Below are 288,358 nucleotides of genomic sequence, written 5' to 3'. Positions count from 1 at the left end.
TTGTCATTCAATTTTTTAACTTCTTAAGTGTAACACTTTGCAATTGTCTGTTTGAATGTCACCTTATTGACCTTTTGGGTGTTAGCTTCAGGAAAATCACCTGGATGATTCAGTTTACTCCTTCCCTTTCTGTTGTCTGTCCCTTCCTTGGCTTTTTATGACGTAGTTAGTAGCTTGATTATGATAGCAGTTTTCAAGTAACTCAAAGAGGGTTAGAAAGAGAAGGGAGAAAAATTGTTCTGCTTGGTCTCTGAGGATAAGACAAGGAGCAATGGGCTTAAGCTGCAGCAAGGGAGGTTTAGATTAGACATTAGGAAAAACTTCCTAACTGTCTGGGTGGCTAAACACCGGAACAAGTTACTTAGGGAAGTTGTGGAATCTCCATTGCTGGAGATGTTTAAGAGCAGGTTAGACAGACACCTATCGGGGATGATCTAGATGGTGTTTGGGCCTGGGAAGAGGGCAGGGAACTGGACTCGATGACCTCTAGAAGTCCCTTGCAGTTCTAGCGTTCTATGGCGCTATATAGCATTTTTCTCCCCTTCATTGGTTACTTTGCCGTTTTAAAGTGGAAGCCACGCTACTGCAGAATTCGGTAGCACTGTTCTGATGCCGGAATGCTTCAGATTCCTCTCTGTTCTATCATCCTGTTCCTGTATTACAGAAAGATTAGTCAATAACAGGCATGTTAACTTTTTAGGCTGCTATGATCGCTCTCCCTCAGCCATGATTCTAGGCCTCCTGGCTCAGTTTCAGCATCTCTGAAGGTGTTATTCATGCTGCCAGTAATCAGCTAGCTGGAGATCATTTTGTTGGCTTGGCTAAAGCTTCTGATGCTGTGAATTATTAGTCAATTTTTATTTAACTGGTATAAGTCTGCTGCTGCTTGCTCAGAGCCTGACAAACTGGGTTTCAGGACTCACTATAGCAATGTAAGGCAGGGGGCTGGTTTTACTTCTCAACAAGGTGCTGTTATCAGTGGAATCCCATCAGGTCTGTAGTGGGTTCAGTCCTGCATCCAGTTCTGAATCATAGAATCCTAGGGCTGGAAGAGACCTGAGGAGGTCATTGAGTCGAGCCCCCTGCCTAATGCAGGATCAACCCCAATTAGGTCATCCCAGCCAGGACCTTGTTAAGCTGGGACTTAAACCTCTAAGGATGGAGATTCTACCACCTTTCTAGGTAACACATTCTAGTGCTTCACCACCCTACTGGTGAAGTAGTTTTTCCTAATATTCAGCCTGCTCCTTTCCTTCTGTAACTTCAGACCATTGCTCCTTGTTCTGCCACCTGTCACCACTGAGAACAGTTTCTCTCCATCCTCTTTAGAATGCCCCTTCAGGAAGTTGAAGGCTGGTATTAAATCACCCCCAGTCTTCTCTTCTGCAAACTAAATAGGCCCAGATCTCTCAGCCTCTCCTCATAGGTCATGTGCTCCAGTCCCTTAATCATCTTTGTTGCCCTCTGCTGAACCTGTTCCAGCACATCCACATCCTTTCTATACTGGGGGGCCCAACACTGGACACAGATGTGGCCTCACCAGTGCCACATAGAGGGGAACAATAACTTCTCTAGAATCATTGAGGGCAGACCCCAATGTCCATATGGAAGCCAGTTAGTCACTCAAAATAGCCTCCCACAAGTAGCAATAAAAAGGGCAGGAAGAGGAGCGGGTTGGTGGGTGACTTTTTGTACCTTAATATTGTAACTTTGATAGATTCATAAAGTTCTAAGGCCAGAGGGGACCACAAGATCATGTAATCTGATCTCCTGCATTCAGGGGAGTCAGCAGTCTTACCACGTGCCTGGACAAGGTGTGGGGTGGCCTGTTTCCATACTCTGGGGAGGGGTGGAGCCAAGGGTAGAAGAGGCAGGGCCAAGAGCAGCCAGTCCTCATCACCGCCCAGACTGCAGCACTGTCCCACCCCCAGTCCTCAGAGCTGCACAGACCACACCACAAGGTGCTCCAGAGGCAACTTATAAGGCCCAGAGCTCCAGGTACTGCTGCAGTAGCTGTGGTGGTGGCTGGGAGCCCTGGACCCTTTGACTCGCCAGGCCCTGGGACAGTTGTCCCCATCGCCCTCACCCTGCATTGCAAACCAGCCAGAGAATTTTATGGCCTTTATTGAGCCCAGCGTGTTTGCCTGACGCCCATTTTCTAATGCTACAGTCCCCCAGTGGCTCTGCTTTAAAAGTATCTTTTTACAAAACAGAGAAGCAGTCCTGTAGCACCTTCATGGTGTAATTTATTAGGTGATGAGCTTTCGTGGGACAGACCCCCTTCAGCTCTGGAGAATCCTGATCTGAAAAAGTGGGTCTGTCCCACAAAAGCTCATCACCTAATTATATTGTTTGTTAGGCTTTAAGGCGCTAATGGTCTTTTTTGTTTTGTGAAGACACAGACTAACACGGCTGTCTCTCTGAGACTGATGTCATGGCTGCTTTTAATACAGTTGGGAACCCAGATCTCAAAGGGCTCTGTGCTGTGTAGTAGGCTGGTTTCCTCACATGCAGAAGTCACTGAACTATTTTTCCACTTGTCCATCTCATCTCCATTCGCCTGTGGCTTGTTTCTGCAGAAGATTAAGATAGCAGAAGCCCAGCTGAAGACCAAGGAGTTTGCACGGCCTTCCAAGTGCCAGCCTCTGCCGATGTATAAGAAAGATTTTGTCAGCCGGAGAAAAGAAACTGCTGAAGGACCACACAGTCAACCAGCTGTTAGCTCTGAGGATAAATCAGAGAAGAATCACAAAGGTGACTTGTTTGGTCCTGAATCATTCCAGGAGGTCCAGGAAGAGCAGAGGAAGTACTTCAATAGCATCCTTCCAAATGCTGAACATTACCTCTCTAAATGTTATCCCTCCACTGAGCAAACAGCAATGCAGGAAGACACAATGGAGAGAACACAAATACCCACTGTTACAGAAAGAGAAGCTGCTTCTCCTTCACAATCATGTCCCCAGCCTCCAGCAGCCACTGAGCAATGTCCAGGACAAGAAGGTAATTCTCACCCTCTTCCAGCTGGGGTTTCTTTGTGAATGTGGCTTCGAACTAGGTGGCTGAATAGCTGGGTCTATCGGAGGGACTTGAGTGTGTCCATTACTATGGAAGCGCCTCACGATCTTTAACCTATTTACCCTCACCACATCCCTTTGAGGTAAGGCGGAGCTATGAGTCCCGTTTTACAGATGGGGAACTGAGGCAAAGAGAGACTAAGCCAGCAATGGCCAACCAAGACTAGTGAGTGGGATGCATGAGAGGTCCTACTTCATATTAGTGGGCTGCACGACCATTGGTGGGCAACCTGTGGCCCTCTGGGGTTCCACCTGTGACCTGCACACCCCATTCCCCCAGGCCTCTCTTGTGCACTGGGGCACTGGAGCCCTGCGCTCATGGATCGCAAAAAGTGCCGGGAGGCAGGGGTGGAGTAGGAAGTGAGGGGATCCAGTCATGTAAGTGAGGGGGATAGACGGGGAGGACGCAGGCCACAGGTGGAATCTCAGTGGCCCACCAATATACCAAACCCAGATCTACAAAGGTATTCAGACTGCTAGCATCCATGGAAGTATGGAGTCTAACTACCATTGTGGCTCTGAGCCTGACTTGCCCAAGATCATGTAGATAGTCTGTGGTGAAGCAGGAAATCAACCTCACAGTGTGAGCTGCAGGCTGGCAAAACCATGGGGCCACACAAATGGTGAATGGCATCATTTCACAAAGACCTTAAATGCCACTTGGGAACACTGTCATTTGTCTCTTTCCTTCACTCCTCTCGGGACACAAACTGTGATCCATTTTCACGCTGGTATGATTCAGCAAAGCTCTGCTGAAGTCAATGCCACTGTGCCAGTTTATACCAGCTCAGGCTCTGCCCCGTTCTCTTTATCAGGATGACAACTAAGAGAGTAATTAAAATGACAGTGACTTTCTTTTCATCAAAATGTATGTTCTCCTCCTAGATCAGGAAGAGCCAGTGGTTTACAAGCGAAGACAAAGTCAGACCTGGGACAACTATCAGCAATTTATCCTGGAGACGTGCAGAGCTCGGCAAACAAAAGCTCAGCAGAACAGGAACATGGTTTTGGGGTCTTCTGTGTTTGAAGGTTGGTTGATTTAGCTGCATGGCAACAACCTAACTGAGGCAACCTTACAGAAGAGCTGCTGGCCCAGTTTTGGTGTTAAAGCCAGTGAAGATACAAGGGAGAAAAATGGGAACTGAATAAGCAGGGTGAAAAGATTTGATGCATTTCAGGGCAGAGTGGAAGGGGGCCCCCATTTGAATCTACCACTTGAGAGCTCACTCTGGAGGTCTAATACTGGGACTGAGTTGCTGTTTTTGTTCATCGACCTTTGGACCTCTTCTCTGCATCTATTTCCAAACAATATCTGTGCACAGGGGTGGAAAATGTACCCAAAAAGTTACTTGAGTAAATGAACAGGTGCTCTGGGGGGAATGTACTTAAGTACAAGTCACTGGTGTCCCTCTGGAAAACTTCTTGACTAAAAGTGTGTACACACACACACACACAGGCACAAGTCACATCTTTATTGTACTCAAGCACCCAGAAGTGAAAGCAGCTGCATTTTTACTCAAGTAATTTTAGACTGTGCTACATCCCCATGCCATTAAAGTGTGTTACCCATTAGCAGCTCAGAGATTAGGGCTATGTCTAAACTGTAACCTTCCACCAGGAGCCTGGAGGTCTCCCGACAGAAGTCTGACACTTTGGGAGCATTCTGCCAACATGCCAGTCATCATTTTTCCATGAGGAAGAAGGGATGTCTCAACAGAGGGGCTTTTCCCCAACATTGGCCTCATGTGGATGGGCCAGATGTTGGAAAAGCCTCTCTCAACAGAACTGTAGGTAGGAGATATGCAAACATGTCGTGCAATTTGTGTATCTTTTGCGTACAGTTCTTGGCAATCTAGACATAGCCCAGCAGGACTACACAAGAGGGCACAATCCTGCATGTGCCTGGAGATGCTCTGGGTGGCCCAACAGATTGTTTCTATCTCTGATCTCCTACAAGCCCAGCTAAGATATGGAGTGAATAATTCCAGTCTGGAAGCCTTGCCTACCCTATGGCAAAGTTGACGGGAATGATCCACTGGTTCTGCTCCCCTATTGGTAGCAGCTGTGGAAGCCCTGGTATAGACAAGGTGCAATTGGCTGCTGATATTGTAAGCCTTGTGTCCAAGCAGGAATCTAAAACAACGTGCTCAAGAAGCTTTGTCTGCAGGAGGTCCACCATCTGTGGCAAAAGTGGTGGGATATTTTGGGCACTGAAGCCTAACGCAGCGACCCTAAAGAGCTACAGAATATGTCTGTGGAGCAGCTGGAAGGTGTGGTTCCCAGCTCAGGCAAGCATGTATATAGAGTACTAGACCTCTTCAAGTGAGCTGGCTAAAATAGCAGTGTGACTGCAGCCTGGGGTCAGATGGCCTTGCTCACTGCGTACATACTCTGGGTCCTGGGTGGCATTACACTTGGGCAGCTAGCCAGAGCCATGGCCTATGCTCCTGGGGCCATCCTGCTCTGCTATTCAGGCTAACGCTTGTACATCTGCTTGGCCGTGTCTACACTAGCCAAAAACTTCGAAATGGCCATGCAAATGGCCATTTTGAAGTTTACTAATAAAGTGCTGAAATGCATATTCAGTACCTCATTAGCATGCGGGCAGCCGCGGCACTTCGAAATTGACGCGGCTCGCCGCCGCGCGGCTCGTCCCAACGGGGCTCCTTTTCGAAAGGATGCCGCCTACTTGGAAGTCCCCTTATTCCTATGAGCAGATGGGAATAAGGGGACTTCCAAGTAGGCGGGGTCCTTTCGAAAAGGAGCCCCGTCTGGACAAGCTGCGCGGTGGCGAGCCGCGTCAATTTCGAAGTGCCGCGGCCGCCCACATGCAAATGAGGCGCTGAATATGTATTTCAGCGCTTCATTAGTAAACTTCGAAATGGCCATTTGCATGTCCATTTCGAATTTTTTGGCTAGTGTAGATGTAGCCCTTGAGTCGAGAAACACACCTTCCAGCTGCTGTGTAGGTGAACCACTCAGTGGTAACAGGGCAGGAGGTGTGGACATGTAACCCACACACCTAGGGGCATGGTTCACTGTCCCATGTAGGGGCACGTAGACCACTTACACAGAGAGAAAAATGAATCTCCTCTGCAGCTGTATCTGAAAGGCCGCTGGCCTTTAGCTCAAACTGTAGAGACTCCTGCACTGAGGTCCCAGGTTCAGGCCATCCTGGTAGGGCATTACAGGCAGATGTTTTAGTTATTTGGTATCTCCGATCTTTGAACAGATTGCTTCGGTGCAGACGGAGCAAGCACCTACAGCACAGATTACAAAAGCTGGCCCGGAGTCCACAAAGGGCAATGCAAAGCACAGAGGAATTTCTCTAAGATTGTCTTTAAAGACGGCTACTTTGACCAGTGAGTGATATTTGGGCACTGGGCTGGGTGGGAGACAAGAACATGTGAATAGTTCTCTTCAGTTTTAGAAGCATAGAATAAGATTTACATGCTATTTCTCCAGTCTCTCTCTTCTTGCACATGTTACTAACATAAAATCAAGGCTCTCCTTCACGATAAAATAATTTCATAAGGCTCTATCGCCCTCCCATGAGAAATCTCCTGGAAGAGGGAGGAAAGGGGATGTTCCCCACATGAGAGCATCCTACCAAACATCCCCTCAAGAAAAGAGTTTGCGGCCCTGGAGCTGGCTGTGGGTAATGGCTCATCTGTGCAGGCCAAACAGCCAGGCACAGGTGTCTCTGGAGCTCTTAGAACTTGCAGGTCTTGTCACATAGCTCATTGGAAGGTGATTTCCCTCCCCTCAAACCAATTCATCCTGAGGTCTTGATTTTGATGCATGACTTCAGAGTCACAGGTTAGCTAAGAACTCTGATGACTGGAATTAGAAATTCCCCTAAGGCTTTGCCTACAGTAAGGGATTTGCTTTGGTGCAACAGGAACTGTGCAACTCCTGGTTCAGACAAGCAAAGTCACTATTTGCACCTGTGGGATTTATCCCAGTTTCAGGTAGGTACACCTTGCATTTTTCCTCCCTTGTGCCAATGCAGCTGGCCAGTCTGGACAGGGTCTTGGTGCGTGTGTTTTGGATATGGTAGAGCTTGGTTTTGATTATACCTTCTCACCCATTATTCTTGTGCTCCACAGGAGCCCCTGGGTTTCAGAATACAACGAGAGCTACAGTATTTTCTGGCAGAAGTTGAATTGGCCATCTCCCAGTGCCATGTCAGCTCTGTCCTCTGCTGTAAAGCCCATCACACATCTGTCCCCTGGGTTAGCTTCTCACAAGCCCATTCCAGTGAATACAGTCTTCTGAGCTTTGTCCTAAACACCATGGTAGGTGCCAGGTTCAGCCACAACATTATCGCTAGATCCAGATCACGTTTTCACATGTTAGAAACTGACAATCTTTTAAAAATAAATAATCCCAAAATAGAGATTTTTATGGGAATGTGCGGGGGGGAAGGGAGGGAGACAGACAATTAATTGGAACAGAGAATGAAATAGCTGATGCAGAGCCAGGACCTCGTTTCTTTCTTTTTTTTACTCATGCAACATGGCCCTAGAATTTGGGTTAGGGATCATGTTTCGTGCCTAAGAGGCAAAAAATCAGAGGTGTATGGCTGTTTTATGAGCATTTGGGATCATCGAAATCCACAGAGATTGGAAAGACCTGCCAGTGGGGCCTAATGTCCTTAGGAATAGCTATTACTGTGAATTCTGAGCTGTTCCTAGGGCATGTCTGTACTTATCTCTTCCAGAGATTGTTTTTTGCCGCATGTGTGAAGCTGCAGGCAAAACAATCTCTCTGGGCTCGGCTGTCAACAATGGTATTCCACACTGTCACATGGAGTAAGGGACATTGGCATGAAGCTGGAGACCCCCGATCTGCACCAGGGAACAAAGTCAATCCTGATTTCTAGCTATGCTAATGGTGTAGCTAGAATTGAGTATTTGGGATCAACTTTGTTCCCTGGTGTAGACCAACCCTTGGTTTCTCAGGTTCTCTGCTCCGTATTTTTTGACTCTGCCTCTTTGTTCTGAATGAACAGGGTTTGTGCCTTTAGTTAAGCCCATACTGAGAAGTTTTGAAACATGTATTGTAAATCCATCATTAGGACAGCAAAGAAGCACTGGATCTCAAGCATATGGTTAAAGCTGAGCATGTGCTTAAACAGCAAGCCCTAGCTTTCAAAAATCACAAGTCACTCCCCCCACACCCCCCGTTAAATCAGTTTTAAAAAATAAACTTGTGGTTCTTTTTCTTCTCTTCTGGTTTTTGAGCTTTTTGTAGTAATGTCTTCAAAATTTTCTCCTCCAACATGTAGACTAAAATTTTAATATTTAAGAAAAAAGAGCTGGGATTCCCATGACTTGACTCCAGGGGATGGGGATTTAGGGAAGATGTCAACTAGCACATGATTTGTAATAAAATTGCAGGAGCTGGGACCACAGTTTAAATGCTGTCCCAAATGTGTAACGAGGTCCTAACAAGTAATTTGCCTATAATTTTCCATAATAAGAGCTTTTGTCTTCATGTCTAAGGTTCTAGGTTTCTTTAGCGTTTGTTACCCATACTTCTCTTTTTGTGATTGCAGGTTTGGGAGCTTTCCAAGGTATTAACCTTGATGAAGTCTGTGCAAGACCATGGTGGCCTGGAAGACCCTTTATATTCCATGTTTACTGTTGTGTTTATAGAATATTTTTGAAGTAATTAACATAGGTCTATTTTTATTTATGGATTTTTATTAAAAAAACACCTAGAATATGGCTTTCATTGAATATCAAGAATTCTCTTTATCCAATATAGTCTGTTTAGCTAAAGAAATATTCGGGATGCTTCAATTAGTTGTGCTGATAAATAAAATTTGGCAATAAAATTTATTTTCCAAAGCAGTAGATAGAGTTAAATTGTGTTAATTTAACCTACTGTCTCTTAAAGGGCTTATTCTCATTCAGTGAAATTTACATCTGTATTCACTGACAGAAAGCTTCGTCATAGTTTAGGTTGCTGGATGGTACCTGGTCTGCTGCTAAGTGTGCGAAAGCAATGATTGATTGTGAAGCATTCAAAAAATTAGCACTGTAGTGAAGATATTTCCTAGATCAATTAAAGGTATTTTTCCATTGGTATAGTTAATCTGCCTTGATGAGAGACAGTTTGGGAAGGCGGGGCAGATTAAGTTTGAGGGATTAGTTGACACTGGGGCAAATTCAGCTAATTTAAACTAAGCTATGAGGGGAGATGCACATTTAATCTAAAACACAAAGTACTCCACTGCAGAGGTCAGAAGGCTGCCTTGTGAGCAGTGCACAGGGGTCATGTTCTCTTTGGGCTTGTGGCTTGGCAGCAGGCTGATGTGAGGATGATAGCAGGTAGGAATTCTGGGATGGTTCATACGGCATGGCATCCATTCATTATGCCTGACCTAAACACAAGTTTTGCCTTAGGCCTGGCCTATACTAGGAGGCTAGGTTGAACTTACATAGCTTAGGTCAATTTTTCTACGCAATTGGTCCTAACTACAAGGTTCATTCTACTTGCTTTAAGGGCTCAGAAGGTCAACTTTTTACTCATAATGAAAAGCAGGTATAATACCAAAATTGACTTTGCATGGTTGACTTTAGGATCGTGTAGACAGAGCATTGTGAAATTTGACAGTCTTAGCATCCTGGAGGCATCCCAAAGTGTCCCAGTGTGATTACTTTGGGCAGCACTTTCAGGTCCACTGCTCTCCAGAGCTGTGTCTACACGTGCACGCTACTTCGAAGTAGCGGCACTAACTTCGAAATAGCGCCCGTCGCGGCTACATGCGTCGGGCGCTATTTCGAAGTTAACTTCGACGTTAGGCGGCGAGACGTCGAAGTCGCTAACCCCATGAGGGGATCGGAATAGCGCCCTACTTCGATGTTCAACGTCGAAGTAGGGACAGTGTAGCCGATCCGCGTCCTGCAACGTCGAAATTGCCGGGTCCTCCATGGCGGCCATCAGCTGGGGGGTTGAGAGACGCTCTCTCCAGCCCCTCAGCTCACTGGTGGCCGCATGGAGCGGCCCCTTAAAGGTCCCCTCCCCCTCCCTTCCTGTGCAGGAAGCTGAGGCAACGTGCAGGCTCCTGCCTGCACACGCGGCGAGCCTGCACAGCCCTCAGCCAGCCAGCAGCGATGGCAAGCCGGCAGCACCCCCAGCGCCCCCAGGGGACCCCCCCCCAGGGGAGCCAGGGCAGCCAGCCGAGCCAGAAGACCAGCCAGTCTGGGAAGCGGCAGCGGGGCCCCTCCTGGACGGAGGCCGAGCTGCGGGACCTGCTGGGGCTCTGGAGCGAGGAGGAAGTGCTCCAGGTAATGGGGAGCAAGAGGCGGAACGCGGATGCGTTCGCTCGGCTGGCCGATGGCCTGGCTGCCCGGGGTCACCTTGCCCGCACTCCGGACCATGTCCAGAGCAAGGTGAAGGAGCTGCGGCAGGGTTATGCCCGGGCCCGGGATGCGGCCAGCCGATCTGGGGCCGCCCCCGTCACTTGCCCCTTTTACAGGGAGCTCAGGGACATCCTGGGCTCCCGGCACACCTCCTGCCCTCTGGCCACCCTTGACACCTCGGCTGACGAGGCCCAGCAGGCCCTGCAGCCGGAGTCCACCCCGGAGGCAAGCCCCGCACCCCGGGGCCCCCCCCCGGAGGCCACCCCCAGGACATCGTGGCAGGAGGAGGAGGAGGAGGAGGAGGGGGGCTCCTCCTCCGCAGAATCCAGCCTGCAGATCCTCCTCCTGCCATCCCAGAGCAGCAGCAGGGCCTCCGACCCCCGGGAATCTCCGGACCATGGGAGCGGACCCACAGGTAGGTACCCCTCTCTGGTGGACACCCCTGGGCTTGAGGGGCGGGGGTAACAGAGATGTGTCCAGGGCCCCCCACACGCTCACATGGCCATGGCCCCAAGGACACCAGGGCCATGGCCCTCACAGCACTGCAGCCATCAGCCCCTCCCCCCCACACCCTGCATGACAGTGCCATGCCCCATCCCTAGGCCAGGGGGGAGCGGAACCTCGAGGGGCCCCCGGGCGGAGGGGGTGGGACACCCCGCAGCAGCAGCAGCATGTGATGGAGTGGGGGGAGTGCCAAAGGGAGACTCAGGCTACATATGAGCCACAGGAGCCGAAGAGCTCCCAGGGCCAAAGGAGGATCCTGGCGCTACAGCTGGCAGGTGACACCTCTGCCCCGAACAAACAGGAGGGAGGAGCCGAGCTGGCTTGGAATTGGGGGGCGAGGGCGGGGGCCACAGGTAGAGGCTAGCGGAAGGGAGAGCTGGTAGGCAGCCAGCCAGAGGAGGGGGAAAGCTGCATCCCAGAGGGGCCCCCCTTGGGGTCTTCTCCCCACGACGGGTTGGAAGGACTGTCTCTTCCGACAGCTGGTGCTGTCACTCCTGCCAGAAACTGGCCATCTGTGGCCTAAGAAAGCTCTCCTGCTCTCAGACCCTGCGGTGTGAAGTGAGAGTTGCTCCCACCAGGGGACGGGGTGCAGGGCAGGGGGACCCCTGAACCCCATCCATCACAGCAGCATCTCCCGGGGACGGGGATGGGGAACCTGCAGCACAGGGCTGGGGGGACAAAGGCCACGGCTCGGGGCCCACACTAACGCCTGTCTCCATTCTTCTTCCCCCACTCCTCTCCTGTGTCCTGCACCAGCACCTGCACCATCTGAAGGACCGGAAGAGAGTGCCGGCGAGGCCTCAGTTGTCCCGGAGAGCCCTCCGGGACCATCGCTCCAGGGCAGCCCCTCGGCTGAGGAACGACCGGCCCCGCGGAGGGCAAGACGGCGGACCCCGCGCCTACTACCGGCGACGGCGACGGACCCCCAGCTGCTGGCCATCCTCCGCCGGCAGCTGGAGGTCTCGGAGCAGCACCTCCAACTGCAGGAGCAGGCGCTGGCCTGGCGCCAGGAGGCATGGGGGGCCTACATGCAGACATTTAACCGCCTGGTTGAGTATCTGGCCCCCCATGCCGCACTGGCCGAGCCATCGCCCGCCGCGCCCGCTCCTGCAGCCCCACCACCAGCTGCTCCAGCCGTCGCCGGGCTGTCCGCCGTCGCCCCACTACCCACCCGCGAGGGCCACAGCGCCGAGGGACCCCTGGAGCCACCTGAGACTCGCCGGCGCCGATACCTTCCTGTCCAGCCCGCTTCCACCCAACCGCGGACCAGACTGCAGGCACGGCGGGGCTCCCGGCCGGGCACGCCCAGTGCTGGGCTCTAGGGGCGAGGGGCCCGGGACGTGGCCCCCCCCTTGCTGTATATAGTTTGACTGGGTTTTTTTGGTGCCCCCGTTTGCCCCGTCCCCCCCATGTAAATAGTTCTCCCCGTTCTCCTCCCTGCTTTTCTTTTTTGTTGATGGCACACACTTGTTTGCTTTGTTGTTGTATTGTTTTATTTGTGCACATCTTGCTTTGGTTGAACGTTTGTCCCTCCTTTTTGGTTTGTGTTTCACATATTTATTTATTTACATACCAAAAAAAAAAGTTTCTGAAAGACAAAAAAAAAGTTTTCGTTCAGCCACAAGTTCGTGCTGTCATTTGTCCAGGACAAGTGGGGGGGGGGCGGTGGGGTGCTCCATGGTGTGGGCGTTGGGGCAGGAGTGTGGGGGAGGAAGGGGTGGGCAGTAGGGGGCTTGGGCAGAGTTCACCCCGCGGCCTGTTGGTCGAAGTGGGCCCGCAGGGCCTCCCGGACCCGGGTCCCCTCTGGGTCCACCTGCCGACTGGGGGCAGCAGGTGGCTGCACGTGTGCCCTGCCGGCCTCCGCGGCCCAGCCCTGCAGAAAGGTCTCCCCCTTGCTCTCCACAAGGTTGTGCTGGGCGCAGCAGGCACCCACAATCCGGAGGATGTTATTGGGGCCCGTATCCAGGCGGGTCAGGAGACATCGCCAGCGTCCCTTGAGGCAGCCAAATGAGCGCTCCACCACCTGGCGCGCACGGTTCAGGCGCTCGTTGAAGCGCTCCTGGCTAGCGGAGAGATGGCCCGTGTAGGGGTGCATGAGCCACGGCCGGAGGGGGTAGGCCGCATCTGCGATGACGCAGAAGGGCATGGTGGTGTCCCCCAGAGGGATCTCCCGCTGGGGGATGTAGGTCCCCACCTCCAGCCGACGGCACAGGCCCGAGTTCCGAAAAACCCGGGCATCGTGGGTGCTGCCAGGCCAGCCCACGTAAATGTCCTGGAAACGTCCCCGGCTGTCCACCAAGGCCTGCAGGATGACAGAATGGTAGCCCTTCCGATTGAGGTATCGTCCTCCACTGTGCTGCGGGGCGCGGATGGGGATGTGAGTCCCATCCAGAGCCCCGAAGCAGTTGGGGAAGCCCAGGGTGGCAAAGGCGGCGACAGTGGCATGTGGGTCCCCCAGCCTCACGAGCCTGTGCAGGAGCATGGCGTTGATGGCACGCACGACCTGCAGAGAAAGCACATGGGACAGCCCCAATGAGGGGTGAGCAGGGTGTGCATGGCCCTGCCCTGCCCTGGCCCCCCTGCCCTGCCCTGGCCTCCCCCTGTGGGTTCTCTTACCTCTACGAAGACAGCCCCGACGGTGGCCTTTCCGACACCAAACTGCTGCCCCACGGATCGGTAGCTGTCTGGAGTGGCCAGCTTCTAGACAGCGATGCCGACCCGTTTCTCCACAGGGAGGGCATGCCGCATGGCAGTGTCCCGGTGCCTGAGTGAGGGGGTGAGCCACTGGCACAGCTCCAGGAATGTCTGCCGGGTCATCCTGAAGTTCCTGAGCCAGTGGTCGTCGTCCCACTCCCCAAGCACCAGCCGCTCCCACCAGTCGGTGCTGGTGGGGTAGCTCCACAGCCGCCGGTGTGTGAGGCGGGGGGTGGAGCGGGGTGCTGCAGGGGTAGGGGTTGAGCCCTGCTGCCCTGGGGGCATCTCCTCCCCTGGGGCAAGGAGGTATTCAGCTGCCTCCCACATGGCATGGGCCAGGGCAAGCCCTGCTCCTGCCGGGAGGGCTGGGTGGACCTCTAGCTGCTGCTGCTGCTGCTGCTGGGGGTCCATGACTGCAGCGCCTGGGGTCTGTGTGCCTATGGCTCCTCAGACTGCGTGCTGTGCAGGCTGAGTGTATGTGGGAGGGGCCCTTTAAGGGAGCGGCTAGCTGTTGCCCCGGAAGCGCTAGTCCGCCCGGTGACCCTGTCTGCAGCTGTGCCTGGCATCCCTATTTCGATGTGTGCTACTTTGACGTGTAGACGTTCCCTCACTGCGCCTATTTCGACGTTGGGCTGAGCAACGTTGAAGTTGAACATCGACGTTGCCGGCCCTGGAGGACGTGTAGACGTTATTCATCGAAATAGCCTATTTCGATGTCGCAACATCGAAATAAGCTATTTCGATGTAGGCTTCACGTGTAGACGTAGCCCAGGTGTACAGGAAAGGCCATAGGAAAGTTAGAATTTGATTTCTTGTTTGGCCAGTGTGGTGAGAAGAGCAGGCACCACACTTCAGCAGCACATCTGGCTATGGATCCCCCAGGGTCACATACAAGCTCCAGCATTGGCATGCAGGAGATCTAAAACCTTATTGCTGTCAGGAGGGTGAAGCTATGCAGGCAGAATCGCAAAGCAGCAAAAGAAATGCTGACATCTATGCTAAGATCTCATAGGGCATGGTGGAAAAAGGACACACCACAGATGCCTAGCAGTGCCATGTGAAAATAAAGAAACTCAGGCAGGTGTACCAGAAGACAAAGGAATCAAACTAATGTTCTCAGTCATCACTACAAATATGCTGCTTCTGACTGTCACACAAGTTATGGAAAACACAGCAGGCTGCCACCATGAGGAGAATATTGCTGTTGTTGAGGTCTGAGTCAGGAGGCTCCTGATACTGGCCTTTAAATGGCCAAATGCACATACTACTACCATTCTGCACTTGTTCAGCTTGTAGTTGAACGGCTCCTTACTGTAGTCCAGGCTGCCTGTGCATGGCTTCATGAGCCAAGGGAGCAAGGGGTAAGCTGGAATCTCCCAAGATCACTATTGGCATCTCCATGTCTCTAGTGGTGATGTCCATGGAAGTTGCCTTTTGCATGTGGAAGTTTTGTAGCCACTGCTGAACAATGCGCTCCCATCAGTCTGACCTTGTTCCATGGCACCTGAACCGGTGTGTTCTACCGTGTACAAAGCATTGAGCGCAACCCACATCTCCCCCTTCCTCCTCCCCGGTGTTTCAAATTTGTGTGTGTCCATGTTCTCCTCAAACCAAATGACCCAGAGACTTGCTTTCTTTGCTCATGTTCAGTTCCATTATTCAGAAAATAAATAAAGACTGAGTCGTGAAGATATTACCCTAAACATTTAGGCTACATCTACACTACTGAGAGGTTTGCTGCAAGTGCACTTTGTCATGCAGATATGCAGCCACAGACCAGCAGAGGCCCCTTCACACCCTGGTAAAGTCGCACTGGTTGGCATCCATTGTCCCAACTAAAAAAATCACAAGTGCCCAATGACAATGTTATGGCATAGCATATGTAGCCTGCCAGTCTGCATGTGGATGTTAGAAATTTTATTGCTCTTAGATCTGTTGGGCTTAATGAAAAACTTCCAAATATAACACATTGGCCATTTCCACATGTCACTTTCTCCGAAAGTGGCATGCTAATGAACGGCCTGAAATACGCTAATAAGGCATGGATGCACATTCGCCACGCCTCTTTAGTATAAGGTCACATGATTTGGAGTCCGGAAGGTGCTCTCCAAACTCCAAAACAATGTGTAGAAGCGCAGCCCCTGCGGGGTGGGGGGGGGGGGGGGGCGTGTCTTCCGGAAGGAAGTCCTCCTTCTGGAGGCACCTTCTTCCTGAAAATTTTGTGACCTTATGATAATGAGGCATGGGGAATTTGCATCTGTGCCTCATTAGCATATTTTGGGCCATTTGTGGCATGTGTAGAAACGGCCATTATGAAAGTAAGGGACACACAAAAGGTGTTATTTGTAAAGTGCCTGGGACAGGGCTCAAACAGACAGTGCCTGGGTGATTTTTGAAAGTGTTTATGTTTACTAGGGCAGGGCTGCTTCTCTGGAACCCATTGCTCAGATGACCCCAGATGTGGGCTACTGAGACTACCCCATGTCCACGAGGCCCATGAAATTTCAGAACAATCAGCGGAAGCATGCAGATTTCAGAGAACTTCAACTAACTGGCCTTTAAACAGTAAGAAATGCCAAGACCATTGCACATGAGCCATTTGTCCTTACGGTAATAAATATTCTAGGCATGTTCTTTGTTTCACCTGTCTTAGGAGATTCAGAAGTGTTATCTGTTACTATTATATGTTGTTTATTATGCTTGGGAGTTATATAGCTTTGAGACATATATTAAAGGACAGAGTGAATTTAAGAGGAATCTTATCATGTTGTTTCCCTGCGGCTGGAATTATCTAGGTATTTATATATTGTATTCTTCACCATGGTAGTTGAACACCTGACTGGTGAAGTTGTCTAGTGATTGTATTTGGTCTGGTGATTTGATCATAAGGTACCAGCTAACAGCTCTTAGGTCAGTATCTATTTCAGGATGCAGTTATTTTTAGAGTATCGGAGGGGCAGCCGTGTTAGTCTGGATCTGTAACAGCAACGAAGGGTCCTGTGGCACCTTATAGACTAACAGAAAAGTTTTGAGCATGAGCTTTCGTGAGCACAGACTCACTTCATTTCCAAGACCAGCACCTGATGAAGTGAGTCTGTGCTCACGAAAGCTCATGCTCAAAACTTTTCTGTTAGTCTATAAGGTGCCACAGGACCCTTCGTTGTTATTTTTAGAGGCTCCAGGGCATGAGACACCAATACCACTTCCTGCCTGCAGGTGGCACTACATAACAGCTGATTCCTTTCACCCCTATTGTTTGAGTTCAGAGAAACAGCTCAGTCAGACTATAAAATGTGTAAAATAAATGGTGCCCCCAAGGCAGATGGTGTCAAAGGACATGGGGAAGGAGGCATGAAACAGATTGCCCACAAAGTTCCTATTGAAACACTCTAGGTTCAGCACATGTAAATAAAGGCTTTTTAATGGGTGCTAACAAATGTACAGAAGGCTCTTGAAAAGGGGTGTCCAGTATGGTCGCCGTTCACCACATGTGGTGAATAGGACACCATGTTGTGGTGAATACAGCTCTCAGAGCCTTCAAATGCAGCTCCTCCTGAGAGCTGCACACAGGGAGTGCCGTCCACCTGCTCTGTGCGCATGCCCCGCCGTGGCAGCTCTAGTGGCAGCCCTGGAGGCTCTGAAGAGTCGCTGGCACTGAATTCGAATGGGGGAGCTGGGGATGCCTGGCTCTCGGGGAGGGGCATTCAGTTAGCGTGTGGGGCAGGCAGGGGATGCCTGGCTCTGGGGGAGGGGCATTCAGTTAGCGTGTGGGGCAGGCAGGGGATGCCTGGCTCTGGGGGAGGGCATTTATTTATAGCAGGGAGGTGGGGATGTGGCAGATATGGAAAGATGACAACCACAAGAGTGACAGTCTTTGATTTCCTATTGGATGCTGCTGCTCTTGATGATTCTTGGTTGGTGTTTCAGTCGTGGCCAGAAGCCTGTGCGGTGGATGCAGATGCCATTGTGCTAGCTCCTGTACAAATACAGCACAACCACACAATCCCCACCCAGAAGAGCTGCCAGTCAAAGTATGGCCATTACTTCTCGTGTTGCCTTCCATCCTGAAATCACAGCACAGTGCTGTTACATTAGCTTTTTTACCTGTTCCTAATAAAAGTGCAAAGGATTCATAAAGAACTTCTGAAATGGGTACAGCTATTCATAAATCAGCTCTCTGGAGGCACTGCTGGCCGTACCTTGGGAGGTGGTGGGCTTAATGGTTCATTCATTCATTCATGCCATGCTGATTAGTGTAGGTGATCATGGCCCTCCACCCCTGTCTATTATGAGTTTTCTGGAGCATTTCCACAGTACTGTGGCAGTGCAACCAAGAAGTGATACTATCCAATATTTTCGCACTGTGTCTCCCTCGTCCTCACTTTCCATTATACTTTCCTGTTGTCACTAAATTTTCAAGTGCAGACTTTCTAATTATATGGCCTATAAATTTTGCCTGCCTTGTTCTTATCCTATTTAACAATGTTCTTTTGCTGTTGGCTTCATTTAAGACAGACCCATTTGTCCTTTTGGTCATCCATGGGATGCACAACATCCTTCTTAAAAAACACATTTCTGTGGCTTCGACGTACTTCTCAGCTTGTTTACTGATAGTCCATGATTCGCATCCATACATGAGGACTGGTTCTACATAACATTGCAGCACTCTTCTTCTAACCTCCAATGATAAAGGTCTGTTTGTGAGAATGCTTCTTGCTTTCTCAAATGCTGCTTTTGCTTGAGCAATACTGCATTTCACTTCAGTTAAACACCTACCAGAGGATGTGATATAGGATCCTAAGTACTTGAATTTAGTCACTTGATGAAGAACTGTTACATTTGCTAGTACCTCACATGTTGGCAGTACCTTCGTCTTCATAATAACCATTACTTCTGTCTTCAAGAAGTTCAGCTTGAGTCCCTTCAGCTCACTTTCTTTATTGACAACGTTAACCAGTTCCTGAAGATCTTTTTCACTTTCTGCTATTAAAACAGTATCATCTGCATACTTCAAGTTGTTGATGTTACATCCTCCAATGTTTAATCCTGGCAGACCTTCTATTTTGCGCATTATTCTTTCACTGTACAAGTTAAAGGGATCAGGTGAAAGAACACAACCTTGTCTCACTCCTCATTTTATCTTCACATACCTACTAAGGATTTTTTCCAACCCTGACGGCTGCTGTCTGTTCCCAGTAGATGTTTTTAATTATTCTCAAATCCTTCCCATCTATATCCAGTTCTTCCAACAGTTTCATCATTGCTTCACGTTTGACTCTGTTGAACACTTTCTCATAGTCGATGAAGCACAAATATATGTCCTTTCGAACTTCCAGTGCGCTTCAATTAATGACCTTAAAATGTCGATTGCGTTACCAGTACCTCTGTCTTTCACAAATCCATATTGTTCATCAGAGATCTCAGACTGTATTTGATTTTGAATCCGGTTCATAATAATCTTCAAAAGAATTTTGGTCATGTGACTGATGAGACTGATTGTCCTATGCTGTTCACATTCAGTTGCACATGATTTCTTCAGCAAGGCAATAAAACCAGATCTTGATAAGTCGTCTGGGGCGTGCCCTGTACTGTAAAAATCATGTAAGAGTTGTGTTAATTGTGTCAATACCAAAGTCTTCTAAGACGCCAAACATCTCACTAGTGAGTTTGTCTGGACCAGGAGCTTTTCCTGTTTTCATGCATTTCACAGTTTTTCTTACTTCTTTCTTGAGTACAGGTTGACCACCTGCATTCTTAGAGGGACTCAACTTTTCCAATGGGATTCAACTTTTCAAAAGGCTAATGGTTAGAGCTCAAAAATCTGGAAGTCTGATAGCAGGACTCGGATGTGATGTTAACTTATGTGACCTTGGGTGAGTCACCAGTTTCAGATCCTTTAGCTGTAGAACTGAGCTAATTTTCCCATGCACACTGCACAGTGGCTTCAGGCAATGGACATCTGTAAATTCTTGATGCTAGGATGACTGAAAAGGCAATAGCGGTTGGTACAGCTGTTAGCAGAAAGGAGTCAGACTAGGCAATAAAAGGCTCTTCCCCCTGAGCTACTGCAAGCGTTTCAAGGAACACCCCTTCCCCCCACAGGGGCACTAAAAATGGTAATCAGTGAATGGATCACATGTCTGGCTCTGTATAGCTACCGACTGTGTTGAAGGTTTTGATATGATATTTTTCACCATGGCTGAAGACTGCAGGCTTATGCAGGAATCGCTGTGGCTATGCCTAGATTGCAGTGATCTGTCGACGGATCATGACCAAACCGCCAAGTGGAGCACCAGAGCGACCCTCTCTGTTGACAGAGAGCAGCTGGACTGTCTTGTTGCTGTATTGGCAAAATGGCCAACAGGAAGTACAGCAGACAGTGCTGCCCTGTGTCCAGGGCTATGTCTACACTAGAAGCATCAGTCGACAGAAGTTACTGTCAACATGGCAATCTTGACATAACCGCCGTCAACAGATTGCATCTACACACAATTTTGCTCTGTCGACAGAGAACTGCCAGACTGCACTGCCCTCTGGTGCCAGAAAACAGAATAGCAGTTCTGCAAAGAGGACAGCCCAGCAACCTGAAGTCCGCTCTGTCAACAGAAATGGCTACACGGCACTTTCGTCGATTGTACTCTGTCAAGAGATTGTTAAGCCTCAGATTTTTGGCTGGGTCTATACTACAGAGTTATGTCGACAGAAGGCCCCTTCTGTTGACAAAGCTCGCTAGTGTAGACCCAGCCCTGGAATCCCTATCTGTTGACAGAGCCCACCCCCCAGCCGTCGGCCCTGGAACATCCATGCTGCCTTTCTGTCAACATCTTTGTCAACAGAGGTGTTATTCCTCCTGGGGAGCAGGATATGGCTGTTGACAAAAGTGCCGCATTCTGCTGATTCACTGCCAACAGAACACCTCGGGAATCTGGATGCTCCCCAGGTTTTGTAAACAAAATGACGGTTTTGTTGACAAAACCATGTAGTGTAGACATAGCTTGTGTGTATACAGGGAAGCCAAGGGGGCTACAGAGGTATCAGATGAATTCATAATCTGAAGGCAGTTTGGTGGCAAACCCTCCAGAAACTGAAGGATGGATACAGTGAATTTGTGTTTCAGATCCCAAGTACAAAGACCCCAGCTATAATCTCTATTTTGTGGCCACGCTTCCTCTGCCAGAAGCCTGGAGGCAGAAAGTTCAAAGAACTCCATGACTATGCTATCTTGGGAATTCTCAGGGAACTATTGATTCTAGTAACCAGAGCAGGTGGAAAGAATCTAGCCCTTTGCGTCTTCAGATGCTACCTTTGTTCTCTAGAGAACTTATTTATTTTCTATTCCTCCCATTTCATGGTTGACATGTTTATAGAATTTCATGCTGTGCTCTCTCGCTCCCTCGCTCTCATATTGCTTTCCTGATGGCATCAATGACTAAAAGCCAGTTTAGACATGTACGCATGGCTTGTCAGTGGCCATCCTGGTGAGAAGTGTGACTCATAACAGGCTTTCCAAAGACTTAGCTGGTGTAATCATCATTGAAAATACAATTGTAAACTCTCTGTTGGTGACACTCCGCCTGTGTGAAAATGAAGGAAGTAAAGATTTATTTAAATACAAGATGTTGCCAAAAAAAGTCAACAACTTCTTCTGTTGGTGCCCCCACAGCCAGGAGATATGAATGGGCTGTACTGAGTCGGACCAGTGGTCATTCTTGGCCCCATGTCTTATTTTCTGACAGTGGCTGATGTTGTATACTTCTGATGGAATGAACAGAGCAAGGAAATTATTAAGTGGTCCATATCGTTATTCAGTCCCAACGTCTTGCAATAAGAGATTTAAGGCCACCCAAAGCATGAGATTGCATCTCTGACCACTTTGGCTAACAGCCATTGATGGACCTTCCCTCCATGAATGTGTCCATTTCTTATTTGAACACCATTATAGTGTTGGCTTTCACAGCATCCTGTGCAATGAGTTCCTCAGGTTGGCTGTGTGTTGTCAGACACACAGACGAACATAATTTCTTGGAGAAAAGTTTGTTATATACATAGATGAACATTATTTGTTGGTGGAAAAGTCAACATGTAAAGGCAAACTGTGACTTGCTAATCTACTAGAGTTCTTTGAGTGGGTCAACAAGCATGTGGACAAGGGGAACAGTGGATATAGTATACCTAAATTTCATAGCATCATAAAATCATAGAACACTAGAGCCGTGTCTACACGTGCACGCTACTTCGAAGTAGCGGCGCCAACTTCAAAATAGCGCCCGTCACGGCTACACGTGTTGGGCGCTATTTCGAAGTTGAAATCGACATTAGGTGGCGAGACATCGAATTCGCTAACCCCATGAGGGGATGCGAATAGCGCCCTACTTCGAAGTTGAACGTCGAAGTAGGGCACGTGTAGACAATCCGCATCCCGCAACATCGAAATAGCGGGGTCCGCCATGGCGGCCATCAGCTGAGGGGTTGAGAGACGCTCTCTCTCCAGGCCCTGCGGGGCTCTATGGTCACCGTGTGCAGCAGCCCTTAGCCCAGGGCTTCTGGCTGCTGCTGCTGCAGCTGGGGATCCATGCTGCATGCACAGGGTCTGCAACCAGTTGTCGGCTCTGTGGATCTTGTGTTGTTTAGTGCAACTGTGTCTGGGAGGGGCCCTTTAAGGGAGCGGCTTGCTGTTGAGTCCGCCCTGTGACCCTGTCTGCAGCTGTTCCTGGCACCCTGATTTCAATGTGTGCTACTTTGGCGTGTAGACGTTCCCTCGCAGCGCCTATTTCGATGTGGTGCTGCCCAACGTCGAAGTTGAACGTCGACGTTGCCAGCCCTGGAGGACGTGTAGACGTTATTCATCGAAATAGACTATTTCGATGTCGCTACATCGAAATAAGCTATTTCGATGTAGCGTGCACGTGTAGACGTAGCCTAGAAGTGGAAGGGACCTCAAGATGTCATTGAGTCCAGTATCCTGCCCTCTTGGCAAGACCAAACACCATCTAGATCATCCCCAATGGGTGTCTGTCTAACCTGCTCTTAAACATTTCCAGCAATGGAGATTCCACAACCTCCCTAGGTAACTTATTCCAGGGGTCGGGGGGAAGATCAAGAATTAGATTGAGCCAAGTATGCAGACCAGCCTCTATAGTGACTCAGTCACTCAATCACTGTAGGGGCTCGTCTGCATACTTGGCTCAATCTAATTCTTGATCTTCCCCCCCACACCTCCACTCTCTGATTTGCTCACCTTGATTATCTTTTTCTGATTTGTCCTCCTTGCTTACTGTTTTTGGTTCTCTGTGTCTGAAATATTGAGTCTGTTCTGGTCTGGCTGTGGTCTGAAGAAGTGGGTCTGTGCCACGAAAGCTCACCTAATAAACTATTTTGCTAGTCTTTAAAGTGCTACTTGACTGCTTTTTGTTCTGTTCGAGAAAGATCTTGGAGTCTTTCTGGGTAGTTCTCTGAAAACACCCACTCAATGTGCAGCAGAAGTCAAAAAAGAAAGCAATGTTATTAAAAAAGGGTAGAGAATAAGACAGAGAATAACTTACAGCCTCTGTAGAAATCCATGGTACATTCACATCTTGAATACTTCATACAGCTGTAGTCACCTCATCTCAAAAACAACAAGAAGTCCTGTGGCACCATATAGACTAACAGATATTTTGGAGCATAAGCTTTCATGGGCAAAGACCCGCTTCATCAGATAGTGCATCTGACAAAGAGGGTCTTTGCCCGTGAAAGCTTATGCTCCAAAATATCTGTTAGTCTATAAGGTGCCACAGGACATCTTGTTGTTTTTGAAGAGGCAGACGAGCTCAGCCATATCTCTGATACTCATCTCAAAAAGATACATTGGCATTGGAAAAGGCTTAGAAACGGACAACAAAAATGATTAGGGTTTTGAAACAGCTGCCATATGAAAAGAGATTAAAAAGACTGGGACTCTTCATCTTAGAAAAGAGGAGACTAATGGGGGTTATGATACAGGTGTATAAGATCATGACAGGTGTCAAGAAAGTGAATAAGGAAAAGTTATTTACTTGTTCCCATAACAAATAAACTCAGGGGCACAACATGAAATTAATGGGTTGGAGGTTTTAAACAGACAAAAGGAAGCATTTCTTCATGCAGCACACAGTCAACCTGTAGGACACCTTGCCCAAGGATTTGTGAAGATCAGGGCTTTAACAGGGTTAAAAAAAATTAGATAAATTCACAGAGGCTAGATCCATCAATACTTATTGGCTAGGATGGGTAGGAATGGTGTCCCTCACCTCTAGGAAGGATCACTTGATGCTTACCTGTTCTGTTCACTTCCTCTGGGGCATCTGGCATTGGCCAGTGTCAAATACAGAGCTAGATGGACCTTCGGTTTGGCTCAGTTTATCCATGTGTTGGTATAACTATTTCCTCTTGCTTATTTTAAAGCTGCTACCTATTAATTTCAGCAGGAGCCACATATCTCCTTTGCTGTGAGAAAGGGTAAATAATACCTTCTTATTCACTTTCTCCACACCATTTGCGATTTTATCAGGCCTCTACCATATCCCTTCTTAGTTGTTTCTTTCCTTACCTGCAGGGTCCCACTCTTTTTAATCTCTCTGCATATGGGAGGAAGCTGTTTCATTCCCTTTTTGTTGTCTTTCTCTGTACCTTTCCAGATTCTAATATAGGTTTTTTACTATACACCCACTGCTCAGGGCATTGTCTTTGTGGCTACAATAGCTCAGTTTCACCCTCAGCACAACCACAGCCAGAAGCTGTAAAAAAAATGACTTCAGGCTAAAGGAGCACCTTGGTGTGTATATTGCTGCCACCTGCTGGATATAACAGGAACTGCTCAACCGCAGTGTGACTCGTTCTTGCCCAAAACTGGGGGAGAGGATAACCCGGAAGGTAAGTAGCAAAGAGGAAGCCGTGCTAGTCTATACACTATCAAAACAAAAAGCAGTCAAGTAGCACTTTAAAGACTAGCAAAATGGTTTATTAGGTGCGCTTTCGTGGGACAGACCCACTTAAGTCTGTCGCACAAAAGCTCACCTAATAAACCGTTTTGCTAGTCTTTAAAGTGCTACTTGACTGCTTTTTGTTCCGGAAGATATGGTGCAGTTCACCTACTTGGGCAGTATTATGGGCAGAGATGAAGGAACAGATAAGGATATCAGTGCCAGGACAGGGAAAGAAACAGCTGCATTCAAGACTCTCTGTCCCATATGGAGGTCACAAATAATATTTGCAAAGAAGAAACTGCGGATCTTCAACACAAATGTGAAGAGCGTGCTCTTGTATGGATGGAGATCTGGCGTACTAAAATGTCTTCAAGTCACAAGCTACAGACATTCATAAACAGATGCCTGAGGTCCGTCCTTCACATCACATGGCAAGACTTCATCACAAATGAGGAGCTTTGGAACAAAGCAGGAGAAGACCTAATTGACGTTGAAATCAAGAAAAGAAAGTGGGGATGGTTTGGCCACACTCTCAGAAAACCATCATCCAGCACAGTCCATCAAGCTCTCACAGGGGAACCCGCAAGGAAAACGCAGAAGAGGATGACCTTGGACAACGTGGAGAAGGTCTACTGAGACTGACGGACAACAACTGGGGTACTCCTGGGGCCAGCTAGAAGTTTTGTCCCTAGACACAGGGAAGTGGAGGAGGCTTGGAGATGACCTATGCTTCACTCCGAGTGCAAGCGTTCAGCACCAGTAGCAGTATAGCAAGGTCACCACATTTGCAACTTTAACATTCACAATTTCAATTATTCGTGAATAGCTGCTGCTTCCCCGGGGCTCTGTGCAGGGAGCAACTGCAGACACTGTTTTCTCAGGGGTCCAGGCAGGGAGTGCCCACAGCTGCTGCCTCCCTGAGGCTCCAGGGCAGGACGAGCCATCAGCTGCCGCTTCTCCAGGGCTCCATGCGAGGAGTGCCCACAGCTGCTGCCTCCCTGGGGCTCGGGCCAGGGAGAGCTGGCAGCTGCTGCTTCCCGGGGGCTCCGAGCAGGAGCACCAGCGGCTGCCGCTTCTCCAGGGCTCCAGGCAAATGATAGTAGCGAAATTCAGCATCCGCAAGGGTTCTCAACACCGAATCTTCATGAATGTTGCGACCTGACTGTAGATGGTAATGAGTATGTACAGACTAGTTGCATGAATAACACTCTGCAAAATGAGCCAGGGTTACACAATCCAGCTCTAGCTTCACAACTGCTTACAGATGCCCTTTAGACTGTAGTGACAAGGCCCAGTGCATTCTGGATCAGGCAAACTTTCATTGTTTTGCAATGCTGCCATACATGTGTTTTACAGTCTTCTACTGTGTTGAATCAGACCCGAGCAGCTACGTCTCAAAGGCCTAGCACAGCTGACGCCTCAAGGACATTCTCTCTTCTAACTCCTGGTAGAGGGTCTTTCTTTTTGGAAAAGGAGAATTATGGCTCTGTGCTTGTTTTCACAGCGACTTTTGAAATAGCCACAGTGCTTAGCTTAATAACAGCTTTGAAGTGCTTAGATTGTCAGAAATTTGTTACAGTAGGTATAGAAACTAGGACTTTTACTGTTCTTCACAAGAAAGAGAGCAATCTAGAGTTATTAAATTAACCTTTTCTAACCAATAACCTATTCAACATTCCTCCCCATTCTTGAATCATCTTTCACTGGAATTCCAGAAACTCTCCAGCAATCTTAATCTTTGTAATAACTTCTGGTTCTCCTCATGCTGGGTTTTTTCCTCAGTCTCAGCTGTTTTAGTTGTAAAGCTGCTAATGGAGTGGCTATAATTAATATTATGCAGCTGGACTGGGAATCACTAAAGCAGAGAAACAGCTATGACATTAAAAACAGCAGGGCAGCTCCTAACTTTTATTTTCTGTGTGACACTGAATGCAACTCCTCTTAGGTGCATTTGAATTCCTCCCTTTTTCTTTTAATGAAAAACATGCTAGATCTTGAAGGAGGAAAACATTAATTTCAGAAGCATTATCAGCTAGCAAGCGGAGAGCAAGACAAGCTTGGTCCTTTCCATTCAATTAGGCACTTTCTTGCAACAGCTTAAAGTACTTTCAATGAAACAGTTCCTCTGTATTACCTTGGTAATAAATGATACATGCCAGCTCAGTGCAGCCTCTTAAAGTTGAACAATCTCTATTGTCTCCAAGTAGAAAGCGACTCAGAGTGAAAATAATGGAGTGTGAGTAGCACAATACCTTCCTCAGCATCAGTTTTCCTTTACACCCTGTTTCAATGCCCCAGTTCCCACGTGAATTGCTCTTCCACACACATTAAAGAGCTGAGATTTGAAATATATCCTGTGCTTGTAAAGTATATGTCATGTTCCCCACTGGCGGCCAGTTTTCAGAGAAGGTAACAGCTATCTACTGCTGCCAGCTTGTGGAATTACTCCTTCAGGCCCAGCGGTAAAGATGTGTGTGTTTATGCTCAAGCAGGGATCAACAACCTTTCCGAGGTGGAGTGCTGAAATTTGTCTTTTCAATCTCTACATAAGGTCCAAGTGCCAGTGATACTTTTCAAAGTCACTAATAGTCCTGCTTACAGCAGCTTCATTAATAAATAAAGATGCAGAGTTTTACCACTGAGGTGGTGATTGGTATCTTTAGCAGTCTTTTGTTAATCCATAGGCAGCATGGCTTTGAGCAAGTTCCAGAGTGCATGCAGGTGGGTGGGAGGAGGGGAAGCTGAGCTCCCACCTCATGCGCAAATCAAAGTTGGCTCATCTGCCATGCTTGGCACCTGTTCTGGGGGTTAATGACCCCTGTGCTGAAGGATCATAGTCCAAATTCTGCTGATGAGCTATGCCAGGGGGGTCATCACATCATTATGCCCTACAAGGGTGAAATCCAGACCTGTGAGACTGTGCCACCTCTATCCTGCAATCTTGGATGCCTTGACAATAATTTGTTTTAGTAATGGCCACCCGGGCTGCTCACAAGCAACCTTCTAGCATGACAGTCACATTGTGAGTGTCTATGTGTACCGACAACCTGCCAGCCACCCTTGAACCTGCCAGGCACTATGGCTTCTACCAGCCTTTACCTCTTCTGGGCGGTCCCAACACACACCCAATCCCAGATGTTCCCACGTGTGCCTTGTATTGTCCAGCCCTCTTCTGGACAGGTCAAATGTTCATTGTTCCTATAAAGGAATAATATACATGATCTTAAATGGAATTTCCCTAACAATTCAACTTAAACGCACTGGATTAAATAAAACAATAAAGCATGTTCATTTAATTACAAAGAAACAGATTTTAAGTGAATACAAACAATGAGACATCAGAGTTGGAAATGGTTGGAATTAAAACAAAGATACAATGCTTTTGAGTGCCTAACTTAATTATATTGGATTTAAAGCAAAAATTGTCACCACATACTCCCAAGAGCATTGCTGATCAAACTCTTCAGCTCAGGACCTCACCCCAAAGTACAAGAGTTGGTTCTTTTGTTTTCTCCGGTGAAGAGAATGTGATGGGCAGGGAGGCAGGGGGTTGTCTTCAGGTGTTTGTACTTTCTTTTTATAGTTTCAGTCCTTCTTTGGCAAGCATATCCATCTGATAACCAAAGAGAGGGTACTGGTGCAGGAAGAAGACCTCATGCTATTTCTCAGCTAGGAAGCAGATCTCATTCTTGACAAAGACTGGCCACTTTTTAGATGATGGCCCATCAGTTTTGTGGACACTTAGCCTGCATTATTTTGCTCTTTGGTTCTGAGAAAATAGGTTAATACTCCCCAGACTTATCTGGAAAACCGATTTCTTTCATAATTTCAGTTTATGTTCATAACATTTATGCATAACAGTCAAGTGCATTTTACCATTATAATACTGATCAGCAAGAAATGAATTTTCAAATAATACCTTACAAGCCGTGTCTTGTACAAAGATTATTGCAGTAAGGTATAGGGTGTGAATACAGGGGTCCATTCCAACACAATCACCTCCTAACAAAATAGCTATATAAAATGAACCTTGCTTTCCCCTAATACTATGAGTCAGCAGTCCAAAATCCCTAATGTGCAAACCAGTCCTGATGTTTTAGGGGTTTTATGATGGGTTCTTGAGGTTTCCAGTCAGCTTGAACATCTCTACTGGGTCTATTACCTACTCCAATAATTTTTGAGCGCCTGTCAACTTTGCTGGATAAAAAAGTGGGTCAGCTCCCTGCCCTTTCAAACCTTTTACACAGAGACAAATTTATTTGGGGGTTTTATCCCTTTTGGGGGTTGGTTTTCTGGATGCTGTATCCTAAAACTGCATCCTCCCAGAGCTGAAAGGGATCAGTGCCTTCATTGCTCTAAGGAGCGGGTGGTAACTCCAAATCTGTGTCTAGTCTGTCGGATACCAGAGGATCTGGACTAGCAGGTGATGGGGAGCCCCAGAGAGCAAGAAGCAGCATGTCAATGACATGATCAGCACACCAGGGAACATTCCTAAGGGATCATCTGTGACTGTTCCCTGTCACACCTGTGCCCTGACCTTGGACCTCAATGTACAGTCCACGTGCTAGGGATACTTTTTAAAGTCACCAATAGTCCTACTTACAACAGCTTCATTGATAACTGAATTAAGATCCTTTAATGTTTTGGTGGTGGTTGGTAGCATTAGCTGATATTTTGTTAATCCACACGCATAGCTCCCAGCTGTGTGTGGGAGGAAGGGTGGGGCTCACTCTTGCCATGTGTGCCAGGGATTGTTGACCCCTGTCACAAAGCATGAGGGTGATTCACCCCAACAGGGATGCCTTTTTTTGTGGGGATCTTCTCCAATTGGCTGGGGACGCTGTGCACAGAGCCCCATTGGCCCATTAGCTAATCTGCCACTGATACTCTTCAGGAAAAATACAGACAAATTGGAGAAAGTCCAGAAGAAAGCAACAAAAATGATTAAAGGTCTAGAAACCATGGCCTACAAGGAACTATTTAATTAAAGGGGATTTATTTAGTCTGGAGAAAAGGACTGAGGGATGGAACATGATAACAGTCTACAAGTATTCAGTCTACAAGTATGTAAAAGGCTGATATAAAGACGAGGGCTATGGGACAGAAAAAAGAGTAATGGGCTTAACCCACAAGTGAGAGATACAGGTTAGACATTGGGAAACACTTCCTATTGTAAGGATAATTAAGCACCACAACACATTAGTAGGGAGGTTGTGCAATCTTCATCATGGAAGTGCAAGGCTGCTAGACCTGGGTTGCCAGCATCAGGCACAGAACCTGTGAGGATAGGATCTAAAGCCCTGCACTCTACTGCATGAGCTAGAGGCCAGCTGGCTCTCAGGCCCGGCTGTAGAGCAGAGACTTCACTCACCCCCAGATGAGGTCTCAGTACCTCTGGGTACTACTTGCTTCCCTGGGCTGAGGAAGTACCTTCCAGCAGTTCTTCCTGGCCAATACACCAATTGCAATGCTGCTAGACCCAAATTGCTGGTATCAGGGATAGAACCTGTGAGCAGAGGGGCTAATGCCCTGTACTCTACCACATGAGCTAAAGGCCTGCTGACTCTCAACCAAGACTGTAGAGCAGAGACTTCACTCACCCCGGATGAGGTCTCAGTCTCCCTGGGTCCTACAGAAGGTTGTTAAGAACAGGTTAGACAAACACCTATCAAGGATGGTCAATATAATACTTAATCCAGTCTCAGCCCAGGGGACTCAACTAGATGATCTACTGACGTCCCTTCCGGTTCCACATTTATGAGTCTATGAGTCTATAATCTGGAGAAATGGTCTGAGCTAAACAGGATGAAGTTTAATAAGGAAAAATGCAAAGTGCTCTACTTCAGAAGAAACAAACAGCTTCATACACATGGAATGGGAAGTGACTGTCTAGGAAGGAATACTGCGGAAAGGGACTTAAGGGTCATAGAGGACAACAAGCTAAATATGAGTCAACAGTGTGATGCTGCTGCCAAAAAAGTAAACCTGATTCTGGGATGTATTAACAGGAGTGTTGTGAGCAAGACGCGAGAAGTCATTCTTCCGCTCTACTCAGCGCTCATTCGGCCTCAAATGGAGCATTGTGTCCAGTTCTAGGCACCGTATTTCAAGAAAGATGTGGAGAAATTGGAAAAGGTACAGAGAAGAGCAACAAGACTGATTTAACTGCATCTTCCCAGAGCTGAAATGGATCAGTGCCTGCATTGCTCTGTGGAGGGAGTGGTAACTCCAAATCTGTGTCTAGTCTGTTGGAGACCATGACCTATGAGGGAAGACTGAAAGAACTGGGATTGTTTAGTTTAGAAAAGAGAAGATTTAGAGGGGCCATGATAGTGGTTTTCAAGTACCTCAAAGAGGGTTACGAGGAGGAGGGAGAAAAATTGTTCTCCTTGGCCTCTGAGGATAGGACAAGGAGCAATGGGTTTAAACTGTAGCAAGGGAGGTTTAGATTAGACATTAGGAAAAAGTTCCTAACTGTCAGTGTGGTTAAACACTGGAATAAATTACCTAGGGAGGTTGTGGAATCTCCATCTTTGGAGATATTTAAGAGCAGGTTAGACAGACACCTGTCGGAGATGATCTAGATGGTGTTTGGTCCTGCCAAGAGTGCAGGGAACTGGAGCTGATGGCCTCTTCAAGTCCCTTCCAGTTCTAGCGTTCCATGATTCTATGAAGCTCTGAAATTGCAAGCTTTGGACATTTTAAAACAGATGTTCACATTGTCTTAAGTTTGCACTGTTACAGCTGTGTTGGTCCCATAATATTGGAGAGACAAAATAATGTAGATACCAAATTTGTAGACAACCAAGTGTCTTTATTTCCCTTATTTGACTTTTCTGGAAGGTATCAAAGTACACATGAAACCTCCATCAATGAATGAAATATTTTTCTTTCTAGAAAAAGAGAATTAATTAATGTCTTGCATACTGTGACTATCCTCACAACGACCACAGGATAGTAACTCCCAAATGTGAATAGATGGTCAAATCAAACTGTTCTAGTGTTCATCATTTCAGACTCAGATCCCAAATACATCGGATATGTTCATTCTTTGGAAAACGGTATTTGTATGCTGATGGGGTTGGAGATGACCTCTGCTAATTGGCACCAATTTTGTAAATTCCTTGTCTTGCTCCTTTATTACATGTTCATCAGTTATGACCCTCACCGTTACTACTGGCCAAGGATTTGCCATTCAGAGTATTTTTTTTTTGCTTTTTGACAGGATATGCAGTAGTAGTAGTAGGCATCCTTCAGTCTGCATAAACTATGGATCGCACACTTTAAAGTTTCAATTGAGGACTTCATTTGCAGCATCTATTGTGACTATGAAGGCCCACACGAGAGTGACAGTCCTTGCTTCATCTCTGGCAGATGTAGTGGGTGTCTGGCAAGTCCTTATTGTGCTTTCTGTGCGCTCGCTTCTCCTCTGCTAGCTGTCTGATCTTCATCTCACCCTTCTGAAGGCCCTTGTGTAACCCCTGCCTCCATCTGCTGAGGTCGTCTGCTAGTTCTTCCCAGTTGTCCAGCTCGATAGGACACACTCCTGGAATCCCTACATGAGCTACTGTGCCTGTGCTGGAAAGAGGGTGAGGTTCCACAGGATATGCATGACGCTAACATTGTAACGTTGTATAAGGACAAAGGAGACAGAAGCGACTGCAACAACTACCGTGGAAGCTCCCTCCTAAGCGTCACTGGTAAACTGTTCGCTCGCGTCATCCTTGGCAGACTCCAGAAGATTGCTGAGAGGGTGTACCCCGAATTGCAGTGCGGATTCCACGCAGACAGGTCTACCGTTGACATGGTCTTCTCTTTAAGGCAGCTACAGGAGAAGTGCAGGGAGCAAAGAAAGCCACGGTATATAGCCTTCATTGACCTGACCAAGGCCTTTGACTTGGTCAGCAGGGATGGTCTGTTCAAACTGCTCCACAAGATAGGTTGTCCTCCACAGTTACTCAAGATGATCCAGTCGTTCCACGAAGACATGAGAGGAACCATCCAATATGACAGGACATGCAGTTTCTGCAAAACTTCAGTTGTGCCAGAATTGTTTCTGCTTGGTCCAAATTTACATGTTTTGATTTATTGAACAGAATCAAACCATCTCATTTTGTGTCAATTGAACATTATTTTTGTGCCTGAGCAGCCATGGAGCCTCTGGCAGTTGTAGTTAGTGTGGCTCATGCTCCCATTCTGCAAGGATCCTGGCTGGACTACATTGTCCATGATGAATCACAACTGTTTAACTCGTGGGTAGACTGGTGCAGCAAGGCAAGTGTAGTCCAACCTCATGGCCTGGCCCATGGAAGAGAAGAGGAGCATAAGGCACCTAAACAAAATCCTTATGTGGCACTATGCCAGCTCATGGGGATAGCTTTATGTCCCATTTGTGTTACATAGGGACATGAAACATTTTGGCTTGGTTCATCATTCCCAAATCAAATCATACTAATGTGCTAATTAAATTCTCATCTTGCCATGTCCTGCCAGCTAAGGGCCCTCATACAATACTTGGTGCTAAAAACCGTACCATCTTATTTCTAGGCTCCAGGGGGAAAACATCACAGAGATGACAACACAAGACACAGAGCCCGAGTGAAGAGTCTATGTTCTCTATAGAGTGAATGGTGAGAAAGCAAACACCTTAGAATGTGCTCCACAAAAGCCAGCCTGCTAGACAAAAGGACTTGCTGAAAACACTCTTGCACCTTCCATGGAGATCAAAGTTTCCCTGATACCTGGACTACATCTCTGAGATGGATGCTACAGACAAGTTAAGAGGGTGCTCACATGGGATTTGGCAGAGTCCCATTGAAACCCCTTTTCTTCACAAGGCGGAGGTAAGGATTCAACCTGTGGTCTCCTACATCATAGACAAGCCGTACTTCACCCCCTCTGTTCCAGGCTACAGAGGAGGTGGATGTAGACATCCTTGGACCATGCCTACTGGCAGGTCTGTCACAAGGGCAGGGTGGGGCTCAGGCGATACCCCTCTCCCCAGGTGCAGGGCTCAGGCAACCTCCCTGTGCACCAGGCCCTATCCCTCCCATTCCTCTGGTCCAGCCCAGCCTGTTCCCTTACCCCTCCCCAGGCAGCCAGGCCAGGGATTACCTGGGCAGGATGGTGGGCAGTGGCAGCTGCAGGAGGGAATCATCTCTCCCTATCCCCACCTCTCCCCTGCCTTACCCCGCAGTCACCATGCAGTGCGAGTGGTGTCCGGCTTCTCTCGGCTCTGCCATGCCCTCCCAGCCTGCTGAATTCTGTTGCCCTGCAGGTGGCGGGGAGGGGAGGCCACTTCTGTCTGCTGCAGAGAACCAGGTTTCAGTGGGCCAGGAGGGTGCATGCGAGTTAAGCAAAGCAGGCTGGGGCTGGTAGCACACGGTGAGTGAAGGGGAGACAAGGGGCAGAAGGAGGCAACCCCCCTACTGCTGCCACCTCTGCCACCATGTCCTGCCCCTGGTAATCCTCCTCTGTCCCATCCATAGGACAATGGGGGCAGATGCTACCGGGCCTCCTAAAACATGGGGGACCCTCCTCATCTTATGGATGGGACAGTGCTGCCTATTGGATGGACCTCCATGAACAAGTAAGGTGGAGAGATGCCTGTCTTCCTTTGGTTCCTGGGTCACTCAGGGGCCTAGGGAGAGAAAGGTGTCCTGAAGCCCAGGCTGAGGCAGCCATGAGCAGAAGCACAGGTGCTGAGGGAATATGAGAGCCTACAGCGTTAAGCAGAAACCAAGTGCGGTGTTGTTGTGGTGGTTTTTTGTGGAGCACAGTGGCCCCTAAATACAAGATTTAGGCAACTAAATCTGGGAGTGTGATGTCTAAATACCTGAGTCTGGCAACTGTCATTTGAGAACAGCAGCCGTGGTGGGAACAGCCACCCACCCGCAGGAAGTTCCCAGCACTCCCTCCCGTTCCCATGCCCTAGGTGGGGAATTGTACCTCAAGCCCCATGGCTCTCATTCAGTTCTGTCCCCTGCAGCAAACCGAATCCATCATCCCTTCCCTTCCCTCCCTCTGTGCTCTCTCTGCCTCCAACTCATTCAGCGCCCCCGCCTCCAAACCCACCTGCCCACCTCCGGAACCTGTACTGCACCAGCCAGAAAGTGCCTTCTTGGCCCCTGTTCCTCTCCCATCTTCTCCCTCTGCAAAAGCCCCCTTCACACTCTGCTGTTTCCATTAAAACAGCAAATGCAGTAAATATTACTGCCTTTTGTTCCAGCTCTCACCTCCCTTTGTAATTTGTTAATTTAAAACTCCTCCAAGTGGCAAATCTCCAAAGAGCATGTAATGAACAGTCCTTAATTAGTATTTATGGGCTCGCTCATTATAGAGTAATTGCATTTCACTGCAGATAGACCTGTACAGCCCACTGTGCCACAGATGGCCAGTTATTTGCTGTGATGGCCTTTTTTTGTTACAGGTCTCCTATACCACCCCATCCTGAAGCTGTGATGTTATTGGATTTTTAAATTAAATATGAACACTATTTCGATAACCGCTGTATTAAGTTTGCACCAAATCTTGTGCCCAGTGGGCCAAGCAAAGTGTCTAATGAAAGCAGGTAGTTCACTGGATCTGTTAATGCTACTTGTATATCTGTGTCATTTATGTATGTGAAGTTATAGATAGTAGCTCTTTACCTGTATGAGAAATGTTTTAGTGCTGGGATTCACAATGGAAGGTGTGGTCACTTCCCAGTCAGGTGACATGGGCTGAACAAAGGAACAGTGACTCAGACTTCAAATCCGCATTGACTGAGACATGCTGTCTATCTATGAAGCCAATGGCAGAATGCTCCAACAGGTAACCTGATCATATGATCCTCCGTTGTGCACGTGCTGAGGACGAGAGAGATTCCCTCCCAATGGGAAGTCTATAAAGATGACTCAGGCACTGTCCATCTTTGTCTTTCAGTCCTCATGAAGTAATCCAGGCTGGACTGGGGATCTGTGTAGCTGGAATCAATTTATCTACAATCGACTTACCTGACTGAGGGATGTAGACGGGAGAAACTCTCATGTCAACATCCTTTACTCCTTGCGAGACTGAAGCATACAGGGGTCAACTGTCGACCCCCGATCGTTCAATTTGGCATGTGCCCACTAGGTGAATGAAAGTGAACCCCAGAAGATTACCCTTGACTGGGGTGGTCTTCTTGATAGGGCAGCTAAGTTACACTGATTTGAGCTGTTGTGTAGCTATAATCAGTGACAGATTATTCCTGTGAAAAGTTTAGTTATTTAAATGCAAATAAGAGCCTTGATTGGAAGTAACTGGCCTTTTATCACAGTCAGACAAGGAAAGCCTGCAGTTCCATGCTCTACAAACTCTTTATGTAGTAAAGACATGCACAGTTGCTAGGTTTTCATATCTTTGATTTGTGTCTAGTGTCATCGTAATTGTGTTTCCCTGGTAGTGAGACATGATGCTCCCAAAGAGAATGTTGAACATCAGACACTGGTCTGAAGGATAAATATTTAACTGCCAGATACCTTAATGAGACAAAGTGGGGAAGCAATATCTTTTATTGGACCAGCTTCTGTGGGGGAGAGAGACAACAGCATGGCAGAGATCACACTGTCAGGTTTTAGTACCTATTATGCCACAAGTGTGATCACAGTCCCCTCCTCCCCCCGCCAACGTAAAGCTAGCAATCTAGTCATGCCGGCACACACTGTGAAACAAAGTGACAATTAAAATAGGTGCTTTTTTGAATGATGCAGTGATTTTAACCAGCCAAGTATAACTCTCCATTGGCAGTTCATTACATTTTTTTGTTCCTCTGTGACCTGAAGTGTGTGGGCTGCCTAAACTAAGCAGAGCTATTAAGAGTCTATGGCCATTTTGCAATTACCAGGCAGGGTAGGTATTTATTGTGCCAAGGAAAAGATGAACCAGAAGCTTTTCTCGTTGAAAGAAAATACTAAGATAATTGGGGGTGTAATGAAGGGGTGATGTACCATTGTAAAGAACTGGTCACTTTCCTTTAAGACAGAATGAGGGACCTTATCTAAAGTCAGGTCTACACTAAGCATCAAAGTCAATAGTAGATATGCAATTCTAGCCACAGCTATTGCAACAAGTTGTTTTACCTGTTTGTCCTCAAAGAGGGAGGTTGATGGGAGAAATTGTCCTGTCATCCTCCCTTTCTTCTTGTGATATTGAGGAATAAGAGGTTGACTTTTGACCCCAGATAGTTTGATTTATGTGTCCCTACCAAGAACGTGAAATTAAACCCCGGATGATTGACCCTGACTGAGTTGATCTTCCACATAATGTAGACATACCTTAAGAAGGTTAGCTTTACCCTTGCTCTGGCTTTCCTGGCTTCACTGCAGAGGCTCTGCCTAAAACCTTTTCCAAACTCCTCTTTCCTCATTCCTTCTTTTGAGTTGATATTATCCATTTAAGATTATCCTCCCAATAATGGAGACAAACCCTAGCAATTTACTTGATAAAGAGACCAAAGGTGGTCAGAATTTAGACAGGCATTACTGGATAATTCAGTCACTGCCTCTGTAATAAAAATAAAAAAAAACAGGAAGGAGCCACCCCAATAATGCCCACATAAAAACAAAGGGTGTCAGAGGGTGCAACAGGGTCTCCCACTGGTGTTCATCCCTCTGTGGCAAAGGGGTGCTGCATCAGGTCTTTGCCTGACTTTCTCCAAGGCTGACTATCCCTGTCCACAGTCTGTCAGCTCTTGGATTAGGCTCGTGGCCCGTCTTTGGCCACTCCTTGCCCAGATCTAAGTTCAGCAGGCACTTGGCGCTGTCCAAAGTGCTGCCGGTCTCCCAGACAGTACAGCAGGGTCACAACATTCACAAGAGTTCAGTGCTGAGAACCCTCGTGAATGTTGAATTTCGCAACCATCTGGACACACTGCAAGGGCAGCTAGGGCACCTTACGGCAGCTCCAGAAGCACCGTGCAAGCAGCTACAGTGTCTTGCGTCGCGTGGCTGCAACATCACATCTTTCTCTGTGCAATGGCGATAGCAGTGTTGCATGGGTGGCTATGGCTTCTTGCGCCACTCAGTGGCAACACCAGCACTGCATGGGTGGCATCGGCTCTTTGCACCATATGGCAGCAATAGCAGTGCCATGGGGGCAGAGACGGCTCCTCGTACTGCATGGTGGCAACACCAGTGCGACATGCGCGGCTGCGGAGCCTCATTCTGCGCAGGGGGCAACAGGGCAGGGGACAACGAGCCACTCATGAATAACTGAATTTGTAAATGTTATGACTATGCTGTAGAGAGATCTGCCTGGGTCGGGCTCCTCAGAGGAACTACCAGGCCTCAGCCCAGCAGTTAATTTTTTAGTAGCCTACTGGGTCCTGATTGGCTGAAGCAGTGACAGATATTCTATTCTGCCTGGAGGACCTCTTGTCTGCTCTCCTTACAGGGATGTGGAGCGGCAAGGCCTCTGTCCTCTTGTAGGGGGCATTGGGCTTAGTCCACCCCGTTGCAGAAGGGTGGCCAGGTTAGTCTTTAGCATCACGAAAAACAAGCAGCCCTGTAGCACCTTAAAGCTAACAAATTTATTTATTAGGTAATCAGCTTGCATGGGTAAGACCCACTTCTTCAGATTTTCACATTGGAGTAGATAATAAGAATCCAGGGTTTATGTAGCAGGGAAAGGGGAGAGGTGGAAGGAAGGAGGGAAGGAAAAAAAGCGGGGAGTCACCTGTCATTAATAGGATGAGTAGAGGAAGTAAATTAAGTGGGTCTTACAATAGCTACAGTTCCAAGATGTGGTGCTCTGCTATTGTCACAAGGACTGCCAAGTGCTACCCAAGGCAGGGTACACATCCAGGCTGGCAAGACGAATGGGTGACTTCGATCCAAAATGATAGAAATGGACTTGATTGACTCAGACTGATACCATACTCACATTTTTCCATCCAATCACTTGCCCAGTGACAATTTACAATTGAATCAACATGGCTGTTGCCTCTGTACACAGGGTTCTGGGTCACTGGGTCTACCTACATATGTCAAATGGTTTGACCCAACTAATCCTGTCCACAGAGGTCTTGAGGGGCATTTGTTGGGGGGCAGGGGAGAGATCACTTAAGCATGCAAAGGTCCAGTGACCACTCTAGCTATAAGCAAACTATGCAGACAATTAGGCTGTAAGATTGCTGGCCAGCTGCATAGGGCAGCAGATTGTATCGGAGGGCTGCCAAGCCAAACATAAGTAGCATTGTGATCTCATGCACCATGTTGTGACATCATCTTCTCAAGTTTGTCCTGGTAGGTCCTATTCTATGATGGAGAAGTTACCAGGCCACTTCTGAGTCATGCTGCAACCCCATGTGCCAGAGTGAAACTACACCTGCTCAAATTTCCTCATCTGCTTCTTCATCATAATCCCCAGATCAAATCCTTTTCCCACCATAAGCAGAAGGGGAATTTGAATCAAGGACTACTCTTAGTGGTTGGAGCAAATGCAGGCATTACCACTTTCTACCTCTCTCCAGCCTCTTTATGTGGAATTAGAGAGGAACCTAAACCATTCTCAGAAGAACATATAGGTACAAATTGAGACAAAGTGATACACAGTAAAAAGTCACCAGGACCAGACTATATTCACCCAGGAATTCTAAAGGAATTCAAATGTGAAATTGCAGAACTAGCTGTGTAACCAATCTATGCTTTAAATCAGCTTCTGTACAGTTAATGTGATGCAATTTTTTAAAAATGTCTCCATATGGGATCCCAGCAATTACAGGCCGGTAAGCCTGAATTTGGCACTGGGCACACTGGTTGAAACTATAATAAAGACTAGAATTATCAGACATACAGATGAATGTAATTGGAGAAGAGTCAACATGGTATTTGTGAAGGGAAATCATACCTCACCAATCTTCTAGAATTCTTTGAGGGAGTCAACTAGTATGTGGACAAGAGGGCTCCAGTAGATATTTTGTACTTAGAGTCTCATAGCGTCTTTGACAAGGTCTCTCACCAAAGGCTCTTAAGCAAAGTGAGCTGCCATGGGATAACAGAGAAGCTCCTCTCATGGATGGTAAATTGGTTAAAAGATAGGAACCAAAGGCTAGGCATAAATCCTCATTGCATTGCTACTTTGCATCTGACGAAGCAGGTCCTTGCCCATGAAAGCTTATGTTCCAAAATGTATGTTAGTCTACAAGGTGACACAGAAAGCCTTGTTGTTTTTTTCATAAATGCCCAGTTTTCAGAACGGAGAGAGATAAATGCTGATGTCTCCCAGAGGTCTGCACTGAGATTCAGTCCTAGTATTCTATAATTCTATGATTCTAGTCAACATATTCACTAGTGATATGGGAAAAGATGTTAACAGTGAAATGGATATATTTGCTGATACAATATTACTCAAGATAGTTAAGTCCAAAGCAGACTTTGAAGAGCTACAACAGGATCTCACAAAACTGGCTGACCAGGAAACAAGATGAAAGATTGAATTCAATGTTGATAAAACATGCCAACTATACATACAAAATTACGGTGTCTAAATTAGCTGTTACCATTCAAGAAAGATCTTGGAGCAATTGTAGATAGTTCTCTAAAAACATCCACTCAGTGTTCAGTGGTAGCCAGAAAATTTAACAAAGCTGAGAATTTCCCAAGAAAGGGATATATACAGTGGCACCGACAGCCACTGCAGCCCCTGGGGCAAGGGGCCTAGCTCTGCAATCTGAAAGATGTGGGGCTAAGAGTGGAAGGGGAGGTTGCCAAGGGTGGTGGTGATAGGAACTCCAGGCCACTTTGAAACACTGGGCACCAGGGCAGCTGCCTCCTTTTGTCTCCTCCCGTCCACTGGCCTGGATATATAATAAGATGGAAAATATATTGCTTCTATATAAATCCATGGTACTCCCACATCTTGAATACTGCGTGCAGATGCAGTCACCTGCATTCAAAAAGATGTTAGAATTGGAAAAGGTTCAGAAAAAGGGCAACAGAAATGATTAGGGATATGGAATGGCTACTGTATGAGGAGAGGTTAATGAAACTGGGGCTTTCTATCTTGGAAAGGAGATGACTAAAGCTGGATATGATAGAGAGCTATAAAATCATGACCAGGGAGGAGAAAATAAATAGGGAAGTGTTATTTACTCCTTCTAATAACACAAGAACTCAGGGTCACTGCGCAAATTAACAAGCAGAAGTTTTAAATCAAACCAAATGAAATATTTCTTCAAACAATGTACCATCAGCCTGCAGAACTACTTGCCAGAGGATGTTGTGAAGGCAAAGACTATAACAGGGTTCAAACAAAATCTAGATAGTTCATGGCGTTAGGTCCACCTATGGCTGTTAGCCACGAAGGGCAGGAATGATGTCGCTCACTTCTGTTTGTCAGGAAATGGGAAGAGACAGGTTATGGATCATTTGATGCTTACCCATCCTGTTCATTCCCTCTGGTCCACCTGGCATTGGCCACTGTCAGAAGACAGGATACTGGGCTGGCTGGACCTTTGATCTGACCCAGTATGGCTGTTCTTATGATTTTAGTACCTATGCTGCTTGAGTCTGGGAAGCAGGAGTGTTGTGAGAAAGACATAAGAAGTAATTCTTCTGCTCTACTCTGCACTGTTTAGGACCCAGATGGAGGACTGTGTCCTGCTCTGGGCCCCACATTTTAGGAAAGATGTGAAGAAATTAGAGAGGGTACAGAGAAGAGAAACTAAAATGATTAAAGGTCTAAAAAACATGACCTATGAGAGAGGATCAAAGGAATTGGGTTTCTTTAATTTGGAAAAGAGGGCTGAGAAGGGGCATGATATCAGCTTTCAAATATCTAAAAGGTGTTACAGGGAGGAAGGAAATAAATTGTTCTTCTTGCCCTCTGAAAATAGGACAAGAAGCAATGGGCTTAAATAGTAGCACGGAAGGTTTAGATTGGACATTAGGAAAAATTTCCTGAACGGTTGGTTAATTCCTGGAATATATTGCCTGGGGTGGTTGTAGAATCTCCATCATAGATATAATCAAGAACAGGTTAGATAAATATCAAAGAGGGATGATGTAGATGGTGCTTGGTCCTGCTGTGAGGGCAGGGAACTGGACTCAATGACCTCTTGAGGTCCCTTCCAGTTCTAGTATTCTATGATTCTATGACTCTAAGTGAATTCCCATTTGTGAGTTTCCGTTTGTGGATTGCTAGCAAAGATAGGCACTTCCTGGCTGCAGGAAGGTGTTAAAGGAAAATCATTTATATGTCATTTTATATGCATGTTTTAAAGAGTTTGTTCTCTTAGCTTAGCACTAGTAGCTAAAGTAGTTGAAGCCTTAGGCCCAGGTCAAGCTGACCTGGTAGGAAGGCTAAACCAGCAGCTGCGGAACTGGTGAAAACTGCCTGATATTGCGCTAACTGGAAGTTTACAAATGGGAGATAAAAGAAGAATATAAGGACCTGAGATAACTGCCTCCGGAGGAAGATCAAACACCCAGCTAACAGACAGTCCTCTCAGCAACGGAACCATCCAATGGGGAAGAGTAAAGACCCCTACTCAAATTAGGGGATTGGACTTTGGACAGGGGTATGGGCGGTGTTATAAACTGTAAAGAGTATAATTGCCAGTGATTTCTGGGGCGCGGGGTCCCTCTCCAGAGGCACCCAGCATGACCTCAGCGCTCTCTCTATCAGTGTGAACACCTGGCATTCGCTCGCCTCAGACAGGTATGCCTGGAAAGAGAGAGTGAAAGAAGCTCTTGCTATGTATGAAACTACCTTGGTGAAGGAAGTGGAAGACAGGAGAGCCCTCAGGAAGATCCATGCCCGTGATACCACAGCGACATCTGCCTACTGCTGCTCACAGTGAGGAAAGGACTGCCACTCCCAGATTGGATTGCACAGCCACAGAAGACACTGCTCAAATCAGTCCAACTGGGGCACAAACCCATGATCCCTCGGGATCGAAGGATGCCTACTAATAATATCCTCCAATGGTCTGTGTCTGGGGGAGGAGGCAGGAGGAGGATCAAGGGGACAAGAGTTTCGAGGGGAGAACATCCTTCCATTATTGTTCACATTTGCGATTGACAAAGAATTCAGCATGCTCATTGATATACAGATACCCACCATGGCCTTCCAGCTCCCAAACTATCTCAGAATGGCTGTCAATATGAGCAGTTTGAATAATCTTAAAAGGTTGGTCAGGTTGATGGGATCCCTGAGCATGTCTGCACCTTTTCCATCCTAAAAATTATTAAAAGTGACTATACAGTAGAGTCAGAATCAGTGTTATTAGGATTCAAGAAGCCAAAGAATTGCAGGGGCTGTCTAGTTAGGCCACATGTTTCTTTCCTGTACTTCCAGATTAGTCCAGCCCACTCCCACCGCCTTTGAAGCTGAGTGCAGCATTTGGTAGCATATGGCAGGAAGAGTGAATCACAGCGATATAGTAGGTGCCATTGCAGACCTCAGAGGCAGATGATCCCCAATCGAAAGGCTTTCAGGGAGAGCAGGAGATGAGGCTTTTCCCACAAGAGCCTACAAACCACATGTCTTTAATTTTAGATCATCTTATTTTGGGCTGTTTGACTTCTCTTGCATTTAAGCGTTACTCAGTATGTCATAGTCTTCTCCCAGAGCTCCTGGAAAACAAAACTTCAGGATAAATGCAGTGAGGCTTTTGGGCTAATCTCTGGCTATGCACCTTTAGGCTTGGTCTACTCTAGGGAGTTAAGTCGATTGCAGATATGCAATACTAGCTATGGCAATCACATAGCTAGAATCAACTTATCTGCAATTGACTTACCTGGCTGCCCCATGGAGGGAGGTAGATGGAGATTTTCTTCCACCAAGCTCCCCCACTCCTCATGAGATTGAGGAGTACTGGGGTTAACTGGTGATCCCAGATGGTTCAATTTCGAACGTCTCTACTAGGTGTGTGAACTTGAACTCTGGAAGACTGACCCTGACTGGATCAATCCTCCCAGAGTGTAGACGTACCCTTAGTAGCCTGCATAGCATTACAGTTTGATAATATTGTTTTGTAGTAAGAGCTAATAGGTAGGGTGCTTATAGCAGATTTCATCAAAAAGTGGAATTTTTCATGAATCGAGATTTCTGCCTATAATTTCAGTGTAAATGCACTGTTGTGCAAAGTTGAATTTCTGGCAGCATCTGTGTTCCAGCATTTCTGTGGGAAATCCTGGGCTAGAGTATGCACAAGGGAAAGCCAGGCCCTGCACTCAGCAACTCCTCCCCTGCCCTCATAGAGCTGCTGGATTGCTGCAAGTATCTCATTTGCAGCGCTCAAATTCAGGGGGGTAGAAGGAGGTAAAGGGACTAGGAGGATGCTCAGGGGAAGAGTCCTGGTGTCTGCAGAGGTCCATGGCTGGGGATGCAGCTCCATCGATGTAGGGCTCAGGGCCTCTTCCCCAAAACACACCCACTGCAAACACACACACAGATACCTGCTCTGTCAATGCCATCCCCTCTGCTGCTACCAAAGCGGAGCCCTGCAAAGAAAGACAGCAGAGGGACCAACACTGACCTACCATGGTCTGGTAAATTCCCTGGTTGACTGTGGACCGGACCCAATCTTGGGTGCGATGAAATACAGTTCACAGTACACTGTACTGAATGAAGAATGAGAGATGCGTTCTTATTTAACCCATGCCTCACCCCTTGACAAAAAAAAATAATGTGCCCCTAATGTGTCAGGAAACACTGCAGCTCCCATTAATAATCTACTTATTAGCATAAAGCTGTATTATTCTCTGCTTAATGGCAATGCTACGTTGTAGCACCGTTATACCATTTCCAGCAGGACCTCACTTCTGCAGTTGGGCTTCCTTATCTCTTCTCCAAACAAGAATCAAGGAGAAGTCCTCCAGGAAATGGTTTGTCAAACTCAAGAAAGTTGCCATAGGAGGAGATTTTTTTTTTCTGTTTTCCTTTCATTATTTTTCTGGCAAACTGGACAAGGTCTGTCTTCTCTAACTGCAAAACCTAGGTATGGAAAATAAGTAGGTGGCACAACCATTTGTCTAGCCTGACTCACTGCTCTAATTCCAAATGTCATAAATGCTGGCAAGCAACCTGAACCTCCAACACAACACGTTCATTTCGCACAAGGCTGCTTGGCTCGATTGCCTTTTACTAGTGCTTTGGACTGAGTAACTTACCCAGGGGCTGGGAAAGGGCAGGGATTGTATTCTGGAAACCATTTTAAAAGACCGACTATTAGGATACAGTCTGGTGCATTCTAAAGGTGAACGCTTAGGCTATGTCCACGCAGCAGTGTTATTTCAAAATAATCCATTCTGGAATAGCTATTCCAAAATAGCTTATTTCAAAATAACACAACTACGCACGAGAATTCATTTTGAAACAGCGTGTCCGGACACATAGGCCACGTCTACACTAGCAGCTTCTTTTGGAAAATCTGGCCCTTTTTCGAAAGAACACACAGAGCATCTACAAACAAAATGTGCTGTTTCAATCCAAAATCAAAAGAATGTAGCTTTTCTTCCAGAGGTCCTCTTCTGCTCCCTGGTCAGGAAAGGCACCTCCTTTTGAAAGCTTCTTTAGAAAAAAAGCATGTATAGGTGCTCTGGGGGTTGTGTTTTTGAAAGAGCAGTCCTCATGGCATGGGATTTTTCCACCCCTGGCCTGTTCTTTAGAAAGAGCAAGAGCTGTGTGGATGCTCTGTATCAAAGGAGCGGCTCAATCTTTTGATCCCCTTTTTTGTGTGTGGACGTGATCTTTCGAAAGAAGTTTTTCTGGACGAGATCACTTTATTGTAGATGTAACCATAGTGCCTATTTTAATTGGATGCCATTATGGCTTATTTAGAAATAACCCCAGTCTATGGCTATGTCTATACTAAGGGAAAATTTCAAAATGGTCATGCGAATGGCCAAATTGGAGAATACTAATGAAGTGCTGAAATGAATATTCAGAGCCTCATTAGCATGCTGCCAGCAGTGACACTTTGAAAGTGCTGCGTTTTGCTCGCCCGCAGCTCGTCTACATGGGGGTCCTTTTCAAAAGACCTCTGCAAACGTCGAAATCCCCTTATTCCTATCAGTCATTTCGAAGTTTTCCACCAGTGTGGATGTAGCCTATGTCGTAACAGTGCCTATTTTGAAATAGCTATTCTGAAATAGGCATTATTCCTCCTGCAATGAGGTTTATGAAATTCAAAATAACGAAATAGTGTGCGCATAGTGTAGCGGCTCACATTTATTTCAAAATAACGGGTGTTAATTCAGAATAACTTTGCTGTGTAGACACAGCCTTAAGGTTCTGTTATAATTCATTGAGCCTGCAGCAGATCAGAGAAGAGAGGGATTGTCTACGTGGAAGTGGCTTGAGGCTTTGGGTCTATGTTGCACTTCAGAGTGTTCTGAGGAGATGGACTTTCCATGCTTGTATTTGGGCTTTAATTGAGTTCCTTCCCAGTGTTCCTCAGCTTTCTCTGGAATGTCTAGTTCTACGTCTATACTTAGGTCTAAGTTATACCTCAGACACAGGCTTGAGAATCCTAATTGGGTGTCCTACTGTTGTCTGAGTAACACTTGATAGTCTCATTCTCGCTACATTCACTGTGGGCTTCACTGCCTCTGTACTCCGGCCATGCTGGACATAAAAATGTCAAAAATATTATCACATCACAAAATACAGCATGATTCTGAAGCAGTTTCCCTGCCCAGCGAGGTACCCCTGGGAGAGTGCACGAATTTATAACACACGCGGCTCCCCAGTTTTCCTCATGACAAATGTTGATTTCCTGAAATGAACCCATGTGTTGAAACACAGCTGTAGTCATTTGTTTTACTGGGTTCTCATCTCCTAGCTCTTTCAACTCCAGCCTGCGGAGAAAATATGCTTCACCTCATTCGCTTGCAGTGGCCGCTGAGCTGTGACGTGTGCCTTCCAACATGCTGGCTTTTGCCTCAGAGCCCACCAGGGCACCAGACTATCTTGCTCCCTGATGTCAGAGTAACCCCTTCTGACCCACAAGGCAGAGCCACAGTAAGAAACTACACATCAAAGAGAAATATTCACACTGGAGGGGGAAGAGGCAGGGGGGAAAGAAAGAGCTATGTGCATTGAAATGCTGGTGACAGTGCCCTAGACAGGCTGACTATAATGGCATCTGCTGTAGTTTCCTCTATAAATAAGACAAGTTTTGCTTCTGTATTTCCCCAAGCAAAAGTAGGATTTATTTTTAGCAGTGACTCTGCAGTTTGTTTCAAATCTGATACTTGATCACTCATGTCATGTGGATTCCAACTCGTTATCCACTTGGGATGAAAAGGAAAACAGACATCCCCTCCAGGCCACCACAGATCAAAATATACTGTAAAGTCAACAGTATAATGAAAACTGCACAGGAAAAATAACTTACTCCTCCAGAGTCCAGCAGAGGCCAAAGACTTGTTTACTGCTGTGATTCATAGCTGTAACAGCCAGCCGTTGTCTGATAACTCCAAGCCAGGTCAATATTTTTCATCTTCATAGCTACTTTCATCGGCGGATCTCAGAATGTTTAGCAAAGCTAAGGCCTACGCCCAGATTTTGTGACGCAATCACTATTTCAGTTGCTGTTGTTTTTTTTAAAAGAAAAACTCCAGGTATGCCATGGATGTGTTACTGTGGATGCAGCTAAAATCAGCGTAATGTGTTACATCAGGGTGGTCAACCAGCAGCTCTTGAGCTGCATGTGGCTTTTTAATCAATGCAATGAGATTCCTGCTCAGAGCTGCGTACCCAGACTGCTCTCCTCTGCTCTACGCACGTGCCCCAGGGCCTGGAGGGAGAAGTGTGTGGCTGCAGTGGCAGTAGCTCTGGTAAGTCCGAGGCATTGGGTTAGAGCAGGGGGCAGGGGGTGCCTGGCTCTGAGAGATAGGGGGATTGGGTTAGAGTGGAGTACTGGGATGCCTGGCTCCGGGGGGAGGGGCAAGGGGAGGATGTTGGATCACACAGTATATATTTATTTTTATATATCTATATGGATATTATATATTTGCTTTATATAACTCTGTAGATAGCTATATAAAATAAACATATAATATGTGGCTCTTTGCACTCTATCCACAGCTATTTTGGCTTTTAGTCCATAACTGGTTGACTAGCTCTGCAATATAATGTATGGGTATATATTATTCCCCTTCCTCTATGGAAGTAACCTGTACTGGTATAAGCATACTTGTGTCCATACTAACAGAATTGTATTGATTTAGCTATAGTGTTACAATTAACCCTGTCCATCTTTTATAGGACCATGTTTATACTGTAATCTTTGGTCAACACAATTGACATTAACTTAAGCCATCACAGTTTATATATTACTCATGCATGTGCATACTTGGCTATATGCATCAATGCTTTGCATAGTCACTGGGAACGCGTGTGTGTTGATGCATAAGCCTATTCATTTAGGCAATCCTGTCCTAGAATTCCAGGAATAAGACACCCAACTGGACTCTAAATTTCTTGCCCACACACTCTAGAACAGAGGCCAGCTTGAAGCAGCAAGACATTGTAAGGCATCCAGGTTGCAGGTCAGGGGTGGCACAGACCCCCCCAGAGGCTGGACTCTCATCTACAACACAAAGGAAGGACAAAGAGATCATCTGGGAGATGGGGGTCGAGTGGAAGAATGCTGCAGCCTTCACCTGCCTGGCCCAGGGACTGACCAGCCAGGGCCACCTCGAGTGGACCTGGGCCTGGGCATAACCCTCCCAGAGCTCCTAAACTTTGCTCCAGACTGTGACTGTGTGCCTATTTTTGTGCTGACATGAGTTGACTGTGCAGATAGGCAGCTAAGCATCGTTACCGTCTGTGCACTGAGAGTATGCATATTGAGGTGTTGTAATCTGGAGGTGCAAAACTGCTCCCACAAAAAACAGAGGCCATCTGATTACTGAAAATCAGACCTGAAGTGTGCATACAGATGAATACATCACTGCAGATGCTGAGGGAAAACATCTGCAAGGGATAATTAAATGTGTGGGGCTCTCCTGACTAACATGGGAGGAGAAAATAGTGTTAATCCCAAATACAGAAAGAGAGACACATACCACTATATGATAAGCGAGGCTGGTAGCCCCAAGGACTATTAAGGTTCCTTAACACTTCCTAGCGCAAGACCCTGTTTTCAGTTGCTTATAACTTTGCCAAATTTCAGTCTTCTGTGCTTTGGAAAATTTCAGCTGAAATAGTTCACCCATTTCTGAAAATGACGCAAAGGAAAAATGTTTAAAAAATTTTGTTGTCAAAAAATTGGCAGCCTTTTCCTTGGCATCTCCTAACTATTGAGTTCTTGGCATTGCAAACTAGAAAATTATTTAAAACTTAGTGTGTGTATAATGTAGCATATATTTAAACTGCACTCTAAGTATGTTGAATCTCAGCAGGCTTCGTATCTCAAAGAAATCAAAGTTTTTGTCCTGATGAATAACATTATCTTGCTTGAATAGATGCTGAGGGATGTTGCAAAAAGACATAAGCTAAAAGTATCAGAGAGGTAGCTGTGTTAGTCTGTATCTCCAAAAACAGCAAGAAGTCTTGTGGTACCTTGTAGACTAACAGATATTTTGGAGCATAAGCTTTCATGGGCAAAGACCCGCTTCATCAGATCTTTGCCCATGAAAGCTTATGCTCCAAACTATCTGTTAGTCTATAAAGTGCCATAAGGTAAAAGGATACAGTACCTTAAACTGAAGTATTTCTTTCCTTTTGTGACAGAGAAAAATAATGCAATCAGGGAGTGACTCTGTTCTGGATTCCCATTGGAGTCTCTGTTTTGTACCCAGCTCTCCTCAGACTTTAATAGGAAAGGTGTGAATGGAACTGCTGTCTCTCTTTTCTTCCCTCTTCCCCTCCTGCTGCTGCTGCCTTGTGACTACCTTAGCATTAAGAGGTGGGATAGTAACATCAGACGGAATTCACTACCTGAGGAATAAAGGAGGACAGCTGGGGAAACTTAACAGGAACACAAAACACCTGCTGGCTGGGGGATGGGTGGGCAACCAGAAGCAGGTGCCCGAAGTCTGCAGCAACTGGTCTCTCTGGATTTGATGGATCAGTTTAGTCAAAATGCATGTTGAAAAAGGCTCCTAGGAGAAGGTTAATTCTCAGTAAAGAGTCCATTCCAAATAAAGTATCACCTCGGTAATGATAGCCACTGGCAAATTATACGTTGAGGCGGGAGTATGGGGAGTATTTCTTTTTTCTTTTAGATTTGTTGCTTTTCAATTTCATTCTTCTAATACAAGAATCAACGGGAGCATGTCCTTTGCGATCTCTGTGCTGTTCCTTATTCTGCGTACCTCAGCCAGACTCCTGTGGTGAATGGTGATGCAGAAGTACAAAGCGCTCTTATTACTCTAAGCATTGTGCACATCAATACGAGAGTCTGCCTAGATTATGTGAGGCTACAGAAAATCACAGCTATAGCAGAGCAATCGTCCCACACTGGAACCAGATTGAAAATTCTCCACACGGGACTCTATGGTACTGTTAAGATTTCAGTACCATGGACAGGTAATTGGGTGTGTTACACCAGAATAAAATCGGAAGGGTGCTGCAGCCCAGATCCACAAAGCACGTAGGGCTAATCTACACTGCTGCTTTACTGCACTGTCACTTTCTCACTCAGGGGTATGAAAAAAAATACTCCTAGCGCAGAAGTTTACAGTGGTGTGAAGAATCACAGGCTCCCAGCACTGAGAGCTTGGCTCCCAGAGCTATTAGCTGGTTCCCTGGTAGAGGTCGTTTACCTACAGCGCTGGGAGACCTCTCTCCCAGCACTGGTGCTGTGATCACACTGTCACATGAAAGCATCTGTGCTTTAAACTTAGTGTAGACAAAGCCTTGATTGCAGATGCCAGTGGTACTACTCACATGATTAAAATTAAGTCTGAGTGCTGCATTGGAGAAGAGCCTATAATATTAGCAATAGTAATCTGAATTATAATTAACTGGTACTCAGATAGAATTGAATTGCTTGGTTTTTAACTGTCCCTGTGTTGTATAGGTCTGGGAAAGGAGATGAGGAGAGGAAAAAAAGATGTAGTGTATTGAAAGGCCTTGATAATTATATGAAGAAAATGAGCTATTATTTAAATATCAAGTATTTGTTGTGTCTATAACTTGATTTGAGTTTCTATTTTATTGATGGTTCTGGGTATTAGAGTTAAGAATTTACGAGTGTTTTATGCTTTTTAAGCAGTTAATTCCTTTGTTTAGAAAAGAGGAGAGGGAGAGGGTGCACGATAGTGAATTTCAAGTACCTAAAAAAGTGTTATAAGGAGGAGAGAAAGAAATTTGTTCTCCTTGGCCTCTGAGGATAGGAGAAGGAGCAATGGGCTTAAACTGCAGCAAGAGAGGTTTAGGCCGGACGTTAGGAAAAAAGTTTCCTAACTGTCAGGGTGATTAAACACTGGTATAAATTGTCTCAAGAGGTTGTGGACTCTTTATCACTGGAGATATTTAAGAGCATGTTAGATAGACATCTATCTGGGATGGGATTGGTGGTCCTTGGTCCTGCTGCAAGGGCAGAGGACCACACACAATGACCTCTCAAAGTCCTTTCCAGTTCTAGTGTTCTATGATTCCTTCAATGAATTTCAGTACAGTGGGCTACACTTTGTTTGCCTTTGTCACACATTTAGTCATGTTTAATTCAATGGGAATATCTTCATGAGTATAGAGGTCAAGATTTGGCTTGATGAGGTCAACTAAATGAGAATGAAGTCTGATCTGCTGGCCAGAGCACACGACTGGGAGGTGGAACTCCTGAATGCTAATTCTGGGTCTGAAAATTGATTTCCAATATTTGACTGTCGTCGAGAGAATAGCTTGCAATCTTCTGGAAAAGTAGGTGTTGTGTGTCCCTCTAATATCTGGTCCACACAGACAATAATGATTCATCTTGTAGCTCAAGGTGTGAAGGTCCATTCTGGGGGTGTGAAGGTCTGCAGAAGAGCCCTGAAAGAGGATTTCATTGCTGGATGTGATACGACTTGTTTTTCTCATTTTCTTTTTAAAAGTAGGGCTATTTCATTCACACAAAAAGAAAGCAGCCTTAAAAACAGGTTTGTCATTCAACCCATTATAACAGACAACTACAAGTGTTTCATGTTTTGGTCACTTGTAACACATTTTGGTTGCTGTTGTCAAGTGCAGATTTCAAGAGAGGCTCTGGGGCCAACAAGGAGTTAAGCAATAGCAAAGATGGTGTCGTAAGTCTGGCTTCTTTCATTTTCTGGCAGTTCTGCTGCTTCCTGAGACTGAGTGTAAAGGTTGCCACGCAGTCCTGCAAACAAATTGTTATAGCAGCTGACTCTCCCTGGGTGAGAAATGCATGATTCATATGGAGTGCAATCTGCTAGGATTATGAGATGCTTTCCCTTGCAGTGTTACGCGAGTCACAAAAGGGAACATAAATATTTCTAACAATGGGCTTCCAAAGGCAGGCAGGATCAAAGATGACCTTGAGCATTCTGATTTCAGATGAGGGCTTCTTCTAATGGCCGAAGGGATGTAACCTCCCTCGCAGGAACCTTCTGGGAAATCTGTTTGGAGAGCCCTGTGATAGATTGTGTGGGTTTAGCTTCTAATGGAAATAACAACGTGGTGCTTGAGAGTTGTGCTGAATTTCTACAAGTCAGTCACAATGTAAACTCTGCCACTGGAGCCTGCTATTGTGCATCAGTCCTGACTTGCCTCTAACTGTATGTCTACACCACGAGCGAGGGGTGGGATTCCCAGCTCTCGTGCATGGACAGGCTGCGTCTACACTACAGCATGCTTTTGAAAGGTGATCTTCCAGAAGGCATCGTTCATAGGACTGGGTTTCCAAAGAGTGCACATACACCCAAAAGCTGATCAGCCTCCTGAGCCATCCTCTCAAAGAGCAAGGCACCTGTTTCAAAAGGGAGCGTACACATAGCTGCAGGCGCCCTTTCAAACAATGCGGTAGGAAATGCCGCAGATGGGGTTACATGACAGACAAAGCCTTCTGGGCCCCACAGCCAGCCACTCCCTTCAAGGGCTCCCCTAAGCATGCCTACTCTGCACGCACCGAGGGCTGCTGTGCAAGACACAGCACCACAGACTCTGCACCTGGAGCTAAGCCAGGATCCCGCAGATCCCCCTAGATCCCCTTCAGCTCCCCGATGGGGAAGCCACCGACGACTGGGTCAGACTGCCTGCTACGATCATTATTGCCTTCCTTTACCTCCTCTGGCAGCTGACCCCTCCTGCCCTGGTCCTGCAGGCTGTTGCCATGGGGCACCATCTGTGCCCCATCCCCTTTGCCATCCAGCGTTTGTGATGCTACCCCACCAGCACTGAGTGGTGGGACCAGGTGGTGATGATGGAGGGAAATGACAAGTGATGGCTCCAGAACCTCTGGGTGAGGAAGGAGATATGCGTGGAGCTATGCCACTGGCTGGCCCCTGCCTTTCAGCACCAGGACATGCGGATGCAGCCCACACTCCCCCTAGAGAAGAAGGTTGCAATCACCATAGGGATGCTGGCCACCCTGGACAGCCACCACTCAATTGGCCACCAGGTTGGGTTGGGCAAGGCCGTCGTCGGGGCTGTCTTCCTGGAAGCAAGTGATGCTTGGGTCACACACCCTCTGTGGTGGGCGGTGGGGAAGAGGGTGGGGGGACCATCAGGGGCTGGGGCAGGGACCCTGGAGGGGGCATGGGAAGGGACAAGGGAGAGGCATAGGGTGAGGGGATCAGGGATAGGGAGCTCTGGGGCACCCCAACATGCACTCACAGTGCACGCACCCTCCATTCCAGGTAGGTCATCCAGGTAATCAATGCAATCCTCCTGCAGAGGGTCAGCCAAGTCAGGGACCCTAACATTGCCATTGAGGGATTTGGCAGCCTGAGCTTTCCCAACTGCTTTGGGGCCCTGGATGTGACCCATATTCCCATCGGGGTCCCGAACCATAGCGAGGTGTGATATAGCAATAGAAAGGGGCACCACTCCATGGTACTCCAAGCCTTCATGGACTACAAGGGCTGGCTCATGGTTGTCTGGGTGGGCTGGTCCGGGCGAGCCCACGACGCCCAGATTTTCTATAACTCCTGGCTCAGCCGCAGGATGCAGGAGGCAGCCTACATCCCCCCATGGGATCTTCCCATCAGGGACACCACCATTTCCCCTGCATTGTAGCCACTGCCACCTATCCCCTGCACCCATGGCTCAAGCAGCCCTAAAGGGAACAAACCATCCTCACCCAGGAGCAGTTCAACGAGTGCCTGAACCCGACCAGGAGCAGGGGAGAGCAGGCCTTCAGCCACTTGAAGGGGCACTTTCAGTGCCTCCTCGCTCGGCTGGAGGTCAGCCTCCAGAGCATGCCCACAATGGTGGGGTGTGCTGCACTCTCCACAATACAGTGGAGAGCAAGCACGAGCAATGTATGCAGGGGTGAGACACTGAGGCCGTGGACATCTATGAGCAGCCAGCCCATGCCCTGTGCTGTCAGATGCACCAGAACAGGGTGTGGCTCAGGGAGGCCCTCAGAGCAGCCTTCTTCAGGGGGTCCCAATGACCTTCCCCAAGGCACGCTCCATCATGCCCCCACCATCTCCCACACACACACACCACTGCCCCGCGCACACACACCCCTCACCCACCTATCACACGGGCCATGGGGGTGGTTGTAAATAAACTTATTAACTCTCAAAACAAAACTTCTTTGAACAGCTACGCAAATGGAGGGGGCTATAGACACAGTTGAATGGGGGGGGAACTATGTACAGTGCAGTGGGAGGGGTGGGGACACCTGAACCTGGAGGTGGGAGGGGTCCAGGGCCTCATTATTCCACAGGGGTGTGGGGCTGTGACCCACGCTGGCCACAGGACATATACACCACCTTGAATGGTTTGCTCCAAGGATCAGCTCTTTCAATAATTCTACACCACTGTTATATTTGCAGTGAAAACCATCACAAATCTATTCTCCAGGGTTATGAATTAAGAGCTAGTGAGAAGGCTAATGCAAACAGGTTATATATAAAGCAAAATCATAACAAACTTCCTCTTGATTAAACTCAACAGGTGAGTTTCCTGGCCTCATCCAGAAAGTTTCTCTCACCCAAATGTGCTTTACAGTGCTTCTAAGCAGGGCAGGTTGGGATCCTTTTCTCACAAGTTTAAGCATGGTGCTGAATTTCACCCTCAGGTGTAGGATAAAGGGATGTCCTATCCCCCAAAGTTCATTGTCTGCCCCAGGAAAAGGGCAGCCATCTGTGGTTCATTCTCAGGTGTGCATCTTTACTGTTGATTTGGAGCTATGTAAACAGGGCTTCTACTATGGTGGTGTACAGTGCTTCATTTACATTTCAGAAGCACTAGACTTCTGACCTTCTGTCTGCAAGAAGCTTGTTTTTTCCTTTGGTGCCAACTTTAAAAATGTATGATCAGTACATATACACAGATCCATAACTATGCTTAGGAAGATCCGTGTGCCACAAGCCTTTGTTAGAGACTTCCCACAACACCAGTGATGGATGAATAACACCCCAGTGATGTGTTAGATGTAATGAGTTTGTCAGACTGCCTGGGAGCTGCTAAAATCTGGGCAGAGAACAGTACTAGCATGACCCTGGGTGATGGAAGAACAAGGAACAGCTGTTGGTTTCTGACTTTCCTCTCCCAGAGACATTTCCACTATGCTTCATGATTGCAGCTAGAGCAGTAGGCATATTCTTATTTCCAGTGACAATTCAGAGAGGCTGGGGGTGGGAGCTGGGAACCACCACACAGCAGAATAGTGCAGAGAATGCAAGAAATACCTGAAGTTCCTGTACAGGAGAGCCATGAATTCCACTTGCCAAAGGAAAACTTACCAGTGACTAAGCGTATCATAGTAGAAGACCATGTTTCTCTCCATGTGAAGTATAAAAAGGCAACAATATTTGACCTCTTCTCTTCACTGTCCCTGTAGAGACCCAGGCGGCATCCTGCTGGACATAGCAGGAGATGAAACGGTCTCTTCTCATTCCCTTAGAACAGCCGTTCAATGTCTGTTTGAATTTGCCTGAATTAAAAGCTTCAGGCACTGAGCTTTGTTTGCATAACGTTTCTGAAGAAAGACCATCCCCACTCTTTTCTTGGTCCCAGGTAAGATTCATGCTGGCTTCAGCCTGCTGGGTGGGAGGCTTTAGTGTCCAGTTTTGTGGGCCCTGAACATGGTTACAGTGCCCCTGTTGAGTTGTTTGAGTTGCTCCATGGAATTTTCAAGGAAAGCAAATGCCGTCTCTCTCTTCAACCCTCTCCATTCCACTAAAGTCAGCAGGCACAGGGGCAGAGAGTTCTGGGTCAGACAGGATGTTGTATGTGCTACGGTTGTGGTTTGGGTGTCCTCTCCCCATCAGAGCTGGGGGTGTTGGCTATTTCCATGTTTGTGTGATCTCAGTCCTCCAACCATATTTCTGCAATTGCATCCTGCAGTAGAAACTCCAGGTCACTCTTGAGATTCACCAGCAGTGGAAATCTACTTGGGCTACCATCATAGCTGACCAACCAACCCACCACCTTTCAGAAATATGTAGAGATGTGACCATTAGCAGAAACATCTCTCTGGGCCCCCTGCACAGGACTGGAAAGCCAGCTGTCTCTTCTATTTTGTTACTATAAAAACTACGATGTTCTCAAAATGTTGCCCAATCTTTTAAGGTGAAAAATAGAAAGTGGTAACTTGGCTGTTAGAACAAATTTCCCTACTTCACGATAAGCCATTAAGAACTTATTAACATTGAAAATTCATAAAATCCCTTGAGATAGTAGACTCACAGAATCATAATCTACCACTAGAACTGGAAGGGACCTTGAGAGGTTGTCGAGTTCAGTTCCCTGCCCTCGTGGTTCCCATGGCGGGACCCAGAAACACCTAGAGCAGGGATGTGCAAAGTTGGGGGCAGACCCCTTCAGAGGGATGAGAAATTTTGTAAGAGGGCGTGCAGCATGTTATCCCGCTGGGTCTCGGGCTCATCCATCTCATTAAAAATATTGCCCTCTGTTCCTGGTTTTATGTATGTACATACCCATTAATAAAATGTTTACATTCTGCACACTTATTTTTTTACCCATGCCAAAAGGGTTTTTTTTCCTATGAACACAACTGAAATTTCCATTGGCTTGGATTACATTAGACTGGTTGTGGGGGCCTTGCTAATTGCAGGGATGGAAAGCGGGTCCCTGTGTAAAAAGGTTGCTCATCCCAATCTAGATAATCCCTGACAGAGTTTTATCTAACCTGCTCTTAAGTATCTCCAGGGATGGAGATTCCACAACCTCCCTAGTAAGATTTTGAATTAAAAAACAGGAGTACTTTTTCCTTACCATTATATGTCTCTGATACTTTCTTGTGGGGATGCAAAAGTTCATTGAGAACAAGGGATGTGAAGGCAAGTTGTGTCACCTGGAATAGCAGCCACATTATGGCATTTTACAGCAACATCATATAAGCTATTGTAAGATTTCTCAGTGATTGCCCAAGGACAAAAATATAATACTTTTTCTTTTTGAATTGGAAGGACTTGTGGCTTCTAACAGCAAGTCCATTGTAATACGCGGGCCAAAGCAGAACCACAGAGAGGAGAGTATGGACTGGAACAGCAGCAGGGCTATAGAAGGCCTGCTTGCTGGTTGGAGAGGAGTTGCCAAATGCACTTGGATTTCTTCTGGGCAAGAAAGAACCATTCCCTTGCCCAGGAGAAGACTGGTTGGCTGACTTTTTTTTGGAGGAGGAAAGCACAATAGTGAATGGAAGCATGGACTAGTTAGTAGGGCTAGTGGCTGACGAAGTGCAGCATCCACCTCCTGTCAACCCCCCAGCTCCAACTTATCAGGTGCCTCCTTGCGCACCTCTGCCACTTGCAACCGGTATGGAGCACGTATGTCCTCCTCCAGAAACCCCTCTGACTGGAAATGGGGACAAAGCTAGGTCTGCTGGAATCCAGAAATGGCAGGTTGGACCAGAACGCAAAATTCCATGGAGGAGATGTACCTGCATTTCCCCAACAGACATTTTCATCCAGTAATCACCCTTTCTGTGGAGGAGGATAAGCAGAAGGACAAGGGGACCAAAAGCAATAAATGGTGGCTGGTGTTCATTGCATTCAAGTTGTTTTTACAAAATGCATTGCTGTTTTGCACAATATTTCAGCAACAATAGCTTTTCTCATAAGTTTCTTTTTGTGGTTTTGTTACTGGTATGTGTATTGGCCCTATTTGCTGTGGTCTACTGTTACTCAAACATTTATATTTGACAATAAAGAACCATCTGTTATCTCTTAGTGTTTGTCAAGTTTACAATTTGTCCTTTTTCCTGTGGGTTGCATGACCTTCCTTTTTTGTTAGGATCCCATGTATAGAGAGCAAAGTGTGGAATCAATGTCTTTCTTTGTTAACGTGTTTATTGACCATGTAGACAAAACAAAGGAGAGAGGGAAAGAGCAGTGAGCATATAACAGCAAAGCCACCAGCATCAACAGCAGCTAAACAATACCAACCTGATAACACTAAGTGGTTGCCCAGCAATAATTGCCTTATTTAGTGTGTGCACCAAGACATGTGGGAACAGATAGCAAACATCATTTGTACCAACTCAAAATGGAACAAAATAATCATAAAATTATGTAGGTCTCTAAGTATCTGGAATATATTTTTTTGCTCATTTACATATGCAGCAGGCACGAGAAAAGGCTGATTGGGCACCCCTAATGCAAGTAAAAGGTTGCTATCATGTTCTCTCTCCCTGCTGTACTATCAGGTTTGCACACATGGTTTCCTTAATTTCCTTTGCCTGCTGAGATGCAAGACCGGTCTGCATATATGTTGGATCTGGCTGTCTGCAAACAGTTCTCATATCAGATGTGTCCAGGTACATTCCGAGAGCTTTTCACAACTATTGTGTAGCATGCAGCATGGCATTATTATTATGAGCAAGTTTTCCACATTAGCATGACAGGCTACATTTACCTAGACAGCCTCTGTTGACAAAACTGGGCTTTTGTCGATAGAAGCTCATCGAGCATCTACATGGTTAAAGCTCTCTGTTGAGTTTGTTGACAAAACTCAGCTGTTCAGCCAGTAGTGTTATACCTCTCCCTGGTCAGGTATAACACCTCTGTTGACAGTATTTTGTGGCCAGAGTGTCCATGTGGACAGTTCTGTCAACAGAGAGGGCATCTGGTTCCCCAGGCAGCCCTGTTTGCAAAGCTTCCAGTCAGCCATCCTTGACAGAGGGCAGGGCAGTCCAGCTGCTCTCTGTTGACCCAGAGGCTTGCTCTTTTGAGCCACTTTTATGTGTAGATGTGACCTGTCAACAGAGGTACTGCTGAGGTTTCTCTGTCAACAATGACCTCTGTTGACAGAAGCTGCCCATGTAATCGTAAATATCAGTAATGTCTATAAACATCTCTGATGAGCTTTCAGCATACCAAAGGCTCATTCCATGACTGCTCTTCAGCTACTTAGTTTAAACTCAAAATCCCTTTTCCCAGGGTTGCGGGCAACAAAGCATGAGTTTCATAAGCCAAGTCATGAGTGGATATGGAGGTCCCTCAAAATAATGGTGCAGATATACCTTAGACAACAGTCTTGAATGAGGGGAATAAAGTCCCTGTTTCCACCTTCATGTCTCATTGGGAACCTCAGGTCATGAACCTTCCTCTGTGATGCATGAGGTCTTGCAAAACAATGAAATAGAAGCCTTTTCCACCCACATGTTCATTTGTCCACTGCAGTGGAGCAAACCACTGCAACATGAGTTTCACTGATAGCCCTGCAAAGTTTAGAAACCCTTGTCTCTCAGAAAGAGATATTATTTCTGGGATGTTTCCTATGCCACCTTCCCCATGGACAAACTACATTGCTAACTGCTTCACAAATCCATGACCCTAACAGTAGACTTCTAATCCCCAGATTGTTCTGACATGGACCTATAGCTGTCAGAGGTAGCCACTTCCACACGGCAATAACAATCCACTTCCCAAAAGTATGGCATCCTTGAATCAATGAAGTGTTGTGGCATGCAAGGTTTGGTGCCACACACCTCCACCAAGGTCCTATGTCTTGTGAGGAAGTTCTGTATCTATTGCTGGTCATCCTATGTCTGCAAACTGAGGTGATCAAACCAGTCCTGAATGTATGTGATGCACAGGCGAAGGGATACAAAAGAAAACGTTACAATTTTCATAAACAGTTCCAGACCAGTTTCCTTGTAAATTGTATGGCATATGCCAAATGACAGTGATGTAAACATTTCATTGGCATTTGGTGGGACAGAATCACTCAGAAGCACAGATGGTATAAATTTTTTGGAAGAAAGTTTTCCACTGGAAAATGCCGACAAGATGAACTTGAAACAAGTAACATTATTAAAGAAGAAAGTGATGAGTGGGGAGGAAGCAGGGTCAGACCAAGGACATTTGTGGAATGGGGCCGAATGGGGCTGGTAGAGGACAGAGGCAGGGTTCCAGCAGACTTCAGCACACACAGTTGTATGCTTGTGTGGCAGAGTTGGCAGTTCACGGGAGAGGTCCATGTGTTGGCCACCACAGAAAGGGGTTTTATTTGGAAAGGGGAGTTGAGCTGTGGTCACTGGTGGCTGTGAAGATGTTCACAGCTGACATGAGATTAGCTCCCAGTGCCAGTGTGGGAGGACATGAGGTCAAGCAGAGATGAGGTGCTGACAATGTGGGGTCCCAGAGGCCCAAAGCTACGTGTATTGTTGGGGCAGAACAGCCATCTCCTGGTCTCAAAGCAACAGTCCACAGTAAATAGCTTGATGTTGTCCTGCAGTTAGCAAATAAGATGGCAGAGGGGCAGACAGTTCCCTGGGGCTTATTGACTTGGGCTAGGCATTCAGCGGGTCAGAGGGAGAGGGGGAATTCCCTGAGACTGGTCAGTGCCTGACTGAGGGAAACAGATGGGAGAATATGGGGAGGAGGGGAAATTTCCCTGGGGCTGGCCAGTGAGTGACTGGGGCCAGAGAATGGGTGGGGGAATTCCCTGGTTCTGGCTAGCCAGTGACTGGGGCCAGGGAATGGCTGGTGGGGTGGGGTGGGGAGGATTCGCTGGGGCTGGCCACTTCACCACTCTTGGAAACACTGCAATCCCAAGCTGCTGTGTGAGATGACTGGAGCAAGTTCCCAGGCCAACTTCCACCTCCAAAAATCCACAGAGTGAACATACCAGGTATTACACTCACAAGAACCAGGGACTGGGGCCAGGGCATGGATGGGGGATTCCCTGGGGCTGGCCAGTGACTGGGGCCAGGGCATGGATGGGGGATTCCCTGGGGCTGGCCAGTGACCGGGGCCAGGGCATGGATGGGCGATTCCCTGGGGCTGGCTAGTGACCGGGTCCAGGGCATGGAGGGGGGATTCCCTGGGCTGAGAGCGCCGCTGGGGGCAGTGACGGGGCCACAGGGTGCCCCCGGGCGGGGCTGGGAAGAGAACTCCCAGCCCCCCTCCGGAGAAGTCCGCCCCCCACCTCCTCTACTGCCAATAGCAGCGGCCTCACCCAGCGCAAGCCCGGACGCCCCCGCCACGCCCAGCCAGCAGCAGGACGGCGCCTCGCGCGGAGCTTTGCGCAGCGGCGCCCCCTGGCGGCGCTCGCTGTGATCGCCGCCCCCCAAAGCAGCGGAGTGGGCGAGTCTCGCCTCCGCTCCGATCTGCCGCCGGCTCGGGCGGCGGAGCTGAGGAGGACCCGCGGCAAGAGCCTCGCGGCTGCCCCGGCTGCGCGCGCCCATGCGCTGCAAGAGGGAGGCGCCCCGCGGACGGACTCCTCGGGGAAGCAGCAGCGCAGTAACTCCGAGCCAGGAGCCGTGAAGGTGAGTGAGTGGCCTGGGTCCGGTTCCCTTCCCCGGGGCTGGCATTGCACCTCCTGCCCTCTGCATTGCCCTGCTCCCCGGCCACCCATGCACATCCCCGCAGCCGCGTGCAGCAGCGGGTCTGGCCCGGTGACCTCCGGCGCTTTAGCAGGACAGAAGGAGGAACTGGGCGTTTCTGGTCCCCCAGTCCATGCTCCCCAGTGAGGCGTGTGGAAGCCGGGTCAGCCCCGTTGTCTTGGAAAACTTGGAAGGTCAGGTGGGGGAGGGGGAAGGCTAGTAGCAAAGGGCAAAGTGGGGGGGGGGTCCCCCAGTTTAAGGGGTACCCTGGTAAGCAGGAGCCAGTGCCACATGGGGAGTTCCACTGTGGTGTTTTATGTAACAGAGGAATTAGCAGCTAATTTACAGTTAATACCAAGGTCAGTGTGGAAAGAGATACACAATGATGGTGATTTTAGATCTGTCTGTCGATGTATGCACACAAGCACCCATATTGAAAAGGTATATAGAAGTGACTGTTTCTTATGCACAACAAGAAGTCTTGTGGCACCTTACAGACTAACATATTCTGGAGCATCAGCTTTCTTGGGCAAAGACCCTCTTTGTCAGGTGCACGAGAGCAGGTCTTCGCCCACGAAAGCTCATGCTCCAAAATATCTGTTAGTCTATAAGGTGCCACAGGACTTCTTGTTGTTCTCAAAGATGCAGACTCGCACAGCTACCTCTCTGATACTTATTTCTTATGCATTTATTTTAACTCTGCAGCTGCGTTCATATTTAGATAAAACACCTGTGCACACAGCCCACACTCATCCCAGAAAAAAAGACTCTTTGGACACACAGCAGTATAGTTATCAGTCACACTCTGAAATGTAGCCCCTGGAATCTGATGGTGTAGATCAGAATCTGCATAATTCTTTGGCTCTGGCTTTGTAATCCACTTTATTGACAGGAACTTATTGGTGGGAGTGAAACTTCCTGAGAGCTGGTTGTATCTGAACTTGCTCAGTGTTAGCAGATGTACCTGGCATTGCTCAAGTGGTTGTGGGGGCTCAGGACAGGGAATGGAGGGTGGGGATGTGCATGTGTGGGAGCGTAGGAATCAGGGCAGGGGTTCAGCTGGGTGGGAGGGCTCAAGACAGTCCCAGGGCTGCATTGCTAGGCAGGGGGATGGGATCCAGTGGGAGTTTGGCAGTGGGGCATGCTCTGCCCAGCCCCAGATGGCGATTCCTCCCAGAATGGCCAGGGCTGCTCTGCACAGCCTGCTTGCTGCCCCCTGCTTGCTACTGAGTGTAACTGTCCCTGCCATCACCTCCCAACCTTTCCATTTGATATGAAATAGTCGCATTCCACACTCATCACATTAAACAGGCAGAACCAGCTCCTGACCTTACTTTAAGTCAGGGGTCAGTAACCTTTCCCAGGCTGAGCGCTGAAAGTTGACCTCTCTCTCTCTCTCACACACACACACACACACACACACAGAGCTGGAAGGGATCTTAGGAGGTCATCGAGTCCAGTCCCCTGCCCTCTTGGAAGGACCAAGCACCATTCCCCCTGCTTTTTTTTTTTTGTCTCCTATTTTTCCCAGATCCCTGAATGACCCCCTCAAGGATTGAGCTCACAGTCCTGGGTTTACCAGGCTCATGCGCAAACCACTGAGCTATCCCTCCCCCCAAATCCAGTCCCCTGCACTCACAACAGGACTTATCACCTGACTTCTTTTTAATCTAATCTGCCCCACACCCTTGGAAGGCCCTTGTATGGTCTGAGTGCCAGTGATATTTTTTAAAGTCACTAATAGTCCTATGTACAACAGCTTCATTAAGACATAGAGCTTTTGCTCGCAGTAGCTGGTCTTTTGTTAATCCATGGTCAGCATGGCTTTGAGCAAACTCCCGGCTGCATAGGGAAGGCAGGGCTGAGCTCCCACTTCGCATGCTGATGAAAATCGGCTTGCGTGCCACTCTTGGCACCCATGCTGGGGGTTGCTGAACCCTGCTTTAAGTTACGATCAGAGGACACTGCATACCAGATTTGGTGGTCCTTACTGTTTAGGAGGAGTTTTTGAACAAACAGACTCACAGATGAACGGACAGACATAGATGTGCATTTTTAAAACATATAGTAAGAGAAAATATTCCATGCCTCATGGATGTGAAAAGTGTGCTGCTGCTATCAGATTATCAGGTTTTTTTGCCGTGGAAGGAAAAATATAGTTTAGGTGGGATGCAAGCAAGCAAAACAAATCTGTCAGTTGTGATAGGTACTGATAGAAAGGAAGATAATGGAATCGTGGATATGATAATCATAATTTTAATGATTATGGGGAGAGGAAAAAAGTGGGGGCAGTGAGAAACCAGTCCCAGGAAGTTTTACTCACTGCAATGTGTCTGTGTCAATAAAGTGGATTACTAATCAAGAGCCAAAGGTAGGTTTGTGCATATTCAAATTTGCACCTTCAAGTTCAAGAGGCTACATGTCACAGATTTACTGGCCCAGGGGATTGTATTAAGGGTATTTGAATGCTGGTGTGACCAGGGAATGTTTGGCGGTGTGTATGAACGGTCACACGTGAACCCCTGCTAGACTAGAAACTGAAGGCTGTGGTAGCTATAGAAAGGTGATTTTCCCAGGAGGGCTGGGATTTTGACGTACAAGTTCAGTTAACCATCAGCTCCTCCTAGACTATTAGGAACTGAAGAGCATGAAGCTGGAAAGAACAGCAGCTCTGTAGCTGTGATAAGAACTGAAAAAATTACTTTAATCTCAATGCCCCCATGACTCGGAGGTTCTTAATACTACAGCAAGTTCCTTAAAGGAGCATCAGTACATTCCCTGGCAGCGGCTCCTTGTGATTTGCGCTGTCATTTGATTTGCAGGTGAGCTGTAAAATGTTGGCTTGAAACAAGGGTCTGTCCTGCTCTCTCAACAGCTGTCTACGCTAGCTCCCTCCTTCAAAGGGGGCATGGTAAATTGGGTGTTTGTGAGTGGCTCAGGTGGGACCTGGCATTGAAAGGTACCTGAGGTTGCAAAATTTTGAGGAGTAAAGGGACTTCCAAGTACCAGCAAGTTAGCTGCGGGTACACGCAAGCCAGCACTTCGAAGTTGCCATGGGGGAGAATTAGCTTAATGAAGTGCTGCATATGCACCATAGCACTTCATTAATAATCTCCCGACACCCAATTTACCATGCTCCCTTTGAAGTAGGGAGCTAGTGTAGACACAGCCAACATGTGATATTGTGGCAGTGGTAATCACGTGATGCAGATTACAGTCCAGTGAGGGAGCTGTGTCACCCCTGCCTTGCAACGTCAGGTATCTTCCAATGCCAGGTCCCTCCTGAGCCACTCACAAACAGTCCCCAATATGCAAGTCATGCCCTGCATGTTTATGTGTAACTGCAGCCTGCCAGCAACACCTGGTCACACTCTGGCTCTCCCCAGCCTTGGTTGTAGTGCAGGGTGACCCCAACACATACTTTAGCCCTGAATGTCTCCCCAGAAATTTATGTCCTCTATTGGTCAGCCCTCTCCTCGACAGTACAAGAGATTGTGAGTCCATTAGTCTTTAAACTGAGTAAAACACATACTTATATCTCCAATAGTTTTCAAGACACCTCAGTGGATTAGAAAAGAGAGTAAAAGGAGTTAGTTAACTAGAAAGGGAAATTCTGAGTACAACTAATGAGGCACAAAAGTCAGAAATGGCTATAAAAATAAAGGAACGACATTTACTATTACCTAACCTAGCAAACAGTATTTGAGTCAAAGTTACTTACCACATGGTTTTAGCAGTTTATTGACCAAACTGTATAGGTCAAGACCTCTAATCCAGAGTCTCGGTAATGTATCTGTGGTCACTTCAGATGTAGGGATAGGGATGGAAGAAGAGAGAGGGAGGAGAGAATGGAGTGGAGAGAGTTGGGCATTTGTCCCTCTTTTTATAGTTTCAGCTCCCATCTTGGAAAACATTTCTCATTGGGCACTAGGGTATAAAGTGTCTATGTGGAAGGATGTTCCCTGCTAGCTTTTTATTACCTTGAGCTTCTTCTGTTTCCCTTCCTGCTTGTTTACTCTGTTTACTGGCTATATTAAAATTAATCTGACCACATATTCCTTTGTTTAGAACAGACCTGTTTTCCAACATCAATTTGTTCAGGATTGTGGAACATGTGTTCATAATATTATACAGTGAAATCTTATAAGATCACATAAAATGTTGCTTCGCTTAGCATATTGGGATAATATTCACCAGCCAATTATGAGTTTTCAAATAATACCTTACAAGACGTGACTTGTACAAAAATTATCACAATAGTGTGGAAGATGTGAACCAAGAAGTATATTTTGTCACTCCTGGAGATTCTCCAGTAGATTGAGTGGTTGGGTTTGGCTAGTTGAGTTTATGGAGGTGAATTCCAGCTGCTGTGATGTATGTATGTTCTTAGCTTGTAACTGCAAAGTCTGCTATGGCTCAGTACTAGAGCAGCAGTATGTTTCTACTGATCCTCTTCGATTTTGTTTGCACTAACACTTTCACTTGGAAGTGGAGCAACTCAACGTTATCGAACTGAAACCATTTGATCTCCAAATTCAAATGGCTAGAAATTCCCATTCTTCACTAACTTTCAAAATTTCCATTTGCCATTCCAACTGGGAATGAAAATAAGTGTCAAAATGTCAGCATTCCTCCCAAAAGGAAACTTCGTTTTCCAACCAGCCCCAGCCAGGTATACACATTACACCGCTGTTCTGACCACTACTGGGAGCCAAACTAGGAAGCCTCCTGAAGTAAGGACATACGCATCTATAGCTTGACTTCCAAGCCCAAATCCCATGGCTAGGAGCTGTACCAGACCTATGTTGTCAGTGGATCAGGAACAGAATGGGGCACATCCTGAACAATGGGTTATGTGTCTATCCAACCTAGGCAAAAGAAATCTTCTCACCTACCTTGACAATTACCAAGATGATAATGAGAAAATACTTTTACGTGCCCATCAAATAAGATTACTCACCATAGGTGTGTGGGATTTAGCAAGGCTGCTTTAATTCTAAACCCCCCTTGCTTCTTTTTCCAGCACTTAGTGCTTCCTCCTTGTATCAAGCTTCACCTAATGATGTGCTTTTCATTCACAGGAAGGCTTTTAATTTTCATGATGCATGTCAGCCGGTGTGGCACATATATAACCTTATCACTAGGATTACAGGCACCCCCTGGTGAATCAGTAACGGAGACACAGCAATGTCAAGATTGCTCAGGAGGGAGTGTGAGACTTTTTAAGTGAATGAGGCATAATTATAGTTTTCATCTTTTCTTTCTTAGCCTTGGGATAAATTTGCTTCAGAGCCTGTTCTTTGTTTTTCCTTTTTATGCTGCAGGTCTGAACGCAGCGGGAAGATGCTGATGGACAAAAACATATCGACACTTTCCAACCTCTCCTCAACTGCCCTGCCCTTGGTAACAGGAGAGGGCAACTGGACAGGGGTAGGGCTCGGTCTCCGGGAGGTGGCTGTTGGACTGATATTAACCTTTATAGACTTGATCACTCTGTTTGGGAATACAGTGGTTTTTATCTGCCCGGTGGTAGAGAAGAGGCTGCGCACCACAACTTACATGTTTATTATGTCCTTAGCCATGGCAGATCTCCTCGTTGCTTGCCTGGTCATGCCATTTAGGTAAGAACTGCTTGGAAGGTAAGACCTGCTTGTAATGCACTTATCTGATGGCATTCTGTAGCACTTAGGTTAGTGGCTAGTATGTATAAGGCAAGTGTAATTGTCTCATGGTGAGCTTGTAGCAGAACTGGGACTGAACCCCAGGTATCCTGAGTCCTATGCACAATCACTTCACCTCCCTGTATTTCGGTTTCTCTATCTGTAAAATAATGACACGTACACTCAGTACGTCTACAGTTCAGCTGGGAGCCTCCTTTGCAGGGTGAGCAGAGAGGCACGTGCCAGCTCTGATTCAGCTAGCGCACTAAAACCAGCAGTGTGTTAGTGGGTAGCACTAGCAGCAGCCTGGACTAGCTACTTGAATATATGCTGATGAGGTCCAGACAAGTGTGCATTCAGCTGGCTCCCAGTTGTACTGTACGTGTGTTCTCTTGCCCTCAGGGAGCAGCTTGGTGTTCCTTGTAAGCCTGTGGTAACCACTGGAGACAATGAGCATTTTGAGTGCTCCAGGACTACAAGATCCGGCCGTCAGCTAGTTCCTGTCTTGAATTTAATAATTATAATGCTTCTGCTAGGATAAAACCTTGGATCAGTTTGTTTATACCAGTGTAAATCAGGAGCAATTTTGCTGAAGTTGCTGGAGTTAAACCAGTATGAAACCGGTGTGAAAAAGAAAAATCTGAGCTCATGTATTCAGAAAAGTGTCCTACCCCTGTAGCCCCTAACACCTGGATGGTTAAGGTGATACTAGAGGCCCGGTTGCAGCTCTGCTTGTGAGCGGAAGTTGGGCAGGAAGAAAGGTCTAGACAAAAACCTGTTGCAATGCACATCCAAAGTGCATGTGCCAGGTTCTGTGCTGGCTGGAAGAGGAGCTCCATTAGGAGCTCTTGTTCATACTGGTCTATGTAAAATGGATCCTTTAGCTCTTCTGGGATATTATCTATTCCATAGGCTTAACACAGATCCATTGTAAATTAGCAGCTGTTTTCACTCTGGCTGAATCACAGAGCTCCAAAGGGCCAATCTTGACTGCACCATCTGTCAGGGAATCCATTTTTCTTCTGGTGCTATCTGCAACAGCACAAACATCAACATCCACCATCTCACAGGGCTACGGCTGCCTCAGGCCCCGGCCACGCCTGGGCCCAGGTGGAGCAGGCTGGCTGAGGGGAGGCTAAGAGGCTGGGTCCTGCCGCACTGCTCGAATAGACGTAAGGGGACGCCATGGGCTCATGGCCGGCAGGCTGGCGTGCACATGCTGAGCCCTGAGCCCCCTCCAGACAGCGTGCACAGCCGGGGGAGGTGCTCAGACTGGCGGGAAGGTTGGGGGAGTCCCCCACTGTCTGTCAAGGGGCTGGGACTGTCGTGTGTGTGGGAGGGGTGTATGGGGGGGTTGGTCTGGGAACTGTGGTGGCTGAGGAGAGGCTGGAGCTGGCATGGTGGGGGGGCTGCATTGGGGGGGTGGCTTGGGCCCTGTGCTGGGTGAGCAAGGGGATGGAATGGTGTGGGGGGGAGCTCCCTTGGGAGGCTAGGCCTGGACCTGTGCTGGCCAGGGGAGGGGCTGGAGCTGGCATGGCACAGGGAGTTGGGGGGGGACTCTGTCAGGGGGCTGGGCCAGGCCCTGCGCTGGATGCGGGAGGGGCTAGCATGGTGCAAGAGGGGATTTCGTCAGGGGGCTGGGCTGGGCTGGGCCCCACACTGGCCGGGGCGGCTGGGGCCAGCACAGTGTGTGGAGGGGAACATGGTAAATCTCACCCAGATAGACAGACACAGAAAAATTAATATATATGATATCTGTAAAGATTATGTTATTCATCCTATTTTACCCCAGCAACACCCTCTTTAATACTACTTCTAGGGTGAACCAAACGCAGCAAAGGAAGGGAGTGGTGTTCTTACACAATAAACGTTCTACCTTCACAAGCAGAAGGGAACAGTTTCTGTCCCTTTCATCTCTCTGGATATGCTTGTGATTTAGAAACTCAAGACTGAAAATGTGTTTTGTTGAAAGCCATCTGCACTGAGCAGGCAGAAGTGATCAGGATTGTGTTTGAGTTGCTTTCCTTTATTAGCGTGTCCTGGCTGCACTTTCACCAGTGAAAACAAATTCATTGTCTATAATTATTAACATGAGGATTAAAAGACTAAGGAAGGATTAGACCAGTTGCTGTAGACCTTTTAGGTTGGATTCACCACTATGTTCAGACTCTGACACTCCCCTCTGGTGATGCAAAATAGCCATCGACCCAGTTAAACTAGCTGGTTAAACAGTTTGCATCTGCTTTCAGCTATCCTCGCGATGCAAAGCTGCCAAAATCTACAAGTAAATCTGGCCTTTTATTTCCATTTAAACCCAGATGTATAAGCAGAAAGAGAAAAATGGTTAACATAGATCTGAATGGATTTCCAGGCAAAGAGAGTAACAGATTGTGTGGGAGTGTATGGAATGTTCAGAGAGCAAAACAGAAACGATGTTAGAAGAGAGAGAGAGTTTTCCTTTCCAACAACATTAATAGGTTGTTGTCATTTCACATTCAGGAAAATCTCAGTTCAGGTTCCAGCTAGAGCTGCTAGAAACATTTTCTTTATGCTGTTTCATCAAAGCTGCAGAGGTGCATTGGTTGCCACAGAGCTTTCATCAGGAACGGTTTTGAGCAGAGAGAGAGAAGTGTGTGTGACTGTCCTGGTAGGTCAGCCTACCTGGGAATGAGGGGTGGGAAACCCAGGGTCAGTTCTCTGCTCTCACTTGAGGTGAGCAAACTTTTTACACTGGGCACCACTTTTTGTTCCTGCATTTGGCAAGGCCCCCAATCTGTCTGAACTAATCCAAACCAATGGACATTACAGTTATGTCTGTATGAAAAAAAAGAAACCCAAAACCTCTTTCGGCACTTGTAAGAAAATAAGTCTGTAGAATGTAAAATCTTTATTAATGGGTATATAAACGTGAGTACACAGACATAAAACTAGTATCATCTTTCAACATTTTAATGAGACAGATGAGCCTGAGACCCAGCACCCGATTGTGCTGTGCCCATTTTATGAAATTTCATGGGCCCCCCCAGGGAGCCCACCCCCCACTTGGTACACCGCTTCTCTAACCTGGTCTCCCTCATCGTAGCCCAATAAGAGGGCCTGCATGCTTCTCTCTCCACGCCAGTCTTCAATAGTTGGGGTTTCCCTCCAAAGCCAAACATAATCCAATTTCAAAACTTTGCATATGGCCACAAAATGTAACTGTCCTCTGGTGAGCTCTTGTTTCAATCTCATTGTTCGCACCACTCTCGTGTCCCCCCCCGACTCCTGCTAGACAAACTTACATCTGCTTTGTTGACTGTATGAATTCCAACAGCACCAGCTTTAATTATGTTCTAGACCCACGGTGTCCAATACACTCCCCGTCTGCCACGTGGTGAACGGGGCAGCAGGATGTGACGAACGTGGCTCAAGAGATCTGCATACGTGGGGTGCCCATCTGGTTGCTCCGTGCGCGCACCCCACCGCTGGGTGGGAGGATCACATGGCGGCTCCTCGGGGCTCCAGCTGCAGGGCTGTTCATGTGGCAGAGGCTTATGTGGAGACACGGCTTCAGCCCTGGGACGCCTTGCTTGGCTCCCAGTGAGGACTCTTGCGGCTGGGGGAGGATGCCTGTTTGGGGCGGCTGCTGGCTGGCAGGGGTGAAGCTGGGGCAGCTGGGTAAATTTGCCTTGGACACCAGTGTTCTAGACTAACCCACTGGAATGTTAGAGGTGACTGCCCCAGGAATGGGATTATGGGCTCTGCATCATTTGCACTGGGATTCTCACGATGTGCGGGGCTGGTGGGCAGGGGCGTCCGAGCACCTGTTTGGTACGCAGGCTCTGTGCTGGATCGTATAGCCCCAGATTTCTCAGCACGTAGTTCCTCATTGACTGAGGCTGGCCACATCAACAGGCTGCCTAGTGCATGGTTCAGGATCAAGCCAAAATGACACAAGAACAGGAACGCAGGTGATACAGAGAGTGGGATCACGATTCACTGCCATGCCTGAGAGGTCCGTGTTGCTTTCCTGAGGGGAGCAGTTAGAAAAGGAGCCGGGTTAACACCAGCAGGCTGGAGCTGGGAAAGCGATGTCACAAATACAGAACTGACAGCCATTACAGTGTCTCCAGCACAGGCACGTGCTTCCAACAGCCTCTCTACCCCCCCACCATTTGCTCAGGCTTTTTGCGACCTCCAGGACCCTGGTTCAGCCCAAGACAGAAGATCTGCCCCTCTTCTATTCTCCCCCCACCCCGGTTTATTTTCCTCTTGCCCCCCCGACCTTGTTCTCAGCACTGAGCGCCCTTCTCCAGCATCAGTCCCTGCCAGTCTGCAGTGGAGGCCAGTCACCTGGGCCCCACAGCCCCCAGCTCCCCGCAGCTACCTCCAGCTCCCTGCCCCCACACAACAGACAGATTCTTCCTCTCAATCTGGCTCCCCTGCTGCAGCGGATTCTCTTCCCCTCACTGTGGGCATGGCGTGTAAGCACACTGCTCTTCTCTGGCCTTCCCATGTTCTTCCCTTGGCCTGGAGGATCCCTTCCTGGGCCTTCCTCCTTGAGGGCAACAAGACCTCCTCCTGAAAGGTGTTCCAGCTACCCACCTGCCCCCCCAATTCCGCCTCCACCTGCTGACACAACCCCCTGCATAAAGAGAGAGGAAGGCTACGGCTGCACCTACTGGGAATGTTGATGGCTGCTCTGCAATTTTAGGTACGCCAGTTGTGTACCTAAAATCGATTTTGCAGCCGTCGACACTGGTCCCTGTCTCCACTGCAGAAAGTCGACAGGTGTGCTCCTTAGTCCTTGTGGCTTGCAAGGAGTTCCAGGTTCGACACTGACCCCGGAATGCACCGTTTCGCGCATACGCGATACAGCATCCCAGAAGAGCGAACCTAAGCGTTCGACCTCCCGTGGCTAGTGTAGGCCTAGCTGAAGGGCTGGAGCTGTGTGCAGCAACCTGAGTGTGTGGGGGAATGGCGGTGTGGGGGGAAACATTTCCCAAGCAGCGCTCACTGTCCACCCCTCTCCTCCAACTGGGACGGTGCTTCCCTCACAGCACTGGGAGGGACTTTCTTCCCAGCAAAGGCGGAGCGACGAATTTGATGCCACAGTTCTCTGAGTCAGCAGCAGAACTGGAAAAGGAGGGGCTGGGGGATTGTCACCTCCAAGGACAGGGAGGTAAGGCAAAGGGCTGAGGGGATAGCAGCGGATAGTAACCTGGCTGTGCTTGTGTCTGATAGGGATGAGGAGTGGGGCTTGCAGTCTGGGAAAACAAAAGGGGGGGTAGGTTGATGGCATTTCAAGTGGGGGGAAGTATTTCCATGACAACCAATGGTTTAATTGTACCGTTAGAGAGAAAATAACCCACTTAGGAGTGAGACACTGTATTTATCAGGAGAATGATCAGGGGAATAAAAGGTAGCCTGCCAGGCTGGGTGCCACTTTAAGCACCGTAGGAGGCCAGCAGTAAGAGCTTCATGTCAGGGGACCACAGAACTACTGGCAGGCGCAGGAGGTTTGGAGGCTGCAGATACACTGACACAGCACATCAAAGCGCTGCGGATAATAGGCAGCGCTGTGGACAGCCAGCGCAGAAGCCAGTATTTTTTGCCTCCAAATCCTCTTTCAGCTAACAGGGACTCTGTTAGCTCTCAGCGGTAGAGGGGCTCTGTACCGTGCAAACCAGCCACGAGGGGGAGAAGGCGTCTGCTGACACACTGCAGAAAGTAGCTCAGCCCAGCACCGCTCACTGGAAATGGCAAGCAGTCATGTAGCGCTTTAAAGACTAACAAAAATAATTTATTAGGTGATGAGCTTTCGTGGGACAGACCCGCTTCTTCGCTTTTTCGTTTGGACAGAATACAGACTAACAGCTATCTCTGTGTCACCAGGCAGAACAATGTGCCCCTTACTAGAGGAACTGAGCCCTGACTGAAGGGTTCTCATCAGTTATTTTAGCATTTAGCAATATTACCCCTGCAGTGTTAGCTGGTTTTTTTTTTAAGGTTTTTTTTCACATATCTTGTGCTTTTCAGAAGAGATTCAAAGGCACTCTCGGTCCTTCCCTAGCCAGCATTACTGAAAGAAAAGACTGCGTCTACACTACAGCGATCTTTCGAAAGAGGACCTCTTCCAGAAGACCTTCTTTGGAAAGAGCTCATCCACACACAAAGGGTGGATGAAAAGATTGAGCTGCCCTTTTCATAGAGAGCATCCACACAGCCCCTGCTCCTGTCAAAAGAACAAAACACCCTGCGCCACGAGGATTGCTTTTTGAAAAAAAAAGGGCCTACAGTATGTCCACACGTGCTTGTTTTTTTTTTAAAGAAGCTTTGAAAAAAGGTGTTCTTCCTGATCCACGCGTGCAAGAGGGCTGCTGGAAGCAGAGGTGAATTCTTTCGATTTCGGATTGAAAGAGCGCATTTGCTGTGTGGATGCTCTGTGTGTTCTTTAGAAAAAGGGCCTGATTTTTCAAGAAAGCTTGCTAGGGTAGACTCAGCCATAGAGCCAAAGGGATCCTCATATAAGGCTTCATTTGATTTCACATTAGTGAGGCAGCAAGAAGGTTTAAAAAAAAAAAGCATGGTTCTCCCGCTGGAAGTTCTCTGCTTTTTTTCAGTGTCCGCTCTTTCCGAGCATTACAAAATAGTACTAAAGATCACCACATCAGGTCAGCAGAGAGTGTGTACTCAGATTAACTTCTCCACTATGTCTCAAACTCCGTCCTTCCTGCAGTGTACTTGCGAAGTAAGGCTCTGTTGCTACACAGACTTTGCAGCTGTTTTACACCCTCTGAGTACTATAGTTGCATCAATTTCAGTGGCTGAATAGCGCTTCTTACTGTGCCTAGAGTTGAACATGTGCATAAATCTCCACAGGAGTGGGGCCGTGTCAGGGCTGATCCCCACTCTGACACTCCTGATTGCAGAAAGCGGGGTGGTGGTGGTGGTGGTGAAAACCTTAAAAATACCTTGCCTCTATAGGCTCTGCTTAAAAAAGTTCCCCAAGGTCACAGATTCCCTGACCCAGGGTGGGGAGGGGGAGTAGTAGGTGCCTCCAACAAAAAAAAAACAAAAAAAACCAGGAAGATACTTCGATGTCTCCATGTGGGGTAATCCCAAGCTTGATCCTCCCTTAGGAGAGAATTTAAGAAATAAAGAGAAGAAATTAAGCTGTAATCTGATAGCTGACCTTTTGTTCTAGGCATGAAAATATGCACACACTCCTCTAGGACACAGGAATCAAATCATTGCCTTTAAAAAAGTAATTTATTAACAAAACAAAAGATGACAAATACCAAGAGAGTAAATATTTGGTTGCTGGGTGTAATAAAAACAACTAAAAACCATCAAGTGTAGAACACAAAGAATTACTTCCCTGGGATTCACCTTAGAAGTTACAAAACAAAAAAGCAGGCTTGTAGAACTTTAAAGACTAACAGGATGATTTATTAGGTGATGAACTTCCATGGGACAGACCCACTTCTTCAGATCTGGAAATTCTGAAGTTACAGCGTACAGGGGAAAAATATGTCAACCAGCCTAAAATGTTACACACCAAACCTGAAAATAAACAACCTGATCAAGTCTAACTAAACATTTCCTTTCTACTTACATATCTATGCTCTGATTCTGATATGGCCAGGATATTTACTGGATTTATTCGGCCTGCTTAAGATCAAACATATTGATCTTTCCCTGCTCCAGCCACACAACAGACTTCTTGCAGCAGGCCACTTCTTCAGTTCAAATGACCTCACCCTTCTCCCATTGGCTCACCTCACTGCTTGCCCATAGAGAACCCATTTTCTCCAGTTATGTCTACCCTGGTTTTGTAGATGAAACTCGTGGAGCATGCACACTAAAAATGCATTCTGTCGACGTGCTGGCAACAGAATTTGGCACTTTTGTCAACAGACTTCTGCCTTTTCCCTAGAGGCAGAACGCATGTCTTGACAGAATCTATTAACAAAAATAGTCTGTTCTGGTCTGGCTATGGTCTGAAGAAGTGGGTCTGTCCCACGAAAGCTCATCACCTAATAAACTATTTTGCTGGTCTTTAAAGTGCTACTTGACTGCTTTTTGTTTTATTAACAAAAAAGCTTTGTGGATGCTCCAGGGTGCCCTCTGTTGACACACAGGGCTTCTGGGTCACCAAGCAGCCCTGTCTGCTGTGCTTCTGGTGGGCCGTTCTGTCGAGAGAGCAGCCAGGCAGTCTGGCTGCTCTCTGTTAACAGAGCAGATCTACAGAGCTGTCCACTTTCATGTGTGGCCACGATCTGTCAACGGAAGTTTTGTTGGAAGGCATCTTTTGACAGTAACATCTGTAAACAGATGTCTATAGTGTAGACATAGCCTGTGGATTTAACCCTTTTCAGGCATTCATTCATGACAGGCTAATGGGCAAGCTCACAGCTTTTCCTGCTGAAATCATTGAAGCTATTTGTAGAGTGAGGTATTAAAGGCTGAGATTTCACCATTTGGTTTTTTCCCTTCAGAATGAAAGGACAAAATTTCCCATGGAATGAAAATTCCAAAATGTTCCCATTTAAAATAACCCAAATGTTCTATTTTAATAATGTAAAAATGTTACATTCTGATAGTGTTGAAACCCTAAAATAAATATTCTGTATTTACATGTTATAATGAATTCAAATGACACAACAAAACATTTTACCTTAGTGGAACAAAATGTTTCAACATTATCAAAATGATTACTTTTGACTTCATTCCCTGCCAGAAAAGTTGTCAAAATTGACGTGTTCCAGTAGAATGCTTCAATTTCAGCCGAACTGCATTTTCAGGAGGGAAAACTGTTACACTGAAAAGTGTTGTAATATCAGGAGCGTCTGCCCATTTCTAGAGGCTGCTTCATCATCATCATCATCATCAATAACTGTGGGCTCAGCGCCCATTGGTGTCTGATGCCTCTCTCACTATTTCCTTCAATCTTTCCCTGTCCAGTGCAGCGTGGCTTAGTTTCTGTAGACTAGCTCTGCACCAATCTACTACATCATCTATCCATTCTCTGTGGGGTCTGCATCTCCTATTCAGACCATCCATTATGCCGAATACCAGGGTCTTGATTTTTCATTCATCGTTCATTTGGTAAATATGCCCAAATAGTTGTAGCTTCCATTTTATAACCTTCTACAGCAGGATCTCTTTCGGCCGTATCTTTCTATGTAATTCCTCATTGGTGACCTTCTGCATCCATCCTATTCTCAGAATCTTTCTGTAACAACCCCTTTCGAATGCCAATATTCTCCTTTTCGAATCTTTCATTATCACCCATGTCTCAACATGCTGTTGATACGCACGTTTTCAAGATGCTCAGCTTCATTCGTACGCTAATCACTTTGCTTTGCCTGATCTTATCCATGGCCTTTAAACTTGCTCTTGCTTTTGCTATTCTAGTCACTATTTCTTTCTTACAGTCTAGATCCTACATTATGTTGCTCCCCAGATATGTGAACTTCTCTACGTTCTCTAGTTCAAACCCATCTACATTGATCTTCCTTCCTATTTCCTTATCTCCAAATACCATTGTTTTTGTTTTATCAATGTTCATAATCAGTCCGTACTGCTTCAGGGAATGGTAACAGCATACATTTAGTATAGCGGTTGGATACTCAGTTGCTTATTATTACTTCACTAAAGGCACCTAAAATTTGGTGCTTGTGGTGAATGGATGGGCAGTGCTGACATCACGTTGCTATAACACCCTTTATTCTTCCAAAAAAAAAAAAATGAAATGAGTGGGAAACAAGAGTTGGGTCAACTAGTCCATCACCTTGCCAGTGCAGCGCTGTTCCCGAGAGCCTGACCTCTTTGTTCAGTGTAACACTTCAAGAGATAGAAGTGCTATAAAGCCCTCATACAGCTGGGAGTTTGTCACAGTGTCTTCAGCCAACTCTGTGTGGTTTGGCTGGCGTTTGCCTGCTGCCCTTCATCCCTAACATGGCTGCATCTCAGGGGTGAGGTGTATGTGTACTTTGCAGTGTGCTTTTGGCACAAAACACACCAGGTGCGTCTACACTAGCTGGCTACTTTGAAGTAGCTGGCACAACGTCAAAATAGCACGTGTCGTGTGTACACATGCCATGACCTATTTCGATGTTGAAATCGACGTTAGGCGGCGAGACGTCGAAATCGCTATTCCCACCCAAAGATGGGACTAGCACGCTACCAACGTCGAAGTGGGGCGTGTGTAGACGATCCACGTCCCGCTATGTCGAAATAGCGGGGTCCTCCATGGTGGCCATCAGTTGAGGGGTTGAGAGAGGCTCTGTCCAGCCCCTGCGGGGCTCTATGGTTGCCACGTGAAGCAGCCCTTAGCCCAGGGCTTCTGGCTGCTGCTACTGCAGCTGGGAGTCCATGCTGCATGCACAGGGTCTGCAACCCGTTGTCAGCATTGTGGATCTCGTGCTGTGCAGGCCGAGTGTATCTGGGAGGGGCCCTGTAAGGGAGCGGCTTGGGGCTTTGCTGGCCCTTTAGTTCGACAGGGAGCGCTTGTGTGTGTGGATGCTCCACATTTCCTTCCAGGGCGGCTCCTTTCAACGTTCCCCATTGCTACTTCGACGTTGAACAGCGAAGGCACCAGCGCTGGAGGATGTGTAGACGATGCACGTCAAAGTAGCCAATTTCAATGTTCTTACATCGAAATAGGCTGCTTCAATGTAATGTGCTAGTGTAGACGTAGCCACTATGTTTTAAAAGCTCTGTCGTGCCAGGTCACTTAATGTAAGCCCACTGTATGAGCCTAACCACATTTGTTCTAAAGCAGAATGGTTCCTCCTATTTAAAAAGCTCTAGGAGACTACTGGTGTCTTGAGACTCTGCCTGTTATCCATCTGCCACGTGTGGTTAGGGTACTGTGGCTGTAGGCTACTCAGGTGCTTGTCTCTTTTCTGACGCAAAGTGGAACATCTCCAGGAGGAGAGCCAAGGTTGAGCACCTGCCTTCAGGATTTGGGTCCCCGTAGAGAAGCAGGCAGAGGAATACCTAGTTCTGGGGTCTGCAACCAAAATAGCAAGAAGAGACTTTTTTTTTTAATTCAGTAAAAAAAAACTCCATCATGCTTCAAGAGCTGCAGTGCATGTGAATATGAGACAGTCCTTAATAAATAACATCAAACCATACTTTTGGTAACCCATATTTTAAGAACAGTGCACACGATGATTTGTAATGCAATACATTTACTGCAGGACATTCATAAAATTTTTAGTTATGCTATTTCCTCACACTTTACACATGTGTTTGTACCACGGTCTCCCTGACTTTCACCCCAAACTCACTTTAATTCTGCCAATTTTACTTCATGTTCAATTTCACTTTTCTTTCCTAAAATGTGTGTTACCGGCCCTTCACAACAGGAACACTGCAAGCTTTTTTTTCCTTTTCAAAATCAAAGACTTTACTAGCAACACAGTCAGAGCACAGAAGCAGCATCATATTCCGCAATGCACTGCACATATTCAATGGGGAGTTATCCAGTGTTTCACGATCACATATAATTTGCTATTTAGATATGAGTTGGGGTCATTATTGGTCTTTTAGATGTTCACCGTTTATTGAAAACAATCAGGAGGTGGGTTTTGTTATGGTTTGGTTTTTTGTTTTGATTTTGTTTTTACTTTGCAGTTAGAGCATCGGGAGCCACAAAGAAATCCTTAAAGAGCTGCAGGTTGCAGACTCCTGGCCTTGTTCAAAAATCCTGCCTCAAGGCCACCAGGGACACTGGCTTACATTAGGACTTTGAGCAGGTCATTGCCCGGGAGGAGGCATCAGGTCTCAAGCAGCTTTGCAAATAATGATTGGCAGCAGCACAGAGCAGTGCTGCCAAGTGGCAGCGGTGCTGTGATTTTTAAGGATACCACCAGAACGCTGGAGTTAGGCACCTCGGTACCATTGTGACAATGCCCCTTTGTTGTCTCAGCCTGTCATCTGTACAAAGGGGAGAACAGCTCATCCCGAGCTCTGCGCGGTGCCAGAAGATAAGTGTTACACACAGTGAGGTGCTCAGATACTCCAGTAATGGGCCCTATCAGACCACGCCTGGAGTTTTCGCTAACTCCTCAGATAAATATGTTTGCACAACAGCGGTGTATATATCTGAGCGTGGGCCTGTCTGTCAGGCTGTGTTTGTTCAAGAACTCCTCAAAGAGCTACAAGCACTGAATTTGGTGTGCAGCTTCCTCTTACCCACACATGAAGCAAGGTCTGGGTTTGGCTGTGCTGGGACAGGGGGAAGCACATGAAATCCCAGACTAGGAGAAGGGAAGGGCACCCAGAGGCGGGACAAGGTACTCCAGACTCTCGGCTGGGGGCAGCAAGGGTGAGGAACAGCTGCTTCCCCCCACCACCAATTGCTGATTCCAGGAAACCCTGCTTTGTCCCCACGCCTTCCCAAGGGGCAGTGGGGTGGTCTGGGAGCTGCCCCTTCTGCCCCACACTGGGGACAGGCAAGGGGGTGGCCCTACACCCTCTTCTGGGACAGACTGGGGGGACAGGCATCTCTCCAGGCAGGGAGCCAGGAGCTGCAGGCTGAAGTGGCTCTCCCTCCCTGGGGAGGGGCAGAGGGACTGGGAGCTGTCTCTCCCTCCCACCCCCAGGCCACCGCCGGAGTCCCTGGTGAGCCCCAATCCGTATCACCAGACCTGTGCCCTGAGCCCTCTGCCCCATCCCTGCCCTAAACCCCAACACATGCCCAGCCCAGCACTCTCCACCCCTTGCCATCTGCCCCAACCTCCAGCTCTCAGTTCTGCTCTCTCCAGGCACTGATTCAGCCCCCCAACTTCCCTCACTCCTGCAGCCCAGCCCCAGCCCCAGGCACTCCTAACCCCCTGCTCTGAGATCCCTCATCACCAGCCTCCTGCTCCCTCCAGTCCCTGCCCCGAGCTCTCCCCACACTGCCCTGATTCCTAATCCCTCCACTCACTGTCCTCAGCCTCCCCACCCACAGCCCTGAGTCCTCCACCCTCCACCCCCTGCCCTGAGCTCCCCACACCCAATCTCCGGCCCTACCTCCTCCATCCACCCAGCTCCCTGCCCTGAGCCCCACTACTGAACTAAACATGCACATTTTCCTTTCAGTTTAAAAAATTACTTCAGTTAAGGCCCAGGCAAACCAGCCAGGTACACCTGCCAGCCTGTAGAGCAAGCCTCTGGTGCTGACTGGGGCCTTTACCTGGTATTGTTGCACAGGTGCTAACACACCCAGTGCCATTCCCCTTCTGAAGAGACAGAACAATTGTAACCTGAAAGAGCAGCTTTAATTAATACTTATTAAATCAATTAAACCACTACCAGGCCTTTTAAAGGAGCACGATATGTAGATTTTATTGCTTTGCACTTTCTACTCAGCAGAGCTGAAAGAACTCCAGTAGGCTTAGCAATTGCAGTGGTTTTTAGTGCTGAGACTACAAAGCTATATATTTGCAGGGGGTGAGAAGGGTATTAATTCTCGCAGAAGTAGCGAATTGTTCACTCTGTCACATACAATAGGTCCAAGAGAAATCTCTTACCAAGGACTTACATAAATCTGGTAAAAGTAGTTAGAAGAAGATTGCAGCCATGACGTTATAAGAAGCACAAAGGATCTTTTCAGAGGGATAAGGCAAGAACACCGAATTTACTGAGAACACAGCACCATATTATATGCATATAATATATTTAGTTTTCTCTCTCTCTCTCTCTCTCTCTCTCTCTCACACACACACACACACACACACACACACACACACACACACACACACACACACACACACACACACACACACACACAGAGAGAGAGAGAGAGAGTGTCTTGTGGTTGCTTATAGTTACTCCAAATTGCTCACTCTAGTCCACTGGCCAGATGGATTAGAGGTGCGTGTGGAGCTGGGTTCTGTTGATCTGGATCAGTGCTTGGATGCTGAGAAGCAGAGAAGAACCCAGCCTTGTGGTGGTGCACACATCTTTTATAGGTTTTAGTCCATAGTCCTGGTTCTGTCCCACTGCCCCAGGTGCTGTGAGTCACCAGTCAATGGCAGATGGGCTTGATCCTTTCCCACTGCCCCAGGTTTCCTTGTGACTCATCACCTACAGATGGGACAATCTTCCTCTTCAGGTGGGTCATTGCTGTAGAATCCAGTTCCAATTGTTGTTCAGCCGCCAGGTCTTTGTTGTCCAGACAGGCTGGCTCCAGAGGGTAACTTAGCAAGCATCCACATTCACACTTCCAGATGGATGTCTCTCTCTCTCTCTCTCTCTCTCTCACTCACACACACACACACACACACACACACACACACACGGCTTACAAACTCACAGACCACATCCCTCAAAATGGAGTCTTACATACAAAGTGTTATATGAATACAGTAGTCTCTCAAGTTACGCATGGGTTGCATTCCCACGTACCCTTGCATAACTTGAATTTTGCGTAAGTCGGGAGGTGGCTTTTTCCCCCCACCCATGATTGCACGTTGTACAGCCGGGGAAGCAGCAGGAGCTCCTGGGGCTCCTTTTGAAAGATGTCTTGGGATTGGGGGATAACGCAGTTGGAGAGAGTTAAGCCTAGCAGTAGGGAGGGGGGCAGGGGCGTTAAGCCTGAGGGGTTAGGGCTGCGGGGGATCAAGGGGTTAGAGGTGAGCCGGGGCTGCAGCCCTGTGGGGGGCTGAGCTGGAGCCATGCGCGGGGGGGCATGTGGTGAGCTAGAGCCACAAGTGGGGCGGGGGGTGATACACAGCTCCTGGGGGGGGGTGGTAGTTTGAACCAGAGCCTTGAGGGGTGGGGTTAAACCAGGGCCATGCAGGACTGGGTGGTTGAGCCAGCGCCGGGGGGGTGGGGGTGGGGTGGGAGTGGGATTTTGAGTTGCGCTTAACTCGCGTTAATGCAAGTTAAGCGCAACTCAAAATTGTGCCTTTTGAGAGATTACTGTATAAAATAACAAATATAAAGGGTAATACAAAGGCACAAGGTAGTATAAAATAACAAAGCTAAAGAGCAATACAAAAGTATGTGGCCCATTAAAAAGATACAGGGTAATACAGGGTGACGTGCAGTTATTGCAATCAACCATGCAAATCCAATCTTGGGCGGATAAGCCACAAGAGAAGCTGCAGCCTCAAACACTGCCCATAGAACCTCACCGCCGCTGCTAACCACCGTCTCTCAAGACAAAAAGGAGCCAGATTATATTATAATGCAGGGTGATAGAAAGATATGCAGCTTTCCGTTAAAAGATGCATCACTATATAGGGTTGCTACAATGAGTCCCTAGTACTCCTGCCTCAAGCTTTCTGCCTGGTTACTCATTTGTTACTGCGTCTCTGACTTTGTTGGTAATATTTTATAGCAGACCAGTGGGTTTCACTGGATTGCTGCCACCATGAGGCATTTATGGTTTAAATACCATGAGAACTGGGCTTTTCATATGAATTCCATTATCCAGAAGCTAAAATGAATGAGCGTGGAAGTGGTAGACCATATGGGAAGTATGTTTGAAACACTGGGGGGAGGGAAACTATTCCAAGGCCAGTAATTGAAATATCACGAGACGACTATGCCGTTGATTTTATTAAATCACAGATAACATCCGTGTTTGTCAAATGCAAAAAGAGAAATATGCAACATCAAAAGCAGCAACATAGAGAACACATTAAAATGTCCATCAGAACTTAATATAAATCTCTTCCTCAGCACAGTGCTAAAAGGGCAAAAATTGCTGCTGTGCTGATGACTACTGGTGACTGAGGGAAAAAAAGCTAAAGACCTAGGGACGGCGATAAAAATCTTTTTACATAAAACTATTGTGCTGGAAAATTCTATAATGCAAAAAAAGATGTGGTAGCTCTTCCAATGCTCCAGTTTATCTGGGCAAAATGAGATGGGAAGGAAATTTTCCATATTTGTCTTTAAGGACGGCAGGTTCCATGGTTTGAAATCGTATCGCACGTGACTGAGGATTTGAGCACTCATTCAAATCATTTGAATGAAAAACATGAGCTGTTGTGAAGCCTAACTCTCTTGCTTGGAGTCCACAAGTGTTTTCTGGAAGCCCTGAGGAAAAAAAAGAATCTATGACAACTATAATCCTCTACAAAACAAAAATTAGCAATGATCTGCCCTAAAACTGCAACTAGGCCATGGGATTCCAATAAAACAGTGTGTCAGATGGCAGCAAACATGTAACCTTAACCGTGTTCGATATCCTTGGGTGGGAAACTGAGGAAGTAAATGGGAATAATCGCCAACAAAGCGTCAATATAACTCAGTAGCAGTTGCCATATTGTCACTAATCTCACATACGGCATTAACCTGGATTTTGGATAAATAGGTTCTATCTGCCAGAAAAAAATAAATAACCACACTTGCTTTTTAACTATATTTTGTGCTCTCTCTCTCTCTCTCCACCCTACAGCATAATTTATGAGGTGACGGGGATGTGGCTCTTTGGGAAGCTGTTCTGTAAAGTGTGGATCTCTTTTGATGTCATGTTCTGCACGGCATCCATTGTCACATTGTGCTTTATCAGTCTGGATAGATATTGCTCGGTGGTGACCCCCTATCATTATTCAACAAGGATGTCACGTGGCAGGTGAGAATGTGGCTCAAAAAACTGCACTGATGGAGCGAGAACATTTTTAAGGATCTGTCAGATGTTCCATCATCAGTCCCAATGCCAGGGTTTAGCACCATAACTTAAGATGAAGAATGGAGAGTGAGAATTACCCAGTGGGCAGTGTGCTGGCTAGGGACTTGGAAAAGTCTGGTTTGATTCCCTGCTCTGCCACAGACTTTGTGTGACCTTGGGCAAATCACTTAGTCTGTGTCAATTCCCCCCTCTATAAAATGGGACTTATAGCACTCCCCACCTTCACAGATGTGCACTGTAAGGATAAAGAAATATTGTGAGGCAAATACTAGGGTAATGGAGCCCATACAGGTACTGAGACAGACTGTCAAGTCATGTCCTAAAAGAACATCTATGTAATAAGATTCCAGGATTGTCATTCTAAAGCCTAGAGTGTCTGCACTGGCAGTGTAAAGCAACAGAAACAGCAACAAGCATGGCTCAGAGCTCTTTTGGTTTAGAACATCACGAGGTTTCAGCCACCACTGAAGTTCATTGTCTGTTATTGTGTAATTTTTAAGTTCTCAGACATTTTGATTCTCTGAATTACATCCTAGGGGCATACAGCTACAGCAAAGTATTTAATGCTGTGCCAAGAATCCCAAGCTATTGCCATATTGGAGGCAACTCAACCTTTCACCACCCTTATTCTACAGCTAATTTGCATGCAATATTTTCATGGCCATGAGGGAGATTGCACAGAAGGTGACTTAGTTGGCCCAACTGCCACACCTGTGTGAACGCACAGGCTTTTTGCTACTAATTTATTTGTAATAAGCTCCCTGTTGGGCTATTTCCTGAGTGCTCAAATCCCTCAGGGCCCTTAGTATGGCCAATGACAGTTTCAGATGAGTCATTTGCTGCCACCACCCAAATTCCAATCCATATTGATTAGCAGCCCTTTGCACCATGTAAAAAGCCCTACTTCTGTGCTACTTTGGTGCAGAGCATGTGATCACACGTAAAGAACCTCAGGCTGACCTGGCCCAAGTACCCTTCTGCGAAAGCACCTTTTGAATTAGGAACATGTTGCAAAATTATGTGGCTAGATGCGAACTTCAACTAATGGTATAGGCTTGATATATCCCACAGGCACAGAGGAGTCATTGTGCCCACACTTATGCATTTCAGGATGTAGCTGTGCCTAAGTCAGTGGAATTAACCTGGTGGAAAATGTAGGTATTGGGACCTTTCTTTAAAACCATAAGAATGACCATACGGTGTCAATCCAATGGCCCATTTAATCCAGTGCCCTGACAGCACCCAGTGCCAAATGCTTCAGAGCAAATGAACAGAAGAGAGAATGAACAGAATGAACAGGCCTATTTAGAGTGATCCACCTCCCATCCTCATACAGCCTGGGTGTCCAGTAGTCAGAGGCTCCAAGCATGGAGCTGCATCTCTCACCGTCTCGGGAGATAGGTCCATCAATGGCTATTGGCCATGAATTTAGCCAATACTTTTTTTTCTGAACTCATTTATAGTTTTGGCCTTCACCACATCCCCTGGCAAGGAGTTCCACAGATCAGCTGTGTCTTGTGTGAAGAACTACTTCCTTACATGGGTTGTAGATCTATTGCCTATAAATTCCATCCCTGGTTCATGTGCTATGTGAAGGTGTTAACACCACTTTTATCCACTTTCTCAAGTCCAATCAAGATTTTATAGATCTCCAACATACCCCCATCATTGCTTCCAATTTGAACAGTCCCAGTCCTATGAATCTCTCCTCATATGGAAGCTGTTTTATCCTTCTAATAATTTTTCACTGCCCTCTGTACCTTTCCCAAAACTAACATACCTTTTCTGAGATGGGATGACTAGAACTGGTTGCAGTATTCAGAGTGTGGCCATGGTCGTAGATTTACCCTCATCTTCCTAATCAAGTAGTTCCAGTGGTGATGGCAGGTTTAAGCTCTTATCACTGTTCCATTATCACTGTTCCATCGGAAACACACAGGAGAGTGTTGATAGGTGTTAGGAGGGTTTGGGTAAGCCTGCCCTGCCAGGTGCCCTGGCCCAGCCCTCTGCAACCAACAATCTCGTTCCTCGGTTCCCAAACTTTTTCTGGTCATGGAACACTTGGACATCATGGTGCTCTCTGTGGAACACTTTATCTTTTTTATATCGTCATACTAACTATGAGGAACATTACTAAAGGAAAATATTTCATAATAATATTAGATTAATATTAAATTATTATGTGGTTACTGCATAGTCATTTCAAGAAAACTGTAAAAAGCGAGAAAATGCCATCCCAACATTTTTTCCCCCTGAGAATGAGGAAGAATCCGCCATTTCTCAATTTCAGTGGTGGAACACTTTGCCATAGCTTGCAGTGTTCTACCGGAACGTAGTTTGGGAATCGCTGATCTAGTTGTTAAATTTAGACCCAAACGTTGTGTCTCAGGCTTCTCTATACTTACCTTTTCAGAGCACTTAAAAAACATTAAGTAATCTCCACAACATGCCTGTGGAGTATCATTAGTGCGAGTGGCTTTCCAGGGAAGATCACAGAATAACCTGTGTTCCTTAGTTCTTATCCTCCTGGTCTTCCATTTGCAGGTGCATCATAATGACCTGTATGGTCTGGGTATACTCATCCCTCATTTCCTTCCTACCTGTCATGCAAGGCTGGAATGAGATACCTGGCGTAGACTTCGATGCTGGCAAAGAGTGCATCTTTGTCACCAACTGGACTTTTGCCATCGTAGCTTCTGCCCTGGCCTTCTTTGTCCCTTTCATGATCATGTGCAGCATGTATTTCTTCATCTATCGAGCATCACGGCTAAAGGCCACCCGCATTGTGTCTCAGGCTCTCGAAATTCACTACCACCCCAACAGCAAGAGGCAGAACAACCTGCAGCTGGAAAACAAAGCAACCCGGACAATTAGCATAATCATCTCAGTCTTCATATTGTGCTGGTTACCGTACTTTGTCCTGAATGTATGGCTAGCTGCCAAAGGCACCCACTCCACCAGCGCTGTCCTGGTTGATACCTTCAAGATCATAACTTGGTTGGGTTACTGCAATTCTACTATCAACCCTATGCTCTACGCCTTTCTGAATCGGGACTTCCAACGGGCTCTGAAGAAGCTGTTCATCTGCAGGCGACGGTCGCAGGTGGACATTGGAGAAGATATGGTTTCAATAGCCACCTTTTCCAAGACTGCTCAAGACCCAGAGTACAGTATTAAAGTGCCAATGCCTACTGGAGTGCTGAAGAACAAGAACAAACAGTAGAGTTTTGTGTTACTTGTTGCAGGATATGACAAATGCAGAGTGTATGAAGACTGATGCATTTGAGAGTGGGTGGGTGGGTGAAAAGTCTATTCATTGTATTTTTTGTAAGATATTGAGTGGAAGATTACAAAATTGGTTTGGCTGTGATTTGGGTGAAATGCAAGTACCAGTGTGATTGCATATTACCCTTTCACCCTCCCTTTGTGCTGTGAACAGAATTAGTAGCACTTGCTGAAAAAACAGCAAAGGACCTTGACCTTGCAAGTGGGTTGTCATGACCAATTAGTTTGTTTTACCTTAAAAATACTACATTTTATATATAAATAGCAAAATAAATCTCCTGTGAATGATTCAATCTTCACATTGAAAAATGTAGGTGTGAAAACATGAATTGTGCTCACTGAGCTCCTTTAGTGTGGTTAGGTCATATGCCAGCAATGCCCCTCTGCTATATACATCGGACAAACTGGACAGTCTCTACATAAAAGAACAAACGCACACAAATCAGATATCAGAAATGGCAATATCAAAAACCCACAGGAGAGCACTTCAATCTCCCAGGACACACAGTAGCAGACTTAAAAGTAGCTATCCTACAGCAAAGCAATTTCAGGACCAGACTCCAAAGAGAAATTTCTGAGCTACAATTCAGCTGCAAATTCGACGCCCTCAGCTCAGGCTTAAACAAAGACTGTGAATGGCTGGCTAAATACAGAAGCAGCTTCCCCTTCCTTGGCGTTCACACCTCCAGATCAACTGCTGGCAGTAAGCCTCACCCTTGCTGACTGAGCTAACCTTGTTATCCCCAGCCTTGCTCTGGCTTATTTATGCCTGGCCCTGCAGATTTCCAAGACCAGCATCTGATGAAGTGAGTCCGTGCTCACGAAAGCTCATGCTCAAAACTTTTCTGTTAGTTTATAAGGTGCCACAGGACCCTTCATTGCTGTTACAGATCCAGACTAACACGGCTACCCCGCCGATACTTTAGTGTGGTTGTACTCTACAACTGAGTGCAGTATGTGCTATTGCAGTAAGTCACTGCAGCCCTGCAAATGAAATTCACTGGTTCTGCATTACAAGCTCAATTCTACGTGCACTTTTTTTAAGGGGATTCCTTATGAATAAAGTTAATCATGCACAGAGGTGCTTACAGCCTCTAGCCTATGAATGAAATTCGCTCCTGTGCAGCAGGCCAGCATAGGACCCAGCCCAGCCCAGCCCTCAACAGTGCCTAGCTCTTCTGCTGCACCATGGTAGATTTCTCCTATGTCCTCTGTAAGCTGCACAACTATGTCTGAAATGGGAGATTTAAAATGACATTATTAACATCAACTACACACAGGTAGGAGTAAAATTCACACATATGGATTGTGCGTTCAGTTTGTAACATCAAATAGTGCTGATTCCAGGCAGTGATGGTCTGTGCTTCATCCACATCAAGGATCTTGCTGGGTCCCATACACTTGGAAGGCTGCTTAACCAAATATGACTGCTTGAAATAAGTATGGAAACATTTATCATTCTACAGAAAGCATAAGAGCCTCAGGCTATATCCACACTATGATGTAAATTTGATTTTATTAAAATTGATTTTATAACTCTGGGCTTGATTAATTCAAGTTTGACTACCCTCACCTCCCCACAAAGTTGACTGACTGCTGCCACACTAAATCGCCATTGATTGTTGAAGCAGTGCATTGTGGGACCCTATCAAACAGTTCCTTCAGCCCCATAGCATGCTGGGTATTTTTTGCTTGTGCAGTATGGGAAAAACATGCCCTGCAAATGGTTGTGGGCATGTGATATCATCTTCCCACGTTGCATTGCTTTCCACAGGAGGGGCATAAGGACAACCAGCCATTTTTTTTCAGAATGAAAGAAGGAAAAGAAGGGTATCCCAGGCCAAGGAAAATCAAACAGATTGGCTTCAGAAAGTGTAGTGCACCAGGCAGGGGAGTCATACTGCCCTGGGACCCCCCAGGTATCTGTGTCATCTCAACTGGCCCTCCAGCCACTTTCTCTGCCTTGAATTCAGAAACATCTTCCCTGAAAAAATTGCAGAAACAAAGCACAGCTTGAAGAGAGAGAAGGAAAAAGCAAACCATAACAACTAAAGCCAACTTCCTCAGGCAGGGGAAAGAAGACAATTTGTGGTGCAGGATTTTTGGCTTCCCACTTCATTACACTGCTGTGTCCAACATGGGGGATGGAGCTGGCTAAATTTCCACATGCACTCTACCAAGGGTGTCGACAGGTGGGTGAGTGGGGGGAGTAGGTTGAAAGGCCAGTTGGAAGGGTCCCTTCAGCAGGTTGCTCTGGTGGGGGCACACCCTACAAGGGGTGTTTTGGGGGGGTGCTGGATATCACAAGCTGTGTTATGTGGTGACAGTCAGCCCCCAAAAATCTTTGCCACAGTGGGGAGACTTCCCCACCAGCGACAGCCAGCCCTTAAAAAACTTTTCCCTTTGGAGCCCTCACTGTGTGCAAGCCAGGACATAGTATTGTCTGACATGATCTGCACTGCCCTGCAGACATGTGCTTTTGTTGGGCCAGGGGTTACCCACCTGATGTGGTTGGGTGTGAGATAGACCCTGACTGCATGGCACCTGGTGGGGAGAGGGTGGGGGCTTGCCCTGTACAAATGTGAGCCACAAAGAAGTTTCTCAGCCTCTCATACAAGCACCATACCCACAGCCTATCCATCACGTGGTGCAGTGGGGCAGGGGCTGGCTCCAACTCTGGAGAAAAAAAATCTTGGCCTCTCGTGATATATCCTGTGCAGGGAAGAAGCCACCACTCCGTGCTGGGGCTATTGTTTCATGGCTAGATGCAATCCCCACACTGATGAAGAAGCTCCTTGGCCTCTCATACAAGCATGACCCCCACAGCCTAGCTGCCATGGGCTCCCTGGTGCCGAATTTAAATTCCCCAGATGCCTGTTACCTAATTCCTGCACACCTGGAGCACAGCCGAGCTAGAAGAGCCCACAGCAGACAACCACAGGGCATTGTGGGATACATATGGGACACCTCTGGAAGCTAATGAAGTCGATTTAAAGACACTGCATTTCCACACTAGCCTTAATTCGAACATGATGCTACTCCCAGTCACTTTTGACGGTATTATATCATTGATCTTAGTGCTCCCTAAAATTGACCTAATGGTATTTACAATGAAGACAGTGACATTGTAAAACATCAAACTAACTGCCTTAAAATTGACTGTATCATGTAGTGTAGACATAGCCTTGGTGAGATGTTCCAAGTGGTTTACAATTAGCTAAATAGGCCTCACAAGACCCTGGAGCACCACTACAAGGCTCTGGTATGGAGACCGGCAGCTGAGTAACAGTACAACATTAAGAGCTGTGGAAGGAACTGGTGGGGGCAGGAGGAGGTGGGATTTACCAGTTGAAATGTGGCCAGGCAACATATAACAGAACCTCCCTGCTGATGATAGGTGAAGCATAGTGGAGATCAGGGATAGCTGAAACTCCCTCTGTGCCTAGCCAGTCAGACTTTGCGGCTAAGTGAACCTTTCAACACAGCACATCGGATCCCTCCTGTTCTGAGTCTGGTCTAGTGTGTCCAACAGCATTTTTCAAACACAGCAGCCTTCTGAAGGCAATCTCTTCCCCAGGCTGCTCACCATATGGAACCCTTGCATTAGCTGGAAGCCACAAAGAAGGGCCTCTTCGAATATGTCTACACTGCAGTTAAACATGCACAGCTGGCTCTGGCTAAGGGACTTGCAGGGTTCCAGCCCAAGCCTGAATATCGACACCACAGTGACATGGACCATCTGCAAAAGTTAATTGCAGCATAGCTATTTCCTTAGACTCTGCTATTACTATGGCACAACTTCAGGCATACACTGCCATCAGTTAGATTCAGTAACAGGCCTTTCTCACCCATATTGCCCATAGTATACCAGCCTGACTCACTGAGCAATCCTAATTATAGAGTAAGGGATGGAGCTAGAGAGCTAGAAAAGGTCCTTATCAAGGGCTAGGACTTCAAAAGCTATCAGACAACTCTGAGAACTAAAGAATCAAAACTAAAATAGCTTTTAGTATTAAAATTATTTCTCTCCCCCATAAAAAAAAGCTAAAACGATTTTCTTCAAACTTCCTCAATACACTTATCTCTAGACTAAGGCCAGTCTTCAGAAAGTTCAGGACAAAGGCTAATTCACTTAAAAGAAAGACTCATTGTCCACCTCCTCACGTAACTCTTCCATCAGCTGATACTTTAGCACAGTTCAAAGTCCCACCTCAGCCTTATAAGTCAGTAAGAATCAAACTTGTCACAATGTGGACTATAAAACTGAACTTCCCACAAAGAACAAGTTGGAGCACAGGCTTTTCTGTCCCCTTCAGACTATGCAAACCTTCCTTCTGGCTTGCTTATCATGCATTGTTTGTGTTTTTAAAGAAATGCAACTATAAATCTTTAAATAAAAACTTTATTAAATCATTTAGACTTGAAAGAAGTCACAATAATTCATGCACTTCACAACTGTAGCAAGTGCATTCTGTATACCACCAACCCAAATGGATTGATTCTGCATTTTATAAATAAAAAATGAACATATTTACAATGAACAATAAAAAAAACTTAGTATTAGGCAGTTGAATTAGCGGATTACACAAATGCCTACAGTTGATTTAGAAAAAAGTACAAATCTACAAGATTACATAATTTACTTATGACTTAATTAGTTGAAAAATTCCAGAATTTCAACATTTTGATATATTCTTTAATTCTTACTATGGCTCTTTATAACAGTATATATAACCTTTTTTTGTTGTTCTTTTGGAGGGGGATGGGGGCACGAAAACCTCCTTCTGCCTTCTACATGATGTACAAAATGCATTCCCTAAAATCTACCATGGTGTGGCAATACAAACCACCAGTTCTTCTAAAGAGAGACTACGAATAGTGACCCTATGTACACCTGTGATACTCTTGAAACAGTGCAGATTCCCACTTTACCCACCAGGGACAAAAATGGAGTCATGATTTTTCAGAGTCAAGGTCACCTTCTTTTCTACAAAGAGCAAGTTGATCAGGAAATATATTCACCAGGCTTAGAGACTAATTTGTTCTATAAAAATACAGTATTTTAATTCTATTTACATATTACAGATCTCTCCAGTTTCCCCAGGCAGCTAACATTTACTGTATCCAAACACATGTGAACTTTGTGCTGGACAAATCAACCTGTGACGATCAAAGCAGAAAGAGCACGGAAATGCAAAGAAGTTGAAATTACTGGCTTTTATCTGGTCAGCTAAAAAACAGTGAATAATATTAACTGAGTTTCATCCAAAATGTTTTCTAGGTAATGTGAGAATAGGGAACAGCTATTCCAGAGATCCACGTCCTGTGATCAAGAATCCAGCCTGCTGAATTCAGCCAGCCTTGAGATCTCTTAAGTGTACTCAGGATAATTGTGCTCAATTATTTGCTCGGTTGTCTCAAATGTTTAATTCCAGAGGAGCTCATTGTCCGTGACCTCTGCCTGAGCATTGATTTCGCTGGGAGTTCTAAGTCTTCAAACAAAGGGTTTTCTATAATGTCTTCTGCCTCTGGTCTTTCAGTGGGACTTGGAGACAGCATGTGCTTTACCATAGTGTGCTATAAAAAAACAAAATGATGTGCTATGTGACATCTCAGACGGCAAAATCATCTTCAAAAGGCTCTGTTACTTCATGTTCTACCTTTAGTTTCAGATGCACATAGACACCCCAAAAAGCTTTTCTAGCAATTTGTTCATTAATCCTTTGGAACAGTAGTTGGGAACACATAAAAGGCCTAAATTCTGGAAGCACAGTGGCATCAGATTATCTTTTAGGTTTAAAGGATTAAAGGGCCACTTGTCCAGTCAACTCTGACTCAAGATTATTTAATAAATGGGAAAAATAACTGCACATTTACAAATCCAACAAATCTTATGCCAAGTTTCCCTTAAGTGTGCACTTAATTCTGAGATTAAAGGAACTTGTGATAGCTGAAAGGAACTGCTGAGTATCAAAGCATGATAGAGGTAGGCATATTAAATCAGTATTTTAAGTAGGACTAAATATTTACTGTATGTTCAGAGAAACGGAACTCCTCTAAGATCACTTCAGCTCAGTATTCCCAGCAAATTATAGCTTTACAAGTCAGGCTGAAGTAGTGGCAGGAGAAGGAGACTGATCTAGATCAGCCTCCTACTCAGGCTAATTTAAATACCAGGCTGAATCAGCCTGAAAGGAAACTGGAAACGAGACACTCACCATTTCTCACAAAGGGGTTTTGCAGGTTAGCCCCACTTTTCTCTGAAGTTACCCTACTTATTTAGAGGAACAGAGATTTGACAACCCCAAAAATATGCCAGGTGATGGCCCAGGATATATTTTTGCTGACACAATTTTCCCCTTAAAGAGATCCATTTCTTATTCTTGATTCCTAAGGGGGCATGTGTGAATTAAGTTGCAGTCCCAGTTCCACTTATCTAGGACTTTGTTTCCTGAATTACGCATATGGATTTAAAACGCGAGTAAATGGAGGATGGGATGAATGGAAAAAAGAAATTTGGTGAGGTGCATGCTTCTACATTAGCAAAGTCATGTTTTCAACCCACAACACGTGGGATTCTAAGATACCACTGTAAATATTATAGCAGTGATTTTAAAATTACCCCTCGTTATTTCAGAGGTAAAGGACATGAAATGGGAATGGTGTTTAATAACAGAACAGCTAAGGCAACTTGTTTTTCAACTTGGTGTTCCACTTACTTTGTAATATCAAACTAATATATTTACCTCCTGTGCATATTTTTGAGAAAACAATGGTGGAAACTTCAAACTTCTTACTTCACTTAATGTCTGCAATGATATTAAAAAGAGCTCATTAAACAACTTGCCCATTGAATTGTTGTTCTCAAAGACACTCACTTATCAAAAAAGCACTATGCAAATTAGTCCTCTACAAGTTTTAGAATACTTTTATTACTGCTGACAAGCATGGGAAACATTGTAGTGTTTATTAAGACTTACATAATTGGTCACAATTACTATGCACTTCAATGAACAAGCACATTGCTGCTTCCTACAGGAGGGTATGCACGCAGAGATACAACAGATGAGATGGAATGTGTAATGTGAAGAAATCTAACCACTTGCTCACAGTAATGCTTTTCCTGTGCAGACTAAAACTGTCAACAGAGCAGTGTTATGGACAGTACAATGCTTGGAACACTAGGAATCATATCAGCAGCGAAGGGTCCTGTGGCACCTTATAGACTAACAGAAAAGTTTTGAGCATGAGGTCATGCTCAAAACTTTTCTGTTAGTCTATAAGGTGCCACAGGACCCTTCGTTGCTGTTACAGATCCAGACTAACACGACTACCCCTCCGATACTAGGAATCATATGTATCTCACACCTACGACACTCAAGGATAAGATCACTGGTTACACCTCTTGAAGCCAAACGGATGCTCACACCTATTTCATGATTATGGACTACAACAGATTGATAAAGTTTTATAATTCATTAGAAACCTGCCTTTGAGTAACTTAACCCATCTGCATTGAAGTCCATGTTCACATCATATGAAATGTGTTGGCTCCCTCTAGTGGAAATATTATCCCCCCTCAACCATTCACTTACAAATTACCACTCTGCTACCGCTAATAGTGAATTTAAAATCACCTAATTTCCAGTACTAACCCACAACCCACTTGAACATGCCTTAGAGAACAGGAAATGCAGCAATCTGAGCACAATATCTGAAGCTTAGAGTCAGTCAAACAGGAACCGAGAAGTCTAAACACCTGACTTCTGGGGAGGCGACTGCTGCTCTAACATTGCCATGAAACAGTTTTGTGGAAAAGCAGCACTGAAATCTTGAGATTAAACTAGGCATCTTCTGAAGAATCCTGCCTTCTTTGTAAGGCTAATGTGATCGGCATTTGGTGTTTTAATGTAGAAGTAACATGTACAGCCACAGCCCCACATCTACTTGTACCCTGCTGCTTTAGACTGAGGATGGGGCCCTTATGGTCTGAGTATTAAGCTTTCAGCTCTTTGTTGCCCAGGTTTTACTGGGGGTAAGGCACTACTGTCTAGCTAACTAGTTAGAGGGTTCTTATTTTTGGCTACTAAGGCTCAATCACAGCTAGTTCGAAGAGCTATTTAAACAGCCTTTCCTTAGCAGCATGGCAGGTCACTGTGAGACAGCTGATGCGGGAGGATGTGAGCCGAGGGTTAATTACAATGCCAGGCTGAGCAGAATTATCTGAAGTCAAGGATCTCTCGCTCATACATGAAAATACAGTGCAACAAAAAACAGTGGAGAGCTGTCTTCTGGTTAGCCATGGGTTCATGGTGCTTGTCCATACAGCCCTTTACTGCCTGGCTAACCAAGGGATAAAATGTGCAGCATCCCAGTTTGTCGGGCACTAACAGTTCTGTAGGATGCTTTGACAGTACACTGTAGATTTACGCCTTGGCTTTCCATGAAACAAACTGCTGTATGGACAAGCTCGTGGAAGTATAATTGTGGATGCAATGTGATATAGGGTCTTGTTCCCATGACCAACGGGTTTGCTTCCACATCCAAGGCAGAAAGTGGACAGACTACTATCATATTTACTCTGTAGGCTTCTTAATACAATAAAATATGGAGATACACATCTCATAAAACTGGAAGGGTCCTTTGGAGGTCACTGAGGCCAGCCTCCTGCCACCTTGGCAGGACCAAGCCCCGTCCTTGACAGATTTTTTTTTTTTTAAATCTGTTTGCCCCAGATCCCTAAATGGCCCCCTTAAGGGCTGAACTCACAACCCTGAGTTTAGTGGGCCAATGTTCAAACCACTGAGCTATCCATCCCCCAACTAAACAACAAGGGGAAGAAGGGAAATGCTGGGGGGAGAATGCGTCCCAGAAAAATTAACATTAATATTTCTTTGTGAAAAAGCGGGATAACTGGCAACTTTGGCCACAAGTGACTCGAGTGAAGCAATTACCTTTGCTTTCCCGGGGGCACGTACATATATGTACAATAAAATCCCACAGCTTTACTCTTACTCATTACTGCAGTGGGAGAGATGCTTTCAGGCCAGACTTATGCTCCCAGGAACACCTCAAGACAAAATTTAAACGATGCCAAAACAGTCCACTTCACAAAAAGAATAAGTCCATCCTCGGTGTCAATAACTAACCTTGATGGAAACAACCACCCCATCCTCTCTCTCAGAGAACATTATCCACCAAGTGTAGGAGAGACTCTCCGTGGCCCTCATTCTTCTGCTGTGAACAAATTCTCTAAGGGCCAGGAAGGATCTAGAAGCATTTTTCTAAGTCAGATTTTCCTAGCAAGACACCGTTAAGTGGGAATTATGATACAACAGACTGTACCAGGAAAAACCATTAACTTCTTGCCAATCCATGGTTAATGCAACCTCTGAATAATGAGAGTCACCTAATTACTGGAGAAGTAGAGCAGAGTACTTTAAGGTCAGGGTCTGCTCTGAACGGACATAAAAAGTAAGGAAAAGCAGAAACCTTCCCTAGCAGTCTTAAAGGAAGGGGACAAGAAGAAAGGAGAGGTGAAAGGAAGAAAGGTAATGTGTACCCAGTGGGTCCAACAACTGGGTTTCAATTCAATAGCTATAATTTAATCTCTAGGTTCTGGTATAGCTTCCCTCTGATGGCTTTACACAACCATGCCTGTCATGGAGAAACTAAGGCCTCACAATTCAGTTACCCATATCTGCCCTACTGTGCAAGTCCTACATGCTGCTCCATGGCACTCAGCTGGGAAGCTGGCAAAAACAATTCTTTGTTACACCACAACCAACTCTGTCAGGCTTGATTGCTGTTTCGTAAGAACCTCTTACAAATATTTGGTAAACAGCTTTCACACAGTACATTTTAAACAGAAATGGTGGAATGGAGAAGAGTATTTCTGCACAAGAGCATACCTACCTGAACCCTCTCCATCTGAGTATTAAACGGATAAAGCAGCTCAAAAAGGATCAGACCCAGCGAGAAGATATCCACTTTGTGTGAGTAAGTGTTCCCACAAATCTAGAAAATGCAAAATCGAGTTCATGTTACTTGCTGAGTTCTGTCAGTGTGCATCGGTGCATGTGAAATCACTATGGAACATACAAAACCTGTTTAGTTAAAACACACACGTACAGGGCTGACGACAGTGATTTATCAGGCACTACATTCAAATATTCAGATTTTATCTATCTGCCTCTATTTAAGAGAGGAACAAAACAACTATTAGAAACATTATTCATTTATAAGTGAAATGTTTACTGAGAATGCCAGTATCAGATTTCAGTTCCTACTGACAATTTACTTTGACGGGCACAGCATGAGCATCATTCAAACAGAACTCTGATCACCTCACATTACAACTGCCAAACTAAAAAGCAGATCCAGGCTCTGCATCCTGGGAGCTTAATACTTATCACCAGGAGTGAGCTCATTATTTCTTCAACTCCTAAGCTAGATTTTCAGTGGGGTTTCAATATGGCTTCCACATACACACATTCATTTTGTATATATGCACTTTTCCAGCACCAACAACTGCTGTGCAGTTGGTTTTGGGGTTGGGTTTTTCATTTTTTCTTGCGTGAACTCTGTCACCTGCATTTACCTGTCAGTGCTGGAAGGATGCATGTACGTATATATATATATATACACACACACACCAGTAGATGGTGAACTCCATTTCTTGATAATGGTAATATCTGTGTAGAAACCACGCAGAGCATGAAGTTGATCCCAACTACTCAACACTTTTCTGGTAGTTTAAAATAAATTTAAGTCGTCCGTCATCCCGTCCCGCCCCCCAGGAAAAGAACTAAATCTATTCATGACACAGCGGAAACCTCACCTGTTCTGGACTCATGTAAAGTTTGGTCCCAACTTGTCCTGTGTGTCTGGCATAAGCTGGCATAGGAGTGAGAACAGATTCTTCCTCCTCATCTTGGTCCATAGCAGTTACTAGGCCGAAGTCCCCAACCTTTACTATGTCATCCATCGTGAAAAATATATTAGAAGGCTGAAAAGCCAATTAGATGGGAAACAAAACCAAAACCAAAACCAAATTATGAACAATGAAGTAAAGGCTTTTACCTTCCTATCTATGGTAATTAATTCAGGCAGACTATTTTAAAAATGAATGGCAAAATAAAGACCCATTTACTTTACAAAGCATGCTGAGAATCACAGCAACTCAGACAAAAAGCATTCAATGTTAGCAGAAGTCTCCTTTTCTTTAAATCCCTTTAATTTATAGTGGTTAGCACTGCCTCCCTGTAGTGGGGTTGAACAGACTTCATAAGTATCTACTGTTAAGATCTTTGTGGTTTCCATACTACTGCAGAAGACTGACCTGCTGAGGTCAGTTTAGTGCATGTGTGAAACGGCATTTTCTGGGGTGGATGTTGACCCCGGAACTCCATGCAAGCAGCGAGGATTAAGGAAGGTTGATAGAAGAAACACTTCTGTCAACCTTCCCCAAGGACAGCCATAGCAGTCAACTGCTGATAAGTGGATTTTAGCTGCGCAATTGGCATAGCTAAAATTGCATATTAGCGGTCAACTACTTTGTCTAATGTAGATACAGTCTTTATGGGAGAAACGGTCCTGGAGTAAGACAGAGGACAACTAATGGTGCATCTAAATTACACACTTCTTTTGGCGGCGTGTAGTGTGCCTACCCAGGAAGCGTCCCAGCAGTGGGGGGAAGGCTCTGGCAAATGGCAGGGAGATTTTCACTGATGCGTAGCTATACACCACTGTGTGGGCACTGCCTCTTTTTCTGCTGTAGAGTGTAGCTTGATATACTGTACACATTTCTAGCATCAGTGTGTGGTACACACATCGTTTTGAGTCACAGAGTTTCCTATTCCCCCTTGAACACAGGAATTAAGACACAAATCAGTAGCTGGGTCAGAAATTGAAGCCTTAACTCCCAGTCCCTTGGCAACTACACCATACTCTGGTCCAGGTAGTTTTGACCTAGACTGCAACAAGGCTTTTAATCACAACATTACAAACACAACGGAAAGCTGAGAATTAAGTGCTTCTGTCTTACTGGTAATATACTGAATTAAAGGACATAAAGCCAAACTAGTATACACACAATGGAAGAACAAGGTAATTCCTAATTTAAGCCCTAGTATTTTCATGGTTTATGGATGCAGTCGTGAACTAGTCTCAGCTTTGCCTCAGCCCCACCATATTAACAGCCAGAGAACACAAATCACTAGCAACAGTTACTTCTGAATTATACCAAAATGGAATGTCCTCATGAAGAGCAGCACAGGAATGCCTAGCAGCTTCTGAAACATAACCTCTGTTGTGTCTCTAGTCACACAATGCTGCGCTCAGAGAAGATCTGTGAAATGATTATTTCTAAATAATATAGGACGAATACCTATTCTGTTTGGTCAACGCATTCAGGACTTCCTTCTGGCATGCTTATGACAGACGCAGCTGCCTACTCTCCCACTGTGCCAGGCACTGAACATGTCAAAGGGGTTATTTTGGAGGTGGAAGCGTGGAAGGGCCAGAAAAGGCAGGCTTAGATCAGATATTTGGAATGGGGCTAGATGGCTGGGGGAAACTGAGAAAGCCTCCTTCCCACAGAACTCACCACCAGAGCACAGGGAGGCGCATGGCTGAGGACACTATCTTGGTTCTTCCACCATTGCCACCTCCTATGGTGTGGAGGAGAGGGATGAGTGAGAGAAGAAAGCCGGTTGACTTGTGTGTCTCAGCTCTGAGATGAACATGGTATAAATCTATAGACCAGGAGTGTCTTGTGAAGTAAGTAAATCTCTCCTGGTGATGGTAAACTCAGATTTAGGATTTCTTTCCTATAATGATTTCCTAAAATTAATACCTTGTTCTTGAGCATTTTAGTGCAGGATAATTATTACCTTGTAAATACAGACCATCCTCAATTATCTATAAAGGTATTTATATGGCACTTATCACCTGTGTATAAACATCTCCTAACTGAAATGAATACACTATCCCTCCACCAATCTTCTCTCTCTGTGGAAGAGGTAGCAAAAATACTTATTTCAGACCATAATATGGAACAGGTCTTCTGGGAACAGTTTCCTCTACTAGTTTCAGGTTTTTTTCCACTTTACAGATATGCAGAAACCTGAAGACAAGATCACACTTCCTGCTCCAAAACAATGAAAAGGAAGAAAGTGTTATGGATGGTGACAGGAAGGGATTCTGAAAAGAAGGATCCTGGACCCTTAAGAACTGTGTGTTTTTCATTCACATAGTTCATTCCCTTCCAGTGAAATCCAAGTGCGACACCTCTCATTGGATTAGGGAATGGCATAAATCCCTTTTACCCTGAAGTGAGGCCACCTCTCATCATTGTGAGCCACAGCTCTGAAACTGCAGTTAATGAAGTGCAACTACTTACTCATACTTGTGGGTATAAATTTAAAATGACATGAACAGCCTCTTGATACGGGACAAATCACAGCATGAGGTGAAGATTTGTTCCAGTGAGTGGCAAGAACCAAAGAAAAGTGAATAAACTAGTCTGTTAATTCTACCAAGAAAACAAATACGCTTCCTCTGTAAGACAGCATCCAAATATCAGAGCGGCTAGGTACAGATTTTATTGTGCTTTTTAAAGATACTTTAAGGGTTTTTGAGAAAAGGAAATAACCCTAATGCTGAATAAGGAAGAATTTAAAAAAAAATGAGAGATTTAGAATATCTTTCTCACCTCCTCGCCAGCGTCTGTAAAACTTTTAAGAGGTCTCCACAAGATACCAACTCACAACTGCTGGGTTAGAACAGCAGAACTCTAACTCGAGATCTGAAGAGCGTCAGCACTATTGTACTGGAGAACCAGGGTAAGCACTGATGCCAAATGAAAGGCTCTGCAAAAGCTACTAAATACCTATAGTGCTATTACGAAGGATGTTAGTAGTTAACCAGGAAGACTCACCCTAAATGGATGAGGCTTGCTGGAGATGGTTAACTGGTAAGGAGGCTGGAACAGACCTCCCACCTACAGCAGGAAGGGCGCTGTCCAGCCCTGCTGGGCTCACCATGGGTGGGGGCGCTCCAGTGCAGCTGCAGCAGCTCCATCAATGGCAGGCTTGGGGTGTGAGTTATCCAGCCTGGCCAGAACAGCACTGGTCCACAAAAGCTCAGAACACACTATGGGCAGGGGCTCTGCAGTCTGGCCAGAGCAGCCCCCATCTATGGTGCCCCCAGGAGCACTGCAGGTGTGTTGCATAGTATGCCAGCTGGGCAGGAACAGACCCCCACTTCTCTCCCTCTCCATTTAACCGGTTAACTAATTAAACATGATCATACATCCCTAGTTATTACTGCTGTTGTGTTCGCATAACATTCTTCCTACACATGGGGCATGGTACCAATACGTTTGCAATTAATGTATCCGAAAATTATCCTTCTGTTTCATTTCTCTGATTCTTGGTTCAAAAGCCAGTACACCAAAAGAAGTTTGCTGAGCCCAAAAATATATGGGCTGGTTCCGAGTGTTTCTAACCTGGCATATTTTTGCTATTATAACTGGAGTTTGAACTCTGTAAAATGTTGGTCATTTCACAACCCTTACAATTCTATGTATCTCTGTGCTGACAGCCTTCCCTAGCATAATCTGATGAGGTCCTTTGCATCTCTCGATTTCTTACTGCTTCCAGCAGCTATAAAACATTTCAGGTTAGTGAGCAAAAAGTACTAGACTTTATCTTGTTCTTCCAAGTTCAATATCTACTCCACTTAAACAGGCAATGACAGCTCCTCAAACAAACAGGAACCATCTCTGAGGTCAGCAGTTTCTCAGAATTCATTGGGAGAAGGAGCCAGAGCGAAATTCAAACTTTATTTAGGTTTCAGTATTCATCAGCAGATGCTGGTGGTGTAAGATAGGGATTCTAACAGCAGATGTTCTAGAGCGGTGTTTCCCAACTGGTGTTCCGTGGATGGGTTCCGCAGTCAGGAGTTAGCAACCTGCGGCTGCCACCACTGACTCCTCTGCAGCTCACTGCCCTGCTGCCACCAGCAGGGGAGTCAGATGGGTCCTGTGTTGGGCCCTCGGCATAGAGCTGGAGGACCAGAGGTAAGTTCATCCGCCATTCTGGGTGAGGTATTCGGGCAGGTTTGGGGCTGAAAGGTGTTAAGCTTGGGGACAGAGAAAGGGTTTGGGGTGAGAGGGGTTAAGCCTGGGGATTGGGGGCAGGTTTGGGACTAAGAAGGGCTAAGACTGGGGATTGGGGGGGCGTGGGGATAGAAGGGTGGATTTGGTGGCTGAGGCAGGTAAAGCCTGAAGATGGTGAGCGGGCTTGGGCTGAGAAGAGTTAAACCTGGGGATGGGTGCAGGGGGCATTTGTGGGCTGTGGGAGTAAAACCTGGAAATAGATGGGCAGATTTGGGGGCAGAGGCAGGTGAAGCCTGGAGATTGGGGGGCAGGTTTGGAGACCAAGGGCAGTGGAGACTGGGAATGGGGTTCCACAAAATTCTTTCAAGTTTAAAAGGGTTCCACAGCCAAATAACATTGGGAAGCACTGTTCTAGTGCTCGCAGCCACTAAAGCCAGCTCAGAATTTAAGTGAAGGGGGAAAAGGTACAATGGTAATCAGAGCGACATAATTTTAAATTTATGACCTCAGTATCTCAAACTATCAGAACCAGAAGTGAACCCTGTAATGGCTTACGCACGGCAAACAGCATTCCCTTCTAGTCCAGGGGTTTTAATAGACAAACATCACAACCCTCAGACTAGCTGTACTTTGTTTTTTGGTACTGGTCCAGGACATCAATGGCAAATAAACTGTCAGTCCTGCAGTTTTATCACCTTCTCCCATTCATAACCAGAATTCCTAGGCAGTACCACCACAGCAAAAGGAAGATGAGAGACAACAGCATTAGCTGGTTCAGTTTGAATTGCAGAACTGATTGCAAAATGGAAACCAAGTATGGCCTCTAGCTCAACAATAATCTAAGATGCATAGTGCCATAGAGTAATTCCAGGGGAAACAGCGTGAACTAAAAACAGCAACGAAGGGTCCTGTGGCACCTTACAGACTAACAGAAAAGTTTTGATCATGAGCTTTCATGAGCACAGACTCCATCAGATGCTGAAGTGAGTCTGTGCTCACGAAAGCTCATGCTCAAAACTTTTCTGTTAGTCTGTAAGGTGCCACAGGACCCTTCGTTGCTGTTACAGATCCAGACTAACACGACTACCCCTCCGATACTAGAGTGAACTAGAGACTACCATAATGAATGCAGTTTAACAGTGCTTGGTAAAAATACTCCACTACCTGGAAAATCATCATAGTCATACTTAATGGTAATATTTATCCCATCTGGACAAGTGTACTTTCAAAATTGTGCAAACATTAACTAACCCTCTCAATACCTAGTCGAGGCAGGAGGTATTGTTGACTACCTCTACAGGGAAAACACAGGGCTTGCCTTCACTGCAACCTTAGCCTGAGGTGTAACTCAAATGTCACCTTCCACTCGCTCTCTGATACACAGACAAAAAATTCAAACTAGAGTGAAGTGGTGACTTGAGCTAACTGGCCCATCTGGGTGTGTGGGTTGAAGCTCAAGAGATGCTGAAGCTCAAGTTAATAGTGCAGTGGGGAATTAGCTACTCCATGGTCTTAATACACTCTACGCTGCCCAGGTGTTGTTTTGCAGTATGACTGTTGTTACCTGAGCCAGGTTAGCTACTTTCGAGTCAACTACTACACACCCAACTTGAGTTACCACTGCTGCAAAGACAAGGCCATAGAAGGGAAGAGGAAAAGGATATTTGCCCAAGGACACGCCAGTGGCACACACTGCTCTTTAGATCAAGCTGGAAGTCAAAAGGGTAAGATCTGGAGAGTGTTCCTTATCAATACAAACCTTGAGATCCCTGTGCATTAGTCCTTTGCTATGAAGAAACTGAACTGCCTCAGCGATCTGCAGGAATATCTGCAGACACTCTGCTCTTTCCCTCTCTTCTATTGTGCATCTTCTGTTCATCCAGTCTTTGAGATTCTCCTTCCTGCACAGCTGCATCTGAATATAGAGGTACACTTTTGGTGAGGTTGGTTTGACTTTTTCTGCAGTACTTTTAGAAAAGTCCAGAGTTAAACTTGTGGGTCTTGGTGGAGAAATGGATAGAGAGCTTCCCGAAGGAGATTTCCTGTTATCAGATCCTTTTGTACTTGTTGCTTTTTCTTCACAATAGTAGTAGTCATGGGACGCATCACTTCTGTTACCTTCTTTACTAGAAGTATTATCGCAGCCAGAATCCTCAAATACAATGGAGGAAGAAGTCCTCTCTCTGAGCTGCATGCTAGGCATAGCTGGAGAACAAAGTTCAATGGAGTGGCCTGGATCAGTGTCATCAACAGTACTGTCCTCAATATCGCAGTCTGTAAGGACACTGTCCTGCAGGTTTAACATCAGATCTGACTCGTGCAAGTCCCCATTGTTAGTGGCAGAGAACTCCACTGGAGAAAAGTGGCTCTCTGATGAATCAGACTGGCCATAGGCTATCCCCACAGAGAAAGACTTAACTTTCTGTGGTGATGTAGCAATAACTTCAATGTGCTCCTTTGTAGAGAATGGCTCTGTTCTAATTTTGAATGATGGAACGTCCATCGGACTGGGAGAACTGAGTGGCCAATCGGTACTAAAAAAAAACAAAGTCAGATTATCAAATTCATTCTCTGCAGAGCATACGGATCATGTCAGGGATCTAGTAAGATCTCTATTAGCTTAGCAAATGCAAGTAAAACACGTCCGTAATAAATCAGCAAACAAAAGGGCAGTTATCATTAACAATCAGGGTCCTCTGTTATTTACAATTCTTACAGACAGCATTGTTTTTCACTCTATACTCCTAATACACTCTAAAGTTTCCATCAGTCGAGAATCCTGAAATGCACTTAATGAAAATATGAGGTCAAAAATATGGAGGTCAAATAATGCAAGTGAAAAGTTTTGCACACAGAATATCTCCATGTTCCTTATGAATTATTATGCTTTACTATAGCACAGATGAGGTTAAAACTGGTAGACTATCCCTTGAAATAGCGATTAAAAGAGATGCTTTTATATGAAGTTTGGAAATTGGAGCCAATGGTTGTAAAGTTTAAAATTACACTGTAGCAGAGGAAACTTCCAATCATGCAAAGGCCCAAGTTGAAAAGTCAAGCAAAGTGCTTCAGGATCTCCCATAAGCAAAAAATAGTATTTTGTTACTAGGCTAGGAGACACAGGCTAAACGAAACATTCTAAATGAGAGGTAACATACTTGTACACTGCTAATTAAAAATATCCACTTTACTTGGCAAGTGTATAAAATGCTGCCTATACTGTTCTCTGAGTACTCACTGAACAGAAGAGCAGCCTTCCCACCCCATCACTAAATACGGTACAGGTTGAAACTCTTGTCTGGCAGGACCACGGATGTTGCTGGACCAGAGAGCCTCAGCTACCTAGCGCTGGTCTGGCTGGTGGGCTGCTCCTGCTGGCTGCAGGGAGCTGTGCTGGCAGCCCCATGGTGGAGGAGAGCCCTACTGTGGGGAGCGCAGCTAGGGCCAGGGATCCCTGCTAGCAGCTCCATGGTAGTGGGAAGCCTGCCCAGGGCTGGAAAACCCTGGCAGCAGCCCCACAATGAAGAGCTTGGCTGGGAACAGGGATTGCTGTTGGCAGCCCCATGGCAGTGGGGAGACTAGCTGGGGCAGGGAACCTGGTGGCAGGAAACACCACCAGTGGAGGAGCCCTCCCGAGACAGCGTGGGGGTAGGGAGCTGGTGACAGCCAGGAGTACATCCCCAGGTGAGTCTGAGGCCTGACCTCTCCTGGTCTGGAAATTTCCTTGTTCAGAACCACTCAGATCCTGAGGATGCCAGACCAGGGAGGTACAACTTGTATCACTTTCAAAAGATATGAAAACTGAATGTTACCTTTCATCCTTTATCCACAGTTCATCCATCTTTTCCTGCCATTTCTCAGGTGGTGCTTCCAGCCATGCATTGAAATATCGAACAATACCTGGGTGCTCGAGTTTAGCTAAAGCTTTAACTTCTCGCATCACCTTCTCTCGAGCCAACTCCCTAGGATTAAACAAAATGTATCACAAAGCAGCAGTTTTACCTATGCATTTCTGAAGATGGTGTAAGCACTGGCATCTAACCAAAGCACGACTAGTATGAGTTGGCCTATTGGTATGACTCTGCACAGCCTTGAAGATGACCTATTTTAAATTCCTCAGCCTCTCCCCACAGTTCAAAGGGTTGGAGGGTCCACAAATTCAGGAGTTACGAGTACACCCATTTGCTGCTCTTTTTCAACTAAGAAGGAGCAGTAACAACATCTCATGCTGTTCTCTAGAGGCAGGGAAGTGTTGGGAGTATTCTCGGGTATGCAGAAGACCTTTAGATACACAGAAGCAAACTGAAAGATAATTAAAGCTTTGTGAGATCAAATTCAATTCACTTTACGTCAAACCATTCCAGAATCAAGGACTTTAAACTGTGACATGTAGAAGTACCTGTTTTTAGGATCACCGCCCCACTTAACTCTCCCCATCACAGGAACGGGAGAAAAATACAAACTTTAATCACAGTAAAAATGTAGAAAATTAGTTATGCTGCTTAATACTTGAAATAGAATTTATAAAGCATTCCTCATGGATAGCGCTTTACAAGACAGCAAAGTTTATCCACACTTTACTGATGAGGAAAACAACAAACAGGGAACAGAACTCAGACCTATGACTCCCTGATCAGTGTGCTACTTCCTGGTCCATGTGCAAAATCTCTCCATAAAGACTAAAGTCAAAGTGACAGAGATAGCCGTGTAGAAGAAGTGGGTCTGTCCCACGAAAGCTCATCATCTAAAAAATTATTCTGTTAGTCTTTAAAGTGCTACATGACTGCTTTTCTGTTTTGATAAAGTCAAAATAACTTCATTCAACAGCTAGCTGTAGGGCAGGGTAACAATCAGAGACTCGCACAGTTTTCTGAGCAAAACCTTAATTTGCAAGTGAAAATAATTCAGTGAACACGTTTATGAAGAAAACAGATTTAGTAGCTTAACCCCTCCCTTATGCTCTAGGTTTAGCTTACACTATAATGTTAGGTTGACAGAAGTTGGTTGTTTTTGCACGCATCTACAATCACATTGGTCTCTCACCAACATAAGCGACCTGTTACAGTGGATGCAGTGAAATCATGTCCCTGAATGGCATTGAGCCATAGTCAACCTACTGAAGTCAGCACAGTGTAAGTACAGACACTGTGTGACCTGTGTTGATCCCAGTTTTTCCAGCTGCTGTCTCATAATGCCCTGAAACAGCAACTGTTCAGATCACAATGGTAAAAGTGACCACCTGGGGGTCTGACAGCAGAAGCACCCCTAAAACTGCCCTATTAAAGATGCCTTTTCTGATAGCCCACTTTGGAAAGCACGCCCTGCAGCTCTCCCTTTTTGTGTGCAACTGCCCGGCCAACCATACTAGCTTCTCACCCCAGCCACACTCTCGCCTGGTATGACAAGAGTACCAGACCTCTGTCATGTATGGGGAGAAAAGACGAACTACAAGAAGATTCCCTAGGGGATACAAGCAAAGGATTACTACTAGGATCAGCAGTAGTGCTGTAGGAAAACAAAGGACTGTGCCACGTGAACATAAAGCCAGGGACTGCAACGATCAGTCTAGCAGAGCTGCAGACCTGCCATTGTCACAGTGAGCTCCATGCCCTGCTCAGCAGAAGCCTCACCAGCACGCTGTAAGCCACCATGGATTCCTTGGAGGAACCCAAGACAGAGACTCTAGCCATGAACACTGAGGAAGAAGGGGAGGAAAGAGCCTGGGGAGGGGGTTCCAGCTATGCCATGAGCCAGGACCTGTTTAAGACTCAACCACAGTCTAAGCCAAGGGTCAACGACCCTTCCAAGGTGAAGTGCCAAAATTTGATTTTTTGACCTCTGTACTGGCCGAGTGCCAGTGATACTTTTGAAAGTCACTAATAGTTCTACTTATCACAGCTTCATCAATAAATAAATGAAGATGCAGAGCTTCCCCATTTAGGTGATGGCTGGTAATATTAGCTGGTCTTTTGTTAATCCACAGGTGGCATGGGTTTGAGCAAGCTCCAAGCTGCACAAAGGAGGAGGGGATGAACTGAGTCCCCCTTCACGTGCTCATGAAAATCAACTCGCGTGTTACTCTTGCACCCATGCTGGGGGTTGCTGACCCCTGGTCTAGCCAGTCCCATCAGGTGAGAGCAGATGAGCATGAGAATGTGAAAGGGAATATAGGTAAGCATATACGTGCATTTTTCCATAAAATGTTTAATTTAAAGATGGTACCTGGACCATCTCCAAGTTAACAAGGCATAGGTATTCACTTGCCATTGTTTTACTCACATGAGAAGAGGTAGAGTTACAAAGAGCTAGATCTGGTACCTGTTCTTCATTTCCCTGCTGGATTAGGCAGGGAGTCAGAGTCCCAAATGGACAGAAGTACATCTCTAATTCACAGATTCAGGAAAACACACAGTCATATTTATAAATGTGCAGGATGTACTACATACTTCTTAGCAGCATTCGAAGCTCCAGGCTGAAAACAGTCCAGCAGAGAACACAACTAAGCCTGACAACTAAAGTGTTCTTTCAAAGCCTCCCTCCAGCACACAGCCCTAATCAGGTCGTCTTACTGGCCCTTGTATCTGACTGCTTGAAGTCTGCATGTGGCCACTTCACCTCAGCTACAATTATTCCCCCTTTTCTCAACATATCATGGAGGACATAGCAGCAACTATAATCATAGCCAGCAGGCTGTTTTTCTCACTCCGATCCAAACCAATGTGTGAACACTGCCAGCATCCCGTCCATCTACCAAAAGTCTCACTGAGTGATTTTTCACCTTCTCAACCAGTAAAATCTTTCCTTAATGCCATTGAGGCGGCCAACATATGGCTTCTTGAGCCAGGTGTAGTTTAAGTACCCCAGGATCACTACTGGCACTTCAGAATCCCCAAAAGTGGTCCCACAGCTGAGAAAGAATGTCTTTGTTTGCAGCTTTCTCAACAATGCCAAGGTATTAAAGATGTGAGTGTCAAGCACCCTTCCTGGTCAGCCCATATTTGTCAAATTGTTCTGTCGAAAGGTGGCCTGTTGCCCAACTAGGGATATAAGTGCCCTCGACCCACTGCAGTTTGGGACCTCCACTCTTGCAAATCCATTCACTATGTCCTGCATGCTGAGATCACAGTGATATGCAGTAGTGCTAAATGGCCCTGCACACTAGCATGACAACCAGCATTCCCTCTAGTTTTTTTATGTCCAAGTGTGCAATGACCTCCATTACATATACCAATATGGGGTGATGCATCACACAACACAAGACATTCCGCACATGGACAATGGGGGGTGGGGTGGCACTGAAAGTTTGGGATGCAGGAAGGAGTTCAGGGTTGGGGACAAGGGTTAGGATGAGGGCTCTGAACAGTAGTGCAGTCCCCCAATCCTCTTATTTCAGCATTTTGGGGCCAGGCGAGACATTCCTTTCCAGAGTCACCACAATGCCAGCAGGCACAGCCAGAGAAGAGGTGCCTGTCCTCTAGCCAGGGACAGGGGTCCAGGCCAGGCCGGGGAGGGACAGAAAAGGGGTGCCTGTCCCTCTGCCATGCCACCTCTGGGTTGGGTGCTGGGGCTGGGAGAGAGGAGTTTTCCTGCAGGCCCAGCATAGAGCAGCTGAAACCAGTGAGGGGAACCCTCTTCTTCAGGCCCAGCACAGAGGAACTTAGATGACAACATCCCTCACTGCACTCTTGAACTCCAAAATACCCATCATTGCCAACTTGTAAAGGGCAACTGCCATGTGCTTCTCCAAGTCTGAAGCAGCCCCCTTTCTGATGCCCATCTGCTCATCATGCCGATCTAAGAACACAGCCTTTTGTGCCCAAAAGCTTTGCAACCACTGCTCATTGTCCCAGCCCTCAGTTATGACGCACTCCCATCAGTCTGTGCTTATTTCTCAGGCCCGGAAGTGGCACTCCAATGTCTGCAACTGCTCCATGATCTCCGACAACAACCCTGAATTGTTTTTCACTGTGCCCCTCAGCAAAACTGTCTTGGAAGAAATCCTCATGTCCCCCATTGCTGCAAAACTTCCTGGGAATGTGCAAATACTGTTTCAAATATGGGGGATTCTCCTGTCAGGACAATAATGCAGAGCTCTGCAGTCTTCTATCAGAGAGATTGCAGACATCAAACAATGCTGCATGAGAAATAATAGGGATGTCATTATGGGATGCAGAAAACTACATGCTTGAAGTCCCTCCTCCAGAGATCTCTGGGTGAGAGTCACTTATCTCACAAAACATTTAGAAATGTCCCAAAAGGCATTGCACACTGGGATACCTACCACTGGTGTGTAGCAGATTACATCGACACTGGCACTCCCAGTGAGCACGAGCAGCACTGCTGCAAGCAGCCATATATGCAACGCTGGGGTAACGTACCATCTTTGGCAGCTGTACCTCGACGTAGGTTGCATTGGCCACAGTTTGTAGTGTAGACATTGGCCCTAATTCAAGATTTCCAGAAGGAGAGTTTTTCATCTCATGCTAAAAAGGAACTGCTGCAAGCTGTGTGTAAGACAATTCAGCAGCTTGGCATGACTGCTTAAGGCTGAAAGAAAGGCAAGGGTTGTAGAACTAAGAAATGAAAAGGTTGGCTAAAACGAGGTCGAAAACGTGTGAGGGAGAGAGAACAAAGGGAAGAAAGGACAAGAAAAGGGGGAAACAAAACAGGTAGGAGTAGAGGGGAAAGCAAGTTAACAGCGCTGCAAATAAGAGATCAGTTTCCATTACTCGAGGAACATAGGACATCTCCTACCCAACATTGGCATCTTCTTGAGCAACTCACTGCAGAATCAGACCCTGACAGTATTTCACACAAGCTGTTTGAAGGGGTCATCACTCTGCTCTGGTGAAGCCTGTCAATCTCCAATTAAAGTGAGTACCTCACCCTAACCTACTGATGCTTGGTTACCAGTTCAACAGCAAATAATGAACTACAATATTAGAGCCCATAATAAGTCAGCTTTTTTAATGATAACTAAGCTAATTCATTACCTATTAGGTAGACGGATCCTTTTGATAGCATAGTTGCAATCATCTACTTTGTTTCTGGCTTCGAAGACAACTCCAAATCCTCCTCGTCCCATACACTGAATTGGTTCAAAATCTGTTAGATACCTGGAAAAAAAAAATTACCAATTAACGTTTTGTATGTCAGCTGTTTCTGTCTAAGTTATGACCTGCGGGGTAACTTTGGGCATGTTTTTTCACTCTGTTTCTCCATTTCCTCTGTCACATTTTGACTTGCCTAGTTAGAGTGTAAATTCTCCGGGGACAGGGAATTTGTACAGTGCCTAGCACAATTCCAATCTCAGATGCAGCCTGTAGGAAGTGCTTTAATATAAATTGCGAAAAAGTTTCACAATAATGTATTTGTGCTTCAGATAAAGATTACAGATACTTAAACAGCATCAGTTCAAAAACCAAAAACTAAAGCAAAAAAACTCCAAGTGTTCTTAATCTGCTTTAGCTAACCAGGATCACAACAGCAGTGAAGACACAAACTTAGCTTTTAACCTGGGCTAGTAGCTCAAGTCTGACTCTAAGCTGGCTCCTATAAGGTTTAATTAGAGCAGTTAACCAAGTTAAAAGCCATGCTACTGTCTTCTTTATTTCAATGCAAGTTAGCAATACTTCTTTTCGGAGTGAAGACATAGCCTCTGTTTTAGGTTTTTATCCAAATAAACATAACTCTACCTCCCTCTTGTAGAACAAATGCAGTGTTCAAGGGCAACCCATTTCCTCAGAATCTCTTTTTCTGCACTTCCCCCTCAAACTGTCCATTTATGGAGGTCCTATTTCTTGAAAGCATCTCCTTTGAGACAGAATCATTCCCTTTATTCACATCAACCATTCTTCCATTTCTTCTATTCCTCATGTTATTTTAAACACTTCACTTCCTACCTTCATTAGATTATGAAGGGACTGGAGGTATTCCAGGAACAATACACAGATGACCGTGATCCCACATGCACCCCCTTTCCACCCTTCTCAAGGCAATCACAGAGTTGCTTATAAGATTAGCCACAAACACTATCATATCCGCCCTTTCACCTGTGAAACATCGTCTTCAGTTGTCCACAACCCTTGATCACAAACACCGGGTTGGATAGTGGAGGTAAACACTGAAGCTCTCAAGGGACATTTTATCTCTCCACATGACAATAGGTAACATTAGTCCAAGAAACACCTGCAACTGGTCATATGATCTCCCAATGATTATTTAAAGTGACCTTAACTGCAATCTCTGACTGATAATGTACAGATAAAGCCTCACAGTATTAGTTGTACAGGTTGAACCTCTCTAATCCAAAACTCCATAATCCAGCATTTTTAGTTAGCTGGATGACCACTTATCATGGGTGTGGCCAAGTTTCCTGTGGTCCTATAAAGTTTATTTACAGTAACCATCCTGACTCTCAATGTTATGTGCTGTTATTTAACTGTACTTTATCCCTAAATGCCTTCTAAGAGTCCAGTCAGCAGTGAAAGCATTAGTAATATTGACTTCCCATTGTCTGGCAACTTCTCTTATCTCGCACCGGCCGAGGGTGCTGGACAAGAGAGGTTCAACCTGTATTAATATTCTATGATTTTCATCTATAGTAGAGAAATTAAAGTAGTTAAGAATCACCAAACTTTTAAGGTAGTTCAGAATTACTAGCCCGCTTTTCTAGGTACGACTCGTGTTCTCACTAAGACACTATGGCTATGTCTACACTATGCCAAAACTTCGAAATGGCCATGCAAATGGCCACTTCGAAGATTACTAATGAAGCACTGAAATACATAGTCAGTACCTCATTAGAATGCTGGCAGCCACAGCACTTTGAAATGCACACGGATCCCGCCGCATGGCTCATCCAGATAGGGCTTCTTTTTGAAAGGACCTGGCAACTTCGAAATCCCCTTATTCCTAACAGCAGATCCTAGCAGCAAATTTGCATGGCCACTTTGAAGTTTTGGCCTAGTGTAGATACGGCCTATATGGATTTTCTTCAACTGGGGATAATTTGATCTCTCACCTTGACACATATCCAGAACACTTAATGTCATTCCAGCTGTTATCTTTAACCTCTCCACCAGTTGACTCATATTTACTGTCAGTCTGACACTGTGTTTCAGATTCCTTCCGCTGCTGACAAGGATCACAGAAAACACAAATGAATTGTTTACACTACTGCACAAAGTTGAAACTAGCTGATATTGCCAAATGAGGAGACAAAATAACCTCCACATAAAGATTTCCAAAGAATACAAAAAACGGATAAAGCAATGTAATCTTCTTTCTGTAGTTAAGAAGTAATTCTACATAGAAGCCAAGTTATCTATTAAACCAGCTCCAAATAAAATAAAATAAAATAAAATAAAAGCAGGTTTTCATTCCCGCAATTTATTTAATAATTTAAGGCCTGTCAACTACTTATACTTGCATGTGAGAGTCCAGAAAGCAACAGAAAAAACCCTGACTAGGATACTAGTACTTTTCAGACTTATTCAATTAAATAATGGGACCAAAAGATGCTTACTCTGTTGTGAGGATGGGGATGGAAGAGCCTGCGAACAATGTAAGTTGTTGTTACTATGCAGAATAAGATGGTGCCAACTATTTCTTTCCACCAATGCAAAAGCAGAACCGGATCCTTTTTGCGGATATTCTTGTAGTTCATATTGTCAAAAAAACGAACAGTGATCTGTGTGCTTCGTTTGTTCCTCTCTCTTTTGTAGTATGGTAAATAGTAACCATTGTCTTTGTTTTTTTAAGAAAAGAAAGAATGTAAGATTGTTTATCTCAGACTACCAAACAGTCCTATTTTTGGACAAATGTGTTTGTCCTCACAGACATGTAATAGTCCACCAGAAATTTTTTTAAAGTGATTTAACAACTCCCAAAAATTAGTGTTCCATTTGCTTCCACTCTGCTAAACTTGAAGAAATTTTTGCAACACTAATGAAATTTACAAGATCAGACTACTCTACAAGTTCAATTATCTGATGCTATGAACTCCACAGCAAGCAAGGTCTCCCAAACAGAGTTAACGAACTCTGAAAGCGTAAGTGTTTAAAAACTTCAGCACATGAAGTTTTTCCACATACAAAACTTTATACTACAACATCAAACCTCTACAAACATGACCAACATTCAGCAAATAGAGTTTCTGGCTTAACTAGGGTGAATGAATAAAGTTTCTATGACACTTAACATTTAAGAGCTATCTAAAGTGTTTACTGAGCTTTACTAGTAAGCACTGTCCCAAGTACTGAACAGTGTTTCAGGTGGCAAAACCGACTCACTGCTGCCACATACCATACGGATACTGCAGAACTGAAAGTGCTCCATTACTGTACTCTTCATGAGAAAACTTGTCATTGCTGAGACATTTATCAAATTCATCAGACCCCACCAAGACTGGAGTCCTGGATGGCGAATCTAGACAGACACAAGAAATTTATTTTTGCAAGCTATGAGAGTTATAACAACCCATGATTTCCTGATTGGAGCTTATTTCACGACAATTCTCTTTGTGCAGCAACAGAAAATATAAATACTTAAACGAAATGCCTTATTTTTACGCAAGTAAAATATTCAGGATGAAATCAGTCAAAAAAATTTGACACAAAAAATCCAGCTAAGCAACCCCCACCCACCCATATCCCACCACCGTCAGAATTTAAACACGTCAAGTGACATTCGTGTCACTACAATCATTTATTTCTTCTCCGACAGGATCTGAACGCCTATCTGTTTTACAGGCAGTAGATGGTTTTGTTATTAAAGAAGTCTGTCAATCACTATGACAAATCAAAGGCATTTCACCGTCAAACATCAAGATTAAAAATGTTCAAGCCCAGAAATGGTTTCCGAAGGGGAATACAATCTTCCACTCAGAGACCTCAGACTAATTCCGAAGTTAAAAGAAGTCACAAGGCATGTCTTGTTACATTCTGCTTTGAAAAAGAATTTGTGAAACAAGCGTTCACCACTTACGAATTAAAGGTTTCCACTTGATTTTGGGCAGTGGGATAATTGCATTGTCGTTTCTGGATTCCAGAGCCTTTGGGTTGGTTGGGAATTTCTCAGAAATTCTCACTGATGACTGAAGGTACAGCTGGCCTCTGTACATTCCTGAGTAATAAACCAGAGAGCATATTTAACTTCAGATTTGGTTCCCTCCACCCAGCAGCATAAAATTGTACAACTAGGCACACAGTTTCAAGATGCATAACGTTAGCAGAGTAAATGAAGGATTGGAGACCAACCTTTTATGTACTGCACAATTGACTCCTCAGCAACAGAGGAGAATGTTTCAGCCATTTTCTGCTCATTCCTTTCTCCCACACCAACTGGAAGTCATTCAGACCCAATGACCAGCGCTCCACTGAGGATGGCATGGGTGTTCCTTTCAAGTTAGTGAAGCATTGCAGAAGGTACCCAACCAAATTAAAAACAAACAACATACACTCAGTGTTCCCTGTAAGCTAAGTGCTTGGGTGGGGGCCCTCAGAAACAGTGCCGTCAATATCGTGCTGTTGGGAGAAACGTTTGTATCTACAGCATGGGAGTCGGGCCATCATTACAACCAAGTATATTTCACATGGGAAAGCATAATGGCCATCACCTCAGCTTCATTATTAGTCATTACAGGACCTGAAGAAGGGTGGCTGTTCCCTCCATTTCCTATTCCCCACCCAGAACAACTTTGGACATAGCAGCCTGAACAAAGAACGTAACCAGCAATTGCTAGAGTGACACAAAAGGCCTCTTACCCAAAATCAAGAGGTAGCACATGATTCCAGACCCTGCACTAGGTCAAAAAATTTGAAGAACTTTTGGGGATTTATGAATCAGTTAAGTTGAGGGAAAGAGAAATCCATATTAGCAAGTGTTAAGTAACAGAATATATGCTTTATAATTTCTGCTATTTTGGATAAAGTGTTTGAAGATACATTTCTTTGTATACATGGTAATTAGCCTAAATGAATTTTAAGAATAAATTTACTGTTCTCTTCATTCTAAAGCACAAGTAATAAAAACTACCCTTTAATTTTTCTGGGCTCTTAGAGTTTCTAACCAACTACAGATACTTTTCATTCTAGAAATATTAATCATGCTGTTTACTTTTTGCCTAACAGCCAGCAACACAAGCTGACAAAGCCCCAGCTAGATGACATAGTAATTAAAATGCCACTGACTGGTCTATGCAAATAATCTCACTACAGACTACCATTAGAAGAGCACGACTGGAGTTAGCACTGGTGGTGGTGGGGGGGAGAGAGAGAGAAGGAAAATAAGAGATCTCATAAAAAACAGCCTCAGAAGGCCACTGTGCATTTCCCTAGAGTGAAGTTGGTGGCTGGAAGTTTATGGTGCCACAAGGAAAGAAAGCTAATTGCACAATACTGAAGGCTGCTACAAACTACATCATATAAATTCTGACGTCTGGATGAGACTTAGATTCCACATTTAGTAACTAAGTCTCAGTAATCAATGTAAAGAAAAAAATCCTCCCCCACACCGTTAATAAAAGCAATGGCCTGAAACAAGAGAAGAAATCTATCAGGCAATAAAACTGTCTCCTATGAACTAAATCTCAGTTTATAAAAAACTTTAAAAAAAACACTATTCGTTCAAAAATATCACAACTATATATAAGCCCACATTTCAGAGCAAATTGGAGAGAGCATTTTATAGCTAAATAGACAAATAAAATAAAAATTACAACCTTACTCTGTTACTATCAGTTTGGTCAAAATGATCAGATGGTTACTCATAAAACCAGTGGGCCCATACTCCAGTCTGTAGTTATAGCAGAGAGAATGCAGCAACTCTTTCAACCAAAGCATTCTCCAAATTTTTAACCAAGTTTGAGACAATTGTGTTCATGTACTTTGGTGATTAGTTTCCACAGATATACTTACAAAAGGAATTACTGACAGGGATGTTCTGTTGAAATATCAAGTTAGACACAAAAAGTACAGAAACATTCATGGACTACACATATCAGATTTGTAACAGTATTGTTGCTCTGAAAACCAAATTTATCCCAACAGTTCAAAAAATTCAGCATTTGAACTTGCTTGGAAAGTTCACGAGGGCAAGGATTCAATTGTTCAGTCAATGCAAGGGGGCAGATGACAAGAAAGACGTAAGAATCAACAGTGGGAAGTTAAATGCAGAAAATGTCAACTTTGAAATCAGGCAAGTATTTACAACAGTGAGGGTGAGCAACTATTGGAACAAGCTACCAGTCTCCTGAAGTCTTCAGATCAAGACTGGATGCCTTTCTGGACAATATTCTTTAGCCAAAGACAAGTTATTGGGCTGAACATGGGAGTAACTGGGTGAAATTCTTTGACCTGTATTCCTGTAACTTGAAACAGCTGGGTTTACTGAGCATTTTAGAAGGTCGAGTGAAGAATAATTTTAAACAGAGAGCATGACTATAGAGCTCTCACCTAAATAGACACTAGACTCTGTGGCTCCTCTGGCAGCTTCCACAAGATCCTCTTCATCTTCTAGGACCTCGCTGTTAGCGGTGTAACTTGTGTCATCAAAAAGACTGATTGGAAAGACCTTCCCATCTCTAACCAGCCAAGCAGAAGCAATTGGAGTGCAAAACTGAACAGTAAGGAAGAAGAGGGCAATTAATAAATGTACCAGATATTTGTAACTCTATGCTACAAAATCCTTGATTCACTTCACAGCTGCTCAGTAGTTCAAAATACAGAACTTCAATGCAACATAATACGAGGAGATGCGCAGTATTTTTCATCTAAGCAGATGTCCACTAAAACAAAATGCATGACATTTTCCTGTAATGCTGTAAAATTTCAAATTTCCATAATTTTTAATACTTTCCCATCTCCAGTACCTGGTATTCCCATTCCAGATGTCCTCCCTGCTTATTAAAAGCCATAACCTTCCAGTCGGCTACTGAGACCTTTATCACTGTATCCTTCATCACAGCCTCCTGTTCCTCCACATCCGAAATGATTTTAGACTCTTCTCTGTTTATACTTGATTTAAAATTGCTCTCAATAAATCCCACGCTAGTTTCGATGTCTGGGACATAGCGCAGTTCAAAGTGACCAACACTAAAATTCCACCTTAAAGTTAAAAAGAAAAAAGATTTCTAAAAAGAAGTTTAAAAGGGAACCCCAACCAACCAGCTTAGAAATCTGTAAATGAAACCTGATGACATTTCACTAGCATTTCTGCAGTAAATTCAGTGACAGTTCTCTGAACTTAACTGCACCTCTAGAGGGAGTGTTAACACAATTAACTATACTATTTCCAGAATATTAGAGAGGTAGCCGTGTTTTGTCTGTATGCTAACAAAACAAAAAAGCAGTTGTGCAGCACTTTAAAGACTAATAAAATAATTTATTAGGTGATGAGCTTTTGTGAGGCAGACCACTTCTTCAGATCTACTTCAGTGCAACATGACTGCTGTTTTATTTCCAGACTCTAAGCCACAAAGCAAGTATACAGTTTTTTTTAAAAAAAAAAAAACAAAAAAAACCCCAAAGATGACTTATGAGCAGAGAAGTTGGATTAATTAAAGAGACAGCAAAGTTTGATGGGGAAAGGGAGGGGAGGCAAGCATTAAGGACTATATCGGGTCAATTAAGTACCAGGGTAGCTGTTTATCCAGAAAGATAATAGTAAGAAATACATCAGAATTTAAAGAAACAGTACTTTAAATAAACTCTTTGGGCATTTAGCAGGTTTTCTTAAATATCAAGCAATTTACAAACTTGTGAAACATCATGCTGGTTGTAGGGATGGGATTCTGTGGATGAAGAAAGCTACAACTGCCATTTATCGATAAGAACCTCAGTGTAAGTGAAACTGCTTATGTCTTAATCTAACATATCCAGCAACAAATGTGAATTTTTGTAGACACTCTATAACAGCAATGTGAGTGGGGACATTTCTGTATCCTGGATACCGGAGACCTATTTGCTTTATGGTACAAATAAACAAAGTCAGAAAGGCGGAGAATTATTCTCATGAGCGGAAAGATGTAAGTATTTCTGATCCTATACAGAACAATGTGAGAACTGTCCAGACACTCAATTTAGATAGCTGTTCATGTTGAATGACAAAGAGGCAAAATATTGTTTCATAAGTAACAACAGGTTTGGGCACCCCAACACATTTAGGATCCTCCTGTAAACTTTTCAGGGCCCATGGACTTCCAATTTAAAATATATACAAGATATGTTCAACCTTTATCTTTTTCTCCTGAAATTTATACAGTTAACAGCTGCTATTCTACACCAAAATCAAAGCAACCAGATAAACACTAAACTGGAGTGGCAATGTTTCCTGGGAAAGAACATTATAAGAGAGAGAAAAAGCAGACAGAGTGACTTCAGGCAGGTCTACATTAGGAGATAAGTCAAATTTAAGGATCTAAGGCCAATTTTCTAAGCCATCAGTCTACACCACACTGCTCAAAATGTCTATTTTAAGGGCTCTAAGGTCAACTTTTGTAATACCGATGAATCAGATGTCACAATGGCTCCTGGAAGCAATGAAAGAGGACATGCAGCAGTTGATATAAATTATACTTTAACACTGGCTGAAATAGAAATAGTGCTAATCACAAAAGAGTTGGAAAACTCCAGCTTCCAAATCAGCATTAAGGGGCTGCAAAACCATTCAGATTCAGAATGGGCTGTCTATTTGCTGAAACCTAAAATGATAACTTTCTGGGCAAGCTGCAAAGGCCACTCCCCCTTTAGGCTTTTGAGGTAGAGTTGGAATATGGGCTTAGATGGGTTTTATTATCCTCATATTAGTTCATGGCTATTTACTGTGTCAACATGTGATAATCAGTCCTTTATACTACATTTTGTACTATGTATTTCAACATTATAGAAAAAAACTTCTTTAGTTTTTAAAGTTTAAATATAGTGTAAGTTAAGAGTGATGACAGCAATTTTAGACTTGATTCTCATCAACAGGAAGGAACTGGTAGAGTATCTGAAGGTGGAAATAATCAAGAAGTGATGGATGTCATAACTCTAAGGAAAGGAAGAAGAGAAAGCAGTAGAATAAGGACTCTGGACTTCAAAAAAGCAGAGTGAATGAACAGGAAAAACAGGAAGAGGCCAGGGTGGCTGCATCAGGAGCTCTTTCACAATCTGAAAATCAACAAAAAGGGAACAATATGGACAAACTGGTAAGAGTACAAAAAAATAGCCCAAGTATGTAGGATAATATCAGAAAGATAAAATGAATATCGAGCAAGGGACGTAAAAGGTAGTAAGAAGGTCAACATATTGAGCAAGAGAAAGAGGAAGGGAAGTGTAGACCCTCTACTTAATGGGAAAGAAAAGCTAGTAACAGATGACATTAAGAAAATTGAAACGTTTAATGCCTGCTTGGCTTCCTTCTTCACTATAAAGGTTAATTGTGACCAGATGCTTATCACAACGTGAGCAACATGGGAGAAGATACACAAGCAAAATGGGGAAAGAACAGGTTCAAGGATATTTATATAAATTAGAGGTAATCATGAAGGTGGGGCCTAATGAAAGTCATCCTACAGTACCTAAAGAATTAGTTGAAGCAGTTTTGGAATCTTAACAATTCTCTTTGAGAACTCCTGCTGGGGACAGGTGAGGTCCCCAAAGACTAGAGAAGGAAAACCATAGTACTTATCTTTAACCAGGGGAACATAGAGGACACAGGAAATTGTAGACCTGTCAGACTTACTTTGATACCTGGAAAGATATGGGAACGACTTATTAAACAATCACTTTGCAAGCTTCCAACACCGGGATAAGGAACAGCCATCATGGATTTGTCAAGAACAAAGCATTCCAAAGCAGCCTAATTTTTTTTCTTTGATGAGGTTGCTGGCTAATGGATAGAAGGGAGCAATACATCTTTATTTTAGTGCAGTAAACCCTCTATTTTACGGACTCCAAATTAGCAGACTTCGGGAACAACAGACATCTGCCAGCCCCCCTGCTGTTCCTGAAACTGGCTTAATCAGGGCCTGTAAAGGCCTAAAGCGCCTCCCTGTCCTCCCGCCCCCAAAAGTAACAGACTTACTGGGGTGTCGCTTCCAGATGCCACGGTCTGCCGTGGCTGAACCCTCCAGGCAGCCTGGAACACTGCCACCTGGAGCCAGCAGTGGGGTGCATACATTGGCAGATGGCACTTGCATATGCGCCTCGCCCCCTGGTGGGAAGAGCGCATGGCAGCTCTGATGGCAGTTCTTCCAGTCGCATGGTGGGGTCCAATCACTCCAGCTGCATAGTGGGGTCTGGTAGCTCCTCGAACGACATCAGTCTGGTAAGCCCATCCCCCTTTTTGGGGGGGGGGGAAATTGGGGCTCAGTGAGCCTGGCAGGGGTGGGTGTGCAGTAAACCCTTGTATTTAAACGGACTTTCAGGTTTACTGGACAACCCTCCCTACATTAGTCTGTTAAATCCAGGGTTTACTGTAATGCTTTTGACATAGCTTCATGTGACTGTCTCAAACAAACTAAAGGGATAGAGTCTTGATGAAATTATTATAAAGTGGGTGCATAACTAGTTGAAATACCATACTCAAAAACTTATTGATGGTTCACTTTCTAAATGGGAGGGTCATACACTAAGCAGAGGAAACTATAAGATCTGTAGAGAACACAGAGAACACCAAGCTGGAAGGGGCTGAAAGCACTTTGGAGGACAAGGTTAGAATTCAAAGTGACCTGGACAAATTGGAGCACTGGTCTCAAACTAGGTGACAGTCAATAAAGCCAAGTTAAAACCCAATACAAAACTATAAAAAGGGGAATACTTAGCTAAGTGGTAGTACTGCAGAAAAGGAACTTAGGGTTCTAATGGATCACAACTGACTATGAATCAAGAAGAACCAATTGCAAAAAAAAGAAAAGGCTAATATTCTGTAGTATATAAGAGGAGTGTCACATGTAAGACAGAACTGTCTTGCTCTATTGACCATTGGTGAGGTCTCAGCTGGAGTCCTGTATCCAGTTCTGGGCACCGCAATTTAAAAAAAGATGTGAATAAATTAGAGAGTCCAGAGAAGAGCTACAAAAATGGTAAGATACAAAAAGGCTGACCTGTGAGAAGGTTAAATATACTTGGCCTATTTACTTTTGAGAAGAAAAAAAGATTGAGAAGGGACCTAAGAACAGTTTCCATATATGTTCGAGGTTCTGATAAAAGGATGATGATCAATTTTCTCCATGTCCAATGAAGATAGGAAAATAATCAGCATAAACTGCAGCAGTGGAGATTTAGATTAGATATTCAGGAAAATATTCTAACTATAAGGTTAATTTAGCTCAAGGGGAACTGTTGAATCCCCATCAGTGCAGGTCTGAAGAAGAGATTGGACATACCTCTCAGAGATAATCTAGGATTACTCGATCCTGTCTCAGCACAGGTGTTTGACATGGTAACTCTTGAAGACCCTTTCACCCCTACATTTCTACGGTTTCATATTAAGTAAGTACATCGGTACAGCTGCATTAAGAATTACTGTGCACTATCTTCATAGCTTTGCAAGTGGTACAGAGAAGTTGTGATATGTTGGTAAGTGACCCATCAAAATAAAGGGATCTGAGAATAAGCTTTACAAACACTATAAGAATTATGTGTTTATTCTAATGGGTTAGACTGAAAATGACAAATGTAAACACTGAGTATAAAAAGATCCAAGAGGTTATATTAAAAGTGAAGAGGAGGAGAAAAAGAACATTGAACAACAGGCAAAAATTGAGAGCAACACTGGAAAATGACACATTTCAATTTGCATATTAAAAATTACTTTTAATAGTTAGGTTGACTGGAGTGGTAATGATTCCATAGTGTTGCATCTTTGGCAAGCTCACTGGATATATTTATGTCCAAGGAAAAGTCCCTCCCATTTAATCCAGGAAGGGTAGACTAAACATCCAGGGAAATGCTTTCCTACTACATCATCGTCTATGACAAAGGCAGGGACTAAAGTTAAAGAGATTTCCTCAGAATGTCAGAAAGCACAGGGTAATAGTTCAAATGGGAGAAGCCTGGCAGGTCTCTAATGGGAAGGCTAAAATCCCATCAAGTCACAATGTAATAGGGTAAAACATGTCAAACCCTGGAACACCACAAATTTAGGATGTGTCTTTGTCATAAGAACAGACATACTGGGTCAGACCATAGGTCCATCCAGTTCAGTGTCTTGTCTTCTGATAGCGGCCAATGTCATGTGTCCCAAAGAGAATGAACAGGTAATCATCAAATGATTCTTCCCCAAGTCACCCATTTCCCCCTCTGACAAACAGAGGATATGGAATCCATTGCTACCCATCCTGGCCAATAGCCACTGCTGGACCTGTCTTCCACGAATTTATCTAGTCCTGCTCTTTACAACATCCTCTGGTAAGCAGTTCCATAGGGGGAATGTGTTGCATGAAGAAATCCTTTTGTCTGTTTTAAACCTATTAATTTTATTTAGAAATCCCTAGCTCTTGTGTTATGGGAACAAGTAAATAACTTTTCCTTAGTCACTTTCTCTCCCTGCACTATTGTTGCCCTGTTTTATCAGCTCCAAGGCCACAAGCAGTGCTTATACGTACTTCTCATTGCCACTACGTGGCCCAACGGCACGAACTGTTTTCTGGGTTCGATGAAGGAGAAGAATATCTTCTTGTTCCGTCTCATCATCATCCCAACGGCGACAGCCTATAGCTGAACATATGTACTTCACCTGACAGACGAGATAAGAAATTCACATAAGCTTGGAATGTCAGAGGACACTATCATGAATGCCAACTATATAGCTCAATGATGATGTTCAGAGATAAATCTTCAGAGACATTCTTCACTCCTTTACAGAGAATGATTTAGAGATGTAGGTTCACATTTAAAAACCGTCTAGTGATTCTGGGGTTCCTCATTTTTGGGTGGCCAATCCAATTCAACCTGAGACACCTTTAAAAAGATCTGGTTTTCAGGTGATGGATGCTCAGAGAGCTACAATTTTCAGAAAGCACTAATAAATCTGATTAGTGAGACTTGGGTCCCCAATCACTTTTGAATATCTTGGCCCTAAATTCTTAGCAAATTCTTAAATACTCTTATGTGACTTATACAGAAGTCACAATTCCACCATGATGAATATTTGTCCTCTTCTCTCATTGTATGCTGGTATGTATAGAAAGATTCAGAAAACCTCTTCCATAAGAGACCCAGAGCCCAATTTCAATGTCACACTACTTTCATGTAAATGTAATTCTATAATCTCAAACTGCTCCTGATTTAGACAGAAAATTATTGCATTGGTATATGAATAGATAACACTCCTTCAATACTGCCTAGTCAGCCTGCAGAGCAATTAAGAGTATCTTAATCTACCTGCTCCAGTAGTGCACTGACTTTATCGTTCCTAATACAAGGGGAGCTAGACAAGAATTGGGAAAATAATTAAAGTCTTCCAAGAAGGCAATTTTATAAAGGTGGGTAGAAATCTCCCTATGAGGAAACCTTAATCACTCCTTCAAAACCACTCTACAAAATGCAGTAACTATAACTCTGTGGCCATGGAAGGCTGGGTACTTTATTCAGCTGGGTACTTTATTCAGCTTCAACTTTGCTGCTTTGAATTTTAGCCAGAAGTCACAATAGAACCTCAAAAGAGCTCTTTCCCCCTCAGAAGACAACAAACATATCTGCAGAATAGACTGATCAAATGTCAACCAGATATTCAAAGGGAATCCAAACGAAATCTACTACTGCTGCAATCCCAGGTCTTCAACATCTTTAGTGACTGCTCTAAACCATTCAAAAAATGTGTAGTACCTTCAACTTACTGCACTGGAGCCCCTGGTTGGTTTAAAGAGAGCTGGCCCAGAAAGCACAGAGGTTCTTGAAAAGTCTTCACAAAATTTAGATTAGTTCAAGACAGAACAGATTTGTTTTTTCAATCCTCCACCCTGATTTTTCATTCCTCAAGATATCATTCTCAAGGTTGCTTTTAGTAAAAATTTAGTTTTTGGTAAGTAAACTTTTGACAGTCATTTGATCAGTATTCAATAAAAATGTTGCAGACAGACAAGCACACTTTAAAATGTTTGGACAAAACGGGAACTTTTGTACAAATTTTTGAAACGCTGCTTTTTGATAAATAAATTATCTTATGCAACAGTCAATGGCTACATCTACACTTATGAGGCATGTCAATGACTGCCACGCAATTTTAGGTATGCCAATTTAGTTTGTGTAAAATATGATGCTAAAGGGAAGCAACAATAATATTGCGTACCTAAAATCTATTCTGCAATAGTTGACGTTGGTCCCTGCCCTCACTGCAGAATGTCAACGGGAGGACTCCTCCTGTTGACATTCCTTAATCCATGTGGCTCACAAGGAGTTAAGGGGTCGACAATGAGCCCGGAACAAGCTCTTTCATGCATGTGCAAAACGGTGCCCTGGAAGATGGAACCTTAGCAAATCCCTGTAAGTGTAGATGTAGCCAGCGTGAGCAGTTCTATCAGTTACCTTGTGGGACTTCTAGTAAGTTCTGGTAGCAGTTCTTACAAAAGGTACTGAAATAAACTTGCCAGAAAAAAAAGCACAAGTCTAGCCAGATATTGACATGTAACACACACACACACACACACACCTGGTTTTTCAACTTGTTCTAAATTGTTGGGTTTCATAGATTACAAAAAAGAAAAATCTAACATTAAATTTATGTACCAATTAATTCTTTCTGGAAAGTTTGGGAATCTGAATGATAGGACATATACTAGGTTATCCATCTAGAATAAGTTTATTTCAAAATCAGCCATCAGCAGGATTTGTTGATCAAAGAAGTTGCAAAGCTAATCAAATTGCACATGCCAGGCAGTTTTACACTCGAATAAGATCGCTAATTTAAACCATTCTCACGCCCTCTCGGTTTTTAGAAACAGGCTTTCAAAAAAACCACACACAAACACACCAACTTCCCCATTATCGCATTTACCTTCCCAGAGTATGAGCTCAGGCCGTAAGTGGTCAGGGACTTCCCCCCAACTAAAACAACGTCATCCCCAAATTTGTAGGATGATTCAAGCAGTGATTCAACTGTGAAAGGAACAGCTTCCATGCTCTCTCGATCACGATCCCACTGGAAAAGGTCTCCATCCAAGGAAGGAATGATCATCTTATTCCCAAATACCTAAAAGCATTGAATAAAATTGAATGTTGAACCTTTTCTTAAACAGAACACATTCATATAATGCTACAGAGCTCAAAATGTTTCTCTCAGAATCCAATATGGTATTAGACAAACTTTAATTTGTTTTCTAACCACCAGAAAAGCTATCAAATCACAAGAAATAAAGGTAACAGTGTTTGCTTGTACATTTAAACCGAAAGCAAGAGCCACAAAACCTGTAACATTCCATTGCAAAAAGGAAAAAAAGGTGTTAGTGTTATGTGCCCAAGTAGTATGTGATTGCTAAATTCATAATAAAATTCAGTCAGTTGATAGGATCGTGTTAATTTAGTTTGTGTAAAATATGATGCTAAAGGGAAGCAACAATAATATTTCTGTAGGAGGGCAACAGTCATTACTGCAAGCAGTTGTGCGATGCTTTTAAAAAGTTATATTACAGATTCCACATCGCTTTTGCCCTCTGCTCTTTTCAGAGCCCCCTGACTGCTACCTAAGACCTGTATTTGCTTCTGGTGGGATGGGATTCAGTCACCTAACCAAAAGCAAAATTACAACTGTCCTTTCATATTTAGACAGATCTCTAGAAAGTACATTACTATAAACCTGCCACAGTGACATTCAGGCCCCACAGGTTAAATTCAGAGTTTGTGTTTTATTTCTGAGTTTCTGGCTTCCTACACCAGTAGGTCTAGCCCATTCCTGCCCCCCAGAAACATCCACCACCACTCGCAACACATACTTTTAAAAATAAAAATACTGTTCAACTAAATTTAAAGTATATCATTTTCAGCATATGGCAGGTCAAATAGTTCTCAAAGGACTAGAGAATTCAGTCTCCACTACATTCAGATTTTGACAGTGATCATAGGTCAGAAGTATGAGTCACTGTCAATGAGCACTTTGGGGACTTATTAACAATCCTCTCATCCTGATAAACCTCAGCTAATTCTATGGAGCTACAAAGGCTCTGCTGTGTGAAAAATAGCTGGAAATTAACCTGAAAATTCCAGCATGTGAATTAACATGACAAACCTTAATGTTATTTCAGAAACTATGCATTTTTGTCAATGTCCAACAACATAATTTAATTGAATTTATGTCTATGAAGAGCAAGTGCAAGGAAAACATCTGGAATATGCAGACTAGTGATCTTCCAAGACAGTTAGGTAAGACTATTCTTCACATTGTGTATTTATAAGTACGTACAAACTTTAACAAAACAAGTCTAACAAAATAATTTACAATGCACTAGAAGCTTTGAAAAGTGGCAAAAAACAAGCCCACACATTTAAATATCACTCTGCTGCATGTAATCTTTAAAAGGACTTGTCCCAAGCTATAAGCAATTTAGTCAGAGCCAAGAATACACACAGCCTGACGTCCTACCTCTCTAGCTTTGCAATCAGTGGCTCCCAGCATTTCCTATATAGCATCTAAACCTGCAAGTTAAAACTATCTGGCATATATAAAGCCTTAGTAAATTTAAAATACAAAGAAAAAAACAATAAACTGATCTTAGTCTGAGTAAAAATGAAATAGCATGTCACCAGCCACCATTCTGAGGTGGTCTTGCTGTGCCATCTATTATTTTCTTCAATTATAGACGAGTCTACAATTCAAATTTTAGCATGACCAGAATTAATGAAATTTAAGTGAAGTGAAATTCACATGAGATTTTTTCCCTGCATGAGCAAACAACAATTAAGTGATTGTACTACTAAAGCAAGCCCAAAACAAAACAGATATCTAATCTTTCCTGGGCAGTTTCCTCAGAGAATGAACAAGTTTCAGGACAGTGGTAAAAAGCAAGAGGGAGGATATTAGATCTGGGCAGTCAGTGTTTTTTTTTTTTTTTTTTTTTTTTTTTTTAAAACACACACACACACACGGCCAGATTGTGGAGCCATTATGCTGGTGAGCTTGTACACCTGCATTTACAGTAAATGGGACTATTCACTGGTATGTTTGGCCTCACATATATTTATATCATGGAGTAAGAAATAGGAAGATTGAAAGAAAGATACTAAAATGTACAACTTGCAACATTGTAATCAGTTATTCAACAGAGCTAATGCTGAAATACCTTCTGTACTGTTATTTCAACTAACTTCAGAGACAAAAACAAAGTTACACCACCCGTTTAACAGAGGTTAAGCTCAAGAAGGACCTTTGTTTTTTCAGAATGTATCTATACTTAAGTCTTCTGAAGCAAGTTTGATACAAAGCTTTTGAATTTCTCTCAGTTTATAACAACAATCTTAGGAAACGTACATGTTGAAAATTCCGTCTTACTTGCAAGGTCAATACAAAATACAGAGAATAAGTATCAGAATTTGTAAGCACTCTCCACACTGTTATTCACTGCATCTAAGGAAGCAGAATGGGACTATTCCTTGAGAGCAACAGAAATGAGCATCGGTATGCAACTCAGGTAAAAGAATGACATCACCCTCTATCTCAAAAGCATTACCTCACCTCCTAATCCAAGGAGTGAGTCATACAGGCAGTCAGCTGCAAATCTCTTGGCACAGCAAATGTAGGTTACCATGATGCACTTATGCATTCCTCTGATCTGTCAATGTAAATAGCTATTTGTTCAGCTTCACTGGTCAACAATATGGCACATAATTGTTAAATGGCTTGTCTTTCAGAAGTAAGACTTTACATACACACTCTTCTAGAGTTTAAGTAAGAGTTTTTAAGTTGAAAGTCCTACATTGGGTGGCAGTATCATCCCAAGCAGCCAATTGGAATCAGCCTCAGCACAATCACCAAGCAGGCTGATGAGGTAATGCAATTTCTAAAAGCCTTCACAAAAAGCAAAAAGGCACAACAAGAAATAGCACATGCTGCCAGGGAATTCTTTGTCTAGACTGTTGACTGGAAAGGAGGGTATCACATATGAGATTCCAGTACACACTGAGACAGTAAACGAGACCATTTCGTTATAGAAAGGGCTTGTATCAACAGTCTTCAAAGAAATCTAGAGTGCTAAAGCTTCTGTAATAGAAAAAAATATTTCTACATTTCACTTCATGACCAAAATCACCATCTTGCTTCCTGTAACATGTTTATATGCAAACACTAGAGCTGATTGAAATCTGGTGCCATGAAAAATGTCAAATTTTCCTGTTTCAGATTTGTTCATATGTCAGCAAAAATATGGGAGAGACATAAAATAGAATGTGATTAGAACAATTTTGATGATTAACCACCAATTTCTGTTAAATGTATATATTTATTTTCAAGCACACTGTGTTGTGAACAGTAACATTTTTTAGGGGGACCACATCCAGCTCCTGATTGACCATAGCAGTCTGGTTCAGTCAATGTCAAAAATGGTGAATGATTTTCTATGACTGTTAGAGAAACAAGGTGGGTGAGGTAATACCTTTCATTGGACCAACTTCTCTTGGTGAATGAGAGAAGGGCTGGGTCTACAATATAGACCTATACTGGTATAACTACATCACTCAGGGATGTGAAAAATCCATACCCCTGGCTGGTTTAATTATACCGACCTAAACCTAGTGTACACAGTGCTATGTCAGCAAGAGGGCTTGCTCCATCAACATAACTACCATGTCTCTCAAAGGTGGATTAACTACTCTTCCACTGGTGTAGGAACACCTTCACTCAAGTCAATGGTCCCCAAACTTTTCACATCACATCCACTTTCACCCATTTGAACCCACCACCAAGCTGGGAGGAGGCTGTGGCTCTGGGGCTGAGACTGAGGCCACAGATGAAGGTAGGTCTGTGGCCAATAGCAGAGATGCAGTTGGGGGGCAGGGGGCAGGTTGATGGCAGGGCTGGAAGTGGACCTGAGGGCAGCGCAGGACTGGGAACAGGCAACAGGTTAGGTACAGCAGGGCTAAATGTTTGAGCCATGAGCAGCAGTCAGCATTTTCTCCATTAGCATTAATGTTGTCTACACATGAATTTTGTTGAAGCAAGCCCATAAGTAAGATATTGTAGCTACACCTTCCACAGAACTGGAAGCCTGGGAGCCTTCTGGTTGTACGACTGGTTTGACTGGTTCTCCGTGCCCCCTCCACCCCTCCCATTCAAAGACAGCTCTAAAGCTGGGGTCTGTAGTTACTGTGTGAGAATCCACGACAGTGGATACTGAAATGCTCTGGCTAGGCCCAGAGCTGAAGCCACACTGAATTGAAATCACTGAGAACTGAAATCACTGGCAACTGAAGCCACAGAGAGCTGGAATCACGTGGCTTTGCCTACAACAAAGCCCCCAATACAGAGGGTAGGCAGCAGGTAGGAGAAGCAGCAGGTAGCCAGCAGGGCGGCTGGCAGGAGCGCAGAGTGCAGCAGCTGGCAGGAGCAAGTGGAACACTGGACCAGTACAAAGGTGGCATTGCCGGAGGCTCAATGAGGGAATGCATCAGGGTGTTGTGTCAGGGCCTGCTTAAACTGGACAGAGTTCTAAGCAGAGGATTTGAAGGAGGGTACAGAGAAAGTTTGAGTATGTAGTTGGGACCGTTACAGTGTTGAACTGGTGAGACAGAGGCAAAGGACGCTGTTCAATCCATTTGAGCTTGGACAGTTTTTGGGGGCTGGTTATGAACTCTGGATGTAGTAATTTCCCAAGCTAATGCCATATGACTTCTCTCCCTCTTTCATTAAAAGTTTCCAGAGGAACCATGGGCCATAATAGCAGAGAAAAAAAAGGGACTAGGCAAAACTGGGGGGCAAAAGCAAATCAGTATCTTAGATGTCTATATACAAATGCAAGAAGCATGGGTAATAAGCAGGAAGAACTTGAAATCCTAATAACCAAAACTATGATATAACTGGTATCACAGAAAATTGGTGGGATAATGCGCGTGATTGGAATATTGGTACAGAAGGGTGAAACTTACTCAGGAAGGACAGGCATGGTAAACAGGGAGGAGGTGTTACCTTGTATATCAAAAATGTGTACACCTGGACTGAGGTGGAGATGGATGCAGGAGACAGACATGTTGAGAGTCTCTGGGTTAAGTTAAAAAACAAGGGTGATGTCATGATAGGGGTCCTACTACAGACCAGCTAGCCAAATAGAAAAGGTGGATGAGACTCTCTCTAAACAGTTAACAAAATTATACAAAACACTGGACTTGGTGGTGATGGGGGACTTCAACTATACAGACGTACATTGGGAAACTAACACAGTGATGCACAGAATATCCAGAAAGTTTCTGGACTGCATGGATGACAATTTTTTATTTCAGAAGGTGGAAAAACCGACTGGGGGAAGCAGTTCTAGAGTTGATTTTAACAAATAGGGAGGAACTCACTGAGAATTTGAAAGTGGAAGGTTGCTTGGGAGAAAGTGACCATGACATCACAGAGTTCATGATTCTGAGCAATAGTGAAAGGGAGAACAGCAAAATAGAGACAATGAATTTCAGGAAAGCAAATTTTGGTAAACTCAGAGCTGGCAGGTAAGGTCCCACTGGAAGCAAGATTAAGAGAAAAAACAACTGAGGAGAGTTGGCAGTTTTTCAAAGGGACATTAAGGGCTCAAAACCAAACTATATTGCTGCATAAGAAAACTAGAAAGTATGGTAAAGGACCACTGTGGCTCAGCCAGGGGATCTTGCATGATCTCAAAATCAAAAAGGAGTCGTATAAAAAGTGGAAAGTAGGAAAAGTTACAAAAGATATATATAAGCGAACAATGCATGTATGCAGGGGCAAGATTAGAAAGACCAAGGCACAGAACAAGCTCAAATTAGCTAGAGACAAAGGGTAACAAGAAGTCATTCTATAAATATATTAGTAGCAAGAGGAAGACCAAGGACAGGGTAGGCCCACTACTCAGTGAGGAGGGAGAAACAATATCAAGAAACTTGGAAATGACAGAAGTGCTTAATGATTTCTTTGTTTTGGTCTTCACCAAGAAGGCTGATGCAGAAATGCCCAATGTAATGCCTGCTAGTGGGAAGAGGGTAGGTTTAGAGGATAAAATACGTAAGTGAAAAATTACTTTGAAAAATTAGATGTCTTCAAGTCACCAGGGCCTGATGAAATGCATCCTAGAATACTTAACAAGGTGATAAAGGAGATTTCTGAGCCTTCAGCTATCATCTTTGAAAAGTCCTGGAAGTCAGGAGAGATTCCAGAAGACTCATCATCAATAGCCATGGGCTCAGTGCCTGTTGGTGTCTGATGCCTCTCTCATTATTTCCTTCCATCTTTCCCTGTCCAGCGCGGAGTGGCTTAGTTTCTGTAGACTAGCTCTGCACCAATCTACTATGTCATCTACCCCTTCTCTGTAGGGCCTGCCTCTCCTATTTGAACCGTCCTTTATGCCGAACACTAGGGTCTTGATTTTTCATTCGTCTTTCATTCTGCAAATATGCCCAAATAGTTGTAGCTTCCATTTCTAACCTTCTGCAGCAGGATCGCTTTCGGCCGTATCTTTCTATATAATTCCTCATTAGTGACCTTCTGCATCCATCCTATTCTAAGAATCTTCTGTAACAACTCCTTTTGAACACCAATAATCTTCTCTTTAAATCTTTCGTTATCACCCACGTCTCACATCTGTACAACATGCTGCTGAGTACACATGTTTTCAAGATGCTCAGCTTCATTCTTAAGCTAATTGCTTTGCTTTTCCAGATCTTATCCATGGCCTTCAAACTCGTTCTTGCATTCTCCATTGTAGCTGCCATTTCCTTCTTACAGTCTAGATCACATGTTATGTTGCTCCCCAGATATGTGAGCTTCTCTACATTTTCTAGTTCAATACCATCGACACTGATCTTCCTTATCTCCAAATACCATTGTTTTTGTTTTATTGATATTCATAATCAGTCCGCACTGCCTCCCTTCTTCGTTTTAACACCTGTACCATTTTCACTAGCTTCTCCTCATCTTCCTCAGTGATAACTGTATCATTGGTAAATCTCAAGTTAACTTTTTTCCCTTCTACCTCTTTCTTGATCTTGTTCATCACTCTCTCCAGATGTGTGATGAAGATACTTGGCAATATTGGACCTCCTTGTCTCGTACCTCTACTTGTTTTAAACCAACTTACCAGCTCCCCACATGTTCTCACCACTGCCTCCACATTGTCACTGATAACCTTCAACCACCATATCAGTCTGCTATCCACTCCATATGACTCCAACACCGCCCAAGTCACTCTCTGATCTATACTGTCAAATGCCTTTTGAAAAATGGACCAAGCAAGTGTATACATTCTTGTTCTTTTGTCGAGCTTTTTCTGCTATCAGTCTTAGTGCCAATATCTGCTGTATGATACTTCTACCTCTTCTGAACCCCACTTACTCATCTGCTATATGTTCTTCTGTGATCTTAGTCTCTCGGTCAGTATTATCATCAGCACCTTGCCTAAATGACTAGTTAGGGCAATTATTCTGTAGTTCTTGCACTCCTATGTACTTCCTTTCTTGGGTATTGTCACTAGCACAGATCTTGTCCATTCCTTAGGCGCCTTTCCCTTCTTTCCATGCCATATTACGTCGTCAGTGTATTACCTGAATCATGCTTTCTCTACCATATTTGATCATCTCTCCCGTGATCTTATTTCCAGGGCTCTTGTTCTTTAGTCATTTCACAGCTTCTTCTACTTCCTCCTTCAAAATATCGGTCTCACTCTCGATGCTAGGTGGAGAGATCTTCCAGTTCTTCAAACACCTTTCTGAGACACTCGGATCCAACTGTGCTTTGTATAGATCAGTGCAATATCTCATCCATCGCTGCACAATCTTCTCCCTGTTCATGAGCACTTCTTCGTTCTCATCTTCAATCACCATCTGCTTCGGTTGCCATTTCCTATTAATATTCCTAATTGTCTTATACACCTCCCTGGTCTTACATTCTCTGTAATACCTCTCTCTAACTTCACATTGCTCCTCTAACCATTTCTCCTTATCCTTTCTGTCCGATTTCCTTACCTCATTGCATTTCACCCTATATTGCTGTTCTGCCATCTCAGAGACATCTCTTCTGATCTTCAACACTCTCTTCTCTTGAGCCAACTTCAGTGTCTCCTGGGTAATCCACTTCTTATTGATCTTTTCTTCTTCTGGAACAGTCTGCTCAATTGCCTCTTCTATAGCGATGGCTATCCCTGAGACTCTCTTATCCAGGTTTTTCTCTGTGGCGATATTCTTAATCTTCTCTTCGAGCGCTGCTCCTTATGCATTCCCTGTTTCTTCCTCATATGGCCTCACCACGTCTCTTCTTTTCTCACATTGTGTCTTACATTTACATTTTTTTTTTTGAGTTTTATCTTGATGTTTGCAATCACTAGACTGTGGTCGGAGTCCATATCCATTCCTTGGAAAATTCGGCACTGCTGTACTGATGTTATCCATCTTCTTCTTATCAAAATCGTATCTATCATATTCTTGGATTTCATGTCACTCGATCACCACGTCCACTTCCTACAGTCCTTTTGTTGGAAACCTGTGTTGCAGATGACCATCTCATGCTCTGTAGCAAACTCTAGTAGTTTCTCATCTCATTCATTTCTTTTTCCATATCCAAACCTTCCCACGACTCCCTCCCAACCTTCATTATCTGTTCCAACCTTCGCATTCCAATCTCCTCCAATGATCAACACCTCTTTCTTCGGTATCTCCCCCACCGTCTTTGTCAAGAATAGCTCAACCTCTTCCTCCATACTGTCCAACATGGGTGCATACACCTGAATGACTGAGATGTTGAACGGTTTTGCTTTGAATCGCGTGACCATCACTCTTTCACTCACCAGTTTGTATCCTAATAATGCTCTTCTAGCTGTTTTGCTAAGAAGGAATCCAACTCCTGCTTCATGCTTCGTTTCGTTTCCTGACAAAATGACTTCGCAACTGCATCTCTCCTGATCCTGTCCAACACATCACTGCCAGTCCAAGTATATCGCATCAGTATCTCTCCATCTCCTTCCAAAGCACCTATAATTTTCCAGTTGCCCACAGTGTTCGGACGTTCCATGTTCCAATGGATAGCATATGTGTTAGTTGTAATTTCCTTTCAGTAGCCAACTTATCGACCCAACCCTGATTGGCATCGTAGACCTTTTTTATCTGGGCGATGTCCGAGCCGGCATCTTTTATCATTTAGCTGTACTAGCATCAGATTTCATTCTGTTGTCATTTGACTGTCAGTGCATGGACACACACCTGACCAATCCTCCTCCTTCATCCAGGCTTGGGACTGGCATGGAGCTCATAGAGGCTTCACGGTAGAGTTTCTAGAAGATTGGAAAAGGGCAAATATAATGCCCATCTATAAAAAAAGGGGAAAAAGAACAACCTGGGAAACTACAGACCAGTCAGTTTAACTCCTGTGTCAGGAAAGATAATGGAGCAAATAATCGAGGAATTTATATGCAAACATCTGCATGAAAATAAGGTGATAGTTAATAGCCAGCATGGATTTGTAAAGACCTAATCATGCCAGACCAATACGTTAGCTTTTTTTGACAAGATAAAAAGTCTTGTGGATAAGGGAGAGGCAGTTGATGTGGTATACCTAAACTTCAGTATGGCATTTGACATGGTCTCGCATGATCTTCTTATCAATAAACTAAGCAAATACAACTTAGATGGAGCCACTATAAGGTGGGTGCATATCTGGCTGGATAACCGTTCTCAGAGAGTAGTTATTGATTGCAGTCACGTTGGAAGGACATAAGTGGGGTTCCGCAAGGATCTGTTTCATGACAAGTTTTATTCTATATCTTCATCAATGATTTAGATATTGGCACAGAGAGTATGCTTAAAGTTTTCAGATGATACTAAGCTGGGAGGGGTTGCAACTGCTTTGAAGGATAGGCTCACAATTCAGAATGATCTGGACAAACTAGAGAAATGGTCTGAGGTAAACAGGATGAAGTTTAATGAAGGACAACTGCAAAGTATCCCAAACTCTGCCCATCCTAAAATCTGGCACTTAGAAAACGGGGAGAGCATGGGGGGGGCTCTGCGAGTCATACTTTAATTGTAAAACAAACTGCTATTTGGCCACACTGGTCAATTAGCACAGCATGTAAGCCGAAGTCAGAAAAGGCACAACTTCTAGCTGACAGGGATGTCACTAAGCTTTGCAGGCAGTGTATGAAAATGTTATCACCACTAGATTAATATGATTCCTCCATTAGCAAAATTACTACATGCCACTCCCATTCTCCATACCAGAAACAAGTTTATAGTGTACAGTTTTAGAAGTAGGTCAGAGTTTCATTCCACCACCACCTTATGCATCAACTGTTTACAATTGCCACCAAGGGTATAAAACCAATATGCTAAGTTGGAGATGCAGAAATGAAATTAAACAGAAAGTTCTCTACATATTTTAGAAATGTGTATCTATCTGCCCACCCATTAGTTCATTTATTCAAGAACTCCTCCTAAATAGTAAGGGTTAGCACCATCAAATTTGGTCATACTCTAACTTAAAGCAAGGTAAGGGTTTGACTATGCCAGGAAATAGAATCTCCCTGGAATAGGATTGTTTTCTATAACATGAAAAGAGAGGGGGCTGCTAAGAGGAACAGTTATACTGCAGAACAGCCACCAGGGAGTGAGGGTGGGGGCAGACCAGAAGAAGTTGTTGGCTGGGGCAGGGGCTCTGCCATTCTTCACCCCCCATCCCCAGCCTCCTGTCCTGAGCCACTCCTCATCCCCAAACCCTGACTCCAGCACATACACACCCACACACACAGAGCAAGCCCTCTGCCCTGAGGCTGTGCTGGGTAAGTCTTCTAGCCCACCTATATTTTAGAGCAATCAATGGTCACCTTCTTTAGGCCTGAATGAAAATACAAGATTTGTGGCTTACATCACAAAATTCCTGGGCATCTTTGGATACAACTGTTTAAAGGGTTATTCTTCATTTGTTGAATACATGGTCTCTGTACTCAGTTGGGCCACACATACCAGAGGAAACACCTGTCTTCTTATCAGGCAAAATCAGAACCAAGAGTACAGCACTTTCTCCTGCAATAAAGCCACTAAAAGTACAAACAGATTCTACAGATTGTCAAGTAGGAGCTGCTTGTGTAGTAGATGTATTCTATCCTTTCAAGGAAGCTTTAAGATGCATTTCAGCATTAAAAACAAAAACAAAAACAAAAAAACACCTTATAGTCCAATACTAATGACAATTACTCATCTGTATCATTTTGCCTTTTTCTTCACCTTTTACTAAAAAGAGATAACAGAATGCAAGTCCATAGCTTTACATGGCAATATAGTGAAGTAAGTTTACTGTATGGTTATGTGTGTGCTTAACTGAAATATTTCTAATTCTCGGTTCTCTTTGCTGAATTTTAAAACACTAAAAATTTTCTAAAAACAAAATCATGGAGGTTTATGGCTGCCTTAGTATTCACCAAACACCATACTAAAGCTCCCAACCAATATGACTGACAGGGTTAAGTGCTCTGTTTTTCACAACAAATGTATCTCATAGTCCTTTATTGAAGGCTGTTTGCAAATTGTGACATGAGTCTGTGGACAGCTGAAACAAACTGAAGTGAAAAATCACCACACAAACAGGAAGACACATTTTCATACTACTAAAGCAAATAACAGGAACAAAATAAGAGACTGCAAATAATTATAGAACACCATCAGTCTGATCTGACTATAGGTTAGATTTAGCAGCCAGTCTATGCTTTACTTTGCACAGATAACAGAGCGAGTCCAGGAAGGGAGGAAAAGCAAAGGACGATTGTGTAGTTAAAGTACTAAATTTTAAACTCAGAAAATACAGGGTCAGTTTCTGGTTATGTCAAGCTTCCAATATGACACTGAGCAAGTCACTCGTCCGCATCTCTACAGCCCCATGAAGGGAGGACAAATTCACTAGTGTTTGTGAGACACTACGCTGATGGAAATCACTTACACAGGTACTGAAGGAGTTATTTTGCTACAATAGAAAAATGGTTAAAGTACAACCTTTATGATGTGATATAAATTATCTAGTAAGAGATATAAAAAGGCTAAACAAGTATTCACAGGAACGTGCTTAGGAAACCAATATTCATTGATCAGTACATGCAACATTACATTCTACCATATCATCCAATAATACATGAAAAGTGAAACATACTCTAATGGTTCCAGGTGCCAAGGCACACCCATGAACTGTAGTTCAAATTAGTCAGATCAGGGCCTGTGGCAATCTGAAAAAACAGGAAAGTTATTTGCTCCTGGAGGAAAGGCCCAAGAATCCCATGCCTTCACTTTACAGTTGAAGTGCACTGACTGCCCAGGCTCTCTAGACTCACATCCAGGCCATGACCAAAATATTGTCCTCGCTCTCCATCAGGTCTTTAAGATTTGGTCTCATCCTCTGTTCACCCCACTAAAACTGTCAGCTAATGCAGGAGTGCATGCCCTTGGGGAGGCTTCAAATTTCCTAAGGGGAGAGGGGCACAGCAGGATTGGCTGCTGGGTGTCTGGCACATCCATCTCATTAAAAATGGTGAAATATGTTAATATTTTTATGTATGTGTATTCATGTTTATATACCAATTAATAAAGTTCTTACGTTTTACATACTTATTTCTTACACACAACAAGTTTTTGTTTTTCTTTTTTTTTTTTTTTAAATGAACAGAACCAAAATTTCCATTTGGTTAGATTACATTAGACAAGTTGGGAGGTGGGGGAGGGAAGAAGCTGTTAACCGCAAGGACAAAAAGTGGGACCCCCCAACAAAAAAATTTGCTCATGCCTGAGCGAAGCCCTCCTCGCCTTGTCATACTGCAAACTATTCCTCTCTAGCCTTGCACACGCTCACTCACTCATCTTCCCTCTGGTCTACTGCAAAAATGTTGCTGTATTCATTTTCAAAACCAGAAGTCATATGGTGATACATCAAATGATCACAAAGATGAGTTCCTTATTTTAATATACACCAAGTTCATATAATCCTTTCCAGGGCATTTTCACAACTGACATTTCATGTAAGAAATTTCAAGTTACTTGCTTAGCTATTGGCATGCATACTACTGAAAAGTGTAATGAAGTCTTGCCTTGTAGATCAAGCTGCTCTAATAATTTTCTATCAAAGAAGTCTCAGAAGACAATCAAGAAAACCAAGAACTAGCCATTGAAAGGTGATCAGAAAGTGTTTATTAAAAAGTAGTAACTTAGTAGGGGACTGTATGCCCAAAGAAGGCAAGGAGAAAAAAATAACTTTAACTGAATTTCATGGGACTGAGATCTCACTCTTGAAGTTTGACTTTTATCACATGGTGTTACAAAACTACTACAGTTACGGTTACCTCAAAACTTCTTTTTAAGCCCTTTGAACTACTCTAAAACTGACAAGCTTAGTCGGATTCATATGAAATTTGCTATGCCTGAGGATACCACAGCATAGAGTTAGTGACCCAGATTTGGAGTCACTTGAGCTAGAGAACATGGAGATACAAGTGCAGAGAAAAAAATTTAAAGGTTCTGGGAGGGCTGCACAGAGCCAGAGGTCAGACTACTGATGTAATGCATGTCAGAATGGTATCAAGGTAGTGCCTGGCACCTATGAAATCTCTGGAGGATCCAAACTGATAATGGTAAGAAAACATACATTTTTATAATATGCATATGCCAAAATGGAAAAACAACTAAAGAGTTTCCATTCTGACTGTTTTATATGCTTTAAAGCTCACTTCTTGCAAGTAGTCTAAAAGTCAGTTGATCAGATTGCATTGAAATCTGAACTGCCTCACAGGTGATCCAGATCTGGGGTCATTGATCAAGGGAATCCTGACTGATAGGACCTGCCTCCTCCCAAATCAGTCTCTTTTTGCCGCTTTGTACTGTTACACTAATAGACCCTAATGATGAGATGACTTGCATACCTTGAGACTGATGGCTGTGAACTCATACTTCATTTAACCCACCCCAAGGTACATTAATCACAAGCCTGGCATAAGTTAGAAAGTTTTGACAGAGTGGCTTGAGGTTGTTACAATTTGTGAGTTACGGGCAGTGTTCCCTAAAATCATCCAAGTGCTTGGATGGTCGCCCAGGAGCTATTCGGGTGCTGCCCTGCTAATAAATAGAGCACCCACAGGCACTCACAGCTGGCAGCATATGATTCTAGTGGTGGTGCACATCTGCACATGCCTTGGTGCACATAACATTTATTCCACCTGTGGATGGAAAAAAATTAGATAGAACACTGGTTATGGGTGGCGATTTATTTGGGGGAAAGAGGAGATGCAATCAAACTCTTTGGGAAAAACAGAACACTTGCTTCCCAGAAAGGGGTTTGGGGTTACTGATAACGCAATAAGTGGAGATGGAGGGTAGGCAAAGGGAGAGAGGTTGAGGGCTGAGGCAAGGGAAGCCTGGAGGAGTGGAGGTGCAGAACAGTAGGAAGGGGATGAGTAGCACAGGGGAGAACAGAGAGGCAGAAACATTGTTCAGCCCACATTCTCTCCTTCTGTGTGTATGCCTAGATAGGGACTCTGTCCCCCAGGTAGGTCTCAGCCCCTCTCCACGCCCTGTCATGCGGGGTCTTGGCCTTCTGGATGATGTCAGACACTCTTGTTGCTCTCTAGGTGTATGCCAGGAGGTGGGAGTGCATCCCATGTACAAGCTTTGGACTACCCCAGCTATTCTCCGCATGATCACCAGGTTTTGGGGCAGCTTGCCCTTTTGGGCAAGTCAGACTGCCTCTGACAGCCATGTGAGCCAGGATGTGGACAAGTCCTGACTCTCTGGGTGGGTAGTTGAAAAAACAGGCATACTTGATGTAATCAAGCATGTTGAGGACAGGAACACTCACTGAGATGAGCAGAGCAGTTCACATATGCCAGAGGTATTGTTTCCAGTTGCATTTCTCCCTCAAGTGGTCTTATTAAGAGGCCTGTCTACACTTAAAATTCTGTGACACTTCAGTGAAGGCGCCTATGTCAACAGAAGGTCTTCTCCTATCAGTGCAGGGAATCCAACTCATTCAGAAATGTGGATTTGTCACCCACGTTCCAGTGTAGATCCAGGCCTCAGTTAGGAATTTTGACAAATGGGTCACTTCCTGTTTAGCACCTCCTATACTACAGATGTCTGGGTCAAGACCCTTTTCCCTTCATCATCCTTCTATCCTTCCTATTTAAAGGATGACATTTGTAAATGTTCTAAAATCTCCAGACTTTCATGGATTTTCTTAAAATTTACAATATTTCATTCGAGCACAGCATCAAATTAATGACCCAAATTTGGATCAGGGATCTGGTGATATAGGTCTCCCATGCCTGCAAAAATATAGGTGTTTAGCAAAAAAAACTTCTAAGTGTGATGGTGTTTGTTTTTTCCTCCCCCCTTGCAGAGTTAGTCATGAAACCTGCTGTGAGACTGGTCAAAATGGTTGAAACTAGTCAATGTTTGCACAAGATATGACAGGACATCTACTAAGTCTTTGGGGGCCCCAAACTATGAATAGTATTTAAAACATGTTCACTTTGTGTCGACGTGCAGTTTAGAAGGCTGACAGTGCATCAATACAGAAAACCCCATTTTATCTGTGCTTGGGTAATTCAAGGGACTATGCCAACACCACTGCCCTAGCAAACACTCCGCCACTATTCTTTCTACAGGCTGAATATTTGTACATCCTGTACTAAGACTTAACTCATGTTTCTTGCTACAAGTTGTCTCTGTATAACTTCATTTTATGGAGTAGCTTCTTAAAACACAGCAGCATAGTTCACAGCAAGCCTGAGCAAGCTTTTTGTTATATTAGGTGGGAGGAGCAGAAGACAGAGAAATGGTGTGGCAGTGGTGAACGGTTGTGAAGGATGAGAACAGATGGCAGGCAAGCCTTGAAATCACAGAGAAAAGTCTAGATTTTACTAGCTTCTAGGAGAATGGTGGGAAGCAGCCACTTGTCTCCTGAAACTTTCTTCTTGATCTCACGGCAGATTAATACGGTATTTATAAAAAGATACACCACAGAGGTTTGGAAATGACAGCACAGATACTTTGACTGCCAGAGGGGGAAAAATATTCACTTCCAACATTGCCTGTATGCAGATTTTGGACAATTCCTGGACCACAAAATTGAAGAAGTTTGGGAGAGAGCAGAGAATATACCACCACATGGCGAATGCTGACTCTGGGCTGATTTGGCTCAGTATGCAAACTGCAGAACATGAAAAGTGTAACTTTCTAATGTCTACTAATACCTACCAACACGATGCCTTTTTAAGAGGTAGGAAATTCCGTGACAGGAAATGCCTGGATAAGAAATTCCATTAGTGTGGAATTAAGATTGGTTGATGGAATAATGACACCTCGCGGAACACTGAATTGAGCAAAACGAACTTCTGAGAACTAAAATGCACATTTCATGCTACCTGTGCAACTTTAATCCTAACTTCTTTCAACAATGTCCCAATGCACCCCAACAACATACCTCTGCTCTCACAACACCAGGTCCTGAAAAGTTCTTCACCGCATTCTACAACTCACCAGATTCCACTTAACATTATCAAAGAATAAAGAGAGCAAAAGGTCACCCCCAACACCTTCCATCTCCATTTTATAAGCAATGCCCCAATGTGCAGACGGCACACACTCACATAGGCTCCCTTTGTATTAGATGTCGCAAGTAGGTAAGATACACCAAGCAACCTTACCGTGCATTACTGCAGTTTTGTGTCACTGAATCTGTATTAAAATAGCAAGAGAATGTAAAAGCCCTTCCCTCCTGCTGCAGGTCACTTTTAATGTTCCACTTGATTGCTAGGCAAGCCTTCAAGCCAACTAGAACTGTTATCTAGCATGTGAGATAAGGACATCATGTCCAAGAGAAAGGAGGACTTCCTCTGCTGCCCCAAAACAAAAAAATAATACATAATTTGTTACAGAGAGGAAAATGACCTTTTCTCTTTGTAAAAACATCCACAGGTGACTTTGAACGACACAACTGATAACTGCATAAAATTCCTAGCAACCAGTATATCTCATAGTTACAAGCCACATAACACATCTGAAAGACTGTGTCTACTAAATTTCTCCATCTTTTAAAAATTCCCACTGCTGCCATGGAGGAGTTACCTCTGGAGTAGTCAACAGTGAACAATCTTAAGAAAAAAAAAGTTGAGTGGAGCCAAAACCTAAAACAAACAAATATCAGGTAAGAGATACAGTCTTACCTCTGGTTTACTGAGGCTAGATGACACAAGAGAACCAGATCCCACATCCAGATCCCATTGTTTTCTGCCGCTGTTTTCAGGATCCAAAGCAGCAATTCGTCCATCCAAAGTGCTGATAATTACTAAGGATCTGCCAGTCAGAGAAACATTCCAAGTCAGAACCAAAGTAACTGAACTAATTTGTTTTCTGCTATAAATACATTTCACTATATTTTCTGATGTCAGATTACATTGTTTTAAATAAACCATAGTGTTTACATTTCGTATTTTTATCATTTAACTTGTCAGCTGTTCTACTAAGTTTGTAGTTGGATCTCACGTAAACTTGTTTTATATGCCACAAAGCAACTTCTAATCATTTTAGAGGTCATTTGGAAGCAAAACAAATTTGAGTCAGTGTTAAGATGACTGAAAACACAAATCAATCTTTTTTTTGAAGTTCATGTGATTTGTGTAGGTGGGGCAGGAATGATTTGCCTAGCCTCTGTCTGTCAGAGGCAGGAAAGGGATGACAGGTTAGGGATCACTTGGTGATTACCTGTTCTATTCACTCCCTCTGGGGCATCTGGCACTGGCCACTGCTGGAGGACAGGATACCGGACTAGATGGACCTCTGGAGTCTGACTGAGTATGGCCATTCTTATGTGTAAGCAAACCTTCCTCCACCCCCCAAAAATCTCAACCATCATATGGTTTTCAAAAAACCACCAACCTATTAGGTCAGCATGCAAATAATATTGCAGCTTGGATTGAGTAAATCTGCCAAAACCTTGCATGAAGCATGGAAATAAATTTGGTTGTCAGAAAACGTCTTAGAAGAAAACAAGTGTTAAAAGAGGACAACATAGCAGAGCTCAAGCACTGATCTGGAAACGAAGGATGTGCCTATATAGCAAATGAGCTGGCCTATTCTAGCTACCCTAAATCCAACAATAGCTGTAAAGATGGCACAGCCCTGGTATCATTGAAAGTAGTACAATTTAGAAACTGACCTCGTGTATGTATTACTGCTCACTTGCCCTCTCTCTGAAGTCCACAATGTGCTGTATTCACTGCTATTGATTCCAATACTATCTGGATTCCAGCTACCCTGATTTCAAGCACTGGTCATATGCACAGATGATCAGCTATTCTGATCCATTAGTCAGACCTCCTGGATTAATTCCTAATGGCCAAGGCACTAACCTGGGAGGTAAGGAAATCTGATTCAACTTTTCTTTGCTACAGAACTCCCATATTGCCTCTGGTTCACACTCTCAAATGCAAGGCTAGGTAGTATAAATTCTGTTGTGTACATGAATTCTAAAGATAAGGCAGAATACGGAAGTTTACCTGCTTGCTAAGTGGTGTCTGACAGCCTATGATAGCAGTTGGTTTCTAAGTGGCCTGGGACCTGACAGCTTGAGAGGATGTATCCCCATGAGAGAGTTCAACACTAAAATATCAGAAGTGGCATTTGGACTAGAATATGTTTAGTTTAAAAGAGAAGGGGAGTGTTGATAAGCATTTTTGAAGGGCCTTCTATTTTGAAATCACTCCACCTTAATCGGAAAGAACTGAAATCTGTTGACTGTTGGACATGCTGGAAATCTTACCAAATTTCATAGGCTTTGGGGGTGTGTAGAGAATAGGCCCCAGAGGTGTTTGTTGGAAAGATGCACTATTTTTCTGGCAGCATACTGTACAATGTTGTGATTGTAAATTTAAAACACATTCTAACCCCCAAAATACAAATCCTTGAAAAGAATTTGTCACACGGTTATTAGTAATCTGAACACACACTGTGGAACAAGTATACACATAGACCCCTATTCCAACAATATAGCACTGCATTTTTCAAGATACTTGAATATAATGTTTGGGGCTTTTTAAAATCAAAATATAGATTTTAATGCAAGTAGGAAGGGTCAAATACAGGTTGAATGGCTCTACTCCAGTACTCTCTCATCCGGCAACATCTGTAATCTAGCATGATTTTAGTAGCTGAGTGACCACTTATCTTGGCTCTAGCCAAGTTTCTTGTGGTCCCATAAAGTTTGTTTTCAGTCACCAGTCCTGGCTCTCAGCATTTTGTACTGTTGTTTACCCCTAAATGTCTTCTAAGAGCACAGTAAACAGTGGAGGTGTTGGTAATGCTGCTAGACAATATTGACTTCTTGTGGTCTGGCAAATTCTCTCATTCAGCACCAATCAGGTCCCAAGGGTGCTGAGAGAGGTTCAACCTGTATTTAAATATTACAGCTTTAAATTGACCAGCAGTTTTATAAACTGAATATGATAATCACGGCTCCAAGGTACAAGGATTACAAGTAAGTTAATAATGTAGTGTATCTGTACCCAAGCACTCTTATGCTCACACAGTTGTACTTTATATTATAGCTCTCAGCATAACTGCACTGTCCATAAAAACATATTGTCAAAAATGTTAGGCTTCAGATTTGACCCATTTTGTTAGAAAAGTCTGCCATCTGGGCCGTGTCTACACTAGCCCCAAACTTCAAAATGGCCATGCAAATGGCCATTTCAAAGTTTACTAATGAAGCGCTGAAATGCACATTCAGCGCTTCATTAGCATGCGGGCAGCCCTTATTCCTATAAGGGGACTTCGAAGTAGGCAGGGTCCTTTTGAAAAGGAGGCGCGTCAATTTCGAAGTGCCGCAGCCGCCCGCATGCTAATGAAGCGCTGAATATGCATTTCAGCGCTTCATTAGTAAACTTCAAAATGGTCATCTGCATGGCCATTTCAAAGCTTGGGGCTAGCGTAGACACGGCCCTGTGGATATTTCCATATTAGTTTAAATGGAAAAATCAATGCTAGCTGCACTGGAGAATCACACCAACGTCTGTGCATGAAGGACAGAAAATCTGTAATTCCAAAAGGATAAATTAAAGAAAGCTGGTTAGAAAGAATTTAAAATTATAAGAAACAGGTGGACAGAGTCTATTAAATTTCAAATATACATATATTTCTCATAAGAGCAGTTCTTAGTTGTTTTTAGGGTACTCGATTGTATAGAGCACATGGAAGCTGGTATTGACACATCACTGTGCTGGTGATGTTGTATGTGATAGGGTCAGGTGTTTCTAGAACACCTTTCTTTCAAAAATTTAGGTTTAACTGAATTTGTAACTAGAGGGAGAATGCAGTCCCAAAGAATTCTCCATTGGTTTAACATACTTGATCAGATGTCTGAATCAAGTGATGCGTGCAGAATACCCACACTCTTTTAAATCTGCTCATGAAAATGAGGAGCATTTTATTTGAAGCATCTTCAGTCAACACAAGACTTGTAAAGAGAAGTGGCTAAATCAGGGGTCAGCAATCCCTGGCACAGGTGTCAAGAGTGACACACAAACCAATTTTCATTGGCATGTGAGGCAGCAGCTCAGCCCCGTCCCTCCTCCCACATGCAGCCAGGAGCTTGCTCAAAGCTTTGCTGCCTGTGAATTAACAAAAGACCAGGCAATGCTACCAACCACCATCTAAATGGTAAAGCTTTGCATCTTCATTTATTTATTGATTAAGCCATTGTAAGTAGGACTATCATGACTTTAAAAAGTATCACCAGCACTTGGACCACAGAGGTCAAAAGGTCAAATTTCAGCACTCCTGCTCAGAAAAGTTGCTGACCCCCAGGGCTAAATGTAGTCCTCTTATTCCTTAACAATTTTGCTATTCACTAATCATGTTCAACTTTTAACTGTGGTCATTGCTTTAAGGATTTGACACAGACCTCTCTGAAAAAACAACGTAATACCAATTATAAGTGCGATTAAAAAAAATTTTCAGATATACTCTGAAAAACCAAGTAACCTAGCCAGTTTATTAATCCTATTGAGAAAAGCAATTGGTGTCTTTTCAAAAGGGACACTGTCAATTTAAAAATCACATGTCAGAATGTTTTCACTTAATTCTGTCAGTAATACTAAGATTAATAGAAAGGTTGGTGGAAAACTTCCATTTTTTCCAGTTTACTACAATGATGTTGCCAGCATGTATAATCAGTTTCATTGCTTTCTGTGTAGATTTACTCTGTTTGTGTGTTTCATTAAAAAAAAATGAAAAAAATATTTTTAACATAGAAAAATACAACTACAACTACAAAAACTGATGGGCTCTCAGGGCAGGTACGTCGTACCTGAAACCTTTTAAAAAACTGGTTTGATGTCAGGTTGAAGAGACACTGTCAACCTTACAAGCTGTCATTTGCCAAAACGGTCAGGAAAAAAAAAAGTAAAATCTTCAGACAAAATATCTGAAATGGTAAATGTTAAACTAGTCTTTACATCAGAACTAGGAAAATATTGTAGCAAATTTCTATTGGTCATGACTTTAAAGTGTCTGAAGTCAAAGGAGTATTGTTTGACAGCAAGTTAAAGAGTTGGATCAGAAATATCTGAAACAATTCAACAATGTGAATGTGATGTACAATATTTTTGTTCAAAGTGAAACAATCCCCCAAAGACTAGACAAGGTGGCCAACCTGCAGCTCTCAAGCTGCATGAGTCACCGGCATGGAATTAGAGCGGGGGCCTAGCGGTGCCTAGCTCTGGGGGTGAAGGCATTGAGCCACATATTTATTTTCATCTATCTATCTATACATACACACACAGATATAGATATGTAAAATATAAATAAATATATAACATGTGGAACTTTGCACTCTATCCACCAGTATTTGGCTCTTATCTCTAACTGGTTGGCCACCCCGAACTAGGCTGTAATATTGACTTGTCCTGTAGCCAGCCCTTTACTTACAGCTCTAAATGCAGCTAGCTATAAGTCTTACATATGGCTGAACTGATCTAGTGTTGTAACTACGTAAGGTCTGTTCAAACAAAGTAATCACAGTTTGGAAGGAAGTATTTGCTTAGTAGGTGAGGTTTGTCATGTAATGTCCACTATATTGTAACTAGTTAGTGGGAAACATTTTGATTATGTATAACCTCATCAAAAAAAGCTTAGGGTAGCAAATAGGTAGTAACAAAACTATTTTTGAAACAAACATATGTAACTAGTGCAGAGTATTTTTGTTTTGTTTTCCAAAGAGATGTGAATGAATTATCTGCTCTGAAAAACTAAAACGGAAAACTTATAATGTTACATCTTCTCAGCTATAGTTAACTTGTTCCTTAAGAGGCTTGAGTTCATGAAACAGATAGACATGTGAAACCAATAAAGCTGGTAAAAATGTTTCATAACTAAATAATTTTGATAAGGCTGAAGTCTATCTTGGGAAGAAGGTAGAAGTACATCTCTACTGGGGGATGGATCGATGCTGTAGTTGATCTAGTGAACACTGGCTAAATCAACTGCCAATCATTCTCCCTTCAACTCCAGTACTCCATCAGAATGAGATGAGTAAGTGGAGTCAACGGGAGAGTTTCTAATGTGGACTCTGCGGTAAATAAATCTAAGCTGCTCTGATTTGAATTACTCTAATTTAGCTTAAACGCACTTGAGAACAAGTCTACACCTGCCATAAGTAGGTAAAGTGCAAAAAGATAAAAAGCAAAATAAATAGGGACAAAACAGGTTGGGAAAAGGAAATAATTAGGAAAAGCAATGGCTTGGGTAAGAAAGCAACATTTGGAATTAACTAAGTGCTGATCGTTGTTTGCTCTTTCACGTTTATTTGATCAAACTGACATTCAAAGAGATAAAAATACACTTGAATACTCATTTCTAACTGTGTTTGAGCTTTTGGGTTTTGAACACATGCAGTTATTAAGAGAGCCCACTTCATCTATCATACCAGATAACCCCATTAGAATTCTATTCCATTAGCAAAGTAAGTGGAATCTCACCTGCCCAATTACGTATCTGTAATCCAGTTTCTAACTACAACACAGGACAGACCCATTGCAAGGGGGACATGAAACCATGACAAGAAACAACTGCGTTGTCACTGGGTCCACAACAGTTCTATCTGCAGTACAGAAAAGCTTCAACATTTTTGGTCAAAGAAACTCAAAATGAAAACAGCCACTCTCTACATTGAACAGTCAGGTTATTCCCAATACCTGAGAATTAGCATCCCTTATACTGCTCTTTAAGCCAACAAATCAAGCCATATTTGGAACTACTAGGAACATCTTCTCAGGCCCATTGCACAAAAGATACTGCAAGATGACTTTAGGATAGAAAGTCTGTGAATAGCAAAGTGCTCCTCCAATTTTATAACCTACATACCTAAACACCTATACATAACATTTTCAGCACTTGCATCATTGACCTTTACAATTTAATAACCCTCAGAATATTTACCACCTCTTGGGCAGAAGGAAAATCCCCTCACAAGCTACAATACAGGATGCTCATTGTATTAATATAATTGTTATTCTACCACAAATTTATTTCAGCAATTAATGGCACAATTACACATACCTTCAGAAGTGCCATAGCATATTCTATTGCTCAGAAAGAAAACGAACAAGTGTGAATCCAGATAAGAGTTTGCATCTTTTGAGTACAGGAAACTAACACAAAGAATTAACATTAAGCTCACTCTTACTACAGCTACATAGCAATTTTACCTGTCTCCCATTAATCTAAGCCTATTCTACTGCACTAATCAGAGACTGGCTGCCTTTAGTCTTCAGATTCAAATTATTAGGTTGAATAGTTTATGTAGGCAGATAAACTGAACTACTAAAAGCAATAGAGTTAAAATTTTGCAAATTTTATGTTGAAGAGCAGAAGACTGCTTTTATCCCCAAGCCAGAGTATAATTTATAATGAACCAATGCATAAAAGAAACAGTGAATAGTCATAAAGGGAGGGGAAAATCTTTAACTGGCACAGGATGTGGGTTAACCAGACAGTTACTTGTAGAAACTGAATTACTCTCAGGTCTACCAGTTCAAGGCTTCAGATCTCTAACTTCAAAACAGAGTCTGGAAGTCTATGACCAGAAAAAATGCCCCTTTATCATATTCTTCCCCTTTAGCTCCAGTAATGACCTAATTCCTGATATTTCCTTTCCCAGATCAGAGGTGTACCAGAAACAGCTTAGTATCACTTTTGCATTTCAATCACCCCTTTTTAGTATCACCTGCTCACAAAAGATTTTTATTCAAGTCTGCCCTGACAAGTCGTAGAATGGGGAAAAAGAAACCAGTGGAAAATGTCATCTGACTTTCCTGTTTTAATTTGTTTTAGTGCACACCTACACATGTATAGAAGGAAGAACTAAATTAAAGTCTAATATTTTCTTCTCTACTATATATACCAGGATGACCAAAAGGTACATAATACACTTTAACAATATGCAAGTGTTCGGGAGAGGGCATAGGATAAAGAAGTTTATAAGGCTTTGCTTGCACTACATAGCTTTTAGACAGTATTTGTGTTGTGAACCTGGGGTTGTGAGTTCAGTCCTTGAGGGGGCCTTTCAAGGGTCTGGGTCAGGTTAGATTTAAAAAAAATCTGTTAGGGATGATGATAGGACCTGCTGTGAGTGCAGGGGACTGGATTCCATGACCTTTCAAGGCCCCTTCCAGTTTTATGGTGTGTATAACGTATGTATAATAAAAGCTGGGCAGTGTAAACTTTAGCATCGTTGGCAGCAGCACTTGCGCGGCAAAGCATCTGTAGTGTGAGGGGAGCGAGAAAAGGAGGAGTTCAGCACCTACGAATGACACAAGCTTCGGCGCTCAGGAGTAGCCCACGACAAGTCTACGAGCCCAGGCACGTTAACCGCGGCACGTCGCGGACCCGCTTCCCGGTAACAAACCAGGGAAGGAGCCCGGCCAGCAGCTGGCACTTTCCCACCCTCCATGACGGGACAGAACAGACGCTCCAGAGGAAGGGAGCCGATCCCTCGCTGCTCCCGTCGGGGCATGACACGCTTGGCGCCCCAACGCCCGTCTCCCCTGCGGGATGCGGGAGAGAAAGCGCAGCCCAGCTGGGGGTGCTAGCAAGAAACTCCGCGGCAGCTCCGTACCGGCAGCTCCGTACCTGCACCCCCCCACCCTCCCTCACCGCTGCCCATCACTCACACCCCCACCTGCGCCCCGCTCCGCTCAGAGCCCTCTCCCGCCATCCTCCTCTGATCCGCACCCCTCAGTGCCCCGCCCGCCCTCACCTGCCGCCCGGCCGGCTCTCCTCTTCCTCCTCCTCGGGCTCCTGCTCCCCGGGCCCCGCCGCCGCCGCCGCCACCCCGGCCTCATCGTCCTCCACAGTCACGTCGGGCCCGGCGGGGAGGGCGGCGGGAGCCGCGGCCGCCCCGAGCCCGAACCCCACCTCCCCCCCGCGTGCATCGTCCGGAGCCGGCTCGGGGGCCGCCGCCGCCGCTAGCAGCATCAGCACAGCCAGGGCAGCCAGAGCGCTCCGGCCTCGCGGCGCCCGCATGGAGCGGCCCCTCAGCCCGGCCCCGCCGCCCCCTAGGACATGAACCCTCGCTCCCGCCACCAAGAGAACGGGACTCCACCGCGCCGCAACCGCTCCTGCTCGCCCCGCCTCCCCGCGGCCACGTACCGGCGCCCTGAGTCCAACCTACCGTGCTGCTGTTCCCCCTTCGGAAAGAGAAGAAGCTCATTTGACAGACTTAATGTCATTCCTACAAGTACCCGTTTCTGATTGGTCTTTCTAGCTTGACAATGAGGGCGGGGTGACGATGTTTGTCAACACCCCCTCTGACCAATGAGATGAACACAAAGTCCCGCCTCCTAAATCAGACTGCCCAATAGAAAGCAAGTACTTCGTTTCCTTGCTCGGTGGTTAGGTAACCCTCCCCCCAAACTTGTGTCTGATTGGATAATTCGGAGGCGTCGACTGTAGCGCGGCGATTGGGATCTGCCATCTCCGCCTCTTCCTCACTGGGCTAGGCTAGTGTTTCATACGTGGCCGATTCTGAGTGTCGAAAGGGGCTGTCTCAATGGAGGAACCTGGGACAAACCAATCGGATGGGAAAAGTGGGGGGAGTCTTAAAGGGCCCGTTGCAGAATGGACTCTGCTCTGAATGGTGGCTGGGGCTGTGCTCTCAGAGCCACAGTGAGGGCAGCTGCTTGTGCCTTGGCCCTGCTGTATGACCCTGGGTGGCAAGGGCCCTAAGGATCACAACGTATGGCCGACACCATGCAGGGATCCAAGGCTATGAACCACCTGCAGCTTCTGGTCTCCCTTTTCTTGGCACTAACCCCAGGGGCAGAGATGCAGCAAATTGAGAACCGAGATGGGGGGATTACTGTTTCAAACGGTGCAATTAAGCTGTGGAACTCACTGCTGCAGGAGACGGTGGAGACTGACAACTTAGCAAGATTCAAATAGGACCTGGGTGTTTACGCAGCTAGGAAGAATAGACAAGATAAAAAGAACAAGTTGAAAATTACTTAGAAAAATTAGATGTCTGTAAGTCACCAGGGCCTGATGAAATGCATCTTAGAATACTCAAGGAACTCACAGAGGAGGTATCTGAGCCATTAGCTATCGTTTTTGAAAAGCCCTAGACTGGAAAAGGGCAAATATAGTGCCCATCTATAAAAAGGGGGAATAAGAGCAAACCAAAAGATTACGGACCAGTCAGTTTAACTTCTGTTCTGGGAAAGATAATGGAAAAAGTCATTAAGAACTTCATCTGCAAACATCTGGAAGAAAATAAGGTGATAGGTAACTGCCAACATGGATTTGTAAAGAGCAATCATACCAAACGAATCTGACAGCTTACTTTGATAGGATAACAAGTCTTGTGGATAAGGGAGAAGTGGGTATATGTGTGGTATACCTAGACTTTAGTAAGATATTTGATATGGTCTTGCATGATCTTATCAATTGATGCATACTAAAATTTCATGGGAATCCTCCCAGGAGATCTCTAGGAAATTTTGCTGGAGGTACTCTCCAATGCTCTACTGAAATTTCGTTGGAAGAATATAAAGTCAGGGATAAAGTATGGTGCCCTAGCCTTCAGAACAAGGGCAGGAGATGGATGGCAGGAGATAAATCACTTGATCATTGTCTTCTGTTCTCCTCCTCTGGGGCACCTGGCATTGGCCACCGTCGGCAGATGGGATGCTGGGCTGGATGGACCTTTGGTCTGACCCAGTATGGCCATTCTTATGTTCTTATGTTCTTATGAACTGCTTTGTTCCTTCCCCCACTGAATGACACTTTCTTGCGCCACTCAAAAAATTCTTATTCTGGGACCACGCACTTAAAGGCAAACAGCACATGGCCCGATTCTGAAGCTGCATGCAGGCAGGAGATCATAAGAACATAAGAATGGCCATACTGGGTCAGACCAAAGGTCCATCCAGCCCAGTATCCCGTCTGCCGACAGGGGCCAATGCCAGGTGCCCCAGAGAAGGAGAACAGAAGACAATGATCAAGTGATTTATCTCCTGCCGTTGTACTGAAGGTTAGGGCACCATACTTTACCCCTGGCCAATAGCCATTTATGGACCTAACCTGCAAAAATTTATCAAGCTCTTTTTAAAACCATAATAGAGTCCTGGCCTTCACAGCCTCCTCCGGCAAGGAGTTCCACAGGTTGACTGTGCGCTGTGTGAAGAAAAATTTCTTTTTATTAGTTTTGAACCTACTACCCATCAATTTCATTTGGTGTCCCCTAGTTCTTGTATTATGGGAAAAGGTAAATAATTTTTCTATATTCACTTTCTCCACACCATGCATGATTTTATATACCTCTATCATATCGCCCCTCAATCGCCTCTTTTCCAGACTGAAAAGTCCCAGTCTGTCTAGCCTCTCCCCATATGGGACCCGTTCCAAACCCCTAATCATCTTAGTTGCCCTTTTCTGAACCTTTTCTAATGCCAATATATCTTTTTTGAGATAGATCTTGCATCCTTCTTACCCTACGGAGTGAGATAGCTGCTTTTGTGATCTCTAACAGTGGAAAATGGTGACAGATTACCGAGGCCAAATTCACATTATAGCAATCTGTTGACAGAAGTTACTGTTGGGAGAGATCTTCCAGCAACATTTCTGTCAACAAATCACATCCACACATAAAAACGAATCAAAAGAGCAATCCATTCTTGACTGATAGCGGCCAGACTGCCAGGCCACTCTCTCAACAGAACGGCCAAATGGAAGCTCAGCAAACATGGCTGCCCAGTGAACCAGAAGCCCTGTCTATTGATGGGGCGGCCCAAAACATCTACGTGGCTTTTTGGTCAACAGAAACTGTCGACAAAACCATTATTCCTCATCGCGGAGAGGCAGAAGGTCAATGGCGGAAGTGCCAAGTTCTGCCAACAGACTGTCAACAAAATGCATTTTGTGTGCAGATGCTCCGCAAGTCTTTGTTGACAAAACCCCAGTTTTGCTGACAAAACTCTCTAGTGTAGATGTAGCCACTATGTTTAGGGTGTTCACTGAGATGCATGCTTACCAAGGGTCAGTGAAAAAAATGCTTGGTATGTTGTCACTATAATCATTCAGTGCTGTGCACTACCTAACAATCATGCTTCTGTTTATTGTTTCATGTGCTTCTGTAGATGTGGCCTTCAGGGAACCACTTAAACACTCAAGGAGCACCTCTGCCAAATAAGGATGTGACCAAGAAGGGCATATTCCAGGAGTTCCTGAAATCCTCTGAGGCAGAGAAAAAAGAATGCAAGAAGTGAAGACAACTGAACAGGCAGGGCAGAAAAGAAAATCAGGAGATGGTTCAAAAGGCCCGTGACTGGATAATGAAAGTAACAGAGAAGCAAACACAGACACTGAAGTCCCTAATACACTACAGTCAGAAGAGGCATATGAATTCCCTCCCTGCAGCTGATAAAGAATTGTTTTCCATGCCCTGCCCAAACTTCTCACACACTTTCCTTTCAACTTTCCAGAACATCCCAGTATCCCATTCAATCCACTCCTCTCAACAATTTCCAAAATGATAGCTGAACTCACCCAGCTATGAGAGTCTACCCTACACTTCTACCTCCCTCCCCACCAACACTGTTGTGTGTGTTAATTAGGGTTCAATAAAAACACTCTGAAACATAAGGAATCTATTTGTATCCTACACATTGTGGTTGCAGCTAGTAATAAAACATGACATGCAATTTTATCATTTGCTTACTTAAAAGCCTGCTGAGGAATCACCACAAGTGCCAACAAACAACTGTATATAAAGAAGCACAGAGGTTGTTATGTAGAAGTATACATCACTAGTTCTCATTCTCAAAATGTAGCCTCAGAGCCTCCCTGATTCAGATAGGTGATCTGTCTCAGCACTTCATCCCTAGGCAAACATTGTGCCCTTAGCCTCACAAAGATTATGCAGCAGACAGGTATGATCAGTGGAATGTTTTCCTTATGCAGATCCGATCTGCCATGAAGGCATTACTAACATACTTTTAATCTGCCAAATGCATAGTTCATAGTCATTCTGTACCTACTCAGATTACTGTTGAAGGGCTCCTTGCTGCTGTCCAGGTTACCTATTAAGGCTTTATGTGCCAGGAGAGTAGGGGGTAAGCTGGATCTCCAAGGATTATTATTCGGGTATTTCAATATCCCCCATCTGTAATTCTCAGGTTTTGAAAGAAAGTTCCTGTTTTATACACCTTCCTGGAGCACCTCGTGTTGTTGTCAGAGAAATGCCTGTGGTGATCAACCAGAGTTAGCAATACTATGGAGAAGTACCCCTTTTTTACTGTTGTCCTCTGTACAAGATAGCTCAGTGTAAAAACTGGAATATGCATTCCATCTGTTGCCCCTCTGCAGTTAAGGAAGTTCATTTCCACAAAGCCATGTGCTATCTTATGAACATTGTCAAGAGTCACAGTCTTTGCTGCAGGATGCAGTTAATGGCCCTGGTCACTTGCATTAACACTTCCCCAAGGTTGACCTCCTGTCTCCAAACCAATTTGTGACTAACCAGTAATAGTCTGGAATCACCAGCTTTCATGCTGCAATTGCTATGCACTTCTCCCTTGTGAATGCTGCTCTCATTTTCTTGTCCTTGCGCCTTAGGTCTAGGATGATCTCCACACATAGTTCCAGGAAGATGGCTTACCACATTTGAAAGCTCTGTAGCTACTGCTTGTCATTCCAAACCTGCATAGCTCTGTGATCCCACAACTTAATGCTTGTTTCCTGAACCCAAAAGTAGTGGTCCATCAGATGCTGCTTCTCCATGAATGCCAAAAGTACTCTGGTGTTATTTCTTTCCTGGCACTCAGCAGATCAGGCAACTCTGAATCCTTTTCAGATTGGGCACTCATGATATACCACCTGTCCATCTCTGATGTGTTGATGACAGTTATGGCAACAAAACAAAGCAGTGTGGAATCTGTTTTTTCATACAGAGATGGGAGGCACATAGGACACAAGGGGCCAGACCACTGAAAAATTCCATGAAATGCAGTTGGAAGCCCATATAACGCTGGGACAGAAAACAGTGCATCATAGGAAGTTGAGCCCACGCCTATGATGTGCTGGAATCCACTCCGCGTTCCCAGAAGCTGTAGCTACAGAAGATGGTGAGTAGCACAATGGAAAAGCTACCAGCAGTGCTCTGCTAACAGAGTGAGCATAGTCTCAGAAGAGCAGCCTTGTTAATCTGAAGCTTCAAAAAATTAAACCAAAAAAAAAAACAAAACCCAGTCCTGCAGCACCTTAAAAACTAACAATTTACTTATTGAGTAATGAGCTTTCGTGGGTAAGACCAACTTCATCAGATTCAATTCATTCAGAATCTGATGAACTGGGTCTTACCCACGCAAGCTCATTACCTAATAAATAATTGGTTAGTCTTTAGAGTGAGCATAGTGTGAACATGTAAGAGTGATACTATTATAGTGCTTTTTGATCATCAAAATAACTTTGGCTGACAAAATTCTGTAGTGTAGGCAAGACTTTAGACATAGGGTCATGTTAAATTGACATTTACACAAATTGGTATAGCAATGCCTTGTGGCATGAATCTTTAGACAAAACAGTGAATGCAATGTATTAAATAGAATACAATGCTAAAGGGTAATGCTATGACCTACCGTGTACAAACTTTGCTTCATTACACTTCAAATTAGTACTGTGCCAGAGAAAATACAATGTTGTCCCACCTGAATGCCAGTGATGCATTTTTGCCCTTTTGCACTAAGGCTACGTCTACACTAGCCCCAAACTTTGAAATGGCCATTTAAATGGCCATTTCAAAGTTTACTAATGAAGCGCTGAAATGCATATTCAGCGCTTCATTAGCATGCAGGTGGCGTTTACTAATGAAGCGCTGAAATGCATATTCAGCGCTTCATTAGCATGCGGGTGGCTGTGGCGCTTCGAATTTGACGCGGCTTGCCACCGCGCAGCTCGTCCCGACGGGGCTCCTTTTCGAAAGGACCCCGCCTACTTCAAAGTCCCCTTATTCCCATGAGCAGATGGGAATAAGGGGACTTCGAAGTAGGCGGGGTCCTTTCAAAAGGGAGCCCCGGCGGGACGAGCCGCACAGCGGCGAGCCGCATCAATTTCGAACCGCCGTGGCCGCCCGCATGCTAATGAAGCGCTGAATATGCATTTCAGCACTTCATTAGTAAACTTCGAAATGGCCATTTGCGTGGCCATTTTGAAGTTTGGGGCTAGCGTAGACACGGCCTAACTGTTATCTTAGGCTCCTTAAAGATACTAATAACGAGAAAAAGTAATAAATTTCTGGTTGTAACTGAACTTCAAAGTATTGTGTTTGTTGTTAAGAGTTTGTTCTGGTTCATAAAACTTATATTATGCCTATAAAAAAGCAAACATAAGCAGCACTGTGCAATTTAAAACTGATCCATTCCCTTTTCCATGAGGTTAATTCAATAGGTGATGTGGTAACGATATATGCAAGTCATTAAAACAAACACCTATAGTCCATGCAGAAAATTTTGTAAGCTAATAAAAAGAAAATATCCTTTTATGTGATGGAAATGGCTTTCATTCCTGGTAGCATATGTAAGATTAATTTTGATTCAATATACTATGAACTTAATATCTGACCAGACATTTATCTGGAAACTATAACCTTCAATTGCAGGAAGTTGTGGTCAGTTTAAAAGCTATTGTAAGGAATGTGCCAGCAGGAACTCCATGCTACTGAAGGCTGAGAGGAATGTGTCTCCCAGAGATCATTTGCATGAGAATGCAAAGGTGTGCATATATGATACCTTGCAAGCAAAGCCTAATGGGTAGCAAGGAAGCAATGAGGTTTTGTCTATTGTGAACATATTGTTGTAAAATCACAATTTATGTTAACACAGTATAAGAATTATGAAATCTCACCAATGCTCCAAGTTGTTGTGGGGCACAGGGCAGTCATCATAACTGCTAAGACATGGATTGCACAGGGCTCCCCTGGTCTAAAGCATTGAAAAACAGAAGAGGAGGGATTTGGGTTAAACCAGCTAATAGAGTGTTTTGCCTAAATCATCAGGTGTGTCTACACTTGCACTCCTCTTTTGAAAGAGGTATGCAAATGAGGTATAAATTTGCATATTTGAATTTCAAAAGAGCTTCTTTTGAAAGAAGAAAGTTAGCGTAGATGCTGCTCTTTCAAAAGTAAACCCCATCTTTGAAACAATGGCTACGTCTACACATGCCCCAAACTTTGAAATGGCCATGCAAATGGCCATTTCGAAGTTTACTAATGAAGGGCTGAAATGCATATTCAGCGCTTCATTAGCATGGGGGCTGCCGCGGCGCTTCGAAATTGATGCGCCTCGCCGCCGTGCGGTGCATCCAGACGGGGCTCCTTTTCGAAAGGACCCCGCCTACTTCGAAGTCCCCTTATTCCCATAAATAAGGGGACTTCGAAGTAGGCGGGGTCCTTTTGAAAAGGAGCCCCGTCTGGACGGTCCGTGTGGCGGCTAGGCACGTCAATTTTGAAGCGCCGCGGCAGCCCGCATGCTAATGAAGCGCTGGATATGCATTTCAGCGCTTCATTAGTAAACTTAGAAATGGCCATTTGCGTGGCCATTTCGAAGTTTGGGGCACGTGTAGACACGGCCAATCTTTCTTCCCATTAAATAAAGGGAAGGATTCTTTCAAAGATGGGTTTACTTCAAAAGAGCAGTGTCTACACTGGCTTTCTTCTTTTGAAAGAAGCTCTTTTGAAATTAGAATATGCAAATTAGTTGCCAAATATGCAAATTTACCTCTCATTTGCATTTTTGATTTACATTATTTGCATACCTCTTTTGAAAGAGGAATGCAAGTGTAGACACACCCTTAGTGATATAGTTATAAGCCTAGTTTAACTATTTCTCCAAATCTATTGAAAAATAGAGCTAGAAACTAGTGTTTGTATCTTTTATGAAACTGCTTTGGTAGATGCTGAGAGCTGAAATCACAGGGAGGCAGCTGAGGTCCCTAAGAGGTGAAATCCCTGGCTTTTGCCTCAGGCCAAACCCCCAGCAGATGCTGTGGCTGGTAGGAGGTGGTGGGTGGGGCAGCTGGCAGGGGATAAGTAGAATGCAGGGCCTGCGTAGAGGGGGCATTGCCTCAGGTTCAGTGACGGAATGTATCAGTGTGATGTCTCAGGGCCTGCATGGACTTGATGGAGTTCTAAGTGGGGCGTTTTAAGTGGGGCATTTGAGGTAGAAGTACGGAGAAAGTTTGGGTGTATGGATTTGCTGTTTATGGTAGTGGCCTGGTGAGCCTCAGAGGCCGAGGACACTGCTCAATCCATTTGAGTTGGGACAGTTACTTGAGGATTGGTTATGAACTCTGGGTGTGGTATTTTCTCAAGCTTATGCCAATTGACTTTTCTGCCTCTTTCATTAAAAGTTTCTTTTCTGCACTCAGACTCTGTGCTTGTGAGTGGGGAAGCACTGCCTCTCTGAGGTGCTCAGGAGTGTGTGAAATTCCCAGGCTACTGGGTGGGGACTTGAGCCGTTTCTGTGTGAGAGGGATGAAAAGGAACCCCTAGGTGTTGAACCAGAACCTGGTTGCTGCCCACTCCTGCTGGCAGAAGGGTTAGATTATTTTCCATCTAACTACAGGCTGAACCTCTCTAATCTGACACTCTCTCATCTGGCAAACTCCTTAATCCATCATGATTTTAGTTAGCTGGATAACCACCTCCCTCGGGTGTGGCCAAGTTTCCTGTGGTTCAACTAAGTTTGTTTACAGCCACCAGTCCTGGCTTTCAGTGTTCTGTGCTGTTATTTAGCTGTAATTTACCCCTAAATGTCTTCTAAGAGCCCAGTAAGCAGTGTAAGTTTTGGTAATGTGCTAAAAAATATTGACCTCCTGTCGTCCAGCAAATTCATCTGGCATCAGTCAGGTCCCTGGGGTGCTGGACGAGAGAGGTTCAACCTGTACCATCTTCTTAGGATGTATGTAATGTGCCTCAAATGGCACATGACCAGGATTCATTACCATATTGGTCTATTGGCTGGAAACTACCATGATGTTTCAGAACTATATTTAATTAGATGCTTTCTATAACTAATAGGGCTTGTCAGTGAAATAAATAATGTGCCATCTTGTGGCCTTTCCAGGTTACAACAAGTGAAAAATACCTTCATGTACCTTGTATCAGCGAGGTAGCCATGTTAGTCTGTATCTTCAAGAACAATAAGTCCTGTTGCACTTTATAGACTAACTTATTATTCATGTACCGTGATTCTCTCACCCCTAGGATGATGTAAATTAATACTGATTAGAATGATAATAATTAACAGAGTGCTTTCCATCCAGCAGAATTGAAATTTACTCTTTGGACTAGGCATATAGGAATTATTTTTCCCACAACCACTGACAGTTTGTCATGTGCAAGGGGAAATTCAGCAACTTTTCAAACAGCACAACAGACCAAAACATGGTAAAACAGACGCAAGACCTAAAAAAAAGTTATATCTAGCTGATATATATCTTGAAGACAAAATGACATTATTTACACTGGGATAAGATTAAAGGGATATTAACACTTTGAAAATTAATCAATTTTTTAAAAAAGTTAGATTTAAGTATTTTCAGATAAATGTTGGACCTCCCTGGTCCAGCATCCTTGGGACCTGGCCAGTACTGAACCAGGGAGTTTGCCAGATCAGGTGAGAGGTGAATGTTGGCACTTCTGCTGTTGGCTTCCAGGCTCTCCCAGGGGTTTTGCCAGCCTCCATGCCACTAGGCTCCCCTTTGGGTCACCAGCTCCCAGTCTTATGCTTGACTATGCTCCTGGCCTGGGCCAGTCTCCCTGACGCTGGGCTCCTGGCTGCCAGCCCAACTCTGCTCCATGCCCCCAGCTATTGGCAGGCTGTTGGCCTGCTTGCTGGCAGACCAGCTTCACTCTGGCCCCAGCCAGACTTCCAGCTACCAGTTCCATGGCCTGACTGCATTCCTGGCCCTGGCTGGGGCCCCAGCCATCAACTCTCCTTCCATTGACCTGGCTCCTCCCCAGCTCCAGCTGGGTCTGCTTCTGGCCCGGTTGGGATCCCAGCTGCTGGAATTCCAGCTGGCCCCCACTCTTAAATGCTGGAGCTCTCTGGTTCAGTGACATCCATGGTCCAGAATGCTGCTGGACCAGAGAGTCCTGGATTAGAAAGATCCAGCCTGTAGTAAACCTGCTCCTCCATCTCCCTTATCAGTCTCTATCTCCCTTATCATTTGATGTGTTCACTTGTATGACAATCACAAATTGCCTTGTCTTCCCTAGGATTTACCTTGCTCCTTTTACCACATGTAAGCTTGCTCAAGGTGAGAACCCACCTTTGTCTTTTGGAACAAAAGCCCAAAGAGGGGAAGCAGTGCTAGGACTGAGTAGGGACACTCTGTCTTTGGACAAAACTTCTAGCTGGTTCCAGGAGTACCCTAGCTGTTGTCCTTCAGTCTCAGTAGACCATCTCCGCATTGTCCAAGGTCTTCCTCTTTTGCATTTTCCTTGCGGGTTCCATTTGAGGGCTTGACGGGCTATGCTGGATGATGGTTTTCTGAGAGCGTGGCCAAGCCGTTCCCACTTTCTTCTCTTGATTTCAGCGTTTATTGGTTCTTGTCCTGCTCTGTTCCAAAGCTCCTCATTTGTGACTAAATCTTGCCATTTGATGTGAAGGGTGTACCTCAGGTATCTGTTAATAAATGTCTGTAGCTTGTGATTTGAAGGCTTTTTAGTATGTAAGGTATCGCATATGAATATGAAGTGCAACCCTAATAAACTGAATCTTAGGCCTGGTTTACATTTAATAGTTGTACCAATATAGGGCTGTGATTTCTTCACCAAAATGATTACACTAGTCAGGACACAGTTATACCAATAGAAAGTTGCATTATACTAGTGTAATTATTCCTCTTCCCATAGACAAGTAGGGGGTAAGTCTCTACTGGCACTTTACTGATCTGCAACTTTCTTGTGCCGACTTTGGTAATCTCAGAGGAATGTACGAGGGTATGAGGAAGGCATTAGGACCCACCCAGAACAAGATGGCACCTCTGAAATCCAAACCTGGTGAAGTCATTGCTGACAAAGCCAAACAGATGGAGCGCTGGGCTGAGCACTACTCCAAGCTGTACTCATGCGAGAATGTTGTGGTTGACACAGCCCTCGATGCCGTCGAGCTCCTACCACTAATGGACGAACTGGATCAAGAACCGACTGTGGATGAACTGAAGAGAGCCATCGACAGCGTTGCAGCAGGAAAGGCCCCTGGTCAGGATGGTATACCACCAGAGGTAATCAAATGTGCTGCGGACACACTCCTGGAACCCCTACATGAGCTACTGTGCCTGTGCTGGAAAGAGGGTGAGGTTCCACAGGATATGCATGACGCTAACATTGTAACATTGTATAAGAACAAAGGAGACAGAAGCGACTGCAACAACTACCATGGAATCTCCCTCCTAAGCGTCACTGATAAACTGTTCGCTCGCGTCATCCTTGGCAGACTCCAGAAGATTGCTGAGAGGGTGTACCCCGAAACGCAGTGCGGATTCCGCGCAGACAGGTCTACCGTTGACATGGTCTTCTCTCTAAGGCAGCTGCAGGAGAAGTGCAGGGAGCAGAGAAAGCCACTCTACATAGCCTTCATCGACCTGACCAAGGCCTTTGACTTGGTCAGCAGGGATGGTCTGTTCAGACTGTTCCACAAGATAGGTTGTCCTCCACGGTTACTCAAGATGATCCAGTCGTTCCATGAAGACATGAGAAGAACCATCCAATATGACGGTGCATTATCGGATGCTTTCAGAATCAGGAGTGGCGTCAAACAAGGATGCGTGCTTGCTCCGACATTGTTTGGGATCTTCTTCGCACTCCTCCTGAAGCATGCCTTTGGATCTTCAACAGAGGGCATCTTGCTGCACACAAGATCTGATGGGAAACTGTTTAACCTTGCAAGGCTGAAAGCTAAGTCTAAGGTGCGAGAAGTCCTCATCAGAGACATGCTGTTCGCAGACGATGCTGCTGTAGTGTCTCACACAGAAGACCAGCTTCAAAAACTGCTGAATCAGTTCTCCAAAGCATGCAAGGACTTTGGGCTTACCATCAGCCTAAAGAAGACAAACGTACTCAGTCAGGATGTTGCTGAATCCCCATCAATCAGCATGGACAACTATACGTTAGAGGTCGTCCACGAGTTCGTTTACCTCGGGTCCACCATCACTGACACCCTGTTGTTGGACACTGAGCTAAATAGGAGGATTGGAAAAGCAGCCACAACTCTGTCCAGACTCGGCAAGAGAGTGTGGAATAACAACAAGCTATACACTCACACCAAAATGCAAGTCTACAGAGCCTGCATCCTCAGCACCCTCCTTTACAGCAGCGAGACTTGGACCCTGTATGCCCACCAGGAAAACAGGCTGAACGTCTTCCACTTGCGCTGCCTCAGGCGCATCCTTGGAATATCGTGGAAGGACAGAGTGACCAACACCGCCGTCCTCGAGCAAGCTGGAATCCCAACCATGCACACCCTCCTCAGGCAGCGTCGACTCCGCTGGCTTGGCCACATCCACAGGATGAATGATGGAAGGATTCCAAAAGACATCCTGTATGGTGAGCTAGCCTCTGGCAAAAGACCTCCCGGACGCCCCCAGTTGCGCTACAAAGATGTCTGCAAGAGAGACCTCAGAGAGGTAGACATCGAGCTGGACAACTGGGAAGAACTAGCAGATGACCGCAGCAGATGGAGGCAGGGGTTACACAAGGGCCTTCAGAAGGGCGAGATGAAGATCAGACAGCTAGCAGAGGAGAAGCGAGCGCACAGAAATCACAATAAGGACTTGCCAGACACCCACTACATCTGCAAGAGATGCAGCAAGGACTGTCACTCTCGTGTGGGTCTTCATAGTCACAATAGACGCTGTAAATGAAGTCCTCAATTGAAACTTTAAAGGGTGTGATCCATAGTCTATGCAGACTGAAGGATGCCTACTACTACTACTACTACTACTACTAGAAGATATCTTTTTTCTGGTGGTATTTGAGCTCCATGAGCACATATGCACCAAGAGATTCTTGAAGACAGACCCTTCAATGACTGATGTAGGGATAAAATCAGGCCCCAGTGTTTTCACAGCATCAAGGAATATTAGAACTGAAAGGGACCTCAGAAGGCCATCAAGTCCAGTCCCCTGCCCTCACAGCAGGACCAAGCACCATCTAGTTCATCCCTGTTAGATATTTATCCAACCTATTCTTCAGTTTCTCCAGTGGTGGAGATTCTACAACCACCCTAGGCAATTTATTCCAGTACTTAACCACCCTGACCTTCAGGAAAATTTTCCTAATGCTTAACCTAAACCTCCCTTTTCTTGTGTTTTATATCACCACAAAGATCTCAGTTCACAACAGCTCTTAAGGACATGCTTAACTTCAAGTGTCACTGAAGTCCAGGGGATTTAAGCACTGCTTATAATTAAGCCCGTTTTAACAGTGTTTTGCTGAATTGGTGCTAACAATCCAAAACAGAGGCATGTTACTGTTCCCTTAGTGAGCAGTCACACCTGCGAGGTTATCAAAACAAAAAAGCAGTCTAGTAGCACTTTAGAGACTAACAAAATAATTTATTAGGTGATGAGCTTTTGTGGGACAGACCCACTTCTTCAGACCATAGCCATACCAGAACAGACTCAATATTTAAGGCACAGAGAACCAAAAATAGTAATCAAGATTGACGAATCAGAAAAATATTACCAAGGTGAGCAAATCAGAGAGTAGATGGGCAGAAGGGGAGGGGGCTTGGGAGTCAAGAATTAGATAAAGCGAAGTATGCAAAAGAGCCCCTATAATGATCTAGAAAATTCCCATCCTGGTTCAAACACATGTTAATGTGTCAAATTTGAATACAAAAGAGAGTTCAGCAGCCTCTCTTTCCAAACTGCTGTGAAAATTTCTCTTCAGTAGAATGCAAACAGAATGGCCCACTCCATTAAAGTGCTGTCTGACAGGTTTGTGAACGAGGAGCATTTTTATGTGTGTTTTATGCCCATTAATTCTATGTGTAAGAGTTTGGAGTCTGTCCAATATACCAAGCATCTGAGTGTTGTTGACACATGATGGCATATAGGATGTTAGCTAAGGAACATGAGACTGTGCCCCGTGATTCTGTGACTAACCTGTGTTGGTCCAGTGATGGTATCTCCAGAATAGATATGTGGACAAAGTTGGCAACGGGCCTTGTTGCAAGGAAAAGTTCCAGGACTGGTGTTCCTGCAGTATAGACTGTGGTTACTGGTGAGAATCCTCATAAGGTTGGGAGGTTGTCTGTAGGAGAGAACAGGCCTGTCACCTAGGGACTTCTGGAGTGTGGCATCCTGATTAAGGATAGGTTGTAGATCTTTAATAATGCATTGCAGTGGTTTGAGTTAGGGGCTGTAGGTAATGACCAGTGGTGTTATGTTATAGGGTTTTTTGGACCTATCTTGGAGTATCTGGTCTCTGGATATTCATCTGGTCCTGTCAATTTGTTTTTTATTTCTCCTGGTGGGTAATTCAGGTTTATGAATATTTGGTAGAGATCTTGTAGTTTTCAGTCTGTGTCAGTAGGATCAGAACAAATGTGATTGTACCTCAGGGCTTGATTGTAAACAATGGATCTAGTTGTGTCTGCAGGATGGAAGCTAGAAGCATGTAGGTAAGTATAGCGATCAGTGGGTTTCTGGTAGAGTGTGGTACCGATCAGGCCATCCTTGATTTGTGCTGTAGTGTCCAGGAAATGCATCTCTCACATGCAGTAGTTGAGGCATAAGTTGATGGTGGGGTGCAGATTGTTAAAGTTCTAGAGCCTCTATACCATGGGTCCAAATCATAAAGGTTATGGATGGCAGCAGTCCAAATGCCAAGCCAACTACTTCAGATTTTGGGTTAATGCCACATGGAAGAAAAATGGTTTGGTAGCTGGCTTTTTTCAACACAAATTCCACCCCATATGTGCATTTGTATCACAAAATATACTATTCCACAGGCCATGCACAATATGCTGGAAAAGGTCTCTTGCAGTTAGAAAAGGATCTCTTGCAGCTAATCCAATCTTTTTCACACAGACTCTTTAATAAGAAGTCATTGACATCTTGCATAAAGGAAGGCTGGCTTGAATCAACCCAACTTAATTCCTGGACAAAAGAGGATCTGCTGGAAGAATGCCCCGTTGTTCGAAGACAGACGCTCCAGCATTGCTCGTTTAGCCATGACAAACGGGATTATTTCGAGTCCCTACAAATCACAGCAGCATGGTGGAGAGTACTCACCAGAAGCACTGACATACACCAAGAAGCACTGAAGCACATCACAAGCAGTCCTATGTATGGAAAGTTTAAAAAGCAACAGGGGCATTCTCATTGTCAGAATCAAAGTGAACAGACATTTTCTAATCCCTTATGGGCTGATTTTCAAGTGCTAAGCACCAGCAGCTCCCATAGAGGATTTGTGGGTGCTCAACACCTCTGAGAACCAGATCACTTTTATCTGAATGCCTAAATATGGATTTAGAAGCCTAATTTTAAGCAGCCATTACTGAAAATTTTGGCCAGTGAAATTGTGGCCATAAATATCAAAGGCTGCCTCACCCCTAATTTCCCAGATTCTCAGGCATGATTTAGGGGCAACAAGCCTACCCTCATCCAAACTGTCTAAAAATTCATACTAAGTTTTATACCAGCCTCCAGGCAGCTTGGAAATTGGATGTAGAACTTTGGTCAATGATGTGTGGCTACAGATACCAACACATTCAGGAAAGCTTATAGTCATGTGCCTCACTACTGCATCTCTGTTGTGTTTTGATATAAGGATCTCCCACTAAGTTGGGACACAGCACTGTATGTTGGTATGTAGATCCAATCTGCCCTAGAAAAAAGCAACAGATTAAAACAATCCAACCCTCAAGGTTGTTTTGCTAGTATGGATGGATTATGAAGGTTTTAAAAATGTTTTTTAAAAAATTGGTAGACTAAATGGGGATCTAACTAGGGACTGATTTAGGATAAAGTTGTTCAAAATCTTCTAAGGGATTTAGATGCCTGAACTATATTAACTTTCAATAGGACTAAGTGCTTAAATCACTAACGCACTCTTGAAAATACTGTCGTGAGTCTCCAGTATTTTAAAGTAGATTTAACAAAGTGATGTCATGGTCTCACTGCCAGGCAGAGTTCTGAAACATTTGGATGATGGACTATGCAGATGAACAGAAGCACTAAGAATTCATTCCTGGGTTTACACTTACAACATTCAAGCAACTTAGCTACATGGCATAAGTCTGTGAAAAATTTTGCAGCTTGAGTTCCACAGTTAGGTTGGCCCAACACTTAGTACCCATGCAGGTAAGCCGAAGTAAGAAATCTGCCAATTTAGCTGCTGCTTCCTGGAAAGGTGGATTAACTGTGCAGATGGGAAACCCCCTCAGGAGGCAGGATACTAGTGCACTAGACCGATAAGTTTAACATCAGTACCAGGCAAATTAGTAGAAACACTAGTAAAGAGTAAAATTGCAAGGCACATAGAAGAGCACGAATTGTTGGGCAAAAGTCAGCATGGTTTCTGCAGAGGGAAGTCGTGTCTGTCTAATCTGTTAGAGTTCTTTGAGGGGGTTAATAGGCATGCGGACAGGGGGCACCCAGTGGACGTGGTATACCTAGATTTCCAGAGAGCCTTTGACACGGTCCCACACCAAAGGCTTTTGTGTAAATTGGGTGGTCATGGGATAGGAGGAAAGGTCCTTTCATGGATCGGGAATTGGTTAAAAGACAGAAAACAAAGGGTTGGAATAAATGGTAAATTTTCACAATGGAGGGAGGTAACTAGTGGTGTTCCCCAGGGCTCAGTCCTGGGACCGATCCTGTTCAACTTGTTCATCAATGATCTAGAAAATGAGGTAAGCAGTGAGGTGGCAAAGTTTGCAGATGACACCAAGTTGTTCAGGACAGTCAAAAGCAAAAGGGATTGTGAAGAACTACAAAAAGATCTCAGCAAACTGAGTGATTGGGCAGCAAAATGGCAAATGAAATTTAATGTGGGTAAGTGTAAGGTAATGCATGTTGGAAAAAATAACCCAAATTACACGTACTACATGATGGGGTCAAATTTAGCTACGACAGATCAGGAAAGGGATCTTGGAGTTATAGTGGATAGTTCTCTGAAGACATCCACGCAGTGTGCAGCGGCAGTTAGTAAGGCAAATAGGATGTTAGGAATTATTAAAAAAGGGATCGATAATAAGACAAAAGATATCATACTTCCCCTATATAAAACTATGGTACGCCCACATCTCGAGTACTGCGTGCAGATGTGGTCTCCTCACCTCAAAAAAGATATATTGGCATTAGAAAAGGTTCAGAAAAGGGCGACTAAGATGATTAGGGGCTTGGAAAGGGTCCCATATGGGGAGAGGCTAGAGAGACTGGGACTTTTCAGTTTGGAAAAAAGGCGATTGAGGGGCGATATGATAGAGGTATATAAAATCATGAATGGTGTGGAGAAAGTGAATATAAAAAAATTATTTACCTTTTCCCATAATACAAGAACTAGGGGACACCAAATGAAATTGATGGGTAGTAGGTTCAAAACTAATAAAAGGAAATTTTTCTTCACACAGCGCACAGTCAACCTGTGGAACTCCTTGCCCGAGGAGTCTGTGAAGGCCAGGACTCTATTAGGGTTTAAAAAAGAGCTTGATAAATTTTTGCAGGTTAGGTCCATAAATGGCTATTAGCCAGGGATAAAGTATGGTGCCCTAGCCTTCAGAACAAGGGCAGGAGATGGATGGCAGGAGATAAATCACTTGATCATTGTCTTCTGTTCTCCTTCTCTGGGGCACCTGGCATTGGCCACCGTCGGCAGATGGGATGCTGGGCTTGATGGACCTTTGGTCTGACCCAGTATGGCCATTCTTATGTTCTTATGTTCACTACAGTGGCTGCTGTTATAGCTGCTGAAGCGTACACATGGCCTAACATAGCAGAGCGGACATAGTGTGGATTTGCAGAAATAGGATTTTCAGATAAAAGCAACTGGGGTTATACAGTTTCAGAGAGGCAGCTGTGTTACTCTGTAGATTCACAAATAACAGTCCTGTGGCACCTTAGAGACTAACACGTGTTAGCTCATGGAGCTTTCATGGGATGCCGGTTTTGCCCACAAAAAGCTCATGATCTAATAAATGTGCGAGTCTCTAAGGTGCCATACAGCTGTTTGTTGTTTGGGCTTATGCTGTTTCATAGGCTAGTTCAGGGCACGTGAGGAGGAACGCTGGAGGCAAGGGAAAGGGAGGTGGCGAGAGGAAGACAGAGTGCAACCCTCCGAGCCCACGCACCCCCTTGCCACCCTCCCTCCGAACAACACCGATGCTGCACAGCACAACAGCCCTGGACAGCTGCTCCAGGAGCTGTGCCAAAGGGGCGGGGTCTCTAGCAGCTGTTCCCGCCCATCCCTGGGCCTGCTCGCACCGAGAATCACCCAGACGTGGGAGCGACACTGCTTGCACGTGCCTAGCAGCAGCCAACACAGCTCACCGGTTGCGTTGAGCCAGCCCCAGCCCTCTTGGAGCCGTGACTAGCGGCCTGCGTTGTGGGAGTTGTAGTTCCCCCTTCTCACGCTCCTCGCTCGCTCCCCGGCCCACAGCACTACAACTCCCAGCAACGCCCGCGGCTCCTTCCTAGGGCTCTCTCGCGCGCCGGGTAGCGCCAGCAGGGCGCGCGGGGGGCGGGGTGGAGTTCGGCATGCGGCGCGGGAGTCTGCTGGGCTGGGCACTGCTGGCTGTGCTGCCCCCGGGCGGAGCCAGGGCGAGGGGAGGGGTGAGTCGGGCCCTTGCCTGCAGGCGGCACGTGCCACTGGCGGGGTGCAGGCCGCTCTGCAGCCGCCGTGGTGACATGTCCGAGGAGGCGAAGCGGGCGGCCGCCTGGGCAGCAGTCGATAACCACGTGAAGGTGAGCAGAGTTCCCCCCCCCGCCGCCCTCTTTGCAAAGGGTGCCTCTCCCCCAGGGGTTTGCAGCAGCTTCCATTCATCTGGGCGGGCTGCACGAGGTCCCTTCCCCCCTCCCCAGTTGTAAAAGTGACCCTTGCCCCGCCCTGCAAAATGTTTTGCAGCGCGCCTGTCTTGCACATAAATCATGCAACTTCAGCCCATGTATGGAGGATAAGAACATGGGGATTTTGCAGCAGAATGGGGTTCTGTCCTTGCAGCTTCTAAGCTTAGGGGGCATTACATGGTTTTACTCACCTCTGGCTGTGTGCCTCTTGCACGCGTGTGCTTACAGGGCTGTTGCCAACCCCCATTGATTCCAAAGGAGTCTGCCATTCCTTTCTTCTGGGTTGGTTTTCAGAGGTATGAAGCAAAACTCTTGTCTTGCTAATAGCTCACATGGTTCCAGTCACACTACATGTAACAGAAACCCTGTTCACTTTTGTGCCTTTTCTGGGCCACAGTTTTCCATTCTTAATATAAGTTGGCTGTAGCAGGGTGTAGCTTGTTGCAGTCTGTAAATGAGTATTTCAGCTGATCTGTGTTTCAATGAGAGATGCTAATATTTTTTCATTTTCATAACAGCATGCAAAAGTAACTAAACTGCCTTGTACAAGCTGGGGCTCCATACAGATTTCTTCTAGTATTCTAATGGCTTTTACTGTGTTGTGAAGGCCTTCCTTTAGTCTGTCACCAAGTTTGTGTCTGAACCCCACCCAGAGATTTAATGAAAAATACTTCTGTGATTTAGCCAACCATTATTCACATTCTATAGGTAGGGAAGCTGAGAGAGAACAGCCAAGTGACCTGTTGTAAGTTATAAAGAAGTGGCATCTTCTTTAGATCTGAGTGTTTGGTACAGGTCTAACTGAGCTGTCAATGAGTTTGAAAAAAAGTCCTCCTGGAAATCAGAACTGCAGAGCAAAGATGTGTGCTATGTTGAGACTTCTGTATGCCATCTATGCTCTCTAGGCTTCTACAATAGAGCACTTAAATGTTGTCCTTTCAGAGTGGGGGAAAAATATATACAGTTAAGAATGTGGATAGCGTATTTGGTTTGTGTCCAGGAGGAAAGCTTCTCAAGACTGTTCTGGCTTGCATTGTAGCTGGTTAAAAACACATAGTCTGACTTAATTTACAAATTAAGACAGGTTGTGGTCTCGTTTAATTTTGTAGTAGTTGCTTCCTAAGTCTTTTGTCAACAGTAATAAATTAGTAGGAACCATTTTAGATGGTTTTGGCTGTCAGGGAAGAATCCCCTCTGTTTTCCCTTTCCTCCATGTTTTCACATCAGAAGTGGGAGAGCTCAGCATTTTAAGGGATAGCTGTACTTTTGCAGCTGTTGGTGTAGTTGTCGCTGTTAATTAGACTGCAGCTAGAAGACTTATATAATTTCCGAACACTAAGCAACACACTTCCTCATTCCTATTTATTTGTATTCCTTTGCTGCCTAGAGGCCCCAGTTGAGGTAGGAGTCTAGTTGTGTTAAGTGCTGAATGTGCACCTACTGAAAGATTGTCCTTGCAGTGCAGATCATTCACTCTTCACGGGCCCTGACCCTGCAAACATACACACACTTAGCTTTGATAACTATACAGGGTGGTAAAATCAAGCCATGTGTATTTTGCAAGATTGGGATCTTGGATATGTCGGGGTATTATGGCTGAGGTAATATTTTTGTTTGTTTGTACAGCACCTCACATAACAAGATCCTGATCCCCAGCAGAGTGGTATGCTTAAAAATTAAATCAACATAGCCCCTTCGCTCAGGGTTGTGAAAAATTTCATATCCTGAATGCTGTGTTTAGTTGACCCATTCTGTGGTGCAGACATGGGTAGGCTGACAGAAGAGTTCTTCCACCTGCCTATCTACAGCCTCTCAGATAGGTGGATTAAGTGCATTGACAAAAAACCTTTTCTGTCAATGTAGGAAGTAAATACACCTCAGTGGTATGGCTGCATCATAAAGGACTGTCTTCTTTCAAGATGCTACTGACTTTCTTCAGAACTCCACATTTCCCTTTATGAATATCAAGTCCTTGTACAGCAACAACCCTCACCATGAGGGCATTGCTTCAAATACCTACAGGATGAAGTACAGACCTTGGGATCCACCTAAACACTCCATAAATGATGGCAAACTCATCCTTTTCATCCTTATCCTCACCAGCTTCACAATTAAGAGCCTTGTTTTCTGACAGTGACCAGTGCCAGATGCCCCAGAGGCAATGAACAGAATAGAGTGATTATAAAGCGATCCATTCTCCATTGTCTAGTCCTGGCTTCTGTCAGTCAGAGGTTTAGGGATGTCTAGAGCATGGATTTGCCTGTGTGGCCATCTTGGCTAATAGCCATTGATGAACTTAAACTCCATGAACTTTTATCTAATTCTTTTTTAACTCAGTGATAGTTGTAGCTGTCACAGTGTCCTCTGGCAATCAGTTCCATAGGTTACGGGAAGAAATACATCTTTATGTTTGCTTTAAATCTGCTTGTGTTTATGTGAAGGGTTAAATAACAATTGCTTTCTCCGTACCATTCATGATTTTATAAACCTATATCGGTCTCCTGGTCTTTTTATCCTCTGCTTTTGTGGAAATTATTCCATAACCATAATCATTTACACCTTCTGGATAGATGACCTAAATTTCAGCTTAGATTTCCATCGCAACTTCCACCGCCACTCATTGATCCAACTCTCACTAGAAGACTCCTACAACAAAATCAACTTTAGGAACACCATCATTAGCTTAAACAGTGGCTGTCTGCAAATGGCTTAAAAAAAAAAGTGAACACCACATTAACCATCTCAGACACAGGAGAAAAATCTGTTGTTTTCAGCCAAGTACTCAGAGCCTGCAGTTTTTTCTCCAGAGAGGAAGTCCAGATACACATCTAAACACCCTACCTTTACCAAACGAGGAATCTCCTGGAGAGTTAGGTTGCATCATGGAAAGTGCCACCCAAATACGCCTGGAGAACCTGCTTCGGTACAGGAAACACTCCCCTGCTGAGCATTCCCCTTCATGGTCACCTGTTGCCTTTCACTGTGGACAACGTGAGATGTATTTGATGGGGACCATATTCTGAATAAAATTTTTCCTTTACCCCTTCCTCTGGCTATCAAACATTCTGGTCCAACCTCTCCGTCATCAGAAGCAAGATCCACGCAGACCAAGACACATCAACTCAATTTGGTACCAGGTCATGCCAAAACAGCAGATGCTTAACCTGCAGACAGATTGCCACAATAAACAACATTTCCCCCTAACCCCAAAGTACACCTTTCAAGCTCTGTGGGTCCTACATCTCCCTCTTACAACATACGCTGTACATTATCCAATACACTAAGGTTGCTGCTACACTACCGTAGTCCTGTTGGAGGGGCTATGGGAGTGAAGCAACTCAAAGCATGCTAATGAGGCGCCAATGTGCATATTCAGTGCCTCATTAGCATAGCAACGACCGTGCCAACAAATGTCGATTTTTTTTCAGATTGACAGTGAAGATGGGGGCAGCTTTGAAATAAGCGCCCCACTTCAACATTCCCTTACAGAACTAGAACAGAGTAAGGGAATGTCAAAGCGGGGCTCTTATTTTGAAGCTGCCTCCATGTTCACTGCCAACCTGAAAATCAACATTTGTTTGCATGTCTGCCATTATGCTAATAAGGTGCTGAATTTTCATGTCAGCACCTCATCAGCTTGCTTCTAGATGCTGCATTATCATGGTCTCTGTGATGGGACCCTAGTAGTGTAGCAGCAGCCTAAATGAAGCAGTAACATCTGTGTGAGTGAAAACCAGACAATCAGGTGGTGATCCAGGCACTTTTGTCTAAATGATGGAAACCAGATGCCCCCAAGTGAACTCACTAAGTAAAGCAATAAATGACAAAAAGACAATATCATCTGTAGCTGAATATTTTGAACAGTCATCATTGATCTCTCAGTCCTTGTCTTCAAAGGAAACCTGCGTAACACCTTCAGCCAATGAATCGGGGAACTTAAATTTGTAACTGTACTAGACACACAAAACCGTGGGCTAAACGGACATGTTTTGTTTTATCTAAATTGCTGTAGACTGGCTGGACCACCCTGTCTGTTTCCTCCTCCTGTTGTTGACCTTGAGCTTTTGGTGTTCTGTGCTGTTGTTTAGCTGTAATTTCCCTTGCATGTCTTCTCAGAGCCCAGTAAGCCATGGAAGTGTTGTTAATGCTGATAAGCAATGTTGACCTCCTGTCGTCTGGCAAATTGGTTCAGCACTTGTCAGGTTCAGATGTGCCGGGTGAGAGAGGTTCAACCTGTACAACATCGTAGTGCCCATCCACTCTGCCACCTAGTGTGTTTAATCTTGTAATACAGAAGTGTGTGGATGAGACTGAACAGCCTTAATCATGCTCCTGAATGAGGCTACCACCAGCCTGGAAAATCCAGCGCTATGCACTTAACTTACTTATGCAGAGAGACTAAAACCATATTTTAAAAGCATCCGAGGCTACTTTGGGGGGAGGACTTGGATTCAATCCAAGTCTTTTATGGGGCAGACAGGATCAGTAGAGTCCTGAATTCAAAATTTGTATCCATGTTGGCAAAAATGAGCTGCGGATCTCTGCACTGACATCTGCGGATGAGAATACCTGAGAATGCATAAAGCAGATACCAGCTGGTTTGCAAGACTATAAGGATCAGACTGCTGGGGGACGGATGTGGGCGGAATTCTGTTCTCCTCCAGCATACATGCCCCTGGCATGTCTTGCTTTGGGCGCTGTTGATGGGCGGTATTGTTCCCAGCAACAGTATATCACTGTGTGGTTTCCTTGAAACACATCATCAAATGGTTGTTTCAGCTTCCTCCCCTGCTGTGGCAACCTCTGAAGGCTTCAGCTGTTCTGCAGAGCGAGAGGCATACAGAGAAACTGCAGATAGTTTGTTTTTCTGGTGCGAATGGGGGAGAAGAGGTACCTCTGCTGGATGTTTTCCACAGGCAGAGAACTGCTCTGCTCCAGAAGCCTGGCTTGTAAGCGGAGATGCTCGTTTAAAGGGAATTGTTGCATCAAAAATTCAGTGTTAATATGAAACATTTTATGACCAAATTTCTATCCCAAACCTCAGGAAGCTTTCTAATGCTGATATTGTGGGAAGTGTTTCCCCAGCATCCTGAGCTGCACCCCCCGCCCCCGGTGCAACCTGCACAGTTATACCCCTTCACCAAAGAGCTAAGATGTTTTTAGATCTGACCTTTTCCTACTCCTTTGGAGTACTAGTTCAGGCCCCTGTGTGTTCCAAATGCGACAATCCTTCTAATTTTTCCTGGATGTTACAGGCCTGGGTTTCCGAAGTGTAAACTACCCACAGCTCCCATATAAACTACACTGAAACTTCAGGGCCTTTTAAAGTCAGGCTCTAGGTAAACATCAATAGTATCTGTCCCTTAAGATCTGGTATTTTGGGAATTACGGGTCATGCCATATCATGAAGATAAACTGGTTTTCATTCTCACTGTTGAGTGGTATTTTTCTTTCTCTGTCTGAAGTAAGCAAAGGAGACTTTGTGTCTCAGTTGAATCACAGAGCAGAGGATCTGCTGCTGGAGTTGTGCATGCTCTGAAAGCAGAAGCAAAGGAAATATTCTGTCGGAGTAGGGTGACTATATTTCCCTAAAAAAGCAAGAGTGTTCCACATAAGGCTGGTCTGACCTTGCTGGCAACACTGCAGGTCCAAGCCCCACTCAAGTGGGCTAGCGTCACCGATCACCCAATGTTTTTTTCCCCCAAAATACTCATTTGTCCCATTTTCTCTTGCAAGTTTCTTACACAAACACTGCCACAAAGCAAAGGGGACAAATGTGGAGTTCTGGGAGATAAGTCAGGGCGTCCGGGACAGAGCTTAAAACATCAGCGTGAGATGGCATCGTCACCCTGCATTAGTGTCCTCTGTAATGTGCTATCTTTTTCTGGTTTGCAGAATAACCAAGTCCTGGGAATTGGAAGTGGGTCTACCATTGTCCCTGCTGTTCTTCGACTAGGTATGGTAATGACGTTTGCTCCATCCTAGGCAAAACCTTGTACTTGGGAGCCCTACCTTATCAGAAAGCTTGTCTGGGGGAGTGAGGTGTAATGCCTCCCTGCTGGATAAACACTTAACTTCCGGTTAAAAACCTTGGGTGTGGACTGGTCAGTGCACCTGCTAGGAGGCAGAAAGTAGGCCACGGCTTTGTGCCTCAGTTTCATTTGTAAAGGCCGTCATTGAAAGTAGATTATTCATTAGTTTATTGAGTTCTCCCTGCTACTTACCCTTATCCTGAGCTGGAGCTAATGGTCTAATTCCAGCTCTGCCATTGACCCATGGGACTGGCCCATTCTTTCTCACTTGACTCATTTGTAAACCTGGGGCAGTGTTACTCGCCCACCTCTGATGTTGAGATGGGTAAGGTTTGAATGATGCTTTGGAGAAGTGGCACTAAATTCTTCTGTAATTCACTTACAGTCAACCCTCTGGTGAATGAACTAATGCGGGGAAGGGGTGTCCGTTATTCCCGAAAGTCTGTTAAATGCGAAGGTTTCCTGCCCTCCACTCTCCCAGCCCCACTCCCCGCCACCAAAAAATAAAATAAAATAAAATAAAAAAAAAAAACGGAAAACCCCTGCCACTCACCAAAGCTGCCACTGGAGGAGCCCCTGTACCTGCCCTGGCTCAGAGCCCACTGCGTGTCTGGGACCCTGCAGCTGTGTGTGGCTGCAGCTGCCTTGCTCCGTGTGGTGAAAGGTGCCCTGCTACGTGCGGCTGAAGGCACCCGCTGTATGTAGCTAAGCTGCTGCATGTGGGTAATGGCGCCTCGCTGCACACGGCTGGAGCTGCCTCGCTGCTTGTGGAGACGCCCGCTGTGTGCCGCTGAAGGGGCCACCTCGTGGCCTGCAGCAGCTCCTGCCTCTGCCAGAGTTGCCATGTAATCCTCCCACCAGGGGGTAGTCTGTGGCAGCAGTAAGTCTCCATGTTTTTTTGGCGGCGGAGGGGGAGGATTTAGGATTTTTTGATCCCAGTGGACTTTGGGAACAACGGGTGTCTGTTCCCAAAGTCTGCTAAATCAGAGTCTGTGATGTCAAGGGTTTATTGTACTCTGCAACTCCATTGATTGCACTGGGTGTCGGTCGGAGCAGTTTGTTCCATAAACTCCTATATATAAGCTAACTGGTACTGTAATGCAACCCTTTATGGGGTGGGCACAAAGCTAATTATACACACACATCTTCCCACATTGCGGAGTATGTTACAAGCATTGTACTGTGGGTTCACAAAGGGCAGGAGACCAGAGTTTGGTTTCTGTCTTAGGTTAGATATGCTTGTCCAGCACCACAGAAGCTTTTTGAATCTACAGTCAGTCCTGTGGCATCCTAGAGACTAAGAAATTTATGAGACCATGAGCCTTGGTGTGTAAAACATGGGTTGGAGTGGAAATCACAAAATCCAGGGGACGTATAGTAGCAAAATGCAGAAGAGGTTACCTGTCACTAGTAGGACCAGTTCATGAAGAAAACTAAGCTGCATGTGTCTCATTCGTAGTATGTGATGTGGAAATGCAAAAGTCAAAGGTGGGGGAATTGCGCTTGTAATGTGTTAACCAGCTGAGATCTGGGCTCTAAGGTGCCGCAGACTGCTGCCTGTTTTTAAAGTTACAGACTAACACGCCTACCTGTCTGAGTCTTTTTGAATCCGTCAGCTCAGGTCTGCCCCTGGATTTTGAAGGGAAGGAGTTGCCCCATGCTTAGTTCTAGAATGTAATTCATGTTGGAAACAAAATGTGGGCCATCAGTGGTTTCTTATTGACCCCCGATGCAAAACAGAACAGCCTCCTGTGGGAAATTGAGGCTGCTGGATGAGCTTTCTTGTTGTGATTTTGTTGTTTTTCTTAGCTCACCAGCATGAAGTCCCATCTATTCAAAATGAGAGTTTGGAATGTTGCAGCCATCAGGATGCTGTGTGGCTGAATTCTCCTTGGTCACTTCCAGTACTACTCATGGTGCTGTCAATTGAGTCAGCAACCTTTCCGAGGTAGAGTGCTGAAATTTGACCTTTTGACCTCTATACACAGCCCAACTGCAGGTGATGCTTTTGAAAGTCACCAGTAGTTTTACTTACAACAGCTTCATTAATAAATGAAGATGCAGAGGTTTGCCATGTAGCTGGAGGCTGGTAGCATTAGCTGGTCTTTTGTTAATTCACAGGCAGCATGGCTTTAAGCAAGCTCCTGGCTGCCTGGTGAAGGCGGGGCAGGGCTGATGAAAATTGGCTCGTGTGTCACTCTTGGCATCCGTGCTGATGGTTGCTGATCCCTGGACTATAACTTTAGTGGGCTATGAGGCACGTGAACCAGTGGTGTTTGCAGTATCAAGGTCCAATTGGAGACTGATGAGGTGAGGGAGAGCAAAAGTTACCTGTAAGGTTGTGGAGATGCTTACTTACCTGCATTATTTGCACTTTTTTCGGTTCCAGGGTGGAGTTTGTGTTTGTGTGTGATACTTGTGAGGTATTCTAGGAATTGGAACCTCTGCTTCTTAGTTTGTACCTCAGTTTTATGGGGAAGGGGTAGCTCAGTGGTTTGAGCATTGGCCTGCTAAACCCAGGGTTGTGAGTTCAGCCCTTGAGGGGGACATTTAGGAATCTGGAGCAATAAATTAACCAAAAAAACCCCCACAGCCCTGTTTAGGGATGGTGATAGATCCTGCTTTAAGGTCAGGGGACTGAACTTGATGAGCTCTGAAGGTCCTTTCCAGTTCTATGAGATAGGTATATCTCCATATATTAAATTCAGTATCAGATCTGCTCTGAGTCTAACCAGATCTTTAAGCTGTGAATAAATGTATACAGTGCTATTGGCCTTAAAAACTGCTAAGCTTGGCCTTATTTCTGAGTGGTGGGCTGCCAGAATTGGGGCTTTCTGAATAATCAGAACATGTGGGGAATTTTCCTGTGTAACCTCTTCCTGTTAAATAGCACTTAACTTTGTTCCCTCTGTCAGGCTGTTGAATCTGTCTATATTGAAATATACCATTTTGTCAGTTTTATTAGGGAATTATCTTAACATGTCCATAAAAGATTAACAGCTATTAAGGTAATAGATGTTATTAAGGTTACATGGAGGGAGGAAACATTTAATTCTTTTAATTGAAATCCTGGATTTTGTTCTATTAGTCATATGCCTACTGTATAGTTAAATGCGTATTATTACACAGGGTATGAAGCCCTGAGGCAGCAAAATCTTTCAGACAGCTGCTGTTATTCACCAAAAGCTCTCTTGTATACAAGTCATGTAGTAAAATGTGTATAATATAGGATTTAATTCCCTAGGCGATGAATTATTCTTCACTGACTGGGCATAATTGTTGCTTGCTCTACTGCGCTGATTGATACGAGATGGGTCATTAGTTTTTTCATCATAGGCTGACCCAGAGAAGTTGTTTAAACATGCTTGTCAGCAGAAGCTGCAATTTGTCCAGCATAGGATGGCCTTATTTGTATTTTGTGCCTGCTTCTGCTTTGCAAATCCAGGTAAGCCCAAGTAACTGGAATCTGTCAAAGAGGCCGTTTGAACTGAAGTTTCTTAAAGTGAAACTTGTTGCACTTTCCTCTAACTGTTTTGTTTGTTGAGCAAGCTAATGCTAATGCTTCTGCTTCTTCTTCCTACAGCTGAGAGAGTTAAACAGGAGAACCTGAATATTGTCTGCATCCCAACATCTTTTCAGGTAAAGATATTCTCCGCTCTGGAGGGCTCTTTCTTAAGGGGAAACCCCTTGGCTTACCTTCTCTCAGTCTGTGGGAGCTCTAGGACAGTTTCTGAATCAGCTGACAAATCTGTTTAAAGCACCAATTAGTTAAAAAAGAACTTTGCTAAACTACAGTGCAGCTCCAAAGTCATGACCCCATGCGGGGTGATGGGTATTTGTTGCCATGAGCTGAGATGCACAATAAACCCCTGCAGCTTTTGAGAAAAATGCTCAGTACGTTCTGAGATTCTAAGTTTGTAACTAGGTGCGTACCAAGAAGCCTCTTCAGGTCAGTGAACTGAAACCTGGAGAGACAAGGACAGATTTTGCACTGCCTGGCACCTTGTGCAAAGTAAGAGGAAACACTGCCGGATGAGTGAATCAGCATGTTAGGTCTTCTTTCCCTGTGAGTACATAGCTGCACATCATGTGAGACAGCCTGACACAAATCCATCCTGCCCCAACACTGGTGTGAATCCATCGAAATCAGTAGAGCCTAGCCAGCATAAAAGAGATTGTAAACAGACCTATGTATTTGTCACTTTCCTCTTGAGTTGTGCATGTACTAATCATCTGGGTAGCTGCTTAGGGGGTTATAACCTAGCAACTGGGCTGTTTCTTGGCAACAAAGGACAGGTTTCCCTCTAATACTGAGAGGAGCTCTGGGGTCCACCTAATTAAAGTAGCTGTAAAGCCAAAGCAGGCTGGGTGGTTCCATGTCTGTTTGCCTACTCTTAGAGGATCATCTTTGTGTATCTCTAGGGAAAGTCTCATTCTAATCTTGGATGTATGTTTAGGAGCCACATCATTACTGCAGCTTTTTCTCTGTCATGAGAACTCTGTATGTGCTTATGATTCTAAGAAGCCAGTCACCCCATCCCATCGGAGAGAATAGCTCCCAAATGGTATCGTATCCAAGACCTGTGTGCATGGCAGAGGTAGAGATGTGAATCCTCAGCTTATGCAGCTCCGCTGATTTAAGTGAAACTCCATTATTTCTTTCACTTCATCGGGGTCTAGCCTAAAAGGCTTAAAGGAAAACCTTATTGTAATATAAAAGATTCAAATAACATCTCATTACACAGAGTAAAATCAATGAACTCTTTAAAAACGTGTCTTTGCTACAGTTCAAAAGAATGAAAATTCCATAGTATTACACATCAGTAGTCGTGTTACCTGCCAGGTGGGTGAAGAGGCATCCTTGGCATTGCCATTGACAGAGTGCACCAGGAGCTTTTAGCTTGGGTAAAGTCGTACTCGGGATCAATTTGGCTCCACTATTGAAACTTGCTGTAACCCCGGCGTGGATGGGTATTGAACCTGACACCTTGGGACCGATAAATGGGAACCTGTTCTGCTTGAATTAAAGGGAAAGCAGCAGACACCTAAATATCTATATAGTCTGCCAGCCCAGAGGTCAGAGAGGTTGTTAGGATGGATTAATCCATCATAGCAATGCATGACAAAATCAGGGGACATTCCCAGTCTTTATCAGGGAAGTTGGTTCCTATCCAATTTTCTTTCAGAAGAAAAATGATTTTTCTGTATAGCATTGAATTATTTTCTAACTCTTAAGCCTCCCTGCACTTCCAGGGGGGCGAATGTTATTGTCCCCATTGCACAGAGTGGAGCCACCTGAAACACAGAAAAGGAAAACAACTTGTCCAAGATCTAACAGTGAGTTGGTTTGTGGAAGAGAAAAATGTAGAACCTAGGAGCCTAGTGTTTAACTGCCAAAGGAAATGGATGGTGACTTGCAGGAGGAGGAACCAGAAATTGGAACATGCAGCTACTCGCTGTAATTCGTAGCAGCGGTAATGCCATTTGTTACAGGATGCAAGTTTCTAGCTAGCAAAGGAGACTTTTCCTTGTTGCTTGGTTCCCTTGTTCCCACTGAGGGATGAGATGCCTTTGCAAGCTGAGACAGGTGAGACCAAGCCACCTCTTCAGGCAGACTTCTGGGAGATTAACAAAAGGAGCTTGATGCAGTTGTGCAACTTTTATAGAGTCTTTTAAATATTGACAAACCCTTTCTGGTGTATTTTCCTTGTAGGCACGTCAGTTGATCCTCCAGAACGGTTTAAGCCTGAGTGACCTGGACAGGCACCCGGAGGTGAGGGAAATGTAGAAATGAAATCTCTTGTGTATTTGTGGAGCATTGAAGAGATCAGGTTGGTTGCAGTCTCCTTTCAGCAGTCGGGACCTGGGTTTGGATTGCAAGCAGTGTTCCCTCTAGTGTTTTTCCATGCATGGGCAGAATAAATTTTATGCACTCCAAGGTGTGTGTCAATGTGCACCACCAGTAGAAGCAGGTGATGCCAACTGTGGGCGCTCTGCCAAATAGCCGGGCAGCATTTGAATCTCTCTGGGGCAGGTGCCCTAGCTCTCCGCTTTCAGGGAACACTGATCACAAGCTAGGTCATGGTTGGAGATGAGCCTGATGTACTTTTGTCCTAGTTTTCTCACGTTGCAGAAGCACTACCTGATTGAGGGTCTATGCTCAGGAGAGAGCCAGGGATGGACCATAAGAAGGTGTGCAGTTTGGAGTGGAGGCCCAGGACCTCTGCTCCAGGAAACTTGTTCTTGCAGCTTTTGGCCACTTCATTTGACTAAATCCACTCCTTAATCCTGGGCTAACACAAAGTGAAGTAAAGTAGAAGGGTCAGCTGTGGCATGCTGGAATTTGACCAGGACTCAGAGGACTAACAGCTGCTCTCTAAGTAAAGGTTGAGTGGCACCTCTGGCAGCCCAGCCTCCCTGTCCCATGCTGTGTGTCAATTTAGTACTGATCTGGAGTGAACATTGGCTGCGCATCTGTGTCTAATTGTCTTCAGGAGACATTTGCATTGAGCCATCTGATCTTCCCAGAGCTAGTTCTCAGTGCACTCAACAGATAGCCCATAAATCAGTGATTATTTCCGAAGAGCAGTTTGGGTTCCGTTTGGTGTTGACTAGATTCTCTCCTGCTGGTATCAGGGTACTTTTCCTGTGCAGGAAGATGTGGACAGTTGTTAGCAGGTAGATGGGTGACGGGATTGATTGCAGCTGTGCATACGGCAGATGCCTGCTTCATGCCAACTTTCGCGAAGAGCAAACTTGCGTCCCATGGTTTCCTAGCCGTGCTTTCTTTTCCCACAGCTTGATGTAGCCATTGATGGAGCCGATGAAGTGGACTCTGAACTCAGTCTTATCAAAGGTGGCGGGTAAGCAGAGCCACCTTGTATCTGCTCACAGCTGCAGTGTGGCAGGCAGGCATCAGCAAATGAGTTAATCGACTTGCGTTATTAATGAGTCTCTTACAGTAACATGGAGAGGCCTGAATTGAAATCTGCTTAAAAACTTAATGTGAGACAGTGCCTGACCCGAAGAGTTTACAATCCTAGTATCCAACGTGGAATGGGGAACAGGACTAGGAACAGTGTCCGCCATCTAGTGACACAAGCAGCCCTTGCTTTGGGCTGTGGCTTTGCTAAAGCTGATGGGGACTTCTTAGTCCTTTCACGCAGACAGTCAGGAGCAGATTTGTGTTTTTTAAGTCTGTGTGAAGTCAGTGCTTTGAAGGCTGTCAGAGTGACAACCCTAGATATCCACACAACAAGTAGCATAATATTGGCCTGTCCATCACTGTGGGCCTGGTGTGACCACCTGTAAGATTGAGAGAGTTCAGTCTTCTATGTCCCTAATGTCTGTGCTACATCCTCTTGAGGCAGAGACTCTGTGCATGTCCTTGGCTGCTTTCCATTTTCTGAGTGACTGTGGCTATCTGTCTGGTATGTTTCACAAGCACTAAGTTACATTAGGATTAAAGGAAGAGGGAGGGAGTGAGACTACCTCCAGAATGAGTGGGGAAAATGTGAGGGGTACATCCAGTCATGACAAGGCTAGTTTAATGCATTTACTACTAATTTTTCTTCCCAGAGGCTGCTTGACGCAGGAAAAGATAGTTGCTGGCTATGCAAAATGCTTCATCGTTGTTGCTGACTACAGGTAGATTACACACTGCTCTTTGTTCCCCCAGGGCAGAGAGAGAGGGCCAAATTCTGTCATTGCTAAATAAGACAGCTCATTCACTGAGCAACCATCTTCTTTTCCTTCCAACCAAGTCAGTGGGTGCTTGGCCAAGGATGTCCTTGGGAGCAGGATCAGACTGAAGTAAAACCAAATGTACTCTTCATGAATTGAATTTGGCTTTTGTTTTTAAGTTGGCAACCCCCAAGTGCTTCCGAATTGCAGAAGGGGCTTGCTTCAGAATTCTGCAGTGCTGCTGTCTTTAGGAGTGGGTACACCTGGCTGCCTTGTCATCTTTCCCGCGTGGGAGGGCATTGATAATCTGCTTTGGGGCTAACTTCCCCCTCTGCTGTGGGATAATAGAAAATTAACCTGCAGTCTTTTTGCACAAGTCTGGGTGGCTGCTTGAACAAATCCTGTGACCTGTGTTGTCCAGGAAGTCAATCAAGATGGTCTAAAGGCCCCTCTGGCCTTAAAAATCTAGAATCTGTCTCAAAAAAGGCTTAAGGAGGGCTTGAATGTTCACCAGGCTTTCTGCTGGTCCTCTGAATTTTCCCTCAAATCGCTGAATGTTGTGCCTTTTTGACCTTTCTATGTGAGTTTAACTGTTTACGAAACATAATTTGACAAAAAATGAATTATTTTATTATATTTTAAGTACCATAATGGTAATGATATGAGAATCCAGTCTCAAGCCAATTTCCTGTAGAAAAAATTCGAAGAACTTCGGGGAGCAGTGGAAGAAAGGAATCCCCATTGAAGTCATTCCAATGGCATATGTCCCAGTTGCCAGAACGCTGACCAGGAAGTTTGGCGGTGTTGCTGAGCTGAGGATGGCTGTGCGCAAAGCGGTCAGTATGATGAAAGGTCTCTGAAGAAGGCCATGCCCACATGTGGGTGTGCGCGGCGGGTAGTAAAGTGTGGTGGATTGTGTCTGTGCAAACGTGCGGTTTGTGCTTTTGAGTGCTAGTGACTTTGGGCCATTAATTTCCTTAATGACCGTGAATGGCTTTCACTAGCACACCTAGATCAATACACAGCTTTATATTTCACATTTCTAATGTCAAATGTAGGAGAGCTATAGTCAGTATGCGCACAAAATATACATGTTCTGTGGATTCAAGCTCTCTAGTGGTAGGTTACATGGTACATTTTGCATAAAGCCTATTTGAGTTAAGCATAATCATATTAAAACATTTTCTTAAAAATATGGGGATGCAACATGACTGTGGTCTTCAGCTGCAGGTTTGGTGGGGAGGTTTGGGACTTTAGTCCCATGGAGGAACCCTGGGACTGGGGACTCCCAAGAGTTTGAAAATATTTACTGGAGTTCCATGCTGGATGGCTGCTGCTGAATTGAAGCACTGGTCTGTGCCATGCGTTATTCAGTACATGCCAGTGCTGGGAACCAGCAACTCTTGAGCTCTGCCATTGACTCAGCTGTGCAACAATCAAAACAACGTGTCTTGTCTTTGGTCCTCTCCATCTCTAGAATACTCGCCTGTTGGCAGGAACTCTGTGTGAATTAGTGAGGCTTAAAAGAGTGATATAGTGCTTAATGTTGTCTGCTGCTGCCTGTGTAGCCGCATTGGTTCCCAGTTTTTCGTGCCTTGCAGGTTTATTTTCATCAGGGTGAGACGTGGTGAGACAAGTCAGGTGTACTCCTGGAAGTCCTTTTGTTTGTGGATATTTCTTATAAATAAAGTCCCATTTCCTTGAACACTGTGACAGAAAGTGTCCTTTCTCAGACTACCCAAGAAGCTCTGTCTGTCTGTTTCCTCTCAGGATCACACTTCTGTGAACCAGTGTACTAACATCCTGTGTGTGCAGCCAAGCCATGAGGTGCTTAAACACCACTGAGCCCCACTTCTCTGCTAGCCTGAGCCCCTTTTTCCTGGTCTTGCTCAGTCAGGCCCTCCAGCCTCTTCTAGTAAAGCCCACAGACAAGGCCATCTCCAGCTGCAGAGACAGACACAGAGATCAGCTTTGGGAATGCTCATTGTAAGGGATTTATTCCAGCACCTAGAGGTTCACATACCCCTCTTGGGATATGAACCCACAGTAACGTGCCTTTTTCATTGTGAAGGAAGGTATACACTGCATCTTGTCTTTCACCCAGCTAGAAGTTACATAAACAGAGTTCAATTATAAACCAGGAATAAGTTTATTAACGGAGCAGAGTTACTAAGGAATTAATATAGAGCATGCAAACTGAGCTAGATTCACTGAAAGTGACTATAAATACATAATAATCTGTCGCTCAAGGTAATATTTTTAGGTAAAGTCCTTCAGGCCAGAAAAGTTTTGTCTGACTTAAGCCCTGCAGTTCTTTTCCCATCCTTTTGATTACAATCCTTTTGTTTCCAGTTGTGCCCTTAGGATGGGGAGGCAGAGGTAAAAGCAGGCTGAAGATACTCATGATTTTTCCTCCCTTGCCTTATATAGAATTTCTATAAGATGGGAAACCTTGGTTTGATTTTCCCCTTGGCTCCTTGCAGGAAGAGTACAGAATTCAAGGTGGGCTCCAGTACCTGGTGACATGGTCACGGGACTCTGTAGGATCCATATAACCATTCTTCACAGGCTGGACTCTTTCACAGTCCATCGTCTCTTGCTTGTGGCCCATCAGGGCCATCAGGCTTTTTCATTGTAATCCCTGAAGTGTCAGCAGTGGGAATGACGCAAAGCTCCAAATAGGTAATACAAATACACAGGCCAATATTATTACTTTCCTCTACAAAAATGATGCATGCATACAAATGGGATAATCATATTCAGTAACTCCGAACTTCTCCAGTGATATCTCCTAGGAGCTATTTTGTGTGAAGCATACCTCATTTGTATCCTATTCACATCCTAATCATATTTTCATAAACCATTTGGAACGTGACATTACACCCCACTGAGTTTTTACTACAGGAAGGGGTTTCTTTGCTCTTTCTGTTGAGCTAAAGAAAGTAATTGGCATGTCCATGCGCCTTAACTAGGAAGGTGGTTATCCTTGGCTCCAAGGTGCTTTTCATGGTAGTAATGAGCAACTTCTGGTACCCCAGGATTATTAATAGTGGAGGTATTTTATACTCAAGCTCTTCTGTCACCCTCAAACGGACTCTTTCAAGGTACCAGACTGATTCACTCTGTGAAAAGCATCCCCTTATTATGCTTACATTGGTTACTTAAAGGCTGTGTCTTCTAACCTGTGTGCGTAATATGGCTAAGACCTATGTAATAGCAGTGTCTTCATGCATGCTTCTGGCTGGTAGGAATTTTGCCATTAGCCTCAGCAGGAGCAGGATCATCTCACAGGGACGTACTTTGATGAATGGGGGATCAGAAACGTATCAAGGTGCTGTCCATAGACCTACATGTTCTGATACAAAGTGGATAGCTTTGTGGTCAGTTTTTGTTATTGCTGCTTCCTGCCTTCCCAGCCCTGTCATGTTGAACAGCGAGTGCAGCAATGATACAGTTGCATAACAGCTAAGAAGTGGAACCGTAGAGACTAACACACATTTTACCCACTTGGGTTTTGCACACGAAAGCTCATGATATAGTTTGTTAGTCTCTAAGGTGCCACTAGCCTGCTTGTTCTTTGTGAATCAAGAGACATACATGGCTACCCTCTAAATAACTGCAAATTTTTCATTTTAAATGTTCTGTGAGAGGCATTTATTTCTAAAGGAAAAGTGTTTGAGCCACCAAATTTGTGCCAAATTCAAAAACAATACAAAACAGAACAACAACATCTACAAATCTTACAAGGTAGTTAACAGCACATCTTTTTGTCCAGGGTCCTGTGGTGACAGACAATGGGAATTTCATACTGGACTGGAAGTTTGACACGGTCCACAAGTGGAACGATGTGAACACAGCTATAAAAATGATACCAGGTAACCTCTCTGATTGATTGAAAACCCATCACTGAGTTCCTGAGGCCTGTTCTATGTTGGACATTAGGCGTCCGTTGTTAACAATGAGCGTAATGAACCATTTTACCAACAGGTATGGTGGACTGTCTGTCGCTGACAGTTTGGAAATCAAGCTGGAGTGTTTGTTTTTAGTGGTTTTGAAGAAGTTTTGTGGCCAGTATTCTGCAGAGGGTCAGGTGAGATGGCCTCTGTGGTCCCATCTGATCTTAGAATCTCAATCTATGAAGTTGTACTGGTGTAACTGTTCCACTTAGGGATGATATATTTTGCTTCTTGAATTGAAATTAATTATCCAAGTATAAGAATGCTTATCCTGGGAGTTTTGTCACTAACTATGCTACTATAGTTAAAAGGGCAAAACTTTCTAGTTCCAGGTGAGTCCTGACACATTAATTCAGGGAGCTACATAAGCACTTGCCTTATTTTAAGCATAAGAGTATTATGGTGCTACTTGCATGCTTAAAGTTAGCAAATGCTTGAGTATCTTGAGTGAGATATCATGCAAGTAGAAGTGGTTCAATCCCCCTCATGTGGAATCAGCTTACATCAGTGTAAAGGTGCTTGTATCAGCGTAGCTGTTCCCATGTGGACAGGGGAATAACTTGTGCCAGCATAACTCGTAAAAGTATGAATGAAAAAAATCTCAGTGGACAGATGAAAAAGACCCAGACATTTTTAGTTTCTTTTAAAAATCTTTCCCTTATTTTTATAAAAATTTACAGTGTTCATGGAGTGGCAAGTGGGACTCTGTGTAGGGGCAGCTGCATAAGCAGCTGAGGATTGAGGGCAGGTCTATACTTACCAGAAGGTTGACCCCAGTGGGGGGTCGGTCTTTCGGGGTTTGATTCCCCACATGTAGTGGGGACGTGCAACATTGAACTATCAGGGCTTGACAGTCAACCCTGGTACTCCTTGTTATTGCAAAGAGTAAGGGAGGTCGATGGGGGAGTTTCTCCCTCGACCTCCCTGTGTGAGAACAGCTGTATAGGTTGATCCTAGATGCATTGATTCCAGCTACACAGTGGTAGCTGGAATCGCCTATTGAGGATCGACTTTCATGTCTAGTGTAGACTTGGCTTGAGTGTGCCAGCTTGCAGAGGTTGCATGAGCTAATTTGCTAAACATGGCACTGTTCGAGTTAGCTGCCAGGGTGCACTCCCAGTAAAGATCACGGGTATGTGCTCTGGCGTCCAATCTGAGTCAGCACCTGTGCTGCCACAGCCACACAGCTTGATCAGGACTAGCATGTGTACCATCTGCTGGAGCTGGGGATTTATTCCACTTCCCCTCTGCAGTGCAGACATATATCCAGAGATCTTCAGGCAGTAACTTCATTTTAGATAGAAGAATTTTACTCAGATGATCCTTTGTGGATCAAATAAAATAAAACATAAAGCTTGTATATTTCAGTTCTCAGTAAGAAGCTTGACTGCCTTGACCATGACACAAATTACATTTACGGTAGGGTCTCAAAATCCATGAGGATTCTGTTTTCGTAACCCTCGTGAATGTTGATTTTTGCGAATGTGGAGGGTGGGGGTGGCTCGGAGTCCCCGGAAGCGACATTCACCAATGCTCCCTGCCTGAGGCCTCGGGACAGCCGTGACAACTGCTGGTGCTCCCTGCCCAGAGCACTGGGAAACCTGCGGCAGCCTCCGGCGCTCCCCACCTGGAGCCCCAAGGAAGCGAGGTCACTGGTGAATAACTGAATTCACGAATGTGACACTTGCGATTGTTGAGACTCTACTGTATTTAAAAAGTGATAGCCGGAGTTATTAGATTGTCCAGTAGGTGGCAGAATTGTTGCATTAATCTCTTCAGAACCAAATTTGTATGAGATGGGATACAAGTAATTTAAACTTGATTCTACAGCCCAACTTGCTGTGAGTGCCAGGTTTATGTGGAAACCAGCCAGGCACAGATACCAGCCCTCCTTCATCGTCTGTAAACTATTGGCTCCTTCCGCATCCATCTCAGGACCATTGCCCTTGCCTTCAGTGCCCTGACTACTTTGCCCATCTTGCGTTTCTGTCCTCCAGCCCTGCCGATATCTCCCTCCTCTTTCCCCTTTGTAGTCTTGTCTGTTTCACACCTTCCTGCCTCTTTTGATGTTCCCCTGCGCCTAGAACTCCCTGGCAAAATGGGGGAGCTACCTCTATGAAGCCACCTGGGGATTTTCCCCCTCCACCTGTATGAAAAGTCCTGCCCTGTTCTGCCAGCTTGGCCTTCTCATCCAGAGCACTGGGAACTGTTCTGTTCTGATCCTGCAAGGAGCAGGATGTCCCCTGTCCCCCCTTCCACGATGGCAGAATCACCAAGGATTGAGCTTTGGATTGTAGGCACTAGGTGGCAGGGGCAGGGTCTGCCTCTGTTCTGTACAGCCCTGATCTGGAAATGAGTTATTCCCTCTATCTGCTCCTTGTAACTATCTGTACGTGGATCATCTGGTTTTATTACTGGTGAAAATAATGGGTAAAATTCTTCACCCATTGGCATCCATGTCAAAGCTCCCGTTGACTCCAGTGGGGATTAGATTTCTCTTGGTGTCTTCGCTTTCTCCGTTCCACTGGCTCTGAATATATTTTTCTGCACTTGCTCCCAGCAGTCAGTTGATGTCATCTTGGAGCCCCAGGCGGTGATGCTACCAAAATGAATCTGAACGAACTGGTGGAAGTAACCAAGTGCGACGCTGCGTCTAGCATTCCACAGCAGGGAGCTGCAGGTTTCAGCTGCAGCTAGTGAAAATCTGGTGCCATGTATTTTCTGTTCTGAAACGTGCCCTGCAGCAAAAAGGCTGGTCCCTTGTAAGACAGAACCGGAGAAGAAACAGAACCATCAGAACATGGGCATTGTATTCCAAAGCTCCCATGGATAGTATGTGTTCTCCCTTCCCTTGTATAGCCAGCCCACTCCTGCTGTTATGGGTTTGTCCAATGCTTGCTTCAGGGCATAGAGCTTTACTGACTGCTGTGGGGTTTTTTGTGTAGCCCCTGATCCTTCTGCAGACCACTCAGCTGGATCCCTGGGCCAGTACGGGGACCCACCGACTTCAGCAGGGCTCTCCACAGCTGCAGGAGTCCTTTTGTAGTGGGCTGGTTTAAAGTTAGGGTATTAGCAAGCACTTCACTCTGTTCTGTTCATACCAAAAAAACAATTAGCTCATGTCGTTTCAATGGCCTCTCCAGTTTCATGTCCTTCCCTAACGGGCCAGTGTCATTGCTGCAGCAGAAGGTGCAAGAAATCCTGTTTTGGGGAATTATGGCACAATCTGCTTGTAGGAAAACTTTTCTTAACCCTTTCTTCCCCCTATCAAATACTAGCTTGGCTTGTGTCCAAAAGTATAAATGTCAAGCGCTTATCACTACAGAGGCATTATTTTTTTAAAAGCAGAGCGGGAGCTTTTTTTGGGTAGGGGTTCACTGACGCACAGAAAAATCAGTTGGGGGGTGGTGGGGCACCACACAGTTGAGAAAACAGACACCTCATTCCCCTCTCCTCAGGCGAATGGAAGTTCAGGGCTTCTCCTCCCCAGCCAGATTAACTCTTCTGAGGGCCTGAGGTTAGTAGATTTTATGCCTCCCAGACAGTGGGATATGATCAAAAATGAGGGGTTTAGTAGGCAGGAGCAGGTTGTAGGGGAGCCGGATGGGGCACAGGATGTCGGCGGGAGGTGGGGGTTTGCATGAGGGAGGGTTCAAGAGCAGGCTGGGGTGTCTGGGCAGGATGTAGGGTGCAGGAGCTGTGTGAGTGTGCAGGGGTCTGGCAAGAGGTACGGAGCAGGTAAGGTCTGGGCAGGAGGGAGTGTGTCAGGGCAATGGGCAGAGGCACATGGCTCTGAGGCTTACGCCATTCCCAGGCTCCGCCCCCTACACTGCTCCCATTGGCTGCAATTCCAGGCAATGGGAACAATGGGGGAAAAGCCTTCATATGAGTGGATTCCTTGGTGGAGCAGCTTGGGGAGCTGCTTCCTCCCACTATCAGGCAGAGCCCATGTGCCCAGTTCAGGCTGTGAGGTTTGGGTCTCTTCCCGTCCCTGCCCCTGCAGGGGGGAGCATGCGCTTTAGCCATGTGGGGAGGGGGTCATGTGGCCGGAGTGCCAGTGTGAGCTCCCCACTGACGGAGGGTACTGAGCCTTGCTGGCCAGATCCAGAGAAGCCACGGGTCAGAGAAGCCATGGGCCAGGGGAGGGAATAGCTCAGTGGTTAGTGCATTGGCCTTGTAAGCTCTGGGTTGTGATTTCAGTCCTTGAGGGGGCCTTTCAAGGGCCTGGGTCAGGTTAAATTTAAAAGCAGCTGTCAGGGATGGTGGTAGGCCCTGCTGTGAAGGCAGGGGACTAGACTAGATGATCTCTCGAGGTCCCTTCTAGCTCTGTGATATGAGATTTGGCCCACAGGCCATAGGTTCCCCACCCTTGTTGTAAAATCATGGTGGACTTTGAGGCCAAGGTTTTCAAATGTACGTAGGTATCTAAAGACCCATTGAAATCCATTGACGTTACGTTCTAAATACCTTCTGAGCATCTAGCCTGAATGCCTGATCAATGATCATACCGTCCCTGGCTCTAGAGCGTTAGGCAGCCAGAGTGAACCTGGCAGATGAGAAGTGGTTCGAGCCCTAACTTGCATGTGGATGTTCTGTTCCTAGGAGTGGTGGAGACAGGTCTCTTTATCAACATGGCAGACGTGGTTTACTTCGGCATGGAAGATGGTTCTGTCAGCACCCGTGAGAAACTGGCCCTCTGACACAGCCCAGCCATACCATGCAACCTGCCTTCCAAACAGCTGTCTTAATGGTGCCAACTTGACCCGTTGCCTTAACGAGCAGCCAGCTCATTCGCAAAGCTCGAAGCAGAAGGTCTGTCGGAATCCGCTGCTGTATTACTGAATGTCTTTTTTTAAAATATATTTTTTATTGTTCAGGAACCCAGTCATTTTTTAAAGGAGTCACTTGAACAGAAATTGCTTTTAACATTTTTATTTGTTTTATAAGAAGCATTTACCAAAAAGGACACATCTGATGGGACTTGAACCTGCTGGTTGCTCTGGCAGCATCTTGTTGTGGGAGGGAAAAGGTGATCACAGTTCATTGTTTTTACTTTGTTTGCTGGGAGGAAAAATTAAAGATGTAGTGTGTAAAACAAGTGCATATCCAGATGAGACCTTCTGATGCCTTATTGGAACCTTTTGGTTCTGTACTTTTTCCCCTTTGGTTTTTAACATTATGATTTTTAAATAGTCCAGAATGCCTAGTTACTCTCCTATGCAGAGGGTCAGAATGCAAGTGTTGTACAGGCTTTTTCTGGCCCTCTGCATAGAAGTGGATTTCATCCTTTGGGCCAAATGCTGCTCTGTTAAGCCAGTGTCAATCCACAGTAACTCCCATTGAGTTTTATACAAATCAGTGCAGTTACTCCAGATTGACATCCTTGTAAATGAGCAGAATTGGCACCTTGATCAAGTTTACAGAAGTGTATTTGAGAAGCTTTCAGCAGTGCTTAATACCTTAGCAGCAAGCCATGCAGTTAGCAACGAAGACAATGTATCCCATGTCACTGCTGACTGATTCAAGGGAAGACAGAGTGGAAAACAATGGAATATTGTCTTCCTGCCTGAACTAGATACAAATGTAGCAAGAGGACAAGGCAATCATCTGCGTCCTATTCCACCTGAAGGTGCTTTGCATGTTAGTGTCAAAATCGTGAGACATCTCTTTGTATGTTACGGGCACTGAAATAAAGAGCTGTAATACCCAGGGGTTTTTGTTGTTCTGGTTCTCTTTTACAATGAAATATTTAATACTTAGTGGGAGGGTAAACTGGTTTCTTTAGAGCCATGACTATTTTCACTTGCTGTGGATCTGCTCCCCTTTGTGTAGCTTAAAGCCTTATTTAGGACTTAATAAGATTGATCTTTGTGCCAGTTCTGAGTACAAGGGTGAATATCACTCACATTGAATGCCCAAGTCCCATTTGATTTCCTCCCTGATATTATCAAAATATGTTTTTTGCCATAACCCAAGTGTCTGAACAACACCTGTTAAGCTGCAGCACTCGCATGCAAAGTCTGTGAAACTGAGTGAGAATTTGCATTCGTGTCTAAAAACTGCGCATGTGAGTAAGATGTTTCTCTTGTTTTGCATAAAAGGTTATTTTGGTTATCTGAAACCTCCCCCTCCTGACACACGTGTCCTGTCAGTTCTGAACGGCCTTTTAGTTTTATGCCAAGATGCTGTCACTAGAGCACTTCCAACAAGGTAATGATGGTGGAATGTTGCCTTCACTCGTGGGAAGAACCAGGTTGTAAGATAATATCATTGCTGCCTTGATTAGGAACATGGAGCCATAGAGTTGTTTCAGCTTGAATGAAAACTTTCAGACTCTTCATTCCTTTATTTTCTATACCATTGTAATAGATAAAAAGAGTGACTAATAAAGCAAAACTAATTTTATTCCTGCACAGGATCCTATCTTGTGCTTTCCAAAAAGAGATCTTTTGGATGGGGGAAGGGAATTCCTGTTTTCTTCAGACTTTGTTTTCCTTTAAACAAATGGCCACTTCACCAAGACAACCTCAATCCCTGGGCCCTAGACGTCCACCAGGAGCTCGATCAGTGAGTCCAAGGGAAAGAAAGACAATCACAGGCACCTCTCATACCTGTTTGCTCTCACACTTACAATGTAATCTGAATGTTTTCTTTGTGTGCGTGTGGGAAGTGGAACAAGCCATAAAAGCAAGGGTAATAGTGCTTCATTATAATTATATAGCACATTACTCAAGAATATTATTACAAAGTGTATTTAAGGTCCCTATTTTCATTCTTAGATGCCAAAAGCCAGGCCCCAAAACCTATAATTAGTCATCTAAATTAAAACAGCATTGTTTTCAGAGGCATAAAAATCACAATGTACATGATGGTAAGTGTTTCTCTGAAAATCAGTTTATTTAGGAGCTTGGATCTGGAGTTAAGTTGCTTAGCTCTAGGCTTTGGTTTTGACAATACTCTCTGTCTAATTCTCACTTTTGTGAGCAAAGAATCATACCTGGCCTAGAGATGGGGAAACTGAGCAGAGATTAAGATGCTTTGCCCGACGACATGTGCTGTTAACTGGCAGAGATGGTGGTAGAACAGAGCACAAAAAATATGATTTGTCACTTGCACCTCTATCCATTTAATTTCCAGTCTGTGTAACATCATTTTGCAAAGATGTTCTGTGAGAAGGAGAAAACTTGCTCTAAAAAGGTGTGATAAGTGCTCCACATCATTCTGCTTTTAGCAAAGAAAAGCTACTAAGTTGTTCTCAGCCTGACTCAGGGTGCGTTGCTATTGACTGGGTGTGGAATAAAACACTGCAGATCTCATTACCAGCAGGGTCAGCTGAATCAAGGACACGGGTCCAGAACAGTGTTCCTGCTAATTTTCTTTCCATGCATGGGTAGAATAAATTTTTATGTGCAAATGTGCGCCACCGCTGAAAACGTGCTGCTGGCTGTGGGTGCTGTGCCAGTCAGCTGGGCAGTACCAGACTCTCTCTCCTGGATGGCCACCCAAGCATTCAGCTTTCAGGGAATACTGGTCCAGACACAGTCCTGCTTCTCCCTGCTGTGGTCACGCACTGAATTGTGACCAGTGTATCTTTCTGTGTTTACTGCCCCTCTTGTAGCAAATATGCCAGAGGAAGGCAGAGCAAAGGCCTACCAATTCCAGGAAGTGTATGATGGATTTAGAGCAGGTCAGGGACTCTTCAGATCTCAGCTGTTTCTATGCCATGCATCTGGGCCTCTCACCTCCCAGCCGTTGAGCACCATCCGCTTCCATTTAAGTCCCCATTACTACATGGTAGTAGAGCACATGTCTAACTTTCATTGCATGACTCCTCCCAGTGCCTTCCATGGGACTTGTCGTGCTCAAAGTCAAGTGTAGTCTCCAGTATCCTGCTGATCTGAGCCTGGCGTGAGTGGGTGGTGAGGGCGCACGCAGAGTAGGTTGTAGTGGGGAGAAGTCCTTGGTTAGCTGCACAGTGTAGTCCAGGGTAGTGAAAAAAATCTCGCTGGCTCACAATAATCCCTTAACACCCTAAAATGTTGAGGCTCAATGGTTGCTATTAGTGTACGCATAGTAATATGTGCTCAGTGACCATGCTGCTGCTTTTAAAATTATCCAGCCCTGACCTGAAATGGTGGGATGTCCTGACCATCATGTGTGGTGTTAGAGGGTCTTCTCTCCTGCCACCTTTGATACTTCTGTGCCATGTTCAGAGCCGGGTGTCTTTCAGACCTGGTAAAGATTTAATGGGTAGCAGGTTTAAAACTAACAAAAAGAAACAGGGAGCTGTGCTAGTCTGTACGCTATCAAAACAAAAAGCAGTCAAGTAGCACTTTAAAGACTAGCAAAATAATTGATTAGGTGAGCTTTTGTGGGACAGACCCACTTCTTCAGACCATGGACAGACCTGGCTATGGTCTGAAGAAGTGGGTCTGTCCCACGAAAGCTCACCTAATCAATTATTTTGCTAGTCTTTAAAGTGCTACTTGACTGCTTTTTGTTTTAACAAAAAGAAGTTTTTCTTCACATAGCGGAAAGTAGGCCTGTGGAAGTCAGAGGAGGTTGTGGAGACCAAGACATCAGCAGGGTTCAAAAAAGAACTAGCTAAATTCCTGGAAGTTAGGTCCATCAGTGGATATTAACCGGGCTAGGTAGGAATGATGTCCCAAGTCTCTGTTTGTCAGAGGTTGGAAATGGATTTCAGGAAAAGGATCACTTTCGTGAGGGATCACTACTTACCTGTTCTGGGGCATTAGGTATTGGTCTCTGTTGGAACACAGGATACTGGGTTAGAGGGACCTTTGTTCTACCCAGGGTGGCTGTTCTTATGTAAAGATGAGGAAACAGACCGTGTCTTTATGTAGGGACTGTAGGTCATTCTCATCCTTTCTCACTGTGGGGTTTGTTTGTTTTTTAAATTTTAATTATATTAGAGAAGAGCTCTTTCCCATGCAGCAGCAGGAAGGGCCAATGCCTTTAGCCCAGGGTCCAATGTGCGTGCCAGCTTCTGCTCTCATTAACCCTGTTGTACACTCAGGGCAACTTCACAGATTTCAGTGGAGTTACTATGGTCTTGAAGCACTGTTACCAAGGTCAGAATTTCTCTGTGTGCCTCCATCAGCAGAGCCCTTTTAAACTGCTGCCTGTTTTTGCACAGGACAGCAGGGGGTGCTGCAAATTAACATAACTTGGTCACAAGAGTCTGCACACACAGGTCCTCCCACCTCACAGTATAGAAATTCATGGCTTGATTCTTCATGGTAGACCCCTAACTGCAGAGTGGTGTTGCTGGGCCATCCTGAAGGAGCTTTTCTTTCATTGCTGACCTCATCCTGCTTCTCAACTTCATACGTGTCTAAGAGGAAGGAGGGAAAAGCAGCTGTGAGTCCTGCACGTGCAGGTTGTTCCTTAAAAGCAACGGGTGTGTGAAATCAAAACTGGCAGCTGGAGCAAATCTGTTCTTTAGCTTTGCTTCTCCGTAGTAGTGACTCAGTTGTTAACTCCAATGCAGAGTGACTGTGGTTTTATTGCATCAGAAAGGACACGGTTTTGTCATACTGTAGAGAAAGGGGCTCTCATTACATTGATCCAAGTGAAAGCCGCAAAGATGAGCCAGCTCCCACTATGAGTATTTACAGTCCATTACAGCTCATCAGTCCTAAACTACTATGGTGAACACTCTGATTGCAGGAGACGCCTTTCAGAGGCTTTACTGTCTCCTTCAAAGCACATCATAGTTACACTTCAAATAGTATTGTACATAATCATACACTACAAACACTTATCTTGGGAGACTTTATCCAAAATTTATCAAGCAGCATCCACCTCAATACTCTTCCCAGTGGCTCTGGGGCTTAATTTCACTTCTGTAGGTTATTATGCTTGGTTTTTGTTGTCTCAACTCTTCTGATCAGAATAGTGCAGCCAGCTTGGGTTACAATGCTTGCCATTGCCTATCTCTAGAAGGGAATTCTTCAAAACACTTGCATTTCACTTTACTCAGTGCTTCCACTTCAATTCCACCATCTTCATTGCAGCATGGAGGTAGTTCCCTAGACACATACTTAGAACTATGGTGCTATGAAGAATTGGAAGGAAAAAGCCCATCTTAAAAAAATGGAGTAGAGCATTGTGGGGTTTATTTGTTTTTTTTAGTATAGGGTTTTCTAATATGGCGCACAGTGCATCATTCAAAATTTTCTAGTCTGTTGGGTTCCTGTTACTTTACGTTTGGCACAGTGAACAGAAATAATCCGCCGCCTGCACATAAACTCTAGGTAGCTTTTGAAAAGCGATCGTGCCTATAACGTAGTGGGTAATTTGTGTGGGATTATTTGGGGGCAAATTTTGACGTTTCAAGAAAGGTCAATATCGCTGAAATGAACAAGGAAGAATAACAAAATAAAATCTCTTAACCCAAAGAAATAGCAAAGTACTTTCAGTAAAATAAATGAGAGAGTCATCAGTAAGCTAAATGTTACTGTTAATACATTGTTACAATTATAATTAGTATAAATATTAAATTTAACATAAATGAAGTAAAATTAGTCAATTAAAATAATTCCCTTAGTTCCTATTTTAATGTGTTTGTACACACACACACACACACACACACACACACACACACACACACACACACACACACACACACACACACACACACACAAAATTTACCCTAGTTTTCATATTATTTCAACTGTAGCATTTGTTTTAAGATATGATAGCTCTTCTGGAAAATCTGGCCTAAAAATGGATGAAATAATTATTCATCAGAGGTAATCTGTAACCTGGATATTAGGTAATTTAGTGTAACCAACATAGAAGAAAATCAGTAATGTTTAATTACTTAGTGAAAAAATCTTGATTAGAGGAATCAGCTAGAATGAGGATTATGCTTCGAAAACATAGGCTGTGTTCCAGCTCCTGTTGTCATCAGTGAAAGCCTTTTGATGGGCTTTAATGGGAGTGGAATCAGATCCATGTGGATGATCAGATTGTGCTCAGTAACACCTGTATAAATCTACAGGCACAATGGACTCCAAGAGGAGTCAGGGTGAAGTCAGGGAACTTGCTTCAGAAGTCTGAAAATTGAGAGCAAAATTTGACCCCAACATTTTCTTTACAAGAGATTGCGAAGGATCTTACATTGTAGAGTTGGCAGTAATTTTGTAGGTGACTTTCCCGAAATGTTATTTAGAAAGCATCATGATGTTGGATCCTTGTAAAGCTTTTTGAGTCTTGTGTTTTACATAACTCTTCCAGTACTAAAAGAATCTCTTTTTGAGCTGGAGAATTAAAGAAATATCTGTACTTGCAGGCTGACTACAGTGATATGTCTTGCATGGCAGACTATCTGCTCAATATATGGGATGAATTGTTGTGGACTGTGGAATTTTACAAATATTATCCTTAGTGTGGACTTTTACCTTTTTATTACTTTTTAATGCTTTTTATTTATAACAAAGCAGGTTAAAAAGGAATGTATGGTGATATTTAACTGTTACTATTTTGTTCATAAAACTACCAAATCTATTATAAATGTTCACACATCTTCTCTGATCCAAAACCCACTACAGTTAATGAGTTATTCCCTTGAATTCAGTGGGCTTTTATCTTGTTAATGTAATCAGGATCAAAGTGGCCACAGCTTTATTATAAAACGTCACTGAAGACTTGTTGCAGACATCATAGGGGTTATCTCCCAACATAAGATTTTAATTACATTAATGTAAAACCATGGAGGTTTTTCTTTCAGGTTGCTTTTTTAATAATATCAGCCCTATAATAAATTCATTAGGATGTATTTAATTTGCTTGCAATCCAGTGGAATGTTTTCTTCTTATCTTTTCAAATACAGGTAGCAGCTTCTCTCAGCTGTCCTTAATTTACATTTATGGCCATGCTAAAACATTTACAGAACATAAAATTAAATTCAATAAATAAATCATTGTACCAATCAGTGATTCACTAGGCAAGTTTTATGATGATAAAGCAGGTTAAATTATTATTTTTTATACCAAGACCCCGCTCCACTGTTCATAGAAATGTTTCCTTTCTACGGATATTTCATAAAACATTCAATATAGCTGAATTCTCACCTCTCCATTTCACACCGAGCTTCTCACTTACAAAATTGCGAGAGGACGATGTTTGGGTTATGTTATGGAGCTCAGTATGGGACATTCACATGAAGAGCAAAGTGATTACACAATCTTGGACACACACCCAAAATTAATAAAAGAGGATGGATTTGTGGGTGCCCTTGTGCTCAGTGCTTTGTGAAAGTCTGGCCCTTTTACAGTGTTTCAAGTTGGGGTCCCCCTCATTGGGCACCCTAACTCAGAAGTCACTTTTGACAATGTCAACCTGATAGCACATTAATTAGTACACTGTTTAATCGGTATCTGACTCTGGAGGCACTGAGCAACTTCAACTTCAGTCAAAGTCAGTAGGCATGAAAGGTGCTCATCCTCTTTCAGAATTGAGCCCTTCATGACAGTTGTATGAAGCAGGAGCTAATGTAGCTGATTCACTTTAAAAGAGTAATATGCTTTTTAATTATCTAAACACTCCTGTATTTTAATATCGGTAAATTTTTGGAACAGAGACAAGGATCCTCTTTAGTCGCTCTAAATATATTTACATAATTCAATACAATTTTGGGTTTAAACACTGTGTTAACATGTATATGAATGAATTTGTTCAATTCTGTGCAAAAATGTAATAGCCAAACTATGTCTGTTAGTCAGAGATGTCAAGAAATGAATGAAAACGTAATGAAATGGAATATGATATGTAATGAAAGAGATTCCAGGGCACAAGCCTTTTTTTACATTCACAACTGATGCAGCAAGCCCAGAAGTGCCAAACTATGAATTGCCAAGTCTCAGGGATTAAGCACCAGAGATGCCCTTTTTAACATACCTGAAAACTTAAAACATCCCCTTGTGATGAAATATTCCAATGTTAAAATGTCTTTTAAAAATCAAATCAACTCAAATGTTTGCTCTGATCAGAACATTTTATGTTTACAAATGCATATTGTATACACGTTCTAATAATCTTTAAACAAGGCCAGTAGAGAGTACTTGAAAAATATAAATCACCAATGAAACTTTAGTTCTCAAACGTTTTCGGGGTGAACACTAAGTTATAGCAGCATGAAACTGATTTATTTTTCACAGCATCTCTTTTAGTCAGTTGCTTGTAACCTGTACGTTTCAATCCCAGTTTAAAGTATTTGGCTATGCCAAATTAATTTTAGACTCCTTTGTGTATATTTAGGCAGCACAATTTTCGAATAGTTCAGATGCCAATTACTTTTAATGAAAGACCATCTCTATTTCTTTGTAAAAATAGTCTGTCCTGTTTTTTCTTAATAGTAATGTAAACCAGCCTTTTTTTTCCCATCAGATGCTTGGTCAAAAAATTTTTATTTTCTTTTTGTATTTTTCTGTGTAGTTTAATGAGAATATTTTCTCAACAAAGAGGCAAAAACACAACAATTAAGATTTAATCATTCACATTCTTTACGACACTGAATCATGTTGGGTTGTTGTAATTCTACACTCAGATTCCTCTCCCACCTTCACAAAGTGAGAATAGATGTTAATGTCTACTAGGTATCTGCACCATACACATCAGTATTTGCAGCCAATGAGCAGATAAATAATAATTAAAATTTATTTTTGTAGAAGGACCCCATTGCAACTCTGCCAGCTCCCTCCTTGGAAACTCTGTTTTGTTCTTCTTTGTTTGTTTATTTTCTGGTTGTGTGGTAGCAAAAAATTGAGAATTACAAAGCTATATTTCTTTATTACAGGAAATATCTCATTTTATTGACAGAATCACCCACTTACGAATAAACCATGTCTAACAAGAAAAGGCTAAACACTTCCCTAGTGAATTCCTGATGATCTTGGCAGGGACTCTTATGAAGAAGTGCATTTAGGGGGATATACATTGATGAACATTCAAGGTTTATTGATCTAAAGACCAAGAAAGTTGATCCCAAATCTCACATGCACATAAATTTAAAACCAGTTTCATAGCTAATGGAGATGACTGAAGAACAGTCAAACTCTTATACATAAAGCATTTAAGTAGACTCCAGGATTAACTTTGACAAGTAGGTATCCAAAATTGTCTTTAGGTTTATGTTCTTTAGAAGGCTTGTTCTTATGAAATGAAAGTCAGTCAATTAAAACTAGCTAATTCATGGCAGCGATCACATTCTTTCTTTTAATGCTATTCTATTAATGATCAGCTTTCAGTCTAACACTGAGACCCAAAGCAACTATTTGGCTTTCATTTCTGATTGATTTTTTTTTCTTCTTTCATAAGTGTATTCATTACTAAGACAGTGAAATACATTCCAGATTGTGTCAGGTATTAAGAGAATGTTAGATTCTCATTGACTTTACTTGGTGTTGGGTCAGTACCTAAATTCTTAGACGTGTTGTACTTTGTTATTGCCATGTACTATGTATGTTCAGACATATGATTTAGCTGTTTTATTGCAGCATACAGGAACCCCAGTCATGGACAAGGACCCCATTATGCTAGGAACTGTGTAAACAGAACAAAAGAAGACCCATGTCATAGAAAACAAATGTGTGACAAATCCATGGATTTTTTTTCTAACCCAGAAGGCTCTATTTGATCATCTAGTCTGAGCACCTGTGTAACACAAGGCATAGAATTTCACCCATTTACCCCGTATGGAATTGTGCTGTCCTCTGCACAACTGAGACATTAGGCCTGATAGGCAATTTATTAATCCCCTGTCTGTGGGTGGTGGCAAACTGCTGCTTCTAATCCGTATCTGCCTATTTTGGGGTGAAGCTTGCTGGCACACTGAGCAGTGTGTTGCCCAGTTGCATGCATGGCCTTTGCAGGGTGATGCAATTAAACGTTAAGCCGCCTTAGGAAATGGCTGGTCTTATCTATGTATAGAACGCATCTCGTTCTTGCATCAGGCTATTATCTGAATGGTGTTTTTCTGCTTGAGCTTTTCAACAGTGGGTCCAACCTCTCACCAAAACACCAAGTGTAGAAACTGTTTGAATTCAGCCCAGGTTAGTCATCTTGACCAAAACTTGCCGTGGTTGTTGGGCAAAATGAATGAGCAGTTCTCAGTGTAGTTTTGGATAGGGAAGTTTGCTCATCACAAAACCTCGCTGCTTCAAGCAGCATTAACTGGTAGCCTAGACAGCAGCCCCAGCAGAGAGCACATTGGTCGTTAGGTTCAGATCTCAGAGGTGGCACAGTTTGTGATCCACATTTTTTATTTAGCTTCCTGCCTCTGAATTCTTCCGTTTCCCATAGGAGCACCTTGGGAATCAAATTTGCTAATGCCATAGCCAGTGACAACACATTCTAGTTAACTCCTCTTTACTCCGTGTTGTGCTAAGGCCTTGATGTTGTTTTGTTTGCTACAAGATCCATTTACATTTGACCACTGTCACTTGCCATCTTGTCCTGTGGTTTCGTATGTGTACCACAGCCACACGGTGGTGTCATGGAATTTCCTGAAAGCTTCTCTCTCTCTCCTTACTTGAGCACTCAAGCAGCACAACATGTTGATTGTTGTTGGGTGTTTTGTCATCTACACTAGATGTTTATTGCTAAGACTCTACATTTTCTGTTTTGTTTATCGGTACACGTTGAACTTCTCTAATCCGGAACACTCTCATCTGGCAACATCTGTAATCCAGCATGATTTTAATTAGCTAGATGACCACTCATCATATGTTTGGCCAATTTTCCCGTGGTCACACAAAGTTGGTTTCCAGTCACCAGTCCTGGCTCTCAGTGTTCTGTGCTGTTTAGTTCTAATTTACTCCTAAATGTCTTCTAAGAGCCCAGGAAGCCGTGGAATATGCTAAACAATATTGACCTTCCATGGTCTGAGAAGTTCTCTTGTCCGGCACCGGTCAGGTCCCAAGGGTGCTGGACTAGAGAGGTTCAACTCATATGCAGAACTCTGTGTGCTTCTAAAGGACCCTATCTCTCTGGTATCTAAGTGTTATTTTGTCTTTTATGGTTTTGGATAGTCAAGATCTCTTATCACAAACCTTAAGTGAATTTTTGGACTGGTTGCTGGGGGGCCTCAGTGGACCTGGTGAGAACTGCAGAATGCTCAGCACTTTTCAAAATGAGGAGTTGTCTATCTACTTTTAGGCATTCATGGTTGTAATGTTAGCCTGGCCTTCTGTGTCTTTTGGCCTGCTAACAAAATGGATAAAGTATACTTGTGAAACTTCATCAACTGGTTGAACAGCACTTTGAGATCCCCAAATTAAGGGGATGATCAAAGAGGAAATCCGTGTTCTTTTGATTATGTCCCAGTCTGGATTTGATCAGTTAATTGCCAAAGTGAACCATAAATGGGTGGAATTGGACTAACTCCCCAGTCCCGTATACTATGGGTGAGTGCTTTCTACAGGGCTGCCTGTGTAGAATGTGGGAGTCAGCTGCTTGCACCTTCAGCTGCATTAATTCTGCCCTCCCAGCTGTGTACTGTAGAAGTCTGTCTAGGTTAGCAGGGTGTCTGGTGATGCAACTCCATTTGACCCAAGCCGCTAGCTTGCTGTCAGATGATGCAGGAGGCCACTGTGTTACAAAATCTTATTGCACGTGTCCCTGTGCCTCTTGTGGATCCTGTGGATTCACTAAGACATTGCCCCTGTCCTCCTTCAGTGTGAGGATCAGGAGAGAACACCCAATGGAAAGCGTATGGAGTTTCTATCTCCCATGGATTATTTTACGGGTGATAAAATTTCTCCATTCTGTTGTAACAAGGCCTGAGATTAGCAGGCAGATACTGTGAGCAGCTCAGTATGCTTGAGGCAGGTGAGACGCCTGTTAGATTTCAGAGTTTAAATGGTTGATGGATGGAGGAGGTTGATTAAACAAATATTGCTATGATTAAATGCTCCTAATTTATTTTTTATAAGGCTGGTTTCACATCTCGGACCATTCCCTGCATTCGTTTGCCTGACTGCATGGAAATCACAGTTACTTTTACCAGTACCTAGAATCTGTTTTTAGTGCTAGATGGGACTGGAATATGATATAATCTGGTTTTCAACACTATGTGAATTCACTGTATGGCCTCAGTTGCGGCCTCAGTTCAACGCTATGTGAATTCACTGTATGGCCTCAGTTGTGGTAAAATTGACGAGAACTGGAGACATCTCAGTCTGCGTGTCCTATGCCTGGGGCAGGCTATAGAGCAATTTTGCAGCAACCAGCCAGATTTTTCAGTTTGGTTCTTGAGGAAGCATTAGCCATGGCTTACAATAAATTCATGGTTGCTGCTGGAAGAGTAGGACACTGTTTGGCTGTGTGGTTTCAATCTTCCTCTTGTGAGACAGGCGCACAACATCAAGGTACAAATGGTGGCTATCTCAAGGAATGAACAGCGGTCTGGTTGCTATGGGTGAGAGGCCTTCCTCCTATACTTTAACAGGCCTTTTTTTATCTGCTGAAAAACTCACAGACTGCAACATATTTCTGAAACAATGAAAAATGGCCAGATAAGCACTTGTGAAACCTGTTCTCTCCGGAGGGGCTGCAGCTAGTGTTTCAGAATGTAATCCATGAATGCAAACTGCAGTTGATCTCTGGTAGACAGCAGGAATAACTTTAATCACCTGCTGAGATTAAAACTTTGGAAATAACATGAGTTGATGTCCACAAAAACTACTAGTTTCAGACGGGTAGGCGTGTTAGTTTGTTACAGCAAAAACAACAAGGAGGCCCTGTGGCACCTTACAGACATGCCCAAGTAAATTTGTTAAAGGTTTTGTGTGATAGGAGTAGACGGTAGACAGGTTTTCTAGTTTGGCTCAGGGGAGACTTTAAATGATGAATGACAATAACTGCATATGAGCTGCAGCAACATTGAGCTGTACAAATATGACAGGTCTGTAACCTGAGACCTGAATCAACAGAAGAAAAGGAAGGGGAAAACAAACAATAATCACGACCGGTGTTGCAGAGAGATGTACTTGAGATCAGAACCTCATTCAGATTGCATTTACAGCTGTGGAGTAACTGATTTTATACAAATACACATATCTCATAGAACTGGAAGGGATCTTGAGAGGTCATTCTGAAATGGGTATGTACATAAGAATGTCCACACTGGGTCAGACCAAAAGTCCATCTAGCCCAGTATCCCGTCTTCCAACAGAGGCCAATGCCTGATGTGTCAGAGGGAGTGAACATAACAGGTAATCACCAAAGCGATGTTCTCTCCTGGCATGCATTTTCAGCCCCTGACAAAGAGAAGCAAGGGACACTATTCCCGCCCCTCCTGGCTAATAGCCATTGATGGACCTAACCTCCGTGTAGAGAGCCATGTTCTGATCTCCATTACACTGGTGTCTGTGCATACCTGCAATGACTCCACTCGGTTTTAATGATACTTTTTAATGGACACCAGTACTGCTGAGAATGGAATTTAGCTCAGATTGCTTGTGTGTAATGTTAGACAGTCTCCAGGAAAGCCAAGCAATAGTGTCAGTGTAAAAGGTGTTCTAGAATACACTATCCTGGTTATGATGTCATTTGGTAAAGCTGGTTAATCTTTCCTTAGCTGAGCCATACTTCCTGCGTATCTGTCTGAATCTGGAGGAGAGCCTTTTCTCATGAACATTTGCCAATTAACATTCATTTTATTTAAACTTGAATACAAATGGATGGCTTTGAATAAGTGAGTCCAACTAATTCTTTCCCTTTTGTATGTTACCAAGTGCTGTTTGATTCATTCTCCTCTCAGTTCTGTCAAGTATACAGTCCTCATGGAAATGACCCAGGGTGCATTCCTGGCCCCACTGAAATTAGAGTTTGCTGTTCACTTTGGTGTGATCATAAATATTGCCTCTCTTTTTTCCCCCCAGCCTCCCTTTTCCCGAGGGTATAAAATATTGCTCTACACATTTTAAAGACTGAACTTTATTTCCCTGGTTTACTGCATTCTGGGGACAGGTTTCTAGTACTAATCTACTCATCTAGATTGGACTAGCAGTTCTGGGAAGCTGAATCTCAGTAGTTCAGTTGCAGTATCTTTCTCTTCAGATGGAAACTCTTCAGAAGTTAGCAGACGTGTTTAGTATTTGAGATGCCTGCAGGTGCAGGGCAGCCTTTGTTTTCAGTTCCTGAAAAATATAGCATGGCCTGATACTGTTGCCTGGGCAACACCTATATTGGTAGATGGGACTCTCCCTTTACCACTCTCAGTTGCTTTTTATAGCTTTGAAAACAAGTCACTGTGAAATGTTCAACAACAGAAAACACCATGAGTGTGAAAAGAGCCGTTAAAAGAAAAAGTCTTCTTACTCTCAGTATCATATGCTCACTGGGGATCATCACCACAGTGCAGCTGAGAGGCAGGGGAGCATTTTGCCACGTATTTTAATTGAACTCATATCAAATGTGTCCCCTGCTTCTGAATATTCCAGCTGTTCTGTAAGGGCAATGCCTGACCATCAGCATCATTCGGTGGAATTTACTTTGCATTCCTGTGGGGGGTTGGGGGAACCAAAGACCGACAACCCCTTTTTCTGAAGCTCAGCTCAACATTTTCTAAGGTTTCAAGGCTGTATCTGCCATATTACATGGGGAGACATATATAGCCTTATTTAAACATGTACATTTCTGAAAACGCTTTTGTGTTAACACAGCACTTTTTAGGCTTGTCTTCTTGGCATTGCATTACCCATGTTACTGCCACAGGAGCAGATTCTGATACATTTACGTAAGAACTTTAGGAGTAACCCCCCATTGAAGTCACAGTGTAATATGACCAACAGTATCAGAGCTGAGCCCATAGAGAAGGAAGAGGGTTATTAAGTTATATTGTCCATTCATCTCTCCCGATAAGATATCTGTCAATACTTTTGTCCAGTCTATTTTTAAATGACTGAAACAATGGACCCTCCATGATTTACTTAGGGGATAATTTCACAGTCTAATAGTTTTATTTGGAGGCTGTTGTCTCTGAGGTTCTGCTCAGCTTAGAATTTTCCTAGAAAAGACTAAATTGAGATGAAAACTTGTAGCTCAGTAGAAAAATTCACTTTAGTTTCCACGGTTAAGTTCTTCCCCCACTATGATATTGTTTCCTTGTAATCAATAGGCTGAACCTTTGCACCTTACTCCCCCTCCCCCCTGTGTCATGCCCAATTAGTTTCTAAGGTATTGTTGATCCTACAGTTAAACCTGTAGAGGGTCCAGAAAAGAGCGACGAGAAAGATTAAAGGTCTAGAGAATGTGACCTATGAAGAAAGGCTGAAAGAATTGGGCTTCTTTAGTTTGGAAAAGAGAAGATTGAGGGGAGACATGATAGCTATTTTCAGACATCTAAAAGGGTGTCATAAGGAGGAGGGAGAAAACTTGTTCTTCTTGGCCTTTGAGGATAGAACAAGAGGCAATGGACTTAAACTGCGGCAAGGGAGGTTTAGGTTGGACATTAGGAAAAAGTTTCTAATGGTCAGAGTGGTCAAACAGTGGAATAAATTTCCAAGGGAGGTTGTTGAATCTCCATCGCTGGAGATATTTAAGAACAGGTTAGATAGATGGCTTTCAGGGATGGTTTAAACAGTACTTGGTCCTGCCATTGGGGCAGGGGGCTGGACTCGATGGCCTCTCAAGGTCCCTTTCAGTCCTAGTGTTCTATGATTCTAACAGCTGGTTAGCTGAATGATGTTAGGAAACTTAATTAATAGAATACCAATCCACGTGGGACCCCAAGTGAAACTGGGACTCACCTGGGTGACAGGATATTAGTAACAACAATATCTTTGTGGCTTGCTTTGGATTTTACTATTTTGAGTAATTTTGTGTCTTTGGATTTTACTATTTTGAGTAATTTTGTATCTTTTTGAAATTTTGCCATCTCCCTGTTTACTCTCTTTTCCAGATCATTTATGCATTTATGCATGTGTAGAAAAACACCGGGGCTCTCAGTGCTGGCCCTGAATTTGGGGAGCTGGGGCAGGAGACATGGAATTCATGATGAAATGGCTTCAGTGTCTACAAAAACCCAGTATAGAGGAGATGGGATTTGAATGGATAGGCTGGGATATCAGCTAGCAAGAGTGCTGCTGCATCCTGCCTGCATATGGGGGGGTTAGAGGTTGGCGTTTACTTCCAACTCCCTCCAACCACACAGTGTTTGATCACTTGATTCTGTGGAGGGAGGGGTGAACTTCATCCTCGTGCCATGTGATGACTAGAGAGGATTGTCCGTTTGGTGATAGGTGAGTGACAGCCTGATGCTACCATATAGCCTTCGCCAGGAACCAGCCCTGAATGAGTTGAAATCATGGGAATAAATATCTGGGAGTCAGAAGATTTGGGGTATGTTACCTGCTGTACCACTGACTCGCCGTTTTGTGGCCTTGGACAAGTCTCTACCACCCTTACCCCATATGCGAAAGGGTGATTATAGTTGTTAGCGTATTGCCTCAACAGAGTGTTGTGAGGTTCACTTCATGAAAGTTGCCCAGAAAGTTCCAGAGAGTTTTGAGGTTCTAGTGTCATTGTTTTCTAGAAGGACGTGTGTTTTGGTTCTGTTTTGAGAATCTCAAGTTTCCATGCACAAGCTTTTCTGGACTGAATGGGCAGTTTTGGACACTCATTGAGAATTGTTAGTCTTTTTGCCTGTCTGATTCTTATTAACTAGATTCAGGTTTTCTGAAGGACAGGAAATTCAGTCAGTTGGTTCTGTGTTCTTTAGAGCTGGATAAACTTCATTAGAGCTGGATAAAATTGTTCATTCAGAAATGTTTCCCAGCCGAAAGTGGCCTGTTTTCTAAATGAAAACTTTCATGACGCTTATGTTTTCTTTCTGTTTTTGACTAAAAGAATGGAAAAAACAGTTTTCATTGACAAACTAGAAAATTTCTGTGAAACAAGCCAAAGGAAAATTTTGACTTCCTTTGAAAATTTTCACGAGAAATACTATGGCTGATGCTGTCTACTGGCTGCTGTTTGGTAGGAATATAATAATGCCATTTTGCACTTGTAGTGATATTTCAGCAAAGAATTCAGAGCATCATTTGCCTATTTTTTTTTCTAATCTCTGTCACTACAACCCTTGACATCCAGAGATCTGTGTCTATAAGCAGGACTATTAGATACTATAGTAAAATAATCCTGTGGGTTGAGTATGTATTATTATGATAAGCTGTGACTCAGGGAGGTTGAGTGACTTTCCAAGGTCATACAGGGAATCAGTTTCCTGGGACTCTTACCACTAGAAAATACTTCCTTCCAATGCACAACAGCCTTGTGCATTTCATCATCACTGATTCTGGCCAAATGTGTCATGGCTCTTTTGGAAAGGGGAACCAATGGAGTGTGTTGAAAGTCATTGACTTTGACAGGATGGTTTTGTATAGTTAAGGGTGGTTATCTGTCAAACCTAACCTCTCAAGGCTGTGGAAGTGATTCCAGTAACTTCCACAGGTAACCTATCCCCACCTAGGAGTGTTGCCATGGACAGGAGCTGTGAGGGAGAACAGCAGCATGCCAAGTAGATTTAAACACTAGGTTCTAACAGCCCAGGCTTCTGTTTTGGCTGTGGGAATCACCTACTGAGGGGCACAATCCCAGCCTCCCACTGAGTTCATCAAAGACATAACAGTGCGGCCAGAGGGACATCCCTTTGTAACAATGGCAGCAACTCTCACAGATTTCCCGGGGTGCTGAGTGTGCACTGCACCATCCAGAATCGAGCCCATGTGGCCACTTCCAGAGAGGTTCTCAGAACATCTTACTGAAAGGGAAGCCACAGTTCCATTTGTCACAATGAAAAGCAGTTTACTGCAAGAGTCAGCCCAATGATTTCAGTGTCACTTTCTGTAGAGTAAGGCGCTACTCTGTGTGTGACTAAGGGGAGAGTGGATCAGAGTCTGGCCTTAACTACCCTTGTCAGACAGAGAAATAGTATTACTCCCATTCTACAGATGAGGAAACTGAGGCACGGAGGAGTGAAGGTCATGCTCCCCCCACATTAGGTTCCTCAAAAATTGGCAGTTCTGCATGAGATTCCTTGGAGGTCAGAGCTGAAGTGCTCAGCACCTTAGGTAAATCAGCTCCTGAGCTTCTCAACCTGACATCCAAAAAACACGGAGGCACCCAGATTTATTGTACATTTCTTGCTTTTGCTGTTTGAGCAAGGCCCCAGAGTGAGCTGGTCCCAGTGTTGGGTGTGGAATAAGTGTTCTGCCCCAGAATGCCGTGCTCCAACACGGACCACTGGGCCTAGCAAAGATGGCTCTGCTTTTAAATTTCAGGAGGATTTAGGCACCAAAACCATTTACACTCCTTTTGAAAATCCTAACCTAGGTCAACCTGTCCTCTGTGAACACCAGGGACGGCTTGTTGGGGGGTTTAAATTCACAGAGTCCCAAAAAGCTGAGCTGAAAACGAGGGTTGGGCTTTTTTCAATAGATGGGAGAAAACAGCACAGCACGAGTGAGGGAAGTGAATGATTATCTACCTAGACCTGCAGCAGTAGATAGCAGTGCTCTCCATGGATGTACTTGTGCCTGTGCAGACAGCCAGGAAAACGTCTTAAACCCTTGGATGAACCTCGCCCAGCATGAGCAGCTGCAGAGGGATTGGAGGCATGTGGAGCTTATGATGAGTTAGTAGAGAAATGTGGGTAATAATATTTTTAAATATTTTTCACCTAAAGTGGTTATGCATGTGACCCATCTCACAAGAGCAAAGTGACGTTGTTTCATTGCACTTGGGTGGAATGGATTTTGTTTCAGAAATCGAGGATGCGACATGCAGCTCTGGAGGCTGAAATGTAGGCTCTCAAATCCATGTCTAAGTCTTTCTAAAGGGACCTGATTTGCAGAGCAATGGAGACATTCATACCTCCCATTAGGCTGGACATTAAAGAAAGCTTCCTAATTGTCAGGGTAGTTAAACACTGGAATAAATTGCCTAGGCTGTTGTAAAGTATCAGAGAGGTAGCCGTTGCTAGGCTGTTGTAGAATCTCCATGACTGGAGATATTTAAGAGCAGGTTTGATAGACACCTATCACGGATGGTCTAGCTGGTACTTGGTCCTGCCCTGAAGCGAAGGACTGGACTTAATGATCTCTCAAGCTCCCCTCCAGTTCTATGATTCCATGATTAGCTTCAGTGGATGGGGTCCTGATTTGTATTGGTGTAAGTGGGGACAGAATCAGGACCTGTATATGTAGCATAGAGCATGTGCCAACAGATATAGTGGCACATGGATCATAGGTGTTTGACCCATCGATTGCAAGGTGCAGTAATGCTGCTGAGTGAGTAATATGTACTCCTTGTGTCCTGATGAATCCAAAATTAGTTCACCAGTTCTGCAGCTTTAACTCACGTGAATGGTTTAGTTGAAGTCAACGGTAAAAATTGCGGGGTGGATACACTAATGATCTATGGTGGGGTGAGCAAAGTGGCAGGAGGGCCCCTTGGGGGGGTAAAATTTTGGAAGGGAGGGAACAGTGTGATCAACTGCTGTGTCTCAGGCTCATCCACCTCATTGAAAGTGTTGAAATGTGTTATTGTTTTTCTGCGTACTCGCATTTATATGCCAATTAATGAAGTTTTTACACTCTACAAACATATTCTCTCACACATGCCAAAAGGGGTTGTTTTTCTTTATATGAACATAACTGAAGTTTCCATCAGTTTGGATTACATTAGGCAGGTTGGGGGGGCCCCTGCTAACTGCACAGATGAAAAGTGGGGCCCAACATAAAAAGTTTGCTCACCCCAATCTCTGGTGCTTCTGGGGTGGTAGGACAGTTGCATGCTGGAAGGGGACAGGGTTATATTGACCGTGGATACTCTGGTTCTTATTTGAAAAGTGTGATGGACTAGTAGGCTCTTGTTTTAAGAACTTCTCGTCCCTCCCATGGGCCCCAGTAAATTGCATAGTACTCCATTTATTTACAGCATCTGAGTTCACTTTATTTCAGTCGTCACATGAAAAACACAGGAGAGAACAGATGCCGTTTCATTCATGTCATTTATTTATTTATGTATTTATTTATTCATTTTTCAGTGTTGAAACATGGTAAAAGCAGGAAACCCCACTAGGCTGCAGGGTAAAGTCAGACAGGGCTTGGTTCTCCAGTACTGTTAGCAAGGAGTTAGCGGAGGTGAGATCTGGTATATCTCCATCATAATATCATGGGAGGGAAAAAATTTAGTAAGACTGATAGTTACATAAACAAAGCATAAGAGAGGCTGCAAAGAGGAGGCAGGGATCTCTCCCTTCAGCACCTCCTACTGTGAACACTCTGATCTCTTGAAACTCTTGGCGAGCGAGCCCTGCACGGTTTCGTGCGTCACCTCACAAGTGTAGGTCTCGTGTGAGTTGTACTCTGTTTTCGTGAGCGTCAGGGTGCTGCTCAGGCTGTACGTGCTGTCAGAAGAATCTTGCTCCTTCTTGCTGGTGAGAACATCTTTCGTGTTGACAACATTATCCACTTTCCAGGCCACGTTCAAGGCACTGGGGTAGAAGCCTTTCACCAGACACACCACAGTGGCTGATCCTGTATTCAGCTGCTCGGCTGATGGATGAAAGATGAACACGGAAGGCTTGGCACTTTCTCTACCTGCAAAAAAAGGGAACATAGAATATGGGGTTAATGAAAACTGACATAGGGTAGATAGTAACACTGAGCATCAACATTCACAATGATCAGGCCATATTACTCCTGCTTTACTTACGCGAGTAGATCACTGATGTGAGATTGAGGGAAGCTGAACTTGTCCCTTTAACTAATTCATCCCCAAATACTCATGGTAGGTGAAGTACTACATTATTCCCATTTTAAAGATGGGAAAACTGAGGCACAGAGCAGTTACATGACACAGAAAGTCAAAATAAATTACAGACAAAGTCAGTATACAGAGACCATATAGGATATCAAGTCAGGTTTCTGTGGGTGTAAATCAGCATCACCCCATGAACTCTAATGGGCTATTCAGCTTGACACCTGCTAAGAATCTGCCTTATCAAACCTGGTTTCATTTAGCTTACCACCTTGGCACTGTTTGTGTGAGGAAGATGTTCCCCAGATGTGGAAGGGCTGTACCACCTGGACCTGTGTTATACAAGAGCCTTAGCACAAGAGACACAAGCTACTGTTACACTAGCAAGTGTTGCTGGCAAAACCCTGGTTTTGACAACAAAACTTGTGGAATATGCACACACGAAATGTGTTTTGTTGCCAGCATCTGGACAAAACACAGCACTTCTGCTGCCAGCATTCTGCCTCAAAGCTTTGAGCCGTAATGCTGCTCTCAACAGATTCTGTCGACAAAAAAGGCTGTGTGGGTGCTCTGGGAGCCCTCCTCTAGACAGATAGGGCATCCACAACAATGGGCAGCCCTGTTTGCTGTGCTTGCAGGTGCCTGTTTTGTCGAGAGAGCGGCCAGGCTGTGCTGCTGCTCTGTCAACAGAGCTGAGCACTCTTCCGATTGGCTTTTGTGTGTGGCTGTACTCTGTCAACCGGTTTTGTTGGGATATCTCTTCCAACAGTGACTTCTGTTGGCAGAGCGCTGTAGTGTAACTGTAGTCATAGGGCCTGGAAAGAGGCCTCCCCCAAGAGATACCAGGGGAAGGTGCCAGCATGACAGCTTTGGAGGTTAAAGTCTTGTTCTTCTACAGACAAGGTACAGCTCACATAGCAGGAGCAGTGCAAGCTTTCCGCTGCAATGCCTATGTCCAACAAGGATGCTCACTGATGCTGTGAATATGACAGCACAAGCCCCTGTTTCCACTGGAAGCTGCAATGAGCCCATGACCTACAGGGGAAAAGCTTCAGGGTGGAATCTAGGCCACACTGAAATCAATATTAGTTATTTCGTTGAGTTCCCTGGAGCCAGGATTTTACTTCAGATCCCTCTCAGAGTCACCTCGTTCCTAAAGGACTTGTTTTTGGAGGTGCTGTGCACATCCCTCCACTTAAAGTCATGGGGGATACGAGTGCTCAGCACTTGTAAAATCAGAGACCTGATTCTCCTCTGACACCAATGCCCTGCATGACTCCATTGACTTCAGCTGGGTTAACCCAATATATGCAGGTGGAAATAAAAGGAGACTCAAGCTCTAGATCCACAGAGTGTTACTAATATTTTTCCTACTACAGCCATCATACATGACTAGGACTGAAAACTCACGATGAGCTCTAGACAAAGACATGAAGTTAGACTGTGGCAACATGTAGCATAGCAACTTCGAGTGAATGTGGGTTTACTTCATTTTGTGTCACATAATCACTAAAGGGCCAGATTCTCTCTTGGTGATGTAGAGGTAAATTGTATGTAAGGGACTAAAATCTAGCCCAGAACATCAAAATTCAGACTCCTAAAACTAAGGGCCCAGTCAACTCTTCCTTTGGCTAGATCCCCACTGATTTCAGTGACGTTTTTGTCTGAGCAAAGACTGCAGGTTTGAGTTCTAATATTGTAAAGCTCTGAAGAAAGCAAAGTATGGATCACATATTTGAAAACCACTTGGGAGTCAAAATCATTCAGTTTACTCAGTGTTCTCCTTTGCTGCTGTACAAATGAAAAGAGTAAATTCTAAGCACTGAATCTAACAAAACTAGAGTCCAGACTTTTAGAATGTCTTGTGATTCCAGAAAAATGCTCATATATATGTTTTCATACTTATCTTAGCAAATGCACAGCATAAGAGAAAAGACTTAATTCTCCTTTCATTTAAACCAGTGTTAAACTGGTATAACTCCACTCAATTTAGAGTGAGAGCGCTTCTGATTTCAGTGGAGTGATACCTGATTTACACTGGTCTGAGAGAAGAATCATGCCATAGACAGACAGATAGATTAGATTATACCACGCATTTGATAGGCTCTGTAATACATTTGAAATAACATCTTATATATTATAGCACAAATATTAAAGAGCCCCAAACTATGTTTAAAGTATTTTGCCTTTTTTATGAAAAACTCTAATTGGAGAAGAAAAGAATTTCATTGGACTATTGTCTGTCTATCGATCTGAAATTAATAGAGCTTTGTGTCAAGATTACTGGAAAAAATCTTTCCTAAGATAATTTATACAACAAAACCTTAACATATATGAATTGACTGCAATTTTCTGTCCTCAGAATATTTTTAAAAGAGTTAGCAATTTTTTCCTGGAGCACAATAAAAATATACCATACGCTGCTTTCATCGATATGTAGTTGTAATCAATATGGCAGAGGCCAAAATTATTTTTATAGGTCATAAAATAAAATTATTTTAGAATAATTATGAGATGCATTGGATAGATATACAGCTAACAATGGATAGACCTCAGGTAACAAAACTTACAGAATACAGCTAGCAATTAATATGGGAGGATGATTTTGTACCATATTCTAACAACATATTTTACATTTTCCTCCATGTAACTTACTTGTGTTGGTAGCTTCCAATTAACTTATTTTGTGCAAGTTAATTACAATTTCCACAGAAACATTTGTCTGTTCTGTAGGTTGGTTTTTAGTATTTCCCTGATTTATACTTTTTAAAGTATTATCAAAGACAACAAGAAGTCCTGTGGCACCTTATAGACTAACAGATTTATTGGAGCATAAGCTTTCATGGGCAAAGACCTGCTTCATCAGTCTCTGCCCATGAAAGTTTATGCTCCAATAAATCTTTAGTCTATAAGGTGCCACAGGACTTCTGGTTGTTTTTGCAGAAACAGAGTAACACGGCTACCCTTCTCATACTTGTTTTTTGTAAAATTGGACTATTTTGTTAACATCTATCTAATCTATTTTATCAGTTTAGTCCAGTCTAATCTTTTTAATCAGTCTTCAGTTTGCTGATCATTGTGATATCTGAATACACTGCTTACATTATCTGAGAGACGATTGCTAATACTGCCAAAATCCTAAAACAAGAACACTGTATATGGCTCAATCCAAATCTTACTGAAGTAAATAGGAGTATTTCTATTGACTTGAGTGGCTGCTGGAGTGGTATGTTAGCTATGAAATTTCACAGCTATGGTTTTTCCACCTATAATCTATTGACAAAAGGATGGTTGAATTTTTACAAACAGTTGATACCGTCAGATAAAGACGCAGGACCAACACTGTCACTAGCCTACAATTCAGCCGTCATTCTCTTGTTTGCAATTAAAGTTAGACTTTTCTTTAAACATTCCCAGTTGATTTTTAATCCTTACAATTATATGTAAGGATTCGTCAGTTAATGACTGAGAATGGGGTGAGACGGCAAGGAAAGGGACAGAGAAAAAACAGCATTTTCCCACATTTCTGCATTAAATTAAGCAAACCTAAGGGAAGTGTGGATTAAATATAAATAAAATGCACTTACGTTTTATCTCCAGCTTGGTCCCTTTGCCAAACGTGATCCACAGCGATTGTCTATAACCTTCCTCTTTTACAGAAACCTCTTTATGGCCCAACTGAGTGGGCTCTTAATTGGCAGTAGGTTAATTTACGTAAAATAGAGCAATTTAACCCAAATTCCATCATTGGAGGTGGAATTATTTTCAGGGTCCCAGTGCTATACGTATCTGCATCTCAGTAATTCTGTCAGTGCTCACATTTTGGGAATTACAGACAAAAATTATGAATATTGAGAAACCACACATAGAAAATCTGAAGAGAGTTCAAAATTGCACTTACGTTTTATCTCCAGGTTGGTCCCCTTCCCGAAAGTGAACCACAGTGAATACCTGAGAACTTCCCCCTCTACAAAAACCTTTTTACCAGGCAACTAAAAGGACTGTCGACTTTAAGTGGGTCAATTCAGATAAAATACAACAATTTAGCCCAGATTTTGTCTATGGAGGTGAAGTTATTTTCTGCCCTCGGACGCTCTACACATCTAGTAATCCTGTCAGCACTAGGATTTTACCAACCACAGACATAACCACTCCAAAAATTGAGAAAATGGGCAAACCGGACAAATAGAATTTGAAAAGAGTAAGAAGTGCACTTACGTTTTATCTCCAACTTGGTCCCTTTGCTAAAAGTGACCCACAGTGATTGCCTATCAACTTCCTCTCCTACAGAAACCTATTTACCGTGTAGCTAAGCAAGCCCCCAGCAGATAGGTAAAATTTTAGAGCTAAATTGTTACTAAGACAGTTGAGGTGATTTTTCCACTCAAGAATAAGTTTATTTTATATGCTTTACGAGTATAATCTCCTGTGCGCATTCTCATATCACCAGTTACCCCAAAGCAAAAAAACCATAAAAATGACGAATGCAACACATTAAAACTGAAAAACATTGAGGAAAAGGTACTTACGTTTGATCTCTACCCGGGTCCCTTGGCCGAAAGTATACCACAGTGCTTCCTCGCTACCTGTTCCCTCTACAAAAACCTCAGTTCCTTATAACTAAGGCCATTAGCTGCATCAGTGGCACATTATGTTTCTGACATATGGGCCAGATTTCTTGTGTTGCAGTTAAAACGTTTGACAATAGGGAATGCTACTTTGATCTATGTGAGATGGAAATCTGGCTAGCAACATTTTTGATCACTGCCAGACAGATAAGAGACCCGCATTTACTGAATTTCGCTGGTCTGGAATGAAGAGCAAAGCCCTACTTTCTCCAATTAATCTCTTATAGTTGAGCTACATTTGCCCTGAAAACCATTTTGAAATATCCTTAATATGCAATTGCCATCACCACCTGATATTCTCTTCAACATTAAACAGTGCTAATTAATACGAACGTAAAGACAAAATAGACGGTGAAAACAGAATCGTCATAAGGGACTTACGTTTTATTTCCACCTTGGTTCCTTTACTGAACGTCCACCACAGTGATCAGTTCCTATAGCCTCGCCATACAAAAACCTGAGAGCAGAAGGGGAAGGGACATTTGGTTCACTTGCTGAAGCTCGTTTCCCCTATAAGATGTTTTGTTTTGTTTTTTCCATTGTGAGAAACTGAGAATTCAGTGCTAGGTCGAGTGACCTTGTTTTCATTGTCTCTAAACAGTCAAGAAGTTAGATAGAAGTTAGAATGCATCGATCTGATCTTCTCTGCTCTTCTGCACTGTTGCTCCCAAACATCCACATCGACATGTAATGTAGCCCTAGTCATGAGCTCTGTTACTTTGAAAACATTAAATGCTGAAACTGTTAGATATAAGTCTGGGTGCGAAGTTTGGATCCGGATCCAGATTCAAATTCTCCCAAAATTCTGGGTGTTCAGATGCAGGATTTTGGTTTATGTTTGTGCTCCAGGAAATGCAGATGTAGCACTCAGAACATCATCCAGATTTTACACAACCTGCAGCACTTATTTCACATACCACAGAGCCATAAATTGGCAAAATGTTTGCCCAGACGTAAGGGCAGTTAACTTGATTCTGCTCTCCCTCATGTTGGTGTAAGTTATTTAGGAGTTACTCCACTGAGATCAATGGAATTACATCATGGGGTAGCATGGAACTTGTCAGTATTTTCTGTATCCAGCCAAGGAAGGATGGAGGGCCCGGAAGTTCTTGCAAAGAAAGGGACACATGCAGTGTGTTGGAGCAAGGCACTGCAGCTGTGAACTTTCTAAGGGATGTCAGTAGGTTGCCATGGTGCACAGAATGCTGATCTAGCATACTTTAGCTGAGTAATATTGAGACTGAACTCAGCTGGTGCTCATTTCTGCCACATTAGGTGATGTCTAACTGAAGCTCAGGGAAATACTGATGCAAGATTGTGTTTGGTGGACCTTGCCAGTTATTAGTTTCTTTATCACATTCACAGCATCAGCTGTCACATCATTACCATTGGTGCCTTTTGTGGCAATGATTTCCAGGCAACCTGAGTATGTACCTGCTTTCATTCTATTGAGGCATGCACCAGCTTAGGTCTGTTCTGCAGTCTGAATGTGACCCCTGGGGTGATGGTCTTATTTGGTGAAAATAACTCTTATTTCTTGGAAGGGTCTGATAAGTTGCAGGGTTCTTTAGAAGCACTTCTAATTTTCCCATGGGGATAAAAGAGATAAAGGCTACCAACATCCTACGCATAGATGCCAGTCTCTTCCCTGTTTATAACCGGAGACCACCCATTCTAGACTGAAAACCAACAAGGACATGCAGAAAGGTTGGCATGGACAGTACTTCAAACAAAGGACAGATGATGTAGTAACTGAACCAAACACTGAAACATCCTAGGTGTCTCGAAAGTGGCTGAGAGCAACTTCCTTGTGCCTCAGGATAGCTAGTCTCTGCTAAACTTCCTACTCACATCAGGAGAACCTGCTGATCAAAGTGGCCTTAGCTAGAGGTTAAAACTGCCATGTCTCACCTTGCCTTGGCAGAGTCTGTTTTTCTAGATGCTGGGATGCAGGAGGACAGAGAATATATGAACCCTGATGTTTCATGTTGGCCTCGGAAACTATGGCACCTCCTAGGCAAGACTGAGATCTAAGGAGGAAATCAGTTGGTTTTCAGATTCTCCTGCCTAGAGAAGAGATGGGGAATTTAGGAAGCTGTTCACAGATGTCATGGACATGGGCTGGCACCAGTTTATGACATGGCACTATTACAAAAGAGCCGTTTGTAATAGTGCCATATCATCAACCTGTAAACTATTGGTCTGACCCAGTATGGCCATTCTGACGTCCTCCCCTCTGCTACAACCCACTAGACTCCACCCTCCCTTCCAGAGCTGAGATAGAGTCCAGGAGTCCTGGGAGTCTCCCTGTCTCTCCTCCAACTTAATAACTGAGTAAGGATCTATGTTAAAAATGTTAAGGCTAAACAGTGTCCCTTAAGTGACTTTCCAGAAGAAGTTAGTATTAGAGCTGAGTGGGTCTAATATTTATTTAATTTTCTTTCTCTTATATAGGAATTAGACAGAGTGCTCCTGCCAGCTAACTGCTGAGATACCTGCCAATAAATAAATAAAATAAAAACACCCTAGAATTTTCCAGTGTCTTAGTGGCTCCTTGGAAAGAGGTGATGCGTCTGTGTCTGTATGTGGGAGGAGGGAAGGGCAGATAGGGTTGGTCCCCCAATTTGCTGCTTGGCTTGTACTAAGCATGCTCCGTAACACTGCTGAAGCCGCTGTCCTCGGTCTGCCTCACCCATGTCCTCTTTCCTCTTACCCCTCATCACAGCATGCACCAGCAGCCCCCCACCCCCAAAATCTGAAATAGCCCCCCTGTAGCTGAGCCTGGACCTTAGCGTCTAAGTGTTTCCCAAATGGCGTTCCATGGAACCCCGGGGTTCCGTAAAGTGTAAATAAGGGTTCCGTGAGAAAACTCCATTGTGGCTCTTTAAGTAGTTACTTTGCAGCTCTGGATGCTGCTGTGGGTTTCCAAGATGTGGAGGTAAAGCTTGGGGATAGGGGGCAGGTTTGGGGACTGAGGTGGGGGAGTAGAGCCTGGGAATGGGGTTCTGCAAAATTCTGTCAAGTTTAAAGGGGTTCTGTGGTGAAATAAAATTAGAAAACGCTGGTCTAAATAAAAGAGAACGGATTCACAGTGAGGGGAAGAAGGAAGCAGGGAAAAGATGTTGCAGTCAAGGTGCTGGGACTTGCAATTTGCCTGGCTTAGGCAAATGGAGAGAGGGCATTTTAGATGATGAATTAGAAAATAGACACAGAGCTGAAATGGACAGTGGCCCTGTACGTACTCGGAAAAGCAATTGTTATCATGTCACTGGAGTGGGGATGAAAACAGGAACCAGGTTATTAAAGAAATGAACTCCAAACCTGAAAATGTTACCTTAGAAACTGAATCTGGAAATGGAGACGAGGAACTGGAGGAAGAAGTGACCAGAGCTCTTCTTGACTGCTGCATTTGAGAGAAAAGCAATGGCATTGGGGCAGGGGTAGGGGGTGGAGGTGGATTTTTAAAGGAGACTAAGGATTTAGTTGCCCAAATCGCATCAAATTTGGGCCTCTAACTCCCTTGGGCTCTTTTTTAACCTCCATCCTTAAAAGCTGAGAACATAGGGCAAGACCAGGAGGGAAAATTTTGATCAATGTGAAAAAAGAGAGTTAAAGTTAGGAGGTGGAGGTAGGCCGGCTGGGGCTGACCACAAGGGGATTTTTCCTGCAACCCCAAGAACACAAATGATTTGGAGCCTGATCCAAATCCCACTTAAGTTAATGGGAGTTATCCCACTTAAATTAATGGGAGTTATCCCACTTATTCCAGTGGGTTTGGGTCAGGCCCTTGGCTCTTGGCACATGTTTTGTTTTGAGCTTTCTTGGGGTAATCTAGAGGCTAGGGTGATAGGAGTCAGTCTATGACCCTAAGGCTCTGTCTACACTTATCCTTGTTCAACAACACTTTTGTTGTTCATGGGTGCTTAAATCTTGCTCCCCTCCCTCCATGAATGAGCAGGTTTAGCCGCAGCAAGTGCACATGTGAATGCTGCTTTTGTCGGCAGGAGCACAGGTCTGCTGGCAAAGTGAAACTCCCACCCATTGAGGGTGGAAGTATTTTGCCACCAGAAGTTCTGATAAACAGCTTTCACACAGGCTGACTTTTAGTGAGTGGGCTGTGTTGGCACATCCTTGTCATTAAAAGCTGCATAGAGTAGATACATCCTGAGATATGTTTTTCTGAACATTTCCTTCTTGCCTGTGTTTGTGCTTTCAGCTTTCTCTTTTCATTGCCGCTCTGCTGCTTCCTTTTTACCTCACTCATCTCTGCCTCTGGCTTTATCTGAGTCTTTACTCCATCATTACTCTTTTCATAGCTGTTCCCACTTCCTTTGCCACCTTCTCCTCTGCTCTCCCTGTGTTCTGCTCTCTTCTTCTTTCACCCCCATTTTCAGTCTCTTGCTCCTTTTACTACTCCTGCCTTCTGTTTTCTCACTCTCTGGCTGTGTCTACACCAGCAGATGGAGTGTGACATTGTCCCCTTGCTTACACCAACACAAGTGCAAGTATAGGCACTCAGGCACTCAGACATTGTCAGCACTTTGTCCTGCCCTCCACTAGTCCTTGTGCCATTGGTAGGCCCGGAGAGTTTGCAATGACCCTGAAAAGTGGGCACTACACTCAATAGTGTAGAGGCAGCCTTTGCATGTACTTCCCAGCTCCACAGATTCTCCTGCCTCCCCCCCCAAATCACACATACATAGGCTCCTACATGGTTTAGAGAGAATACCACACAGACCCATGCTCCTACCTCCCCTGCAAAAATACCCGTTGCTCGTGATCTCTTGACTTGCCTCTCTCTCTCTTACACATGAACAGGGTCCCTTCAGATATAATCATTCATCTCCCAGCTACGATCAGCTGCTCACACACAGGCATTTCTACCTCACAGCCCTTTATGTACACAGGCAATCCTCCCTCATACAATCAGCCCCTCAAACCTGTGCACTGCCCACCTCACCTACAGTCAGCCCCTCACACCCAGAAGCAATCCTTCTCCCCAGTACAGTCAGCCTCTCACCGCACATGGGCAGTGCCATCTCACCTACAGTCAGCCCCTCACACCCAGAAGCAATCCTCCCCAGTACAGTCAGCCTCTCACCGCACATGGACAGTGCCATCTCACCTACAGTCAGCCCCTCACACCCAGAAGCAATCCTTCTCCCCAGTACAGTCAGCCTCTCACCGCACATGGACAGTGCCATCTCACCTACAGTCAGCCCCTCACACCCAGAAGCAATCCTTCTCCCCAGTACAGTCAGCCTCTCACCGCACATGGACCGTGCATCCTCATGGACAGTCAGCCCCCCTCACACACATAGACCCAGAAGCAGTGCCCTCTTCCACAGAGGCAGTAACCCCTGAAACGGGTTGGCCTTGCACGCTGTCAGCCCCTCATGCCAGGCAGCTCCCCCCTCCCTTGGCAGCCACTCCCATATGTCCCCTCCTTTCCTCTCCACACACCGGGCTTTTGATACTGGAAAGGAAACAGCAGTTGGATCCCTGGGGGCTCTGAGGGGGTCCTGACAGGAGCCAGCCAGCCCTGCCCTGTTGCGGACTCTAGGCTATGAAGCGCCTGCCAGCATGTGTATGGTGCCTGTTTTCTCCAGCATGGACATGCTGTGTGCACATCGTCCCAGAACCAGCATTACAGGTAGGTCACCTGGTTTCCCTACAGCTCTTGGAGCACTTTCACTCCACTGTGTCTCTGTGATGTGTCCCAGCACGGGGTACGAGTTGTCAGTTGCCATCAGCCTGACGCTGCCTGTCGTCTCCTCCTGAAGCAGGGTCAAGGTGTCTTGCCTTTGCCTGGGATAGTTAATATCAACACCACGAGGGGTGATAACCTTTGGCTCTGGCTTTGCAGCGGCGGGGGCTCTGTTTGCCAGCTGCTCTCTTTGACTCACACACAAGGGGCTTGGTTAATACGGCGGGCACTGAGTATACGCCGCTGCTTCCGCAGGCACAGCTGTGGAAACCTTTGAAGGAGTGTGAGGGGAAGAAAAGGCGGGAGACCAAAGTATCCCCTCCCTCCTCAGGGCTGGCTGCTCCGGCCGTGAGTGGCTGCCCTCTCCTCTGGTCCGCAGCAGCCCCGGTGGGAGAAGGTGCTATTGCAATGCCTCCCCGGTGGCATCTGATGTTCTACGAGTGAAAGAATTCTGCGGGGGGATGTGAATTCCATGCTTACGTTTCATTTGTTAAAAAGCGTGTGTGGGGAGCATGGCTCACTGGTCCCCCTGGCTCCAGTGCGGGTGGGGGCAGCTGAGCTCCCAGTGGCAACTCACGCTGAGGAAGGGCAGGTGGCAGCACCGCCTCCCTCTCCCTGAAAGGCTCTGCCCAGGGGAGCAGGGCAGCAGCTGCTGCTTCAGAGCCTCCGTGCATCTCCTAGCCACTACCATTCATATCCATCCACTTTCAGGCAGCAGTGGTTGGGTCTAGGCCCACTGACAAAGAGGGGCTGCTGGCAGTTTGTGCCACTGAGCTCCTACCCCAGGCAGTCTCACCTGCTGCCTCCCTTGGAGGAACCTAAGAAGGAATCTGCCCCCAGGAATGTAGCATGGGGCCCTGGATGGTTGTGATGTCCTCACGTCTTTTCAGGCGGAATGCAGAGCCCTCGTCTCAGCTCTTGGCAGGCGCAGGGGGAGCTGCTTTCCAAATCTCTGGTCTTCATGCAGGCTCTAGGACCTTAAGCTGCTTAAAAATATTCACGTGTAAAGGTTTTACTGTTCCTTAGCTGTGACTCCAATCCTCTGCGGTGGGATGCAAATGTTAGATCATCAGATCACAGAAGAGCAGAGTAAATATTAATACTCACTACCAACCACAAATCCAGCGAACAGCTGAAAGCCCAAACAATCACTGCCTGCCTTGAGCGATGGTTTTCTTTGTGGACACCACCAACATGCCCTGAAGGCCACTGAAGTCACTAAAAAGTTTTGTATTGACTCTGGTGGGCTGTGGATCTGGCTTACTGAACCAAGTTACAGGGAAGCATCAAACAACTGATCACAACAGTGACTTATGGGAGGAACAGAACTATGGTCATAGAGCTGGAATTGATTTGATAAAAATGGAATTTCCTTGAGAAAAAGTCTATTGAATACAGAATCAAAATGAAAAAGCAGTAAAATGGCACTTTAACAAAATAATTTATTAGGTGAATTTTCCTGGGACAGACCCACTTCTTCAGACCATAGTCATACCAAGAATCGAAACGATACATCAGGCTCTGGTTATGAGGAGGGTATCACACATCTGTAAGAGTCACAATACATATAGTGTTATGCCTCCCTCTAGAGGCAATTAGGATTCTCTACAGTAGTTCGTCTGGTACCATCTCAGAGCACACTCAGCTGCAATTGATTTATCATTGTCTCAATATCCAGTAGAAGGCTTGCTATGATTCCCTCTAGTGGTAACTGGGATGCTGGGCAGTGCTCCATTTCAGGGACTATCTAGGTTGGAAACATTTTGACAAGCAGTATAAGAATATTTTATTTTGCTTTGTAAAAATGTGTTGATCAGAAAATATTCTCAATGAACGTACAGAACCGTGATGACATCACAAAAAAGCATTGCAGGATGAATCAGTGAAAACACTCAGACTTTCTTCCACACCCTCTCACACAATGAAACCTCAAGTTGTCTTGTCAGAAAAAGGCTTGTGATTCTTTTATTTATATAAGCTTTTTTTGTGAGAGGATATATGAGGTTTCCCTTCTGAGAAAGGTGATAAATGAGGAGGCATAGTTATTTTAATTGGCATTGACTCTGTTTGCAATGAACGTCTGGTTTGAGGCTGTAAATTAAGTTAGCGTGTTTTCTGATCAGAGTGTTTTTAATTCATGGAAATAAATATATTTTTCTGTATTAACTTACTAATGTCCAGTGTTTCAAGCCTTCAGCATCCTTCAATGCCAGAAGCACTGCAAAGAATTCTGATCACCGCCAGAGGGAGATCCAAGACTGTAGACAGTAATAAACAATGCCAATGGTGCATGTTCTGACATTGGGCAGGCACATGTGCTGTGAATTTTTTAACATTGTGTTTAAAACACACTATCTGCTTCACATTTCTTACCCAAACGATCCATACTAGTTGTTCTGAACAGATTAAATCATCCATATATTACATTAAAAACAGAACAAAACAAACAAAATCTACCTCATGTATTTTAATCCATTACATACATTTCAACAATATTACCGTGTATGGGCCAAATCCACAGCTGGAGCAAATGACATTGGCTGTGTCTACACGTGCCCCAAACTTCGAAATGGCCATGCAAATTCCCATGAATAAGGGGACTTCGAAGTAGGCAGCATCCTTTCGAAAAGGAGCCCCGTCTGGACGTGCCGCGCGGCGGCAAGGAGCGTCAATTTCGAAGCGCGGCTGCCGCCCGCATGCTAATGAAGCGCTGAATATGCATTTCAGCGCTTCATTAGTAAACTTCAAAATGGCCATTTGCATGGCCATTTCGAAGTTTGGGGCACGTGTAGACACAGCCATTGACTTCAATGGTGCTACACTGATTTACATCGAGGGTCTGGTTGTGCATGTCTCTAGTTCATTTTCGTACAATATTTCCTTAATATCTTTAGTCATATGAAGGAATAAAATAACATATAGAGTTATAGAGGTGGGATTAAGGTACAAGTTCCATTTGAATTTCTAAATCTATTGATCTATTGTCTAATTTGTTTTTACTTACCCTGGAGCCTTAGCAATCAGATTCACATAATATGAGACTGCAAAATTACTTGGTTAATCTGACAAAATAAAGCAGCAGAAATGTAGCACTTTAAAGACTAACAAAATGATTTATTCAGTGTTGAGCTGTTGGGGGACAGTCCCATTTCATCAGATCAATTTCATTTCCAACACAGACTGACATTTGTAAGTATTTACAAATAAACGAAATCACCGAATAAATCATTTTGTTAGTCTTTAAAACACTACATTTCTGCTGCTTTATTTTGCTGGAGTATACAGACGAACACAGCTACCTCTCTGTTACTATTCTGTTAATCTGAGTTGGCCAATGTTGCCCAACAAACTCCACATAAAAAACACAGAGTGAATTGGAGCAATTGTAAGTGGTCAGGATGATGTGTAACATAGGCCCCTCGCTGTATTGCTGATGGTGTGTGCCATGGTTCTAGTATTTAAAACTGAAAACTGGATTTGTTTAAATTGTAGCAGAAAATATTGACCTATTTTCAGGGGCAAAAGATTGAGAGTACTGTACTGCATGTTCAACATCTGTTTTATGACACCCTCTGATGGCACCGAGGATGAACTGCAGTCTTTCATTGTGGATCCCATTTAGGAAGGCACTTAAGCAGGTGGGCAAATTTAAGCAAGTGAATAGTCCCATTGGCTTGCGTTGGCCGTAGTGTCGCACAAAATGTTATTGTATGATTTGATGGAAATCTGCCCGAAGTAGCAGTGAGACAAGCACAATTTTGGGTGATCATTTAGCAGCTAGACAGTGATCCCCAGGGAAACGACTAATTAGCTTAACAAATAGAAAACCCTTTGAAAAATTAGTCCTCTGTCTCCTTAACCTGAACAATGACAGCAAGATCAGGCCCAGGATAAAGCAAATAAATGTTTCATCCAACCAAAGTTTTCACAAGATAGCGTTACTAACTCTCATGGAAAAGCTTTGCTTTCCCAGGCTAGAGAAAACCAGTCTGACACCCTTTTTGCTATTGAATACCCCTGACTGGCTTTGGAATCAAACGAGAGCTGGGCTTTTTTCTATCCATGGAGCGATTAGGTGAATATCCCACCTGCGGCAGGAGCTACTGAGAATACAAGATAGCATCAGCAGCCAGGCTGTCTGAAAAATTGTTCTGGTGTAACCCACACACCTACTGGGTGTGATTCACTGTCCCATGACTCTTTTCTAGCCTCAGCTGAGAGGCTGCTGGCTTTTAGCTCAAGTGCTAATGGCTCATGCACTAAGCTCCAGAGATCCCAGGTTCTACTGTAACTCAGTACAGGAGGAACTGAACGTGGGACCTCTTTGGAACTTAGTGGAGGAGCCTTTAAGGCTTGAGCTAAATGTCAGCTTGCTCTGAGCAAAGATTATAGAGGAAATTCATTCTCTCTCTCTGTAAGCAGTATCAGTGCCACTATATGTGACAGTGAACCACACCCAGTAGGTGTGTGGATTACACTAGCAGCAGCCAGGTTTTCCAGAATACAAATTATTTGCCCATTTAGCACAGGTTCACCTGATCAGTCTAGACGGAATTTTTTAGCTGAGATAACAAGCTGGAGTATCAGGAGTCTCTGTACAGTACAGTCATCTCCCTGGTCAGGTTTATAACCTGAGAGTGTTCCTACCAGAGTTTGCCAAAGAGAAGACTTAGGGGTGATTTAATAGCAGCCTTCAGCTTCCTGAAGGGGAGCTCTAAAGAGGATGGTGAGAAACTGTTCTCAGTGGTGACAGATGGCAGAACAAGGAGCAATGGTCTGAAGTTACAGGAGACGGGTAGGTTGGATATTAGGAAAAACTACTTCACCAGGAGGGTGGCAAAGCATTGGAATGTGTTATGGAGAGAGGTGGTGGATTCTCCATCCCTTGAGGTTTTTAAATCCTGGCTTGACAAGGTCCTGGCTGGGATGACTTAGTTGGGGTTGATCCTGCTGGAAGCAGGAGGTGGGGGCTGGAATCCATGACCTCCTGAGGTCCCTTCCAGCCCTGCTATTCTGGTTCTATGACTTGGCTGTAAGGTGCAGTGTGCAAATGAGAGAGCAATACTGCCCTCTGGTGGCTGCTCCATATACTAGCTAATGGACCTAGTAATAGTGTCTACTCATGGATCTGACGAAGGGGGTCTTTGCCCATGAAAGTTTATGTTCCAAAATATCTGTTAGTCCATAAGGTGCCACAGGACTTCTTGTTATTTTTGAAGATACAGACTAATTTGGCTACCTCGCTGATGCTTGTCTACCCTTGTTATTTGTTCTCAGTGGCACCCACGATACAGTGGGTATTTCACAAATATGACTCAAATGGTTACACTGCAGCATTTTGTGGCCAATGTACAGGAAGAAGTGTGGAGGAGGATCTAGTTTTTGCTTTGGGATACTTTGTGTGCCTGTAGACTTGTCAGAGCCGGATAGGGAGACTGCTGGATGGGCCAGATGAATGCAGAAATTGGGTGTAGAAAGCCCTGGGCACGTCTGTTATCCGCTGGAAGCTACTTAGCTAATTTGCATTGTGAGCAAGCAGCTGGCAGAGCACAAGTGTCACTCTGAGAAGGGAACCAATGGGAACAAAACAAAGGGGGAGGAGTTTATAAATATGGGTTGGAGTCAATCACACTGAAGAGCTCAATGTTTCAGTGGCATGATGAGCACAAGGGTCTGTTTTATGGACTGTGGTCCAGGGACTGACTAATTTTGTTGGATTTAAACTTCAGGCTCCTACACCACACTGGAGAAGGATGGCACTGGTATTGCTGCAAGCTGTGCAGACCATTGTTGCAAAGATGCAAAAGGAGTTTGAAGGTGATTGTGGGACTAGCACTTATCTCCCAGCTTTAACTACACTTCAGAGAGGTTGCATATTACTCCACAGAGACAGAGATGGATAACTCCTCCCAGAAAAGAGCCTTAGAGTATTGTAAGTACCGGCATGCACATAATTATATATTGCACTAGAGCTGGTGGAAAGAGGAAGTAGTAAAACTCAGAGAATGATCACTTCACAGAAGTTTTGTCCTTAAAAAGTTACTGATAAGCCAGCATTGATTCATGGGCTATAAGTGAGGAGTTATGCACTGAAAAGATAGACATAGCTTCAAGAAATTTCTTCCCTGCAGAGCTGCTATGTCACTCCGGTTCTCAGAGATTTAACCTTCAGGATGTATATCAAAGTGTTAAAAAGCTGCGTTTGTAGTGAGTACCTTTGGGGCAGGCTTAGCTGAAGTACAGGGAAAGACCAGTCATCCCTAACTTTACAACAGTGCTTTCCCCAAGCCTGCTGCACATGCACCAAAGACAGCATGCCTGTAAGGAAGCTTTTACCCCAGGTGTCAAAGGGCTGTAACTAAACGGGTGTTACAAGGAGGAGGGAGAGAAATTGTTCTTCTTGACCTCCGATAATAGAACAAAAAGCAATGGGCTTAAATTGCAGCAAGGGAGGTTTAAGTTGGACATTAGGAAAAATTTCCTAGCTGTCAGGGTGGTTAAACACTGGAATAAATTGCCTAGGGAGGTTTTGGAAGCTCCATCATTGGAGATATTTAAGAGCAGGCATTTGTCAGATGGTGCTTGGGCCTGCTTTGAGGGCAGGGGACTGTACTCAATGACCTCTCAAGATCCCTTTCTGTTCTAGCATTCTATGATTTTGGCAATAGAAGAACAGGCGTTCTAGGCCATGGGGTGTTTGTGTGTGAGGGGGGAGATGGGGAGTGGTTGCTATATCTGCAGCACGTAGGGATGTGACTGGGGAGGCTGGGGCGGATCTCTTGCGGTTGGGGCAGATTGTGAATACAGTAGCAGCAGCTTGGCTAGTGCCTGGGGCTTCACGGTGTGCCTTCAGGGAACTGAGGAGACCTTGAGGGGCTGATGGTGCACATAGGGCTCCAGGAATAGCTCTGCACAGCCACATGGGCAAACCAAACTGGTAGTTGTGGTGCTATTGTGTTCTCATCTGTCTGCTGGACATGGTGAATTAGTTGTGCAGAGGAGCCTGTGGGCACCTACGCAGACATGTCTCTCTAGGACACAGCTCTTCCCCTGAGACACATAAGGTGAGCAGAGAAGCTCTTGTACTGATCTGTAGCCCTGTTGGCTATAATGAACTCCAACCCCTCTGATGTCAGTGCTGCTGATTGTGACTGTGAAATCAGTCTCTGTACTAGTCTTGGGTCCCAGAGTTCAGGTAGGAAGAGTAACATGAGAAGTTTCAAAGCTTAACCAAATTTCTATTTATCTTACATGAATCTGTCCCTAAAGTCTGGATTAAGTGAATAGTGTCCTTTGGGTCCTAGAGACACTGACAGAGGTTTTGGAGTTAGCATGCTGGCCCCTGGAGCATGAGAGTAATATATATGAGAGAGATGCAATGAATGTTAGCTGTATTTGCATTATAGTGACATCATATTTTAATTTCAGTGAAAATAACCAAGAATGCGACAATCCCATGTGTATAGCTAATACCGGAGGAGTGTAAATAATCTGATAAGGCAAAGCATAATGGGTCAGCCCTTCAGGGGGTGTAGGTTGGCAAAGTGCCTCTGAAATTGATTCACTCCAGCTGAAGTACTGACCCTGCATAGCTACCCACCTTGACCTCGTTTTGGCTCATGTCCTTCTTAGTGCCTCCTCTCCTGATGTTTGCCTGAACTGCAGAGCTCTGCTCGCCAGATGCGATGAGCCTGTGAAATCATCCAGATACTTCTCAGCTGGCTGACTGCTGGTCAAAGCCTTGGGAATAAAATGACCAGGTGGGGATCACTGATGCAGAGCAGGTGCTCTGTGTGGCTTTACTTGGGATTCCAACTAACCCCAGAGGGGTCAAGTGAGCAAATGTAACACCAGTGAAGCAGGTAGAACAGCAGGGTAACTCCTCAGGCAGTTTTCCCGCTTGGCAATGAAATGATGTCAGTCTGAATCAATAGGAATGAATGTCCTCAGCTTTTGGGTTATATTTCTTTAATGTACTGCTTCTTTTATACTCACTCTCCTCCCATGTATCTGCTTACAGGAAATGATGAGTCTGGGGCAGGCAAACAGCACGTGGGGTGATATCTCTGGTTTTACCCTTTCACAGGGCAGGGATTGTTTCTCTGTTCTTTGCTCTGGGTGAAATTAGTCCTCATGCAGAGGGCCAAAACAAGATCCAAGCACCACTAGTGACTTTGGTGGTTTATGTATCTGGTGCTTTTCCTGGGGATGAGTTTTGTTATCCATCCTAAAGTGACCTGGCTGTAAGGTATATGTGAAACAGGGCTAGCTGATGTGAGTATGGGACCAACTCCTTCACTCTGATTTCTGCACAGCAGTGGCAACAAAAGCGCAGATGTAATGTTACAATTGAAAAGGGCCAGCTCATCACCTGTGTGGGAGGAGCCCCGGCAAGGGGCAGGCTGTGTGGAGGGTGTCTTCCATATAGAAACCCAGCATTGATCTGCTTTGCTTATAACAGGGTACTTAGTTTAGTATTCTTATGGTGACGGGTCCCTCTCTGTATGATAACACTAGTAAGCGAACTTCAGCCACTATGGTATGTAGCATGTGAGTACAGAAATGGCTGTAGATTAACCTGCTGCAATGGGATCATGCAGACACTGAATGCACTGCATGTAACCTGCATCAAACTTAGTGCTGGGTAGATCAGTGGCTTTCAGCTTTCCCAGTCTGCTGCCTCCCTTTCTGGAGGTCTTGTGTTTGCTTCACTCCACTAAGAAACCAGATGTAGAAAAACAGAAGTGTCTCAGCGTGCTGTTACTGCACAGTGGCTGATCTTCTCCATGTTACCCCTTAGAATTATAAAATAATCTGATTGGAATATAAATATTGCATACTTGTGTCAGCACATAGTAGATAAAGCAGCATAAACAAATCCTGGTCTGCATGAAATTTTTGTTTGTACTGACATCTCTGTGCAGCCTATTGTAGGTGCAAGGAACATGGAAGCAGGAGTGGAAGGAATTTGAGGATGTCCTTTAGAGATCATTTACATGGAAGTGGGTGTGTCTATGTAAATGTGTGTTTTGTTTGCAAGACCTGCTGGGTAGCAAAGGAAGCAAATATCTGGCTGGGTGGCTGTACCTCTGTTTGAGAACTCCTGGGCTTGTCCTCTGTGTGTATGTACTGCCTTCTGGTGGCAATGTGCGGAAATTCACCTTTGTTTATCTTACAGGGCCGCAGATGAAAGAGGGGGTTATGTGCAGGGACTTGCCCCCTACCAGCTTGTAGGCATGGGAAGTAGGGGTGCAGGGGATGCTGTAGCACCCCCATGTTTTAATCATCCCAGCCCCCTGCCTTGTTCTTCGGGTCCTGGCTGCCAGCCCCTCTGCTGCCTGGGTCCCCTTTGCTGGCTCCAGCTCTAGGGGGTGGGATAAGGAGCAGTGCAGCAAAGCCACTCCAAAAACTGCTCCAGCACCACTGCCCAAGTGCAGGGCAGGGCTTCTGTTTCACAGCCCCTTGCGCAGGCTTTTTGTAAAGCTGATGAAAAGACAGGGGTTGTGATCAGAGGGTTCCAGATCTTTTAAAATAGTTAAACCTTTCCCACGATCCCACTGCATGCTCTGCAAGGGAAAAGAACCCAAGTGGGTGTAAAGAAGGGATTGGAAGATGGAGAGGGACATCTGCAAACAGAGGCTGTTGATAACCTGATGTGCTAAGTAGAGAGGGGAGACAAGGAGAGCGCACAGCAGGGAGGTTTGCTGGGGCCAGCTGAGAGCAGAGAATTAGGGGCAATATTCCTTCTAATCTTTTCCATCCATGTGTGGAATAATTCTTGATGTGCACTAAGGCATGTGTGAGTGTGCACCACCAGTAGAAGGAAAAGCCTTAGCTGTGGGTACTCTGCTAGTCAGCTGGGCAGCATTTGAGTCTCTCTCGAGTTGCTGCACAAGCACACAGCTTGCAGTGAATATTGATGGGGGTGGTCGTGTGGAAGGTAAAATAACCTGAGTCTTAATATGGAAAATGAATGGCAGCTAATGGAAGGAGGGGTTGGAGCAATGGAAGGAGGATGACTTTATCTGCTGTGCTTTGGAGAGGCTGAAAGGTATGATGCAGGGAGCCAGTATAGGGGAGGGTTGCGGTATTGAGGTGAAAGGTGATCCAAGAGAGTTCAGGTCACAAAACAAGGGGGAAAAATTCACTGGCTTTCTCCTGTCACAAGGTTTTACCTTTTTCACTGATGTGTCATTATGGCTAAAATTTTCTGACCAACCCCAACAGAAGCAGGAACTTGGTGCAGAGGAGGTGACCATGCAGAGCGTAAAGCAACAAATGTTCATGGGGATGCTATTCTCCACTGTGCTGGGAGATCCAGAAAGGATCAGAGAACCAGTGGGCTGAGGAGCGTAAGGCCTTACACATCCCACTTGCTTCTGAAGAGGGTAGAGAATGGCCCTGACCCTATCACATGGCACAGGAAGCAGCTGTCCCTGTGAGCAACAGAGAGTGAACAGAGCAGGGAGGTTTTTGTATTGGGATGTATCAATGTGAGAGGAGTACTATCATACTGTTGGCAGTAATAATCTCCAGCATCCTCTGCTTCAAATCTACTGATGGTGAATGTGAAATCAGTGCCAGACCCACTGCCGCTGAAGCGGTCTGGGGTCCCAGAAGCACGGTTGGAAGCTCTGTAGATAAGGAGCTTAGGTGCTTGTCCTGGTTTCTGTTGGTACCAGGCCAACCAGCTGCTAACACTGGAACTGGCTTTGCAGTTGATGGTGACTCTGTCTCCCGGAGACACTGCCAGGGATTCTGGAGTCTGAGTCATCACAACATCCCCTCTGGAGCCTGAAAAGATAGCACAGTAGCAAAAAAAAAAAAAATACATAACATAAGTCAGATGAAATCACGCGGAACAAAGCAAAGCTGAATCTTGTTAGTGTTATTCGTGTAACCCCCAGAGTTACATTCCAGGCCTGTGTGTGCTGAGAAGAGCGTTCAGCTTGTGTGCTGAAGGTAACGCTTTTAAATGCCTGTTTGTTCTTACCCTGAACCCAGAGCACCAGGAGCCAAAGCAGCTGAGTCTTCCACAGCATCTTGTTAATTCTAGCGTGACAGATAAAGACCCAGAACTTCTGAGCTTAGTAACGGCATCATTTATACCAGCTCTTGTATGCAGGGGAAGGTCACTGAGGTGGAAATATGCAAAACATCTGCTCTGAGTAAGTGGCCATTTCCTGCGTCTGAGTACAGAGAAGGGCTGGGGACTATTGGAGGTCTGGGAACACAGCTCCTGTGGAGCCGAAGAAGAGTTACAGTGATAGATCAGGGAAGATGGGTCTCCTGTTGAAAACAAGGCTCAGGTGGATTTAAAAAGTAATAGCGTGTTTCTGTGGATTACAAGTCTGTCCAGAATTATGATGATAAATACTACTGGGTGACGTAAGACAGGAGTTTTGGAGGGTTCTATCTTTGGGATCAGTGCTTCAACTAACTGCTAATGACAAGGAGCTTAGAGGGATCTTTTCCTGGGACCAATTATCCCCACATGTTGCTGGGTCCTGCTGGAGACGGGACCTAGGGCTGGCTGGACCCTGGGTCTGATGAGGTGCAGCAGTTCCTCTCAAACCATCAGTATGTTAGCTGGGTCTCCAGCATGCAGGTCACCGTTCACCACTCTGTGGTGTGTGTCGCTCACTAGACATCCCCAGAGGGTGACATTTGAAGCTTGGACTATTTAGCTTCAGTGTCTGATTTGTGTGGGAAGTGAACCAGTGAGTATGGGCAGATAATTGTGCTGAGAGGAGTGTGAGCTTGGAAGTGTTTTATCAGCACACTGAAAATGATCCGGAAAAACCGTCGGGGGCAGACTGAGCATCTCGTCTATGCACGTGAGCTCCGCTCAGGTAACATCATACGGCATTTCCTTGCACCTACTCCTCTCAACCAAAGACACCTTCCTCCTTCATAGCCTATCCCAGGGGTCCGCTCCAGAAATAGTAAGAACCATTGTTTTTCAAATTCAGTTACAAAAATCAAGAGCTGCAAATAAAACAAGTTAAACCAGACTTTTGTCACCCCTGTAGTAAGAAAAGCACACAGACAATGATTTGTACTAGTTAGAAAAATTACCCCCATCTCCAGGCTTTACCCACCTCAGCCCTGAAATCTGCCTGCCTGTCCCCAGGCTTTACCCCCCATCCTCGGGTTTGACCACTATCAGCCCCAAACCCGCTTCCCCATCTCCAGGTTTAACCTGCCTCAGAGCAGAGCTCCACACACTGCCACTGCACATCCATGGCCACTGCTTCCCCTGCATCCTCCTTTTCTGCGCTGTTTCAGCAGGCTCAGCTGCCTCTCCCTGCAGGTCTCTGGCAGGCTTCCCCCATGTATGCAGTGGGTGACTCTGTGCTGTGTTGGCTTTTTCTTCCAGGGCCCTCTACCCTGCTGGCTGACTTCTGCAGGGCCTCCCTGCCATGGCCGACTATATAGAGGCTCTGGAAGCCCTTTTTTGCTTTAGTGGCTGCAGTGGAGTTGGAGGTTGCAGACCACTGACCTACCCCCAGTCTGTTCTCCAGGCCTTTTAGCAGACTGCCCTCCCCAGGGGCATGGAATGGCTGCTCTATCCCATTTTACCCAGCCACCAACCACTCCTGGCTAAATACCACTTCCTGTGTGATACCCACAAGAGCAATGGCCCAAGGCCTAATTATTATGAGGGACTTCCCTAGTGCAAAAGCCCTGTTATCCCAGCCCTGCCCCTCCTAGTGTTTCCTGTAATCTGTGTCTTATCAGGCTGAATATTCTTTGCAGCCAGTCTTGTCTTCATTGTAAGAAACTGTTCAGCCCACAGGACACTGCAAGTTATGTTTCAGGTAAGACCGAGCAACCTAGGGAGGAGAAACATTTCTGCTGAGCAATGACGTGATGTGTTCAGTAGGTTCCCACTGGCTTTTACTCACAGCACCAACACAAAGGGAACTGAGTCCCTTCTCCGCATCTGAATTGCGGTGATTGTTCTGTGTGGGCCAATGATTGTAGGACACTTACGTTCAATATATTTGGTGTCTGAACATTAGTAATGAATTGGGGAAAGAGTCTGGGCTGTGGTGTGAGTACACGATTCTTTGCTTCTCTGCAGGATGCTCTGCAAGTGATTGGGGTGATGGAGTGAGCAGGGCAGGGCTTTGGGGAAAGGGCAGGGCAGATTGTGGTTAGCCCTTAAATTCAGAAGGTGATCTTGGGCATAAAAAGGTTGGGGACCACTAGGCTAAGCCAAGGGAAGTCATTGTTAACTGAGCAAAAGAGGCTGAACAGCAGGGAGGTGTTCACACTGATCTGTCCCTGTTGCAGGAGAGTTCTGGACATTAATAATTTCCAGCACATTCATGTTAGCACCTGTGACTGAAATCAGAGGATTCACTCCCGCATGGTCTGTCTCTGACACAAGCTGGAGCTCTAAGACTACTCTGCTACCAACTGAGGTGTTTTCCACACTCCAAGTGAAGCAGTTATACTGGCTTAACCCCCAGAGTTGACAGCTGATGCTCTCGTGTCATCTCGTTTTGGAGTTAACAATAGAGCTCTTATTGAAAAACTTTGCTCTTAAATAAGTGTGGGAGTGGCACTAAGTAGGTTACTGCAAGAAGCAGCTGTTGCCCTGAACTGAACAGCACAGGGAGGTTTTTGTACCGGTCTGTATCACTGTGGGAGGGGTCTCGTAGCTTTGCTGACAGTAATAATCTCCAGCATCTTCAGCTTCAACTCTGCTGATGGTGAGTGTGAAATCAGTGCCAGACCCACTGCCGCTGAAGCGGTCTGGGATCCCAGAGGCACGGTTGGAAGCTCTGTAGATAAGGAGCTTAGGCGCTTGTCCTGGTTTCTGTTGGTACCAGGCCAACCAGCTGCTAACACTGGAACTGGCTTTGCAGTTGATGGTGACTCTGTCTCCCGGAGACACTGCCAGGGATTCTGGAGTCTGAGTCATCACAACATCCCCTCTGGAGCCTGAAAAGATAGCACAGTAGCAAAAAAAAAAAAAAAAAAAATACATAACATAAGTCAGATGAAATCACGCGGCACAAAGCAAAGCTGAATCTTGTTAGTGTTATTCGTGTAACCCCCAGAGTTAAATTCCAGGCCTGTGTGTGCTGAGAAGAGCGTTCAGCTTGTGTGCTGAAGGTAACGCTTTTAAATGCCTGTTTGTTCTTACCCTGAACCCAGAGCACCAGGAGCCAAAGCAGCTGAGTCTTCCACAGCATCTTGTTAATTCTAGCGTGACAGATAAAGACCCAGAACTTCTGAGCTTAGTAACGGCATCATTTATACCAGCTCTTGTATGCAGGGGAAGGTCACTGAGGTGGAAATATGCAAAACATCTGCTCTGAGTAAGTGGCCATTTCCTGTGTCTGAGTACAGAGAAGGGCTGGGGACTATTGGAGGTCTGGGAACACAGCTCCTGTGGAGCCGAAGAAGAGTTACAGTGATGGATCAGGGAAGATTGGTCTCCTGTTGAAAACAAGGCTCAGGTGGATTTAAAAAGTAATAGCGTGTTTCTGTGGATTACAAGTCTGTCCAGACTTATGATGATAAATACTACTGGGTGACGTAAGACAGGAGTTTTGGAGGGTTCTATCTTTGGGATCAGTGCTTCAACTAACTGCTAATGACAAGGCGCTAAGAGGGATCTTTTCCTGGGACCAATTATCCCCACATGTTGCTGGGTCCTGCTGGAGACGGGACCTAGGGCTGGCTGGACCCTGGGTCTGATGAGGTGCAGCAGTTCCTCTCAAACCATCAGTATGTTAGCTGGGTCTCCAGCATGCAGGTCACCGTTCACCACTCTGTGGTGTGTGTCGCTCACTAGACATCCCCAGAGGGTGACATTTGAAGCTTGGACTATTTAGCTTCAGTGTCTGATTTGTGTGGGAAGTGAACCAGTGAGTATGGGCAGATAATTGTGCTGAGAGGAGTGTGAGCTTGGAAGTGTTTTATCAGCACACTGAAAATGATCCGGAAAAACCGTCGCAAATAAAACAAGTTAAACCAGACTTTTGTCACCCCTGTAGTAAGAAAAGCACACAGACAATGATTTGTACCAGTTAGAAACATTACCCCCATCTCCAGGCTTTACCCACCTCAGCCCTGAAATCTGCCTGCCTGTCCCCAGGCTTTAGCCCCCATCCTCGGGTTTGACCACTATCAGCCCCAAACCCGCCTCCCCATCCCCAGGTTTAACCTGCCTCAGAGCAGAGCTCCACGCACTGCCACTGCATCTCCATGGCCGCTGCTTCCCCTGCGTCCTCCTTTTCTGCGCTGTTTCATCAGGCTCAGCTGCCTCTCCCTGCAGGTCTCTGGCAGGCTTCCCCCATGTATGCAGTGGGTGACTCTGTGCTGTGTTGGCTTTTTCCTCCAGGGCCCTCTGCCCTGCTGGCTGACTTCTGCAGGGGCTCCCTGCCATGGCCGACTATACAGAGGCTCTGGAAGCCCTTTTTTGCTTTAGTGGGTGCAGCCTCCAGAGCGACAGGTGACCACAAGTGGCTCTGGAGTTGGAGGTTGCAGACCACTGACCTACCCCCAGTCTGTTCTCCAGGCCTTTTAGCAGACTGCCCTCCCCAGGAGCATGGAATGGCTGCTCTATCCCATTTCACCCAGCCACCAACCACTCCTGGCTAAATACCACTTCCTGTGTGATACCCACAAGAGCAATGGCCCAAGGCCTAATTATTATAAGGGACTTCCCTAGTGCAAAAGCCCTGTTATCCCAACCCTGCCCCTCCTAGTGTTTCGTGTAATCTGTGTCTTATCAGGCTGAATATTCTTTGCAGCCAGTCTTGTCTTCATTGTAAGAAACTGTTCAGCCTACAGGACACTGCAAGTTATGTTTCAGGTAAGATCGAGCAACCTAGGGAGGAGAAACATTTCTGCTGAGCAATGACGTGATGTGTTCAGTAGGTTCCCACTGGCTTTTACTCACAGCACCAACACAAAGGGAACTGAATCCCTTTCCCGCATCTGAATTGCGGTGACTGTTCTGTGTGGGCCAATGATTGTAGGACACTTTTATGTTCAATATATTTGGTGTCTGAACATTAGTAATGAATTGGGGAAAGAGTCTGGGCTGTGGTGTGAGTACACGATTCTTTGCTTCTCTGCAGGATGCTCTGCAAGTGATTGGGGTGATGGAGTGAGCAGGGCAGGGCTTTGGGGAAAGGGCAGGGCAGATTGTGGTTAGCCCTTAAATTCAGAAGGTGATCTTGGGCATAAAAAGGTTGGGGACCACTAGGCTAAGCCAAGGGAAGTCATTGTTAACTGAGCAAAAGAGGCTGAACAGCAGGGAGGTGTTCACACTGATCTGTCCCTGTTGCAGGAGAGCTCTGGACAGTAATAATTTCCAGCACATTCATGTTAGCACCTGTGACTGAAATCAGAGGATTCACTCCCGCATGGACTATCTCTGACACAAGCTGGAGCTCTAAGACTACTCTGCTACCAACTGAGGTGTTTTCCACACTCCAGGTGAAGCAGTTATACTGGCTTAACCCCCGGAGTCGACAGCTGATGCTCTCGTGTCATCTTGTTTTGGAGTTATCAATAGAGCTCTTATTGGTCGATCGATCACCTGTATACTAGACACAGGGTGTAAGCTGAAAGGCTGTGGAAAAACTTTGCTCTTAAATAAGTGTGGGAGTGGCACTAAGTAGGTTACTGCAAGAAGCAGCTGTTGCCCTGAACTGAACAGCACAGGGAGGTTTTTGTACCGGTCTGTATCGCTGTGGGAGGGGTATCGTAGCTTTGCTGACAGTAATAATCTCCAACATCTTCAGCTTCAACTCTGCTGATGGTGAGTGTGAAATCAGTGCCAGACCCACTGCCGCTGAACCGGTCTGGGATCTCAGAGGCACGGTTGGATGCACCGTAGATAAGGAGCTTAAGCGCTTGTCCTGGTTTCTGCTGGTACCAGGCTAAGAAGTCCATGTCAAAATCATCATCCCTAAGGCTTGAGCTGGCTTTGCAGTTGATGGTAACTCTCTCTCCTGGCAACACCGACAGGGATTCTGGAGTCTGAGTCAGCACAATCTGCCCCTGGGAACCTTAAAGAATTTACAAAGAAAATATCAGTTAATAAACACGGAATTGATAAATGAAACAATGTGTCTGTACATCTGTGTATCTTTCCTTAGTCATCATCGGAGGTCACCTGTCAGCAATGTGCTCTTTCTTTCTAGTTTCCTTTTACAGTTCCTCCCTTAGGGCTGACTGAGAGGCAATGTAAGCAAATGGAAAGATTCCAGTCAACTTCAGTTGGTTTTGGTATATACCCTTGCTTTTTAAATATGCCCTTTCTCTCAAACTGCCATTAAATGTGACAGATAGTCAAAGTTACTGCAGTGCTTAGGGATATTTAGGGTCTGATAGATAAAATTCCTAGAGTGTTTCCTTTTTTCATTAAATTCATCCAGTTCCCTCTTGGTTTGAGCCTTACCCTGGATCCAGAGCACCAACAGCCAGATGAGCTGAGCCCGTGCGATCATCTTGATACGTCTGACTAGCTTGCTACTGATCAACAAACTGTAAAGAGTGTTATGGAACTTTTAAAGTGATCGGCGTGGTGGGGGAGTCACGTGTGTGAAATATACAAATTGTGGTTCAGAGATGAAAATTAGTGTCTGATGTGGCAATGTGCACCTATAATGGAAGTGGGAAGGGCCATAAATAAAACAGGTATGGCCAGGCTTGCAGGCTGGGAGCCCCTTTCTTAGTGCTGAAATGGGGTTTATTTTTATTTTTCATTATTTCTACTGCATTAGCACCCCAAAGCCCCAGTCAGGATAAAGCCCCATTGAGAGAGGCACTGTACCGAGGAAAAGGTTTGCCTGTTTCTCATTTTGTTTGAGCTCATCATGACAATATTGTTTTGGTGCTGGCTTTTAATGCCCTGCACTAAAGCGTGGGTGAGCCGATAGCTGTGAAGTTGTGGGTCTTGATTGCTAATGGACAGTATTTCCTGTTTCTGCTTAGAGAAGGGTGTATTCTATAGAAGTTCTTCTTCTTCTCTCACTTCTGCAGTGTCTGGGAGCCTGCCAGGAGAGTCCATCTACTCAGTGACCTATACGCTATATAGCCTGGAACCTGCAGAAATCACGAGAAGCTCCGACATGCATGGGGCTGTATGGGTCATGAAAGGTAGAGAAAGATCTTGGAAGCTGAAAGGAAAATTCAGATGGTGGGCTATACAGGAGGGAATGTGTTATAACCCATATTTGTATCCCGCAAAAGGGAAACTAGTATAGAATAGAAATTCTGTCACTATTTCTTCAGGTCTCCTGTAAGTCTATTCTCTAAATAGGGAAACTTTTTAAGTCAGGCCCCACTTTTCATCCCCAACCTGTCTAATGTAATCAAAACTGACAAGTATTGGTTATGCTCAGGTAAAGCACAAACCCCTTTTGGCACAGGTACGAAAAAGAAGTACGTGGAATGTAAAATCTTTTATTAGTCAGTATATAAATGGGAATATTGAAGTGATGTATTTCAACGTTTTTAATGAGGTGGATGAGCCTGACACCCAGCAGCCCATCATGCTGTGGCCCCTCCCTTACAAAATTTCATGTGCACCTGTGCTCTAGAAGGTATTGCGGTGACTGTTCTGTGTGGGCCAATGGTTGTAGGACACTTTTATGTTCAATATATTTGGTGTCTGAACATTAATAATGAATTGGGGAAAGAATCTGGGCTGTGGTGTGAGTACATGATTCTTTGCTTCTCTGCAGGATGTGTTCAGTGGGTTCCATTTGGATTTTACTCGGCATCCCAATAGAAAACATATTGGATTTTAGTGTTTCTTAGCTGAGTGCTTCAGCTAAAGTGTTAAGAATCCCGTGTTTAGTTCTCGGGGCTGTACTTTAGAAAGGTTTTTGGAAAGGGTTCAGGGAAGATCAATTAGTGGACTTTGGTTCTGTCTCATAGTTCTGAAACTTGTTCTCTTGATTGCAGTTAATATAAAGTAAAGACATTGAAAATATGAGACTGTTTAAGGTTCAAAGCAAAACATTGCTAGAGCATTTCATTTCTCCTTGAAGGAGGATTTTACTTCTAATTGTTTTAGTTTTTCTTGGCTTGAATCTTACCATGGACTCAGGTAAATGAATTGTTCTGAAATCATCATATGTCTGATTCAATGCTGATCAACAAACCTTCTGTATGTCTCACAGAAACAGGAAGATGTGTGTAAAGTTGGTTCAGAGGTGAAGAGTCCTAGCTGATGCTAAAACTGACACAAAAAGAGGAGGAAAACCTGGGCTGTGGGTGAACTAGACCAACTCAATTCATCAGGGCCCATTGAATTCCCTCACTTTGTGGCATCCGTGAGTGCTAAATAGAAAAGTGCTCTCAGCTCATTCCTCACAAAGATCATATACATGGTGTAATCTCCATCTGTTACATGGACTGTCCTTTGGGGCTGCCCCCTTCCTACCTGCTCCCTGCTTATTAGCTATCTCGGAGACCCAATTGTGATCCATATAAAATACTGGGAACCTAGTATCCAGGCAAATCTGAAATGTAATGTTGCTTGAAGATAGTTCTTGGTACCAAATTTTTCTTTAACAGTAACAGATTTTAACATGATACTTGTAAGTAGGAAGAAAAAAGGAAGAAATGACCTGGTTTTCAGAGCTAGTTTTCCATTAATTCAGTGGGAGTTGCAGGTGTACAGCACCTTTAAGTAACCAGCCGAGATCTCATTAATTGTAGGAAGTTTTTTCCGGATGATGTGAGGTCAATATTGTCTACCACATTACCAATGTTTCCAGTCGTTTACTGGGCTCTTAGAAGTATCAGAGAGGGAGCTGTGTTAGTCTGTATCTTCAAAAACAACAAGAAGTCCTGTGGCACCTTAAAGACTAACGTGTTTTGGAGCATAAGCTTTCGTGGGCCAAGAGCCACTTCTGACGAATACAACATGCAGATGAAGCTGGGCTTTGCCCACGAAAGCTTATGCTCCAAAACATCTGTTAGTCTCTAAGGTGCCACAGGACTTCTTTTTGTTTTTGGGTTCTTAGAAGACATTTAGGGGTAAATTACAGCAAAATAACAGCACAGAACACTGAAAACCAGGGCGGGTGGCTGTAAACAAACTTTATGGGACCAAGGAAATCTTGGCCACACCTATGATAAGTGGTCATCCAGCTGACTAAAATCATGCCAGATTACAGAGTTTCCGAATGAGAGTGCTCTGGTTTAGAGAGGTTCAACCTATACTGAGCTTGAAGGACAACAACTTGGGTAGTACTGGGGTCAGCTGGAAGTTTTGTCCAGAGACAGTGTGAAGTGGAGGAAGCGGAGACGACTCGTAGATGACCTACACGCCGCTCGGTAAGTCCTCTCCCCACCTTCCATGACTTTCTCCTTAGGTTGTAAATACTGGGACCATGATCATGTTTTCTGTGTCCTTGGAGATGACACACAGAGGCTGCAATCTGGACTTGAGGCTTTCCTGCATGCTGTGTTACACTAAAATAAACAAGTACTGTTTTGTAGTTTGGGGAGCTGTGGGATTAGGAGGGCGGGTGGGAGTGTCCCTTGTCCAAGATGCTGATGAACTCTGCCACTGATTTATGTGTAGCTGTTGGTCTGAGGAAATGACTGTGAAAGCCCGTAGCTGATACAATGGTGTTTAGGTTAAGTGCTGCCATCTGGTGGACATAGTATGCAAATTCCATTTTGTACTCAGTGGTTTGTTGTAATGCATTGGATTTGAAAATTATGGTTACCATCCGTTAGCTCGTTTGCCTTGCTACTCATGAAACCTATTGATTTGGTAATTTGGTGTGTGTATTGAAATATATCTTAAAAGACCAATTTTTTATTTTGCTCTGCAATTTTATTAGCATACTGGCTTTATTCCTTCACAAGATAGTTATCAAAATATTTTAAATATTTTTATAATCATTGTTAATGATAAATTAGATACATTTGATTGTGTTTTGAGTGTCATAATTTTCTGTGGGGATGATCCAGAAATGCTCTGTGGAGCTGGTCTTGGTTTCCTTCTGCGACCAGGATGTCGTGGCTGGTTGGCTTGATGCTGAATGTAACTTGTCCCTGCCTATACTGACAGCAATGTGGTGACCATCACATCAGCTGACTTTATTCTTCAAAACCCTTTCCTACCACTGTTACATTTCAAGGTAAGAAATGGCTTGTACTGTGTGGAGTAGAGAAGGACCAGAGTGTTGAATGACACTTTACTTAACTCTCCATGATAAGCATTATGTGGGCTGTGTTTCTAGCCTACACACCTCCTGGAGGCAGGTGCTTTATCCCCCTTTATTGGCACTGAGACCACTTAGTGATTAACAAGTCTGCTCTGCAGCCTTAGCTAAACGTATATGGCCTTTAGCTCGTGCAGCAGAGCTCTGGTCATCAACCAGTCCCTCCTTATGGACAGGCTTCTTGCTTGCCCAGGCCTCATGCTGTTGGCCATTCTGGGGAGTGGCCATCATGGCCTCACAGCATTAAATTCTGTGCATCTTTATCTCATTCGAAGCACCAATAAGAAGGCAAGACTATATTTGAGATCACTGGGGCCTGACACAAGGCCTACAGAAGTGCATGGGAGTCTTTCCATTAACTCCACTGTGCCCTAAATGAGCAACTGAAAAACATTACAGTAACAGTGCTGCTTTCAGCCTGACAATCTCTGGGCAAAGTAATGCGTTAGTGTAACTTCTGAATGTGCAAGGGGACTATTTATGAAGATATATCTTATTTGCTTTGACCTACTGTATATTACAAATTGATTCATTTATTGTCTGTTTTTAACTTCAGGCTCCAGCGGACAGATTGTGCTGACATAGACTCCAGAATCCCTGGCAGTGTCTCTGGGAGACAGTGTCACCATCAACTGCAAAGCCAGTTCAAGCCTCACAAGCAGCTCTTCAGGAAAAGAGCTCTTAGCATGGTACCAGCAGAAATCAGGACAAGCTCCTAAACTCCTCATTTATTGCGCTTCCACCTTGGAATCCGGCATCCCAGCCAGGTTCAGTGGCAGTAGATCTGGAAGCTATTATACCCTCACCATAAATGTGTGTGGAAGCTGAAGATGCTGGAGATTATTATTGTCAACAAGGCACGAGCCACCCTAGCACAGTGATACAGACCAGCACAAAAACCTGCCTGCACTGTTCTGTTCATGGCATCACAGCCTTGTATATGTGTGGGCAGACTACTCCTGTCTGCAAGCAATACCCCACACAGCTTCCACTAGTTGGAAATGGGATACTGTGGCCAATGGGAGCTGAAGGGGTGGTGCCAGAAAAGAGGGGTAGTGGATAAGCTATATATTCCTCGCCCTTCACTCCCAGGTTCACAAGGGCTCATTGGTTACACACACATGTCTCCTAGAACTGGAAGGAACTTCAGGAGGTCAAGTCCAGTCCCCTGCCCTCTTGGTAGGACCAAGTACCATCCTCTTTTTTTCTTAAATCTTTTTGACCCAGATCCCTAAATGGGCCACTCAAAGATTGTTCCTTCTGGGACAGCGAGGATGCAGGGCAGGCAGGGAGCCTGCTTCAGCCTTGCTGTACCACTGTCTGATAGGTGCCCACAATAAAGTCTGCCCAGAAGGCATAGGTGTAGGAAGTAGGAGGATGAGGGTGTTCAACACCCTCAGGTGTTGTGATTGGTGTCTTGGCCATCAGGCCTGCTGCCTCCTGGGGGCTTTGCGGTCAGCCCTGGGTCTTGCTTTCCTCCTGGCCCTAGGGTTCCAGCCTCCCATCCTGTGCCCCAAATTGCTTCTTGCACCTCAGCCCCCTGCCCCAATTGTGACCCTCCTGCGCCAGCACGCTTACTTCCTCCTGCACCCCCATCACTTACCTGAGCCCTGACCCTCCCGAGCCAGCAACCCATATCCCCTCCTGCATCTCAACCCCCAGCCATGAACCCCTTCTTAGAGCTAGCACCCATATCCCCTCCTTCACCCCTTCTTGCACCTCAACTTCCCACCCCAGCCCTGACATCCCATCCACCCATGCCAGCACCCTTTCCTCCTCCTGAACATCAACTTTCTGCCCTAGCTTGCGACAGGTGAATGAGGGTATGGGGAGAGCGAGTGGTTGGGGTGATGGAGTGAACAGGGCAGGGCTTTGGGGAAGGGGTAGGGCATCAGGGAAAGGGCAGGACAGATGGTGGTTAGCCCTTAAATTCAGAAGGTGATCTTGGGCATAAAAAGGTTGGGGACCATTAAGCTAAGCCAAGGGAAGTCACTGTTAACTGAGCAAAAGAGGCTGAACAGCTGGGAGATGTTCACACTGATCTGTCCCTGTTGCAGGAAAGCTCTGGACAGTGATAATTTCCAGCACATTCATGTTAGCACCTGTGACTGAAATCAGAGGATTCACTCCCCCATGGTCTGTCTCTGACACAAGCTGGAGCTCTAAGACTACTCTGCTACCAACTGAGGTGTTTTCCACACTCCAGGTGAAGCAGTTATACTGGCTTAACCCCCAGAGTCGACAGCTGATGCTCTCGTGTCATCTTGTTTTGGAGTTAACAATAGAGCTTTTAATGGTCGATCGATCACCTCTATACTAGACACAGGGTGTAAGCTGAAAGGCTGTGGAAAAACTTTGCTCTTAAATAAGTGTGGGAGTGGCACTAAGGAGGTCATTGCAAGAAGCAGCTGTTGCCCTGAACTGAACAGCACAGGGAGGTTTTTGTACTGGTCTGTATCACTGTGGGAGGGGTCTCGTAGCTTTGCTGACAGTAATAATCTCCAGCATCTTCAGCTTCAACTCTGCTGATGGTGAGTGTGAAATCAGTGCCAGACCCACTGCCGCTGAAGCGGTCTGGGATCCCAGAGGCACGGTTGGATGCACCGTAGATAAGGAGCTTAGGCGCTTGTCCTGGTGTCTGCTGGTACCAGGTTAGGAAGTGAGTCCTACCGAGAGTGAGGCTTGAACTGGCTCGGCAGTTGATGGTGACTTTCTCTCCTGGAAACACTGCCAGGGATTCTGGAGTCTGAGTCATCACAATGTCCCCACTGGCACCTAGATTTATGAACAAAATGTAATTTAATATATTAAACATATAACAGTCATACTGGACAATTCTGTGCTGGGCTCAAGATTCCCATTGGCACCTTTGGCATAATTATTGGTACTCATCTCCTGGCCATGGGGTTAAAGATGAAACTCTCATTCTAAATCCCTTTCTCCATTGCTCTCAGCTCCTTGTCGGTTCTTGTCCTTTTAAGGGTTATTTAAATAGGACAAACGTTCGCTGAAGTTGGTGACACTCTTGCACGAAAGCTTATGGCTTGATATGCAACTATGTTGAATTCAGACATTTTCTATATTAAGTGCTACTGCAATGTCATTGGAAGTAGTAAATAATCATTTTAATTCAGCCAGTTCCCTCTTGGTGTGATCCTTACCCTGGATGCAGAGCGCCAACAGCCAGATGAGTGAAGCCTGTGAGATCATCTTGTTCCGTGTCACTGCCCAGATGCCGATGAACAAACCATAACAACAGACCAAGAATGTTTTATAACGGCTCATGGTAGCAGGGGAATATCACTTGGGTGGCATTATGCAAATTTAGGTCAAATGAAAATTCCTGTGGTCAATACACGTGCACAAAAAGGGAAGAGGCCTTTGGTAAAATGGCAAGTTCAGACACCTGTCTGATCTGGGCAGCTCCCTCACTTGGGGTTGAAAGAACACTTGTCAGATTGATTTAGAATAAACCTTCTCTGATAGTCCTTGTTTAGGTGCCAGTTAGCAACACAGTAGCACTAGAAGTCTCCTCACAACCATGTAGTCTCAGAGGGGTGGCCGTGTTAGTCTGTAGTTTCACAAATTACAAGCAGTCCTGTGGCAACTTGAAGGCTAAGAAATTTATTAGCTTTTGTGGGTAAAATCCACTTCCCCAGATGCAAGACTGGTCTGTCCCTGTGTCTTGCCTCCCGCCTAGTTCCAGGGGACAGAAAAATGCAATACTGGGGGCTGTTTCCTCTCTTCACTCCATGTGCTCCCTCTGCTCCAGGGGATGGAGAGGCAGAAAGCCTGCCAGGTCCCAGTCTCCCACCTGAAGCCAGGGGAGGCTCTGCAGTTTGCAGGCAGTGCCTCCTGCAGCCCGTTGTGCTGTGTGCGCACTGTCCTGGGTGAACAGGGAGCACTGTGAGTTGTTCCTTTGCAGCCTCGCCAGTCTCTGACAACACCACAGCTCAGGAGCTTGCTGGTTTCCTCCCGCAGGGCAGTAAATCAAGTCCTGGGTTGACCATGTGTGTCTCTTTCAGACCAGGTCTACACTAGACCTTCAAGTCAACCGTAGATAAGCAATTCCAGCTACTGCAATTGTGTAGCTGGAATCGACATATCCATGATCAACTTATCGGGCTGTCCTCCCTGAGGGAGGTCAGTGGGAGAGTTTCTTCTGTCAACCTCCCTTACTTCTCATGAGACTGAGGAGTACAGGAGTCGGCTGTTGAGCCCTGGTAGTTCAATTTTGTGTATCCCCCTGAGGTGCGCAAAATCAACCTCTAGAAGACCAACCATGACTCGATCTCTGGCTGAGTGTAGACGTGCCCTTAATTCTGAACTGCTCGCGCTGTATTTATAGGAGACTAGTTTAGAATTCTTGTTTGGTTGTTGGAACAGAATTGTTCACCTGGGGGAAAATCAGGAACCTGTTTCAGCTGAGTGAAAACCCTGGACATCCGGAGTGACAATCTGGGCCACTTAGTTCTTCTTGTCTGTGCTGTGGCCTGGGTGCTGTAGGAGAACAGCAGTGTCTGCAGCCCATGCAGCAAAGAAAGAAGTGTGGCAGTGGCAGAGAGAAAGTGAACATTTAGGAAGGAGCTGTGACACTTCATAGCGGGTGTATTTGCTGAATCATACTGTCTCCACCATATTTAATCATCTCTCCTGTTATCTTATCTTATTTCCAGGGCTTTTGTTGTTCTTTAATCATTTCACTGCTCTTTCTACTTCCTTGTTGGAAATATTGATCTCACTCTTGATACTGTGCGGAGATATCTCTTTCACTTTGATCAGTCTCTCTGAGTTCTTGCCCTAAACAGCTGTTCTTATAATAGGATAAAGCTTCAAGCCAGAAATGATCTTATCCTGACCGGGGTCTCGGGTTCTTGTAAAGTTCTGTGTTTCTTCTTAGGGTATGTCAGGTAGATTCCAAAGCAGGCTGAAGACAAAGATGGAGGAGCCTTCATGGTCTTTAAACTCTTCCCATGTGGAGGGAATTCCATTGTTCTCGTTGCGTAAAAGCATTTTCCAAGATGCAAATTGTCCCCTGAGGAAAGCCCCTGTCCATGTATGATCCAGCCCTCTCCCAAGCTGCAGATATTGCCTATGTACTTGTCTGAGCTTTCACAGCAAAGTTCCGTAATGTGTGCTGGTACCTGCCAAGTGCCTTTGTCAGTCAAGTATTGCTACTCCCCTGACAAGCTGCCCTCTCACAATAGGGTTGCCATGCCTTCTTTAAGAGGACTTCACAGATGCAAACATTTGGAATACAAATATTTAGAGAGTACTCATAACTTCAAATGCAAAAAATGACACTTTCGCAAAAATAGGATATAAAGATCTGGCTGAAGATTATAGGTTGAGGGGTATTTTTGTCCAAAGCATTTGTGAGCTATTTATATTTATAATCATAACCAATTTTCCATGAAACACGGTGGGCAGATATGTCACAGAGAGGTTATGGAAGTTATGCAGGAATTACTTCATGAAAACGTATGAATTGAAGATCGTAATAGTGCCTTCTGACCTTAACATCTGTGACACTATCTCAGTTCTGGAAGATCACTGAGAAGATGGTGTGACTGTATCACAGCGTCATCTCTCAAGTGCCACACCCCTCAGAGACTCAGTGCAAAGTAATTAGTCTCCTTGTTACATCATGTCTTGCCTGTCAATTTAGAGAGAGAACTGGACACTCAGGTAAAGGTGTCAAAGCCTGACAGACACCCAGCTGTCTTTTCAGCAGGTGATAGTGGTACTGATTGGGATACTGTAGAGGAAACAGCTGTTACAGTGTGCAAGAGACATAGCTCAGAGCAGGGAGATTTTTCAACTGATGTGTATCACTGTAGCTGTGTCTACACTAGCTGGCTATTTCGAAGTAGCCGGGCCAACTTTGAAATAGCACCTGCTGCGTCTATACGTGCCGAGCGCTATTTCGAAGTTGAAATCGACGTAAGGCGGTGAGACGTCCAAGTCTCTATCCTCATCAGGAGCTGGGAATAGCACTCTACTTCGACACTGAACGTCGAAGTAGGGCACATGGAGATGATCTGCGTCCTGCAACATTGAAATAGTAGGGTCCTCCATGGCGGCCATCAGCTGAGGGGTTGAGAGACGCTCTCTCCAGCCCCTGAGTTCTATGGTTGCCGTGTGCAGCAGCCCCTTAAAGCTCCCCACCCCCTGAGTTCCTGTGCAGGAAGCTGAGAACATGTGCAGGCAGCAGCACACACGTGCCCAGCCTGCACGTTCTCACAAGCCCCAACCCAGCACCCTGCACCCCATGGCAGCCAGCCAGCCCCCCAAGCGCCCACAGGGCACCCCCCCCGCAAGGGGACCCAGGGCTCCCAGCCAGCCAGCTTGAAGTGACTCAGAGTCTTTCCATTAACTTCAGTGGGCTTTAACATAAGGTTGTCACTGTTAATTCCCACTTCTCCTTACTTATGCCTACAGGCCTGCACAAATGCAGCAAGACTGCATGCTGATCCTTGTCTGCTCCTGTGCTCAGCCACCTTTATAGCTCTAGGGGATGGAGAACCCGGCACTGGGGACACGTCCTTCTTTTCTCTCCCTGCTTTGGTTGTAGTATATCAGGTTGTTCACCTAAAGAAAATATATATGCATAAAATGGCCAACAGATGGTAGTATTTAAACTATGAATTGGACCATGTGAAATTATGGCAGCATCACTGATATAAAGGTAATACAGATTGAACTTCTGTAGTCCTCAGGGTCCGAATGTACCAGAGAATTTTAATAGAGAAGGTTAATATTGTCTAGCAGCATCATGAACACTTCCACTGCTTACCCAGCTCTTAGAAGACATTTAGCAGAAAAAATTAGATTTGAATAACAGCATAGAACACTGAGAGCCAGGACTGGTGGCTGGAAACAAACTTCATTGTACTGTGGGAAATTAGCCACACGCATGAAAATTGGTCGTCCGGCTAACTAAAATCATGCCAGATTATGGATGCTGCTGGATGAGAGTGTTCCCGATTAGAGAGTTTCAACCTGTACAACAGTAAAATAATAAAGGTAAACTAGTTTCATATTCTCTCTTCTCTTTTATAGATTACAGGGGATGCCTATTGAGCCTGATTCTAATCTTTCCTTTCTCTCCATTGTCTTCCATTCTAGTCCAAAGCATGAGTAAGTTCTTTGAAGTTTTTAAATTACTTGTCTCCTCTCATGGTAGAAGATGTCTCCGAGTGTCCACAGATTGAGAATATTGTTGAGAATTTAGGACAAAATGCTTTGCATGCATATATAACCTATGCAGGTGTTTGTTCTGGGTGGTTACAAAGGTTGGTTTTCCTCTTTATGGTTAGCCGATCAGCTCTACAGAGTCAGAGGCATGAAGATGCTCTCAATGGTTCAGTTCATCTGGTAAAGTTCTGAATCCAGGGTAAAAATCAGTATTAAGAGGTTATAGTGCAGTTGAGGGGAGCTCAGTGGAAGGAATCCCAGCACATCTAATGGGCTGTTACCAGTGTGGGAAAAACAAATTGAATTCTTAAACCCCAACCCTAAAAGTGTCAAATGTCCTCATATGAAGGAGGAAATATGTTTGTCTTCCCCATCACAGCCCACTTGTGAATCTAACAACAGCCCAGTTGTATTTGCATAGGCCTCAAGTTCTGTGACCTTTCTGTCAGGGGAAGGCTGGACACAGCCAATATCACCTGTCTGGGTTAATGTACATATCCCCCAGAATGGGTCGTTAGCGAGTAGCATGAGTTGTTCCTCCGTTCCCAAAGGTGAGCTGGATTCCCCTTCAACTCAACAGGACTCTTCTACCTACAGGGGCCCAGCCACCTGCCAACCCCCTCCCCCAACTCCCCACACATAGGCCAAGCCTGGTCTAGCTTCTCCACTGGTCCTAGGGGTTGTCTCTGGGATTGGAGGTAAGGGCCTTGACAGGTGATGGGCAGCAGAGACCACCCCAAACTGGATCTGTCCTGTGGTCTGTTCTGGGGAGCCAGTGCGAAGGTCCAGGGGACAGAGAGGCGTCCTCTGCAGGCCTGAGAGCCAACAGTGAGCAATGGCTGATCAGGGAGGGACCAGGGCAGAGATTAGTCAGCAGGTTGGTTAAGCCTCAAGAAGCAGCACTAGTGAAGCAGGCTGGGCTGGGCTGTCTTCAGAGTCTGGGCCCAGCCCCCTGGAGTCTCTGGTGCCATTGTAAACCCAGTACTGCTCTGGACTTGAGGACTTTGATCCAACCTCTCCAAAATGCAGCACTGCCAATAAAGCACTGGGAGAGCTTTGTGGGTTTTAAATCCTGAAATGCTCAGAGGGGGCAGCAAGTAAGAATTATTTTGGGGGAATTGGGAAGTAAAATCATTTATCCAGGAAAAATGCCCCCTATTCACTGCATCAAAAAAACTTGGCTATTGAAAGAAATTTCTCTAGTAGCAAATTTTTTTGGCAGGGTGCATTATTGTCCTTGTATGACGAGATGGCGCTGTGTCACACAGTTTTCTGAGCTGTTTGTCCTTAGTGTGTAAACATGGGAAATTTTGAGACTACATACTGTGTTGTTGTTAGTTTTGGTTATGTTGGGGCCTTAAGAAGGGGAGCTGGGTGAGTAGAAGGGGAATTGGCTCTTTGTCTTGGTCTCTGTAGGTTCTTGAGGCAGATTTTCTCCCTAGGATCTGGCATTAATGTTGGGATGAGATTCCTGTGGGAGTTATTTGTCTGCATGTTGTTTGTGATCACCACTGTTTCAGGACAGGTGTTGATGTGTAAAGAACACAAGTTACACTTAGTGTCCCCAGAGTTGGTATCACTGATTAGTGTTGTACTGCCAAAGCAGACCAACAAGTCCAGGGCATCTGCTACTGCTTGGCAGAGCGTCAACATTGGTGTTCATAAAGAGAAAATTATATTATGGAAGAGTCCACAGTGGGCTGAGTTCTCAGTTCCTGGTTTTAAAAAACTGGTCAAAATGACATCTGAAATCTAGTGTAACCATTAAGTGTAAGAAGCAGCTGTTACACAAGGAGGAACAGTGTGGGGAGGTTTCTGCATTGGTCTGTATCACTGTGAGAGGCGAGCTGTGGCTTTGTAGACAGTAATAATCTCCAGCATCGTCCGCTTCAACCCTGCTGATTGTGAGAGTGAAATCGGTTCCAGACCCACTGCCGCTGAACCGGTCTGGAATCCCAGAAGCATGGGTGGAAGCAAGGTAGATAAGGAGCTTAGGAGCTTGTCCTGTTTTCTGTTGATACCAGGATAAATAGTCATTGCCTGAGTATGTAAGGCTTGAACTGGCTTTGCAGCTGATGGTGACTTTCTCTCCTGGAGACACTGCCAGGGATTCTGGAGTCTGAGTTACCACAATCTGCCCACTGGCATCTGGATTTAAAAAAAAAAAAGTAATTTAATACATACATGCGCGCGCACACACATCTTTATATAATTATTGCAGCTCTTCACAATGGTTAAAGTTAAAACTTTCATTTTAATCTTCTTTCTCTCAGGTTCCTCCAATGTTTTTCTTTTAATATTAAGTTAAATAAGAGAAACATTCTTTAAAGTTCGTGCTGCTCTCTGGTGAACATATTTGCTATCCAGTCTCTCTAGATTACAACTCTTTTATTGGCTCACTCTGTAGCTCTTTAGGACAGAGTCCATCTTTTCATGATGTGTCGGCGCAGTACCTAGAACGAAGCTGCCCTGATACTTAATTAGGGCATCAAGGTGCTACAGAATAATTAATTAATTAACTCATTTTAATTCAGACGGCTGCCTCTTGGTGTGATCCTTACCGTGTATGGAGAGCACGAGCAGCCCGATGAGCAGAGACTGAGAGAGCATCTTGCTACGTCTGACTGCCCAGATGCTGACGAACGAGCCATAACAACAGACAGAGGAGGTTTTATAACGGCTTATTGCAGCGGGAAATGTCCGTTGGGTGGAAATATGCAAATCTGGGTCGGGTGAAACTTCCTGAGATCAAGAGACAGGCACAAAACTGGAAAGGGCCCTACCCCCTGAAATAGACAAGTGCAGCCACCTCAGCCCTGGGCAGCTCCCTCCTTATGGGCTGCAATGCCCCTTGTCAGGTTGACTTAGAATAGGTGTTCTGTGCTCATCATTCTTGTTTGGGTGCCAGTTTCCAGCACTGCTGCTCCCGACACTGTCTCACAACAATGATGCAGTGTGTTCTCCTTGGCAGAAAAATGACACAGAAGATGGTGTGTGTCAAGGGTTCAGTACACATGAGCACACCCACATTAGGCCAGTTATGTCGGGTCTACTGTTCTCTGACATCAATGGGAATCTTTCCAACGGCTTCAGTGTGTTTTTGGAGTCGGTCCCTTGTGCTAATCCCTATGTCTCCTCATTTACACCCAGATGTCAGCACCACTGCAGCCAGACTGAAACTGGTCTCGAGCATGGATGGATGCAGCACCCCAGCAGTGGTGCCAGGGCCCTGAGGGACGTATGCAGCTCCTAACACAGCCCATCAGTGTCATGCCATGTGGGGTGGACAGGCAGCACTGGGCGTTATTCCTTTGCTCCGTCTAAAGCCTTCAGGAATCCCAGAGCTCAGATTGTCTCTTCTCTCCTGCCACATGGCATCACTGGCAGCGAAATCTGGGGCTGACTGTCTGTCTTCCCTCGGCAATGCTCTCATGGTGGTTATAGAGCAGCTAGGGAAAGTCGTTTAGGTTTTGGGAGCAAAATCTTTTACCCTGGGGGAAAACCACTCAGGTGGGATTTGGAAAGAGACTCATCTGGGCAATGCGCTTATTCCTGCCTGTGCTGCTGGCTGGGGAGGGGGTGGAAGAACAGCAACGTTTGCAACGCCGCCTCCCCTCCTCCTCCTCCACCTTCAAGCTGTGAATATTTAGGAAGCAGCAGTGACACTGAATTGAACTGTACAGGCAGGTTTTTGTCTTGGGCCGTATCACTGTGTGAGAGGGGTACTGTGATGCTGCAGACAGTAATAATCTCCAGCATCATCCGCTTCAAACCTGCTGATTGTGAATGTGTAGTCAGTGCCGGACTCGCTGCCGCTGAACCGGTCTGGGATCCCGGAGGTATGGGTGGAAGCCCAGTAGATGAGGAGCTTTGGAGCTTGTCCTGTTTTCTGTTGGTACCAGGCTAAGTGGTTATAGCCACCGCTGCTGAGGCTCGAACTGGCTTTGCAGCGAATAGTGACTGTCTCTCCAGGAGCCACAGCCAGAGATTCTGGAGTCTGAGTCATCACAATCTGCCCACTGGAATCTGAATTAACAAATAGAATACAGGTTAACATGTGCATGTTTGGTCCCAGTATATGTAGGGTGTAAATATAGATAATTTTTATACGTAGCAATAATATAGTTAATAAAAACAATGTTTAATAAAATCCCAGTGACGGCCTGTAACTTGGCTTGAGATTTTTTTCCCCATTCAAAGTTGACAATTGTTTGTTTGTATTTTCTCAGACCTTTTTTCCCCATTAATTGCAGTTAGAAGTTGCTTTCATGAGCAGTGGAATGGTTATATATCATTATACAGTATTTCTAGCTCTCTTATTTTTTTCCATATATCTTTGGCTTAAATGATCCAGATCCCTCTTCATGTCATTCTTACCCTGGATCCAGAGCACTAACAGCCAGATGAGCTGAGCTTGGCAGATCCAGATCATCTTTGTTTTTCTGTATTGACAGATGCTGATCGACATACTTGAACGAATGACACAGATCATGAACAAATGACTCAGATCATTTATAACGGCTCAGGGCGGTAGAGGGTGTTTGCTTGGTTGTGGCATATGCAAATTTGGGTCAAACATGAAAATCTCCCTCTGATCCAAAACATTCATCAAAAGGAAAGGGTTCTGTATTAGGGTAATGGACGAGCTCCATACAGCAGGCTTTGTGGCAGCTCCCTCACTTTGTGCTGAAATGGGAAAAGTTGTTACTGATTTAAATCTGTAGTGGTAGCACCCAGAAATGTCAACTAGGCTCAGCGCCCCCTTGTGGCTGATGGTTTAGTAACATATAGAACACCAGTCCCTCATGCTTGTGTTGAAACGACTGTTGACGGGGTTAAATGGAAATGAATGGTCTCTGCTCACCATTTGTGGCCTGGATTCTGCTTTAAATTTAATAAACTTCTACTGTTGCGCTATAAATCTCAGTGCAATGAAATAAATAGTGTGATCTCCCTTCTTAGGGTAACAGGGCATTGTGAAGTACTCTGCCTTCATACATCCTGCTACCCCTAAGTTAACATGTTAGAGACCCTATTTAATGCTCTCACAGTTGTGGGATTCCTAACTGTGAATATTGTGACTGTTCCCCTGTTAGTAGGAACGTAGGCTAAATCTGATGGCCTAATGTTAGACTCCACAGGCCATATCTAATTTTTTAAATCCCTTGGTATCGAGCAACTTCAAAAATAAACATAACAAATGAATGCCACCTAGTTGCATTTGTATACAAAGTCAGCTCTGTGTTTAACAGAGGTTTTAGAGTTAGCACTAATTGAAAAGTTTCACAATAGTATTTCAAAGATTCTAGAACTCTACTTTGAGTTGATTGATCTTCTCCCAAATATTTCCCCTCACTATTTTATCTTTCCCTCACATGCTATTTCAGCGGGAGGGGGAGTGTAGGTGTGTGGGGGAAGGTGAGGGAGTCAATTTAAAAAAAAACAAAAACAAAATGTAGCTTTTGCCAAAAAATGTTTCTAATTTTCGACCAGGTAAAAATGAAAAATTGCCCAGAACTTCAACTTAAATGGAAAAACAATCATATGAAATATTTTACAAAATATATGTCTGTTTTGGCCACCTCTCCCTGTTTACAGAAACACCTCTTATGTGAGAGGTAAGTTTTTGACCACCACTCTTTAGATTACACTCACGCTTGCTAACTAGATCACACATTTACCGAAGCACTTTATGTCTGAGGTAAGGTTTTAGAGCTGTATTTAAATGTATGTTTCCATTTTTGCCTCCCTGTAGGGCATTTGCCAGTAGCCTGTTATTAAGTCCAAGGCAGTCAAGTATCTGGCCTCGCCAAACTGATCCGCAGGTCATCTATACATGGTATCGGGTCGGCATTGAATTGAGAGACCTCATTTAGCTTCTGAAAGTCATTAGAGAAGCTAAGGGTGCGATCAGGCTTGTGGACCAAGATGATAGGGCTGGACCAAAGTCCCCTCTAATCTTTTCTATCCATGTGCTGCGGTTTTTACATCCATGTGTGGAATAATTTTAATGTGCACTGAGATGTGTGAATGTGCACCACCAGCAGAAGCACAAACCTAGCTGTGGGTGCTCTGCTGACCAGCTGGGTGGCATTTGAATATGCAAATCTGTGTAATGAGAATTGAAACGATCAGTACACAGGCACAAACTGGGACAGGGACCTCGATGAAATAGGTAAATTCCACCCAAGGGACTATGTTCAGTTCCCTCCCACACTTGTCAGACTGTCAGAGAAGAAGTGTTCTCAACCCCTAATTCTTGTTTAGGTCCCAGTTAATAGAATTGTTCTGCTAGAAACCTCCTCTCAGTAGTGATACAGTGTATTCTGTGTGTGCGCGGAGCAGAGGAGGAATTTGTGGGGCGCTGCACAGGCCTGTTCAAGCACTCAGTAAATGAGTGAACCCTGAGTAGATTAAGGCTTGAAGCCCAGTAGGAGTCTTTCCATTGACTTTGGTGGGTTTTTAATGAGGTCATCACTGTCAACCCCCACCAGAGGTGGAAAATATACCCAGAAACTTATTTGAATAAAAGTGTAGCTGCAGCAGGTAAGGGAATGAACTTAAGTACAAGTCATCAGTGTTCTTTTGGAAAACTACTTGAGTAAAAGTCCACGTGTGTGCACACACACCACATATTCAAGTACCCAAAAGTGAAACCATCTGTGCTTTTACTCAAGTAACTTTTTGTTCACTTTTTTCCCCTCAGATCCCAAGGTCTCCTTATTTACATCTAGGGGTTTGCACAAGTGAGCGAGACCAAATGCTTAACCTAGTCTGTTCCTGTGCCCAGCCGCCTCCTAGCTCTAGCAGATGGATTAACCTGGCACTGGGGACTCTGTCTCCTCACCTCCTCCTTTTTCTCTGCCAGCTTTGGTTGTAGTATGTCAGGTTGTTCAGTGAATGGGAATAAATATTTATAAACTGGCCAACATATGGCGGTACTTAACCTATAAACTGGATCATGTGAAATTATGGCACCATCATTGATATAATCGTATAATTCAGAATTTTCTAGTCTGAAGAAGTGGGTGTGTCCCACGAAAGCTCATCACCTAAGAAATCGTTTTGTTTTCAAAGTGCTACAGGATGGCTTTTTCGTTTTGTTAAGATAGAGACTAACATGGCTACCTCTCTATGCTCATTCATATAAGGTTAACACTGGTTGAACCTCTCCGGTCCAGCACCCTCAGGACCTGACCAGTGCTGAACCAGAGAAGTTGCTGGGCCATGGGACGTCAATATCGTCTAGCATCGTTACCAACACTTCTGCTGCTTACTGGGTTCTCAAAACTCATTTGGGGTATATGATTGCTAAATAACAGCGCAGAACACTGAGAGCCAGGACTAGCAGCTGTAAACAAACTTTATGGGACTGTGGGAAACTTGGCCACACCCATGATAAGTGATCACATGGCTAATTAAAATCATGCCAGATTATGGATACTGCCGGATGAGAGAGTTCCAGATTAGAGAGTTTCAACCTGTACAACAATAAAAATTATTCAACCTATTCTAAAATAATTAAAGTAAATTAGTTTCATATTCTCTGTTCTCTTTCGTAGGTTACAGGGGATGGTTATTGGGCCTGATTCTAATCTTTTGGTGCTTATCTCTGTTGACTTCAAAGACTTTTACTCGTGCTTTGGACTAGAATGGAAGTTTTTAAGTTAGGCTCTTGCAATGGCAGAAGATGTATGTCTACAGACTGAGCATATGGTTGAGAATTTAGGACAAAATTATTTGCATGCATATAACCAGTGCAGCTGTTGCTCTGAGCAGTTATAAATGTTGGTTTCACTCTTTATGGCTAGCTGATCAGCTCTACAGATTCAGATGCATGAAGATGCTCTCAAAGGTTCAATTGATCTGGTCGTTAGATTTCTGAATCCACAGTAAAAATCTGCATGAACAGAGTACAATGGAGTTGAGTGGAGCTTAGCCCAGCTAGGCAGCCAGCACCTCCAACGGGCTTGTACTAGTGTGGGCAAAAACAGATTAAATCCTTAAATTCCAACCTGTGCACCATCCCTAAAAATGTCAGTGTCAAAGCAGGAAATATGTTTGTGCTTTCTCCATCAGAGCCCACTTGGGAGCCTGACAACAGCCAAGTTGTAGCTGCATAGGCCGCAAGTTCCATGATCTTTCCTCTGTCAGAGGAAGGCGAGACACAGCCAATCACGCCTTTTGGGTTGTGTGAGAGTAATGGTTCGTTCATTCCAAAATGTGAGCTTGATTTCCCCTTCAACTCTGCTAAGCTCAGCTACCCACAGGGGCCCAGCCAAGTGCCAAGACCTTCCCAGCTCCCCCCACATGGGTTAGGTCAGGCTTGGCCTGGCTTTTCCACTGCTTCCAGGGGGTTGGCTCTGGGGTGAGAGGTAGAGGCCCTCACAAATCATGGGCGGCAGAGACCACCCTAAATTGGAGCTGCACTGGGGTCTGGTCAGGAGGAGCTAGTGGGCAGCTCCAGGGGACAGGCATAAGAGCCAGCAGTGATCAATGATTGATCAGGGAGGGACCAGGGCAGACAGGAGCCAGCTGGCTGGTTAGGCCTCAAGAAGCAGCACCCGTGGAGCAGGCTGGGCTGGGCCCTCTTCAGAGTCTAGTCCCAGCCCCCTGGCCTCTCTGGTGCCATTGGAAACTCAGTACTGCTCTGGAGTTCAGGCGTTTGATCTAAAAGGCAGCAGTTTGTGTGGTTAAATCCTGAAATGCTCAGGGCAGACAGCAAATAAGAATTATTTTGGGGAACTGGAAAGTAAAATCATATATGCAGGAAAAATGTCCCTCTTCATCTGATGCAGCAAGAAACTTTTCTGTTGAAAGAAATGTCTCTAGTAGCCAACTCTTCTGTCAGGACGGAGTGTGTCATTGTACGGGAGTGACTGGATGGTGCTGTGCCGCACAGCCTTTCAAGTTGTTTTATCTTAGCGCACAAACATGGGAAATTTTGGGTGATGTGCTGTGTTTGTTTTGGTTATACCAGGTTCTTAGGAAGGGCAGTTGGGTGAGTAGATGGGGAATTGGCTCTTTATCTTGGTCGCTGCACATTCTTGAAAGAGATCTTCTCCCAGGGATCTGGGCATTAATGCTGGGATGAGATTTCTGTAGGAGGTATTTGGCTGCATGTTGTTCATGATCACCACGGTATCAGGACAGGTGTTGATGTGTAAAGAACACAAGTTAAGCTTAGTATCCCCAGACTCGGTATCACTGATTGGGGCTGAAACATGAGTCCAGCCAGATGAGGCCAATTGTATCTGATCTACTGCTCTCGGACATCAATAGGAATCTTTCCATTAGCTTCAGTGGGTTTTTGTTCCAGGTCCTTGTGCTGATCCTGGTGTTTCCTCATTTGCAGCTAGGAGTCACCACCAGTGCAGCCAGACTTCAGGCTGAAACTAGCCTAGACCATGGAGGGAAAGTACCACCGCAGAGGTGTCAGGGCCCTGAGGGATGTGTGCAACTCCTAATGCATCCTGTCAGTGTCGTGCTATGTGGGGGTGGATAGGGAAGTGTTCCCAGCCTTCGGGCATCCCAGAGCTCAACTTTTCACTTCTCTCCCACCCCATGGCATCGCTGCCAAAGAAATCCAGGGCTGACCATGTCTGTTTTTACTTGGTAATGCTCTCATGGTATTTATAGGGCAGTCAGTGAAAATCATTGCTTGGGTTTTAGGAACAAAATCTTTCACTTGGGGAAAAACCGCTCAGGTGGGATTAGGAAAGAGACTCAGCTGGGCAATGTGCTTACTCCTGTCTGTGCTGCTGGCCGAGGAAGCGGTGAAAGAGCAACAGTGTTAGCAGCTCAGTCTGTCTCCTGCCCCCGTCACATGTGGCAGTTGTACAGATGTGGACATTGAGGAAGCAGCTGTGACACTGACTTGAACTGCACGGGCAGGTTTTTGTGCTGGGCTGTGTCACTGTGTGAGGGGGGTGCTGTAATGCTGCTGACAGTAATAATCTGCAGCATCGTCCGCTTCAAACCTGCTGATTGTGAATGTGTAGTCGGTGCCGGACCCACTGCCGCTGAACCGGTCTGGGATCCCAGAGACACGGGTGGACGCATAATAGATAAGGAGCTTCGGAGCTTGTCCTGATTTCTGTTGGTACCAGTTTAAATAGTGAGTGCTTCCACTGGTGAGACTCGAACTGGCTTTGCAGCGGATAGTGACTGTGTCTCCGGGAGAAATTGTCAGCAATTCTGGAGTCTGAGTCATCACAATCTGCCCCCTGGAGACTGAATTAACAAACAGAACATAAATTAGAATGTATACGTGTATTCTCTATATACGCATTGCATAAATATATATCATTTATATACATATCAATCATATAGTTAATAAAAACAACATTTACAAATATCCCAGTGATTCGTCTTTGAGAATAATGCTAGCATAGTTCGAGGAGGTTTTTTTTTTTTTTCCTTTTCCTAATTGCTTGTATTTTTGTCCCCTTTAATTTTAAGTAGAAGCCATCATTTTAAAGTTGCTGTGTGAGCAGTGGAATAGTTAAGTATCATTGTACAACATTTCTAGATTTTTTTTCCCCATAAATTATTGTGGCTTAAATGATCCAGGTTCCCCTTCATGTGATTCTTACCTTGGATCCAGAGCACTAACAGCCAGATGAGCTGAGTCTGTGAGATCATCTTGCTACGTCTGACTGGCCTAGTGCTGATCCACAAATGATCGCAGTGACACGGAACATTTATAAGTGCTCAGAGCTGCATGGCAGCGCCCCTTGGGCGTTAAATATACAAATTGTGGTTCACAGATGAACATTCCCATCTGACCTAAAGTAATTCAGAAAAGGGGAAGCAAAAGGAGTCAGTGATGAAATAGGCAAGTGCAAATGGATGGACACTGGGAAAGTATGGTCCCTGTTTGTTAAACCAGGATTTCTGTTGGTGGCAGTGGTGTTCCCCAGAGGTGCCTATCTGTTTCCAGACCCAATTTTGATGAGTGCTGAACAACCCCATATTAAGTTACAGCCTCTGTCCCTCAGCGTGTGTTGAAATGGGCTTTATGAACCTGAAATGGAAATAAATATTCGCCACTCCTCATTTTTGCTTGGCTGATGGTTCACATTTAATGGCCTCAGAACAATTGTTCTCCTGTGAATCACCTCACAAGGATGAATTCAATGGGGATTCGTGCAGAAAGGGGGGGTAACTCCTTTCTTCCTTACTGCTCCGCACTGGATTCTATCGTTATAATGTGCCCCTTGGTGTCTGGCTGCTGGATACAATTAAAATAACCAGAGGAACAATGATGATAAACTATGAATTTTAGCAAACATAAAGATAACCATTCTACACTGAAATGCACCCCTCAGTTGCAGTCATGTGTACATTCTGTGAATGGCACTAAACTCTTTTGTCAGTTTGATACAGAAAGTAACAACACTTTGTATTATTTCAGCCACTCTGCCACATTACTGTTCTTAGCCTGAACCTAGGAACGAGTGAAGCAGCCACTGAAGCCAGGCCTACAGGAGCACTGTTGTGTTTTAGCTGTGCTGGGAAAGTGTTCCTAGTGTGGATGAAGTTATTAGGCAAACCTCTCATTAGCTGGAATAGCTTATCCCAGCCCCCAGGAGTGAATCAAGCTTCACCTGTAACAATGCATTTTTTGCTGGAGTAAACAATCTACAGTTGAGGCTTTTGCCACCCCCGCTATGTCAGTCATTAATCACTCCCCAGTGACAGAACTGTGCCAGCGACAGTTGGCAATGTGTACCTGGCCAGAGAGGTCCTCTTGGGAGGCCTGTCCTTACAGAAGCTGATCTTGAACACAAAACGTTAAACTGTAAGACTCGTCACAGTGCCAGTCTGCTGGTGGCTGTTTTGCAGTATGGAAATATGCAAAACACTCGACTCAGAATGTGCAGACTGGAGGCACTCACTGTAACTGTACAATCTCCAGGCCCCAATACAGAGGCTGCACCTAAATTTCTGCACACGGTCCTGGATGAGTGAGTGGAGTCCTTAGATCAAATCTAGCTGTTAGTTGGGGGTCAAACCTGTGTGTCAGCGTTAACTTTCTAAAGGGTTTGATAGACTTTTATGCATGTAAGGAATGTGCCAGCGGGAGCTCACTACTGCTGAAGGATTTGGGGAATGTGTCCTTTTGCATTTTCATGCAAATGATCTCCAAAGTGTGCATATGTAATGCCTTGTAAATAAAGCTTGATGGGAGCAGGTGAAGCAGTGAGGTTTTGTCTATTGTAAACAACATGTTGTAAAGTCACAATTTATGCTATCACTCAGTGTAAGAATTGTGAAGTCTCACCAATGTTTGAAGTTGTGTGGGGGTACAGGGTAGTCATCACTACTGTGTAAGATATGGATTGCACAGGGCTCCTTCCATCCATCTAAGCATTATGAGGTGAGAAGGGCGGGGGAGAGAGAGTGGTTGAATCAGCTGGCTGTGAGCCTTTTGACTATACAGCTGTAAGATTGGTTTGACTAGTTCTCCCCACTGTTCAAAGGTAGACCTAAAGGTGAGTCTGTGGTTTTTCCATGAGACTCCACCTTTGTGGATAGTGTGATGCTGTGGCTACGCCCAGAGCTGAATGCCACTATGAGCTGAAATCACTGGTAGCTGAAGCTAGGGAGAGCTAGAACCACAGGGTTTTGCCTATAGCAAAACCCACAAGACAGCAGTAGGCAACTAGCGACCAGCCGCCTGGCAGGCAGGGGCAAGCGGGCAGTTGGCAGGCGTGACCGGTGGCTGACCGGCAGGAGCCACTGGCAGGTGGCTGTTGGGGCAGCTGTCAGGGGCAAGAGGAATGCTGGATCAGCACAAAGGTGGCATTACCTCAGGCTCAATGAGGGAATGCATCAGGCTGATGTGTCAGGGCCTGCATGGGCTGGACAGAGTTGTAAGTGGGGCATTTGAAGAGGGGGTACAAAGAAAGTTTGGGTGTGTGGATTGACTGTTTACAGTATTGGACTGATGAGCCTGAGAGGCAAAGGACACTGCTCAATCCATTTGAGTTGGGACAGTTACTTGAGGGCTGTTTATGAACTCTGAGTGTGGCATTTTCCCAAGCTTATGCCATATGCCATTTCTGCCTTTTTCATTAAAATTTTCTTTTCTACACTCAGACTCTGTGTATGCAAGTGGGGAAGCACTGCCTTTCCGAGGTACCCAGAGGTATGTGAATTCCCCAGGCTACTGGGTGGGGGGCCCAAGAAGGTTCTATGTGAGAGGGATGAAAAGGAACCCCTAGATGTTCAACCTGGCCCTGGTTGCTGCTGACTCCTTCCGGCAGAAGGGTTACATGCAGATGGGCAACATGAGGCCTATGAACCAGTGAAGCTGTGTGTAAGCCCCCAAACTACTTAGTACTTATGTGGAGCACAAGCCCCTATGCATATTTTGTCACTTTTATGTCCAGCAGCAAGTTGGCTGGAGCTCACTGAACTCAAGATCCAGGAAAGCAGCTGGAACTCAATGCTAGTTTTCATGAAGCCAAACCAATGAAGTCTTCTGCCCCTGCGTGCCATCCATTCTCTTCCTTGAAATCGAAGAACAGACTGTAAAAGAAGCAACATGTTCAGAGTTTTCTGTTGGCTGCCCTAGAAGAGCAACTGGCCTGTGGAAGGGAAATCACTGCCGGGAGAAGAGAGACAAAGACCAGACCTAGGGGATGGAGAACAAGTGTCCTTACAAAACAGCCCTAGAGCAAACCTCTGGCAGGTACTGCAGTGACACCCCCGCCCCTGTAGTGGATGATCCCATCACTGGAGGATGCTGGAGCCTTCATTCAGGAGGGAGCTAACAGTCACAAAGCTGGGGAAGTCTGGGACAGTGATGAGAAGAAATGTTTCTGAGGATCCCCAACAGGCTAACAGATTCTCATTGGACCCAGTCATAGTCCCAGTAGAAGGGGGACTGGACCTTTTCCCCGTGTTTCTGACATGCTCCTGGGGGCTTTTTTCCCAGCGATATGGACTGACATCACTACTATTGCTCTTCCACAGAACCCTTTTGGGGACCTGAAAAAGTCAACTTCCAGCCACTTCTGCTGTCTCGCAGGATCCATATTCTCATTCCTTCTTCCCAGTAGCAGAATAGTGCTGCCTGCAGCTTGTAATGCAGCCAGTTGTCATTTCGCTTGCCCACCAGGGCTGTTGGCAAGGGAACCCGGTGAGATATTCCTTTGCTGCCTTTGCAGCCTTCCCAGTCTGAGAGCCCTGGAGTTCAGGGCCTCGTTCTTTCATTCCCTTCACCTCTCCTCCACCAGCACTGCTCAGAAAGCCCTGGGCTGTGCATGGCTCTGTTTCCATTCTGAAATGCTTGTGAAATTGCTGAGCCATGTTCTGATTCATATTTCTGCTGCAGGCTGGGCGCAGTGGGAGAACATCAGTGTTTATGGCCCATCCAGCAAAGTGTGTATGTACTAACCCTACCTCTGTCCCCATATCAAATGTGGACATGTCACAGGTAAAGTGAGTGTTTAATAGGCAGCTGTGATGTTGAACTGAGCTGCACAGACAGGTTTTTGTATTCATCTGTATCACTGTGTGTGGGGTCTCATAGCCTTGCTGACAGTAATAATCTCTAGCATCTTCAGCTTGTAAGACGCTGATCGTGAGAGTAAAATTGGTTCCAGACCCACTGCCACTGAACGGGGATGGCACTCCACCTTGCAGACAGGTAGCACCATAGATTAGGAGCTTGTCCAGATTTTTGCTGGTACTAAGTTAAAATTTCAATGCCAGAAACATTAGTAAGGCTTGAACTTGAACTTGAACTTGGCTTTGCACTTCATGGTGACTTGCTCTCCTGGAGATACTGCCAGGGACTCTGAAGTCTGAGTCACCATAATGTCCCCAATGAAATCTGAGTAGGCAAAAATAAATGTTAATGGAACTTATATCTTAATTAGACTAAAGGGTATTGCATGTTTTCAAATATGCCCATGCACATCTTTTCCATGATTATCAGAGTTCTGGCTGTGAGGATGACCTTGAGCCTGAGGTGAGTTTTCCATTCTAATCATTACTCGTGGGGCTTGAGTCAAAGCTCATTGTATCCTGAGAAAGATTCACTCCATTGTTGTGGGCATTGGCTCTAGACAATCGTTTTCAAATACTTTTTTTTTTTAAAAAAATCTTAATTGTGGTCAAATATGAAAAAAAAAGTAGCACTGCATCAGTACTGTAAGACTCTGAGGAATCTTCGGAGGTTACTATGCAAATTTTGTAAATGTCTTGAGGGACAAATGAAAGAATGATTTTACTTTTTATGTAAAGCCAGTTCCCTCTTCTTTTCATCCTTAGCATGAATGCAGAGCACTAACAGCCAGATCAGTTGAGCCTGGGAGATCATCTTGGTATGTCTGACTGGCCGATGCTGATCAATGAACTGTCATGTGTGACATGGAACATGTATAAGAGGTCAGAGCGGAAGGGTGTGAGTGACGTGAATTTTGGTCAGAGATGAAAATTCATTTCTGATACCAAATTGCCTCAGAAAAGCAGTCCAGTTCCAGGCTCCCCCACTGCCAGCATGGGCCCACCATCTTGGAGTACCCATATTGTTCCAGCCCCGACCACAGCACCCTGGATGGTTTTCCATGTTGTCTACCCGTAAGGCCAGTGCTCAGTGGGATGATGTTGATTTAGGTGGGAAGTTTTTCAATGTGCTGCTCACAGCTGGAGTATGATGGCCTGTACTGGTGATCAGAGGAGTCATCTCGCAGAAGGAAATATGCCTTCTTGTTCTGGGTCTTGGATGGGATGAAGTTCCTGGAGCAAAGTGGAGTAACAAAGTTCAGCTCCATTTTGATATGATTCTCTTCATCACCAGCAGCGGTAGTAGCTATGAAAAGTCACTCTCACAGATGCAAAGATGTGGGAGATGTTTGCAGAATTTGTTCTTTATGGTGCAAGACCTGCTTCATCACCTCCTGTTTAAAGATGCGTCTAATCCACCAATCTACCATTTTAGCTCTAGGCACCCCATTCAGACAATTCCTTTGAAGAACTGTGATGTTGCCTTTAATTAGAGTATTAGTGGAAGACCAAGTTTCAAACAGCCAGTATATATGTCGTGACAGATCCTAGACAGCCTCTTGGTTTTGATCTACCATGTCTTCTGTGTGCAAAGTTCAATCACTTCACTGTCGATGGGGTCTTCATGATGTTTTCTTTTGCTGCCATGGTCAGTTAGAAGACTTAGATCACATACTTGCTGGCTGCTTCCACAGGCCAATGTTGCTTTGTTACCTCCTGGGCTTACAAGATTCCCTTCCCTTAGCTGTTGAATGATTTGAGAAATTTACACTAACATACTTGACTTGAAGGTTGATCTAAATACCATCACAATAAAAAGTGTCACTATTGTACTGGAAATTTCCTCCCAAACATAACATTAACATGCTCTCTCTTTGATAAATGAACTGTAGGTGTAATTTGCTCTCTTGATTCCTGCTTTTTGGTTTTTGCTCTTGCCTCAGAGACACTATGGAAGTGAGAGTCTTGATCTGGAATTTCCCGAGAGCTGATTAATTAAATTCTCAAACACAATATTTCTTAAACATAGTGGTATGGGAAGGTAGCTCACTGCATTTAACTTTTCTTCATGAATCTCTCTCGGAATCAATTCCCATTGTAAGTGTAAAAGCAGAAAAGACATCTTTTGAATATTAACTGTTTAAGACTACTTTGCAAGATGCCCCAAAGGCCACAACTAAGAAAGAAAACTGCACTTAGGCTTGGCAGAATTTGATATGTTTTGTAATTACGGTGGATAACAGTTTTTTATTTTAAGCATGTTTAATTTTGTTGGTAGCCTGAAATTATGGCGTTTACAACTTTCTATCAATTTGAATATTCACAGTTGTGGGAAATGAAGGGAGTGTCAGACAAGAATTTAATGAAGGCAGAACCACAGAATTTTTCCTTAAGATAATCTTTAGTTCCCACAGTTAGGAGGTTTGAATGAAAAAAAGAAAAAAAATTCCAAACCCTCAGGTCTTTTGTTGCATAATTATATTCTAGAACCAGCAGACAATTCCAGATGTCAAAAGTTCTCCAAACACCTTCTCCCGTACTCCACACCCCCTCCTGCGCTCAAAGCTCCTCAGCTCTAACTCTGTACCAGAGCCCACACCTCCAGCTGGAGCTTTCAGCCCCCTGCCCACCAACCCCCTGCCCTGGCCCAAAGCCCCACACATCCTTAACCTCTAATTTCTGGACCCACTTCAGAGCCTGTACACCCAGCCTAGGGCCCATACTCTCTCCCACACTGTTCTGCCCCATCCAGAAAGCTGGCAACCCTCGAGGTGCAAGAAGGCTGCTTGAGGAGCATAAGAGTTTCTCAGCCTTGGTCTCTGATTACAATGAATTCCTGAAGCAGATTTTCAGTCTAGCAACTGGACACTGGTGCTGGGATAGATTCCTGAGAGGAGGGTTTCCCCACAGACTGTTTGTGATCACCAGTCTCCCACGTATGGGGTGTGAGTGAATGGAAAAGTAATGCTTGGGATACTCGGACTCCACATCACCGATTCTCCCCCTTCCCCTCAGCGGCTGAATTACTAGGCTGGGACAGTTGCTGCCGCTTGGTAGCGTGGTGGCAACGGTGCTGCCATGGGACACTGATGCTGGGGGGAAAGAGCCGTCGGTATTAATGCCAGTTCAGCGGTGGGGAGCAGGAGGACTATGTGGTGTGGAAGGGTTTTTGAAAACATTGGTCTGAAGGCTAGAGTCATGGGTACACTCTGGATAGGAAGCAGCTGTCGCCATGAAAGGAAGAGGGTGGGGAGGTTTTTGTACTGGTCTGTATCACTGTGAGAGGCGAGCTACGATACTGCTGGCAGTAATAATCTCCAGCATCTTCAGCCTCAACCCTGTTGATTGTGAGAATGAAATCGGTGCCAGACCCACTGCCACTGAACCGGTCTGGAATCCCAGAGGCACGTGTTGAAGCAAGATAGATAAGGAGCTTTGGAGCTTGTCCTGATTTCTGTTGGTACCAGGCTAAGTAGTTATAGCTACCACTGGTGAGGCTCGAACTGGCTTTGCAGCGAATAGTGACACTGTCTCCAGGAGACACTGCCAACGATTCTGGAGTCTGAGTCATCACAATCTGCCCGCTGGAGCCTGAATTAGGGAACAACATATAAATTAGTATGTACACGTGTAGTCTCTCTCATATAATATGTCAGTAGTATAGTTCATCAAAATGAACCAGGCATTGATTTGGTAAACTTTCCCATATCCTGCAATACATATTTATGATAGTTAACAAGTAATCCTATAGCAACTTAGAGACCAACAAATTGATTAGGTCATGAGCTGCCGTGGGTTAGACCGTTTATCTGAAGAAGTGGGTCATACCCAGAAAAGCTCATGACCTAATTGGTTGGTTAGTCTCTGAAGTGCTACAGGACTGCTTGGTTGTCTGTGAAGCTACAGACTAACATGGCTGCACCTCTGAGAATACTTATGATATTGATAATAATAAGTTTGAAGTGGCTGTTTTGTCCCAACCTGTCTCCAGTTGTTTCTATTTCCCTTGCAGTCCTGATGCAAGGGACACGCGCTTCTCAGAAGTTACTTTCGCTAATGTTTAGGGATTCATATAGAACATTCCTAGATTTCGTAAATTTCTTTCTTTTTTTTTTTCTGGCTCATTGTAGCTTAATTCATCCCGTGCTCCCTTCATTTGATTCTTACCCTGAAACCAGAGCGCCAACAGCCAGATGAGCTGAACTTGGGAGATCATCATGATATGTCTGAGTGGCCTGATGCAGATCAGCAAACTGTCCCAGGTGACATGAAGCTTTTATATTCACCCAGAATTGCAGGGCGGTGTCACCTGGGGGTGAAATATGCAAAGTGAGTTGAGAGAGAAGTTCTCAGCTGCTGTAAACACATGCAGAAAAAAGAAGTGAAAGACTGAGGCTGAAATAGGCAAGTTAGACTTGTTTGATTCTTGGTAGACAACCCCCATTTTCATTAAAATGGCAGTTCCGTTAATAGTGACTGTGGTGACCAGAGAGCCCGGTCTCTGGGTCAGGATCATTTTGTGTTGTCTGCTGAACTACCCCGTTACAGATTACAGTCTCTGTCCTTCACTCTGTGTTGAAATTATGTTAGTTGGGTGAAATGGGAACAGCTCATTAATATTTCCTTGCAGCTCACTGAAATTTAATATGTTCACAATCCTAGTTGTACGAGGAATATCCTCAGAAAGGTGATATCAATAGCATTACCCACTGGCGTCGGGAGGGTCTCGCAGGGGACTCACTCATCCTCTAAGTGCTACTGCCTCCTGGCTTTGTCATCCCACTAGAGAGCCCATTCAAGAGTATCAGCAACGAAGGGTCCTGTGGCACCTTATAGACTAACAGAAAAGTTTTGAGTCAAAAGCAGCTTCCCCTCTCCCTTGGTGTTCATACCTCCAGATCAACTGTTGGTAGTAAGCCTCACTCTTGCTGACTGAGCTAACCTTGTTATCCCCACCCTTGCTGTGGCTTATTTATACCTGGCCCTGCAGATTTCCAAGACCAGCATCTGATGAAGTGAGTTTGTGCTCACGAAAGCTCATGCTCAGAACTTTTCTGTTAGTCTATAAGGTGCCACAGGACCCTTCGTTGCTATTACAGATCCAGACTAACAGGGCTACCCCTCTGATACATTCAAGAGTGTGTGAGCCCTGTAGTGTTGCTCCCCATGTTCTGTGTAACATTGCTAAAATAAATTGGGATTTTCTTTCCTGCAGATGTAATGCTAAACTCTTAAGTCTGTATTTCAGCCCTTGAAATGTTTGGCCTAATTTTCCAAACTGAAGTCTTCAAAGCAGCTCTCCCTGGATGGTAGCTGAATGTGGCCACCTACAGTCAGTTGCCTGGAAGTTCAGCATCTTGTTTAAAGAAATTTGGTATAGAAGTGGCCATTCGGTAAATGTTCTTTTGCTGTGCAGAGTGTAACAGGGCAGAGCTCACTGGAAGAAAATACCATATTTCGTGTACAAACACTAAATACGCAGAACTGCACCAAAAATGCCTTTTGGTTATGGCACTTGAGAGTCTGAGACACATTAAAATTATCATCTTTTAAAATTGACAAAATATTAATTTATCCGCTAAAAGAATGGATCAGGAAAGTGAATGTATTTTTGATTTTTATTTGTTTGAACAACACATTCAGCGTGCTGATCAAGTGAAAAGGAGCTCTTCCTTCCTTCTAAAACAACAGTACATTAATGGTCCAAAACACAGCCAGGATATTATATATGCTTTAGAACTGGGAACACTTCTGTAGGTTTTTCATTCATGGGTGATGAAAGAAATAGAGCTATGAAAGTGAGAGAGCCATTGCTAAGTTCATGTTACCTGTACCTTATGCAATGCTGCTCATAGCCTTCCCGGGCTACGTCTACACGTGCACCCAACTTCGAAATAGTTTATTTTGATGTTGCGACATCGAAATAGGCTATTTCGATGAATAACGTCTACACGTCCTCCAGGGCTGGCAACGTCGATGTTCAACTTCGACGTTGCTCAGCCCAACATCGAAATAGGCACAGCGAGGGAACGTCTACACGCCAAAGTAGCACACATCGAAATAAGGGAGCCAGGCACAGCTGCAGACAGGGTCACGGGGCGGACTCAATAGCAAGTCGCTCCCTTAAAGGGCCCCTCCCAGACACACTTTCATTAAACAGTGCAAGATACACAGAGCCAACAACTAGTTGCAGACCCTGTATATGCAGCACGGACCCCCAGCTGCAGCAGCAGCAGCCAGAAGCCCTGGGCTAAGGGCTGCTGCCCACGGTGACCACAGAGCCCCGCAAGGGCTGGAGAGAGAGTATCTCTCAACCCCCCAGCTGATGGCCGCCATGGAGGACCCCGCTATTTCGATGTTGCGGGACGCGGATCGTCTACACGTCCCTACTTCGATGTTGAACGTCGAAGTAGGGCGCTATTCCCATCCCCTCATGGGGTTAGCGACTTCGACATCTCGCCGCCTAACGTCGATTTCAACTTCGAAATAGCGCCCAACACGTGTAGACGTGACGGGCGCTATTTCGAAGTTACTGCCGCTACTTCGAAGTAGCGTGCACGTGTAGACGCAGCTCCTGTGTAGTTTACTTTTATCCTAGCAGATAAGTGACATGTTCCCTACATGGGATCTGGGATCTGGGTCTGTGAGGCTCTGATAAAGGAGAGGTAGCTGTGTTAGTCTGTATCTTTGAGAACAACAAGAAGTTTTGTGGCACCTTATAGACTCACAGATATTTGCCCACAAAAGCTTATGCTCCAAAATGTCTGTGAGTCTATAAGGTGCATCAGGACTTCTTGTTCTGCTAAAGGAGTTATCCTAAAATGTTGTTTGTTGCAAGTGTCCACTATTTAAAGTTGCAACCCCCTTTGATTTATAAAGCCAATTTTAATACCTATGTGTATTTTTTCCCTCAGAAAATATTTGCTTTGAAAATTGCCTGGTTCCCTCTGAAGGAAAAGGGGAATGTTTCAGCAAAGATTGAAGGAAATTATCAAATTGCTTGAAGATGAGGTCAAGAGCATAAACTGGATTTGAATGTTTCCTTTTGTGCATGTTATCTCATTGTAGATCAAAACTGGCTTGTTGCTGTCCCTTTGAACAGTGCCAGTTAGGTAAATCTCTTCTAATGCTCAAAGACTTGCTGTTTTTTTTTTTTTGGTCCCAGTTCTGGTCCCATTGAATCCAGTGGGAGAACGAAGCCTGTTTCCTCTCATCTCAGTGAGAGTAAGGGTGAGAAATGATACATCAAAAGGAGCAGGTGAGAGAGGTGTTTGTCTTTTGTTTATCATCATGCCAGAGTGCCATAGCCTTGTTGCTGCGGTGGATTTCCATCATCTTTAGATGATTATGAGGGTGCATGAGAAATATGACGCTTAGGCTTTTATGTGGATTTTTGCTGGCATTACATTAGCTTTACTCCAGGTGTTTCAATAAAGTCTGACTAGCTGAGCAGCAGTTCTGCAGAAAAGGACCTAGGGATTACAGCGGACAAGAAACTGGATCTGAACCAACAGTGTGCCCCTGTTACCAAGAAGGCTAATGGCATATTGGGGTGTATTAGGAGCATTGCCAGAAGATGGGGCAAGTGATTATTCCCCTTAACTAGGCACCGGTGAGACCACAACTAGAGAACTGTGTCCAGTTTTGGGTCCCCTGCTAAGCAAAGTATATGGACAAATCGGAGAGTGTCCAGAAGAGGGCAACAAAAATAATTAGGGTGCTCGGACACCAGACATATGAGGAGGAGAGGTGAGGAGAGCTTGTCAGAAGAGAAGTCTGCAGAAGAGAAAAGTATGTGTGAGTGTAGGGGGGGGCAAGGGTGTGATTAACAAGAGCCTTCATTTATTTGAAGGGGATTCCAAAGAGAATGGATCTAGACCATTCTGAGTGGTGGCAGATTATAGAACAACGGTCTCAAGTTGCAGTCGAGGAGGTCTAGGTTGGACATTGGGAAAAATGATTTCACCAGGAGGGTGGGGAAGCACTAGAATGGGTCACCTAGAGAGGTGGCGGAATGTCTGTCCTTAGAGGTTTGCCCCAAATAGCATGTGGCTGTAGCACTGAGAAGCTGGCTTGATTAAGGAAGCAACTGTGACAACGAATGAAAGAGCACAGGCAGGTTTTGGGATTGGTCTGTGTCACTGTGAGAGGTAAACTCCAGTTTTGCTGGCAGTAATAATCTCCAGCATCACCTGCTTCAATCTGGCTGATTGTGAGAGTGAAATCAGTGCCAGACCCACTGCTGCTGAACCGGTCTGGGATCCCAGAGGGACGGGTAGAACCACTGTAGATAAGGAGTTTTGGAGCTTGCCTGGATTTCTGTTGGTACCAAGCTAAGTGAATAGTGCCTGAAGAGCCCGTAATGCTTGAACTGGCTTTGCAGTTGATGGTGACTCTGTCTCCTGGAAACACTGCCAGAGATTCTGGAGTCTGAGTCAGCACAATGTCTGCACTGGAGTCTGAATATACAAAGAGAATATAAGTTAGTACAAATATAGATCTAGTCACTCCACTACAGTTTGCAATCGTAAAATAGTCACAGATGCCTGCTCACGCAATTATTAAGCCTAGTTACCTGCCGCGATGCTAATGGTAAACTCAGTCTAACCCCTGTTCCTCTTGCTGGTTATTTATTCAGATATCTCTCCTTCTGCGATTTCAGTTAAAGTGAAAGAAAGATTTTTGCTAAAGAACTGTAATTCCCTTGCAACTGTTTTTTGAACATTTCTATTTCAGTAATTAAGGGCCTCAGTCAGTTTGAGCCTAGTCGTGCCAGTCGCTGTCCAGAGAGATAATAGGTAACTGTCCCTGCCACAGCCAGATAATTGCCTGCATAGATTTCAAGGGTAGATAATGAAAGTCAAAATACACCATTTCTAGGTCTTAAAATTTCAGTCGCTCCTGATAGTTCATCAATTCCTTCGTGTTCTGATCCTTACCCTGGCTCCAGAGCACCAACAGCCAGATGAGCTGAGCCTGTGAGATCATCTTGCTACTCTGACTGGCTCTGTCCTGATCAACAAGCTAGAATGAGCGACATTTATAACAGGTTGGAATAGCGGCTGCAGGTCACTTGGGCATGAACTATGCAAATTGGATTCAGTGATGGAAATTCATGTCCAGTCCACAGACAAGCACAAAATGCATAGGGGTGGGTCGCCCCCCAGTCACGGGGCAAGAGCTTCTCTGTTACAATGACGTTTGTTAGGACAAAATGGCAATAAGTCTTCCTAGGAAGAAGAATATCCTGGGCAAGTGGTGAGTGTCAGTGTTAGGCTGGAGATCTCCTATTGGTAAGGACTCAAATGGTGTGAACTCTCTTTAACAGAGAAAATAGGCTGAAGGCTGCCATCAGGTGTTACTCCTGGTTTTCTACTGGTTAAATGAGAGTTGCATGTGGCAGACAGAGACTAGGTTCCATGGAACTCATTTGTTTTCATTATTTTAGATTGCAAACAACAATTTCTGTTGTTGTGGTATCCACTTATTTAGAATATCAGATTCTCCAATATAGGCATTGTACTCATCTGTTGGTGATGGTATGGCAGTTCATCTTGGATGTTCTACTTAATGCTGTGGTTAATCAGGATCAGCTAATCTATTTTCAAACATGTCTTTTTGTATACCAAGCAATAAAGAATGTTGAAAAGTGTGCTAATGTGGGAGTGAAATCTTGAATCCCTACTTACGTACCCAGTGCAAAGGGCGATTCTTGCTGCAGTGTTAAGGTCAATGTGATATCTGTGGATTTACCTCTTCAATCTGTTGTGTCCTAATACAGCTTGATTTTTAGTAATGAGACAAAGCCTATGATATGAGGAGTGGAGGGGAAAGCTCTGTTATCCAATCCTCATCTCTACGCCCTATAGGAATTAGAGTAGGGAGAAAAGGGGAACAGGGCAGTAGGGCATTTATAAAGCTTGGGCAAGTGAGCCAAGAGTTCCACTTGGAAATTAAAATTCAATTACAAATCTCCAAATCCAGCATTTATACATTTTCCAAATCAGTTAAATAAAACTATCATAAATGTGCTGGAAAATATCTGGGAGAAAAAGTGAAAATACTTTGCATTTTAAACCAATTTATTTATGAAACAAAGGAAGCATTGTCTAAGGTTAGTGACTTGACCATTTCTGGCACCATTGTCCTTAGGAATTTTAGCGCTAGAGGTTCTCATTAACTTTCAGTGAACTAGCCACTGAAGTGAGCTAGTGGGAGAAACAGAAAGTTCTCTGCTGGTGCAGAACAGGTGTCCATCCTGCTTTTGTATTCACTCTGATGGGCTGGGTGCCCTGTGAAAATATGCAAAATGCTCCAGCAAATACATCTGTTCTGTGCAGCCGTACATGCCCTGCATCCTGGTGCATGGCGGTATGAAGCCCTTAATCTGTGCTTTACTGCCCTAGCATAGGATCTGGCTGGTATATGCCCTGTGTGTTGAGTTTGATGCTTTGTGGGCTAGTAGCCTCGGGCTGTGTCTAAACTATGAGATAAATTTGAAGTTAAGGCAGTTAGCCTAATATTATGTGACTGCCTTCACTGTAAATGCCATTCAGGTGTAGCGTCGTTTGAATTTAAAGTTCAAATAAAGGTCAGCGTGGATGTGCAATGTCTTAAAATTGAATTTATTAGCCTCCAGAGGTGTCCCACATGTGCCCCACAGTGCTCCACTTTGGCTGCTTCCATCTCCACTGCTCTCCAGGTGCACAGGAATTAGGTAACAGGAAGACTATGAATTTCAAATCAGGACTAGGAAGCCCGTGGCTGTGGGGTCATGTTTGTACGAGAGGCTGAGAAATGTCTTCTTTTTCGTTGCTGTTAGTGCTATGAGCACATCTACCCATTACAGATTGCTCCAACATGGAGTTTGTGGTTCTTGCTCTACCTCTGCCAGCTGAGTGCTTGGTATTTTTTCCTGTGTTGCCTGGCATCAGCTGCTGCCCCTCCACACCACATGGCAGCAATGTTGTTGGGGGAGATGTGTCGTGCATATGAGGGCATGAGAAACTTCTCAGCAGTTTACATTTGTGCAGTCCTCCCTGCCCTCTGCCGCAGGCACCATGCTGTCAGGGTCTTTCCTGCACTCAGCCATGTCATGTGGCTAGCCCCCAACCCAATAAAAGAATGTGCCTCCTGTTCAGTGCTGACCATGCTGCCGGGCAGCACCATGTCCTGGCTTGCACACGGTGAGTGCTCCAAGGGCGGGAAGGATTTCTGGGGGCTTGCTGCCACCAGGGGGAAGTTTCCCTCAACAGCTAAGAATTTCAGGGTCTGGCTGTTTCCAGGGGGACTGCTCCAACTGGCTCACCACCCCCACCAAAATATTTTTGGGGGGCTTGTTGCCACTGGCCATGTCTACACTAGCACAAAACTTCGAAATGGCCGTGCAAATGGCCATTTCGAAGTTTACTAATGAAGCGCTGAAATACATATTCAGCGCCTCATTAGCATGTGGAAGGCCGCGGCACTTCGAAATTGACGTGGCTCGCCGCCGTGCGGCTCATTCAGACGGGGTTCCTTTTTGAAAGGACCCCACCTACTTCCAAGTCTCCTTATTCCTATGAGCAGATGGGAATAAGGGGACTTTGAAGTAGGCGAGGTCCTTTAGAAAAGGAGCCTCGTCTGGACGAGCCACGCGGTGGTGAGCCACGTCAATTTCGAAGTGCCGCGGCCGCCCGCATGCTAATGAGGTGCTGAATATGTATTTCAGAGCTTCATTAGTAAACTCTGAAATGGCTATTTGCACGGCCATTTCGAAGTTTTGGGCTAGTGTAGACATAGGCACTGTGGGGAAGTCTCACCAAGCAGCTAAGATTTTCAGAAGGCTTGTAGATGCGTGGGGGAAATCTCCCCCAGTGGCTACAAATTGTGGGGCCTGGCTGCCACATAGGGGAATTGCCTCAACTGGCCTTCCACCAAACCCCGCACGTGGCCCCTGCCACAGCAAGGACACTAGAAGTCTCCCCCGGTGGCTATGAATTGTGGGTCCTGGCTGCCACTTGGGGAGAACAGTTCAATTGGCCCTTGAGCCACGGACTCCACACTCTAGCACCCAAAAAGATTTTCAGGGACCATGTCAACTGGCCATTCAACCTCCCAGATACCAACCTTTGCCACAATGGCAATGAAATTTGACAAGCCCCATCCCCTCTGCTGGCAATGCCTGTGCAGTGAAAAGGGAAAACAAAAACCTTTTTTCTTAGATGTTTCTATTGTCTTTCTTCTAATTTGGAATCCTTCACACAGCCGAGAGTGGATGGAGGCCCAGGTGAGAAAACAGATTGTGCACTGAAGCTGTATAATGGGCTGCGAAGCCAAAATCCTTTTTTTGAAACCTTTACTATCTACTCTTCCTTCATGCTTTGCATTGTGGCTGCATTATTTTCAGGGATCAGATATACTCAAGAGAGAGGGGGACGGTGGGTGGAGGGCTAATGGAGAAGTCACATACCTGCTGCTTTTTATAAAATCTTTGATAATTCATCTACAGCTACAGTTTTAAAAAGCAATTCAGTTATAGGAGCAAGAGATTTCTGTTAATTTGGTGACCTTTGTTGAGGCACTAATTTTCCTTCCTTCTGCCTGGAAAACTGGACTTTTGCTTACCACGGGAAGGTAATGAGGGCAATGCAATGTGGGAAGAAGTCAAATACCTACAAACACTTGCAGGGCATTTTTTTTTCTCATGCTGTGCCAGTGAAAATACTCAGAATACTACTGGATGAGGGAATTGTGGGATAGGTTCCCATAATGCACAGTTGCAACAGTTAATGTTTGCTGATTGAGCGTAGCAGCAATAAGTCGCCTTTGTGGAGAGCACATGGGAAGTGAGGATACTCAAATTCGAATTTATAAAATCCAGCATTACAGAATCAATATTAATATATTCAGATTTATCTCAGAGTGTAGACAGAGCCTCAGAGGGGTAGCCATGTCAGTCTACCACCTATCATTAAAAGGGCCTCTGGAAAGAGTAAATTCACAGTGGGATGGCTGCCATGCCTGCGAATATCAAAGGTGGGGAAATTGTCCTTCTAATGCATAAGATAATTGAGATCTCTGTTAAGCTCACTTTTGGGGTAGGGGGAGCCTATACAGGAATGATGGGCTCCACCTAAATCAAGGTGGATCCAGACTGCTGGCATTAAACATTAAAAAGGTCGTAGAGCAATTTTTAAACTAAGAGGTGGGGGAAAGCCGATTGGTGCGGGGGAGCACCTGGATCGGACGGAGACTTCTCTTACACGAGGCTCCATAGATAGGGATTCCCTAGAAGTTAGTCAGATAGGGAACATGGGAAATAATATAAGGGCAAGATCAGAAGTGAAACAATCGTGCATAAAAAAATCCAACGCGTCTGTGAAAGGCGGACATATAAATAGTGGTAGTTTTCTAACATGCTTTTACACTAATGCTAGGAGTCTGTCGAATAAGATGGGTGAACTGGAGTACCTCATATCAAAGGAGGAAGTTGACATAATAGGCATCTCAGAAACATGGTGGAATGAGGAAAATCAGTGGGACACTATCATACCGGGATATAAATTATATCGGAAAGACAGAACAGGTCGTGCGGGTGGCGGAGTGGTACTATATGTGAAGGATAATATAGAATCAAATGAAGTAAAAATCCTAAAGGAATCAAAATGTTCCATAGAATCATTATGGATAACAATTCATTCCTCTAATATGAATATGGCATTAGGAATATATTACCGACCACCTAACCAGGACAGTGATAGTGATGCTGAAATGATAAGGGAGATTAGAGAGGCTATCAAAATAAAAAACACAGTAATAATAGGAGACTTCAATTATCCCCATATTGATTGGGTGCATGTCACTTCAGGACGGGATTCAGAGATTAAATTTCTTGATGCCTTAAATGACTGCTTCTTGGAGCAGCTAGTACAGGAACCCACAAGGGGAGAGTCGATTCTCGATCTAGTCTTGACTGGAACGCAGGATCTGGTCCAAGAGGTAACTGTTACTGGACCGCTTGGAAATAGTGACCACAATATAATAACTTTTAATATTCCTGTGTTGGGAAGAACACCGCAGCGGTCAAACACTCTGGCATTTAATTTCAAAAAGAGGAATTACACTAAAATGAGGAAGCTAGTTAAACAGAAACTAAAAGGTAGAGTAATTAAACTAAAATCCCTGGAAGCTGCATGGAAACTGTTTAAAGACACCATACTAGAGGCCCAACTTAAATGTATACCCCAAATAAAAAAACACAGTAAGAGACCTAACAAAGAACCACCATGGCTAAACAGCCATGTTAAAAAGGCAGTGAGAGAGAAAAGGGCAGCTTTTAAAAAGTGGAAGTCAAATCCTAGTGAGGAAAATAGAAAGGAACATAAACACTCCCAAATTAAGTGTCATAATGTAGTAAGAAAAGCCAAAAAAGAGTTTGAGGAACAGCTAGCCAAAAATTCAAAAAATGATAGAAAAATGTTTTTTAAATACATTAGAAGCAGGAAGCCTGCTAAAAAAGCAGTGGGGCCCTTGGATGATAAAGATATAAAAGGAGCGATCAAGGAAGACAGTGCCATTGCGGAGCGATTAAATGATTTCTTTGCTTCAGTCTTCACGGCTGAAGATGTTACAGAGGTTCCTAAATCTGAGCCAGCCTTTTTAGGTGACAAATCTGAGGAACTCACTCAGATTGAAGTGACATTAGAGGAGGTTTTGGATTTAATTGATAAGCTGAATAGTAACAAGTCTCCAGGACCAGACGGCATTCACCCAAGGGTTCTGAAAGAACTCAAATGTGAAATTGCGGAGTTATTAACAGTGGTTTGTAACCTATCCTTTAAATCCACTTTGGTACCAAATGACTGGAAGACGGCCAATATAACACCAATATTTAAAAAAGGCTCTAGAGGAGATCCTGGCAATTATAGACCGATAAGTTTAACATCAGTACCAGGCAAATTAGTAGAAACACTAGTAAAGAGTAAAATTGCAAGGCACATAGAAGAGCACGAATTGTTGGGTAAAAGTCAGCATGGTTTCTGCAGAGGGAAGTCGTGTCTAACTAATCTATTAGAATTCTTTGAAGGGGTTAATAAACATGCGGACAAGGGGCACCCAGTGGACATAATATACCTAGATTTCCAGAAAGCCTTTGACACGGTCCCACACCAAAGGCTTTTATGTAAATTAGGTGGTCATGGGATAGGAGGAAAGGTCCTTTCATGGATCGGGAATTGGTTAAAAGACAGAAAACAAAGGGTGGGAATAAATGGTAAATTTTCACAATGGAGGAGGGTAACTAGTGGTGTTCCCCAGGGGTCAGTCCTGGGACCGATCCTGTTCAACTTGTTCATCAATGATCTAGAAAATGAGGTAAGCAGTGAGGTGGCAAAGTTTGCAGATGACACCAAGTTGTTCAGGACAGTCAAAAGCAAAAGGGATTGTGAAGAACTACAGAAAGATCTCAGCAAACTGAGTGATTGGGCAGCAAAATGGCAAATGAAATTTAATGTGGGTAAGTGTAAGGTAATGCATGTTGGAAAAAATAACCCAAATTACACGTACTACATGATGGGGTCAAATTTAGCTACGACAGATCAGGAAAGGGACCTTGGAGTTATAGTGGATAGTTCTCTGAAGACATCCACGCAGTGTGCAGCGGCAGTTAGTAAGGCAAATAGGATGTTAGGAGTTATTAAAAAAGGGATCGATAATAAGACAAAAGATATCATACTTCCCCTATATAAAACTATGGTACGCCCACATCTCGAGTACTGCGTGCAGATGTGGTCTCCTCACCTCAAAAAAGATATATTGGCATTAGAAAGGGTTCAGAAAAGGGCGACTAAGATGATTAGGGGCTTGGAAAGGGTCCCATATGGGGAGAGGCTAGAGAGACTGGGACTTTTCAGTTTGGAAAAAAGGCGATTGAGGGGCGATATGATAGAGGTATATAAAATCATGAATGGTGTGGAGAAAGTGAATATAGAAAAATTATTTACCTTTTCCCATAATACAAGAACTAGGGGACACCAAATGAAATTGATGGGTAGTAGGTTCAAAACTAATAAAAGGAAATTTTTCTTCACACAGCGCACAGTCAACCTGTGGAACTCCTTGCCTGAGGAGGCTGTGAAGGCCAAGACTCTATTAGGGTTTAAAAAAGAGCTTGATAAATTTTTGCAGGTTAGGTCCATAAATGGCTATTAGCCAGGGACAAAGTATGGTGCCCTAGCCTTCATAACAAGGGCAGGAGATGGATGGCAGGAGATAAATCACTTGATCATTGTCTTCTGTTCTCCTTCTCTGGGGCACCTGGCATTGGCCACCGTTGGCAGATGGGATGCTGGGCTCGATGGACCTTTGGTCTGACCCAGTATGGCCATTCTTATGTTCTTATGTCCCCCTCTGCCCTGTTAAATGTGTAAACTTGCAGATGAATTGAAATTCATGTCTCCCTGGTGTTCAAAGCCCTTTATAATGAGATTGTTATATGAGTATACATACTGGGAGATTAAAGTGTTCCCCATGTCCTTTTAATGATAGATGACTCTCCACCTTTCTTATTTTTGCTCCAAAATCTGAAGTGGGTCTTACCCATGAAAGTTCACTGCCTAATAATAAACCTTCTGGTCTTTAAGGTGCTATGGGACTGCTTGTTTTTTTTGTGAAGCTACACACTAACACAATAAACTGAGACTGACAAAGGAATTGTTCAGGAAACAGCTCTGAGGCTAAAGCCTACAGTGCAGGCAGGTTTCTATGCTGGTCTGTATCACTGTGAGACGGTAGCTGCGGGATTGCTGACAACAGCAATTTCCAGCATCTTCATCTTCAACCTTGCCGATGGTGAGAGTGAAATCATGCCTGACCCACTGCCACTGAACCGGGCTGGGACCCCAGACTGCAGGGAAGTAGCATAATAGATAAGAAACCTAGGAATGTGTCCTGATTTCTGGTGGTACCAAGCTAAGTGTTCAAAACCTGCATGGGTAAGGCTTGAACTGGATTTGCAGTTGATAGTGACTGTGTCTCCTGGAAACACTGCCAGGGATTCTGGACTCTGGAGCTTGGATGGGGAAAACAATTACAATAAAAAGAAACAGATCAGTTGAGCAAAGTAATGGTTACAAAACCAAAGCTTCATCTTTCAGCATCTATTCTAAGACATTCATTTACCCACTTAGTTACCATCTCATTTCTGTACACTTGGAATGGGATTAAGTTACACGTTTTGCTAGGTAAATAGTGATATAGATTTTTAAGTCCAATTATAAACTGGTGTCTCCGCTGACCTTATCCCTACCCAGAATCCAGAGCACGAGGAGCCAGAGAAGCAGAATCTGGGCAATCAGCTTGATCCTTGTAGAATCACAGAAACTGAGCTTGGGATCATGAAGTGTGAAATCTTAACGTTTATATTTGCTCCAATGTGCAGATCTGTCACTTGGGTAGAAATATGCAAAGCAGCTGTTCTGTGTAAATGTCCCAGTACAGAAGCTACTGATAATCAGCCCTTTCCAGTCCTTGATCTGGGATTGCAGCTCCCACTGATAGGAAGAGGAGGTTGTGTTGATAGATGAGACCAGGAGGTGGCCCTTACGGCTGGATATCACAGTATGTCACTGTTAATTGAATCACCCTATAGTGCTGGGAACCCCCAGAGTGCTGGGAGAGAGGTTTGCAAGGTGTGGGCATTGGGATCCAGTGCTGTCTTCCAGCATAGATTGTTTGATTACTCAGGGGCAGAGTAATGGGCTGGGAGGAGTGTGAACTGCCAATGTTCACAGTGTTTGAAAGGGCAGCAATCCCCCCCCCCTTAGGGACAGATTGAGTGAAGATGGTGCAGGGGGGTCTGAATTACACCTCTGTGAGTGAGGGCTTTGGTGTCTGAGAGGAGCCCACCTAAGGGAGGGCAGGGGGTGTTTGTGTCGCTACCTTTTTTCAAGAGTCACCCAGAACTGTGTCTGGGGATCCCTTGGGACACTGAGAGAAGGTTCTGGATCAGTGCACTTTGTGGCCATGCAGCCTGATTTTTACCCTAGAGCCTGCACTTTCTGGGCTGTGTAGGCCCTTGCGGCTGGTTCTGCTTGGGCAAACGATCATCTCGGTTGCTTAGAGGACCTTGTGCTATGGGGGTATGAGGAGGTTTGTAGATTTATGCAAAACATAGTGTGTTTCTTTCTTGTAAGTTCTGCTTTTCTGGCAGTTTAACCACATCCTAGTGCCTGTTTACACAGGGATCTGGATTCTGATAGTGTAGCAGGGCAGAGTTTACTGAATGGACTATCTTGTGTAAAACCAAACTCAACTGCCAGGGCCCTCTCCCTCCCCGATACCACTCCCCATTTTATCCCCTGACTTTCCTCTGCCAAAAGTGCAGAGAGAAAAGAAGATCTTTGTTTAAAACATAATTTAGTGGAGCTGCTGAAGTTGAATTCACCTGTTAAAGAAAATTATTCCAGGGTTGTAGAGTGACAATGTATTTAGGAAAAGAAATAAAAACCTTTTAAAGTGGGAGTACTCTATTTCAGCAGACACTGCACTTGTCCTCAGCTGCAGCATTTGGCCTAAGCCATGAGGCCGCTGTGATATTTATTTAAATGACTGCTGAAAATCATCGATTTGGTGAAATGTCTGGAATCTGGTGAGAGAGAACATTTTTATTGTCCAATCAGCTCAAGCATTTCAAGAAGCTCTCGTTGGAGTTTAGTCTCAGTCCTAATCCAAAGAAAATCCAATTCTTTCACAATCGCAGTCTCACCGGGATTGTCTCTCCCTATCTAATGACTCTATTATATGGCAGCTTAGTGCTCAGAGATTTGATTCTTTCGGTCAGTTAAGGTTCCTGGGTTAAACCCTGAGGTCCTAGGTTCAATCCCTGCTGCATGCAACTCACATAGGACCATAGCATTTCCACCACATTTTTGAGGTTCCCCACTTCATTGATTCAACCTAAAAATGGAAAGACCATTACCTGAATGGGGTGTCCGGTTCTCGTGCTCACACTTCAGAAGGAATATTGAAATCTTAGAAAAGAGCTACACAAATGATTTGTAATCTGGAAAATTGGCCTGTGAGAGTTTTAAGAAGTGAATTAAGAAGCCACTTGACAATGGTTTCTAGATACCTACACAAGGAGAAGATACTTTGTACCAGAGAGTTCTTTCATCTAGCAGACAAATATAACATGATCCAATCTCTGGAAACTGAAGCTCAACAAATTCATGCAGGAATAAAGTGCACATTTTTAAGCCATGAGGGTAACTTGTCATTGCAGCAGCTCAGGAAGGGATGTGATGGATTTGCCACAACATTTAATGTTGTATTGTAGGTAGTCCGTTGTGTCTGATGATGACGTCTTGAGCTTGCACAGACTCATCGGTTGTAGACTCGCGTGTGGCTGAGGAGTCCAAGCCTTGAACAGCATGAGCGTTCATAGTGGGGGCAAGGGAATTGTCCTGGCTCAGTTGGTGAGGCTGCTGCTGTTGCTTTCTTCCTCTCACGAGCATCAATGAGGCATACGCATCGCTGCTCTTCAAAGTTGTCATACACATGTCATAGGACAGCACGCCAGCCTGTTTGATCTTTTGCATGCTGCTCTAGCTGATCTGGTTTTAAACCAGCATGAGCAATGTTGGCCTTCACACAGTCTTTATGCCTCTTGCGAGGCCTGCCTTGATTCCTTTTGCCTGGGGAGAGCTCACTGTAGAGGAGCTGCTTAGGGATTCTTGACTCCTCCATTCGTATGACAAGCCCTGTCCAGTGAAGCTGGGCTTTCAGAACATGGCTTCGATGCTCATGGTTCCTGCTCTGTGCAGGACTTCCAGGTTTGTAACTCTGGGATTTTCTGGCCTGCATTATTCAGGAGGCCATACTCTATTGTCAAATGGGACTGTTGTCTGTCTAACCTCTATGATTTTATAAGAATACTATTTTTATTGTTTCCCCTTTTAGCTCATCTTGTCCAAATTCTACTACTTCTCCTTTGTTGAGGGATCCCTATTGCTGCTTCCTTTTTTCTAGCAACTGAGGAGTGAATATAATTCCATATACAGTCAGTCCTTATGTACCCATGAATCCACCACCCCACATTGCTTGAGAACAACATAAGGTTTTCCTGTCGGGTTTGACATCTCTGCCTCCACCTCCCTCCTAGCACTGGGCCACCCTAAAGCTCCAGGCAAGGCCTGGCTGAAAAAATTGGAATTACTTTCTGTGAAAAAAATAGTCTGAAAATTTTCCTTAAAATTTCAGACTTTGTGATAAAGTGAGTCACAACAAATATAACTTCATAGAAATGTAAATATTTTGTTGTTAATGGTTCTTTGAAAACCCAGAATATCTCTGGAATACTGTACAATAATAAAACATTTCCTTGTAGTTAACAAAGTCATTGTTTTTTTTAAAAAATACTTGTCAAGCATCACACAGCAGCTCTGCCAATTTAGCTTTAAAAAGACAAGGTGTGTGGGGTAATATCTTTTGTTGAGCCAACTTTTGTTGATGAGAGGGAAGTCTTTCAAGCTACATAGACCTGACCTGAGGAAGAACTCCACTTAGCAAAAAAATGACTCTCAGCAACAAAAGCTGGTCCAGTAAAAGACATTACTTCACCCCTCCTGATCTCTCTAATATCCTGGTACAAACATAACAGGAACACATGGCATTGGGGCACTTTCTCTCTGAAGCGCTCAGACTTCATAGGGCTGGTAACAAGAATCGTTTTCAGGGCTCAGAGAAGTAAACTTATTTAATCCA

General features: G+C 44.6%; 4 protein-coding genes, 1 long non-coding RNA gene, 1 pseudogene and 1 gene segment (V, D, J or C); 2 read left to right on the top strand and 5 right to left on the bottom strand.

Moving 5' to 3' along the window:
• Positions 1-66,814: 66,814 nt before the first annotated feature.
• On the top strand, positions 66,815-86,975 carry LOC142011939 (histamine H2 receptor-like). The gene is made up of 3 exons (XM_074991676.1): positions 66,815-67,092; positions 83,519-83,695; positions 86,297-86,975. Exons 1-3 carry the CDS (start codon positions 66,815-66,817, stop codon positions 86,973-86,975), a joined length of 1,134 nt encoding a protein of 377 aa, XP_074847777.1.
• On the bottom strand, positions 82,746-86,449 carry LOC142011940 (uncharacterized). Its single transcript, XR_012645221.1, has 3 exons — positions 86,380-86,449; positions 85,533-85,669; positions 82,746-83,157 (listed from the first exon to the last, which is right to left on the bottom strand). It is a non-coding gene; the product is annotated as an uncharacterized LOC142011940 (long non-coding RNA).
• Positions 86,976-91,466: 4,491 nt separating the features above from the next.
• Positions 91,467-151,881, bottom strand: EIF2AK3 (eukaryotic translation initiation factor 2 alpha kinase 3). Of its 2 annotated transcripts, none has more exons than XM_074991674.1 (17): positions 151,572-151,881; positions 143,485-143,614; positions 126,141-126,335; positions 123,751-123,881; positions 118,030-118,264; positions 117,614-117,776; positions 115,146-115,283; positions 114,465-114,587; positions 113,686-113,906; positions 113,182-113,294; positions 111,152-111,274; positions 105,971-106,120; positions 103,918-104,692; positions 97,878-98,045; positions 96,953-97,054; positions 93,784-93,846; positions 91,467-92,614 (listed from the first exon to the last, which is right to left on the bottom strand). In XM_074991674.1, exons 1-17 carry the CDS (start codon positions 151,835-151,837, stop codon positions 92,438-92,440), a joined length of 3,273 nt encoding a protein of 1,090 aa, XP_074847775.1. In that variant the 5' UTR covers positions 151,838-151,881; the 3' UTR covers positions 91,467-92,437. The 2 variants fall into 2 exon arrangements, with proteins under 2 accessions (XP_074847775.1, XP_074847776.1); XM_074991675.1 differs by having other exon boundaries at positions 113,182-113,291.
• An 18,671-nt stretch (positions 151,882-170,552) lies between these two features.
• On the top strand, positions 170,553-194,283 carry RPIA (ribose 5-phosphate isomerase A). Its single transcript, XM_074991673.1, has 9 exons — positions 170,553-170,779; positions 176,777-176,837; positions 180,497-180,552; positions 182,627-182,686; positions 183,712-183,776; positions 184,492-184,560; positions 185,291-185,432; positions 188,372-188,471; positions 193,155-194,283. The coding sequence occupies exons 1-9, from the start codon at positions 170,573-170,575 to the stop codon at positions 193,250-193,252; spliced, it is 858 nt and encodes a 285-aa protein (XP_074847774.1). The 5' UTR covers positions 170,553-170,572; the 3' UTR covers positions 193,253-194,283.
• Positions 194,284-213,513: 19,230 nt separating this feature from the next.
• On the bottom strand, positions 213,514-242,158 carry LOC142011898 (immunoglobulin kappa light chain-like). The segment is given in 4 exon segments: positions 213,514-214,183; positions 218,245-218,276; positions 235,172-235,472; positions 242,110-242,158. Coding segments are annotated over 4 exon segments (714 nt in total).
• Positions 242,159-248,291: 6,133 nt separating this feature from the next.
• On the bottom strand, positions 248,292-257,564 carry LOC142012218 (uncharacterized). The gene is made up of 4 exons (XM_074992073.1): positions 257,474-257,564; positions 254,931-255,244; positions 253,616-253,652; positions 248,292-248,674 (listed from the first exon to the last, which is right to left on the bottom strand). Exons 1-4 carry the CDS (start codon positions 257,562-257,564, stop codon positions 248,292-248,294), a joined length of 825 nt encoding a protein of 274 aa, XP_074848174.1.
• Positions 257,565-263,009: 5,445 nt separating this feature from the next.
• On the bottom strand, positions 263,010-276,604 carry LOC142012217 (uncharacterized; annotated as a pseudogene).
• Positions 276,605-288,358: the final 11,754 nt, after the last annotated feature.

This window comes from Carettochelys insculpta, chromosome 4 (genome assembly GCF_033958435.1).
Source record: "Carettochelys insculpta isolate YL-2023 chromosome 4, ASM3395843v1, whole genome shotgun sequence".
Taxonomy (NCBI): Eukaryota; Metazoa; Chordata; order Testudines; family Carettochelyidae; genus Carettochelys; species Carettochelys insculpta.
Note: the sequence above shows the minus strand (reverse complement) of the source record. Positions and strands in the feature narration are given on the sequence as shown.

Coding starts and splice junctions, on each gene's coding strand:
- RPIA (XM_074991673.1), top strand. CDS start 170,573: ATGCGGCGCGGGAGTCTGCTGGGCTGGGCACTGCTGGCTGTGCTGCCC. Junction 180,553..182,626: donor GCATCCCAACATCTTTTCAG/GTAAAGATATTC, acceptor TTTTCCTTGTAG/GCACGTCAGTTGATCCTCCA. Junction 185,433..188,371: donor GGATGGCTGTGCGCAAAGCG/GTCAGTATGATG, acceptor CTTTTTGTCCAG/GGTCCTGTGGTGACAGACAA.
- LOC142012218 (XM_074992073.1), bottom strand. CDS start 257,564: ATGTCGATCAGCATCTGTCAATACAGAAAAACAAAGATGATCTGGATC. Junction 253,653..254,930: donor GCCACAGCTCGCCTCTCACA/GTGATACAGACC, acceptor AGGGGAATCCAG/CTCACCTTTGGGAACGGAGG. Junction 248,675..253,615: donor AGGAACAACTCATGCTACTC/GCTAACGACCCA, acceptor TCATAAATCTAG/GTGCCAGTGGGGACATTGTG.
- EIF2AK3 (XM_074991674.1), bottom strand. CDS start 151,837: ATGCGGGCGCCGCGAGGCCGGAGCGCTCTGGCTGCCCTGGCTGTGCTG. Junction 113,907..114,464: donor AGTTCTGCAGTATCCGTATG/GTATGTGGCAGC, acceptor AAAAAAACAAAG/ACAATGGTTACTATTTACCA. Junction 104,693..105,970: donor CTGTGGATAAAGGATGAAAG/GTAACATTCAGT, acceptor GTTTTTTTTTAG/TACCGATTGGCCACTCAGTT.
- LOC142011939 (XM_074991676.1), top strand. CDS start 66,815: ATGCTGATGGACAAAAACATATCGACACTTTCCAACCTCTCCTCAACT. Junction 67,093..83,518: donor TGCCTGGTCATGCCATTTAG/GTAAGAACTGCT, acceptor TCCACCCTACAG/CATAATTTATGAGGTGACGG. Junction 83,696..86,296: donor ACAAGGATGTCACGTGGCAG/GTGAGAATGTGG, acceptor TTCCATTTGCAG/GTGCATCATAATGACCTGTA.